Raw genomic sequence first — 288,358 nt, 5'->3', positions numbered from 1 at the left:
TGGATCAGTGGGCTAAGAGAGGGGACAGGTGGAAGATAGGTTGCGAAGGAACAGAGGAGAGGAGCCCAACACAGCTGGAACATGTGAGTGTATGTATGTGTCTCTACGTGTAGGTCTGTGTGTGTGTGTGTGTGTGTGTGTGTGAATGGGGACACTTGTGGGCGCCCCTACCTACATGAGCAGCACTGTGTAGAAGACGTGCATGTGGGGAGCCAGGGGGACAAAGGTAGTCTGGCAAGTCGGGTGCTGCTACCTGAGCTGCAGCAAAGCTTGACTTTAAGCCCCTGGTAAGAGAATCCTGTGGATTAATGGGTCAGTCCGTCTTACTTTCCCTCCACCTGTTCCCAGGTCCTGGCATACCTCATCTTACACAGGCGTGTCTCAGCTGTAGGCTTTTACAGCTGGCAGGGAGCCCGCTAAAGACTTCCAACCACTCATGAGTATGATTGCTACGACCTCACGGGCCACATATCAGTCGGCCACATAGCAGTCAGCCACATGGTAGAAGTTTTTTTCTTTTCCCTCACTCATAATCCAGAAAGAGTCTAGCTAAGTAGCACATGCTCTTCTGTAACAGAGATAACCTGGGGCCAATTGAGGCCTAGGGTCAAGACCAGAAACCACCATGGACAGTGGAACTGCTTTGGCTATGCAAGGCTTGCTTTTCTCAGTGAAGTGGAGTAGTTCCAGGAGAGAGAGAGAAAGAGAAAGAGAGAGTAAGAAAGAGAGAGAGAGAGAAAGAGAGAGAGAGAGAGAGAGAGAGAGAGAGAGAGAGAGAGAGAGAGAGAAATGGAAGTAAGTAGTAGAATGCCTGTCCAGCAAGTACAAGATTCTGAGTTCAAATACCAGTACTGCCACATGCACACAAAAAAAGAATGGGAATGAGTTGCTGGCATTTTGGGGGCATTTGAATGACGGGCTTTACCTGTAGGTAAGTACTACTGGTTAGGGGACAATTACTATAGGCTCTGAGAAGTCAGCCCTGGATGCAAGTCCCTTCTCAGGTAGGGACCTCTCTCCAGTTGTGAGACCTGGCTACACCTGTTCTCCCACGCACAGATGGAGCTGTAAGAGCTGGACTGTTCAATTCCCATGGCTGTGGGAAGGGCCAGATGCAACAAGGGCTAGAGAGGCACTTTGTAAATGCTTAGCTCTGGGGAGATATAAGAGTCTGTTATCATTTGCAAAGCAAGTTATGGTGCTGGGAAAGTAAGTATGAACCCCAAAGAAGCAAAAATAAGTTCACAACAGTGGCAATCAGCACCTGTGCCAATGGTCTCCAGCAGGGCTCACTTATGCCCAACAGCAGAACCCTTATGCTTCCTCCCTTATGCCTCAGTTTCCAAAGAAATGAATACCCAGGTATCTTCTGCCTCAATCATCCTGAATAACCTGGAACTCCTAAAGAGAGCTGGTTCCATTTTGAATCCCTGCCTCTAAAGTTTTTATACCTAAGAAGCATTTTCCTTTCCCAATGACACTTTAAAAGTACCTTATGGTACACGGGAGTCCAGAGGGACATGAGAATTTGGAACGCTTATGGTTTTTTCCCTTGTCACATTTGGTACAATTATATAGCAGCTCGCTAACAAACATGTGGCCCTGCTGCACCATTGAAAATGATCACATTTCTGTCTCCATTTGGAAACGTTTATCCTATCAATCTTCAAACCGTGGTTGTGCTTGATTGAAATGCTCCTGTCGTTCTCCCTTATGTGTGTATGCACATTTTTATTATGAGTTATCATAAGCAGGTGGATGGCTAGCTAACTAGCTACATAGATAGATGACCGTTAAAGAAGAGGGACATAGATTTGGAGATAGATGTTTTGGTAGGAAGACTCATATTCCATCAGCAAGTAGAGCTTGCTTAGGCTGAAGTCCTTGGCAGTGTCTTTGAGGAGTTCACACTGTCCTTCCACACTTGTCACCCCCCCCATCCTGACATTGGAAGTGGTGGGATGGAGCTTCCTGCCTTAGGCCTCTAGGGTGACATTGGTGAGGAAGAAACAAAAGGGCAAAGTGGGGGACTGTCTCCTACTCCCAAACTGCCTTTACGTCTCCGATCTCAGAAAGTGGAGACAAAAGCATCCACACCCCACCCTGCACAAAGGCCACTCAGAGGCAGGACGAAGGGAGGCCGTGGCTGACCCTTTTCCTTTATATCCCCCAGGCATACATGGTACCCGCATTCCTCCAGAAGATGGTCTGCATACATGAGTTTGATGTGAATACTCATGTCGGAGGTGCAGAATGGGGCTTACTTTTAGAAATAGGTGCTTGGGAAGGGGCAACTGCAGCTGGCTATAAGAACCTGTCAGGGTGAAGATCAGCAGGCAAAGGGGCTTCCTAGTTCATGCCTTCTTTTGTGGGGTTGCTTGAAGCTAAAGGAGACAGGAGAGAAAGGCAGAGAGTCAGAAGGGATGATAAGGCCAAAGGGTAGATTAAAAGCAGGAAAGCTTGGTTTTCCAAGCACAATGACTAAGAATAAGGAGTTTCCCATCAAGTTTGTGTCATCTGTGGACCCCAGTCTGTCCATCCATACCACTGAACATCTGGACTACCTGGTCTCTATGGGTGCTTCTAGCTCCCAAATACTCGGAATTGTGGGAATATTGGGCAGTCAACAAGTGCCCAGCACTATGCTAGGTTATGCTGTGGGGAAAACAAAAGGCTAGGAGACAAGGCTTGCCTTCATGCGGTGGCCAGTCTTGTTACGAAGCAAGAGCAGAAAATGGCCAGGAAGGCCAACAGTGCTGAACAGTGGGCCTGTGTCACTGCAGCTGGACATGAAGAAGGGAGTGTTCCATAAAATTGAACCTAATCAATTGTCCAGAAGAAGCTCAACTGGTTTGAACAGCAAGAGCAGTGGAGAACGCCCTTGAAGGCTCTAGAATGAGGATGGGGGGATGTAGCAAGTGGCCTCAACAGTACATGTGCCAAAATTGAGAAGAACCCCACCTCTCAAAAGGAGCAGGTCTCCTCACTCCCACACCACTAACAAGTTGAAAGTGAGATATAATTGGAAGGTGAAAGTCTAGAGTAGATAGAAATACAGGAGAAGGCCTAGAATGGCTCCCTAATTTCTCCCCATTCCCACCATCACACATACACAGTAGCCCTGCCAATTTACTGGTGCCTAGCACTTTGAACCAACATTAAGTTTTTCAAGTCCGGAGATGTAGTGTCCTAACACAATGCTTCTCAAAATGTGGTCACTGCACCAGCAGCACCATTGCCATCTGGAACCTTACTAGGAAAACAAACTCTCAGATCCCACTCCAGGCCTATTGAGTTAGAGACTCTAGGTCCCTGTAACTTCTGTTTCACAGCCTCCAAAAGATTCTGATGTATGTTCAAATTCAAGAACATTGACATAAAATATCTGTCCCTCAGGAAAACCAAGATGGTAACCCAAATGTGCACTAAGGTGCAATACACTGATATCCTAGACCTCTCCGGTGAGCATGTCTGCTGTGGAACAGAAGTAAAAGTATTCTTACAAAGCACAGTAAATGGAACTGGGCACTACATAACGACTTCTCATTCCTGGATTTGGGAACCTCCTTCACTTAGGTGGCATTAAGCTCATAAGGTCGCTGATGACGTGAATGTGATCATGGGTCTCCACAAGCACGTCCTAGGGTACCTGTTATCCTTTATTCTCCACTGGAAGATGGGCAGCACAGACATTATTTGCCTCTTTTTGCAGGGAAGAGGCCCTATTCTGTTTTTCTATGAAGGCCCAACTGTGAGGGACTCTGCAGATAGAGATGAAGGAGAAGCCAGCTGGCATAACCTACACCCTGGCCAAACTTGAGTTTTCGTTGACCTTACCATGACTGCATGTACATATTCAGTATCTATCGTCCGCCTTTCCTAGAGTGTTTCCTAGAACTCTGGGACAATCCTGACCTATGGATGGCAAACACAAGGCCTAAGTACTGCCATTCTCCCACCCCTGCCTAAGTCAGATATCACTCATCAGTCACTTTCACCTGAGCTTCACCGGGGTCTCAGACTCCTTCAAAGTTCAGTGGTAACTAAGGGGTAAGACAGGAAGAGTAAGCCCATCGATCTTCTCATAAATCTTCCTCTAGCCTTTCTGTCCGATTGGCAGCTGTGGCCTGTCTCCTTGTGATATGCAATTGTTAGGGTTCAGTGAATTGATCATGCTAAATTGTTCCCTGCAGGGGCTGCAAGTGGCAGAGTTCCCTGGGAGTCTCTGTGGCCTTCCATGTCATATCCCACAGCACCCTTGAAATGCCTGGGGGTTCAGCCTGTAGAAACACTTGATAATTCTGCCCAGCCCTTCCAACTTCCTAGCCTTGATTCCTGTTCCTTCTTCTTCCCAGAGATACTGAATCCATGGATTATCCACTTTGGCCCAGAATCTAGTCCCAGGCCTGGCTTAGTAAGTACTTAGTGATTCTTATGGAATTACTAAATGAAAGAAACTGATGAAACTCTACTTCTGAGCTCTCTCATCCCACTTTTTGAGAGAAATGGCCTATTGTCAGAACATCTGTGATGTGAATTCTCATGGTCCAGGTACGATAATCTCTCATATCCACAATTTTGATTGGCACATATGCCACAGAGTCCACATGTAGGCATTCCATTGTCAATTCCTACAGGAGGTAACTTGCTCAATGTATGCATATTTTCATGAATTCAAGTAAGGGACCACTGATCATTTATGTAATGGAATTCTATTAAGCTGCTTTTCAGAAGCTCCCACCTTAAAAGCTGGGAGAAACACATGGAAAATCAGCTCCAGACGTATCCAGGCTTGGCATATTGCTGTACATACATATAACATATATGGGAGTGTGGGTTTGGCAGGGGGCATTCATGCAGACTAAAAAGAAGGCTGACAAATGGAAGTTAGGTATAATATATTTAAGCCCAGTAAATCATTAAGGTTTTGCTTAAGTTCATATAAATTGTTTTCATTCTCTATAAGCCATTCATTCTCACAAACCATTCTGGGTGCCAGGAAAAGTCAGGCTTCAGTAGAAAATTTCTCAGGAGAAGATAGAGTTGACTTTAAAGAAACATAAAAGTATGATCCATACATGGGAAAAATAGGCATCAGACCTGCTTTTATTTTTTATTTATTTTTCAATTTTTGATTTATCGTACATTAATAATACAAGGGGATTTTCCATACAGGCATACAGTGTACCTTGAAGAAGTTCATCCCTCCACTATATTCCCATTCCTCCTCCCCCTCCTTTTTCAAACAATGTTTTGTGGGTTTCATTCTGCTGTCTTCATATGTGTGTATGCAGGGTACTTCCAGCCTAGTCACCCCTCAGTATCCTCTCCTTCCCCCTCCCCATTCCCACTGATCCATCCCCCAAAGAGTCCCCCATATGCATTCATGTTCTATCATCATTGTTGTCATCATCATTTTAAGTCTAGGTTCCATAAATAAATAAGCATACACAATATTTTGGTTTTTAAGCTTGGTTTATCTCACCCAGCATGATGATCTCCAGTACCGCCCATTTTTCTGCAAATAACGTAATTTCATTTCTCTTTATGGCTGTGTAATAGTCCATGGTCTATATATACATATATATGTGTGTATGTATATAACATATTACATATTTTTTCTTTATCCATTCATTGGTTGTTGGGTACCTTGGCTGATTCCAAATTTTGGCTATTGTGAAGAGAACTACAATAAACTTGGGTATCAAATATTGACTTACACTCCTTCAGATATATACCCAAGAGTGTTATGGCAGTGTCATGAGGTAGGTCTATTTTAAGATGTTCTTGGAGCCTCCATACTGATTTCCATAGTGGTTGCACTAATTTGTATTCCCATGAACAGCACGTGAGGGTTCCTCTCCCCAGGTCCTTGCCAGCATTTGTTGTTAGTTTTCTTGACAATGGCCGTTCTGACTGGGGTGAGATGCAATCTCAGTGTCGTATTAATTTGCATTTCCTTTATAGCTAGGGATGTTGAACATTGTTTCATGTATTTGTTAGCCATTTGTGCTTCTTCTGAGAATTGACTATTCAATTCATTTGAGTATTTGTTAATTGATTATTTGTTCTTCTGCTGTTTAGTTTTTTGAGCTGTTTGTATATGCTACATATTAATTCTGTATGTGTTGAATAGCTGGCAAATATTTTCTCCCATTCTGTGAGTTGTCTCTTGGTTCTGGTAACTGTTTCAATGTGCAAAAGCTTTTAAATTTGATGCAGTCCCACTTGTCAATTCTTGCTCTTATTTCCTGGGCAATTGGAGTCCTCTTTAGAAAATGATTACCTATCTCTATATCTTCCAGAGCCTCCCTTTTTCCTGTAGTAGTTTCAATGCTTTAGGTCTTATATTAAGATCTTTGATGTATTTAGAGTTGATTTTTATAGAGGGTGACAGATGGGAATCTACAGAAACTGCTAGATGTTGGGCTTAGCAGATAAATTCTTCAAAACAAATATGAATATATCTAAACAACTAAAGGAAATTTTTTTGTGTGTGATACTGGGGTTTGAACTCAGGGCCTACACCTTGAGCCACTCCACCAGCCCTTTTTTGTGATGGGTTTTTTTTGAGATAGGGTCTTGCAAATTATTTTCCTGGGTTGGCTTCAAACCATGATCCTCCTGATCTCTGCCTCCTGAGTAGCTAGGATTACAGGCGCGAGCCACTGGCACCCGGCTAAAATATTTTAAATATTAAAGGAAAGTATAATGAAAATGTCCCAATCAATAAAGAATCTAAATAATGAGAAAAACTGAATGGAAATTCCCACTTCGAAAAGTACAGTAACTGAAGTGAAAAATTCATTAGAGGATCTGAACAGCAGATTTGAGATGGCACAAGCTAGCTCTGGGAATAATAACAAGAATTTGAACTACTCAGGAGGTGCAGATCGGGAGGATTGAGGTTTGAGGCCAGTCCAGGCAAAAAGTTTGCTAGAACCCCTCCCCACCATGTCAACTAATAAAAGCTGGACTTCTGGGTGTATACCTGTCATCCCAACTGCTTGGTGAGTATAAATAGAAGGATAGCTATCTAGCCAGCCTGGGTGTAAATGTGAGACCCTAGTAGAAAAAAAAATAAAGGAAAAATGCCTGGGGGCATGGCTCAAGTGGTAGAGTGTCTGCCTAGCAAATGCAAGGCCCTGAGTTCAAACTCGAGTTCTGCCAAAAAAGTAATTTAGGACTGCCTGAAATTATTTTAAAAACTTCTGGGGCTGGCGGAGTGGCTCAAGCAGTTAGAGCACCTGCCTATCAAGTGTAAGGCCCTGAGTTCAAACCCCAGTACTGCCAAAAAAAAAAGAAAGAAAGAAAGGAAAAACTTATGCACAGCAAGGAAACAACATAGTGAAGAGGCAGCCTACAGAATGGGAGAAAAGCTTTGCCAGCTATTCTTCTGATAGAGGATTAATATTGAGAATATATAAGGGGTTCAAATAGTCTAACTCTAAAAGATCAAGTAATCCAATCAATAAATGGGCAAATTAATTCAACGGACATTTCTCAAAAGAAGAAAGTATAGTGGGGTGCTGGTGCTCATGCCTGGTATCCTACCTACTTGGGAGGCTGTGATTGGGAGGATTACAGTTCAAGGCTAGCTGGGACAAATAGTTCATGAGACCCCATCTTCAAAATAACCAGAGCAAAATGAATTGTAAGTGTGTCTCAAGAGGTAGAGCACCTGCTTTGTGAGTATGAAGCCCTGAGGCCAAACATCAGTCCCGCCAAAAAAGAAGAAGAAAGTACAAATGGCCAATAATGTTATATGAAAAAATGTTTGACTTCTTTAGCCATCAGGGAAATGAAACAAGAAACACCTGTGAGATTCCATCTCACCCAAGTCAGATGGCTATGATCATAAAAACAAACAAGAACAAATACTATGAGAACGGTGCAGGGTGGGGGAGTAGAGAGGAACTTTTATACCCTCTTAGTGGGAATGTAAATTAGTTTAGCTAGTATGGAAATCAGTATGGAAGTTCCTTTAAAAACTAAAGACAGAACTGTCATATGGTCATTACACCACTCCCGGGCTTATGCCCAAAGGGATCAAAGTCAGCGCACTGTAGAGGCACCTGCACACCCATGTTTATTGCAGCACTAGTCCCAAAAGCCAAGTTATGCAATCAACTTAGGTAGGTGCCCATGAACGGATGACTGGATAAAGAAAATGTGTATATATAATGATAGAGAATTATTTAGTCTAAAGAACAAAATTCTGTCATTTTTAGGAAAATGGATGGATGTGGACATTATTATGTTAAGCAAAATAAGCCAGACTCAGAAAGACAAGAATTAGAAAATTAACAAGGATGTAGAAGAGATGAAAAACACTGTCAACCAACTTGACCAAACCGATATTCTTATATTTGAACACTTCACCCAAAGACCACAGAATACATATTCTTCTCAAGCTCAAACACAAAATTCTCCACACTCTGCCATTATACTGGGCCACAAAAGAAGACTTGATACATTAAGATATTGAAATCATACAAAATATATTATTTGACTGTAGTACAATTAAATTTAGAGGCCTACATAAAAAAGAATCCTGAGGAAAAACGCACATATTTTAAAATTAAACAGCAAACTCTTAGATAATTCATAGGTCAAAGAGGAAATCACAAGGGACATTTTCAAAGAATGTTTGTGCTGAAATGAAGATGAAAATTCAATGTATCAGAAATGATGAAATGCTTCAAAACCAGTATTAGAGGGAAATGGGTAGCTACAATACCTATATGAAAAAAGCATAAATGTCTCGAATGAACAGATAAGCTTCCACTTCAAGGAAGGAGAGTAAACTAAAGCCAAAGCAAACAGGGTATAATAATCAGCACAAAAATCAATGAAATAGAAGCAGAAACACAGGAGTGGGAAGTGAAAGCAAAAGTTAGCTCTTTGCAAAGATCGACAAAACTTAGACTACTATAGGAGAGAATGTGCATAATATACAATTTATAAGGAAATGAAAAAGCCCAGAATAGTCGAAACAATTATTAAAAAGAAGAGCAAAGTTTGAGGACTCATATTATTTGATTTCAAAACTTAGAAAAAAGTTGTGGTAACCCAGATGGAAGTGGTATTGCTACAAGCAGAGAAATACATATTGATGTAACAAAATCATGCACCCACGAGTAAATATTATATTGAATCATGAAGCCAGGCATGGTGGTACACACAGTCTCAGCTGCTTGGGAGGCTGAGACAAGAGGATCACTTGAGTCTAGGAGTTCAAGACCAGCCTGGGCAACACAATCACATCATGTTTGAAAAAAAAATTTAAATATATCGAATAGAGAAAATATAGTCTTTTCAACAGATGGTACTGAGACACTGGATTTTGGTATTTTAAAAACTTAGATCTTTATCTCATATCATGTACAAAGATTAATTCAAAAGGGGTCAGAAACCTAAATATAAGAGCTAAAACTATAAAAGTTTTAGAATAAAATAGGAGAAAAACTAAGTGACCTTTGGTTAGGCAAATAGTTCTTGCATGCAATATCAAAAATAAGAGCTTAAAAAGAAAACATGAATAAATCAAATTTTATCAAAATTAAAAGTTCTACTCTTCAAGACATTGTTAAGACAAGAAAAAATAAGCCACAAACTAGGAAACAATATCTACAAGTCATATATGTAATGAAGGATTTGTATCTAAAATATAGAAATAACTCTTACAAGTCTTCTTTCCCTTCTTTCTTGCCTTCTTTTAGATAGAATTTTTTTTTTATTATTCCATTCTCCCTTTCTCTTTCACCCTGGTCAATAGTCATTATATCCATATATTTTCACTGTGGTTACCCTAGAGCAGAGATGCTCAAATAGTGTGGTCTCTGAATTCCTTTACATTCATTCATATTATTAAATATCCATTGTATTTAATATGTCAGAAATTAAACAGAGGCAATTTACAATATTTATCAATTCATTTGAAAGTATGAAAACTGACCCATTCATGATGGTTAATTTTACATTTCAATTTCACTGGGCCATGGACTGCCCAGATACTTGATCGAACATTTTTGGGTATTTCTGTGAGGGCCTTTTTGGATGAGATTAACATTTGCATCGGCAGATGGAATAAAGTAGATAGCCTTTCCCGATGTGATTGTCCTCATCCAACCACCTGAAGATCTGAAAAGAACAAAAAGCTGAATAAGGGGGATCTCCTGATGCCTGAAGGTTTTCAAGCCAGAGCATTGTGTTTTGCTTGCCTTTGGACTTGAACTGAAGCACTGCTTTTTCCTGGTCTTGAGCTAGCTAGCCTTCAGACTGGCTGACACCATCGGCTCTCCGTGTTCTTAATCCTTTGGACTCTGGCTTCAACTGTATCAATAGAAACAGAAAAATAAGTGTAACCAAAAGTCGGTTTTGTTTTCTGTAAAAGACGACATTGTTTTACATTTTTACAAAACTCTTTAATGTATGGCTTTATAGAAGATGGTGGTATTTTCGTATCTGCTCCTGCATTCAATCTGTCATGATTGCACACATCACGGAACCTCTGGAAAACTCCAACGCACACTTCTGAGAGAGAGTGCAAAGGCAACTAACATCATAATATTATTACGAAAATAGTTTTCATCTTTCAGACACACTGAAATGTTCTTGGGTCCCTAGACCACATTTGAGAATTGGATCCTCAACAATACAACATTTGTCCTTGATTTATCAAAGTATAATATTAATTTGTACCTTTCTTTTCCCAGGCAATAAGAGGATCTTAAATGCTTCAATTCTAGTTTCCTTCTTCCATCTTGTGCTGGTGTGTTTTAATTTTGCCTATAATTTAAAGCCCTCCAAAACATCATTCTTATTGTTTTATACAGTCTGTGTTCATACTGGCTTGCTCATAAATTTACCCCTTTATCCTGCTCTTCTGGTTGTTTCCCTTAAGAGGAATGATCCAAATTATGTAGACCACCATTATTGGAAATAGAAATCAATAAATCTTTTCATGTGCTATTCCTTTGACGTGGAATGCTGTTCTCCCCACTTACTATTGATCAAAGTTATATTGTTTTATTCATTTCATATTCAAGAGAGATTTCTTGAGTGCCTCCTATGCCTCAGACATTGTTCTAGAGCATTGCTGACCTATAGAACTGTTCCATCATGCACGTGTCCTCTATCTGCCCTGTCTAATGTGGTGACCGCCATGTGACTCTTGAGCACTTCAGATACGACTAGAGTAGCTAAGGAATGAAATTTTTGACTTGATTTAACTTTAATAAATTTATATCTAATTAGCTACATGTGACAAGAAGCTACTGGATTCAGCAATGCAGTTTTAGACCCTAGAGTTTGAGAATTAATATTAGCAAAAATCACTGTTGCCATGGGTAAAGGTGACAACAAATAACTACTATTTTAATATTGTTCTCCAGGTCCTGACCCATAGAGTGTCAGTGCTCAGTGGAGTGAATTGAATGCATTACATAGGTGTAGACACCTGGACAAGATTTTATGGAGAGCGTCTGAATTACACACCCCAGGGTGAGGAGTAGAGCAGAGGAAGGAACATCGGGTTTCGATGTTAAACACTGAGTTGGAATCCAGCCTCGCCACTTAGTAGCTCTGTGAATTTGGGTTGTCATCTTCAGGTATCCCATTTGGGAAGGGAATAATAAACACCTTGCAAAGTGGATGCAACACTGAAATAATGTGAGCAAATGAAGTGTAGTTTGCAATCCTCCTCAGTGGCTCAGATGTCCATAAACTTTTCCCTCCCCCAAACCCATATTGTCTCTTGTGGCCTTGGCTCTGGCCTCCTTCCTGATCCTCCAGGCCCTAAACCTGCAGACCATTAAAGCAGCCAGGGAAACTCCCATTAGCTGCTTCAAAGGCACAGGCCTGCATCACAGAGGAGATGAGGCCATATCAGGACAAAGGGGTGCAAACAAGAATGGGAGGAATGTAGCTTTTTTTTTTTCTGGCTTGAAACTCTTGCCTGAGTGTGTGAAGGGCCCTGGCATTTGCCCCTTTGATCCAATCCTTTAATCCAGTGTATAGCACCACAGAGTGAGGCAGAGGTGGGAGGAAGCCAAGGGAGAGGCCTGACTCCTCCCAGCCAGCTTCTATATGGAGAGGGAGGTGGGCAGGAGGTGCCTTTGAATGACACGCCTTTCCTTCTCTCTGAAGAGTTGAATTTCTAGGGAAAGAAGTTTCAGCCTTCCTTGTAAGTGGAGCTCTGGGCCCAAAATATTGCCCAGTGGTCTGCAAGGGCTGCTCATGTAGCCCCTCCCACGGCCTTTCCCAACAGAGGGGCATGCTGACCCAGAGGGAAGGCAGTGAGCTAGGTAGTCAGGGTTCTACCTGGGCTTCTGTTATACATTCTCACTGCTGGTGGGAGCAGGGTTGCAAAGCATTGTAGGAAGCAGACTGGGGTAGAAATGTTCATACAGAAATTAGGGGAGCTGCCTTCAAAATCTGTGAGTCCACAAATCCAGAATAGCTTGCATTTCAGGAGAGCTGATAGCAGTGGCTTCCCATTTATACCACCCACTCCCACCCTACACAACTCAGGACATACTGTGTGTCCTCCCCATTCCCCTTACAAATGCCTCACTGGTACGCCACTAGTGCTGTGGTTGGTGGGCCCTCTCTTGTGCTTAGACTTCTGTCTGCTGCCTTGTGGGGGCCTTGTAGACAAATCTAAGTGCTCTGCCTCTCAGAGTATATGTCCTGGTGTGAAGAGCTGGCATCAGTGGCTGAGCCTAAACTTGCCTCCATCTGTCATTTGCTTCCTACAAAGGAGAGCTGGGTGCTTTATTAACTCTTGCACACACACCTGCCGGGTATGAGATACGGGGCTCCCGTAGAAGAGAGGCCACAGCCACCGAATTAAAGGGGTTTCAGACAGGCAAAGAGGTCACCAATTTGCAGCACGGTGTATGGTAGCCACAGCCCAGGAATCCCTACCGTGCACCTGCTATGAAGGAAAGATCTGGGTGGTTTCATTTCCCGCTGGATCCCTAAAGCAAAGTAAGAACACACTAGGCTAAGGTAGTCAGGGTTCCAATGGCAGGCAGGAGCTGGGCCATCCAACCTGTCTCCCATGTGGGGGCACACCTCAAAAATCAAGAGGCAGGGCTCTAACAAGGTCAAGGGTGCAAAAGGTCATTCTGAGCCTTCCTCTTGCTCTTCAGCCCATGCCCTGCCCAGCGTTTCCTGAAGCTCTTACCTCCACTCATCCTTCTTCCACATTCACCTGAAAGGATTACCCGTGGATACCAGCATACCCAGCCATGGGCTCTCTCATGGACCCCCATGGGACCACTTCCTTCCAATTCTCTGGGGCATCTCGGGCCCCTGAGAAGACCCAGCAAGTGCCAACCAAACAGGCAAAAAGTTCAGCAATGTATAAAGGAGAGAATGTGCAGTGAGGTGGTGGGACATCCTAAAGGGCCTAGCAGCCCACTCCTTCTAGGTCAACACTGGTCACCACAAGTAGCTTCCAATGCTTCCTTGGATAGAAATTAAATAACTCGTGCTTCCCTTCTCCGGCTGAAGAGTGAGAACATGTGGACCTTAAGGCCAGAGTCAACTTCAACATCCCTGGTTACTGCCTTCTCCAAAACAGGGCCCTTTCAGTTGCAAGGATGCCCTAGGAGAACAGAACTTCCTGTGGAAGGAACCTTTCCCCTCTCCAGGGACGCCCAGTCCCCAAAGCCTATGAGTGCACAAAGAAGTACTGGGAGCTTTGGTTTAGGGGTCAAGGCCTTCTGTGGGAAGCCCATCTGTCTCCTCCTCTGTCATCACAGCTTCCTCGGGGCTTCCTTGATACTCAGTGCAAACCTTGATTAAAGTCAAGTTCTTCTCCTTCTTCTTCTCCTTCTCCTCCTCCTCCTCCTTCACCTCGTTCTCCCTCCTTCTTTTCCTTCTCCTCTCTCTCTCTCTCTCTCTCTCTCTCTCTCTCTCTCTCTCTCTCTCACATCAAGTGATAGGATACCCTGGATTTTCAGCCATTCTTTTTACTTGTAGATGCTTATTTTATTTATTTTTTGAGCAGTACTAGAGTTTGAACTCAGGGCCTCACATTTGCTAGGCAGGTGTTCTACCACTTGAGCCACAACCCCAGCCCTTTTTAGTTTTAGTTCTTTTTCAGACAGGATTTTGTCGGTTTTGCCTTGAACTATGAACCTTGTACCTATGCTTCCTGCATAGCTGGAACTACAGGTGCAAGCCAGCATGCCTGGCCCACAAATGTTTATTTAATGGTACCTGATGTGGAGTTGGAATTGATGAGGGTGTGAGCTGCCATTTGATTTACAAGGAAGAAGCAGAATGCACTTGATAAATAACTAATTGACTCTACTGGTGACTACTGGCTTGGGGGTCCTGGGTTGGCTGCTGGAAGGGGCTGGGGTCAAACTAACTCACTTGAGGTTCAACATTGAGCAAGAAGCCATTTTTTGACAAGTGTCTGACACTTTGCACTTCCACAGACTTCTTCCTTCCAACTGTGGAATGATGAGTCTGTTTGCTCAGGAATTCAGCAAGCGAGGGACTGTCTCCACTGCGTCATGTCTCATCATGGAATACCCATGACATGGACAAATGGCCATGTCTCCAAGTAGGACAAAACACTTCTTCACCATCTTTGACTTTAATCAATCAAGGGCAAAGGGAGACTATTGTGAAGTGATGACTGTCAATTCAGGGATGGGATAATGATTTTGGAGATCAGAATTTTTATTTTTCTTATTTGAGGTGGCTTGGCAGGTGGGTTGGTTCGCACTTCAGTGGGGCTCATTAATAATTCAGAGCATGCTTTGCTCCTCTCTGATTTCCACAGGTGGCTTCTGATGTCCCACAATGTGGCTTCTGAGATGACCAGGCCTGAGCTCCACAAAGTGATAAGATGCCAAATACTTCTCCCTTTTTGAGGGTCAGTAACTGTAGAGAGCTTTCTCTCACTCCTGGTTCTCCCTGACCTAACTGGGGGTGACTGGAGATGCAGAAAGGATAAACAATAGAAGACAGACATGCAGAAAGTTGGGGCCAGGTGTGCTGGGCACTCGGATGGAGACACACAACAGCCTTGTTGCTTCTTTTCTCTATTATTCTCTTCTTTTGCTTCTTTTCTCTATTCTTTGAAACCTCACTTCTAAAGTCTGTCTTCTTTTCTATTCTTTAAAGTCTCTTGCCTTAGACTTGCACTGTTTTCTTTAATCTCTCTTAAAGCCTTGGCCCTCAGACTTGCACTGTTCCATGTTCTCTCTTAAAGTCTCGGTGCTCAGACTTGCACCATCCCATGTTTCCTCTAATCTCTAGCATAACTCAGCTGCAGCAGCAGCAGCAGCATTCAGCAGCAGTCCCCTTGCAAGCCGCCAACCAATCAATCCATCCCCCATCAAAAAAAAAAAAAACATTTGCGTCCTCCTTCAGGGAGTCTTTTATATCCAGTGGTAAACAAGGAGGTGGAGCAACAAGTTTCAGGGAGGGGTGTGACATTGTAACAAGAGAAACCTGCGTTCCTACTTCTCTGAACATAGACAACTTAGGAAATCAGCTGTGCTGCATTTTGCCTTCTCACTCTCTTCTGTGGCTGGGGCCGTGCCATACTCAGCCTGTGGATCATTGAGCACAACTGTGCTTATGTCAAGTTCTCATAGGCGTCTCATAATCCACTCTCCACAAGTAACATCATTTCTACAACACTACTGTTGCCTTTTTTGTGTGTCCCCAAATTGTCTTGCACAGCAAAGTAATGATCTTTGTCTTAAACAAATGGTGGTCTCAGACATATTGGGGATTTCCTTTCACCTTGGGATAGGAGAGTGATGTAAGGTTGTGGCCTATGCACTTTCTTAACTTTTAACCCCAGCTGGACCCCAAGCCTTCTGTAGGGGTGTCCATGATGGCCAAGTGAAATACCAAGGCTCAGGAATCTGTGGGGTTCCAAGAAAGGTAGAGGCAAAGACATGAGGGTGGAGTCAAAACCAGCCCTAAGTAGGGCAGGCAGCAGACAGTCCAGACCCACCACTCATGCATGAACACAAGCACCAACCAGGAGAACAAAAAACGGGCAGCCCAGAGTCCTCAGTGCCAGGGAGCACTGGAAGCATTTGAAGGAGGAGAGGCATAGAGATGATGAGCACAAAGTGGCCTGACTGAGTTAGGGTCTTAAATGCAGCCAATCATTTTTAAAATGTTAATGGCATTATAAAAAATATTTAAAAAAACAGTAAACATACTGAATAATGAGAGTGCTTTATTCTGTCCAACAAACTTATGTTCGCCTTTGGATATTTGTCCCCGAGGTCCCCCAAGATTTCTCATGTTACGTGGATGGAGACTGTGGAACTGTTTTACAAAGGAACCTCATGACTGGGAGCCACAGTGTTGCCACTTCTGGAGCCACCCATTTTTGGGGGCATCCAATGGTGCATTCTATTGAGGATACAGGTTGAGGCGGGGGCATGAAGGGCCACATGTGTGTGAGTAGAGCCAGAATTTTCCAAAGGAAATAAAAATACCTCTCAAATTATTAGTGTGCTTAACTCTACAATCCATTTTCTCCATTTTCAATATCAACTTTGACAAGAAAGATTTATTTGCACTCTCATGTGACTCAGTCTTAGTAAATTATATCTGTCAAAGTGACTCTTGGCACAATAGAGTTTGCTGTATTTTTGACACCTGTTCAGTGAGGGAGAGGAGAGTGTTGTATGTAAATAGCTAGAAAAGGCATTTATAAAGCAATATGATTAGTGCTGTCTTCTAGGTGGCATTTAACTTTGTGAATGGTGGATTCAGGTGGGGATTGGAACCTGGGTTCATCCCAGTACCCCTGCAGCTAGCTCCAGCACCACTACCCCAGGCCAGATCTCATTGTCTCTTCCAATACTCCCGTCTTCTGGCTGGTTTCCCTCTGTCCAAACTGGCACTCTGAGCCCAAGGTTCCCTGAGCCCCTGTCCAACTGAGTTACTTTCCTGCCTAGAACCCTTCCATTTCTTCCCATTGTTTATGGCATGAAGGCCCAACCTGTTACAGAGGGTCCTCCGTGACCTAATTCCCACAGACTCACCATTCAGGCCACACCTCTTATTTCCTTTATGTTAATCAAAGCAGGTATTTGCCCAGCCTTAGTCACTCACAGTACTGAGCCAATTAAGCACCCTCTGTCACATATACCCAAATGATTGTTCTTAATCTTCCCCTCCAGAGAAGGGACCTAATCTAACTACAACAGGCCAGGAGCAAATCTGGGTATCCCTCTCAGCTCTTTTGAAATTGTTCCTCTATTTGTCACTGCAATATAGATCACAAGTGTGACAGTTCTGAAACAGCGGGTATAGGAAAAAAAGTTCTGGTGTAAAAGTCATCAGTCCAATGTTCTAGTTCTCATGCTATAACCACTTTCTAGAGGCTGGGGTGTGAAGGGGACAATGCTCAAATGAGTTCATTTTTCTGCCTCTGTTTCCTCATCTATGAAATCAGAATACAATTAATGATGCTTTCTACAACAGCCATTGTCCTCTCCTCTTCCTGAACCATTTGTGTGAATAATCACTGAGTTCAGGGATTCTTTTTCATTTACTTTATACTACATTCTTATTATTTCAGCATCTACCTGTGCACACAGTTAGATCTTGTGTCATTAAAAATCCTTTTGATTCATCACACACTGGACTGGACACTCCATCATTTCATTACAGTCGCTTGGCAAAAGAATTGGCTTCCTTCCATGGCCCAGCAACGACTAGGGCACTATACAAAGTCCTGTCTTCAAGATATATGTGATGACCTGCTCCACGTGGGATGCAGATGGGATGTGCAAGACTGGGGAGGCCTCCTGGGTCAGTGATGTGCAAGCACAGCTTCCTCATTCTCCAGGTCCTTTGGTGCCCTTGGCAGAGGCTCATCTAGAGAGCAGTAGACTGAGGTGAGGAGACAGACTAAGCCTCCTTGGTGGAACTTCCAAAGCCAGGCTCAAGGTCAATTGCTCTTGGGTCAATGTGCTTCAGATTACTCCCACCCTTGTCGTGAATCTTAACTCTGCTCACCACAGAGCATTCTGTCATTGGCTTGCCCCTCCCTCTTCTGGGGTGCCCTCCACCATCTTCATTTCCCTTGGTCCAATGGTAGGGTATCATTTCAGATGGAACTTGTTGCTTCATGGGGGATTTTAGGTGGCATCAGAAAGAGGGAGTGAGGGAACCCCTGGGAAAGCTTCACTGGTAGTTATGTATGTGCAATAGCACAAACACACACACACAAAGGTACACAGACGTGCACATCTTTCCTCACGTACACACACAAGCATGTGCACATACTCTCATAAACATGCCCTTTTATACATGAACACATGCACATACACACATGTGTATACAGATCCACACAGGTACATAAATAGTCATGTATGCTCGTGCACACAGCCAGCCTCATCTTTGCAGCTCTAGTCCCCGTGGGCTGGCAGCCACCACTCTCCACACCCCTCAGTCCACCAACCTCTGAGATCCTCCATTCTCCAGAAGAGATTGGTATGATGACCTCCTTTACAAACTCTTTGCAGGACCAATCAAAAAGAGTCTGGCCTTAGGTTTATCTGCTTTCTTTAATTATTTATATCGTTCTGCTTCTGCCATCAAGTGGGTTCCATGGGACAGAATCAGGGGATTGCTTGACTAGTCTGATATCTCACAGGCTCACTGACCTTGTGGTATTGTTGCTTCATCACTTGATGCCACCTTTGAGCCTGTGCCCTGGGAACTGTACAAAGACCCAGGGCTGCTAAGAAGCCTTGGGGCTGTGCACCCAGCCTGTGGCTGTTGCCCAGGAAATGGACTGGAAATGGTGGGCTGCTTCCCCCCTCACTGCTGCCTTCCCAAGGGGACCCAAGAAGACAAGCAGCTCAGCAATTCTTAAGCTATGGTGTCACCCTTGGAAATGTAGTCAATATTCCCATTTGAACCCCTAACTCTTGGTCTTTTCCTTTCTGTAGCTTGGAAAAACATTTTGATTTCCAAGCCAAACATTTTTCCTGCATCTGTCTTTGTAAAGCATACACAGGACTGAGATTTTGTTTTGTTTTGTTTTGATTAGTTTGTTCTAGTTTTTTCCCTCAAACTCATAGCAGCCTCCTCTTTTTATGGGACTTAGGGAAGAAATGTTATGGTGGCCTGGGCATCATGAAAAGGACTAAGTCTGAGTTCTGATTCTGCCGTATAACACATTCATGGACAAGCCAGTGTATGGACAATAACCATCCTCGAGACTCCTGGATGACCGAGGGACAGCATTGGGGTAAGATCACATTGTAAACTAAAGGGCACTGCTGAGTTTTTTGCTTACTTGAAGTGAAATGGCTATGTTTGGGATCCAGGCTCTTGAGGCCCATCAGGATAAACCTTCTGCTACCCTACGGCAGAGACAGAGCACATTTCTGATTGGGAAGGAAGCTCATCCTGGCTATTGTCTCATTTGAGTAGGCTGCCCAGGAACTCTGACCTGGCTCACTTAAATACCTTGACCTCCCAGACTTGAGACTGTCTGCACACACTGTAGTGAGAAATCAAGCCCCCTCCCCGGTACAGGTGCCTAGCTGGTTTCCATCCATGCAGCCATGTGCTGGCCCAGGCTCCTCATTTCTTGGAGCTTTCTACCGTGATCTGAGAGGCACACTAAGACCACAAAGATCCAGGTGCCATTTGAGAATGGTGGCTTTGCACAGAACATCTCTGGCACTGAGTCAAGTCCCTGCTATGAGCCTGTATTCCATTCTCTGGGTTTCTGTGCTGGTTGCCCCTTATCCTTAGTCCCTTAGTCCCAGCCCCTTGGAGCCAGTGGGGTTCCTCATACAAGAATGCATACAAAGGGGCTCTACTCCCATTTCTTGCCTGGCTTGGCCCTCAATCAAACTTCCCATGTGTCTCAATGCAGATACAATTCCCATTTCTGCTCATTTTTCTTTTGAAAAAAAAAGGGAATGGTCTTAATGTCATTTAAAAGAAAACATAGGAACAGACTGATATACTATATTTGATATTTACTCCAGAAAATTCCTTTGGATGCTTAGTACCTATCATACGGCTGTCATAAGCAAAGTACCACAGACTGGGGAATGGTTACACATGGAACTCTGTTGTCTCACACTTCTGGGGGCTGGGAGTCGGAAACCAAAGCATCAGCAGGGGCGCATCCTTCTGGCTGTGAGGAAAGGATGTGCTTCAGGCCTCTCTCCTTGGCTTGGAGACAGCCATCTTTTCCCTACGTCTCATCATACCACATTCTGCGTGTGTGTGTCCTAATTTCTCTTTCATAAAAGCACATCAGTCCCACTGCATTGGGCCCCCAGTGACCTCATTTTAACTTGACTGCCTCTATAAAGACCCGTTCTTGTAAATTACTACAACTATGGAAAGCAGTATGGAGATTCCTCAAAAAAGCCAAAACCGGAATTACCATATGATCCCGTGACACCACTCCTTTAGGATACAATAAAGACATTTGCACATCCACGTTTACTGCAGTACTACTCACAATAGCCAAGCCATGGAAACAGCCAAGATGATGAATGAATTAAGAAAATGCTGGAATATTATTCAACCATAAAGAAGAATGAAATTTTGTCATTTGCAGGTAAACGGATGGAAGGGGTAAACATCATGTTAAGTGAAGTAACCCAGGTTCAGAAAGTCAAAGGTCACATGTTTGCTCTTATATGTGGAAGATAGATCTAAACATAAATGCAAGCATTATCATATATATATATATGTGTGTGTGTGTATGTATACATGTTTCCAATAATGGGGCTGTTGGAGGAGTCTAGGGGAGGAGGGAAAGAAGAGAATGATAGAGTGAGTATATTGAAACACATCACATCTGTGTAGGAACAAGACACAGTGAAACACACTGAAAACTGCTGAACAATTCGGAGTAGGGGTAAAGGGTAAGGAAGAATAAGAGGGGGGTTGACTGACTAAAGCACAATATATTTACAGGTAAAACACCAAGGCAAAACCACCCTGAACAATGAAGGACAAGAATGTAAAACACGTCAAGTTAAGGGGAGGATACTGGTAGGAAGGGGAAGGTAAAGGAGGGTGAATATGGTTGGTGTATTTTTACACATATATGAACATGGAACATTGAGTAAGCCATTTTAAGAAGGGGAGTGGAGGAAGAGGGAGAATAATGGAGGGGATGAACCAAACAGGGGTACATTGTACGCATATGGAAATGTCACAACAAAACCCCCTGTACAACTATTATATAAGAATAAAACATTTAAAAGTTAAAAAATAAAATAATTAAAAAAAAAGGCGATGTGACTGAAATGTGTGATCACATGACCTATTGCCTGCAGTGCTTTGCCAGAGTGAGGGAAAATGAGACTTGTTTGCACTACCTACTCACTCCCTCCACAGGGGTATTTGAGTATACTGTAGCACTTACTAACTTAAATCCTTCTTTCATTTTAAACTTATTTTTAACATAAAAAGTCCTACATATTAAAAAAAAGACCTTATTCCCATACACAGTCACATTCTGAAGGTACTGGGGATTATGATTCCAACATACCTTTCTTGGGTGAATGAGAGGCTGGGAACACAATTCTATCCATAACAGTGGCTCCCTGCCCCTTATTCCCCATGGACTCTTCCCTATCTCAGGTACAGGATGCACACACTCTCTCCTATTAGCTCCAGTAGCTGCTTCAGATAAAAGGACAATGTTACTGCCCAAGCCCAAGAGGAAACAGGAGGTGACTCTGAGCAAAGGCAAAAGACAAGAACTCAGTTCAGCCACATGTGGTGGTGCATGCCTATAATCCCAGCTACTACAGAGGTGATGATCAGGAAGATCCAGATTCAAGGCCAGCCCAGGCAAAAAGTTACTGAGACCCCCTCATCTCAGCCAATAAGTCAGAGTGGAGGAACATGCCTGTGATCCTAGAAACACAGGAGGCATAGGTAGGGAGATTGCAGTCTGAGGCCAGTCCCAGGCAAAAAATGTGACATCCTATCTGAAAATTAACTGAAGTAAAAAAGAGCTCAAGTAGATAAGTGCCTACCTAGTAAGCATGAGGATCTGAGTTCAAACGTCACTACAGAAAACAAAACGAAACAAATTCAAAACTCAGTCCAAGAGCAGTACATTCTGGCCTAGGGCCAGAATGACGGGTCATATTAGGTCAAATGTGGACATTTCAGAAAATCAAAACTAGGGGCTCCACTGTTTTTCATCACACTGAGCTTGCCAAGGTGAGAATACAGGGTGAGTTTGAATGCAATCCCTGCAGATTTTAAACCCCACCTTTGGAGGAAAGCTCTGAATAGCTTGTTGGCATTCTTGTGTGCTTTAGCCAGTGTGGATGGATTTAGATGGAGCAAGATGCTCAATGCAGCATCTACCTACTGGGAAACACTAGAAGAGGGCTCTCACCTGAACTTGCTGCTCCATCTCTTAGGCGCGCCTGATATCTGGCTGTTTTTCTACAGAGGAAAAGTAGTTGTCTATCTCCTGCTAATGATCCAGGGAAACCAGGAAACACGCTCTCCTAACGGGCTAACCCTGCTTCCTCGGGGAAATCACTTCTTTCTGTGATGTAAATTTACAGTGCTGCTTGATCAACACTGAAATGTGCTTTCTGTTTACTGCAAAAACATTTGAAAATGTTTCTCATGAACATGCTGCACAGTCATTGAGATGGTGGCTTGTCCCCTTTAACCGACAACAATGCTGAGACCTTCTTGGTAAGTGTGTTCTACATTCAGAAGCAAGGCCGACTCAAGAACAGCTGAGCTCTCACTGCAATGGTTCTCTGGGTTTTGTTGCTTTCCCTTCTGGAAGCTATTCATTCCAAAGTTCTCATTGTTCTCCCAGGCGCAGGCTGAATTTGCTCTGTCTCCTTAACTTCTCTACTAATATGGCCAGTAAGCATGGCATTAGATAAGCAAGGCTCCCCCACAGCACTGCAAGACCAAACCAGCAGGCATAGTGTCTTGGTGGCAAAGGGTGGCTCAGGATGGAGGAGCCAGGGGGCATTTTTGGCAAATGGTCAGCTTTAATGTGCCTTGGCATCACATCCTTCAAACCTCAAAGCATATTTGTGCATACTTGAGGGGCAGACTGAGGCCACAGCTGGTCTGCGCTAGGAAAAGGCCCAACCCTCTGGCTGATGTGAACCTTGCCTGCCCAGTCTTACTAGCCAGACAGACATGGCTGAAGGCAAGTGGGAACAGGGACCAATGTGGACAGATTGCAGCCCAAGCCTGATGGAAATGTGTGCATTCTCCCAGCCTCTAGTGCTATTTTTGGCTAAGCTAGATATTGACCAGAGGCTGGGGTTGGCCACACCCATTGGCATCTTTGGTTTATCACCACTCTTTGATTTCTCAACTCAAAGCCTTGTTTGGAAACTCATTTTTAACACAGGTGCATTTTTTTAAGCAGGCTCCATTACAGCCTGGCCATTCTAACAGGCTGATGAGTTAGTTGTCCTGCTAGGGAACACACTACTTGGGAGTCGGTTCAGTAACACTAGGCCTATGGACAATGACGCTGGGTAGACACCGCCCAGCTGGAACCAGCACTTTGTTTAAATGGACTATGCTAATTTGTTGGGGCTTGGCTATGATGGAACACCTGTGTTTTGAATGAGTTTTAATTTAAATTGAAATTAATTTGTAAGGTCTTGGGGGTAAGACTTTCAAAAATGAAGAGATAAACGAAGCAGCTCATGCTCTGTATGAAGAATGGAATTACTCTTAGTATTTTAAACTTGGTGATTATTTGTTGTTTGTTGAAGGTGGCTGGCTACCTCCGGATGCTTTCTTTTATGCTTGTTTTATGTATTTTCAAAGCAGATTGAGGAGAGTCTGCTTTTGACTAAAAATGTTTTAAGTAGCCAATTGTTGATTTTGCCATCAGTTTAGCAGCTTAGGTATTTTTTTCACTTTAGTTATTTTTCAGGTAGGGTCTCACATTTTAGCTCAGGAATGACCTGGGACCACAGTCCTACTTATGGACTCTCACCTAGCTGGAATCAGAGGCACCCACCACCAAACCTTATTTCTTGAGATGGGGAGATGGGGGTCTCCCTAATGTTTTGCCTGGGCTAGCCTCGAACCTTGATCCTCCCTGTCTCCACCTCCCTAAGTACTGGGATTACAGATATTCACCATGCCCAGCCACTGTTGCTAGTCTTGAAGGGACATTCAGGTACAGGGCATCAAGAGATGGAAGAAGCACTAGCAAAACAAATCAAATCTTTTGCCCCAAGGGTTACCTTATTTTATCTCAATGAATAAAGATTAACTCATCTAACAGGCCAGTTGGATTAGATAGAGGAACTTCTAACTCCAACCAGAAAGCAGAGCTCCTAGATAAGGGCTCTGTGTGGGTGGGGCTCATCTTAAGAGAGAGCATGATGTCACTTGTCCTGCTGGGGAAAAGAGGGCTACTGCACCCCTATGACTCCCCCATGTCCTAGAAACAGCAATGGGCAAATCCTCCAACTTGAAATTCTGAGGGATGGCTGAGGACTTGCCTGTGCCAGAGGGAACTGCAGGTAGCAGTGCTGGTCACCAGAATGACCCAGACTGGACTTCAGAGTCATCTGGGGCACTCAAGATAAAGAAGGACCAGAATGATGCTAGGTCCGCCCCTGTCCTGAGTGTTTAGCTTCAAGGTCCACACATCCTCTGGGAAGTGACTTCCAGCCAGGAGATAGCATCACTTCTTTCCTTCAATACAGAGAATTTCCTCACCCACCAGGTTTCTGACTTGTACTGACTGATTCTGTATGTCCCAAGGCCTGTAATGCCTGCTTCCTATAACTGCAGGCTGGGAAACAAATTAGCTGCCACAAACCCCAGGGCAACCATTGCAGCAAGGGCCTTGAAGGCTTACAGTTCATATAAAGGGCGTTTACCAATCTATTTGCTTTTTATATAGTCTTCCATTGACTGCTACAATGGTAGGAGTTGAGTTGAAGGAGCTTAAGTGATTGTTCATCTTGCAAAATGTTTGCTGTAACCATCATGGAAAGAGGCTGGTTTGGGACATATGGGTTCTTTCCTTTCCTGGCAGTGATCTGGTTCACACCATGACTTAGGGCAAATCTTTGTCTCACTTTGATTGCTTCCCTGAAGGTACAATGAGGGTAGGTAAGAGGAAGAATTCTCAAAGTGAGAGATGCATGCTGGGGCTTTAAGTGGCATTGGAGACGTGCCATTAATAATCAACCAGACACAGAATGAGGTGTGCTGATCAGCTGCTTTTCAGTCCTCTGATGACAGAAAGGACTCTGTCTCAGGCCAGTACTACTTGTCTCTGCAACACTCATTTCAACTTTTCTCATCGCCTTTTTATCAATGAGAAAGGCTCAAGCCCTGATCAGTCAGACACAAGGCTCTCATGGGGATTTAATATCATAGCATAGTTTTAATTTTGTTCATTCTTATGACAAGGAACACCAGTGTTCCATTTGCACAATGATGGGAGGGTTCCTTTTGAAGTAAATTTAAGTAAAAATAGTGAGTCAAACAAAAAATTAGAATTTAATTAGTACAGATATAAGCACGTGAAGCCTGAAATTTGTAAAGTCCTGTGCAACAATAAAAAGATAACTCAATTATTAATGGGCAAATGATCTAAATAGACATTTCTCCATAGAAGATATATACATATGGCCAATGAACACGATTACATGCTTAACATCATGCATCACTAGGAAAATACAAATGCCGATGAAAACCACAACCTTGGTGTGAAATCCAGGGATCTGTGCCCTTTGGCCTTTGCTCTCTTTTAACTTCTTAAACTTGCTTTCTACGGACTGTTTGACCTTGAGCTCTATAAACTGGAGGCAGGAATAGCAATAGCATACAGAACCTGGCCTCAGTTCTCCATTCTCAAAGAGGCACAGTGCTGAAGGAAGCATGTCACTAAAGAACTCAGGCAAGGCCACCAACTCTCATGTTAAGACTATGTACTCTGGAGCTAAACAGTCCAGGCTGGAATTCTAGCTTCCCATTCCATGGCTGGGCAACTTGGGCAAGTCACTTAGCTTGTTTGAGCTACCATAGTCCACAGCTTCTTGTGTCAAATCAGGGTAATATCAGCACCCACTTCCCTAGTATTGCTGTAAGTACCTGGCATATGATTGGTGCCTCATAAATGATCATCACAGATGGAAAAAGCCTATGTGGTTTTGGCAGGGGGGGCGGCGGTTGTTTGTTTTCAAGACAGTACCTCCTGTGCCAGCATCTACTCTTTCTTCTAGCTACTCTGTCCAGTAGAGCCTGGCCTGGTCTGAATGCCCAAGGAAGAGCCCCCACTCCCAAGCAAGTCTGCAACCCCATTGTGTAAACCAAGATTCTGATCCCGAGTTTGCCATGAACTCTTCCACCTGTCCAGAAGAGATCCTGGGCTAAATGGTGTCTGGAGCCCTTCCAGCTCTGACTTTGGCAGCCCTCCTTTGGAGAGTCCTCTTTCCTTCTTGCCTGTAGTCCACAAGGGGACAGCAGACTGAGGGCACAGCCAAGCATCACTGTGGGTCAGGCTTATTGTTTGTTTTTGTTGTTAATTTGTGAGAAGGAGCCCACTTGTGCAGCTCTCATCTGAGTACTCACCATTTCTCCCAGCCCCTAAAGCACCAAACCTCTACATTATAGCAGAAGAGTCCTTTTGGGCCCTGCTCAAAGTACTTTCAGAAAAAAAGTGGTCCCTAGCTGAAGTGAGTGTGCTGAAGGACTGACCTAAATATGATTTGATTTTTGAGTCCCTCCTTCTTCTTGCCTGCAAGCAAGTCCAAGTGGGATTTTTTCTTTAAAATTGCTCATTGCGATAAAATATACACCACACTTACCATTTTAACCACTTTAGTGAGCAGTTTACTTCCTTGTACAATTCTCACCACCATCCATTCACAGAAATGCCCAAATTGAAACTTTGTCCCATTAACACTAACTCCTCATTCCCTCTCGTCCCCCCCCTCCCCCGGCAATCACCGTTCTGGTTCTGTCTCTATGGCTAGAAGTGGAATCATACAGCCTTTGTCCTTTTGTGGCTAGTTTATGTCACTGAGCCTATGTCCTCAAGGTTCATTCATAACGAATTTCTTTCCTTTGTAAGGATAAATAAAATTCAGCTTTATGGATATGCCATATTTTTGTTTATCCATTTACTTGTGGGTGGACTTTTGGGTTGCTTCTACTTTCTGGCAATTGTGGGTAGTGCAACTGTGAACATTCATATAGGAGATTTTGTTTGAATACCTGTTTTCAGTTCTTTGGTATATAAACCTAGGAGTGAAATTGCTGAGTCATATTGAACTTTTTAAGAAGCTGTTATACTGTTTTCCATAGCACTTTATCTATTTGTTTTATTAAACCACATTTTGTTTATCCAGTTATACATCAATGTACATTTGGACTGATTCCTGAGTAGGACTTTTTTATATAAGGAGTCCAATTGGATGGGGAGAGAAAGGCAGGCACAGGAGAGAAAAAAAGATGAGAGGTAGGGTGCCAGTCTACCCCAGGAACTCAATGCCATTCGTCTGCCTCTCAGTCCCTTTCTGCACTTGGCCCTGGCTGAGAAGGAAGGATAGAAGAAAGGCCCTTGAGAAAGAAGGATGCTGAGCTAGGAGGTGATCAATCCTTCACGTATTTCTCCCTAATAAGCAGTAATTCTCTTGAGAGTGACTTGCTGGGAGATGACCACTCTGATCCTCCCCATTCTGGAAGATGGCACAGTGCCTGTCCACATCTGCAATGGCGGTCTTCTGAAGCATTTGCTGACAATCTCCAAGTTACGTGAGTAGTCCCTCACCAGGGCTGTCTTGTGTCTTATGGCCTCTTTTCCTGATGTCCAAGACAGAAGGGGAAGTGGTGGCTCAAAAGTCCCAGGATTACAACATATGGTTTTATAAAGCAAAACTATCCCACCTCAGAATATTTCTGTTCATTTGGGAAGACTTTCTATCATGGACTGTGAGTGGCATGAGCATTCTGCCTAATGGGCCCAAATCCAGGCATGAACTACTAATTTTCTGATGAAACCATTAGTGTTGAGAGCTCTCTTAGTTCTCAGTGCCTCCACATGAAGTTCCTCGAGTTAATCATGTTTGAAAAAAAAGGCACTGAGACACAAATTTGGCAAATCTGGAGTGGGCTATGCTTGTGGCTTTAAAAAAATGCTTCCCTTTTTCAAAGAAAGTGTTTGATGTGCCCATCAACTACCCTCATGGCTACTGGGTCAGATGGTTTTGTCTCTTACAGAGAAGGACTAGAAGCAAGGAGATGTAGCAAAGGCCTGATAGTAGGAAGCCAGGTCTCAGAATATGCTCTTAATTAGTGTCACTTGCTGGGACCCAACCATGGGCCCAACATCATGTTGGGAACTGTGGGAGACAAGACGACCATGAGGGATTAGATGAAAATTAGGCAGTAGACTGCAAGATGAGTGAGTGAGGCAGCTACTCCAATGCTATAATAGGTAAGGGACTCTGGAGAGGGTCCCAGATGACCCAAAGGTGGGGTGAGGAGCCCTGGAGATTTGATTCGGGTTTGCACTTTGAGGTAAACCACTTTAATTCTTTGCCTGATGCCAACCCAGGACAGGACTGACCAGCATGACTATGGCCTGTGGTTGACGGTCTCCTCTGCAGACAGGAAGCCCGGCCTCCACCACATGCCTCGCCTCTTTCCTCCCACCTCCCACCTCCCACCCAGGATTTTTCTATGAGCACCCTAGGAGCAGGAAATGAGATGGCATGAGGCAGCAATTCTGCAAAGTGGTCTTTTTCCCCTAGCTGCTCTCTAGAGAGTCTGGCAGGGGGCGGGGGAGGAAGTGACATTTCAATTGCTCGTCACATCTTTTAAGGAATTCAGGACTATTGAGAATGGTCAAGGCAGGTAAGGGGGCCCCTAAAGGGAGCAAAACCCACTCTGTCAGGCTAAAATGTAAACACACACCTTTGCATTAATAAAAACAATGAAATGAATAATTTAGTCTAGTGGCACCTTTTGTCTTGATCCTAAGCGGGAAGATTGTGGCAGCTTTTAACAAACGGCCCCCAGTGACTTTGTCTGTGGCTAAGACATGCCCTCAAGTGGTGGGCTTTGCCTCCACCCAAGCTACTGCATTCCCAATTAACACTTTTCAAAATGAAATTTAGGGTGCTTTTTATCCTTCCTCCTAATGAGGTTTCTTCCTTCCCTGCTGTCTTGCTACAAAGCTTGATGCCGTCTGAGTGTGTTCATATGGTGCTCGAGTGCGTTATCTGACCTTGATTGGTGTTTGGGGAGCCGGTTAAATAGATTACATGGGGGTTACCTTGGCAACTGTCTTCACTGATTTAGCAATGCGGTTCATTCTTGGACACAGGACTCTCGGAAACTCTGCGATCCCACCGCTGCGCGTTAATCATTAACACTGAGTTGGACATCAGCTCTGCCAGGCAGCAGCCAGGAGGGAGGCTAGGGACGGGCTGGATAGAGCCTGGCCTGGAGTCTCTCTAGCTATGTCTGAGGAGCCCACAAGGATCCCTAAATGTGGAGTCGTCACAAGAGTAAAGAATGCCTGTGATCCTCCCGGGTGCTGAGAAAGATCCACATAGCTCAACCCATTGGGCTTCACTGCAGGCTTGCAGTGGAAATGCTGCCCGCCTCCTCCCTAGGCAGGCAGGTAGCCATGCCAGCTGGGACCCCTGGCCAGTTTACACCTCCCCCAGCAAAATGGGACTATACAGAAGCAGAGACCAGGACTGTGGGATGGAGGCACTGGTCCACTCTTCTTTTTGCACACTGTGTGACTTTGGCTAAGTCACTTCAACTCCCAGGTACTTGGTTTCTTTTTCAATTTGCAACCTGTGGCATCAGTAGTGTCTCCTTCCTAGCACTAGTAAGGACACCTGGCCCTGAGAGTCGCCAACCAATGCTGGTGCTTAGTACTACCTGGGTACTACTCATCGAAGGCTGAAATAATTGTAGCTACTTAATTGGGAGTCAAATCTCACTGTGTGCCAAAATAATGATTAGATCTATTTTATGAGTAAGACTAAGCCACTGAGTGGCTGAAGTCCACAGCTGATGAAACAGTCAGGTTAGAATCCAAGTCAGTCTCCTCCCTGACTCAGGCTCCAGAGCTGCACCTACTCAGAAGCAGTCAGATGTCAGGGTCAGAAATTACCACTGCTTCCCTGGAGTGTTTGTGTGCATCAGAGAAGTGGCTCTGCCCTGAGCTGGTGGTTTGAGGCACAGGGCAGAAAACAGCTGGATAACTGGTCAACAGGGCTCACAGATCGTCTAACTTAAATATCAGGTGAGAAGGGACAATACCACACAGCCAGACACTGGCACTACCCCTGAGTTTTCAACCCTGGCTGTAGGGGACTGCTTCTTGTCTACACAGTACCAACAGAAAAATAAAAATAAAAATGTTCTGTCTAGTAAGGCCACACGCCCAGGTATGAAGCAGTTCGTGGTTTGCAAAGCCTGTTCATGAACCCTTTTTTTTGAGTGACCCAACAACCCAGGGAAAGGAACAGGGAATCAGTCATCTTCCCATTGGCTAGTGAGGCCCAGGAAATTTTATCTCCTTGCTGTGCATGTTGTACACATGCATTCATGTTCCATCATGAAGAGTTAATACAGCTGTGGATGGGCCTCAAGGAGGAAAGATAGGCAGATGCATGGCCTCCCAAGGCTTGAAGTTTGTGGCTGCCCAATCCAGGAGAGCCACTTGTGGCAGGGATACTGAGGCATGGGGTGCATTAAGTGCAGTTAAGGAAGAGCTCGCATTGCTTTCACAAGCCTCACATGTCCATGTGCTTTAGGGAGGGAGTTTGGGCTTTAGAGCCAAGGGGAGCTGAATTCATACCCTGACTTAACTGTTGTTTCCTCCCTGAGACTCAATTTCCTGGGATAATAGTTATTTTGCTGGGTTTTTATAAAGACTGGAGATAATGTATGCAAATTCCCTTATCATATAGGTAATGGAATACTCTTAAACATTTTTAAAGCAAAAGTAGCATTAGATCTATGTTTTAAGAGTGTGCAAACTGCTATAAAAAGGATAGAATGAGAGCTGGGAAGGTCTAGCAATAATCTAGGCAAAAATGACGACGGCTTGAAGTAGAGTGGTAGCAGTGGAGGTAGCGAGTAGTGTGGATTTTGCACATGACTAGGACATAGACTGGAGAGTACCAAATGAGGGAAACAGAAGTTGACAACGGTTTTCAGCTCTCTGGCTTGATTTACCAGGCGGCTGGTGATGTGATGCCTCCTCATGTTGCGATGGGGGCAGTGGAGAAGAGGCAGACTGAGGCAGGGGGAGCGAGGCAATGAATTCAGTTCTGGACAAGTTGGGTCGAAGAATCCATAGAGCATTTGGAAACAATTGGCACTATAGACCCTGATGCTGAGAGCTAAGATAAAGATATGGGGCCATCAAGGAGCAGAGAAATGTTCACTAAAACATGGGGACTTGGTGTAATTGCTTAGAGAGAACAGGGGTAGCAGGAAACCCCAGACATTTTAAATCAAGAAGTAACAGGATTGTGTGCGCAATTTAGAAAAATTACATCACGGAATGTAGAGGATGGATTTCAAGGAAAGACACCATGGCCAGGAGACCAGTGAGGAGTTGATTGTAGGCCCGAAATGGTGGTGTCCAAAACCACCTAGAAAGTAAGAGAGAGATCCCAGACATGGAAGGATAGGATGGACATCCCTGGGTGACTGACCAATTGACTGTTAGAAATGAGGGAGAAGGGGAAGTCCGAAATGACTGCCAGGTTTCCAACTTGGGTAACAGGGCAGGTGAGGGGCCATTTATTGAGATGATGAGCCCTAGAATAGAAGCAGGTCTCAGGGGACCTTACTAAGTGTGAGGGGCTGTAGAACCTCCTGGAGTAGATGTAGCCACCAGCTAGTGCCCAGGAGAGGAGCAGATGGCAACATAGAGGGCAGCTTGCTAGCAGCAGCATCAGTTCTCATGTGGGGACCAAGCAATGAGGAGTCACAACAGAAGCCTGCCCCTTGAGGGAGGTGTTGGCAGCATTCAGCCCATGGGCCAAAGGATCTCTCCTGTGACTCAGACAGATTTGCTCTCTTAAAACCCCAGTTTTTCTGATGAGCAGGTCAGAATACACACACTACTTCCTAGGCAAGGGCCAAGTGAATTGGTTGGTCAGTTAGCATAAGTGAGGTTGTGAGGTTCTTGAGATGAGGTGGTGAGAGGCAAAGCAAACTGAATGCTTGAGGTCTGCACCCTGTCCCAAAGGCATTCAATGTGATCAGAAATACTATTTCAAACTTCTAATGGCTAGGCAGCTTATCATTGCTTCCCAGACCACTCACTTTTTAATACCAGGACACCCAACAAGTGTCTCAAGGAGTTTTGCTATCAAAAGAGTGACACAACTTGCCACCTGCAAGTGTGGATGGTCAGGCTTTGAAAAGGATATAAAGACTCCTCGCTGAGGGTACTCAGCACGGAACTGGGTGGAAGGAAAGAAGCTACTCCCATGTTTTCTAAGCACTGCCTGGCCACTGGATCCCAATACCTTTGAAGCAGGCAAAACAAAGACATGTATCATTTGACAGCTGGGGAAATTGAGGCCTAGAGTAGGAAACATAAAGGGTGATCCAAACAGAGCTGTTTCTGGGCCAGAAGTCCTCACGCTGTTTGGTGCAAGTTCTATTTCATCATTGGGCCCCAGGTGGTGGCACCCTAGCTAGTGTGTAGAGATTCTTCAAAGATGGTTATAATATTTTGAGAAACTTTGAAGACGATGGACAGTAGACAGCATGTTGGTAGTTTAAAATAAGCCCCTATGATGTGAATATTTACACCAGGGAAATCAATAAATGCTCCCAGTACACTACTAGCCCCAAGTGACTGCAGACCCCAAGTGACTGTACCCTCAAGCCAGGGGAATTTGAGTTGTGGCTCAGTAACTTGTATGAAAAATGGCCACCCCAGAGTTAGATGATAAAGGGATTTGAGGGTTAGCACTCAGTCCTGAAGAGTGTTTCCAACACCTGCCCCAGGCTTACCCAACTGGCAGTGCTGATTTACTGCTGAGATCAATAACCCAAAGAGAATTCCCACTTCTCCCACTTATCATACCAAGTCTGAAATTGAGTTAGAGCAAAGTGGGGCTCTGGCATGGGGTCTCATGTCACTTCCACTGTATTTATATCAGAATCCAACACATGTGTCTTAGCCTCTTCGCCTGGCTTAGATCATTATGAAAAGAGAAGAAACATATTACACTAAATCCCAAGGAAGAAGATTCGAGGTTGTAGGGATCCTAAGTAATGAAAGGCACTATTTAAGAAGGAAATCAGAGCTGCACAAAAATAGGTATGTTATTTGTTGTACATTATCTCATTTCTTATGTAAAAGCAAAATGAATTGGGGGGATTTCGTGCTCTTGGAATGAAATGAGTTACAAAGAAGACAATTTCTGCTGTTCATCCTTAAATAAATAGCTGCTGTTCTTGCTTGTTAAAATGTAAAATTTCCTGATCTAAATGTCAGAGAATTCTAGGAAAAATTGCAAAACCATTACTTCATAAACATGTAATTGTGCTATTACTGCTAAATGTGATGACATTCTATAAATAGCACAGTTCAGGCCTCATGGTCTATAAATAAACCCAGCTAATCACCGGAAATACATTTTATTTCTTGAATTCTAATGTAGTAATTACAGAGTCCCCATTTTCCAGTGGCAGAGTCCATTCCCGCTGTCATTGGTATCTTTCACTCTCCTTGGGCCCCTCCACGGACATAAATACTCTTCCGCAAGTGTGAAGGCAAGAGCAATGGAGCAGACATTAGTTCCCTTGCCAGAGGCCCCACCTAGAATCCTGGAAAGTATTTAGACTACACTGCTGAGGCCTGTTGCCAACCACTGGGATAGATGTGTATTGGCACAGCTTCTTGAACTGCTCAGGGGGCAGTGAGTAGGGGTGCATGGGCAGCTGATTAGATAAGCACAGGATGCTATGGACCCCAAAGTGAGTGAAAAGACAATCTGGAATGGCTTCTACTTGGCACCAAGTGAGAGTGGAGGACTACTCGGGTGGTGGCTCCCAAGTGATTCAAATTGAAGCCCTTCAATCTGTTGTTATGCTTTCCCAGAATCCCCTGCTTGTATAAGTCTGCTATATACATTCACTAGGCCACAGATTTTGCTGTATTTTAGCTTAATCCATGCTTTTATTTACAAAGTGAAAGTCATTGCATGGTTTGCTACAAAATAGAATGGACTCCCTCCTTCTCCATTTATATTACAAACATCAGTGCTATAAAAGAGTTAGATCAAGATATTAAACTTCCTAAGTAGCCTTAAACATTCTATGGCCAAGGGATGCTCTCATGAGCTACTTACTTTTTCTGGAAGGTAAGAGGCTTGTGGTGTTAGAGAGTGGTAATTAAGTCAGGAAATATTCATTCCAACTCTGACATCACCTTGGGCAAGTCTTCTTCCTTCTCTTAGGCTGGGGAAAGAAAGATGGAGAATCTTGGCCCCTTGACCAATTCTGCAGGCCTGCACAATGGCTCAGTCATGTCTTCTAGGAAGCTCCATGGAATCACTAAGCCCTCATACTATGACAGTTGCTACACCACAAGGTAGCACTCCGTGATCCAACCACACAGTGGGGTAATGGCTATTGCTCTAGAAAGACTTTGCTGAAAGTATTATCCCTACCCTACCCTAACTCTATAAAGGATTGGTGGTAGTGTGGACATTTTCCTAAGTGAATATAGTAGAAATAGTAACAAAAAACAAAGGATTAGGAGGAAAGGAAAGGAAAGTCCTGATAATTCCAAGGATGAACATAATTTGAGGACTAAATATAAATTGCATCCAGGAGTTCACTGGCAGCCAAAGGAAAAACGGAAAAAACCACACAGGACTCCAGAGTTTTCAGAAGAAAGAAAACATTTTTATCTTGAAAGGGATACATTCCCTGCCCTTCCCCCTGCATTGACCCCAAATTCAGAAAGAAAAACAGTTTGTCAGCCTGGGAACTTAGGGTTAAGATACTTAGTGGAACACTAGTCAAGAGTTTTCAAAGTAAATTCAGAAGACATTCATATGACTGTTTCTGACACCAATTCAAAATTTGTAATCAAGTTGAGCATTCAGTTTCAAGTCGAGTTTTGTGGGCATAGTTCTGCCAGGGGTTGAACTGGTGAGTTTGCCAGCTTTTTTTGGCTCAGGGTCAAATGAGTTGGGATGTTGCTGTCTTTGTATAGTGTCCAAATGGAGTAATCATTTCCCCTTCACAAAAGCATCCCATTCTCTTTGGATTGGTAACAAATTGGTAATACCAATTTGGTTCGATGACAGCATCAGTATGCAGCACGATGAAATGCTAGTTCAAGGGTCAGCATACAGCTAAGTCCCACAGGCTGGGAGAGTGATAGGACCATCAGATCAAGACTCAAGGGGCTACTGTTCAAGAGGAAAGAGAAGACTCCTCCCAAGGAGCTGTCCCATGGTGGCCCAGCTGCACCAACCCTCTTGGGAGAAAGACCTACTTCTCACTACTGAATTCTGACCAAGACCTCAGGAAAGGTTGGCAGAATTATCAATAGCACTCCACCCAACAAGGAGTGCTGGGCAGAAGTTCCTGCCCCAGGATGGCCAGCAACTGGATGTCCACAATGCTTTACTCCTTGGAGTTGGCTTGATCTTGCAGATCATAGAAAGCCTATTGGGCTGGAAAGGCAATGTGGACAGCAGACCCTGGGTGACATGGATCTGTAATGGGCTATTTGCCTGTGTCCACACAAAACATGGTCCCTGAGGTCCATTCCACAAAGCTGTTCTGAGTGTGTCCTCCATCTCTGTGCCAAAGAGAGGTCCAACCATAAATGAAGCCAGTTGCTGCCATCAGACTTCACAGTCTAATGTGGAAGACAGTCATGGAAAAAGATATCCCTAACAGTGTGGTGGGAAATGAAAAAAAATTCTGAAGAAAACACAGGAATCAGATAACTAAAGGGATTTGGTGGGCCAATAGTGGCTGACCATAGAGGTCAATATACTGCAGGGCCTTACCAGCCATTCTAAGAGACTTGGAATTTATCTTGAGAATAACAGAGCCTGTGGAAGGGAGGCATGATCTGTCAAGGCTGTGTGTTTGGCACACCTAGCAATACAAGCTGGAGGAGTAAACGTTCCAGAGGAAGAATCAAGGAGCGAATCCTGAGAGATGTTGCAGGCAATGTAGCTATTCTGTTGGTTGAATGGCTAGGGAACTTGAGCCACACTTTTCTGGTTGCCCTTAGGCAGATATAAATGCCATGAGAATTCTATGTCCCATGGGCACAGCATTTTCATTCCCCCAAATGTATCACTCTGTCCTGCTGCTTACCAAAGACTAGGAGATCAACTAGACAAAGTTCAAAACGGAGGGCAAGGGGCCTACTAAGTCATACTGCTAATCAGGACAGGAAAAAGGGGTGGGAGAGCCATGGTTCACTTCCAAGTATTCAGACATCTCAGCCAGGTCTTCAGCCAATACACCCTGCCACTGGGTACCAGATCACTCCTTGTGAGGGACGCCTGTGTGTGAGCACAGAAAAACTGGGGAACTAGCATTTAGATTTCAAATGGCTCTTAAAGGCAAGGAGCAAGGGCTCCCATTACAGCAACCAGCTTCCTTCCTTGTCTTGGGTCCCCACTCTGTTCTTTCCCACCAACCTGCCCCTCTTGTGCCTCCATCCCATAGGACATTGCTGTGGGTGGGGTTCTGTTTATAATCATCAATCTGATGCACTTTTCAGTTAGAAAATATGAGTGTCCCCAGAGGCCCAGCTGGCTCTTTGTTCTCTTTGTTTGTAAATTAGTTTAGAGATATCAGCTAGCAGATTAAAAAGCCCATATCAGATCTGCTAAAATCTCTTTCCTTCCAGATTTCATTTCTGCTCCTTCAGGAAATTTCTGCTGTTCTTTTGGAATGATGGATTTTCTTCCTGTTTGACTCTGGGGGAATATGGCACTTTTTAAAAAGCAGTCTGGTGAGACTCTACCCTGGGGGGTGGTGAACAGCTATGGTGGACTCACCATGTCCTCTAGGTCAACAGCCCTAGCAGGCCCCCTCTCCAAAGTAATGCAGCTCCCTAAAACCTCCACCTACATTCTCAGTTTGTTCTGCTTCTCAGCAAGATAGTCCCTACTTGTAGCCTCTTCTCTCATGCCCCTCCCCAGCCCTCTTGGGATGGCGTGAAGTCCCCGTGTTTTTTGTCATGGGTCACTGAGGGGCAATCTGGACCTCTACTGGCTGCACCATCCTTGGTGTCTGAAGGTGGGCAGGGATGGATACCAATGTATAGTGCTGGCTAAGCCTTTGCCCAAACCTACTTCATAGTGCCCAGAGCACATGCTACAGTGTCCCACCAGCTGAGCACAGGGCCCCCAACTCTGTTGGTTTCTAGGGAGTGAGGTTGGAACAAGTCCTTACTGATCATTTGCTTCTTCCATCAGGTACTCTCTCTGAGGGGCCCAGTAAGTGTTGAGGTTCTGAGTAATAGGGACCTAGTATAGTTCCACGATGTCTCGCACTTTGTGGTCCTCTTTGAAAACCACACCCAGAGGACCAAAGAGCACCCTACTATTGAAGAATAGTCAAGAACAACAGATATAGGCTCATTGTGATCTGAAGGCAGGAATCACCCAAGAGAACAGCAACTGTGACATCAAACAAGCCATGGGGCAGTGGGGATGCTGAGTGAGGAGAGATCCAGAGCTTGTAAATTGGGCAATGTCACCAGTGGAAACCAGCTGCTTCTTCTGATTAGTCCAATGGAGCTCTTCCTAGGAGATATGGGGGGGACAAGAGCAGAGGCTGGAGACATTGTGGAGAGGTGAACTGGGAACTGGGCTCTCAATGGAGAGCCATTAAGAAATATACTGCATGTCCTATTGAGTGAGCAAAACAATCAAAAGTCAGAGGCTCAGCTGTATCCAGTCAATAGCATACAGGCTCTGCCTGTTGAACAGCTTTGGAAAATAGAACTAGAAACTCTACCTGACAGGCTTGTGGGGAGGAATCAAATTATGTAGAAATATGTTGTACCTAGGAATGCATGCTGCCAGTTTGGGAGACAATGGCCTATCAGCTAATCAAGGCATCCATTTAAAGTGTCTGCTATATACACTATCTTAGGCTGCAAGAAGAGATATATTTCTGTTAAGAGAAGTAGAAGATTTTATGCATAGGTGACGGCAACTCACTCACTTCTTCTGGATTGATGAGAAGCCTTTGGCTTGTACGAGGACCTCAGGTTCTTTGGAGTCCCCTTATCCTTTTCTTTTGCTTAGCAGTATGCAGTGGATTGAGCTGATGCTGAGTTGGGCTCATTCTTGGGTAGGGTTCTAAGTTAAGTAACATGAATGTCCAGCACCCCCCAACTGGCTTTGCAGTCCTTTTCCTCACTCCTCTCTTAAGGAATTGTACCTTTCCCAGGGCCAAGGCCTTCTTTTTCATGAATCTGAAATAATCTAGCCAGGTGTGGTGGTTCACATCTATAATCCCAGCACTGAAAAGGCTGAGGCAGGAGGAACAGAGCTCGAAGCCAGCCTGGGCTACATAGAAAGACATTATTTCAAAACAAACAAGTATATAAAGAAAGAAAGAAAAAGATAAAAAAAAGAAAGAAAGAAAAAAGTTCATATCTGGTCAATGCTTTAATATTGTGTATCCAAGCACTAGATTCTTAAGCTTGAACAAAATTGCACTTCCAGAAGCCACAGGTAAGAAGAGAGGCATGCGACTGTCTAGACCATCTTAACCTACATCTGCCCAGGGTGAATTGTCTTAGCTTCCCATTTTCCAGGTGTACTCAGCCCAAGCCCTTGTGCCTGTCAACCATGGCCCTCTGTGATGTGATCTTGCCTTCTTCCCCACCTACATCTCTTCAACTTTCAGCCTCCCCAGGATGGTCACCATTCCAAGTTCCCTGTGCTCTTTCCAGACTCTCTGACTTGCATGCTGTTCCATCTAACCACGATTTCTTTCACCTCTTTCTCTGCTTATGGCAATCCACCCATCTTCCAATGCCTAATGCAATATCAACCCCTCTAGGATGCCTTCCCCATGGCATGGCATACAAACTGATGAGCACGGTATTTCAGCTAGAGGAAATGCTCAAGAAGCATTTGTGGCCATTCCCTTTGCTGACTCTTCCTCATTCTCAGGAATTCTTCACCTCACTTTCCACCATTCTGACCTCAGTCTGCTTGTTCTTAGATCAAAGGAGCCTTTCATCATTGAAGTTAGTGTCAGGGCTCAAGAGTCAGGTATTTCTGGGTTACCTTGTAGTTAGGTGACAATTTCAACCCTGTTGAAACTATTGAGTTTTCTCATCTGTGAAATGGGGACACCACTACCTGTTTTACACCATTGTTATGTGGATGGAATGAAATTATATATAGGAGGTTTTGAGTACACAGAGTACCTGGCATGGGTTTACAGATCTTTTTAATGCTATCATTATTTTAATAACATATAGAGACTTCTAGATATGGCCATGATGGAACAGTCTCATTTATTTCTAGGACCACTCTGACAATTAGCAACCCTGGACATAACACAATAAAACAGCATTAGAGGATTCCAAAAGATAGAAGGAACTATTTGGGAACTTCAAATTTGAGGTGACATGGTAGTGAGTTTTCTGGGTTTCCTTGTTGCCTCTCATATATCCCAGTCATGACAGTTCAGATACTTTCAACCTGCCTGAAGGACTGACACACCATTTTTCAAGTGAAGAAAAAAAGAGAACTGTCAACCCAGAATTCCATACTCAGATAAAATATCCTTTAGGAGTGAAGGTGAAATTAACAAATTCCCAGATGAAGGTACAGTTTAAAAATAAGCAAGCAAACAAACAAACAAAAACCAGGAGGTGTCTTCTCTCTATATGCAAAGGACTAGAAAAAATGACCTAGCAGAGCAAAAGCACTTTTTAATATTAGTCTCCCTACTCTAGCCAAACATAAAGGCAAAACTTCCTTCCTCTGTACCATTCAAGTGACAGCAGGATCAAGTGGGGAGGTGAATTTTGGGCTCCACCCTAATAGCAAAGAGATAGAACACAACAGTGAGAGGTCATGCCAATTGGCCCTCTGTTGTCACTGACAGGGTAGTGTCATCAGGGACCAGTGGGAAGAAGAACTTCCACCTCTACCTGGTGGCAACAAATAAGTACAAGGTGATGTAATCTGGCAATTTGCTTTAACAGGAGTTGTATTAGCAGGGCCTAGTGAGAAGCAGAATATCCACCACCACCTGGACCTGAATACTGCCCCTCAACAGGGTGAATGGCTGCAAAAAATGAAAAATAAAAAGAATCCAAAATCTCAACATGATACTCCAAATGTCCAGGATCCATTCAAAAATCACTTGGCATACTTAGAACTAGGTCAATCACAACTTGAATGAGAAAAGACAATCAACAGCTGTGAACACTTAGATGACAGAGGTGCTAGAATTATCTGACAAGGATTTTGGAGCAGCCATTGCAAGAATGCTTTGATGAGCAATTATGAATATTCTTGAAACAAACAAAAAAACAAGTCCCAGCAAAGAACTAGAAGACCAAATAATGACCAAATTAAATTCTTAAAGCTGTAAAATGACTAAAATAAATTTAAAAACAGTAGATGGGCTCAACAAATGAATGGAGGGGTCAGAGGAAAAAATCAGTGAATTTTAACATAGAATAATAGAAATTACTAATCTGAACAACACGGAGAAACAGATTGCAAAAAAAGAAACAGAGCTCCAAGGACACGTGAGGAAATAAAAAGATGTATCATGCCTATCATCAAAGTCTCAGAAGAAGAGAGGGAGGAGACTGAGAACTATTGGAAGAAATAATAGATAAAAAATTCCAACTTTATTAAAATAAATAAAGTTACAGATTTTAGAAGTTGGGCAAAACCTAAACAGAATGAACTCAGAGAAATTCACACTGAACTGAACCACATCATACTTAAACTTCATGAAATTATAAACAAAAAAACCTTTAAAATAGTCAATGAAAATGACTTATGACCTATAGAGATTTGTCTCAGTCAGTTCAGGCTACTCTAAGAGAATACAATAAACCTAACAGCTTAAACAACAGAAATTTATTCTCGTAGTTCTAGAGTTAAGAGTGTTATCATGGTGGGGTTTTGGAAATGACCCCCACCATGGTTTGAAAATGACCATATTTTTATTGTGTCCTCTCATGGATGAGGGAGAACAAACTCTTTGGTGTCTCTTCATGTAAGAGCACCAATCCTATTTGTGAGAGCTCTACCTTCATGACCTGATTACCTTCCAAAGACTCTGACCTCCAAATATCATCATATTGTGGATTAAACTGAAATATATAAATGTAGGGAGATGCAAACATTCAGTGCACAGTAAGGTAAAATTATTTAAACAGCAGTGTGTTTCTCTTCAGGAATCATGGAAGCCTGAAGGACTGACATACCATTTTTCAACTGCAGAAAAAAGAGAACTGTCAACCCAGAATTCCACACTCAGATAGAATATCCTTCAGGAACGAAGGTGAAATGAACAAATTCTCAGATGAAGGAAAACCTAGAGAATATGTCCTAGGCACACCTACCCTAAAACATAGCAAAGGAAGTTCTTTAAACAGGAAATAAATGATAAAATGTGAAACTTGGAACATTAGGAACAAAGAACAGAGAGTACCAATTCCTATGAAATGATAGCTTCTTCTCTCCTTAAATCTTCTATAATGATGATCAAAGCTAAAGTTATGACATGGCCTAATGAGATTCTAAACATGTAAAGAAAAATATTTAAGAAGGTTGTACTATGAAATGAGAGGGGGGTAAAGGGACCCAGATGGAGGTAAGCTTTCCACATTTTACTCAAACTGGAAAAGTGTGACACAGGCAGATTGCAATAAAATTATGTATCTTCACTTCAATGCTTAGAGAACCACTAAAAAGCTATATAAACAGATACTCTCAAAACACTATTGCTGCTGGGTGCTGGTGGCTCATGCCTATAACCCTAGCTAGCTGCTTGGAAGGCTGAGATGGGGAGGATTGCAGTTTGAGACCAGCCTGGGCAAATAGCTCATGAGACTCCATCTCCAAGATTACCAGAGCAAAATGGACTGGAGGTGTGGCTCAAGTGGTAGAGCCTCTGCTTTGAAAGCATGAAGCTTTCAAACCCCAGTCCCACTAAAAAAAAAGAGAGCACTATTGCAATTTTAAAATGAAATTCTAGAAAGACAAATATTGGCAGAATGAAATAAAAAATGACCCAACTATATCTTGTCTATAAGAAACTCACTTTGAAATAACAACATAGGCAGATTGGAAATAAAAGGCTGAAAAACAATAGCATACAAAGATTTATCAAGGAAAACCAGGAGCAACAGCATTGCTATCAGATGAAGTAAATGTCAGAGCAAAGAAAATTACTAGAGACAGAGAAGAACATTATATAATTAATAATAAAAGGATCAGTCCACCAAAAAGACATTGTAATCTCAAATGTGTATAAACCAAATAGCAGTACAAAGTGCTATGTGAAGCAAACTGATAAAACTAAAAAGGAAAATAGACAAATCCACAATTGTAGTTAGATATCTTAACACCACTCAAAATTGATAGAACAATTGAATAGAAAATCAGGATGTAGAATTCAACAATGCCATCATCTAACAAAATCTAATCGACATTTATAGAATACTTGACTTAGCAACAGCAGAATAGATGTCCTTTTTAAGTGCCTACAGAACATTCACCATAATAGAACATATCCTAGAACATAAAACAAACCTGAACACATTTAAAAGAATGGAAATCCCAAAGAATGTGTTCTGAGGTCATAGCAAAATAAAAGCAAAAGTCAAAATATGACATATGAAAACCTGTTAGACACAGCTAAAGCAGTGATGAGAAGGTGATTTACAGTGCTACATGAATGCATTACAGAAAAGGAAAAGGTTCCTGCTGAAATCAGTAGTAACTATGTAAGTTCCTACTTTAAGAACCTTAAAAAAAGAAAAGAAACCCAAAGCAAACAGAAGGGAGAAATAATAAAGAATAGAAATCAATGAAATTAAAAACCGAAAACAAGACAAAATCAATGAAGCAGAAAGCTGATTTTCTGAAAAGATCAATGAAGTTAACAAATGTCAAACAATACTGACAAAGAAACAGAGAATATGTAATTTGCTGACATCAGGACTGAAATGGGATAGCACTATAGACCCCACAGTCATCAAGAGAACAAAAAAGAAAACCTATGAACAATTCTACACACAGAAATTTACAACTTAGATAAAATAGACCAAGTTCTTGAAACATGTAAACTACCAAAACTTACTCAGTATAAATATTATAATAATTTGAATAGCCGTATGATGATTACATTTTGGATTCATAGTTTAAAATTCTCTGAGAAAGAAATATCCAGGCCCAGATAGTTTAATTGAAGCATTCTACCAAAAGCTTAAAAACTAATTAAGACCAATTTTACAGTCTTTTCCAGAAAACAGAAGGGGGGAAATCCTTTCCAAACTCATTTAATGAGGCCAGTCTTACCAGATAACAAAGCTACAAAAAAGCAAAACAAAAGAAGAGGAAACATGCACCAACATTTCTCATAAATATAGATACAAAGAGTAGAACTCGGTAAAATATCAAACAGTTTAGACACCATGACCAGGTTGAATTTATTCTAAGTATGCAAGTCTGGTTTAATTTTTGCAATCAATGTAATTAATCAAATCAGCAGGCAAAGGAAGAAAAATATTGATCAATGCAAAAAAGCATGTGGCAAAATCCAAAAGCCATTTAAGCCTTAAAAAATAACAAAGAAATTTAGGAACAGAAAGTGCTATGAACTGAACTGTATCCTCCCCACACCCAATTTTTATATTGAAGTCCTAGCACCCCGTGTTGCCATACTTAGAGACAGGGCCTTTAAGAATGTAATGAATGTTAAACGAGGTCAAAAGGGTAGATCCCTAATACAATAGATTCATAAGAAGACAAAAAGACACCAAATCTCCTCTGAGTGGATTGGAGAACTTCCTCAAATTGTTAAAGAGCATCTACATACAACTTGTAACTAATTGCATACGTTTCAGTGAGAGATTGAACTTTTTCCTTCTAAGATCAGAAATAAGCAAGGATGCTCACTATTGCCACTCTTATGCAACACAGTACTGAGAGTACTAGCCAGTTTAACAAGAAAAAAGGGTGGAGATACCCATAATCCACACGGGAATGGAAAAAATGAAACTCTCCCTACTTGCAGGTGACCTGATTGTCTATGTTAAAAACCCCCAAGGCATCTAAAAAACACATGGTGAGTGATTTCAGTAAGGTTGCAGAATAGACAGTAATCCTACTTCAATACAGTAGCAACAAGTATGAAGAAATCATACCAATACCAATTCAAAAAAAAAAGAAAGAATACTTAACTATAAATCTAAAAACATAAGTGCTGTTTCTTTATGCTTTAAACTATATGATGCTAATGAAAAAAATCAAAGAAGAGCTAAATAAACGGAGACATATACCATATTCAAGGATTAAAAGACTCAACATAGCAAAGATGTCAATTCTCCCCAAATTTACACAGTAGACCCTTGGTATCCATGACTGTGTGGTTCCAAGGAAACCTGTATTGAGAAAAACCCCACAAATGCCCAGGACGCATAGAGTTCATTAATTTACTGCTAATACTTGATGCATTTTCCCATAATGCCACCCAATTTCCACTAAAGACATGACACCTTTCAACAAATCTCAAATTTTCACTGGACCACTTCACTTAAGCACATTCACTTTTCCCTTGGGACGTCATTTGCTTTTGAGGGCACAGATTCTCACGAAATGAGGGGCAGGGAAACTCTCAGCAGATCACACAAAGATTTAAGCGCAACTGACTGCAACTTGGGAGTGACTGAACTTCTTGCAATGCACATGTAGGAATTTACAATTTTTGTTTTTGAAATTTCTTTTCATTTTTTAAATTATTTTTGACCACTCTTGGTCAAAACCTCATGTAATAAATCCATGGACAAGGTAGGGTTACTACATACAGTTTTACTGCAACTCATATCAAAGTCTCATCAGGATTTTTTGTGAATATAGACAATGTTATATTTAAATTTACATGAAAAGATAGGAACTAGAATTTTTTTCAAAAAATAAAAAAGTGGGAAGAGCTATTCTGCTCAATATTAAGATCTATTGTATAACCACAGTAATAATCAGGACAGTGTGGTTTGGGCGGAGGGTTAGATATACAGATAAAAAGAACAGAACAGAGAACCCATAATTAGACATGCACAAATATGTCTGATAGATTTTTGACAAAGTTGCAAAAGTAATTCAGTGTAGGAAGCACAGTCTTTTCAACAAATGGTACTGAAGCAATTCAACATCCATGAGCAAAAGAAAGAATGAATGAAAGAAAGAGAAATGGAAGAAGGTAGGGAAGAAAGGAGGAAGGAAGGGAGGGAAGGAGGAAAGGAAGGAGGGAGGGAGGAAGCAAGGGAGGGGAGAAAGAAAGATAGCAAAAAGTATGCCATCCTAATCTTCACACTTCATTTAAAAAAAAAAAAACTAACTCAAAATGGATAACAGACCTAAATGTAAAACATAAAAGTATTTTTAAAACCCATTCAGAAATAAAAATGGGTGAAAATCCTCAGTACCTAGGGCTTGGTGAAGAATCCTTAGAGCTGACATAAAAATCATGATCTATAAAAGAAAAATTAGATTAATTGGATCACATCAAAATTAAATGTCATACTCATGAAAGATATTATTAAGAAGTTGAAAAGACAAAGTACAGACTGAAAGTGTTTACAAAGTACACATCCAACAAAGAATTTGCACCTTGAATATATTACTAGTTCTTGAAAGTCAACAGTAAGAAAAACAGTCCTGTTAGAAAATAAGCAAAAGAAATGAAGAGACATTTCACAGAAGATAATCCACAGATGGGAAATACATGCGTCATTATGCATCTGGAAAATGATAAGTTGAAACTGCAGTGAGGCATCATTGCACAGTTATCAGAATGGCTAGCATAAAAAATAGCGACAACACCAAATGCTGGAGAGGATACAGGGAAAGTGGATCACTCATATATTGTCGATAAGAAAGTAAAATGGTACAGCCACTCTGAAAAACAGTTTCACAGTGTTTTCTTTATTTTTTTTCTTTTTTGGTGGGACTGGTGTTTGAACTCTAGGCTTCGTGCTTTGCTCTAGCAATTTTAAAGATGAGGTCTTGAAAACATTTTGCCCAGACTGGCCTTGAACCATGATCCTCCCAGTTGAAATATCCCATGTAGCTAGGATGACAAGGGTGAGCCACCAGTGCCTGGCTCACAGTTTCTTATAAAATTAAACACACATCCCAGCAATTGCTCTCTTGCCCATTTATTGAGAAATGAAAACTTATTTTCACAAAAGAAACCTATACACAAATATTTGTATCAGCTTTATTTGCAGTAACCAAAAACTGGAAATAACCCAGCTGTCCATCAGTGGGTGAATGGTTTAAAAAAATATGATACATCCATACCATGGCGTACAACTCAGCAATACCAACCAAAAATAAATAACCAAATAAATAAGTTATAAAAAATAAATAAACTAATGATAGCTAGCAACTTGGATAGATCTCAAGGGCATATGATAAGTGAAAAGCAACAATCAAGTTGCATAATAGTCTCAGTGAAATAATTATGGTGTGTGCGTGTGCACGCACGTGTGTTTATAAAGGCATAGGGAGGGCAGGTGTTTGTGGTGAAGGACAAGTTCTGTATCTTGATTGCAGTGAAGGTTACAGGAATCTGCAAATGTGATCAAATGACATACAACTACACATAGGTTGAACCAATGTCAGTTTCCTAGTTTGATATCAAAGTATAGTTACAATAGTGTGGTATGCCATGTTTATTGCAGCACTATTCACAATAGGTAAGCTATGGAAACAGCCAAGATGCCCCACCACTGATGAATGGATTAGGAAAATGTGGTTTTATACACAATGGAATTTTATGCAGCCATGAAGAAGAACGAAATGTTATCATTCACAAGTAAATGGATGGAACTGGAGAACATCATCTTGAGTGAAGTTAGCCAGGCTCAGAAGGCCAAAAATCACATGTTCTCCCTCATATGCAGATTATAGACCAAAACCAAATGCAGTAATATTATTGGACATGGGTCACACACTAAGGGGAGAACACGCACAGGAGGAATAGGGAAAGGGAAGGAAACCTAAAACTTGAATGTAGTTGATGTGTTCACTGTAGAGGAGTAAATAAAGTAATCTTTAACTGGCAGAGGCCACTATGGGAAGGCGATCGGGAAGTAGTAAAGAGGTCTGGTAGAGATGCACCAATTCAGGCTGTAATACACATGTACATGGAAGCAATGCTAGGAATCTATCTCTCTGTATAGCCATCCTTTATCTCAAGCTAGCAAAAATGCTATGTCTTTCTTGTCATCTCTTATGTTTTCTCTTTAACAAAATCAGAGAACAAGAGGGTGGAACAGGTTCGGGCAGGGGGGAGAGGGGAGGTGGCCCAAACAATGTATACGCATGTAAGTAAATGTAAAAACGATAAAATAAAAGAAAGAAAAAAATAGTGTGGTGTAGTTCCAGTTGGGAGAAACGGGGTGAAGGATATGGGAGACGTCTGTAGTGCTTTGACATTTCCTGTGAACCTATAGTTATAGCAATATTAACATCAAATATGAATAAAACTAGTTTCCAAAGTGTGTCATAGTGAAAGGAACATGAAGCTTGAAGTTAGCCAGTGCTGAATTTGAAGGCTGTCTTGACTTCTTAGTGGCCAGATGTGAATTTGAGCAGGTTGCTTCATTTCTCTGCGCCCTGTTTTCCTGCTTTATGAAGTGGGACTTATAATAGAGCCTACTCCACAGGATTTTAGGAAAGATCCAATGAGACAATGTGTGCAGACAAGTTTGGCTTTTCTAATGGTATCTTGTTTTATTCTGACTGGGCACCTATTTCATTTGTCCTGATATGAAAACAAGTGGGTACCTAGACCACCTCTCACCATCAGATAAAAAACGTCTTAGGTTTACCGAATGTTTGCCATTTGGTTTGGTGTCCTGATCTCTGACCATAGCCTAGACAAATTTTCCCCATGGCAAATCCAACAGGAACTTGGACTTCAAGCACTACCCAGGGGGAAGTGCTCCATTACATAAATTGTATTCCTGATTGCCTTAGTCCATTTTCTATTGCTATGACAAAATACCCGAGGCAAGCTACTTTATAAAGAAAAGTTAAAACTCACATTTCTAGAGGCAAAGAAGTCTGAGATCTGGCAGCTTCATCTTTAAGGGCCTCCTGCTCCATCATAACATGGTAGATGGCATCACACAGCAGGAGTGCATGTGACAGTGGCAAGCAGGCACATGTGGACAGGACCAAAACACCAGGGGTAAACTTGTTTGGTAACAATCAGATCTCACAGAAACCAATCCAGTTCCATGAAACCTAGTGCCCTCTTGTGAGATGGGGTATTACTCCCTTTCACAAGTGGTGTCTCTATGACCTAGTGGCCCCCCCACTAGGCCCCACCTTCTAAAGGTCTCACCGTCCAACACCACCCCTCTGGAGCAGACCTCCACATGATTTGTGGTGGGCAAAATTGCATTCAAACCATAGCCCTGTGGCATGACCCCTGTGCTGAAAAGTAAGGTGCTCTGTGGTGCAAAGGCCTTGGCGTGCTCTGAGATATGGGCACAACTTGACATAAAACATCTGCTGTCACAAGTTCCCTCAGAATCCGTGCCCCACCACTTGGTTGGGCCCATTAATCATGGCAGAACTTCAAATTGCTTGTCTGGCAGAGCGCAGTGATAACAGATATTATCAGTGTTTTCATGAAGGATGGTCTGAAGTAAAAAATAATCGCACTGCTTTATTACTCTGTGTATGCTGCTCCCCCAACCCACCTTTGCTCGAAAGCCCTTCACCCAGCCTTGGATACCCTCCTCACTGAGGCTCCAACCTGCTGCCCTCCATCTGCCAGTGCTCCCCTTACAAACACCTACTCTCCACTCTAGATGAAAAGAACTGCTCCAGCTTACACAATTTACTCCTCCAGGCCTTCAACCAGTCTGCTCCCTACCCCCACACTGCTTTCCCTGCTCCCACTAGGCTCTGCACGTGCCTGAATCCTGTCCTTCCTTCTACACCCTTCCCTACCAAGCTCTTCTCCCTTCTCCCAGCATCTGGCTGGGGTCTGTACCAAGTTGCACTTATGAAACCTTATGCTTATTCTGCCCTGCCCTCTAGTCTGGTGAGTGCCTTAGCACCTAGTGGCTTCTCAGCAACTGTTTACTGAATCAGTGCCCAATGACCATGGCTTGCAGACAAAGAAGAGTGGCCTGAGCCCTGCCAGCCGGCAACTGTGCCTGCAGTGTCCCTACTTATGTTGTGGAAGATGGAGACTTTCCAGTCAATATGAAGGTGGAGCAAAGGCTAGAGAGTGTGAACTCTGTCATTGGTTTGGCAGCTACCCAGCATGTCTCCGGCCAGGAGGTGGCTGGGCAATCCTGGGCTCACAGACAACCATTGAGCAAGCCTCATAAAAGGGTCTGTGTCCATAGGCCTGACACATCTGGGCTGGGTGCTTGCAAAGCCAGTTGATATGCCGGGTGGCACAAGCAGTTTCCTGTGAGTTGTTGTGGCCAAAGACTAATCCCTGCCCCCACCTCTGTGAGCTTCAGTCAGACTCACAGCTATTCCGATTGGCTTCTGTGACTGAGAGGCAATAAATGAAGAAAGAGCCAGACTGAAGATTTGGATAAGGACATTTGGGGAGCCATGTTTATGTCATGACCACAACTAAACTAACACTGATTCTTCTTATTATCAAATGCTCAGTCCATACTAAAAGTCTTTGATTTGGATCAGTCCAGATGAGGTGCTCACACTGTCTTTTTTATTCTCTTTCACTTTTTAAGTGTTTGAACTTTTCATTATGGAAATGTAGAATAGTATATCATAAATGTTATTATTGATCCTTTCTGGAACATAACCATATTACCATTAGCACACCTAAAATAATGGATACTTACTTCATTGTGAGAAACCAAATGTGTCTCCTAGTAAATCAGGAAAAATACAAGGCTATTAACCCTCAACACTTTTACTCAACATAGTACTGGAAGTTCTAGCCATTTTGATACAGCAAGAAAAGTAAATAAAAGGTATACTGACTGGAAAGGAAGAAATAAAACTATTTCTGCATGCATATGACATGGAATAGCACAGGCTTGATATAGCTAAAACAATCTTGTCAAAGAAGAATAAAGGGAGAGGAATCACATCACCTAATATTAACCTTGAGATTATAGCTCCAGTAATCCATATAGACACAAAGATCAATGGAACATCATGAAGAACTCAGAAGTTGTAAAACCAATAATTGATATTTGACAAAGTTGCAAAGTTATTTGCAAAGCAATTCAACAGAGGAAGGATTTTTCTTTCGCAGTACTGGGATTGAGCTCATGACTTTTCACTTGCTAGGCAGATGCTCTACTGTTTGATCCATGCCTCAAGCTCTTTTTGCTATGGTTATTTTTGGGATAGGTTCTCACTTTTTCACCAGGCCAAACTACACCATGATCCCCCTATTTTACACTTTCCACTGTAGCTGGGATGACAGACACAATCATACCCACTTTTTTCTGTTCAGATGAGGTCTGGCAAACTTTTTGCCCAGGCTGGTTTGAGCTATGATCCTCCTGATCTCAGCCTCTAAGTAGCTAGGGATGTTTTTTTTTTCAACAAATAGTGCTGGAGCAATTGGGTATCTATATGCCATAAAATGAGCCTCGATCTAAATCTCACAGCTTATACAAGTATGAAAGTCTTACCAAAAACACAGGAGAGAAAAATTTTGAGATCTAGGGATAGGCAAAGAGTTCTTAGACATGATACCAAAAGCATGCCGCACAAGAGGAAAAATAGTCAGATTGACTACATAGAAATGAAAATGTTTTACTCTGCAAAAGACCCTATGAAAAAACTTATGTATAAGAAGAAAAATCTTTGCAAACCACACATTTGACAAAGGACCTGTATCTAGAATATATAAAGAGTTCTCTAAACTCAACAGTAAAATTCAATCCAATTCAAAATGGGTAAAAGGCATAAAGAGACATTTCCTGGATGATAGTCCACAGGTGAAAAATAAACACATGAAAAGATGCTTAACATCATGAACTATGTGGGAACGCAAGTTACAACCATGACGAGATCCACTCCACATCTATCAGAATAACTAAAACAAAAAATAGGAACAACACCAAAAGTTGGCAAAGACATGGAGAAACTGGATCACTTATGAATGGCTAGTGAGAATGTAAAATGGTATGTCTATTCTGGAGAATAGGTTGGCAACTGCTCATACAAATAAACTCTTTTATGTTTACAAGTACCATACAACCAAACATTACACTCCTGGACGTTTATCCAGGAGGAATAAGAACTTCTGTTTACACAAAGACCTATCCATGAATTTTCATAGAAGCTTTATTTTTAATAGTCCCAAACTGAAGTTAGCCCAGACATTCTTCAATGGGAATGGTGAAACAAGGTGTGCTATAACCTATATCATGAAATACCACCCAACAATCAAAGAAGCAAACCATTAATATACATAGTTTGCATTTATCTCTAGAGAATAATACTGAGTTAAAAAGCCAATCTTGACTGGTCAAAGGGATGCCCAGATAGCTGCCTAAATATTATTTCTAGGTATGTATGTAAGGAAATTTCTAGAAGAGATTAGAACTTGAATTGGTAGATGGAACAAAGCACATGGCCCTCACCAATATAGATAGGCATCATCCAGTTCATTTAGGGCCATAATAAGACAAAAATATGGGGGAACATTGAATTCACTTTCTGCTTGATCTGGAATATCATTCTTTTCCTGCTCTTGGCATTCCTGGTTCTCAAGCCTACAGATCCAAACCTAGAATCTATGCCATTAGCTCTCTGGCTCTCAGGCCTTTGAACTACACTGCTAGCTTTCTACACTGCTAGATTTCTTGCTTGCAGACAGCAAATTGTGGAACTTCTCAGCTTCCACGATTGTGCAAGCCAGTGTCTTATAATGTTATAATTTCTCTCCACAGTAACATAGATATACCATAATATATATATGAAACTTTTACACACATACTACATATATAATATATCATATACTATATAATATTATATATAATACAATGTATATTGTATATATTACATATATTAATATATATTATATAGTACATATATTTATATATTATATATTAATATATAATCTCTATTTCTCTGGAGAATCCTAATACACATACAAGTGAATACAGGTAAAACTAGAGAAATAATAATAAAATTAATAAATTATGAAGATGTTCATTAGGATTGCAGAATGGTAATATTGTAGATCTCTCATTTCTTCTTCATTTATTAGCAAGTGATACTTTCATATAAAGAAATTTCTTATCACCAACCATTTGTTTGCCATGAGGTACAGTTTGTATAGGAAAGGCAGATGAAATGTTTCACTTTGTCCATTTTTGCAGGGGAAGGGGGTGTTTGTGGGATTAAACCCAGGGCTTTGTGCATACATACTTGGCAAGTGCTCTACCACAGAGCTATGACCACAGGCCTTGGTTTTTACAAGATACAGTCTCATAGTCTCACTATGTAGCCCAGGCTCCCTTCAAACTCACAATCTTCCAGCCTCAGCCTCTCCAGGGCTGGGATTATGGGTATACACCACCATGCCTGGCTTCATTTTCTTTTCTTTATTAGTTTTTAAACTAGGGAGTTTGTTCCCTAGCATCTTCCAAATAAGAGGAGCAATGAAAGCAATGTGTTTTGGTTTTGTTTTTTTAACTTTTTGGTATCATTAGGGTATCACAGATTTAAATATATTTGGTGAAGGGGAAGATGGTGGCTAGGGTAGGGAATCAGAAATGCTAAGCTCTGTGACACCAGAAACCTCCTTGAGATGTTAGAGCTACACTTGGGTAATTCTGATGGCTTCTATCCAAAATAATAACTGGCATCACATTAGGTGCAGATAAAATTCAAAGACTGACCTTTAAATCAGCCTTTGATTGCACTAACAGCCATGATAATCCCTTGTGGCACAGCCAACAAGGCATGTTCAGCCCAGGGGGAAAAAAAACCTGGGTATTTTTCTTGTTTTTTCTCTCTCTCTTTCTTTTTTTCTCCCAACAAGCAGAAGACAGAGCATCAATCAGAATCAAACTCTGCAACATTCTGGACCCCTAGCCCATGGAAAGCCTTCCTACACATGCTGCACTGAAAAAATTGGCACCATTTCTCCCCACCAGCTGGCTCCAAAGCTGCTTGTGTGAAACTGCAGAACAAACAGGTAAGCATCACACACCACGTGTGACTCCCCTACCCACCTCCTGAGAAAATAATCCAGCACATCTCCTGGGCAGACTGAACCCCCAGCCCAGTGAAACTGAAAAACATAAACAGCAAACTGTAATCTAAGACCAACAGTGGAGGTGGGGATGGAACACTAAACCTGCCCTGGAGAATGGGAGTAGAGAAAGCTGCTGAACTCTCAGTGTCAAACTCTCAGTGAACAAATGCTGAAAAAGCAAAAAAGGCTGAGAACAGGGGACAGGGCTACAAGCCAACCTCCTAGAGGAGCCACTAGCACCCAGCAGAGGTCAGGAGAGGCATAAAGGTTGAGAGGAGTGGGGTGACAGGCCAACTTCCCAAAGCAGAGCAGGTGGTGGATCCCGGAGCTGATCTCTGGGACAGAGAGCAGCATTCAAAACTGAATTGCCCCACCTTGCTGGGGGAGGAGCTGACTGAATATAGTTGCAGCTGAAGGGCAATGCAGCTGCTGCCTGGTGAAAACAGCAGCTCTGACAACCCTGCAAAAGATGGCAGTCTTACCTCACCTCACAATTCCAACTAATCTTGTGGTCAGAAGGACCAAATACTACTCACAAGCCAGTCATCTGGTGACACCACATCAGAGATTCCACTTGTATGCCAATACCAGGATTGGACACCTAAGGAATAACTCCAGAACCTTTACCAAAAGACTGAACTTTTTGTGGCTCCTGAACCTGGTGTTTTTTATTGAGATTCTTTTTTTCCCCTGTATTATTAACTTCACCATCACTACTCTCTTATCCCTATTCTTACCCTCTTCACTTTCCCTCATTCCTCTGTGCTACAATCTATTGTTTTCCCTCCAAACTACTCTTTCTGCCCCTTCTCATCCACTCTTTCCCCCATCTTCACCTCCCCTTCCTATCACCACACTACCCCTCCCTCCTACACACTCACCACCCACAGCCTAGCCTACTGTACCAACAATACACAACCCCAGTCCCTTGCAATCCCTGACACAAGACACCAAAAATAAAGAACATGAGAAGACACAGAAACAAATAAATGAACTCAGAGAGGACTTCAACAAACACCAAAGTGAAACAAAGGACAATATAAACAGAGAGATATATGAACTAAAGATGACAACACAAAATATGAAAGAGGAGTTGAACAAAGATATGGAAAATCTCAGAAAAAAAAATCAAATAGAAATCCTGAAAATAAAAAGTACCTCTAGTCAAACAAAAAACACAGTAGAAGGCCACTTCAGCAGACTAGAACAAGTGGAAGACAGAATCTCAGAGCTCAAAGATGAAACAGAAATTAAAGAAAAAAACAGATGAAATCTTAGCCAAACAACTCAAGAGCTGTGAAAGAAACATGCAAGAATTCAGAGACTTCAACAAAAGACCAAACCTGAGAATCATGGGCATTGGAGAAGAAGAGGGGCAAGCAAAAGGTATACATAATATATTCAATAAAAGGATAACAGAAAATTTTCCAAAGCTCAAGAACATTTTGCCCATTCAGGTACAGGAAACCTCCAGAACACCAAACAGACTTGCCAAAATAGAACCTTCCCATGTCATATTATCATTAAAACATCAAGCACAGAGAACAGAAAAAGAATATTGAAGACGGTAAAAGAGAAAAGAAAAACAAATAACATATAAAGGTAAACCCATCAAAATAATAGCATATTTCTCAACAGAAACCCTAAAAGCATGAAGGGCATGCACGAATTAAGGAATTTTGGGCACTGAATGAAAATAACTTCAGCCCTAGGATACTCTACCTAGCAAACTATCATCCAAAATTGACAGAGCAATAAAAAATCTTCCACAATAAACAGAAACTAAAACAATATAGGACCATGAAGCCACCACTACTGAAGATTCTACAAGTAATTCTGCACACAGAAGATGAAAGCAAACAAAAACCATGAGAGGATAGGAAGCACCAAAACACAGGAGAGGAAAAGACAAGGAATCAGAGAGTAGCACTGATTCAGCTACATACAATCAAATCCTTAAACAACAACCACAACTAAGTGACAGGAATAACCACAAACCTATCAATATTAACACTGAATGTTAATGGACTCAACTCCCCCATCAAAAGACACTGTTTGGCAAACTGGATTAAAAGGGGTGATCCGACAATCTGTTGTTTACAAGAGATCTACCTTATTGACAGAAATAAACACTGGCTTAAGGTGAAAGGCTGGAAGATTTACCAAGGCAATGGTCCCCCAAAACAGGCAGATGTAGCAATACTTATATCAAGCAAAGTAGACTTCAACTCTACATTGGTCAAACAAGATAAAGAATGACACTTCATACTAATTAAAGGGTCAATACATCAAAAGGAAATAACAGTTATCAACCTATATGCAGTGTTCCCAATTTCATCAAATGTACACTAAAGAACTTAAAAGCATATATAGACTCTAACACAGTGGTAGTGGGAGACTTTAATACCCCTCTATCCCCAATAGATAGGTCATCCAAACAAAAAATCAACAAAGAAATCTTAGAACTAAATGACACCATAAATCAAATGGACCTAATTGATGTCTACAAAATATTTCATCCAACAACACAATATACATTCTTGTCAGCAGCCCATGGAACTTTCTCCAAAATAGATCTCATCTTAGGGCATAAAGCAAGCCTCAGCAAATATAAGAAAATAGAAATAACCCTCTGCATTCTAACTGATCACAATGCATTAAAAGTAGAACTCAACAACAAAAACAACAGCAGAAAATACACAAATAATTGGAGGTTGAATAACACATTGCTCAACAATCAGTGGGTCATAGAAGATATAAGAGAGGAAATCAAAAGGTCCCTGGAAGCTAATGAAAATGAAAGCACAACCTACCAGAACCTATGGGGCACAGCAAAGGCAGTCTTAAGAGGAAAGTTTATAGCCATGAGTGCATATATTAAAAGGACAGAAAGATCTAAAATAAATGACCTAATGCTATATCTCAAACTCCTAGAAAAACAAGAACAAACAAAACCCAAAACAAGCAGAAGGAGATAAATAATAATATAAAAATAAAGGCTGAAATTAATGAAACAGAGACCAAAAAATCCATACTAAGAATCAATGAAACAAAAAGTTGGTTCCTAGAAAAAAAACAAGATTGACAAGCCCCTGGCAAATATGATTAAAATGAGGAGGGAAAAGATCCAAATTCATGAAATCAGAAACAAAAAATGAGAGATAACAACAAACACCAAGGAAATCCAGGAAATCATCAGAGACTACTTTGAGAACCTATATTCCAATAAATTGGAAAATCTTGAAGAAATGGAAAAATTTCTAGATACTTACGACCATCCAAAACTGAACCAAGAGGATATTAACCACGTAAACAAATCTATAACACATAGTGAAATTGAAACAGCAATAAAGAGTCTCCCAAAAAAGAAAAGTCCAGGACCTAAAGGATTCTCAGCTGAATTCTACCAGACCTTCAAAGAAGAACTAATACCAACACTCCTTAAACTGATCCATGAAATAGAAAGGTATGGGACACTGCCTAACTCATTTTATGAAGCCAGCATTACACTCATCCCAAAATTGGACAAGGACACATCCAAAAAGAAATATAGGCCAATCTTTTTAATGAACATTGATGCAAATATCCTCAATAAAATAATGGCAAAATGAATCCAACAACATATCAGAAAGATCATTCACCATGAACAAATCAGCTTCATCCCAGGGATGCAGGAATGTTTCAATATACACAAATCAAAAAATGTAATACAGCACATCAATAGAAGCAAAGACAAAAACCACTTGATCATCTCAATAGATGCAGAAAAAGCCTTTGATAAGATTCAACACAACCACCACTTCATGATAAAAGCTGTGAGAAAACTAGGAACAGAAGGAATGTACCTCAACATTATAAAGGCTATATATGATAAACCTATAGCCAACATCAGACTTAATGGGGAAAAACTGAAACCATTTCCCCTAAAATCAGGAACCAGACAAGGATGCCACTATCTCCACTCCTATTCAACATAGTCCTGGAATTCCTAGCCAGAGCAATTAGGCAAGAAGAAGGAATAAAAGGAATACAGATAGGTAAAGAAACTGTCAAAATATCCCTATTCGCAGATGACATGATCCTATACCTCAAATACCCAAAAAACTCCACCCAAAAACTCCTAGACACCATAAACAGCTTCAGCAATGTAGCAGGATATAAAATCAACTTACAATAATCAGTAGCCTTTCTATATACCAACAATTAACAAATTTAGAAAGAATATAGGAAAACAATTCCATTTACAATAGCCTCCAAAAAATCAAATACCTGGGAATAAACTTAACAAAGGATGTAAATTACCTCTATAAGGAGAACTACAAACCACTGAGGAAAAAGGTGGAGGAAGACTACAGAAAGTGGAAAGATCTCCCATATTCATGGATTCGCAGAATCAACATAGTAAAATGGCTATACTACAAAAAGCAATCTACATGTTCAACACAATTGCCATCAAAATCCCATTGACATTCATGACAGAGACTGAAAAATCTACCCTAAAGTTCATTTGGAAACACAAAAGACTGCAAATAGCCAAGGCAATACTGACCAAAAAGAGCAACGCTGGAGGTATCACAATACCCAACTTCAAACTATACTACAGACCCATAGCAATAAAAACAGCATGGTACTGGCACAAAAACAGATATAAAGAACAGTGAAACAGCATAGAGGACCCAGATATGAATCCACAGAGCTATGTCCACCTTCTTTTTGACAAAGGTGCCAAAAACATATGATGGAGAAAAGACAGCCTCTTCAACCAGTGTTGCTGGGAAAAGTGGTTATCTGCCTGCAGAAAACTGAAACTAGATCCATGCCTGTCACCCTGTACTAATATCAACTCAAACTGGATTAAGGACCTTAATATCAGACCTGAAACCTTGCAGTTAGTACACAAAAGATCAGGGAATATTCTGGAAGCAATAGGTATAGGTAAGGACTTCCTCAGTAGAACTCCAGCAGCCCAGCAACTAAGAGAAAGGATAGACAAATGGGACTACATGAAATTAAAAAGCTTCTGCACAACAAAGGAAATGATCTCTAAATTGAAGAGACCACCCACAGAGTGGGAGAAAATATTTGCCAGCTACACATCAGACAAAGGACTGATAACCAGAACATACAAGGAACTCAAAAAACTAAACTCCCCCAAATCAGTGAACCAATAAAGAACTGGGAAATTGAACTAAACAACTTTTTCAAAGGAAGAATTCCAAATGGCCAAAAAACACATGAAAAAATGCTCACCATCCCTGGCCATAAATGAAATACAAATCAAAACCACACTAAGATTCTACCTCACTCCTGTTAGAATAGCTAGCATCAAGAACACCTCTGACAAAAAATATTGGCGAGGATATGGGAAAAAGGAACCCCCACACACTGCTGATCAGAATGTAAGCTAGTACACTCACTTTGGAAAACAATATGGAGTCTTCTTAGAAAACTAAACACAGATCTCCCATATGACCAGCAATCCCACTCCTAGGGATATACCCAAAGGAATGCGACTCAGGTTACTCCAGAGGCACCTGCACACCCATGTTTATTGCAGCACTATTCACAATAGCCAAGTTATGGAAACAACCAAGATGCCCCACTACTGAGAAATGGATCAAGAAATGTGGTATCTATACACAATGGAATTTTACTCAGCCACGAAGAAGATTGAAATTTTGTCATTCACAAGTAAATGGATGGAACTGGAGAACATCATTTTAAGCAAAGTTAGCCAGGCTCAGAAGGCCTGTTCTCCCTCATATGCAGATTACAGACCTAAACCAAGTGCAGTAATATTAGTGGACATGGGTCACACACTGAGGCCAGACTGTGCATGGGAAGAATAGGGAAAGGAAGAAAACTTAAACTTGAAAGTGTTTGATGTGCTCACTGTAGAGGAGTGAATACAGTAATCTTAAACTGGCAGAGGCCACTATGGGAAGGGGACCAGGAAGTAGTGAAGAGGTCAGGTAGAGATGAATCAATTCGGGTTGTAATACACATGTACGTGGAAGCAACACTAAGAATCTGTCTGTATAGCTATCTTTATCTCAAACTAGCAAAAACACTATGTCTTTCTTATTATTTCTTATGTTTTTCTCTTCAACAAAATCGGAGAAGAGGGAGGAACAGGTTCTGCCTGGAAGTGTAGGCGGGTGGGGTGAAGAGAGGCGAGGTGGCCCAAAAAATGTATACACATGTAAGTAAATGTAAAAATGAAAAAATAAAAGAAAGAACAAAAAATATATATATATTTGGTGTCTCCAATTCTTTGTAGTAATTATCCGGATATGTTGATGTTCAAAGTATTGTACGTTCAGCCAGTGAGAACTTACAAAGGTTGGTTCCTGGATCCTTTTGCCATGGTCCTAGTAGTTCTCGACAGCTTCTTTGCTTTCTGATATGACAAAAAGTTCTGGGATTGTCTGATACATTTCCTGCTCCAGACCTAGAACCAGCCATTTCTCCAAGGAGCCCTTGGAGAAGTTCTTTGAATGGAAAGTTAAAGGGGGGAGGAGGGTGAATATGGTGGAGATATTAGGAACCCATGTATGTAAATGGAAAAGTGAGAACTGTTGAAACTGTTCCAAGAATGGAGGGAGGTGGGATAAAGGAGAATGATGGAGGAGGTGAATTTAAGTATGATATATTTGATATATTGTAAGAACTTTTGTAAATGCCACAACGTACCCCCACCCAGCACAACAATAAAAAACAAATACATACCTTCAAAAAAAAAGAAATCAAGATCTGTTCACTACAGTTATTGGCAATGAGTTTGCCACTGTTTGTAGGACTTTTCAGAGACAGAGGTATGAAATATTTTTTGTTTGTTTGGTGGGACTAGGGTTTGAACTCAGGGCTTCACACTTGCAAAGCAGGCACTATACTGCTTGAGCCACACCTCCAGTCCATTTTGCTCAGGTCATTTTGGAGATGGGGTCTTGCAAACTGTTTGCCTGGACTGGTCCTGAATCCCGATCGTCCTGATCTCAGTCCCCCAAGTAACTAGGCTTACAGCATTTTTAAGATAATGTAAGCTATCAGTTCATATTAGCACTTTCAATTCATATTCAGGACCACAGGCTTTCTTATTTAACCCCTTGCATTGACTAAAACTAGCACCTGAGCTTATTTCTCCCACACTGCATGCACGACAGTCTCAGAATAACACATGCGGCATTACTGCCAACCATATGATTACTGGAAACACTTTTAAGAATTTGTTTTGCAGTTCTTTTTTTCCTTAGGATAAAACCAATTAAGGATGCTTAATCAAATTACTGTGTTTTAAAGTCACTTCCATTTTACTTTTTTGTTTTCATTTTATTTTATACACTTAGGGACTTCTTTTTATGCATGAAAATTTGTTTCATAATTATGTAAAAGATTTGCTTGGCTCCTGCCATGCTCTGAATATTTATGTTCCTCCAAAATTCATCTGTTCAAATCTGAACCCCAAGGTGATGGCATTGGGAGCAGGTCCTTCGGTGGGTGTTTAAATCAGGAGGTTGAAACCTTCATGAATGGGATAAATGCCCAAAGAGGCCCTTGGGAGCTCATTTGTGAAAACATAGAGACCCTCAACCAGGACTCAACCATGCTGGCATCTTGATTGCAGACTTTCCAGCCTCTGAAACCATGAGAAATAAATTTCTGTAATTATAAGCCACTCAGTTTATGGTGCTTTGTTATAGCAACCTGAGTGGACTAAGACAGCTCTAAAGTCAGTCTGAAGGACTTTGCCTTCTCTGTGATGACACCCTGACCTCTTGATGATGCCTGACTCTTTTGGGTTTGTTATAATTGCTTGTTCACTGAGGCTCCCAGGTGTCACTTGGAGTGACACTATCATCTCCAAGAGGCAGGGGCAACAGAAGTCTCGTTCACCTTTGCACCTCACTGTCTGGTATGCTACGAAAAGTATGTGCCCAGTGAATAGCGATTGAGTGCTCCAGGATTTGGAGTAGTGATCATCATGGTGATACTACTGTGTGCCTTCTTACCAGGCCCAAGTCAAGGACAGGGCCGTCAGTCCTCTTTTACCTAAAAAACCATGCCTGACCTCTCTGCCCTCAATCATGTTTTAAAAGCTTCTAAACCAGTTTAACAGGAACCCAAATACCAGTCTTGATGTTTCTCTCAAGAGACCTAGACGGCCTTCAGGAAACAGGACTCCAGGTAGCAAATTTGACATCCCAGAATCCCTCAAGAATGCGTGAAGACTAGGCTCCCCACAGAGAACACATAACTAAACACAATCATCTTTTTATAAGTCATTTTTTTCTAAAAAGAACATTAATTCTAGAGAAAGCTAAAGATTGTCCCACTATTTTCTGTATTGTCACACAGTATTCTATTGGGAGATGAAATTAAGACTCTTGATTTTCCGATTGTATGGATCTTAGGAGTGTTTGTTTGTTTGTTTGTTTGTTTCACGTAATAAAATGGGAATCCATGAAGAGCTTTCCCCTAACGGAAGCATGGATCCAAGACCCTGGTTCTATCCCAGAATGGTCCAGTTGAGTGGGAAGACAGAAGGGGCCCTGGGTTCTGGCCTGCTCCTGGCTCAGTGGTCTCTTCCCTGCCCCAAAGAGAGAGAAGGAAGTAGTTTCCAGGGCCTTCCTAGCCTTCCCGGGCTGGTCAGCTGAAGCCTCTGGGATGACCTCCTCCCCTGGGACCCTACTGTTGTTCACAATTAGAAATACTAGAAGTTAGAGAAATTGGCAGCTATCTGAGGGGCTGTCAACAAGTTCCCCATTCTTTAGCTAGGAGCAGTCTGGGCAGCCTGGCATGGGGAAAAGCCAGCCCTAACTTCTCCCAAGACTAACCTATTTTCTTCAATTCCTTGAATGACTAAACTCAGTTGGGCAAACCCCCAACTGTAAAAAGATCATTTATTCTGAAAAGTATTCTTTTCCCTCCCATGGGGACTGTCCATGTATATATGTGGAGCTGTAGTCTGGAAAATTAAAATATGCAAATGATAAAGCTAGGCATTGCTCACCATAGTGCTCCCAGGGTTTTCTTGAATAGCAACAAATTAAAGAAATGCTATGTAATCAAAGTTTATATCAAGCCTTAAGAAAGAAAAACTCCATTATCTCTAAATATAGTGATGTGTTTCAATGTGCGCCCCTGTGTCTTGAAATTGTGTACGGCTGGCTGAGCCAGTGCACACAGTGAGCATCAGCTTTCCTCGGGGTGGGGTAGGGGCAGAGCTTCTGTTGTTCTACCCTTTTTTCTAATGTAATTAACAGATGACAATTAGCAGAGAAATGTAATTTGCACTGCAAACCCTTTTGGCCCAGATTGGGCCAGAATTTCCCCCATGCAACGCAGTTTGCAAATTCTCTGTTTAAATTCCCAATCTGAGGGAGGGGCTGGAGCAGGAGCAGGAGCAGGAAGGGGTCTTGCTTAGCAGGAGTGGTTGCCACCCCACACACACGAGAGCTGCTCTTTCTCCCTCCTGGGACCACCAGGCTGCTTGGCTGAGGGATTGCTGAGGACCACAGTGGATTTAGAGCTGGCAGGTGTTGCCTTTCGCTTCATACCACAGACCAAGATTAGCCAAGGTACTCACCTACAAATCTCCTGTACTAGATTGGTGCTCTTAGCAAGCACTCAGACTCCAGAAGGCTGAACTGCGGCGTTGCTCAGCCAAGAGTTCACCCAGCTTCCCTTGAGGTAGCTTTCAATGCTGCACGGGGAGGAGTGGCTTTGGACACAAGGGCATGGGGAGTGACCCATGCTTAGGAGGCAGGAAGAAAATTGGCAGCCATGCTCCTGCTTCCAAACCAAAGGAAGGTTGAAAAACAGGGACCATTTACTACTGCCTTTGCACTTGTCCTTGATAGACTAGACACACAGCCGCTCTGAAAGAGTATTTATGTAACTTTCTGGCCTTCATACCAGACTCAGGCACTCTTTCTGTTGATCCTGAGAGCAAGCATTTTTGAAGCTTCTTCAAATCCGTGATGACTTCTCTGTGTGTTTATATTTTATTTGAGCAACACTTACACAGCATTTATTGTGCTCCTGGTCCTGTCCAAATTTGAATGCACAGAATCCTCACAATAATCCAAGGAGGCAAACACTTCATTATCCAGATCTAGGGAGGTAGGAAAATGAAGCACTGAGGGTTAAGTGACTTTCCCAGGCCACTGCAGCTTACTCGGCAGAGGGAAACTGGGTGGAGGGTACATGGGATCTTTCTTATAACTACATGTGAATCTACAATTATCTCAAAATAAAAGGTTTAATTTAAAACAATTCACCTCATGTCTTTCCCTTTCCAGAAATATTCTCCATGAAGGCTTGCCCCATCTTCACCCATTATTTAAACCTCTCTCCATGGCCTTATTTGTCAAATAGAATATTACTAAGATCTACCTCAGAGAAATGACTACAGAACATCTGTGAGATATGGCTTCTCCCTTGGGTGCTGAGGGGCAATGATGGGGCTGTGCTCCCAGAAGGGCTGAGTTGAGAACAAAGGATAGAAAGTGAGCAAAGCAGATCCAGTCCTGGCCTGCCATGCTCATGTGGAACCATGGGCATGCCTCTTTCTTCCCTCTCTCTGGGCTGCAGATCCTTTCTTTCTCACCACATTGCAAGGGGTTTGGTTGACTCATAGCATGGAAAGGAAACTGCTTTGCAAAGCCAACCTCTCTCTGTCCAGTACTGGACAAGTTATTTTGTTACTCTGCCATCTTGACAGAAGACCCTCCCTTGGCATTCAAGTGTCAAATAAGCTTATGTACTCCAATGGCTCATCTGGTTTAAGGGATTCTTATACAAATCACTTATGTTTTTATCAAAGCAATTATTATAACTAATTTTACAAGTTAGTTAGAACGCTAGACTCATAAAATGGTATCCTTTGTTCCACTGCTCCTCATACCCAACCCCTACCCCACAGAGGAAGCCAATCCCAAGTCTTGTAGCTCTTCAGCTTCTGGATGGGCTTACATATTTCTATCTATCACATTTCTACTGATGTTTTTAGATCTTAGCATTTTAGAAAAGCTTCATACTATGGAAAACAAGGATTTAACTCTCTTGGACCACCCCTATATACTCTACTTTTTTCCTACCCCAAACTTCCAGTATAAACATGTCATTACTTTTGCTTACATCAGGATTTAGTGTTTATGTCATCATAACCATGTTAATAGCGTTTGGAACAGAGTCAGGTAGTACACAAGAATTGTGTTTAATTTCTCTTTTCTCAAATAACCTTTTCCTCCCATAGCTAATAATTAATTGCCTAGCTTTTGACATAATGTACCTATTATATATTCATCCCCAAAACTTAACTTTCTGAAGAGTCCATATTCTCTCAAAATGGTAAGCATAATACATAATTACAACAGTCATCCTGGGAATTCTTTTCTCCATTTTCCTATTTCCCACACCATGGCTTTCTCTTTCTGAATTTTCTTCCTCATTTTGATGGGAATAATATTTAATTATCTTCCTAAGAGGAAGTGTACATGAGGTGTAATTTTGGAGGCCTTGTCTGTCTAAAAATGTCTTTACCTACCCCATATTTGACTGATGCATTAACTGAGTATAGAATTCTGAGGTGGAAGTGGTTTTCTCCAAGCATTGAGAAGGTGTTGCTTCGCTAGTGCCATTGAGACGCCCACAGACATCCTGAGCCATAGCCATTGGAATTGGATCTGTTTCTCCCTTTGGGAGCTCTTAGGATGTGCTTATTATTCCCCATGTTTTAAAATCTCATGAGGACATTTCCTCAAATTTAGTTGTCATTTGGACTCATGGTTCTGGGCGCTTGGTGGACCCCGTAAAGCTGGAAGCTCCTGTGTCTGACATCTGGGAGTTGTTTGTGTATGATCTTGGCAATAATTTTCACCCCTATTTACCCTGTTCTCCCTTTTCAAAATTATCATTAGTTTGATGGTGGACCTCCTGGATTGATTCAAATGTCTTAGCTTTTGTCTCAATGACTCATCTCCTTGTCAATTGTCCTACTTTCTGGAATATTTCCTCAACTCCATCTCCAACCTTTCTACTAGTATTTTTAAATTTCCTACTACCATATTTTTACTTTCTAAGAGCCCCATCTTGACCTCTGGTTTGCTTCTTTTCTATAGTATCTTATTCTTGTCATATTTAATGGACTTTATTTCACAGCAATTTTAGGATCACAGCAAAACTGAGGAGAAAGCAGAGAGATTTCCATACACTCCCTCCCTCCCTCCCCACAGGCACAGTTTCCCATTATCAATATCATCAGAGGGATGTATTTGCAATACTTGTTGCAATTGATTAACGTAACATTGTCACCCAAAGTCCATAGTTTACATAAGGGTTCACTCTTGCTATGATACATTCTGCAAATTTGGACAAACAGGTAATGACACTTTTCTACCATTATAGTATCACACAGAGTAGTTTCACTGCCATAAAACTCCTCTCTGCTCTGCCTATGCATCCTCCCTTCCCTCTGATTCCTGGCACCACTGATCTTTCTCTCTTCATAGTTTCACCCTTTTCCACAGTGTCACATAGTTGGAATCGTACAGCATGTAGTTAGTTAGTTGTTTTTGATATAATTCTTACTCTTATCTCTCTAAGGATATTAATATACATTTTGAAACAACAGAAATGTATTCTCTTACAATTCTGGAGGCCAGAAGTCCAAAATCAGTCTCAGTGGGCTAAAATCTAAGCATCAACAGGACTGTGTTCCTCCTGCAAGGCTCTAGGGGAAAATCCATTTCCTTGCTTTTTCCAATTAAGGACATCAATTTTAATCTTTTTAAAGTTTTCTTCAATTCCAAGAATAGTATTTGCTTCCTTTTTGTTTGGTGTTTTTTTTTTTTTTTTTTGGTTGGTTGGTTTTGGTTTCTACCTTTTATACTAGAAGCTTTCTGCACACTATCAGGGGCTCCTTGCCTATCCATTCATAGGGAGAATGTGAGCTCTAGAATGCTATTAGATGTTCTATGTGCAGAGGAAACTCCTTCTCGCTTGATGGGCTTCACTCTAGGGTGATCTGATGGAGACTCAGTTAATTGATTAGGACCTCTCAAGTGTCAGTTTTTGCTGGTCTTTTTCTTGGCCTGGCCAGTCCCCCTGCAGAGGTGGCCTCCCATCTTTTGCCTGGGGGAGTATAAACCTAGCTGTTGACATTCTGGAACTCAGGTAGGGGAGAAAGGTGGGAGTCTTCTCACTGTCAGTTGTCATACTGTCAATTAATCCATGTTTAATTGGAAGTTGCTCCACCAGCATGTTCAACTGGTGCCTCTCTGGCAAGTAAACCTCATATGTTCCCGGAAGGTGTCCATGGTCTGATTTGGGGAGGAGATCAGAGAGCTCTTGATGCCAGTTCTGAGCCAGTGCTCTTGTCCTCAGCCCTACTTCATGCCCTGCCTTGCAGAAGACCATGGTGTTTCCAACTCTTGAGTCTTCCTAGTTTCCGTCTTACAGTTTTTTTTGCTTCTTCCTGGCTTACACAGGTTTAATTTTCTGTTCTCTTCACTCTGAAAATTCTTTCACCACATACTCATTTGCTTTGCAGCTGCATCTCCTGTTTAAAGGTACCTTCCCCATTCTTTTGCCCCTATGGGTATAAGCCTTTACCCCTTTACTGTTATTTGAGTGAGCTTTGGAGAGGGAGTAGAGAGAAACCTGGCTGTTCAACCCACTTTGTATCACAGGCACTCCACATAATACTCTCAAGGACCAAGATATTGGCTAGAAAGAGAAAAAAGTTTACTTTTTGTCTCAACAATTTCTCCTGCCCTCATAGAGCCCAAATGCAAGCATTCCTTTATGGTTAAATGCAATACATTCAGATCAGACTGGTCAGTTGCAGGTGTCTGGGGCCTCTAGGGTCTTCGAGAGCACAAAACAGTCTGGTCACAGCAGAACTGCCAGGTTAGGAATGAGTTGTGGCAGTTATTGAAAGACTTTCTATCAGGAAAAAACAACGGTTTCCCTCAAATGATATTGATTCTCTTTCAATTCTAAGAAATAGTCTCTACCTCATTTGCTGCAGGACAGAGAGGTCACAGCAGGATACAGTGAAAGGCAACTTATTATGGTAACAGTTTTCTTTCCTGCAGGAAAGTGCCAGATCTCTTGCCTAGTGTCACTGGGCCACTGAGGCCCAGACCCACTGCTACCATAGCACTGAAAGCACAAACTCAGCTGACAGGAAACAACAGGCTTGCCAGTTACCATCTGTTATTGTTACCCACTTGCCACCCTCACAGAATGATCATGGCTTGAAGCACTGGGGACTAAGGTGACCCGGCCTAGGAAACCCACTGAGATTTCTAAGCACCATTTCCCTCTTCCATCCTTGACATGCCCTCCACATCTCCATGAATCTCCGTGACCAGAGGTGACAAGACCTTTAAACACATACCACCACCCCTCTTTTCTGTTGGCTAATCAATTACAACGATCAGTCTACTGAATCTAGACTCAGCCACTTCCAGTCTGTCAAGGTTGGGACATGAAGTAGAAACTCATGTGACTTCTTTTGTCCTAGAGTCCGAAGGTCTTGATCATTGAGATGACCTGCTCCTGTCAGCAGGCAAAAGTGCCTCCAAAATATGCAGGGGCTACACATGTCTGCCACATGGTCTGCCTGCACACACTCTTCCAAGGATAAACCACACTGGAGCCAGATCACTGTCAAGGTCAAATGACAGAGGAATAAGGCAAGCTATTCTCAATCCTCCACACCTCAGCCTTCCAGGCAGCATGGGCCCCCATGCCATGTCTCTCCATGGGTGAAGAGACAGAACACACTGGCTGAGACCCAAGCTAGGTATCAGATGTGCTCTGTGTCCTCGAGAAGCTAGGAGGTAAGTTTCAGGAAAACGTTCTGTATCTGGAACCTTAGCTTCCTAAATGAAAAACCCAATTCTCAGACACTTTCAAGAGTCATTTCTAAGTGATGGACATATCTATCTCCTGGCCAAACTTGCCAATCCTTGGATGCCGTTCCTTGTCAAGAGTATGGTCAAGTCTTCCCCAGGTCACTGAGGATCTCCAGCAATTCTCCAGGTTGCTGTGGTGGATTCCCTGAAACAAGACCCTGACCCCTGGGCCTCGGGTGGTATTCCTGCCTGGGTGGGTATCTATTAGACGAGCAACAACTTACTTGACAGGGATAAAAGGGGACTCCTAGCCAGGAGGTCAGGGTTAGAAAGAAGAGGAAAACTGTTGCATCTCTGTGCCCTTCCCATTGTCTCATCTCGGTCTCCCCGACCATGACCACCCTGAGGGGAGGTGTGCAGAGAAGCACTGAGCCTGTTCAACTGGGGTAGTTTGGAGCCCCACTTCCCACAGCACCGTGTATGGCACCTGCCTCCCTACAGGCAGTGGGCTCCTAGCAGGCAGGGACCCCAGGGGCTAGGAAGCCCGATTTGTGTCCCAGCTGCAGGCAACAAGTCAGAAAGAAAGGCAACTGCAGGCCAGCGAGCAGATCCAGTGCCAGGTAGTACCCGAGCCTCCCCCGCCACAGGAGCTAGGGCTGCAGCCTGAAAGAACATGGGGCTCGCAAATGGGGACCCAAAGGCCAAACAGTGCTCAAGGGCTAGCCCCTGGTGGCTTTGGTAGAAGCATGGGTTCACAACAGCCCTCTTATTGGAGTCTTGTCCCCAGCTCCTCCCCAGAACTCATTCCCAACCTAACAGCCCAGCCTTACAAAGAGCCATGGGGTCTCTGTGAGTCAGCCCCATATACCCCCCCAGCACAAGCCTCCGCCAAGCATAAGACTGGGGCGGGGGCAGCAGCTCATGTTCCTTGAGGCTTTTTCTAGAAAAGCCCAGGCAATCTCCTGTGGCTGAGCCAAGCAGAGGGACCTGGATCCACTGGGGAGCTAGGTCTCTCTGCCCTCATGGACACTGTCAGTTCAACTTCCTTTAGACAAACTGGAGTCAGGCTCAAAGAGGAGAGAGCCTGTCACTTGGTCAGGCAGGATGCAGGCATTTGGGAAGGTGAGGTGTGGCAGAAGGCTTCAATTTCTTTTCCATTTTCTGTATATTGTGCACTGCTCTCGGGATTTTTATTGATTACATCAACTGTGCTCATTTCCCTGGACAAATTGGTCTTTACACGGAAGAGGCAATTACCTGGGCTTGTTCCATCCTAGTCAGCAGAAGCAGGCAGGAGCCTCTTTGGGGCCACATGAGATTATGTTATCTGAAAAGACTCTGGGATTCAAAATGAGGGTAATTATTTTGGTCTTACAAACTTTTTTGTTTGCCTAACAATATCTGGCACTGGTGAGAGTCTGACAGGGCAGGAGAAGGGGGCACCTATGTCTACCTGTGGGCCCTGACCTCAAGAGGTGAAGCAGACAGCAGTTCTGGAAAGGTCAGGGAGTGAGGAAACATGCCATGGTAAAGGGCTAGTGTCAAGCAACGGCTCAGCCACCTGTAGGCTGTGTGGCCTTGAACCACTCACCCTCTCTGACCTCAGTTCTAGGACAAGAAGCTAAAATTCTTTGACTTGCCTCCAATAAAAGAAGGATGTGGGGTCCAATGTGATCATGAATGTCAATGTGTCTGTCAGCTCTCAATGCTTTGCTCTTGGGAAGATGACCCCAGCATCAAGGGCATCTTGGGAGCAAGAGGCCCCAGATATAACCCTCAGGGTCACCCCCATGGAAACCCTGGAATATGGGTCTTGGATGGAGGAACATAAGAAGGCCCCAGCTCAGGTTGCACAAGCCGAGGGTCAGCACTCCTGGGCACTCTGGCCCTGCCTGGGACCTTCACTGTCATCTAATGCAGCTGAGCAGGGCTTGTGCTGAACCAGCTATGGACCATTTGCTCTGTATCCTGATTGTTCTAGAACAAGCAGAATGAGTGCTATTCATCTCCTTTTTGCAGAAGGGAAAACAATGCTCAGGCAGTAAAGCCGCATGCCAAAGTCAGACTTCTCACCTCGTGCCCTCACTGTGAGCCTCATGCCCGCACCAGAGGTTTCTCTGTTGGCCCAGGATATAGGATGCTGTGAGACCTGCCTTAGTGTGCACTTACAGCAACCCAGAAATTAGGAAGGAAGATGGCTCTGCAGACCCAGCCCTCAGCTAACAGGAGATGGGAGCCCGTGGATACATTCTTCTTCCCCTTTCTCCTCCAAGACACCCAGCCCTGAGGTGCAGCTCACTCAGGTCAAGCAGTCACGAGTAACAGCAAGCAACTGGGCATGTAGGAGCTCACACAGTCCTCCCTCCCTTCTGGCTTCACTTGTGTTGCGTGGGATCACACCACCAAGGGACAGTCATGTCTGTGGTGACACTCTGCTTTGTGTGAAACCCAAACTGAAGCTTCCTGGCTTCTGGCACAAAGCCTGACACGTGGCAGGTGCTCACTAACTGCCAGGGAGAGGCGAGGTATACTAAAAAAAAAAGTAATAAACCTTCCACAAAGCCTATCATGCACTTCCCATGCAGGCCCAGCTCAGGGGTCAGCCAGAGATCTGAAGGTGTTCATGCACAGGGCTTGGAGTTCTGCTCTGCTTCTCTGCCTCTGTGAGATTCCCCATCCCTCTGCAGCAGCTGGGATTACCCTGAACTTGGCCCTTTTGTTGTTTAGACCAGAAAGACAGTGGGTTTCCCTTGGCACTTTAGGCCCCCCTCAGGGTTCAGAGTGGGGCTTGCCCAAGCTAGAAGCTGTGCAAACAGGAACCTTGCCGAGGGCTCTTGCCTGTTCCCCAGTGCCTTCGGTATGGATTTGGTCTGGGTTTGGCTTCTTCCAGAGTCTACAGTTTGTCTGTGGGAAGCTTGGTCCCAAAGGAGCTTCCTCAGCATTGCCAGAAGTGGCACCTCCCCTGATGAACTGGGTCCTACCCTCTCTGGGCTAGATAGGATGGAGGAAAGTTCCCCTGAGAGAGACACAACCCAGAGAGGCTCTGAGCCAGGCACTCCCTTCAACCGGCCATCTTGGGCACCTCTCCCCTGACTGGCCTGCCCACAACTGACAATGCCACCCACACCTTGAGCTTCCCCAGCCAGCCAGAAAGCCAAGCATCCCTGGCCTCTGGATCCCTCCATAGCAAATGGTTAGGGCCATCTGCTCTGGGACCACAGGCTGGCTGGTCACTAGCTACCTATACTCTCTGCAGTGTGGGGTTGATGCTAAGTGGCACTGAGGAACATCGCCATTGCCCTTATTTGACATCAGCATCTGTTCTCATTACATGTAGAAATCCTCCTGGGGGTCCTTGTCCCCAAGGGCCTTCTCAGCTAGGGTTTCTCTCCACTTGGGTCCCTGACTTGTCACCAGAGTTAAGTATGGGGCCTGCCCTCTGGCTTTGGCATTGGGACGCAGAGGGAAGCCAGGTTCATGGGAGTGAGGCAAGGCCAGAAGACTTCGCCACACTAGTTGGGGAGAGCTTGGGGCAAGGCTGAGGCAGGTGCTAGGCAGGAGACAGGGACAGATGCACTCTCTGGAGGAGGAAGCAGAGAAAGCCAGTGCCAGAGGGCAAGATGGATATGGGGCTATGTGTCAGATTCCTGTGACTGCTGTAACAAGAGCGCACAAACCTGGCTGCTTAAAACAACACACATTATGTAGAGGTCAGAAGTCAGAGCTCAAGATGTTGGCAGGGCTGAGTCCTCCTGAAGGCTGTAGGGGACTATTCATTTCCTTGCTTTTTTCAGCTTCTAAGAAACTACCTGCATTCCTTGGCTCCTTCCTCCTCCTCCTCCTCCTCTTCCTCCTCCTCCCTTTCTCTCTTTTAAGGGCTCTGAGATTACCTTGAACCCACTCAAATTATCTTCTCTCAGGATCCTCTGCATATAAGGTAGCATTCACAGCTTCCAGGGACTAGGGCATGGTCTTCTTTGGAGGAGCTATAGACCCACCCAGCAGCAGGTAGGCCCCTATCCTAGTCAGCTCAGCTGCCATAACAAAGTACCATAGGCCGGTACTTTAGGGGCTGGAAGTTCAAAATCAAGGTGCTGGTATGATAGGTTCCTATCTTCTTATAGGACCATCATAAAAGTCCTGCCATTGGGACATCATAATTACCTCCCAGAGGCCCCACTTGCAAATGTCATAACATTGATGGTAAGGGCTTCAACGTAACGGGGGTTTTGTTTTGTTTACTTGGTGTGTGTGGGGATACTGGGGTTTGACTCAGGGCCTCGCACTTGCTAGGCAGGTGCTCTATCACTTGAGTCAGGCAGGCCCCCAGCCCTTTTTGCTTCAGTTATTTTTCAGACAGGTTCTTGCACTTTTTGCCCAGGCTGGTGTTAGACTGCTATCATTCTACCTATGCCTCTGGAGCAGCTGGGATTTGGGATTCTATAGGCATGTACAACCACACCTGTGTGAGATAGGGTCTCACTAATTTTTACTTCGACTGACCTGGAACCACAATCCTCCCAATCTCCACCTTCCAAGTACCTGGGATTACAGACATGGCTCACCATGCCTGGCAACATATGAGTTTTGAGTGGACATAATTTAGTTCAAAGCAAACCCAAGCAAAGCAGCATCACTGCTCAAGGAGGCCCAGTAGTGTAGGAGCAAGAGCTGAACCCATTGCAAGCAGTGGGTAAACAGAGGCACCTGCTCAGAAGCAGGCAGCATATGAGGCTCAGGAGATCAGTCAGCAGGTAAAGGACTCCAGTGCCTGGCCTGAAATGGAATAAGCTAGGCTGTGCCTTAGTGTTGCCTTAGGACCCCACAGGAGCTCCCAGGTTCCCAGGGCGAATTGCTCTCTGGGAGTGGGGAAGCAGAAATGGGAACAAGGCGGGGCCTGTTCCCAAGCTTCATCCTCACTCTGAGAGAGCTGCAGCTTTGTTTCATTTGGGTAAAATTTGATTTGGGAAAGGTCACTGTACCCTTTGTTCAAGTCTATTTTGCCATCATTTATTGAGTACCTGCTGTGTTCCATGTCCTAAGCCGGCTGGGTGGGGCTGCAGCAAGGAGCAAGGCATGGCCTCTGCCCCTCAAGCTTGCAGGAGAACCAACACAAGCACACACACTTGTGATAGCTAAGTAACCTTGCGAGGGTCAGGCCAATTAAACAAGCTGGTCAGGCTTCCTGGACAAGGCCGTTCCCAAACCTGGCCCAGAAAGACCGGAGAAAGATTTCACTTGGCACACCAGAGGGAGTCCCATGGGAGAGGACATCAGAGACAAGTATGGCATTGTCCCCAAGGCTTTGAACAACCAGTCCAGCCAGTGTGGGAGATTGCTGAGGCAGGCAAGGCTATACCCCAAAGGGCTCTCAGCTCCCCTGACACAACCCCTGTGCTCTGGGGGCCCTATGTGGCTATAGGCAGAGCTAAGGGTCAGCTGGTCCTGCTACAAGGCAGTGACAGCCAGCATCCAGGCTGCTGCTCCAGGCTGAAGTAACCACATCTACTGGACAGACTAGGTCACTTTCTAGGTGGTTGACAACACACAAAAGGCCAGGGAGGATCACTTTTCACAGTGAAGAACCATGGAGGCTTTTTAGAGCAAAGGAACAAGGCAGGCTGCCCTTAGCTTTGAGGAGCTCCAATCTGCTGGCACTAGAAGGCATCAAAATCCTGATGGGAAGGTCTCCTATTGACCCAGAGTGAGCAGCTGGAGTGAGGATCCAGAGCAGCTGGCTTGGAAAGGAAGCGAGATAAGACCACAGGGCCTTACCTCTCTGTGGAGAATCATCTACTCGCCAAACCCCAAAACCCTGTCCATGCAGGCCAAGTTCAAGTTGGAGATATATATATATAACTGAGTTATGGATTCCTGTGCCTCATGAATTATGATTGCCTCCAGTCCTGGGCTATGATGCTTTGGAGTAGCCCTCAGAATTGTCTCGTCTTTCCTGCTGTTGTATCGCATGCAGTTCCATGATGCACTTTCTCTTGCTTTCAGGGCCTCAGGGTCCATGAAAGAATCCATGTTGTTATCAAGCTCTAGATCGCATTGGCTCCACTACACCTATACCATGTCTCCTCTGGCCCATCCCCTAGCAGCCCCAGCAGCTGCCAATAATCCAAGGCAGTGCCATGGTATACCTCAGATTATAAAGTACTTGCAGAGGTGGTGGACCCATCCCAGAAGCAATGTGCATAGAAGGTGGAATCAGGACCTTCCCCAGAATGATGGCTACTAGGGATCCTAGAGGTGTGTAGTGAACTGAATGATGCATGCCCAGAAACCATACGTCCAAGTACTAACCCCTACAACCTGTGAATAGCACCTTACATGTATAGTTAGGTTAAGGATTTGAGATAAGAGGCTATCCTGCATTATCTGGGTGGGCCCTAACTGTTATCACATGGATCCTTGTAAGACAGACACACAGAGAAGTGAAGGCCTTGTGTGGGCAGAGACAGAAACTGGAGTGATGTAGCCATGAGCCAAGGTATGCATGGATCCATCAGAAGCTAAAGGAGGGAAAGAAGCATTCTTCCTTTGTATTAGTCAACTTTTGTCACTACAATGAAATACCTGAAGCAGCTAACTTTATAAAGCAAAGAGGTTTCTTTAGCAGTTTTAGGGGCTGAAAGTCCAAACAACTTAGCACAGGCGCTGGTGAAAGCCCTAAGGCAGATGCAGGAGAAGAATCATCTGGTGAGGCAGGAAGCAAAGAGAAAGGATTGCTCTTTTGTAGTAACCCATTCTCTCAGGAACTAACCAGGGTCCCTGGAGAGCTACGTTAATTCCTTTCAAGGGTGTGCGCCCACTGACCCACCACCTTCCACTAGGTCCTACCACCTCTTTGTAAGTTTCACAGCACTTCCCAATGCTGCCATGCTGGGGACTAAGCCTGCAATCACTTGCACCTTTGGGGGACGCCCACTGTGTATCCAAAACATGACTGCTGGAACCTTCAGAAGGAGTGCAGGGCTTCCAGCATGTTCATTTCTGCTTTCTGGCTTCCAGAAGTGGGAAAAACAAATTCCTGGTGTTCTAAGCCACCCAGTTCATTTTCTTTGTTATGAAAGTTGCAGGAAACTCTATAAAAAGTGGGAAAGTCATGCTAAGTAGATGCAAATATGGCTCTGGCCACAGCACAAGGGCCCTGGGACAAGACCCAACCTCGACACCATCCTGACTAAAAGGCTTTTATCTCAGACAACTAGAATTCTCTTTTCCTATAGGAAATGGTGATGGCAATCAAGGAAAGAATGAGGAGCTTTGCAAGCAACTGCTAGAATACTGGAAGGGGCAAGTTACTGCCTCCCTCCAGAGTCCCCACTTAGTGAGTGTGCATTTTGAGTTTGGGACACACATATTGTCTGGAGAATGGGACCTTACTCCAGAGGAGGAGAGAGAAGATATGAGTGTGAAATGTGGGTGACATGAGCTGAGAGGAACAGCCTCGGGATTCCCCAAGGAGTCTGAGCCAAACAGAACAAAGTCAGAAGGAGCAACGTGACAGCCCCGATGGTGATGCCCTAAACCAAGCGTCCCAGAACCAGGCAATAGAAGTGGGCTTGGCAGAAGGGAGACAGCAGGGAGGCAGCAGGGAAGTGTGAAGCCAGACAAACCATAGTATGCATTAATAGAGGCAAAATCCCTGGAATGAAGGAGGTGAGAATCCTGTCACTCCTTTGTCTCTACATGGCTCAGCTATCTCTGAGTCCCAAGATGTAAAAGGCCGGGGACAAGCAAAAGTGTTCTGAGGGATCAGGTCCCAGATAGGGAGGAGTCCCAAGGCCCTGGTTTCTGAGGTAGGCATGAGAGCCTTGAGCAATGTCCTCAGCTCTCCAGAGGGCAGGCCTGTGCCCGAGGACCCAGATTTATATCAAGAGGACTCAGAGGCTACATTGGATCAACCGTAGAAGTGTCCAGAGCAGAACAGCATTCCTCCCAGAGAAGGACTCAAGGGCAGCAGAGCTGCCAAAGGTGGAAGGTTCTACCATCTCGTGGTTCACTTTCAAGGTCAAGTTGCTCATGGGGTTTAACCACAGCTCAGTGCTTTGAAAGGTAGGGAAGGACCATAAATGCTTGGCTGGGTAACTTCTCAGTACCTCAGCTTTCACCAGAGTGTGAAAAGACCACTGGACAGAAAGAACTTTGAATATGGGCCTGACTGGGAGCAAGCTCACCTCTCTGGGCTTCAGCCCCAACCCCACACACCTCTGTAAAATGAAGGCAATGAAAGGGTCTTCCTGACAGCTGCTCTGAAATCTGTGGAGAAGGCTGCGTGTCACATAGCCCTGCAACCTTTTAACATTCAGGTACTGTATCTGAAAATTTCACACTGGGGTCAGTGAGAGGCAGTCCATGTGTGAGGACAAGGTGAAGGTCACATTTGTTACTTACGGCCTGGACTTTGGGTTTTTTAGAGATTTACTCATTAAAATCTAGAAAGACAGGAGGCTGACAGTACAGTTGGCATCTTTCTTAGGGAATGGCATTTACTTGTAAGTGACTAGAAGCACCATTCTATCCCTTCTTAGCTGACTGGCATGGTGCTAGCATGGTGGTGGCCTTGAGGCAGTGGTATAGGTGAGGCAGAGTATAACTGAGGTCAGCCTTGGGCTCCCCAGTGGCCAGCTGACTGCTGAACAGCACCTCACCATTTAGCCTACTGAATGTTAGGTAAGCTGAGATGTGGTGAGGGGCAAAGAGAGAGAGAGAGAGAGCGCACCCACCAAAACACAGCTTACAAAATGGCAGCCTAGCTAAGAAGTACATAGCCTGGGAAGCTGCAGACAGAAGCCAGTGTTTGTGTTAATGTTGATGGCAGCCCCAGGTCCACCATTTAGGGAGGACACATTCTCAGGAAGATGGAGTTTAAAGTGAGGCAGTCAGCTTCCAGTGTCTGACCACCCGCAGTGATGTGACGAAGAGAACTACTAAAGACGCTCTTACAATCTCACATCTGAAGAGCAATATCCAGGCTACTTCAGTTCTCTTGTGTGATCAGAAGGCTGACCATGACCCAAAGGTTGCAAGCAGCTAGGGACATTGGGGAATGGCCCAACACTGAGATGTCTATGCTGAGTAATTGTATATGTCAACTTGGTTAGGCCATGGGGCCCAGTTATTGCTTGAATAACCATTGATTATCACATGGTTTTCAACAAACATGCCCCCCCCAAAAGAAAAAAAACATGCAGTGGAAAAAAGACACCCATTTCAACAAATGCTGTTGGGAAGACTGGATATCCACAAGTAGAGAAGTAAACTGGACCCCATCTCTCACCTTATACAAAAATCAACTCAAAATGGATCAAAGATCTAAATGTAAGACCTAAAACTTTAAAACTACTAGAGAAAAACTTAGTGAAAACTCTGGAAGATAGAGGCATTGTTAACACCCTTCTGAATAGGACTCCAGTAGCACAGGAAATAAGAACAAGAAGTGGCAAATGGAAAAGCTTCTGCACAGCAAAGCAAACAATTACCAGAATCAAGAGACAACCCACAGAAAGGGAGAAAATCTTTGCCAAGTATTCAGCAGATACAGGATTAACATCCAGAATACACAAAGAGCTCCAAAAATTAAATACCAAAAGAACAGACAATTCAATTAATAAATGAGCAATGAATTGAACAGTCCTCAAAAGAAGTACAGATGCCCAATAAATACATGAAGAAATTTCAATATCCTTGCCATAAGTGAAATGCAAATCAAAACTACACTGAGAGTCCATCTCACCTCAGTCAGATTGGCTGTCATCAAGAAAACAAACAGCAACAAATGCTGTTAAGGAGCCTTATACACTGTTGGTGGGAATGTAAATTAGTGTAGCCAGTATGGAAATCAGTATGGAGGCTCCTCTATAAACTGAAAATAGAAGCACCATATGATCCTGTCATACCATTCCTGGGCATATACCCAAAGGAATGTAAATCAGCGTTCAACAGATACCTGCACAAGCATGTTTATAGCAGCCCTGTTCACAAAAGCCAGGCTATGGACTAAGCATGCATGCTCATCAACTGAGGTATGGGTAAAGAAAATGTGATATATGTGATACCTGTGGGTGTGCATGTGTGTGTAAAGAGAGAGAGAGAGAGAGAGAGAGACAGAGAGAGAATGGAGTATTATTCAGCCATAAAGAAGAATTAAATTATGTCACCTGCAGGAAAATGGAGAAAACTGCAGATCATCATGTTACATGAAATAAGCCAAACTGAGAAAGACAAATATCACGTGCTCTCTCTCATATACAGAAACTGAACCTTAAAAAAAAGAATGACAAGTGTGTAAAATGAGAGGACTTTTTGGGGATGGAAACCAGCAGGCGAGGGAGAGGTGAAAGCAGAGGGTGAGAATTTGAATATGACTGAAGTATTTATACCTATGTATGAAAACAGAATAATGAAACCTGCTAAAATTGTTTTTAAAAGTGAAGAAGGGGAATACAAAAGAGTAATAGAGGGGGTGAATTTGACCAAAGTACATTATATGCATGAATACAAATATTAAAATGAAACCCCTTTGAACAATTAATATGTGCTAATAAAAAGAATTAAATAATAAAAGTAAACATTGACGACCATTTGATTTAAGTAAGGGAGTTTGCCAATCCTGAATAATGTGGTTGGGCCTCAGCCAATCAGCTGAAAGCCTTAACAGCAAAAACTGAAGTTTTCCAAAGAAGAAATTCATCTTCCAGGCTGGAACGTACAACCCCTACCTGAGTTTTCTGTCCAACTTTCCAGCCTTTGGACCCAAGATGGCACTGTCCGCTCTCACCTGGGTCTCCTCCATCCTGCCCTGCAGATCTGAGATTTGTCAGTCTGTGATCATATGAGTCAATTCCTTGGAGAACTCTGAGAATACAATGTCTGCATGAACTTGAAGAATTTTTGAGTTCTGAGGAGGCAGTTGGCAGGCCCTGGACTCAACCTTCAGTCCATTCTGGAAGGAAAGAAGGGGACAAGCCTGTTACAGAAACAGGTCCTCCCGGCTCTCTTCCCTCTCATCCTCTAGGCAGCCCACTTGCTCCCTGGCCAGGCCCTACTTTGAGTGCACTGGCCCCATCCCTTCTACTCCTCTCGCCATGTCCAGGCCTTCATGATTGGCTCCAAATCTCCTCCTGGGGCTCCAGCCCTGGGGAGCTCACTCTCCTGAGGCTCACGGGCAAGAGCTGAAGTTCAAAAGGACAGGGGAGAGCCCTGCACTCACTAACGGTCATTGCCTCATTCAGTTGGCATATTAGCCCTATGAGGTAGGGAGCAGTACAGTCCCATGTCAAGGTGGAGGTATGAGGCTCAGTGGCTTGCCTGAAGTCACACAGCTAGCATAGGGGTCACTGAGAGCCAAGCACCTATCCCTCTAGAGCCTGTGCTCTTTCCACTGCATCTGCCTCCCATGGTTGCTATTAAGGGTAAGGCATGCACCTGTAGAGCATCTGTTCTAGAAACATGCTCTGCTTCCCACAGGCAGCCAGAGGTGCAAGCTCAGCCCCAAGAGGGGGAACTTGTCGCAAATGGCCATTTATGTTCAGATGCTGGAAGCGTGAAGCTTCGCAGCACGGAATGCCTTCCAGAAGCCGATTTTGCTAGCAGGAGTGGCAGGCCACCAGGCTCATCTGACCAAGTGGGAGAGCTGAAACAGCTCAATGATTGAGAAGGAGAGTGACTTTCTTCCACTGGCAGTGTTGCCATTTGAGCTTGGATTTCAGTTGGGGTGGCGAGGGCTCCGTGGAGACCAGACATGCTCTTGGGAGAAGAAAGCCTGGATTCAGCTCCATTCTGGAATGCAATTCAAGGAACTCCGAGCAGTCTCTCCCCAGGACATCAGCCTTCTCTTCAGGAAGAAGCACAGAGGCCTTGCCCAGGAAGGGAAGAAGAGCACCTTGGAAGCTAGCCCTGAAGCTGGTGGTGGGGACGGAGCAGTGCAGCAGCCCAGCTGCCATCTGACTCCATCCTTGCCAGGCCAGGCTGGTGAGCAGAGATGCAGAGACTGGTGTTTGCCTTCCAAAGGCATTTCGGCTCAGAATCAGCGTCAACAAACAGAGCGAGTGAGAACAATGGGCAGAGGGCAAAAGTGGCCAGGCAGGAACACGGTCATCTTAATTCTGGGGAAATGCAGGCGGTTGGGCTAAAGAGTTCAAGATGTGACATGGGTCCCATCATCTCCCCATCTGTCCACCCATCCACAATCCTTCCTTCTTTCCTCCATCCCACGCCTCTTCCAAGCCTGGATGGGCCTTGGTTCTGGGCTGGGCTCTTTCTCTTTGGCATGAGGCACAGAGAAAGGCCCAGTGAGGACCCTGACTCCAGATCAGAGCACTCTCTCTATCCTGGACCCCTGCCCGGACCACAGCTCCTCCGCTTCAGCAATGCCCAACTGCTCACAGCTCCAGCATGCCTCTGCCTAGGAGCAATTCCCTGCCCTGTCCTCCTGAAGAACTGGCAATGCCCCTATGCAGTAGGCTGAAAAATGTTCCCTACAAAGATCTCAGGCTCTAATCTCCAGCACCTGGAAGCAGTACCTTATATGGCAAATAGGTCTTGAGATAGGGAGATTATCCTGGATGGGCTGGGGATATGATGGCTAGCATCCACATAATAGGGAGATTAGACACATACAGAAAAGAGAAAGTGATGTATCCATGGAGGCAGAAATTTCAGTGATGCAGCCACAAGCTTGGGTCCCAGTCAGTACAGGGTGCTAACAAAGTGTCATAGACTAGGTGGCTTGTAAACAAAAGAAATTTATTTCTCACAGTTCTGGAAGCTGGCGGTGTGAGATCAAGGTGTCAGTCAAGTTAGGTTCTAGCAAGGGCCCTTTTCCAGATTGCAGGTAACTGACCTGAATCCTCCCATGATGGCAAGAAGGAAAAAGAGCTCTATCATGCTCCTTTTTACAAATCCCATTCAGGAGGACCCAATTATCTCCCAAAGATCCCACTCCTAACACCATCACATTAAGGGTGAGAGTTTCAAAATAGGAATCATAGGGAGAAGCAAATACTCAGTCATTGCAGAATACCAGCAGTCACCAGAAGCTGGAAGGAGCAAGGAAGAGATTCTCCCCTGGAGGGAGCATGGCCACATTGACACCTTGATTTCAGGCCAGTGATATTTCTGGCTTCCAGAATCATGAGAGAATAAATTTCTGTTATTTTAGACCACCAAGCTTGTGGTAATTTGTTACAGAAAACTCAAACACTCTGACAGATGAGATGTGAAGGCCCTGTATTTATACACCACTAGCAGCAGTGTGTGCTCAGTGGACAGTAACTGAGCAGTAACAGAACATGTCATGCCAAAAAGTTACAAATTAACCTGCAAGAAGGTGATGCAGACTTGGATCACTAGAGCCCTGTTGTCATCACAGAGCCAGCTCCCCTCCCCCAGGCTTCCCATCACACAGGCTCCCAGAGGAAGGGGTTCCCTGAACCTGTGAACCAGCGGGCATGATCAATTTATCCCAAGCTTCAGATGGCACAGCCAGAGACTCAGAGTGAGTGGGCTGTGATTTCCATCTCCCACACAGCCACACTAACCTGACCAACTTCCAAAGCTTGGCATCTCCCTATTCTTGTTTCAGAGTCCTGGCAGGCAGGCTTCAGGCCAGGTTAGCAGACAGAAGAGCTTGACTTACTTTGGTCAGCAAGAAGAACCCTGCTACCTGCCCTGCTCAGCCATTCAGTGAGGATGGTCCCTTCCCTCAACTCTTCAGTGCCCACCATACCAAAGACACCATGGAGACACTAAGAGTCCCATTACCCCACAGTCATTCTATAATGCATAAAATAGCTCCCCTCTACCTAGTCATGAAGAAAAACACCAGAGATTTGCTTCATATGTGTGTGTCCATGTGCAACAAATTGCTGTGGTTATTAGATGCTACCTGGAGCCTCAATGTGGAGGAGCCAGATGAATCTTCCTCCAGTCTCCTCAGCAGCTCCCTGCTCAGGCTATGCAGCAGTTTATTACAAACCTTATCCGATAGCAATATTTCTATTTAGTAGCACATATATAAGCTTGTCTGGCTCTAAAAAGATGTGACGTGAGATATGTCTGCTCAGCCGCTATCTGGGACCCTGTAATTGAAGGCTTATAATTAGCACGAAGTCACTAGCTTGGTCCCATTCAAAGGGCATCAAGCAAGACAGGAAGGGAGTGTCGCTAGGGTCCACCCACAGGAAACACTCCCTAAGCACTGAGGAGAAGGTAGCAAGAGATCTCCCCCATCGCCCATGAATCCCACTGCTATGCCAGCCACATTGCTTATGGCTAGTGCCAAGCCTTGGGCCATCCGTTGCTTGATGTCTCTGGAAATAGGGGTGCAGGTGTTAACAAGGCTTCAAGTCATATGAGCTGGTTATAGCAGGTTCTTCTTCATCATTGCTTTCTTTATGTATCCCAGGCTTGACTTTGTATACATGAGCAAGAGTCGAAACTCCATAGTGGACTCCAGTTCCCACCTGGTTCTTACCCTCAATTGAGTTAGGGATAGAAGGGAAACAAAATTCTGCCTTACCCCTGAGTGTACCAGGCACTCAGCTAGATGCTGGTGACTCAGAACTGAAGTCTTGAGAGATTTCTTGATCCTGGGGGAGTCAGGGGCCCATTTAGAAGCTACAGAATTTTTAGCAAGTCACTTCACTTCTCTGGGCCTCACATTCCTCATCTTTAAACTGGGGCTAATAATAGTGATAGAAGTTGAGTCCCTAATGAGGTAAGGAATAGGCAAGTGCTTCCAAGAACATAAAAAGCAGTGGATGTCAGAGATCAGCCTTGTAGGTTGCTCACTTTGTCCACCAATCTGCCTGCCATTCAGCAAGAGAGGGAGCCAGGCATGTTGCTACTCATCGAGTTCTTGGAAATATCTACCTGACCCTATCTTTCCAGCTTGGAAACCAGGACCATATGCTGAAAAATCTAGATAGGAAACATGCCTGCCACGAACATGGATGTGGCAGGTTCCCTTTCCCTGCTCTGAAAGGACATGGGTGAGCAGAGCCACTGCCCACCATAAAACCACCATGTTGGGGACAAACCTTCCCTGATTTGACACTCTCTCCTTGCTGCCCATCCTGGTACCATTTTTCTGAGACTAAGTCCAGTCATTTTTTCTTTCTTTGCATCTCTTCCTTGAGTTGTCTGATGACAAGCTGTTCTCTTGCTGTGTCCTGTCAGTGTTTTACTGGGGTTCAAGAAAACATGGGACCAGGTATATGGAAATGTGTCTCATATCATAGAATAAACTCTTCACCAGGCATCCACAGCCTTTGGTTCTAACCTGGTCTTTAGTACTTAGTATCTCTATGGCTACCCTGGGCCCCAATGACTACATCTACAAAATGGCAATGTCATTGGTACCTCCCTTACAAGGTTGTTACAAGGATTAAAAGAGATAAAGTCCAGCTGGGACAAAATGAAGAAGAATCAGTTCTTCCTATTTTTCTAAGTACACCTGGACATGTACTTAGAAAGAAAACCTAAGAAGACTCTGAAAGGTCAAGAGAAAAAGTGGACCAGCCTAGAGGACCCTGGCGCCCAAGAAACAACATAGTGATAAGGTCCTTGGGTTTTTGTCCTGCCTCCTATGTTCCAGGCTATATGCAAGAAAGCACTCCCTTAATCAACAAATGGTGTCAGACTAGGTCTATTATAACAAAAGATTTAAATACAATACAAAGTTCCACAACACATAACCTAAAATATGCAAGATATAATCAAAATCACTTGTCATACCAAGAACTAGGATAATCACAACTTGAATGGGAAAAGCAATCCACAGGTAGTAACACTAAGGCAGATAACATGTTGGAATTATTTAATAAGAATTTGAAAACAGTTGTCATAAAAATGCTTCAAATATAAACATGCTTGAAACAAAAATATAGATGACCTTAGCAAAGCAATGGGAGATATAAGAAAAAGAACCAAATGATAATTTTAGATCTGAAAATTATGATCACAGAAACAAACATTTCTCTGGATGTGCTCAATAGTACATTAGAGACAACAGAGGAAGAATCAGTGAACCTGACAATAGAATTTGTTTCATCTGAAAATTAGAGGGAAATTTTATTGGAAAAAATGAACAACATCAGGAACCTGTGAAACTACAATGAATGATCAATATTCATGTCATCAAACTCCTCAGAAGAGAGAAAAGAGTGTGAACCTAAAAATGTACTTGAAGACATAGTAACTGAACATTTTCAAATATGTCAAAAGACAGAAATCTATAATTTCAAGAACCTGAGTGAACCCCAAAAAGGATAATTTTAAATATGTGTGTGTGTGTGTGTGTGTACCAAAACAATCCCAAACTCCTGAAAACTAAAGACAAATTAAAAATCTTCAATAGAATAAGGGACAATGACACCTTCCATAGAAGGGAAAAGACAATTTGAATGTTTGAATGACAGCACATTTCTCATCAAAAACCATGGAAGTCAAAAGGAAGTGGCACATTTTTCAAGAACTGTCCATCTAGAAATCTGTATCTAGAAAAACAACCTTCTCAAAGAAAACAAAGAGACTTTGCCACCAATATACCTACCTTAAAAGAATGCCTAATGGAAGTCCTCTAAACCAAAAGTAAATTTTCAAAAAGGTACCTTTGAACATCAGTAAAAATATGCAAAATACATTGGGCTTCCTCCTCCTCTTGGATTTTCTGAATTATGTTGACAATTAGAGTAAGTCATAAAACTCTTCAATGTTATGCTCCTTTACCCTCTCCTGTTAGAATTGTCTTAATGGTTAAGGCAATGATACTATAATGGGGGAAGTTAAAGGGGCATAGACATGTTAGTGTCAACAGACTACCAATTACTTAGGAGTATATGAAGTGTACTCTTAATTTAAAAGAGAGAGCAAAAATCCATAAAGTATCTTTCATGTGACAAGTGCATCAACATCAGTGGTAGCCAGTGGTAATGTGGTTAATGTCCACAAGCTATACAACAGTAACTTAGGGCTGACCCCTGGAGAAACCAGATTAAATCATGCTCAGTTCCTACCCTTGGATAGATTAGTCAAGTGGGAGAAACAGGCTCAGAAACAACTGGTTCTAGCTCTGTCTGATAGGAAAATAATCCAATATACAAAAATGTGTGCTTAGGGGACTAATGGACTAAATTATGACTTCTCATCATATGCTGAAGACATAAATCCCAGATAAGATCTCCACCTCAAATGGCCAGTAACTGATGAATGAATAAATAAAACATGGTCTCCATGCAGGGGAATATTATTTGACCATAAAAAGGAATAAAATACTGAAATATGTCATAACATGGATGATTCCTGAAAACATTATGCTAAATAAAAGATGCCAGACAAAAAAGGCAGTCAAGTTAAAATGAAATCATGGACAGGGACATATCTCAAGGGGTAGAGCACTAGGCCCTGAGTTCAATCCCTAGTACTGCAAAAATAAAATAAAATAAAACAGCAAAAAGAAATCTTCAGAGTAGGCCCTAATCCAATTCTTCTTATAAAGAAGAGATTAGTATACACACACACACACACACACACACACACACACACGGAAGAACATGTAAGGATGCAGGGAGAAAATAGATATTTTCAAACCAACTTGACAGGCCTTACAAGAAACCAACCCTGCCAACACCTTGACCTTAGACTCCCAGTCTCAAGGATTATGAGCAGATAAAGTTCCTGTTGTTTTAGTCTCTAGACTGTGATGTTTGTTGTGGCATTCTGAAGCAGATTAATACAAGGGATGTTCATCACAGCACTATTTAGGAGATAAAATATTAAAAACAATCTAACTGGCACATCCATCCAGTAGAGCTTCATGAAGCATCCCTTAAGAGTAATGATTCTAAACATTTTAAATATGGGCCGATGTGCAGGATATCATGAGTAGATAGACATATCTGCTGCATTCCATCACGTGTCTAGATTCAGCTACACCACAATGGGCACTTCCATGGGAGCTCTGGCTCACCTACCAACAGTGCATCCTTGCCAGCATTTGTTGTTGTTTGTGTTCTTGATGGTAGCCATTCTGCAGTCTACTGATTTAAATGTTAATATCACCAAAAAAGCACCCTCATAGAAGCATCCAGAGTAATGTTTGACCAAATATCTCAGCACTGTGATGCAGAAAAGTTGATATGTAAAAGTAACCATCACATCTTCAAAATAAAGTACCCACACCCAGGCTCTGCTTCCAGGACATTCAAACAAAAGGCACATGGTTAAAGACAAAGAGAAGAGAAGAGAAGAGAAGAGAGAGAGATGAGAGAGAGATGAGAGAGAGAGAGAGAGAGAGAGAGAGAGAGAGAGAGAGAGAGAAAGAAAAAAACAGCATAAGAATTTGTATACCCAGTAAGCAGTGACGTACAGAAAGACAACAAAATGTTAAGGACAGGTATCATGGGAGCCTGAGAGCCTGGAAGCCTGGGAGCAGGGATTATGGGTGGCTTTTCCCTTGTCTTATCTATGCTTTTCCGGTTTGTCTGAATGGCCTCCACAAGCATGCTTAGGTAATTAGGAAATGTGAAAATACACAGCAGAACCATGGAGGGTTAAATTGGATAAAAGTAAGCTTCTCCTGAAGAATAAAGGAGGAAGTGATTCACTACCCTCAGGGCAATTGAGGAGGATTTCATGACGGAGGTAGCATCTGATTTGCCACCCAGAAGGATGGGTGGGGGTAGAGAGCTGAGGAGAACATTCCAAGCTACAGAAACAGTGTGACAAAAATCACAAAGGTGACAAAGTAGAGGATGTGTTCATCAAGGATGGAGTTGCCCAGTTGCTGACAGAGCTCATGAAGGAGGCAGGTGGGGTTCACATTTACCAGGAGAGTCCCCAATGATCTTCCATCCTTGGCAGACCCCAGAGTAAAAGATAAAGTACGTGTGACTTCTATAGACTAGGAGGCCTTGGAACTCACCACTACACTTCTGCTGAGGCCCAAGCTTGAGAGAGATGCTTGCTAACTGCAAAGGTACTTGCAGTTAGCAGGCTTCAGTCCATGAAGGAGCAGGGGGGCTAGTGCCAGCTGGAGTTGGGCCTCCTTTATCTCCCTGTGCTTCCTTCTTAGAGAGCTTAGCTTTCCTCAAGAGTAGGGAAAACCACTCACTAGTTCTCCCAACCTGCTCACCTCCACTGCAATCAAACCCATTTTCCCTTCTCTTCCTTCCCTCTCTCTGACACCAAATTCTCTTTCACACTGACACACACTCTCACTAGCACACATGAGACTCATCTCTCCCACAGGTCTATTTCTTACATTCTTACAATCTCTCTCTCTCTCTCTCTCTCTCTCTCTCTTTCTCTCTCTCTCTCCCTTTCCCTCTCTCTCCCCTTCTCTACTTTCCTCCATCTGTCTTTTCCTCCTTCTCTGTTCTCTCCTCTCCTTTCTATATCTATCTATCTATCTATCATCTATCTATTTGTCTATCTATCTGCGTCCTCTAGAGCTGGTGCATTAAAAGGAGGGGTTAGCCGGGTTGCTCCCGTACCAAAATGAAAGAGATAGAAAGTAAACTCCAAATCCAGGCCCTCAACCAGATCTGGCTTTGCAAGGACTAAAACACAGCTTCCACTTGGGTGGCAGGAATACCGGGCCAGCGGCCAGGCTAAGAGTGACGTTCTTCAAGTTAGTGTAGAAGGTGAGCTGCCACATCCAAGTTTTGGCTAGCCCAGAGCCTCACAAAAGCCAGTGGAGAGAGTGAGCAGGAAGGGAATATGTGGTGGCCATGAGAATGTATTTCACAGACCCTCAACTACAGGAGGCAACCCTGGCCTAGAGCCCCAGCTTCTGTGCTCCAAAATCCATCCTCAGGTTTGTGTAGAGCCTATGCTTCCCACAGATGTTCCCTGCTGATGATTGAGCTGGCGGGGGTATTAAATTAGGCTGTTCCTGGGAGACACAGGCCTCCTCTCACGATCAACTCTTCCTCGAAGACTCCCTGATGGTCATGCCAAGCTATCCTTACACCTCACAATGAGCTAGACGTTTCCTCACAACCCTGCCTCACTGTTTCCTTTACTCAGGGTCAGGCTTGCACCATGGTTTGGGGGCGCTTTAGACTTTTATAGCCCCCACATTTTACTTCACAACCATTTTCTCTAACAAAATCTTTGGATAATACTCTTATCTTGGCTTCTGCTCCTTGAAGGATTATGGTGTACGCAGTATGAGAACGTCACATAGTGACATTCCCATTAGCTAGACTTGGGGGACAGTTCAGGCAGGAGCCCTGCACAGTCACCTCTGTCAGTGTGGTCTGAGTAGACTTTCAATAGAAACAGGCCAATGATAGATGTGAGCCATATTAGAGCCCGAACCTTCAAGTTAGCACGTGTTCCACAGCTGAGAGAACAGCACTGCCAAATGCCACCCCCATTCTACCCAAGATGTATACAGTGGGCTCAGTAAATTTATTATCCCTCCCTGTCTATTTCCTTTTCCCTCCTTTTCCCTTCTCCCCCAAGAAAGTTCAGCCCCTTCACCAAGGGCCTGAAGACACAGAGATGACTCTGAGACTGACCAAGCGCCTCCTTTACCATCACCCCCATCTCTACCACCCCACCTCCACCACCTCTACTACCATCACCTCCACCTTGACCACCACCACCTCTGCTTCCATCACCCCCTCCACCTCCATGACCACCATCACCCGTTACCTCCCCATCCACAGCCACCACCACTTCTAGCTCCTTACCTCCACCTCCACTACCAACACCTTCACCTCGTTTATCTCCTTCACCCTGACCTCCATGTCTTCTGCTTCTACCTCCACCCCTACAGCTCCCTACAGTCTCCTCAGCCCTATATGTAGGACTCTACATGTAGTTCTCAGCACTTTATTGTGCCACAACTGACCCTGTGATGGTATAGTGGAGCCTTGGCTCCTAATGTAAGGCTAATCTGGGTTCAGTTACTTGATCTACTCCCTTACAAGCTGTGTGATAGACTATGTGTGCCTACCTGCTAAGCATCAGTTTCCCTATTGGTTAATTGGGGGAAATAACAGGATTGCAAAGAGGACATGAGACCATTCATACAAAAGTCAGGAAGGAAGGAAGGAAGGAAGGAAGGAAGAAAAAGAAATAAAAAACTGAAGCTCAGGAAAGTGGAGGCTCATGGGGAGTATTAGAACCATTCATTCATGGTGTTTTTGCACTTGACATTCATTGAGCACCAACTCTGCACCAGACCTAGACTCAATACTGTGTATTCAACAGTGAAGAAAAAGAAAGAGCACTTGACCCTTTAAAGTCTAGGGAGGGAAATAGCAAACAGTCACACAAATCACACACACAGAGGTGTATGCTGAAGGAGCAGTATAGGGACCAAAAAAAGGGCCTGGCCTATCCCTGGGTTCGAGAGGCTTCCCTGTGGGCCCAGCTTTTAAGCCGAGACCCGAAAGACACTTGACTGGTAAAGGCAATGGTGAAGTCTGCCGGTGTGGTGGCGGGGAGGATGTCTCTATGGAGACCTGCGTCTTTCACATGGCTCGGGGCAGCACTTTCCTCACACCCCAATGCTTTCCAAAGCATTACCACTGTCATTAGTTAATTTGACCACTGCAGTAGTCCTATGGCATGATTTTGAGGCCACTGAGGCTCAAAGAGGGTTAGTGACATAGAGTTAACAAATGGCAGAAGAAGGAATGGTACCAGGCTGCTATTGCCAGCTTAGCATCCTCTTCTGGACACTGGTCTGCTCCCTAGCTATTAACTGAGTATTGATGGAGCAGCCCTGGCCACAAGGGACTTTGTATTTTCTCAGTAGATCGCTTTCTCCCCTTCTACCTGTACAACTAACTCAGGTTCAGGGCTGTACAACAGAATTCATGCCACTTTTCTTCTAGAGCTGAGGTTTGGAGTGGTGTCCTCCCTGGCTAACTCTTCACCATGAGCACGATTCTGGCCCAGAGTCAGGTTGAGTCTAGTGGTGGCTGTGGCATTGGCTGAGACCTTGTGGAGAGGGCAGCCCGAACCCCAGTCTCCTTCAGCCTCCAGGGCAATGAGAGCTTTTCTTTGGATTTGCTCCTAGGCAGCCCCTCCGGAAACTTTGAGGGCAGCCCTGGAGCTGGTTTTTCCATGAGCTTCAGGAAGACCTGCTTTTCTGGTTTATTAATAAAGGATTCATCTGGGGAATCCAGGTGGGACTTCCTGTAGGCAGGCATTGTCAGGTGCATCCAAAGTTACATGAAATGTGGAGCTGACTCCCCTCGTCTCCCAAATTCCAGTCCTTCAACCCCTGAGCAACTCTGGCTGCTGCCAGCCACCCAATTCCTGGGGAGCTGGGAGACAGGGCCATCACCCTGGCCAATCCTCTTCCTCCCTCCTCAGTCCCGTTATCAACTTGACAATTTGTATGCTTAATAGTATGACTAAGTGACAATTACATAAGTCTCCCATTTGATGTTCGGCTAGGAAATGTTGTGGCTGAAGTGTTTTTATTTCTCACTTTCTAGCTCTCCTGGCTGTCCACATGCAAGCGTTCTCACTCTATTTTAGGCCAGGTGCTTCATGAATAAAACAGGATATTCTGCCAACTTCAGAACACACATTTTATCTTGCACTCTGAGGTCAGCTACACTTGCTCATCCTCACCCCAACCCCCCAAATCAGCAATATGCAAACTCCCACCCAGCAGAGAGCAGGAAGTCACTGAGCTAATGACCTGCTGTATGGTGCCTAAATTCCCCCGAAACAGGGGCACAGAACATACTTCCTCCAACGACAAGTGACCTGAACACAGATAATGGGCCTCCCTACCTGTGTGGCTTCTAGCCTTGTCCTTGGGCACTTGCCTGCAGCCCATGACTGAATCCTTTTTCCTCTCCTTGACAACCAAGAGGACCAAACCTGAGTCTTCTCTTCTTTCTGAGAGCCTGGTGGAGCTCTGCCACTGATGAACTCTGTGGCTTTGAACAAAAGATTTCCCCTCTCTTGCTCAATGCCCACCTGTGAAAGGGAGGAAATGCTTAACCCACAAGCTCTTGGAGGATAATAATGGGATTCTATTGGGCACCTGGACCCCATGGAGCATCTATTGGCCCCAGATTGAAATGTTTCATAATTCCTATTTAAATCTACCATAATCACATACTCAGGCAACTCTGAGAGCTGAAACACGAGCAACTTCATTAGAGAACATATATCACTAGATGCCACACATCCTTGCACGCAAAGGTTACCCCATCTTGGGATTCCTGCCTTGGCCTTTTCTGCCTTGAGAGACTGAAATTCATTACCCACATCCATCTGGGCTTGCAAATCTCAGGCTATAGGTAGAGTTCCATGGCAAACATGCCTTCCCTCAGCTGGGAAACAAGTTGTGTCAGAAGGGACATGCCATCTGCATGCTGTCTCCTTCCTTTGGAAACACTGAGCTCGGTCATGAGGAGAGAAATGGGCCTGAGGAGTCACCTGTATTTTTCTTGGCTGCTGGCTAGCTGGTGCAGGTGCTGTTAAGCACTAGGATAAGTATAGGTGAGAATGAACAAGGGGACCAGATGTTTCTGTAGAAAGGGAAAAGTAACAAGCCCTCAGCACAGAAGAAACTAGATATATCTTAATGGGTGCTGTCAAAAAAAGGCTAGAGTGAGTCTTACCAAGGCTACAGGTGGTTCTAGTTCTGGAGTTCACTGAAGGCAGGCCTGCATCTAAAGACCTCTGCCTTCCACTCCTTCCTCCACTACAACTCCCATGTCACTTAAAAGGACATTCCCAAGGCCCATACTATTCTGCTTGGTGCCCTGCGGAGGCCTCCAGGATCCCATGACTTTCAGAGACCCAACCCAGGGGTCTTGAGAAAAGTCAACCTAGGTTTGCAGTTAAGGCTATCTGAGGTCAAAGCAGGTGGGAAAGCCCTGCAAAGTCTCCCTTTACTTGGAGACTCCCAGTATGCATACCACAGAAAACGCTCTGAGAACTCCTGCAGCTTGACTCGGCTGAATTTAGCATTTCCCAAGTGTGTTTGAGCCAGGACATTTTGGTGGGGCACCCCTATTAACAAAGTGTCCATTATATATGATGTAGGATACAGGGATGGACACTACATGCAGGGGTACAGAAAGGAGCACAGAGCTAGGACTCCAGAGACCTCAAGTCCAGCCCAGACCAATTGCTGACTTACTAAGCAGACTTGAGCCAGTCCTCTCCTGTTTGGGCCTCTGTTGGACCTCACAGATCTGAGTGTGTTCTAGGGAAAGGAAGGAGACAGTCATCCATGGAGCATGCATGACAGTTCAGAACATGTTCTCCTTGGCCTGACTACCACTTCCTTGTTCTGTGATGGGCCATCTCTTGAGCTAGGTGGGCTCTGATCCATGGTTCCTCTGGTCCTGCTGGGGACCATGCACTGGAGGGGACTTATGCTGCACTGGTAGCCTTAGAACCCTGGTTCAGGGCACTGTGGTTTGGAACAAGCTCCAGTCTACATCCTCTTCCAGAAAGAAGCGGTGGCTCTTTCTTTCCCAAGTGCTTCTGGAACTGTGGCTTCCTCATTCCTGTTAATTCCATGGAGGGACTTAGCCCTACTGTGTGGACTAGGACTATTAGGAACTGAATCACGCCCTTCTAAATTCATAGGTTGAAGTCCTAACCCCCAGTATCTCAGAATGCGAGTTTATTTAGAAATAGGGTCATTGCAGATGTAACTGGTTAAGAGTAGGTCATACTGGAATAGGGCAAGCTCTTAATGCAATATGACTGGCGTTCTCAAATTAGGGGAAGTTTGGGCACACACACACACACACACACACACAAGGAGAATGTCATGTGAAAATGAAGGCAGAAATGGGGATTGTGCCCCTATAAGAAAACACAAAAGATCACCAGCAACTATCAGAAGCTAGGGGAAGGGGGAGGAACAGACTCCTTTACAGCCCCCAGAAGGAACCAACCCTGCTGACCCCTTGGTCTCGGGCTTCTACCCTCCAGGAAGTACACAATGCATTTCTGTTGCTTAAGTCACTCAATGTGTGGTATTTTGTTATGGCGGTCCAAGAAAACTCATGCGCCCATGTCCCCATCCCCTGCTTTAAGAAGACACTTGCCACTTATGTTCAGTGGATGGTGTGAGGATGGGGTCTAGACTCTGCTTCCCACACCTTCAGGCCAGGAGAACTTAGCCAAGAGGTTTTGCATCAGTCAAGTACAACTGCCCTGGTCAGCCATGAGCTGAACTCTTCTCCTTTAGACAGCACAGGATTGGGAACATAAAGTGCTAAACATTTTTACCCATGAATCTGATCTCTGGGACTCTGCTGGGAAATTCACCTTCATGCAGAAAACTTTTACACCAAGAAAGGTCTACTCAGTGTAAAATAGAAAAAATCAGAATCCAGCTTTATATCCCACAAGCAGGAGTGGTTAAGCTAAGAACGCTCCTTCCACTCATTGGGAAAGTATCCTCTTAGCTTGCATTTCCCCCAAAAGGAAAGTGTGAGACAAGGGAATAGGAGAGAGAAACTGGGAAAAAAATGAGCCGGAAAGAAGGAAAAGCCAATCCAAAGTGCATTATTAAGTTGGCCACTGCTCTGGGCAACTAGGGCTGAGATCCCCTGAGGACTGTTCAAGGACCCAATAGAACATACCTTGAATTGTCTGCCCAAGGCATAGAAGAGAACAATATTTATCTGTTTATCAAGTGATGCCCCAGTGGGCGTTGACTCTTGTGGTTCCAGGTGTGCACATGTGCCAAGAGTGACTAAGTAGGCTGCTGCAGTTCAATAGCTCGGGGACAGGAAGTAAGGAAAGACTGGTGTGGGGAAGGTAAACAGCACACCACTGCAGTAGAACAGAAGGTGGAATAGAGGATAGGAGGGCAAAAGGTAGCTGACACTGACATGTAACTATTGAAAATAATAGGTATAGGGGCTGGGAGTACAGCTCCGTGGCAGAGCACTAGCCTGGTATGTACAAGGTGCTGGGTTCCAGCCCCAGCACTGAAAAAAAAAGGCAAATACATTTTTTTTTTTTTGCAAAATGATAGATATAGAAGATGTCATGACAAAGAATAGTGGGTAGTGAGATCATTTTTAAATTAATTTTCTTCTTTGTTTATTTTTGTATTTCCTGGATTTTCTTTAGCAAACATATATTACTTTTCAATTGGAAACGCATTAGTGCAGCAGTTTTCACGCTTCAGTGAACATCAGAATCACCTGGAGTGCTTGTGGAAACACAGTTGATGGGCAGAAGCTGACCTCATGGGCATGTCACCTGGGCAGCCACACAAGGCCCCATGCACAGGCAGATATCACACTCAGCAAAAATGCTCTACTGTCACCATCTTGAAATTCTCAAGAATTTTTCAAGAAAGGGCCCCACATTTTCATTTTGCACTGGACCCCACAAATTGTGTCGTCAGTCTTAGCTGGGCCCCACTCCCAGAATCACTGTGGATCCGTCTGTGTGGGGGGGCTCTAGGTGATAGCAATACTGCTTATTTGTGAACCATACTTAGGAGAATCACAGCATCAAAATAATAAAAAAAAGATTGTGCTGATTAAATAGCTCCCAGGTGCATTTAAGAATGTGTTTACAGACCATTAACTACTTTGCAATAGAGAAAACATATTGAAGATCAATCAGAATGAAGACATGGCGTCTCCCAGATGAGAATGCAGAAATCTCAACAAGTGGTTTAGGTGCAATCGATCCCACAGAGGGTGGTGACGCATCCGGCACATGACTTAGCACTGGGCTTGATATAGTTCTTTGTGCTTCCCATCTCCAGGCAGCAATACTGGGAAAACTGTTCTCAGCCCATTTTTATCACATGAAATGGGGTAACAAAACCTACCTCACAGAGTTTTGGGTGACAGTTGAAAGCTCTGAGGCTGTAACTCATGATTCTGGTGACGCACGTCTCCTAGAGGATCTAGACTCCACTAGACTATGAGTTCTTGCTGGGAGCAATGCACCCCTTGCTCTAACCTACTGGAGTTCACTGGAGTTCAAGGTTGCTCAGAGGCTCCTAAGGTTGGAGCTAGGGCTTTAGAGGGGAGGCAGAGGGGGTGGAATTACTTCCCACACCAAAGTTCTCCTACATCTAGAAGCTCCCAGCAAGGTCCCAGGCACCCTGGGAGCACTTGTGAGGTTCTCGATGAATCAGAGCCTGGAAAGGGACCACTCTCATCTTTGTGTGTTACTGTTCTGAATGGTGCTACAATTACATCACTGGCATTGGCCCAAAGGGAGGACCTGGTAACAAGAGGAAAGGACAGGGCCCAAATGTGGGAGCGCCTGGCCCTTGCCTCCCTTCCCCTGCTCCTCTTGGGGTGTGCATCCCTCACCTGCTGTGGGTTTTCTCCCAAGAGATGTAACAAGTGAAGGTGAAGGTTATGCAGACTGCAGTGTGAGCCAGGATGTCTGACAGCCACTGCCCTTGTCTCAGGCTAATGCAAGTAGCAGGCAAATGAGGCTTCTTGGATCAGTGGTAGGTAACACAGGTCTTACAAGGGGCAGTGGAGAAATTCACTTTGCCACACCGACTACCATGCCAGCAGGCTAATTGGGTATTGCTTGCACCTGCTGTTGCATCAGGTCTCTTTGGCTCTCTAGCTCTTAAATCAGGGCCAATGATCTTGGCCAACAGAGAAAGCCAGCTGCTGGCAACCAGAAGCCCCAGGCTCTACTATGATCTGACATTGACCCAATTGGGTGACCTTTGGCAAAAATCCTGTCCCTCTCTGAGCCTGCAACCTAGTGTCCAGGTCTGCTGGAGCCTCAGAGCACAGATGTTCAAAAATTCCTTGATTTCAAGGAATATGATGGGACACAAAGGGTTCTTCGGCCATGGCAGTTCCATGAGTTCCATGAGTGCATTGGCCCTGGAAGCATTCTGGCCAAAGCTTGGGTCAATGTCCAGGCACAGATGTTCCAAAGGGCATCACTGCTGGGCAGGAGGCCACCAGAGGACCCTGAAGCCCAGACCAGCCCTAGACTTCTGTGGAAGTCAGTGATGGAAGTGAGCACAGACTGATCTACACCAGGCCTTTCTTCCCTGGCCCAGAAGGGCTATGGGTGAGTTTACCTCCAGTCCTGGCAGTCTCCCCCCTCAGTGGATATCAGGAAGCAGAGGGCCAGAGTCCAGCAGGCACAGCTGTGGCCAATCCTTATGGTAGCACTGGGTGAACAGAGGAAAGCCATGCCCCCATGAGGCTAGTCAGTCATATGGGTATTTTAGGAAGAGTTCCCCAAACCCACAGGGGCCATGGTATAAACCAAATGAGACAATTGGTAGAAACCCCTGAGTTCAATGCCTGGCACCTGGTAAGGGCTTAAGAGCCCATTCCTGTCTATTAGCTTCATAGGGCTGCCACAAAAAATTACCACCAAGCTGGTGGCTTTAAACTATATGCATTTATGGTCCTACCATCGTACACATCAGAAGTCAGAAGTGAGTCACACTGGGCTAAATTTGGACCACCAGCATTGTGACTCCTGGAGGCTCAAAGGGAGAATGTTTCCTTGCTTTTTCCAGTGTTTAGAGGCCACCTGAGTTCCTTGGCTCATGGTTCTTCCTTGACTCAGACAAGCCTTTTGCTTCAGTCCTCACGTCTACTGCTACTGGCTCCCCCACTCCTCCTGTATCCCTCTTCACAGTTCTCAACATGAGGAAACCATGCTAGATTAATAGGTGGGCCCTACAAATATTTAGACAACACATTCCCAGGCTCTGGGAACTAGGTGCTAACACGTTTGGGTCATGGCTTTACTGACTGTATCTTCTCTTCCTCCCTCTGGGATCCCCAGTGTTACAATGGCGTCCCAATTCTTGACCAGGCCTATCAGTGGATTCTTAACCACAGACCAGTTATGAGCCACCTTGGGGACCTCAGAACCAGAGGACCCTTTGAGACCAGTTATTATATTCAGCTCTGTTTATTCCTGCTCCTTGGCTAGAATGTCAGCATCTGAAGGCAGGGACACAAGCTGGTCTTGATTATCGCCCAAATGTCCACACCTGCCTCCAGCATGGAGTCTGGACAGGGTTGGCACTTTGTACAGCTGTGCCAGTTGCATGTGGTGGAATAAACTTGAAGACACTGAATAGGTACCGCCTGGTTCTCAAAATTCACTCTCTCTACTTTAACAAGGGTAGTACTGCTTTACCTGTTTCTTTTTTAGAACTTCTTAAGATGGAGAGACTGGCCCAGAGAGGAGAATGGACTTAACCATAGCCACACAGGAAAGTAGCTGCCTGCAGCCCCAGCTTCCAGCCTTCCAGAATAAGTTGTGCTTCCCATGGATGCTGGTTTACAAGTGAGATACGTGAAGTTCAAAAAGTGATGTAGCCAGAAGATGGGAGAGCCTGGGGGTTCACCCGGACCTTCCACCTGCCAGATCAAGTTCCAGACACCACCTCTGTGAGGAGTCGTCACCACCCTGGGCTTTCTTCCCATGGGTCTGTGTCTGTTCTTAATCCTGGGTTCCTATCCGTTGAAGCTCCAGTCTGCTGTGGTCACAGAGCTCAGTTCACTGGGCCAGAACCATGTGCAAGGGAGGTGCTCTGTGCAGATGAGGAGTCTACAGCCTGAACCAAGACATCAGGAGCCTGGAGCTCAAGAGCCTAGGCTTTGCTGATTGGCTGTGGGGGTGTAGCACAGCCAAGAGGATTGAGCATGTGCTGAGCTCTGCCCCATCTCTTACCTCACTTCCCTTTTGCAGGTCTGGATTCGGGGCACTCTGGAACCCCTTCCCCCTCCCCTCCAATGTGCTCATGTGAACTCCTCAGATTCCCAGTCCCAGGATTCATAAAAACCAGAAGTCTCAGTTCTGCCACTGTTTCACTGAGTGATCTTAGAGCAGTCATGCCCCATCTGTGATGCTGTTTCCCCAAAGAAGAGCAAGGGTTTGTCTGATGGTAAGGTGAGCTAAAATGAGCAGGCAGACATTTTGCAGGAGGCAAGCTGGGAGTGATAGGGAGGACAGCAGCTCAAGGGAAGGAGACAGGAAGCTCTCAGGAATGCAGGCCAAGACAGACCATGGAGATTCCCAGAAAGCTAGGCAAACTGGCAGAGACAAGTGGACCGCTACATAAGGCAGAAGACAGGGTTTATGGGTAGGGAGCTGGGGAACAGATGAGAATGAAAGGGAAACAGAGCCCCCAGGAGTCTCCAGGACAGGTGCAGACAGCTCTTGATTGCCAACTGGGACCCAGCGATATGCAGAGGTGGGGTGAGTGCTCCCAGCCACCTTCCCTGAGGAGCCCAGGGACACCCTCGAGAGTCTGTGCCCCTCAGGAAAAGAGGTCCAGGGAAGCCTGCCAAGGGTCAGTCTTACAGCACTCCCTAGGCCTCCAGCATTAGAAGAAAAGATAACAAAGGGAGAGTTGCCTGCCTGCTGGCAATCCCCAGCCCCATGAATGGGCTCTGAGGTCCTAGCACATCTTCCTTGTGCTCATCCTGTCGTCCCCATAACAGCACGGAGCCAGGTGCAGGTGGCAGTGGCCTTGTATCCCCAAAGAGGCCCAGCAAGCATTGCCATTTGCAGTTCACACTCAGGCACACACATGTATGTGCATACTCTCTCACCTTGGTGCATGCACACACCCATACTCACACCAACACTCACATGCGCACACATACCTGCACCCACGCAGAGCCCAGGGGCCCTTCCCACAGGCAGATTCAAAGCTGCGTGCCCTCCTTTACCCAAGGATTACAGTTGCTGCCTCCTCTGTCATCACTATGTGTCCCTTTCCTGGCTCTCCAGGGCAGGTGGCAAGTGAGGGTAGGAGGTGCAAGAGAGGTGAAAGAACAGATTTTGATCTGACTCTGTCGAGAACGACTGTCCCATTTAGGAGTCCTAGGACAGGATTTTCTGTGCCTTGCTGAAAGGGCCACTCAGAGTCTTAGGCTGAGGAATGAATAGGACACTGAGGGTCTGTTCTAGACTTTGCTTCCGTTCATGGAGTGGAACCTTTTGACTGCTTGCCCAGAGCAGAGAGGTCTGTGGTACTGGGGACCATCTGTGAGATGTGCATTTGCATGTGGGTGTGCCCTGGGCATGCTTCTGGGTGCACGTACATGTCTTTGGGTGTGTGCCTCTATTAGTGTGTGTGCATATATGTCTGGGTATAATGTGTGTGTGCCACATGTGCCCGTATGGGTATATGTGCCTGCATGAGTGTCTGCACATTGCCTGTCTTAGTCAGCTCAGGCTGCTATAACAAAATGCATTGACTGGGTAGCCAAAACAACAGACATGTATTTCTCACAGTTCTGGAAGCTGAGTAATTCAAGATCAAGGTGTCAGCAGATTTTGTTCCTGGTAAGAACTCGCTTCCTGTCTTACAGATAGCTGCCTTTTCACTGTGTTGTCTCATGACAAAAAGAGTGACCTCTGGTCTCTGTTCTTATAAGGACAGGAATCCTGTCATGGACCCCCACCCTCATGGCCACATCTGAACCTAATTATCTTCCAAAGGCCCCACCTCCAAAACCAACACTTTGGGAGTCAGGGCTTCAGCATATGAATTTTGAGGTGGACGCAAATAATCTATGGGCCATAACAGTCCCCATGTGTGTGTATGTGCTAACTTATGTGCCCACGTGTGTATGTGTGCCTACGTGCATGTGGGCATGCATGTCAGACAATGGGCAGTTCTGCCAGACTACTGCTGCCCCCACTGCCTCTGGATTTCCTGAGCGAGGCTGCCTCCTGCCTTCTCCACAGAAGCATCTGGGCTCTGGATTGTCCAGGCCTTGCTGCAGTCCATCAGTCACCCTTCCCCGTGTGGGTGTCAGATCAGTGAACATGGACAAGGCCAGAGGTCCCTGGCAGTTTCCATGGCCAGAGAAGCATCCTGACCTCAGACCCACTGTAAGCTTCCATGTCCTTCCATTATTCTCTCTGCTTCTCCTTCTGGCAAATCCTTCTTATTTCTTGAAAGTCCAGTTTCAATGCCTCTTCCCCATGAAGCCTTGCTTGTCCAGCAGCTTGTATGCCAGAAATCTTTGTCACTCCCTTGCCTGAGCTCCCACAGTCCTTTGCCCTCAGTGTTCTTAGAGCACCTACCAAGTGATACTTCCTGTTACTTCTGTCTCCATGGCTACCAAGTCAGGGCATGGCACCAATTCATTTTATTGTTCCCACTGCCCATTTGTTGAGTGGCTGTCTCATGAAGACTCAGTAGCCATGCGCAGGGGAACACAAATCCCTGAGAGTTATGCCGTGAGAAATAAGGCAGTCAGGAAACTGCTTCAATTTGGTCTCTCTCTCCATCAAAGCCAGTCCCCAACCCCACAGATCCCTGCTTTCCAATCCCCCAACCCTTACCCCTGGCTAGTAGAGTGGGTCCTGGAGGCAATCCAAGCTGGAGTTGAGAGTGGATGCCCTCCACTGAGGAGGCACAAGTCTCCATGTCCTCCCACACAGAGCTTCTCCTTAGCCTGCCAGGAGGCTGCTGCTCACAGCACTGGGGAGCTTCCACCAGCACTGGGACCATCCCAGGCCAAAAGACTGGCTGCCCCTCCCTGGTCTGATGAGGACAACCAGGCCCAGAGGGTCAAGAGCTGACCAGGGGCTCTTAGCAGAAGAGACCTGGGAAGCACCATAGTAGCTCCAGGCACTGCTGCCTGCCAAGGAGATGAGGCTTTGAGTTGGGCTGCCCATAGACCCTAATTTCTCTGAATGGCATCCTAAAGGATGAGACCAAGGCCATGGCTCCCAGCTCTTAGCCAGCCATGTGCGATGTTGCCAGCACTGGGAAATCACATCCCTGCTCATCACCAGCCATGTACCCTATGAACTTGGAGAGTTTTCAAAATGCCCACAACAACAAAAGCAGGAGCTTCCAAATCCCTACTGCTTGAAAGTGGAGCAACCTCAAACAGTCCCAGCTGAAGTTGGGGTGCAGAGAGCAAACCAAGGCATCCTGACCAGAAATGGTAAGAGGGTAGGGGCACTCTTAGGAGATTTTATTCCTTTTCATTTTGTGGCAACTGCTTCTCAGCCCACGCATTTTCTTGAATACATAACGGTTGAGCAAGACTACAGAAATAAGTTTTATTAACACACAATCACCACGGTACCAGATAGTGCCTTCTTTCACCAGGTAGGGTCAATTAGCAGAATAATGCAGGGCAAGTTTTCATTTTAAAGCCCTTAATTAAGGTTTGGGTACAATGAACTTATGAGCCATATATCCATCTTTTAAAACATGTATTATCTGGAACTTGATTGTAATTTATGCTTATTTCTAGAATTATAATTCCTTGGAAGACATTGAAAGCACTCTTCCCCTCCCTTCCTCTGCCATCCCCTCCCTCCCCCATCACAGTCCCCCACCAACAATGACCTGGTTTCCCCAGTAGGTCATGGAGGCCCAGGGTTCCACTGGGAGGGAGCCCAGCCCTCAGAACATAATCTGTGCTCTGGCTGGCTTAGGAGCCTACTTGGACGTTTTCCTTCACTAACAGATCTGGAGGCCATCGACTCAGTTCCCTTCACCCTGAGAAAACAGACAGCACCAAGTACTCCCCAGTCCAGCCCCTGCAGCCTGGGCAACAGGCTTAGGGGTGTGCTGGGGTGGCAAGGGACAGCCTCTATGCAGAAGCAGGTCTCCCTTCCCCAGGCATTGCAATCAGGACAGGCCTGAGTAGAGTGCTGCTCCCTGTCTAACTGGACTGGAGCTAGCCAAACCATTTTTCTTGTGATGCCTACTGGATGTCACCTTTGTGCCTGGCATAGCGCCGGGCATTGGGTTGAGCAGGGTGTCCACAGAGTTTCTGAATGCCCAGGAATCTTAGAGCATGGGCAGGAGGCAGCATGAGTCAGTTTGAGGTTGTGCAAAGGAAAGCAGGTGAGAGATGGGTCTCTAGCCCACAGGTAGGTCCCAGACCTGGCTTGCGATGTAGCATGTGGTTCTCGTGGCAAAGCTCCACCCTTCCATGGTGAAGAGATGGCTCTGTGTCATGGAGGAACCCATTGCAGAGACATGGCATGCAGTCCAGGCCACTCCCAAGCTTGCTGTTGCGTGTCCATGGAGTGCCAAGGGGGTGCTGGAGCCCTGGCGAAGGTGGAGGTTGGGCGGGGTCAGAAGGCAGGCATTGGAGAAAGAGAGAGAAAGCTCCACCGTGACCCAGCTGGAACTGGACAAGGGAAGCACAGCAGTAAGGAGAAGCTGACCTGGCATTTGTCCCTGGAGTTCCCCAGAGAAGCTCCCAGGGCATCAGAGGGGCCCAGACGCCCTTCGCACAGGACTCCTAAGATTCTGTCAAATTGGAAACTACCTTGTAGTCCTATTTGCCATGATGCTGAAGGGGAAACTGGGGTGGGGTCAGGAGAGGGAGCTATTACTCCCTTAGGCTCCCAATGCTGCCTGTCCTTCAGCCCCAGAGTTGAGACTGAGGATACAATTTCACAGATTCCACCCCTTCTTCTCTGGACCCCAAAATAACAAGGTGGAATCCGATAGCCTAAAGAATTCCTAGGATTCCTTCCCTGCCAAATTTAGCACTGGAAAAGTCTAGACAACTTATGGTGGAGCCGCTGAGATTTTCGGGTAGTGACAGTGGACATCACTTCCTGAAGGGGCTGGCCTCTTGGTCCAAAATCATCAGTTAGTTGATCACAGAAAAGTTAAGATGGGTGCCAGGGGCCTTCAGACTGCCTGTTAGTCCCATGTTGAGGAGAGAAAGAGGCAAATGGGCCTTGCCCCATGGATGGAGTCATGGCTGCCTGTTCCTGGTACAGTGGATAGCAGGGTGAGCCACTGGCAAAATGAATCCATGCTGCAACAAAGGGAGTGGAGCTTCAGTGTGAGAGAGCTGTCAGAGTTGTAAATTCTGTACATTCTGGGAATGCAGTTGAGCTGTTATGGGCTAAGCCCCGCTTTGTAGAAAGGCACAGGTATAGACCACTGAGAACAAGGCAGAGAGGCACAGAAGCCAGCTGGGGAGGTAAGAGAACTCAGACACATCTCTGCCCTGGGCCTCCTGGAACATAGGACCAGGCCGCCCACCAGACATCCCACATAAGTGGTCCTGGTGACTGCTTGGGACAATCTGACAAGTGCTAAGCACAGAGCTGGATAGGGGGCAAGGTTAGCTCTTGAAGGGCCTCAATTGCCATACCAAAATATGTAAAGTAAATGTGCAGGAAGGGCCAAGCAAGAAAAGAGAACATGGGTGTGGCATGTCAACTTTCAGCCCTACAGTCATGAGTGCATTGCCATCTACACCTGGATTACCTTGCAGGGTTTCCCTCAGTACAGAGCTACCTAACCCAGGGCTGGAAAGCCAATCAGTCAGCACCCAGTCTTGCCCTCTCTGCTCTTTCTGACACTCTCTGCTGCTTCCCAAATTCCTTCATGCTGGAACAGTCCATTCCAGTTTCTCTTCACTTCACAACCCTCTGAAGTCAAACGATGTTGGAGCAGTCACATTCCTGACTGTTCTAGGCCTCAGTTTCTTTACCACTAAAATGCGGTCTTTTGTGCACAGAAGACACCCAAAGATGGTTCTTTTCGTCTACTGTATAACCTAAACCACAGCCACACCACTGCATCCCCCTTTCAGGTTCCTCTAACCCTGGCCCCACCTCCATGTGTCAGGAGCCCGGAATGGAGTTGGCCCCGTCAGCAAAAGCAGGAAGACAAGGAAGGACGATGAGATGCCATGGCTGCCCATGGCTTGGCTGTCTCTCCAGATTGCCAAAGGCCTCCGATTTATCACCTGGCTTGGCTAAAAGTAGCCAGTGTAGGATGTTGTCATTGGTCAAGCTCGTTTAATGACTGACAGTGGATAGCAACTTAACTGGTAGCAGCTGAGGGTAGATGGCAGTGGGGAGGGCAGCAGGGAGATGTAGAGAAAGCCCTGAGCTGGGAAGCATGGCACACAGGCTCAAATGTCCCCACCCTACCTTGTTCAAAAAACACAGTCTTGAGCATGGTGCTCCCCACCCTCTTCTTAGCTACAGTAGGGTCTCATAGACTTTGAAACAGGTACTGATCTTGGAAATTTTTTCCTTGTCTGTCTTCCAGGAAGGATGGCAAATATTAGGAGGGCAGCAATGAATGTGACTTTGGTCAATACTCCAGGTCCAATCCCTAACACACAGCCAACATTTGTCATGAGAATCGACAGATGAATAGATGAAGGGAATGGTTAAGATCATGATTCCTAATCTATAAAGAACTGCTCATACCCAAAGGAACCCTCTCATGGAAGCCAGTGGGCCAAAGGCAGCAATAAAAACCCAGGCTTCTAGGCTCTTCCTCCTGAGACAGCCAAGCAGAGGGAATCACCCAAGATTGCCTTGGCTGGGCCAGCTCTTCCTTCTAAACTTGATGATGGTCACCACTGTCTTCCAAGGCATCATCTGCATTGCCTGAGATCAAAGGCAGGCCCAAGAGTCAGCCACCTTGGGAAGGAAGAGAGGAGAGGCTGGTCTTCCACTTCAAGGACAAGATATCACCATACGCCAGCACACATTTGTCCTGAAATCCTGGCACTTTTCTCTCAGAATAATGAAGGAATGTGTGTTAAATGTGATAGGGAAGTAGAAGAAAAATGCTGTTGTTCACCTCCCTCCCTGTACCATCCAAGAGAGCATGCTGCCTGTCCTCGTTCAGCTGTTCAAGCTGACCTGTGCCTGGAGTCAGATGACTGGTGGCAAGTGAGAAAGGGAGGCTGGGAGGGAGAGAGAGAAAAGTGGAAGAGGGAAAGGAGGAAGAAGAGCAGAAGGCAGGAAGGAAGGAAAGAAGGAAGGAAGGGAGGGAGGGAAGAGAAGGAGGGAGGGAGAGATGGAGGGAGGAGAAGGAGGGAATCATAGAGGCTGTGTCTCCTAAATTTCCTAATTCCTCCCAAGTTTTATTTGTCTCGAGACCACCCCCTCTTGCCCCAGAATGGTGTCCCTTGCCAAAGGCTTTTTTAGTATTTGTTTTACGCAAGGGTGAAAAGAAGCAATGCCTGCTCATTAACTGTCTATAGCCAGCTCCTGACATCCAACTCAGAGAAAGAGTCCTGAGCAGAGCTCTCTGGAATGCTTCCATGGATGCCCTGAGAAAGGGAGGGAAGAAAGTGACTGCAAACTCTGCTGTTGGAGATCAGTTTGAAGATGGAGAGCACCCTGGAGATCATTCTAGTCTTCTCCTTTCATCATACAGGTGGGACCACTGAGGCTGGAGACAGGGGCAGACCTATCTTAAGACCGCCAAGCCAGGCCCAAAGAGACAGGCATGTCTTTAGCATGCTCCACCTCTGGGGCCTCATCTAAGCTCAGATCACATCAGAGCATGAAACCTGTATTATAGCCCACATCCAGAATGGATGGAACTTTGGGACAAAGCTGAGCATATACCAAGACATGGGCCTAGGGTTGCCGATGCTGGCATGGCACATAGGCCTTGGTGGGAATACAGAGCTTCATTGCATAGCCAGGCAGCAAGGTTGCTCACCCCTCCTACAAGCCTGAATATCCATGCCCAGGAAACTCAACCTGGAGACATTTCCAAACAGGCAAATAAAGCCCTGCAGGCCTGTCCCAGACAGGTGCGAAGCTTGTGCTGCCTTTGGGAGCATCTCCTATCAGTGGGAAACTTTTGGGCGAGAGCACATACTAGTCCCCAAAGTCAGACCAAGGAGCCAGGGAACTGCCACTTGAGACCTGGGGCTGCCTCTCCGAGTAGCCTGGCTAAGTGGAAAGAGAGACACCTGAAGCTCGGCTACCTGCGTTCAGACTCTGCCTCTGTCACTGGCTGGCCATCTGTCTTTGAGCATGTTCCTTATTCTTTGGATACCTCAGTTTCCTCAACAGTAAAATGGAACTAGTTGTAGGATTGTTGTAAGGCTATGGTGAGTGTGACAGTTTCATGTGTTAACTTGACCAGGCTCTAGTCCCCAGTGAGTGCACTAACCACTTGTTGCAGGGAAGGTATTTTGTAGTTGTGGTTAGCACCTACAGTCAGTGGACTTTAAGTCAAGCAGATTGCTTTCAGTAATATGCTGGTCCCCAACCAATCAATGGAAGGCTGTAAGAGCAAAGACTGAGGTTTCCCTGAGGAAGAGGAAAGTCTGCCTCAAGCCTGAAGCATCAGCTCCTGCCAGCCTGTCCTACAGACCTCAGCCCCACGGGCACATGACCAATTGTTCAAATCAATCTCTATGTGCCTACGCATGTGCACGTACATACGTGCATGCCTCCTGTTGGTTATGTTTCTTGAGAGAATTCTGACTGATACAACTACCAATGGTCAAGACAAATTTTCTGCTTGCCAGCCTCACAATTGTGCAAGGTACTTCCTTTAAATATATCTGTGTATATCCCCTAATGACAGTTTCTCTGGAGAGCCCTGCCTGATACAGTGAACAACTGTAAAGCACTTAGAATGGTACCTGGCACATAAGTACAACACGGTGACCACAGAGTCAATGTCTGGCAGCCCAGGCAGGGCTGGGAGTTGGGAGAGCATGACAGTGCTCTACTGTCCACTCATCCTCAAGAAGGCTCATGGATGCAGCCAAGTTCTCCACTTAGATGGGGGATAAGCAGACCTTCCCAAATATCAGAAAGTGCTTTCCAATCGAAGCCTACAAAGAGAAGACTAGAAATAAATGGCCAAGGGAACCCCTTGTCTTTCACTTGAATGTGCCACTGAATCCTCTGGTGAGTCTGTCCAAGTGCACATTATGAGTTGGTAGGTCAGCGGAGGAGCCCGAGATGCCAAGTTTCTAACAGGGAATGCCAACGTGGCTGGTCTCTGGGTCACACTTGGAGAAGCTACGAACTAGACAACACCCTGCTGAGGGATACCTGGCCCTCGCTCAATCCTGAAGAGCCAGGCGTGGGGTTTACCACCAGCTAAGGCAGTTGTGTGTGTCTTGGCCTGTACGAACGTCCCCACCTTTACAGCTTCCTTCAGTAACTGAACAGTTTTTTAGAGGGCCTTGGACAAGACATTTTACTTCTCTGAGCTGGCATTTCTTCCTTTGCAATGAAGGAGGTTGAGTTAGACCTGTGGATTAGAGCATCCTTTGAAACTATTTCTGCCTGATACTCTGCAAAGGGATTTCATAGTACTTTAAATATAGTTGAAACACTGTTCACCTTATCTCCCTCTTGAAAATTCAGAGCATACATTATACAATGAAGGCTCTGAGAAGTCCTGCTGGAAAGAGAACTACTTAAAATTGTTTAATCCCATATATCTCAAATTATTATCATTATTACTATTATTAGCACTGTCATTATTACAGGAGAACGAACTCAAGGCTTTGTACATGCTAGGCAAACTCTCTACCACTGATCTGTACCCTAGTCCCATTTCCCAAATTATTTTTGTTCTCAGAATCCTTGTTTCTTGGAACGGCTATTCACATCTGGCAAAACTCAGGCTCCATAGAACACATTTCTGGGAATATTAGACATGACAGACTTTAAAAGGCCTTCCAGATTCAACAGGTCAGGATTTTATTAATTTTCACAGGACTCATAAACCTGGACAGCTTCCTATTCATTTCATCCATTCGCTGGGGTGTTAGGGATGCCATGGATCTCAGACTGGATTCTGGCCAAGTGCAAATAGCTGTGACCACTACACCCTTAGCAGTGGCCCGGGGACATGAGAGTAGCAATCATTCAAATGTCGAAGTTTGACTCTCTGACTGCAGATGAGCTGTGCGCTGACTCCTTCCTATTCTGCACACAGAGCAGTGGTTAGGCCCAACTGTTAGGCTGCTGTATACCCAGAAAGATTTGCATCAGAGGATCTGGGCTATTGGGGGACTATAGATCTTTTTGAAGAGCCAAAGAAAGGTATGGAACTTCACCCAGAAAAACTCAGAGAAGCATGCACACATGCACATGTATGAACATGTAATATGCTGCATCCAAATCCCAGGGTCTCAGGGATAAACTGAATCCCTCCCCGGACTTCCAAGGGATGCCCGAATTTATTTAAGAAGCCCCCCCCCAAATGGCCTGGGCCTCCTGGATAGAGCTTACTTCTCACACCTTTGACCCCCAAAGACGTCTGGAGACATCTTACTTGTCTACCGGGAAGTGGGAAGGGGAAGGAGAAGGTAGGCTCAGCCTTCCATTTAGAGCTTGCATTCTAACAGGGCCCTGGCACAGGCACTTGCCATCTCCTAGCTCTGGCTAAATTTGGAAAGCAGCAGAAGCTATAGGAGTGTATTGGACAAGAGAGCCAGTCTGGGGCTTCTACTCACAGGTTCGAGAATGGTTGGTATTAATCACAAAGATAGCTTCTTAGAGGTGGGGCTTTGCTGCAATTTGAAGAATGTGGGTTGTGGCTTGGGGGAAGGGGTCTAAGACCAGTTGTTGCTTGCACGAGGGACAAGTTGGGCAAAGGTTTGGGGGGAGGAAGGGGATGCATTTGAGAGAGCAAGGGTGGCAGTTAGAAGGAAAGCCAAGTGTGGGTCAAGTGGAGGATAAGTGTAAACCTGCAGCAATTCAGTCCACAAATGGCAAAGCAACTTTTCATTCATCCAACATCCTCAGGCTCTCTCGGCAGAGTCCACAGATGTCTAGCCCCACAGGCAGGTAGGGCAAGTGGAGCTCCCAACTCAATCCTTCTGGAATTCCCCACAGCAGCTGTCCTGAGCTTTCCCCACCAGCCTCCTCCAGCCCCAGCCCTAGCCCCACCCTGACTCTGCCAGCAGCAGACTCAGCTCAGGTTTTGTGGAGAAGACTGAAACTGTTCAACGGGAGGCTTCCATCATCCTTGCCACCTCAAAATCCTCACACCTTTCCCTTCCCTTCCCTGCCTTCCTTCTTCTACTTTAATCTCAGAGGAAGAAAGGACGCTCCTTCCCTTGCAGAGGGCCAGCATTTCCCCCTGGGTCCTAGATCCCATTCTGTCCCATCTACTCCAGACCTTCATTTCTTCTAGAAAGAATGCTCAGTTCTGGGTGTCTTCAATTTCTTCACACCCCCAAACCACCCCAACCCCTGCTTCCAAAGCTGAAACACCCATTGATGTTTGATGTGTCCCCTCACCCCTACAAAAACACTGGTAGACAGCACCAGTGATTTACCAGTAGCTGGATTAAGGGACAGGTGAGATGAAGAGGGTCTGAAGTGAGGCGCAAAAGATGTCTGATAGGGTCCATCCTTGTACCACTCATTATGCCCAGCTCCTTTATTACAATATGGGACCTCAATATTTGAGAAACAAAATGCTCTCAATTCTTCCTTGAGACATGTGAGGTCCAAGGTCAATCTATCCCAAGAGGCCCATTCAAGGCGGCAGCCAACCACAGGCTTTTCAAAGACTTAATGCTAGAGAGTTAATGAAAAAGTAATGGTCCCCTGGTGCCAAGCTGATCTCTAAGCCACAATTTATGTTGACCATCTCCTTCCTTCATCCTCTAGTCTAGAAATATTCTTTCCTGGGCCAGCAGTTTGACTAGTTTGTGTTGCATGCCTATTGAGGCAGCTTAGACCTATATTCTCACTAAAACTAAGTACTTTGTCACTTTGGCCTCCTTGGGCTATAGTTTCTGCAGTGGCTCATCTACCATTATAGTTGGACACAGAAGCACCAAATGTCCCAATTGAATTCCCTGGGCTCTAAATATATTCCCCATGCCCCCATTGTATGGCAGTAACCTAAATCTCTCCTTTCCTCCCTTTCTAGTTTACTGGCAAGAGAAACCCAAACTATCTAGATGGTCAGTGCAGCTTCAAGTTCAATGGAATCCCCACCCTTGGTGGAAGCATTTTCACCCATCATACCAAAGCTTCTAATCTGGTAGAGACTAAGTTTTCAGGGACAGGAAGCATAAATTCTGTAAGTGGGTCACTGGGCGTGATGATAATACAGTCCACCATTACATCTGCCCTTTAATCTGTGGGTTCCAGTTCTTATGGATCAACCATTGTAGCCCTATATGTGCTGAGCCCTGGAAGACAGCAACGCAACTGGTTATACTATTAAGCCTGCTGCTACTGAGTGATTAGGTACATGCTGACACCAGTGACTCCTGTGTGCTTTGTTAAACCTCTTTTCCTATGAAGTGTGTCCCTTGGTCTTAGACAATGCTATGTGGGATACCATGTCAATAGATGAGGTATTCTGTAGGCCCTGACATGATGATGCTGTTGGAGGCACCATGGCCAGGGAAGGCAAATTCATTGCCAGGGTAGGTATCAATTATAGTAAGGACTAATTCCTGTCCCCTCCAGAGTAGGAACCCAACGTAGTCAGCCTACCATCAAATGGCTAGTTTGTCCTCTTAAGTAAGGGCATGATATCAAAGACTTTGCATCCTGCACTGCTGCTGGCACTGGCAACCCCAGATCAGACTTGGTGAGAAGAAGCACAATTCGGTTGGCTCCCCCTTGGCCTCTATCCCTGCTCCTCTTCATTCATGGGTTTATTGCACCAGCATGGGGGAGCCTTTTTCTGATGGTCTGTTTTAATGAGAGAGGCTTATCAAAGAGATGGACTAATGGATTCCACAGAATAGGCCATCCTGTGCTGAGGGTGATGAGGCACAAAGGGGAATAAGCTACAAGGTCTTTTCCAGACCTTGTAATTTCTAGTTTTCCAAGAATGTTCTTCCAGGCCTTTAACCAACCAGTCTATTCATTTGCTCTGGCTTCTGTAACAAAGTGCCACAAACCTGGTGGCTCAAACATATATTGGCTCACAGTTTGGGGGGTTAGAAGTCTGAAATTAAGGTGTCAGCAGAGTTGGTTTCTTCTGAGGGCTGTGGGAAGGATCTGCTCCAGCCCTTTCTCCCTGGCTTGTAGGTGGTCATCTTCCTTCTATATGTGTCTCTGTGTCCAATTTTCCCCTTTTTATAAAGACTCAGTCATATCAGATTAGGACTCACCCTAACTAATTACATCCACAATGACCCTGTTTTCTTTTGTAGGCCATTTCTCCTAATATACCAAGATGATCACCAACACTGCTGCTTACAACTCTAGCTCATAAGAGTATTTCCCTTTACCTCTGTCCTTTAGGTCATTGCTGAGAGGGACAAGAATGTACCAAGAGCCCTTTTGTCCAGTTTTTACCAATATATTGCAACAACCCATCTAAGAACCAGCCCCAAATTATTCTATCCTCCCTCAGTTGATCATAGGGAAACCTCATAAAGCCATAGGTGTGAGCTGAGGGAAAGGTGTGCCAATGCAACAGATGTAGGTGACATGGGTGTCTGTGCCATCTGTGTGCATAATTTGCTTGGATCCAAAGTGCAATTACCGTTTTTGTCTTCCAATGGACTGCTGGTGTGCTTGCCTGACCTTATACCTTTAGTGGGTCTGATAATTCCTAGCTCATGATGGGCAACTATAATCTTACAAATACTTGAGGTTCCATAGTCAAGCACTAATTCTCTACAAGGGTCTAGTAGCACCCCAGAAGCTGTTTTACAATAGAAGAACAATTCTCTGCCACCAAAGGCATGATCTTGTTCCAAAATTCCAGGGAGCTTGCCAAAGACTCCACACAGCATTGTCTAGCACTATTAGATCTGATGAGTCTCTAAGCTCAAGTGATAGAGTGGTTTGTATTTTAGCCTAGACCCACTACAGGGTTCTATCTCATTCTGAGTTCCATTCAACACTGGCAACCTTCTGAACAGCCCAATATATAAGTTAGAGCAAAATTCCCAACTGGAGTCTATGTCTACAAAGCTCCAAAAGACTCACCAAGTGCTGTATCTCAAGTAGGGATAGATGATTCAAGACAAAATGTCACTTTTCCTAGAAGGGATGTCATGGCAAGTTTAAATCATTAGACCCATAAAAATATCACTGACAGGATAGGCTTCTATACCTTCTTGGAGTCTTCTCCCATCCTTTGGTTTCCAGGTGTCCTGGAGGGCATCTAGGATACTTGTCATTTGATACTCATCAGGTCCACTTAGTATGATGTCAGCAATGAGGAACTAATTTCGTGACGTCCTGTGCAATGTCAAGATCAAGACCTTCACAGAGCACATTGAAACAGAGAACAGAGAGCAGAAACTTCACTGAGCCCCAGGGTAAGAGAGTGGATATGTACTGCTGGACTTCTCAGGTAAATGCAAACTGCTCTTAATCTCACTTATTGATGAGGATTAAATTAATGTGTTCTCCAGATAGGTGCCAAGGGATGTTTCATGTGTTTAGTAAAGATAGCACATCCAGCAGTGCAGCCGCACTCGTGACAACCCCCTGGTTAAGTTCACCATAACGTGGGCTGAGGGTTTAGTTCAGTGGTAGAGCACTTGTCTCACACGCACCAAGCCCTGGGTTTGATCCCTAACACTATGAAAAACAAACAAATATCTCCTGCAACCAGTCCACTTTCGTCTGTCATGATTCATCTGGTTTTTTCTGGGCACATAGAGATGAACCAAACAAGGATATGATGGAAATCACTACCCTTGCATCCTTTTAAGTCTTCGATAGCAGACATCATTTCTGCAATCCCCCTACCATGTTGTTATGGCTTCTGATTTATTATCTTGCCTAACGGGGTGAACAGTTTCAGGGTTTTCTACTTGCTTCTTCCTCTCCAATAGTTTTTAAGCCACAAATCTTGGTACCAATGTGAGGTTCTTCTAGTTACTAAAACTATCTACCCCAACTATAAACTTATAACTATAACTATAAGCCAGGGAAATGAGCACAGGAGACACTTGGGAGACTCTGAGCACCTGCTCCTTCTCTGGCTGTAGGCTGGAGCTGGCAATCATGGACAGGGTCAAGGAAGGAGTTGGATCACCTGGCTTTAGGACGCCTTTGGTGGTGGGAAGGCCCAATGCCACAAGACAATACAGGAAACTGGCCCAAAGGCTCCTGAGTTGGGAGGCTACCATTCTCCAAGCCGAGGGCCAATGACTATTAGGAAGAAGTAGGAATTCTTTAAGAGGGAGAAAAGGAAGGAGGTCTCTGGGGAGCGAGGGTGAAGGGTAGGTCCTAGGAGGGCAGGATCCAGTCAAGGCCATGAAAAAAATCATAAAAGCATCCTCTTCAAGTCCTATCTGTTCCCATCTGCAGCTGGGGCTTCAGAGGAAGTGGGCTGGAGGGTTCTTCAGGCCACAGTGAATGCAGAGCAGCACTGGCTTCCTCTCTGGGTGCTTTCAGCTGTGGATGAGCTACTTGCACCTGAGCCCCTGGCCTCAAGCAAGTAGATGGAGATGCACAGACAGGATGCCTTCGATTTGCTCCATCCCACAGCCCCAGGAAACCACAATTGAAAATCAATAATCACTAATAAATCGCTAAGTAATGTTACACTGGCAGAATCACCATTTCATTAGCAGAAACAAGCCCTGAGCGGACAGCAAGTGGAGTTGGCATGGAGTTTGGCCAGGACAGCTAGTTCTGGCCTCCATCACCTGTAGGAAATGTTCTGCTGGCTGTTTACCCAGCTATAGAGAAACGTGGCCCCTGGTGGCCACAGCTGCTTAGGGGTACAGAAGCTTCTCAAACCTTCTGCTCTGGGTCCACAGAGTGGCATGGCAGGGTGGTGCCTATAAGGTGACGTGTTGCTAAGCTTGCTCTTCAGAAACGAAACAAGGAGACAGTGTGTAGCTGTGGCTTCTCTTACAGGTCAGGTACCTAAATGGGCTTTTATAGGTCAGGGCTAGGGATAGGGACAAGACAGAAAGCATGACAACCTGTGGGAAGCTTCTAGCTGCCCCAGCCAGGGTCAGTGTGGCAACCCTAGCTAGCTGGTTTGGACCTCCACAGATTTAAAACCAGGCACCACAGCCCTTCTAGAAAGGCAGGCAGACGCCTGCCACCCACCAGGTCCTGGGAATTTGATTACTAAAACCATTTGTTTTGCCAATGCAACAAGACACCAGCCTGCGTGATGCAGCCCTAGGCATCAGGTTTCAGGCACACAGCATTGAGATGGAAATTTGGCTGCTGCAAAAGGCCCCGATTTTACCTTCTTCTCTGAATCTCCTTTCTCTGAACCGCAGGGACATTTCAGTCCCATGCAAAGCGCACACTCTCTTCCTTCTGGCAACTGCCCAAATACCGTAATTTCCCATATAGTGCCGCCTTGGAAGTGCTTCGGGCAACACTTTCGGGGCATGAAGACCACTCAGCATCCGGGTCCTGTGGAGCTCAGTGTAAATGCATCCCCGGCAGCGAAGCAGCTGCCGGCCTCACCTGCTTCTGTCCCAGGAGAAAGGGCCATGGAGTAGTCCCGGCTCACAGGGAAGAGCAGCAAGCCTCTTCCTCACTTCGGTTTTGTTACTGAAATTGCACCGAGTGGCGCCTACACTCTGTGCTCGTCCTCAAGGCAGTAGGGTTTCCCTACTGGCAGCCACCCTATGTGACAGTGAGACAGGGTGCAGAGGCATAGCCGCAGCTCCAACACTGTAACCAAGGACAGGTCTCTTGGTCCCCAAGGTAGGTTGGAAGGGGCTCCCTGGAAAATGGCAGGGATGGGAGGTGCAAGCCTGCACTAGAACAGAAACTTAAGCCCAGAAAGGGAGAGGAGTTGTCCCAGGTCCCACAGTGGGCCACTTGCAGAACAGAGGCGAGAACCCAGAGTCCTGCCTCCCAGGCCAGACGTCTTACAATTGCGTGACACTACCCCGACTAGACACCTACCATCACTGGCTATTTGGGGACCCACCCCTCCCCACAGACATATGTTCATTTGTACTTACAAACACACTGCTTGTTGGTACACTGAAATCATTTCACAACAAGACAGGTGTGCTCCCCCTAAGAGGCAGAGAGGCCCGTGGGACTTACCTTGCTCAGTCCTATAGAGGCCCTTGCAAGCATGCTTCAGCTGCAGCAGGCGCTAGAATGCCTAGTCAGGCCCTGGCTGTATCTGAAGGACAGTTGCTGTGTGGCAGATGTTAACTCATTGAATCCCCGCACTAACTCTGTGAGGTGGTACCATAAGCCCCAATTTACAGTAGAGAGGGAAAGTAAGCAGCCCCAGGTCACATACCTGGTAAGTGACAAATCCAATCCGGGACTCAAACCAGGTTTGCCCCCAAGGGCTTGCTTTACACTGTGCTATGTTGTCTTGCACAGGGCCAGCATAATGATCCAAAGAGCTGATAACTGTCAGGTGTCAGGGCCTGTGGCTGAGCCACACATATTTTCTATAAGGACTGTGAGATACTTTGTCCTCCTCCCTGTGCTCTCCAAGAGTGGACAGTCCAACTCCAGTACTGTGCACACAGTAGGTCTTCTGAACAGCTGCTTTGTACATGTGGTGACCCAAACAGGAAGGCATTCACATATTGTGTACCAGTCCCGTGCTTGCTCCTTTGTGGCCAAGAAGCGATCAAGGAGAGCTGGTAGCTGAATTCAAGTAGCACCTGATCTACTGAGGGAGTGGTGAATTAACAGTTACGGCGAAGACTGCCCTGTGGACAGCACAGACACCAGAGGTGCTTTTCACCAATGGGGCCACGGAGGGGGCCAAAGAAAGTCTCTGATAGGGAGCTGAGGATTTGGCTGAGGCTCAGTGACTGCAGGGGTGCCCCAAGTGATGGGGAAAGGAGGACCGTTTGCTGCCTGGAGGGAACAACATGTGCACAGCATGGAGGTGTGAAAGAACAGTGTGCTTCAGAACAATGAGTGACTTGCTGTGTCCACCACATGGGTTGTCTTTGTGGAGGCTGGGGACAAAGCTGGAGGACAGAGCATCGAGCCAAACCTTGAAATCGAATGGAATCTGCCTTACTAGGTTTTAGACTTTCGTGGGAGTCCTGATCTGCGTGTCTTTCCCACTTCTCCCTTTTGGAATGGGAACGTTTGTCTTGTTCCTGACCCACTGTTACATCCTAGAAGCAGATAACTTAGTGTCTGGTTTCACAGGTTCACAGATGGAGAGGAATTTGGCCCCAGGGTGAATTAATTTTACCCCAAGTCTCACCCGTGCCTAATTTAGATGCCATTTGGACAAGATTTTGAACTGAGATTTGGTGCAGGAATGGGTTACAGCTTTGGGGAATGTTGAGATGGACTGAGTATTTTGCCTGTGTGAAAGACATGAACTTTTGGGGGTCTGAGGGATAGACTGCTACAGGTTGAATTGTGCCCCTCCATCCATCGTATGCTGGACTTCTACTCCCCAGCACCTCAGAATGTGACCTTAGTTGGAAACAGGGTCATTGCAAATGGAATTAGTTAAGATAAGGTCATAGTAGAATTAGGCAGGCCCCTAATCCAATATAACTAGTGTCCTTTATTAAAAGAGAAAATTTGAACACACAGGTGTGTATTGAGGGGAGACATTGTAGAGAGACACAGAGAAAAGATAGCCATTTACAAGTCAAGGAGAGAAACCTAGAACAGATTCCTCCACTCAGTCCTCAGAAGGAACCGACCTAACAGCACCTTTTTCTCAGACTTCTAGCCTGAGATCCAGAAACGTGAGGCAATGTATTTCTGTTGTGTAAGTCACCAATTTGCAGTATATTGTATGGAATCCCTAGAAAATTAAGACAGATTTTGTATTTTGTGCTTTGGAGCATATACACTAGACAAAGAAGGTGTGACTTTAGCTCTGAGGGTAACAGGGAGCCATAGCTATATTTTAGGTAGGTGAAGGTCTGTATTCTAGAAATTTACCCTACTGGCTGTGAAAAGGATGCATTGGAGGAGACAAGACTGGAGGTAGAAAGACTAGTTAGGGCATCATTGCTGTACTCTTGATGAAAGTGCATGGCCACCTAAATATAATTACACTACGAATAAGTAATAGTGTGTCAGTGTACTTAGTTGAACAACAGCTAGCACTAACTGATCACTTACAGTCACGTAACGCCTGATGGCAGGGATACATTCTGCAAAGCACGCTGTTAGGCAATCTTGTCATTGTCGAAACATCACAGAGTATACTTACCTGAAGCCACGTGGTATGGCCTCCTATATGCCCAGGCTATATGGCACATATATGGTGTCGCCTACTGTTCTGAGAGTCATGATGAGCAAAACAGCACAAGATTAACCCAAGCACTCCGGAGACAGGGTAAGCGTGAGATGTATGAGATTGTGTAATATGACAGATTGCTTTTTCTAGCAAACTTCTATTTTTATAAGTAGCAGTATACTCCACAATAAGAATAAAAAGTATAGTAAATGCAACACAGTAACAGCTGCTTTTTACTTATTGAGTATTTTGTACTGTACGTAATTGTGCTATTCTTCTAGTAGGTTTGTCTGCACTAGTTTGCCACAAACGCACAAGGAATGCATCATGCTACAATGTTACGGCAACTGTGATGTCACTAGGTGACAGGAACTCTTTAGCCCCATTATCATCTGATGGAAACATCGAGTGCATGCAGTCCATCCTTGACTGGAGCATCACTACGTGGCGCCGTGGCTATACTATCCCAGGTAATTTACATGGATTCTTACACTTAATGATTGCAACAATTCAAGGTAGTGGGCACTATTGCTTTCCCCATTTCACAAGCTTGCAAACTTGCCCAGGCCACACAGTAAGCAGATTTGAACCAGACGGTCTGGCTCTGACACCTGCCAGACTGGTAATGTTTAGCAACCACCCCTGATTTGTAGCATTTGCCCATTTCTGTGGTGTCATCAACAGGCCAACAAAATTTCTGAAAATATGACAGTCCTTTCTTACAAGCTGATGCAAGCCAGCCAGCTAGTGAAGCACCAGGCAGAGCCAGAAGTGTGAAGTGCAGTGCGTCCTCCTCCCTGGTGAGCTTTGTGCTAATGGAATGGGATCCAGGCTGCTCAGTTCCAGACTGCCTGGGATGTTTAAATGTTCAAATAACTCCATGGTGATTCACTGTGTGATCTCAGATGAGTTGCTGAACCTCTCTGAGATTCAGTTTGCTCAGCTCTGAAATTAGCTGTTAGGAAGCTTCATTGAGCTCACGGATGTGACCACAGCATTGGGCCAGGCACATAGTAGGTGTGTCCTCAAACCTCAGCTGCTCTTTTTTGCTTACATGACTGTGTTTTTGCAAACCCAGATCACCCGGAATGCATTGTGAGGTTTTTCTCCAGACCTTCTGGATGTTATACCGGACCGGTGGTGGCCGGCCAGTCTCCTGGTGTTAGGTCAGATTAACCTGCATGGTTGTGGTGATGGCGCAGCAGCAGCTGAGCTGGTTGCCAGGACAGCCACAAGCCAGAGTTTTGTTGTTTTGTTTCCTTTTTTATCATGAAATTGGAAACAGTCAGAAGGGTCCTAGAGCAGTGCATAGAGCCTCTTCCCATGCGGGGCCCTAGTGTTGCCTGTGCCACTGGGAAAAATGTCATTGCATTTAAAGCAATAATTAGCAAGCCATCTGCATACTTTTGTCTATATAAATGCTTGACAATATCTTTCAATCTTATGTGTGGTGCAAGTGGAAAACTGCCAGCCATCTGGATTTATGCTAATTCCCTAAATTGTTTACCCATGTCTGTTGCAAAGGCCATTTCCTTATCTATGCTTCTATGGTATTACCTATGCCAGTCTGGAAGCTGCATGCATGGTAGGCGAGGCACTGTGGAAGGAAACATTAACTTGTAGCCACGATTTTCTGGGTTCGTGGTGAAATTGATGCAAGCCATTCTACAGCTCCTTAATGAACTGTTCGCTCACTAATGAGGGCTTTTTTGTTAAAGGTTTCTAGTTTTTAAATCAGTGAAGTCGCCAGGAAATTACAATCAATATTTTAACAATTTCCCATTGGTTTCCATTCTGCTTCTTAGAAATGCCTTCCACAAACAACGGATCCGAGAACAATTAAAATTGTTTAAGAACCCACCAAAGAGAGTTAATTCAACTCTTTTCCTGGTTGCTCTCCTCTACCCCACCGGGATACAATGCCTTGTGTCCTCCACATTGGTGAGACTGGCTACTCATCACTAGAAAGCTCAGGCACTTGCAGAGCAGTCTGATATAAGAAGGTGTTGGGTACTACATGCAGGACATCGGATTTTGCTTGAATGGGTTGCATCTTGTTAGTTTTGATGGCTGCCTCTTGTCTTTATCTTTGGGATAATAGTCATAACACCTTCTTTCTGAGGCTGGGAGCTATGGGCCACACATGCTGCCAGCGGTGGTCCTGTTTGTGGGGAAAATACCCAAAAAAGACTATGACCCCATTCTACAAATGAGACGTGTCACACTCAGGAGGTGGGGCAGTTGGGATTTAGTGCCATCAGCAGTAGAGAGCCACAAGAGGCTTGGGGCAAGGGAGAAATGATGAATAAAGCAACTGGATGCGTTTTCTTACTTCCAGTCTCCATGGACCCCTACCTGTGCAGGCCACACACTGAATTCCAGAGGCTGCCCAGTTAAGCCCCTGCACTTGTCATGTGAACTTGGGAAAACTTGGCATATGTTCACAGAAGTATGACTGAATGACAGGTGGCTGCTGATTGTTTTCAAATCCATGGAGCTCCAGGTTTGGATCAGACCAAAGGCAAGGCCCATATGTGCTCAGCTCATGCTATCAGCAGGACCAGGAGGGTCTTCTAGGAGAAGGGCAGCTCCTTGAGACCCCTATGGGATTCCTCTCCTTGCCTGGACCCACAGGCCAGGACTGTACACACTAAACAAGTGGCCACATAACAAGTGGAAGTGCTCCAAGCTTTGGGACCCAATCGCTTACTACCTTGTTGTTTTTTAGCTGTGTGCCCTGGGACATGTGTCTCCACCTCTTAGAGCCTCCCACTTCCTCATCTAGAGCCTGGTGCCTGGACTCATGTAGGTAAAGTACAGGCTAGGTCTAGAGAAATGGAGGAGATGTACTGTTAGTTCCAGACTCCGTCGTTAATTTTGGGTGACAAAAGGGCCCTTGTTGTCTTAGCCAGACTACTCACTCAATAAAGAGAAAACCCCAGTCAGCCTGTTTCTGACCTCCTCTCCCATTTCTCCAGCAACCTTAGGGGTACCTTAGATGACAAGCACAGGGAACCTGTGTTTCCAACAGTAGGGGATACAATCACTTGCAGTGCCTCTGGTTGCCTGTGAGACTGCCACCAACACATCTGCACCACAGTGCCCCTTGGTGATGTGACCCAGGGTTGATTTCATGGTGCTGACACAAAGCTCTTTGCCTGACCTCCATCCCTCTTAACTTTTGTTTAGGTCACAGACCTCCTTAAAATGTGATGACAGCTATGATTCCCTTTCCCAGAGTGTGCACAAGCCCATGGCCCCCAGAATTTCCTGGAAAGCTCCAGCAAAACAAATTCTACTAAGATTCCTTAAGCAGCAGCTCCATGCCAGGTCCTTGCTAGGAGCTGATAATACAGCAATGCATGAAGCAGGCAAGGAGGGATGTCCTCCTGGGATGGAAGCTATAGAGGAGGCCAACTGCTGGTGAGTGCCTGAGAGAGAACAAAGCAGGGAAGGGGAGAGGAAGTGCCAGAGATGGGCGTTGGGCTTTGAAACATTACACAGGGTGGCCAGGTGACATTTGTATCAAGACTAGAGGAAATGAAAGAGCTGGCCCATGGATGTCTGGGGGAAGTGAATTCCAGCCCAAGGGAACAGCTAGTGCAAAGGCCCTAAGGCCGGAATATAACTCGTATGTTGAGAAAGTCTGGAGGCCCATGTTGCTGAAGCAGGGTGAGCAGGGCAAAAGGGAAGATGATGTGAAGGAGACTAAGGAGGCAGGGAGATACCTCTCAGAGCCTGATCTGTGCAGAAGCACTTATGGTTTACTTGGAGTGCATTGGAAAAGGGGAGAGCTGAACATGGTAGGCAGCTACTGCAGTAACCCTGGTGGGAGATGCTGGTGGCTGGGGCCAGGGGCTACCAACTGAGGAGCACAGAATGCTGAGATTGCCACAGTTTTTTGAAGCTGGGGACAACACAATTGTCAGCGGGACTGGAATGAAAGAGATGAAAGTAAGACTCCAGGGAGCTTGGCCTGGGTAAGTGGATGGGCTGCTGTGAGCTGAGATGGTAAACCATGGACAAGGTGGGCTGGGAGACTGGCAGGCGTTCATAGGTACTTTGAGATGTCTAGTGGCCACCTAGGTAGCAGTGCCATGCTGGCAGTTGTGATCTCACGGGCTTCCCAGAGCACTGGGGAAGCAGAGGTCTATGAGGCTTGGATGGAGGCACTGGGAGTAGAACCCCAAATTCCACCTCCTTGATTGGTGCACACTGAGAGGGAGGATGAAATTGTAAGAGCCTCTGACTAATGCTCCATGATAGCCACCTCACCCTCCATTTAACTTTCTTGAATTCGGTTCTCTTCAAGAGTCGGACTCTCTCAGCTCCAGGATGACTCCCTTCCCTGTGGGGCCTGAATGTGTGGACTGGGCTGGGTTCTCTCAATGGAGAGCAATATCATTTCCCCGCTGCCTGCCGCTCCAAAGCAGACAGGACTGGGCCCAGCCAAAGTGAATTTCTTTCCAATCGCCGGGCTGAGCCTCGCACCCCGCCTTGCTGTGTTGGTGCATGCCTCCTGTGTCTGGCACCTGTGCCTCTGGTTGGGCCCAGAGGCAACTCTGCCACTGAGGACCTTCAGCAAAAACTCAGAGGCAAGCACTCAACCCTGCTGTGCCTAAGTAGTCCACCAAGGGATTTCACTTGATTCTTGAAGGGGATCCCCAGCGCTTTTCCAGGTCCGGAGGTGTGGGCGTGAGGGAAGGAGGAGCCGAGTGGGCGGCTGTCCCACCCCTTTATGGCCCCTGGCTCCGCCAAGCGTCAGGTTGCTACTGCGAGGTACCTGCTGTAGCTGAGTGCTGCTACTGTTGGAGTAGATGCGGTGTTCTCAGCTCTGCTCAGCCCCTGACGCCGCTGCCGGCAGGGAAAGTCCAGGTTAGTAAATGCACTTGAGGAGGGCACCCTGAAGAAGGGGTGCAGCCCAGCACCAGGAGGAGAGAGGGAAGTCACCAGCCTCCGCACCAGGGCAAAGGATGGACAGGGCACTGGCAGACCAGGCAATTTTCAAGAACCCGTGGTCTTGTAAACGCCGCAGGTGTCAGCCTGGGGTTAGCCCCAACAGAGAGGGCCAGTCCAGCCCAGCTGGAGCAGCGTCTTTGCCTGCCCTGGGCCAGGAGGGAGGCAGGGTGGCCAGCGCGCCTGGGTTACAGGATAAGCTCACCGGTGGGAGGTGGGAGGGCACCGAGGACAGTGTCCGCGCCAAGAGCTGGAGGAGGGAATGTGGGAGTAAGGAGCAAGGCACTAGTCAGGGAGAGGGACGGGTGCAGTTCAGTAGCCAGCTGCCACTTGAGAGCCCAGGTCCCCGCTGCAGCCACTGCAGGCAGGCCTGTTTGTTTGGCTGCCTGGGTGCAAGCTGGTGAGCCAGCAGACACGTAGGCGGTGGGACCAGCGCTACCCAACCCACCACCCACTTCAGGTGAGCTCCTGGACAGGCTCTGCTAAGAGTGGGAAAAGATTCTCTCTCTCTCTCTCTCTCTCTCTCTCTCTCTCTTTCTCTCTTCCTCCCTCCCTCCCTCTCTCCTTTCCTCATCATCTCCGAGTTTTTCTGCATTTCTCTTTTGGTTTTTGACAGTTTGGAACGTTCTTTGGCCCTGTCACTGGTGAGTGCTGGCTCTTCCTCTCCCTTCCTCACTCCCTCTCCCTCTGTCTGTCCAGGGCACACACAATTCACCAGCTTGCTCTCCTCACACGCAGGAAGTCTACCTGGGGCATATGGGCTTTTCCCTAGCGCCAGGGGCCAGTTGTAGCCCTCGCTCTGGCGGGCTCGGTCCTCTCATGCCCAGGGTTGCTTGGTAACCTTGCTGTCATCTCTCCCCATCAAGGCGAGCCGCCTAATACCGAGGACACAGGCCACTCTGCGTGAGAAGCAGCACAGAGGTGAGTGTACCCGCGCCCCCTCCGCCCTCCTGATCTCTCCTAGCTGTCCTGGATCGAGTTAACTGGAGAAACGAGGTAGCCACGATGAAGCCAGCTTGCCGCCGCTTTCCCCTTTAAAAGTATCTGCAGGTCTTGGGAGGCCCCTTGGGCGACCACGGCTCTTAGGTTGCCCGCGGCCCCGTCCCTGCCTGGAAACCCTGCGTTTCCAGGCTCGAGGCCAGCAGGGTCGCGGGCAGGGCAGAGCAGCTTCTCCTTTAAGGCCGGAGCCACTCGTCGCCGTGAGTGTAAGGGTGTGTGAGTGTGCGGCGTGCGTGTCTCCTCCTCCCCGAGTGACACAGCAGTGAGAAATGCCTATCAGTAACTTAAACCCCCGAAACTCCACCTTCCGGGCGCGCGGCGCGGAGCCGGGTGGTGGGAATGGAGCGAGCAGATTGAGGCCGCCACTGCAGCGCCGCCAGCATGAACTTGGCCGCGAGCTGAAGCGGCCGGCGGCGGGCGGGCGCGGGGGCACCGGCCGCTAGCCAGAGGGTGATCTGCAATTCGGCTGGACCATTCGGCGGGCGCCTGGGGCTAGGCTGCCCCCGCCGGCGGCCACCCGCCCCTCGGGCATTGCCCTGGCCGCCGCCGGAGCTCCGCAACACGGTAAGGGTGAAGGCGGGCGGGGGAGGTCCGACCGCTCTGGGGGCTCCAGGGTGCACTATGGCCCCCACTTATAGTCTTCATTGCTGAGAATCCAGTTCCCCGGGGGACTGCGAGCTGAGGGACCCCAAAGTTTGCTCCGAGCACACAACCCACCTGGAGCTAAGGGTTGGCCATCCACCTCTCAGACCGATCCAGCCGGACTGAGCGCAGCTCGCATCGCCTGGGGACCGCGGCCTCTGCCTGCTCCTAGGCGCCCCCCGGACATCTGGAATTGACAGCGACATACTGGGGAGGAAAGGTAGAGGGGCACGAGCTGCGCGGGCTTCCCCAGTTGCACTGGGCTTCCAGGAAGCTCCCACTCTGTCCCGACACCCCTGGGCCGCTCACAGCCCAGGTGCTACTGACGACGCTGCCTTCCCATGCCAGCTCCCAGAGCCCGGCAGGTCGGCAGTGGGCACTGGGCAGAGAATTCCCCCGCCCCAATCCGATTCGCCGTCGCTCAGCGGGAGTGTGGAGTGTGTGCGCACAGAGCCGCTGCCCTGCGCTCCTTCCCTGGCCAACTCCTCGGGAAGGCAGCCTTGAGCGGAGCTGGCGGCTTGAGGCAGCCCCAACTGGTCTCCCACCCGGCGCTCCTGGAGTCCCTGCGCCAGACTCCGCGCGCTCCCGGCTCCCGGCATCCGCGCGGCGGCAGAGCCCGGCGCCAGGCGCCGGTTAGGGCAGGCGGGAAGCCCCCCGGAGCGCCGCCAAATACTTTTTTCGGCCAGTTGGTTTGGCCAGGCTCGGTCCCGATGCGGTGTGTCCTGAACCTCCTGGAAAGCTGGCGAGGCTCTCTGATTAGACTCCGTGATTAAATTCGGACTAAGCGGACAGTAATAGGTTTACCCTGCCAGAAAACTCGGCCCTGAAGCCGTCGGAACCTGGGAAAACAGACGCGCTTGGATCCCGGAGACTCACTCCCCGCTGGGTTCCCGCAGCTGGGTGCGGCTGAGCCCAGCACTCCGAATGTGGTGTGTGCGCGCGGGCGGGAGCTCTGAGTGGCTGGGGGACGCGGGGAGAAGGGACTCTCCTTGCTGGGGTGGCTTATCGTTGTTTGGCAGCAGAAGGGACCGACCCCCCAGGGCGCTGTCCCCGCGGCGAGCATGCTGTTTGTGGGTAGCCTACTAAGGCCGGTTCCAGGACATTGTCTGCTAGGACAAGCGAGCCGAGCTTAGGAGAGGCGGTCGCGCTGTAACAAAGACGCAAACTCTCCCGGAGCCCCAGCAATTTTGAAAGAGTTGGCTAGGGAGAGGGCCTGGGTCTCCCGGGGGAGACTCCTGCAGGAATCACGCTGCCCCCGTTAGCCCCGGCCGGTGGCTGGGAATCGTGTTCCCTGCCTGGGGCGAGCAAGTGGGCAGCATCATAGCGGCTCGGCCCAGTTCTTGGCAGGCGCGGGCGATTGCCCGTGTGCCCACTGGCCGGGCGGGGTCGACCGTGCACCCGCCGGGGCTTCCCGGCCGCCACCGCAGCTCCGGGCCCCTGGAGGCCTCGCAGCTTCTTTCCTTCCCTCCCTCCCACCTCTTCTTGTCTTTATAGATTCCCCCCTCCCTCCCACCCCCGCCGCCGCCGCCGCCGCCGCCAACAATCCGCTTTATAAAAAGCCCCTTTGTTTCCCAGGAGGCTGGAGAGAGGGAAGGGGAGAGGGACTCAGAGGCAGGGGGCGGGGGAGGCTGCCTCCAAGTGGCCTCGAACCGCTTGGGACGGGAGGGCAAATGTAGGCGATGGGGGAAGGGGGTCTGTGTTTCAAGGACCCTCTGCAGGAACCCAGGAAGGCGCGGGGAGTTCTGGCTCCTGGCGTCCGCTGTGCGCTCAGCCTTGCCAGCCTTGGACACCCTAAATCCCAGCGGCTCAGACGGCCCGGCAGGCTGCACAGCAAGCGGGCGGGAGCGGGGCCCTAGGAGGCGAATGCTCAGCGGGGTGGCCAAACGCTGCTGGCCGCTGCGCTCGCCGGGCTCGGGCCTAGGGGGCGCCCTTTCCTCGGTTTCGCTTTCCTGCGGGCGCCCCTCTCTCCGAAAGCCCTAGGCGGCTGTTGCGCCAGCCAGCGGCCAAGACCGCGGCGGCGGCGGCGGGGACGCTTTTGCCACCCTGCATTTAGCTACACTCATTCCTTTCCAGCCCTCCTGCCGCATGCCCCCCACCCCCACCCCCACCCCCACCCCAACACACACACACACACACACACACACACAGCGGCTGAAACTCTCTGCGGGTGCCCTTTGTTTGGAGGAGGGAAAGAAGTAGGAGCTGCCACCTCCTGGGTTCCAGTTGTGGCAGGCAGTGAGGATAAGAATGCCACTCTTGACCGTCCGCCTGCCTGCTGTCTCTGCGCCTACCCAGCGTCTGTAACCTGGGGATGTTCAAGACGCTTGGACTTCCGACTTTCAGTTGGATTAAGGACTTAGTGGACCCCTGTCCCTTTCACCTGCTTATCCCCCAAACTTGGGGTGACTGAAGAATGTCAATCATAATGTTAGAAGTAACCTTTGGTCATCCCATCAGACTGCTAGTCTCGGTCCCTGAAAGTGGTCCACTTCTCTCCTCCCGAAGTTTGTTCAGGGAGGGAATGCTAGCAAAAAGAAAAAGTGACAAAAGAGGAGTGGGCGGGGCCCTAACTCAGGCTGGTGGGTTTCCAGAGCAAAGTTAGATGCTTCTGAACCTCTCACTGCCTCCACCTCCTACCATTCCCTTTCAATCTGATATCTACGTTTTATTTGTGCCTTTTCGCATGTCTTTCTCCCACTTCCCTTCACTCTCATTTCTGGAGGTTATTAATAAGTGTTGCTTGAACATTTTCTGGTCTTTGGAATAGAAGGTGAAGCGTTAGCTTATCCCCCCCCCCCCACACACACATCCCTCCTGCAATCTAAAACCACGAGAAAGTAATCAAAGGGTAATCTACTGCTTCTGCCTTCTCCTCCCCCCCTTTGTGCTTCTCTTCTGGAGTAAGATTGGAAAATAAAGCTGCTGATGTGCGAGGTGGAACATATGGTCTCTCCATAAGAGAGAAGCTGAAATGGCCTTGAACCTGCCGGACAGACCAGCTGTTTGCTGCCAGCCAAGAGCAGCTAATCAGCTTTTTCCCCTTAAAGTAACAGCCTTCTTTTCTCCTGATGACCGGTTTGCATATTAAATAGGATATTCTCCAGAGGGAAAAGTGAGGGGCTCCCATATTGCTTTGTGCTTTGGAGGTTCTTCAGTGCCTCTTCCCTGCACTGGGGGCTGCCTTGCCCTCTGGCAGTGTCTGTCTCCAGCTGCTGACTATTTCCTCCAGTACCCATGTGAGAATGTTGCTCAAAGTGGAACTTGGGAAGGAGGAGGTAGGAAAAGGGAAAGAAAGAGAGGAGCCAGAGCTGAGAAATTTCCAGATGCCTGTGAGGAAATCTTTGTTTTATTCCTACTGGTGTTGGTAACACTAGCAGTCCTTCCTCTCTTCCCCCTTTAAAAATATCTCAAGAGCTGAAGCTCTTCCTTACAAGATCGCCTTAAAAACTATCCTCTTCCGGCTGTGACCATTTTCAGTTTTCCGTGGGTACAGTGTGTTGGGGGGGGGCAGTTTGGCGCTGGAAGAAGAAAGGCTTTAGGAGATACAAGGAAATTCCATGTTAGGAAATCATTAGCAAAGGGTGACTTCGTCTGTTTTCCTGCCACTGACGCTGACAGTGACACAGATGTGTGGGTTGAAGCAGGAACGTCACTGAATTTTTAAACTCAACCAGGAAATAGCCTGTTGCTGGAGGGGGGGTGGTGGCTGCACATTCACTGTATGCGAAGGTAGGATATTTACTGTTGTGGATCCTTTTCAGTGAGGACAAGGATTTTTCAAGCTTGGCCAGCTTGATCAATATCTTTTTCCCTTCTGAATTTGATCACCTAAAGCTTTAAAAAGCACCTGTTATGGGAAATGTCCCTAGGATACTCACTACTGTTTGGGGTTATGAAGTGATCTGATCTGAAACAAGTGACTCTTTTGACAGCAAATGGTTTCCTCTTCTCTTTTAAAGCGGCTTTGCATATGGAGTAAACTCTTTTTTCCACCCAAGGATTCTTTTTTTTTTTTTTCTGCAACAGTGCATTGCAGAAAAGATCATTTGACCAGGAGCTGGGAAACTTGTATTCTAGAAAACTCTCCCCACTAATTCACAGCGTGATCTTGGGCAAGTCTTTCTGCCATCCTTGCGCTTGCCCCATAACCTCTGAGTCTGATTCCCTTCCAGTTCTAAAGCACTATGATTTGTGAATGAAATAGTGATTTTCTGGGGAATTAGAACACCAAGTTGAACCTTGTTATTGGGGAAAACAGATAAAGAAGTGGGGCTGAGATTTTGAGAGGCAGGGAGAAGAAGAAGTAAAAAAAAAATTCCAGAAGGCCAATGAAAACAATATTAAAGTGGGAAGTGTTCCCTCTCTTGTGTATTTGCAAGTGTGAACTTCTAACCCAGAATCGGAGACAAGGGGGCTGGGAGGCAGCCCAGGGAGCTCTTGTCAGGTACTCCTAATCCAGCCTCTTGGGGCCTATTGATGGCAGGCCTCCTAATCACTACAGATAACAGGAGCTAAACTCTTTGAAATTAGACTGGCATATTTCCAAAGGAGTCATCAAATATAGAGCAGATTGGCTGCCTTGCAGTTAGTTAGTAAGGGTTACAGGGACAAAAAAGCCTTCCCTCCAAACACATGCACCACTAGGATGTGGGTTCAGAACTTAATGTTGAACCCTTTCTTAATCCTGTATCCAGCCGAGCGTTTTCTAAAATCGCACTTCCAACTTTGAGGATGCAGCAGCTGTGCAAGAATCTCCCACTGTCCTGCTTGATGTTAATATTGATTTTTTTAAACGGGTAGGGGTGGACATTATGAAGAAGGACATTTTATCCTCTGAGCTCTTTGGCAATTATCTTGCCGCCATAAATGTTGATACACATATAATGGATGTAACTAAAAATCTCCTTATCCAAGCAGAAAAGGCTGAGTGTTTGTTGGAGCAGATAGAATGCTGAGAGCAACCCAGATGTCGCTGGGGAGGGAGATAAATGATGGAGGAACAGGGGCCGTTACTATGGATCAGCACAATAAACCAGTTCCCATCATACACCACTCACAACCACACCACATCAAGGGGTAACCTAGGCAGCACCAGTCAACTGTATGGCAGGAAAGAAGCATTGTAAGGCTTAGCTGGACCAGGACTGAGTTTTCAGACATTAAGTCCTTAAACATCTTTAGGACTTTGAGAAGGGAAACTTAACCGATCAGAATGAATGGGAAGGGATGCTGTGGCACATGCTTATCGCTTCTTATTTGTGTAATGTCATTGTTGTTGTGGAGTCTGTGAATGTAGCAAAGGAAGAAGAAGGGCTTCCTGGAGCCTAGGGGAGGTTAGTCAAGGGGCTCCCCATGTCGGTGAGAAAGAGTTTGCGTGATAGGATAGTCACACACACCCTGTGCGGTTCTGTTCCCAAACTGCTGGCTCATGTCTGCTAGCCCAGGAGCATTTATGCCAGGAGAGCTGATGGAAGCAAAAGAGTTGGGGCCTGCTTGCCTCCCCTCCCCCCTCCTGTTGCTTTCCTTTTTGTCCCCTTTCAGGGAGCCTCCTTAGTTTCCTTGGAGCCTCAGGTTTCCTCCTAAAATCTGACCTCTTCTAATTACCAAAGCAATTGGATGTGTCACAATCCAGAAAGATCCCCTGGGGGAAGGAACAGTAAGGCGCCTCCCTGGCAGAAGACACACTGAGCTTCCCAGAGACAGAAACTAAGGAAGCCGTGGGTAGAAGAAGGAAAAAAGCTCTTTGCAAAGTCTGAGAATTTTCCTTGCCCAGATGGGCTTTCTTGGGCCTCCCTAGGACCCCAGCTTCAGACTCTCCCTTTATTCCCTGGCCCGCAAGAGAGGGTTTCTGCCTGGCCCTGGAGGGTCTTACCCGTGGTCCCCAAGTCCTGCCCTTTGACCCCAGGACAGACAGCGCTCCTTTCTGTACTGCCCAAATTCTCCCAGTGCCCCCATTTCCTTAGGGGGGGAGGGCAACTACCTTACTTTCTCCGTGTACCCTACAGCTTGTTCTGCTAAGTAAATGACTATTAAGTTAAGTTTGAAAATACCATTTTCCTTTCTTCTTTTTCAGTTCTGGGAATCAAACCAAGGACCTTCTGCATGCTAGGCAAGGGCTTTACAACTTGAGCTACACTCCCAGTTCTTTTATTTTTCTTTTGTTTTTGAAGCAGGGTCTCATTTGAGACTCCTGGTCCTCCTGCCTCCACCTCCTGAGTAGCTGAAATTACAGGTGTGCACTACCATGCCCAGCTGTAAATGCTATTTTCTTAAGGCTGAGAGTTATTCCCTGGGACCCAAAGAAGGAAAGATGTGGCAGGCCATGGGATTCCATCTTGTTGGAAGGGGGGGTCTAGCCAGCTAGCCAGCCAGCCATTGTGTTTTCCTGTTTCTTCCACCTGCAGGAGTATCTGCACTAGTACCTGCAGGGACACAGGAGGCTGCAGGGCCTGAGCTAGTGAGTGGTATATGAGTCAGAAGAGTCTGGTGGTCCTAGCTTGTACTTTCCATCCTAGGAGGGAAGTACGGTCTCTAGGGGACTGAAGGCAGGATAGCAACGAAATCCCACTCCCATCCCATAAGTTCTGCATTCGCATTTTGCCCAGAATCTAAGCCCGAACACCTCCCTCCCCCCCCCCAGCTTCTTGTAGTGGCACAGAGTGTAAGGACAGGACTCACTCCACCTGCCTTTCCATGTCCACAGCCTGCTGACCACCCTTCTTACACACAGCACGAGGGCACCGACTCAGAGCTGCCTAACTTTCCCTAGGGAAAACTTAAGGGAGCCCGAAGGGGACAGAAGCCTGCTCCCAATTCTCAGGTCTGGACACCCCTTTTGCACCCAAGTATGCACAGGCAGAGCAAATTGGTGCAGCGTGCACGAGGACCCTTCTTAAATGTGGTGTAATGTAACCTGTCCAGTATCGATGCGTGCTCTGCTCAGCTTTGACGGGACAGTAGAGGGACATGCTGGAGTCAGAACTCCAAAGCTGGACCAAGTTGGAGAATGGTGGTGGTGAGTTAGGGCCTTTGAGGGGATTGGGTCTTGCCAACCCCTTGGGGGGCTTGGCTGGGTGGGCTCTGTTGGCAGTGGCAGAAGCTTGTTTGGGTTTTGTTCTTAATGAGATTCAGTGTTAATATCTGCTTCTGGAGATCCCAGTGCCAACCTCGGAATCTTAAGTAGTTTTGGTGCAGTTGCTAACGTCGCATGCCTTGCGTCTACTTCTGAAAGACTGGCATGCGTTATGCTAGGTTTGGGGGGAGGGCACAATGTTTCTAAGCTGCATGTCTGTCAAGGATTAATTTAACCTCTCATTACAACATTTTCTTCTCTGTTGCATGAACATGTTGTAACAAAGCTTGGAGAAGTATGCCATTTTATTTCACTGCCACTCTAAAATTAATTTCCGGGATATAGAGTCAAATGTGACATGCTTGGTGTTAAAATAATTATGCTGACATTGGAATTAAAGTGAACAATCTGGTTCTTTCTAGTGATCCCCCAGCAATAGAGAAAAGAGCTTGATTGTGTTTGTCGCAGCCCCAGCCCTCAAAATGAGCCCTGGAAATATCAAGGCGTGCTACCGCACTAATCCCTCTGGGGAGCCGGCACCCACAGGGAGCCCCAGAAGCCGCTCATACATTGCCCATGTGTTTCCTTGGAAGTGGGACTGGTGCCCTGAGCAGCAGGGCTGCCTGGATTCCTTCCCTGCCTGCTAGTAGGTTGGATGGGTGGTGAGGTAGTGAGGTCTGCCTCCAAAGAGCCCCTTAGACCAACCCATTCCATGAAATCATAAGATTAAAGTCTTGGATTCTCCAATTCTCTCTCGTCCTGCCCTGTCCTCCTGGTCACCCTGGGCATCACCCCACCTATTCTATCTTTTGTTAAACCATCCATATTTGCCAAGCGTGGTTAAGTGGAAATCACATTGAAAAATGGCCTGATTCTCACCGTTTGCTTGAGTGTCTAGGCTTTAATTTCATTGTTAATCTGGAGGCGGAGGAATTGTACAAGTCACCTGAAAGCAGATCTCACCCAACAATGTTAGGCAGTTGTTGGTTGTCCTTCAGAAGATGCACTGAGAGGAGGCCCTGGTACAATAGCAAGAAGAGCATCATCCACCTGTGCTCCAGGCCCAGCTCTGACATCTACTAGCAACAGCACTTTGGTCAAGTCACTGCCCCTCGCTGGGCCTCAGTTTCTCATCTGTACAATGACGGTCATACAAAGGGCTCCTCCATCTCTGACATGCCAGGATTGTCTGAGTAGCAAGGTAAACTATATGCCAACTTAAAATATTTGAAAAGGACAAGTCCTAGTTGTTACATGAACTAGCCCTGTCTTCCAGGGTCACATCTAGTAACCCGTCCCATGGTTCCTAGGTGACAGAAGAGACGTCCAGGCCCCAGCATCATGTGGGCTTACAGTCAGCAGGATCTGTGACTGAGGGATTTTGATTTCTAGCTATCAAACAGTAGCTTATCAGAAAGAAATTTTTGCTTCTCACCCCTACTCCCAACATCCATTAGTTGTTTTCAGCTAATAGTAAATGTTTAATTTTGTTGGTCTTGTACCAATGCCCAATTTAAAATAACACAGATTTTTTGAATGATGGGGAGTGGTCCTAGGGGACTGTTATTTGACATTATTTCATTTTAAATAGATGGCCTGTTTTCAGTTTGACTTCATACTTGCTAATTTTCATTAAAGAAAGAAAAAACAATCCCGAGCCACCACACCCTTATTTTTGCAATGAGTAACTGTTTGTCTTGTCTAAAAGACACTTTTAGTCTCTCAACTGTTTGCACCCTGAGTATTCTGCCTTAGCTTGTTTGCTATTTTTTAATTATGTAAGTGCGCTGGCCACCTATAGTTGATGAGGTGCTTTCAAAATGCGCCCAGCTCATCCCCACACCACCACCAGCTCTATACACTTTCTCACCATTCCAGCCCAGCCATATGGTGCCTGGCCACCGTCTCCCCTGGACTGGGTGGGAGTGCAGAGTCGGGGAAACCCTGCTCTTGATGGGGAGAGGTGGCCCGTAGGCCAGGCCCCTCTCCACTGCCTCACTGTATGACCCTGGGCATGTCCCTTCTCCTCTCTGGGCCTCACAGGTCTTATCACTACAATGAGGGAACTGGCCTAAAGGGGCTCTTGAGATTTTCCTCTCATTATTCTGGAGCTTTCTATTTGCAGGATATTCCTTGATCAGTAGTCTGACCCTTTAATCCTTTCTAGAGGCTACACTCAGTGATATTTCTGAAAGAGGAAGGTAGACATCTAGGCCAAATGCACTTTTAAGCATGTAGATCCTGGTGGCTGTCAGGTCCCCCAGCCCTCATATTTCTAAGAGCTGTGGTCTTGAGATCAAGGCACCTGGCCCCAGGCTCTTCTCTCCACTGTGGGTCCTCTCAGGTGATCGAGAGCTGGCATTGGGCTTCCTCTCTGCTTCCATGTGGACAGTGGGGAAGGAAGGATCACATGAAACTGGAGCCTGAAGGAACCCAAAATGGAGACTCTGATGCTGATCAGTTCAGGAGCTGGTCACAAGTTATGAAAAAAATGGACTCAATAAAGATTTATGTGTCTGCTATGTACCAAGGACTGTTGGAAGCTGGCTGGTTGGCTGGCTGGCTGGCTGGCTGGCTTGATGGATAGACAGAGAAGTGGAAACCTGAGATGTAAAAAGCTACTAAATATCCACATGAGAAAACTGTGCAAATTAATGATATGTCAGGGATATAAGGGTGAACTAAACAGAAAAACCGACATGAAAGGTAGTTTAGTGGAGGAGACAAGTGACAGACAAAATTAATAATAAGTAAATACATAGTATCAGAGGTGAGGAAAAGAAATCAAAGGAGGGAGTTGAGTATGAGGGAAGCATGCAATTTTCAATAGGATGGACAACAGGACCTTGTTGAGAAGGTAAGATTCAAGGAAAAGCTTGCAAAACAATAGTGCTATCCAGGGAAAATGTAATTCGAATTACAAATGCAAGCTTCACATGTAATTTAAAAAATTTTTAGTAGTAATTTTTTTAAAAAACGAGCAGCTGGAATTCACTTGAATGTGTATTTCTATTTAATCCAACATATCTGAACTATGATTTCAACATGCGATCAACATAAAAATGCACAGATTTGTTTTTATCATGTGAAAGCGTCACATTCCGATGTGCACTTTGCATTTGCAACACAACTCAATCTGCACTAGCTATATTTCAAGTGCCCAGTGGCCACAAGTGACTAATGACAGCCATGTTAGACAACATGTTATAAACTCTTCAAGCTAAATATTTTCATTTTAGCATGCCCCTGATAAACTGCACTTTATAGGGTGCTTGCTTTGTGGAGTGGGCTGAAACTATTAAAAATAATGAATGTGCAAAGTATTATTAATTTGTGTCGGTTCTGTCATCTTGGGTAGTTAGTAGCCTTTCACATCTCTTTTTGGTGGTGCTGAGGTTTGAACTCAGGGCCTTATGCTTGCTAGGTAGGTGCTCTACCACTTGAGTCATAGCTCTGGCCCTTTTTGCTTTAGAGTAAGCCCACCTTATTTGTGGATTTATAACATATACATTTATTACAATAAATAAAAAATCGAAAGCAATTTCAAAAACAATTTTTTTATTCCCACTCTCACATTACGCAGCTCAGTTGGTGTAGAGAATCTCTCAGTCCTGCCTCGTCAGTTGTGTTTAAATCCTTGTGTAATCTGCTGAGAGTTTCCTGCCCTTCATTTTGTGAAAACCTGCTTTCCAAAAAGCAAATAGTGCCCCAAAAGCAAGGTGAAAGTGAATATACTTAATTAAAGTGATCAAGTGAAATTCTGGATTTGTTGAAAGGTGGCATGTCTTTAGCCACCTTTCAAGTTTTAGAAGTTGGGTGGCATTATGGGAAAAATGACTCCACAATCTGCTGTATTTGAGATAGAGAGCATGCAATAAGACCTCGTTTTTGGTGAGCAGTATTAATGTGTACAAAAGTAACTTTTGTGACAGTAATGTAGTGAACTCCATGCGGTTTGAAATGATGGAGGCTCAGACCAGCAGTACATACTGTGCAGGCAAATTTGAGTACTGAACTCTGCACCCTGAGCACTGACACTTCTTCCTCATAGTGACCTTCTTGGAACCATAGTCCCATGGATATCAAGGGTGTAGTGTAGTTATTTTTTAGATAGGGTGTCAAGTTTTTGCCCTGGGCCAGCCTTGGACCATGATCCACCTACTTATGCCTCTGTGTAGCTGGGATGACAGGCGTGCACCAAAACACTTCAGTTTATTGGTTGAGATGGGCTCTTGCTAGCTTTTTTGCCCAGGCTGATTTCAAACCATGATCCTTACAATCTCTGCCTCTTAAGTAGCCAAGATTACAGGCAGTAGTCATTGCACCCAGCCCTGCCTTTTACATCTTACTTCTTATGTACCTGCCTGCCTTTCCATGTGTTCATCCATTCATCCTTACACCCATCACATTCGTGCTCCTAAGTATGCCTACCTGAAAGGGATCCTCTTGTTCTCAGGTTTTTTGCCTTGTGGGCTGAGTTGTGACTCTGGATCTGGAGGGAGTTCAACAGACCAGCTGGCACCTGTCACAATGAGCAGGCCTTTCAGGAGCACTGGTAATGGGACCTTTGTCAGAAGGAGGGTGCCAGTTTTGACTTGAAGTCTATCCAAATGGCAGTTACTATTTTCTGAATGTTACAATGTGCCTGGAGACTCCTGTCCTCTTGCCTCTTAGAAAGCCATCCATCAATGGGGAGCAGTTTCTTAAGGTGGGCCCTCAGGCCTACTTTACTCTTTGCTCTCTATAGTTTGTCTCTGGTACCATTCATTGGTCACTTCCAACCTTTTTTAATTAATGTTTTTGCTTGACATAAGTTCAGGCTTCCAGGATAATTGCAAGAATGATCCAATTAGGGCTGGGGTCATAGCTCAGTGGTAGAGCACTTGCCTAGCCTATGCAAGGCCCTGGAGTCAATCCCCAGCACCACACACACATACACACACACACACACACAAAACACACACACACATTTCTTTTTCTGAATTGTGTGAGAACAGATTTCAGGCATGATATTTTTTTATCCCAAATACTTCAATATATATTTTGTAAAACAAAGACATTCTCCTGCAAAAGTTCAGGACATTGGCCCAAATCGGGAAGCTAACATGGGCACTAATCTAAAGACCTTGTCAGGTTTTGATACTTGTCCTAATAATGTCCTTTATAGCAAAAGAAAATCCAAGATCACTCACTGCATTGGGTCGTCATGTCTCTTTAGTCTCCTTTAATCTGGGACAACATCTTTGTTTGTTTTTGTGCTTTGTAGCACTGATATGTTTGAAGAATATAAGCCTGTTACTTTGCAGAATGTCCCTCAATTTGGGCTTGTTGTCTGACATTTCCTCATGGTTAGATTTGGATTCTGTACATTTGGCGGGAGCACCACAGAAGTGATGCTGTGTCCCCTCGGTGCACCACCTCAAGAGGCACATGAGGTCCCTGAGTTTCACCGCTGGCGATAGCGATAGCCACTTTAGTCACTCAGTTAAGGAGTGACTGCCAGGTGTCTCCACTGTCAAGGTGCTATTTCTTCCTCTTGCAATTAAGGACTACCTCAGGGGAAGAACATATGTGGAAGCTATGTTAATATCCTGTTACTCCGCAAGCTTTCACTCACTGGCTTAGCACTCCTTGATGATCCTTGCCTGAGGCAAGTTTATCATGCTGGTTGCCAGATAATGTGTTTCTGATTCCGTCATCCTTTCTATATTTATCATTTCACTTTCTAAGTAAATATATTTACTTATGTGTTGATTTATATTAGGTAGATTAGTGGGTTCTAATTTTATTCAATGAGTTATAATCCTTTACTACCATTATTTATTTTGATGCTCAGTTGTCCCAGTTTTGGGCTGATGGGCCCTCCTTCAAACTGGCTCCTATGTCCTTTTGTCTAATCGTTCTGTGAGCACAGCCTTAATTTCTGGCACAAGATGCTCCAGGCCCATCTCATACTTACTTTCCCTGACTCAACCCTAAAACCAGTCATTTCTGCAAGGAAACCTTTTAGTTCCTTTTGACGGAAAATGATGTTAGGAAATGATGATGTGGGTGCTAGGTGTAAGATCTTTCTGTGGGGGTGTCACTGATGCTTGATCTTCTCAGTCCACCAAGTTAGGAAATTGGATCAGTTAATTCACATGTATGTCTGTTTCTTTAGTTCTCTGCCTACGTGCATATCTGTAAAATGAATTCACACTGATCCCCTTAAATTCCAATCCAACAGCAAAGTTTATTCTGCCTTTCCTCTTTCCATGCTTAGAACTCCCTCCATAGACAGTGAGAAATATCTCTGCTATTATCCATAATACATTTACTCAATCCTAGAGTATACACAAAGTAGTTTCAGAATCACCGACCCAGGACTGTGAAGAAGCCTATTAACTAGGGAGAAATATTTGTTTAGAATTCTTTTCTTCAGCCTCTGAGCATACTGTCCATCACTGTTGAAAACTCCCTGAGCTAGTTCTCCATCCCTTCTTCCCCAGTGAGGTCATATGAATATGATTTAGCTCACATGTTTCTGATTAGATTCCTTTGGGTTCCCCCATCTTTGTTAATTTCAACTTGGGGGGCATATGCAATAATAACATAGTTCCAAAAGTGATAACTGTACAGCAAGAAAACCTTATAAAAGTGACACCTACCTCAGCGTCTCTCCTTTCCATCTCATCTCATTGCACTTGTGTGCTGTAAGCAACCAACCACGTTAGTTTTTGTTTCTTTTTGCACAAAAATACAGGTTTCTGTGTATTTCCTCTACCCCGTTTCCTCTTTCATAAAGGAGAGCATACCATAGAGACCTTTGTGGCTTTGTTTTTGGTTTTGACAATATTTCCTAGCAGTCACTCTGTGTCAGTTCATAGATACAAACTCATTCTTCATTCTTTCATCACAGGTGCATCCCACTGTGTCATGTGGATGTGTGGTAGATTATTGCAACCCTCCTTAGACATAGGCATTTTAAGTTCTTCCCAATATTTTGCAATTGTGCTGCTTCAACGAACAACCTGGTACATACGTATTTCATTGTCACAGCTGTATCTTCAGGGTAGATTTCTGTAAGGGTAATTGGAGTGTCAAAAAGGAAAACCAAATGTAGTTTTGCTATACATTGCCCAGTTCCCCTCCAGAAACCTTGCACCAATTTGCATTCCCATCAGCAATGCATGAGTGTCTTTCCTCCCAAAGCCTCACCAGCAAAGTCTTTGCTATACTTTTTAATTTTTGAAAATCTGATAGGTGAAAAATGGTATCTCAGTGTAGTTTAATTAGCATTTTTCTAATTATGAGTGGCTTGGAACATCTTTTCATATGCTTAAGAGCCTTTTTGATATTTTGTGTGTGTGTGAATTATCTGTTCAAGTCTTTTCTCCCTTTCCTGATTGGGTTTTTGGTTTTCATCTTCAATTTTAAGAGTTTTTATGTGGTAAGGATGTTAGTTGTTTATCTGTGGTATATGTTGCGAATAATTCCTCTTGCTTTGTTGTTTTCAAATGCTGTTTATATTTCTTCGCCATGCAATGTTTTCTTTAAAAGTCACATTTGGACCTTAAGTCTCAGTTAGACAGCCTGTCTTCACACCCAGGTTAAAGAGACTTCTATCCATTTTTCTTCCAGTATTTGAATTGGTTCATGTTTTACATTCAGATTCCTCATCCATGGAATAAGGTGTTTATTCTTGTGAATGGTTTATGATAAGGAGCTTACCTTTATTTTCAAATGGCTACCCAGTTACCACAAACAGTTTTTTTAAAATGTCCATTTCTGTCCCAGATAGTTGAAAGATCACCTTTATTACAGAGTTAATTTCCATGTATCCCTCAGTCTATTTCTGGGTGTATAAACTATTCAACTGGTCAATTTGTCTATTCTTCCTCTAGTAGCACAGTTTTAATTGTAGGGAGTTAATATTATGGTTTTTAAAAATCCTTTTTATTTCAAGCTAATTATGGATTCAGACACATTTTTAGCAAATAACACAGGCGAGATCCCATATACCCTTCACCCATTTTCCCCCAGTGGTAATTTGTTGACATTGCTATAATCCACCAGCTTATTGAGATTTCGCCAGTGTTTCATGCACTAGCATGTGTGCGTGTGGATATTAAATTAAATTTGAAGCAGTTTTATCAAATGTGTAGATTCATAGGCCACAGTCAAAACAATTCCATCATGACAAGGAACCTCGATACTCCATGTTGCTCTTTTATAGCCAAACCCAACTTCCTCCCACTCTGGTCCACCCCAAGTCCCAAACCTATGGCCACCACTGATCTGTTCTCCATTTCAATAATTTTCTCATTTCTAGAATGTTATTTGGATAAGATTGTACAGTATGTGAGCTCTTCAGATTGGCTTTTCATTCAGCCTAATTCTGATAGGGGAGTAATGCAAAGTATGAGGGGCCCAATTCTCATAGATACGTAGTGATGGCTGTCTGTCATTTTAATTTTATGTCCCTAATGCCTAATGATATCAAACGCCTTTTATAGAGCCCATTTGCCATCTGCATATTCTCTTCAGTGAAATGTCTGCTCATGACTTTTGATATAGGTGTACAGTTTAGATTTCTTTCTTTCTTTTGGCCCATGGATGCTCAATGGCTCTAGCAAGAGTTGTTGAAAAAGCTTTACCTTGTTCAGTAAATTGCTTTTACACCTCTGTCAAAAACTGTTGGGACATCCAGGTGCCGGTGGCTCATGCCCGTAATCCTAGCTGCACAGGAGGCAGAGATCAGGATTGTGGTTCAGAGCCAGCCTGGGCAAATAGTTTGTGAGACCCTATCTCAAAAAACCCTTCACAAAAAATTGAACTGGTGGAGTGGCTCAAGGTGAAGGCCCTGAGTTCAAGCTCCAGTACCACAAAAAAAAAAAAAAAACTATTGTGACATATTTGTATGGGTCTATCCCTGGAATATTTATTCCTCTCCATTGATCTATGTGTCTATTTCTCTGCCTAATGCAGTCATATAACAAAAGTTAATAACAGGTAGAAGGATTCATTTCATTGGATTCTTATTTCTCAAAGTTGTTTTTATTTTAGGACTTTTATTCTTCCATATAAATTTTAAAACAAGCTCAGGTTTTCGACAGGAATTACATTAAAACTATAAGTCAAATTTGATAATTGACATCTTTATTATGTTGAGTCTTCTAATCAATCATTTCTTTAAGTTTTTATTTCTTTCTAAAACATGTTGTAATTTTCTGGATTCAGATCCTGTACACATTCTTAGATTTAATATCTGAGTATTGTATTTTCAGAGCAGTTGTAAATGGTATGTTATTTTAAACACAGTTTTATTAATAGAATCCACACACTGCAAAATTCACCCATTTAAAGTATTTAATTCAGTGATTTTTAGCATATTCAGACTTGTGTAACCACTACCAATATCTAAATTTGGAACATTTTATTTACTCCCCAAAAAACCACATAGCCACTAACAACCATTCTCCATACTCCTGACCCCCAATTCCATGGAAGCCATTAATATATTTTCTGCCTTGATGGATTTGCCTATTCTGGATATTTCCTCTAAACAAATCATATAATAGGTACACTTTTGTGACTGCTTTCCTGTAGCATAATATTTTCAAGCTTCATTCATTTCATAGCATATATCAGTACTTTTGTCCTTTTTCTTGCCAAATAATATTCCATTGTATAGGCAGACGATGTTCTGCCTTTCCATTCATCAATTTATAGAATTTTGGATATATTATTGCTTTCTGGCTATTATGAGTAATGCCCATTATGAACATTCATGTACAAATCTCTATGTGGGCATATTCCTAAAAGTGAATTTCTGGATTATATGGTAACTGTTTAACATTTTGAGGAACTGCCAAACTGTTTTCCAAAGTAGTCAAACCATTTTATCATCTCACTGACAGTATGTAAAGATTCTAATCTTTCCACATCCTTATCAACCTTTGTAATTTAGCCTTTCTTTGTTTTGTTTTTTGGGGTTTTTCTTGGCAGTACTGGGGTTTGACCTCAGGGCCTCATGTTTGCTGGACAAATGCTGTACCACCTGAGCCACTCAGCCAAGCTCTCTCCTTTTGATTATAGTCACTGTAGTGAACTTGGAGTGGTCTTTCACTGTGGTTTTGATTTTCATTTCTCTGTTGACTGATAATGCTGAGACCTTTCATGTATCTGTTGGCCATTTGTTTATCTTCTTTGGAGAAATATTTGTTCAGGGCCTTTCTCTTCCTGTTGCTGAATTGTAAGCATTCCTTTTATAAGATATATGAATTGCTAGTATTTTCCCATCCTATGGGATTTTTCTACTTTGCATGACAAAAATTTTAATTTTGATAAAGTTTAATATTTTTAGTTTTTCTTTTATCCCTGTTTTTGGTATACCTAAGAGACTAGGTCACAAAGATTTATTCCTATGTTTCTTCGAAGAGTTTGATAGTTTTAGCTCTTACATTTAGAGCTATCTTCTAAAGTATTTTTATTTCAAAATAGTTAATTAAATAAAAATTACACATAATACTGGCATACGATGTGATGATTGGATATAAGTATATACATTGTATAGTAATTGCCACAATCAAACTAATTAACACATCCATTGGCACCCATAGTTACCATTTTTGTGTGTACTAGTAGATGTAGTGAGAACACTTAAGATCTTAGCAAATTTTCACAAAGCAACATAGCACTATTTACTATAGCATCATACTATACACTAGAGCCCCAGAACTTACTCATCTTTTAACTGAAAGTTTGTACACTTTAAACATCCTCCTATCCCCCACCCACAGCCACCGGCAAGCATTCTACTCTGCTCTACAAGTTCAACTATTTTAGCTTCCACATGTAAGTGAGATCATACAGTCTGTCCTCTCTGCCTGGCTTACTTCATTTAGTATAATGTCCTCATCATTCAACCATGTTATCACAAATGAAAGAATTCCCTTTTCTTCATGGTTGAATAATTCATCCCCTTTCTCTCTCTCTCTCTCTCTCTCTCTCTCTCTCTCTCTCTCTCTCTCTCTCTCTCTTTCTCTCCCTCCCTCCCTACCCATATACATATATATATGCCTATATATACACACACATCTCACATATCACATTTCACATATTCAAACATCTCGTTTTCTTTATCTGTCCATCTATCAATGGACACTCATATGTTGTTTCTGTATATTGACAACTGTGACTGATACTGCAATGAACAGGGGATACAGCTATCTCTTTGCGATATCGGTATCATTTCCTGTGGTTACATAGCCAGATCTGGGACTGCTGGATTTTATGGTAGTTCTATTTTAAATTTTCATAATGGCAATTTACATTCTCACCAATGGTGTCTAGGGATTGCCTTTTCTGCATAGCTGCTCCAACACTGTCACTTGTGCTTTTCATAATAGCCGTACTAACTGTTATGAGGCTATATTGTGAGTTTGACCTGCCTTTCCCTAATGATTAGTGATGTTGACCACCTTATCGTATACCCACTGGTGGAGTGGCTCAAGTGTTAGAGCGCCTGCTTAGCAAGCATGAGGCCCTGAGTTCAAACCCCAGTGCCACCAAAAACAATTTTTATATACCCACTGACCATTAATATATCTCCTTTAGTATATGTTTATTCAAGTCCTTTACCCATTTTTGTACACAGTGAAAATAAAGAGTCCAACATCATTCTTTTTCATGTAGGTATCCAGTTTTTCCAGCACAATTTGTCTTAAGGACTATTATTTTTGCACTGTATTGTCTTAGTACTCTTGTCAAAAATCAACTGACCATAAATATCAGGTTTATTTCTTGACTCTCAATTCAGTATCATTAATCTATACATCTGTCTGTCAGTGTGGTATTGTAATATATGCTGCTAGTATATAAAGTGTGATTGATTTATGTCAGTTGGTTTTTAACTCACTTATCAGGTATAGGAGTCATTTTTCCAATCCCTTTGGATTTTCTGTATAGACAATCATGTCATCTGTCAATGAGGACAGATGTGTTTCATCCTTTCTGATCTATATGCCTTTTATTTCATTTTCTTGCCTTATTACAGTAGCTAGAATTGTAAGTGTTGTGTTGAATTGTAGTGGTGAGAGTAAGCATTCTTACCTTGTTGCTAGTCTTATAGTGAAAGAACCAACTTTTGATCATTAAGTATAACGTTAGCTGTAGGGATTTACAGATGTTCTTTATCAGGTCCTCCTTTGTTCCTAGAATTCTCAGAACTTTTATAATGAAATGAATGGTTGTGGAATTTGTTCAGTGCTTTTTCTGCATCAATTGATTTTTCTTTTTTAGCTTGTTTGTATTGTACATAATACGGGTTAATTTCCAAATAGTGAACCAGTCTTGCAATCTGGGATAAACTCCACTTTGTGTGTTATTCTTTTATGTACTCGTGGATTTGATTTGTTAGTATAATTGATTTTGAAACATTAAGTTCATGAAAGATACTGATTTGTAATTTTCTTTTGCTGTACTTTCTTCATCTAGTTTTGGTATCCAAGTCATATAATAAGTTGCAAGGTCTTCCTGCCAGTTCATATCTGGTAAAATTCCCCAGTGAAACAACCTAGGTCTGGAAATTTCTGTTCAAATTTATTTGCTTAAGAGTTATAGGGAAATTCAGATTATGTATCTAATGTTGTCTGAGTTCTTGTATTTAGCAAATAATCTCTTGATGATTGTGCATCTGTATTCACAAGGGGGTTTCAGTTTGTAGTTTTCTTATACCGTCATTGGTTTTCATATCAGGATAATGCTTAATTTCATAAAACAGATTGAGAAGTTCTCCCTCTTCTGTTTTCTGGAAGATAATGTGTAATTCTATTAGTTCTTCTCTAATGTTTTATAGAATTTGCCAATGAAACCATTTAGATCTGGAGGCTTTGGGGGGAGTTTTTAAATTGCAACTTTGGTTTCTTTAATAGAGATGGAGCTATTCAAATGATCTATTTTGTTAGTTTGTGCTGGTGAAAGAATTGATTCATTTTATATAAGTTGTTAAATTTATATGTGTAGACCTTTTGGTGCTATTGCCTTTTTCTCCATTTGATGTCTGCCTCATTTCTGATGTTGGTAATTTGTATCTTCACTCTTTCACTCTTATTAAAGGTCAATTTTATTGCTCTTTTCAAAGAATTAGTTTTTTATTTCGTTGATTTCCTCCACTATTTTTATGTTTTCAGTTCCATTGATTATTATCTTATCTTTATCACTTCTTGCCTTATGGTCTTTTGGGTTTATTTTGCATTTCTTAGGTTACTGAGGGGTAAGCTTAAATTATTGGTTTAGCCTAGATATTAATTTGAAACCTTTCCTCTTTTCTAATAGTGCTATACATTTTCCTTTCAACACTGCTTTAACTGTGTCCCACACAATTCATGTTTTTATTTTCATTCAGCTCAGTCCAATGCATTTTTAAATTTTCCTGTGAGGCTTCCTCTTTGATCCATAGTTTAGAGGTATACTGGTTAATTTCCAAGTGTTTGAAGATTTACTTGATCTGTTATTGATTTTTAGATTGGTTCCATTGTGACTGAAGAACATAACTATATGATTTTCATTTCTTTTAAATATCCTGATGTGTGCTTTAGGGTCCAGGATTTGATCTATCTTGGGATATGTTCTCTGAACCCTTGAAACAAATATGTAAGCTACTATTGTTGGGTAGAGTGTTTTATAAGTGCCATCTAGATCCTGTTAGTTCATGGAGATTGCTGATTTTATTCAATCAGATAATCCTGTCTAGTGGTTGTATCTTTTGCTGAAAGTGGGGTGTTGAAGTCCCTAGTTAGGGACTAGTTACAGTTATAACTGTGGATATGTTTATTTCTCATTTTAGCGCTCTCTGCTTTGCCTCATGTGTTTTAAGATCCTTTTGTGGTGCATGCATAAATTGCTAATATGTTCCTCCTAAGTCTACTCTTATTATGTGTCTACTCTTTATTTTTTGTTTATTAGTTGTCTAGTTTTTGCTGTATTTCTCTGGATATGTTTCTTTCTCTCCCTATCTCTCTTCTCTTCTCTTCTCTTCTCTCTTCTTCTCTCCTCTTCTCTCTTCTCTTCTCTCTGTCTCTCTCTCTCTCTCTCTCTCTCTCTCTCTCTCTCTCTCTCTTATTCCCATGGTTTGTTTACTTAAACATATTTTAGAATTTCATCTTAGTTTGTATTTCATTTTTTATATCACACTGTGTAGTTTTCTTAGTTATTATTCTAGGCATTACAGAATACATAAATAATTTATCATAGCCTCCTGTCTACACTTTATCAGTTTTGTGAAATACAGAAATTTTACCTTCATTTAGGTCCTTTCATCCTTCCTACTTTTAAATATAATGATCTTAAATATTTCCTCTATGCATAGTAAGTAACAGATGAGATGGTTTTTGCTTCATTCATCAAATTTTTTCTGATTTAAGGAATTCAGAAAAAAAGAATAGCTTATTATGCTTATTACTACTTTTACCTATTCTGGTTTTCTTCTCTCCTTTGTGTTTCAAGCCTTCTTCATTTATGCTCTTCTTTCTGTTAGGCCTTCCTTTAGGCATTCTTTAAGGGTGGGATTATTTGCAACAGTATCTCTTAGTTTGCCTTCATCTGAGAATATCTTGATTTCCCCTTTATTACTTAAGGATATTTTGCAAAATATACAATCTGGGGTTGGCAGTTCTTTTCTTTTAACACCTGAAAAATGTTGTGGTACTTCCTTCATGGTTCCTGAAGAAAAATTCCCTGTCATTTGAGTTGGTGTTTCTCAATTAGTAACGTGCCATCATTGTTATATTGTTCTCAAGATTTTGTTCTGTATGTTTTGGTTTGCACAGGTATAATTATGATTTTCTTGGTATGGATTTCTTTGGATTTATCCTGTTTGAGATTATCTCAGGTTCTTGAATCTGCAGGTTTATGATTTTCCCGAGATTTTCTAATTTTTTCAGTCATTTTTAACTCACTTTTCAGTCTCGCTTTCTCCTATCCTTCTGGGTTTCCAGTGATGCAGGTACTGGGTCTTACGTTATTTTCCCCATAAGTTCCCGAGTCCCTCCTCCTTCTTTTTCCTCCTCCTTCTCTTCTGCTTCTACTACACTCTTTTCTTACATTACTTTCTCTCTGTTGCTCAGATTGGCTGAATTCGATGAATACGTCAGGTATACTAATTCTGTCTTCTCTCATCTCTACTCTATGAATCAACCCTTCCAATGAATTATTTTATTTTTGTTATATTTTTCAGTTACGTAATTTTCATTGGGTTCTTTTTTATAACCTCAGTTTCCTTGCCAAGATTTTCTACCTTATTAATTTATTTCAAGTACATTTATAGTTTCTAATTGAACATTTTTGATAGCTGTTTAAAAATTCTTGTCAAATAATTCCAATATCAGAATCATTTTGATGTTGTACCTGTTTATTTTCTTGGTTCTTGATATGATGAGTGATTTTTAAAGATCATACTCTGGACATTTTACACATCATATTACAAGACTTTGGTGTTCAATTTACTTTTTTAGAAATCTGTTCCCACATTAAGGTATAATGGAGGGCCAGGTGGATATATGATTCAGTTTCTTGCTGGGCCCCACTGACAAAAGTAGAACAATGGCTGACACAGTCTTTCTGCTGATGGGCAGGTGGAAGTTCAGCCCCTCACTTGGCCCTGCTCATACCTTCCTTGGAAAAGGGGAGCACTGACTTGCCCTACCTTGTTGCCTCTGAGTAGGGTGTAACGTGAAGGGGGAAGTTCAAATCCCTAGTGGATCCAAGCTGACAACAGGTAGAGAAGGGAAAACAAGGGTGCAGTCCAGCCCTGCTTCATTCCGTCGCTGCTGATAGGTGGGGTTGTGGAGGTTTAGTTTCTCAGTGATCTTTGATAATACCAATGGTTGGGTGGAAAGAGGAATGCTGACCGTCCCTGACCTGTGTGACCTTTTTTTAGTCTTGTTAATGCAGCATAGGAGTAGAAGTAAAGCTTTCCGCTCCACCTCACTAATACTTGGGGTTGGGGGTACTTGATGAAGTCTGGTTCTATCTCATACCAGTTGATCAAGTCTGTCAGGTAAAGGTAAATGTTCAGTTTCCCTCCCAACCTTGCTGACACTACCCTGCTGGAGAAATGGGAGCATGCTTGGACCCCTGACACCTATGGAGAGGGGAATAAGAGTGCCACCATTTGCTTACACAGGGCTATGGGTGTGAGTAGGTAGAAGATCACCTTCCAGCTTTTCTGGGCTGAAACTACAGGAAGGGGATGGTTTTCCTGTTGCTGTTGACTGGAGTAGGGCGGGCATTTTTCAGACGGATTTTCTGTTATTTAGTCTACCTTTTTCACAGCTTTTGACTAGGAGGAAAGGATTTTCCTGGAGCTTTTCTTAAAAACAGCATTTTTAGAGCAGTTTTAGGTTCACTGAAAAATTGAGAGGAAGATACAGAGTTCCCATAAGCCCCTTGCCCCTACACATGCAGGGCCTCCCATATATCCACATTTCCTACCAGAATGATACATTTACTGAATGATAAAATCGATGAATCTACATTACCACATCATAGTCACCCCAAATCCATAGTTCACGTTAGGGTTCACTCTTAGTGTTGTACATTCTGTAAGTTTGAACAAATGTATAATACATATCCATCACATTAGAATCATACACAGTGTGTCCACTGCCATAAAAATCCTCTGTATTCCATTTTTTGATGCCTCCCTCCAATCCTTGGAAACCACTGATCTTTTACTGTCTCCATAGTTTTGCCTTTTCCTGAATGTCACAGATTTGGAATTGTACAGTATATAGTCTTTGCAGATTGCCTTTTTTTCACTTAGTAGTACACATTTAAGGTTTCTCTGTGTTTTTTCATGATTTTGTAGTTCATTTCTTTTAGCACTAAATAATATCTGTTGTCTGGATGTACCTGTTTATGTACCCTTTCACCTAGTGAACCTCAACTTGGTTGCTTCCAAGTTTTGGTAATTATAAATAAAGCCAATATGAACATCCATGTACAGGTCTGTGCAGACATGAATTTTTAAACCCTTTGAGTAAATACCAAGAAGCTGGATTTCTGGATCATATATTTGGGTTTGTAATATATTGCCAAAATATCTTCCAAAGTGGCTGCACTATTTTGCATTCCCATCAACAATGAATGAAAATTCCTATCGGTCCATATCTTCTCCAGTATTTGATGTTGTCACTGCTACAGATTTGGGGCATTCTAATAGATGTATAGAACTATCTCGTTGTTTTCATTTACAGTTCCATAATGACAAATTATATGGACCACCTTTTCATCTGCTTATTTGCCATCTGCATATCTTCTTTGGTAGTATGTGTTTTCAGGTCATTGATCCATTTTTTAATAAAGTTGTTTGTTTTTTCTTTAAGTTTTAAGAAGTTTTGTCTACTCTGGATAACAGTCCTTTCTCAAATGTATTTTTGTAAATATTTTCTCCCACTCTGTGGCTTGTCTTCTCATTCCCTTGACATTGTCTTTCACAGAGCTGCAGTTTTTAGTTTCGATGAGGTCAATCTTATCAGTTCTCTCTTTCACAAATTGTACTGTTGGTGTTGTATGAGAAAAGTCATTGGCATGCTAACAGTCACCGAGGGGTTTTCCTGTGTTATCTTCTAGGAGTTTTGTAATAGTGTGTTTTACATTTATGTCTGTGATTTAATTTAAATTAATTTCTTTTTGCTGGGAATTGAACTCCAAGCCTTGTTCATGCTAGGGCTACTAGCATGCTCTACTATTGAGACACACTCCCAGCCCCATTTCGAGTTAATTTTTGTGCAAAGTGTAAGGTCTCTGTCTAGATTAATTTTTTTCATATTCTAGCACTTTTTGTTGAAAAATTATCTTGACCCCATTGTATTATCAAAGATCAGTTGTAGGTCTATTTTTGGGCTTTCTATTCTGTTCCATTATTCAATTTGTCTGTTCTTTCACCAATACCATATGGTCCTGATTACTGGAGCTTCACAGTCAGTCTTGAGGTCCGGTGGCATCAGTCCTTTGCCTTTCTTCTTCTCTTTCAATATTGTGTTGACTCTTCTAAGCCTTTCACTTCTCCATATAAACTTTAGAAAACATCCCAAAAAATAACTTGCTAGGATTTTGATTAGGATTGTACTGAATCTACAGGAAGAACTGAAAACTTGAAAATACAAAGTTTTCTTATCCATAAAATGGAACATCTCTCCATTGATTTGTTTCTTTTATGATGCTTTTCATCAGAGTTTCACAGTTTTCCTTATATAGATTTTGTGCATATTTTCTTATATTCATACAGAATAATTTAATTTGGGGTATGCTAATATAAATGGTATTATTTTTCTGTTAAATTATGCTTCTACGTTATTGATATAAAGAAAAGCAATTGACTTTTGTATATAACCTTATATCCTGCAACCTTGCTATAATCATTGATTAGTTGCTGAGTTTTACTGATTTTTTTCAAATTTTCTGCATAAGTGAGCATATCATTTGTGCACACAGTTTTATTTCTTCATTCCCAATCTGTACACTTTTTATTTCCTTTTTTGTCTTATCACATTAGCTAGGATTACCAAAATGATGTTGAAAAAGAGTGGAGATAGGAGACTTACTTGCTTTGTTCCCACTCTTAGTGGGAAAGCTTCTAGTTTCTCACCACTAAGTATGATGGTCGCTGTAGGTTTCTTGTAGGTTTCTGTACTAAGCTGAAGGAGTTCCATTGTAGTTCTAGTTTGCTGAGAGTTTTTTTTTAAAAAATCATGAGTGGGTGTTGATTTTGTCACACTTTTTTGCATCGATTAATATGATCATGTGATTTTTCTTCTTTAGCCTATTCATGTGGTGGGTTACTTTATTTTTAATTGTTGAACCAGCTTTGCATGCCTGGAACAGACCCCACTCAATCACAATGTAGAATTCTTTTTATATATTGTAGATTCTATTTATTAATATTTTTTGAGAATTAGAAACATTGATCTGTAGTTTTCTTTCCTTTTAATGTCTTTGTCTAGCTTGGGTATTAGGATAGTGCTGGTCTCATTGAATTGAATTAAGAAATATTCCCTGTTTTTCTGTCCTTTTTAAGAGATTATAGGGCCTGGTGTGGTGGTATATGCCTATAATCTCAGTACTCAGGAAGCTGAAGCCTGGGCTACGAAGTGAATTCCAGGCTAGTGTAGACTACACAACAAGACCATGTCTCACCCACCCCTCTCCAAGAAAAGATTGTAGATAATAGGTGTTATTTCTTCCTTAAATGTTCAATAAAACTCACCAGTGAACCCATCAATCTGGTGCTTTGTGCTTTGGAAAGTTATAAACTAGTGATTCAATGTGTTTAATATGTGTAGATTTATTCTGATTGCCTAGTTCTTCTTGTGTGAATTTTGGCAAGTTGTTTCTTTAACTGAATTGGTACATTTCATCTAGGTTACTACATTTGTGAGCATAAAGTTGCTCACAATATTCCTTTATTATCCTTTTACTCTCTATGGGAGAGATGTCCCTTCTTTTATTTTTGATGTTAGTAATTTGTATCCTCTCTGTTTTTCTTAGCCTGGTTTAGAAGCTTATCAATTCTCTTTTTTTTTTTCAGGTTACTATGATAGGACAATGTTTAATATATTTCTCATGAATTCAACAGAAAAGCAATAATACTATATGGGTTGATTTTTTTAGTATCATGAATATAGTATCAAATTTCCATAATAAACAAGTTTCTGAATTATCCAATACTCTTCAACAATTTTCTTTTTTTCAAATTGAGGAAGTTACCCTGTATAATCTTCTTAGAATTCTCTTTCTTTTTTATTATTGCTGTACTGGGGGTACACTGTGACATTTACAAAAGTTCTTACAATATATCATAGTTGAAGACCCTCTCTCTCCTTTATTCTCCCTCCCCCCATTCCTGGAGTAGTTTCAACAGGTCTCATTTTTCCATATTCATACATGAATACATAATATTTCTGCTACATTCACCCTCCCACACCCTTTCCTTATACCTTCATCTCTCCCACTGGTACCAACCCCCAGACAGGACCTTTTTTATGTCCCTGTTCTCTGTTTTGGAAAAAGAGACATTTTTGTTTGTTTGTTTGTTTGTCTAAGATATTATAAATTTTCTTGATATTTTCACAGAACCATCTTTTGGTTTCACTGATTTTTGTCTATTGACTTTCCATTTTCATTCGCTTTGATTTTTGCTCTAACTTACTTGTTTTCTTTTGCTTGCTTTGGAATTAACTTGCTCTTCTATTTCCAGTTTCCTCGGGTGGAAACTTAGATTATTGATGTCATTTCTTCTTTTGTAATATATGCACTCAGTGCTATACATTTCCTTCTTATCCTGCTTTTCCCACATCCCACAAAGATTGATAAGTTCTATTTTAATTTTTATTTAGTCCAAAATATTTTAATGTTTTTCTTGAGATTTCATTTTTGACCCATACATCAGTTAGAGGTGTGTTGCTTAATCTCCACAAATTTGAGGGTTTTCCAATAATCTTTCTGTTAAGTTTTTAGTTTAATTGAATTGTGATCTGAAAGTAGACATTATATGATTTTTATTCCTTTAAAATGTGTGAAGGTGTGCTTTGTGGCCCAGAATGTGAGGTACTTTGTTGAATATTCCCTGTGAGTATGTATATCTGCTGTTGGTTGATATAGTCCGTTGATGTCAGTTATATCCAGTTATTAATGGGGTTGAATTCAACAATGCCCTTACTGATTTTCTTCCTGCAGGCTTTTCCCCACTTTGTGCCTGTGCTAGGTTGGAGGCTTCTACAGTGCCCTTTGTAGAACATTTGGGAATCAGTAAGGAAACCCATGGAATTGTGTGCTGTGTTGTTTCTCAAATCTAGACCCCTAGGTTACTTCTAGGTTGATTCATGCTCTAATTTTTATTATTCATTCATTTTCTTCTACTTACTTTGGATTTAACTAACTTTCTTTTATTTTTTAGATTGCTTGGGTAACTATTGATCTTCTTCTTCTTCTTCTTCTTCCTCTTCTTCTTCTTCTTCGGTGGTACTGGAGTTAGAACTCAGGGCCTCATGCTTGCTAAGCAGATGCTCTAATATTAGCACCAAGTCCTCAGCCCTTTTTGCTTTGATTATTTTTCAAATAGGGTCTCACATTTCCACCTAGAAACTGGACTTCAATCCTCCTACCTATGCATTCCATGTAGCTGGGATGACAGGCACATGTTCACCATGCCTGACTTATTGATTGAGATGGGTTCTTGCTGTTTGCCCAGGCTGGCCTCAAACCGTGATTCTCTTCATCTCCGCCTCCTGTCTTCTTTTCTAATATATATTTATTTCTACCGTCAGTAGCCTTCCTATGCTTGTTGTTATTTTATGTTCAGGTTTTTGTTTGTTTCTGAACTTTACTTTTATCTTTTTAATTGTGGAAATAACAAAAATTTATCATTTTAACAATTTATAAGCTCGGTATCATTAAGGATATTCACATGGTTATGCAATGTATCCAGGTTCTTTTAGTTGTAAGAGGGAGGGTCTGGGAGAAATGAGGCTACTCTACCTTGGTTGGAACCAGAAGTATCCTTTAGCATGCTCTCTTGGCTATTTTCTTATATACTTACTTTTTCTACATGGAATTTAATACCAACTTATCTAGCAGCATTAAAAATCTTATAGGAACAAAAAGACATGAAAGTAGATGGGGCATTTTAGGGAAGAAAAAGAGAATGGAGAGGAAAATAGAAGGTAAAAGAGGCAATGGGGGATGAATGTGAGATCAAGGTGTTACATGCATGTATGAAAATGGTCCAATAAAACCCAGTATTTTCTATAATTAATGTATGCTACCAAAAACTTAGCGTTTCATTGGGATTTATCGATATTTATAAGTTAAGTGAGAGAGAACTGATTTATGATGTTGAGCCATCCTATTTAAGAACAAAGGGTAAGACAGCACTGGTGGCTCACCCCTATAATCCTAACTACTTGGGAGCCGAGATCAGGAGAATCACAGCTTAAGGACAACCCAGGCAAATCATTCTTGAGGTCTTGCCTGTCAGCCCAGCTATAGCCAGAAGTCTAAAATAGGATGACCGTGGTCCAGACCTGCCTACGCAAAAAGCCAGACCCTATCCCCCAAATAACCAGACAAAGGGGCTGGAGGCCTAGCTCAAGTGGTAGAGCATCTTCCTGCCTAGCAAATGCAAAGCCCTAAGTTCAAACCCCAATCCCTGCTCTCCCCGCCCCAAAGAAAAAGGTACTTTTGCACTTGTTCTCATCTATTTCCAAATCTTTCAGGAGTTTTAGAATTCTCTTCAGAGAGGTTTTTATACATTACTTTGTCATGTTTAGTCCTATGGATGTCATTTGCTTTGCTTCTTTGATAAATGGGGTTTTATTTCCTATGCATATGTCTCATCCACGGTTGTTTAGGATGGGAGGTAAATCAGTTGCTCTGAAATCTAGATCTCCAGCCTGAGCACAATGTGGAAATTTGAGACAGTTCATTCCACTTGCTCACCTGACCAGCCTCTCACCTTTAACTCCATGTGTTCAAAACTTACCTTCTTTCCTGACCACCCCAACCCTCACTCCAATAATGGTGAGACTAACAAAACACTGTGCAGTTATTTCTGAGTCCTTCCTCTATACCTCTTCACCAGCTAATTGATCATTTAGTCTGAATACTTTTCTAGCATTTCAGAAGCTGTGGATGTGGAATCTCTGTGTTAGATGGAATCATCAAGCCATCTACACTAAGCTTGCTTCTGATTCCTGAATTCTCTAGTCAATGTCCTCGTTAAGGAGTTTTCTGGCATATGCTTGGACAGGAAACTTGCTCTCTTATGAGGCAGCTCATTTTATTTCTAGCAATTTCTGAGTATCATATGTTCATATATAATATAAAATGTGTATGTTATGCATGTATATCACTCAAGTCCATCCCCTTCTTTCTAAAATCACCACCCTGTGTTTGCTCAGCACCTACCACCCCCATGGCCTTTGCCTTCGGTCTGGACTGTCACTCCAGCTTCCAATACTTCTTTTCCATCTCTTTGTGGATTTCCTATAAGGTTCGCGTATGATACAGCCCTGGAAATGGCTCTGTCAGGTTCCAGGACACAGACACTGAGGACCAACTTTCTTTTGCCTCACATCCACAACATTTTCTGAAGCTGGTTCCATCTACCTCTACCAGCTCCTTTCTAACTACTCTGAGAGAGAAAGAGATAGTCAGGAGAAGGCAGAGTTTCCAAAGGCCCGTATGAACATTAGTTGTGGAAATTCCTTCTTGCCTACTCTGTCAGTGGGGTAAAAGAGAATGGGCAGTGTTGGCATGTGTAGTAGGAAAGCTGTCAGTGATAATAAGTACCCTGGGGTATAAGTACCCTGGGCTCGGTAATGAATATTCTGAAGCACTTGATACAATTGAAGGACAGTGATGCACACATGCTGCCATCAGAGGGCATCGAGGCTAATGGAGAAGACATGCCAATAAATAAATGTAACACTGATTACTATAAATGCAAGGCAAACTATACAATCCCGCCTCCTCTGTGAAATCCTACAGGACATTTCTGTTTTCCGGCAATACTTGTAGTCTTGTCATGGTTCTTTCTAGAAGGTTAGTTTCTCTTAGGGCAGTTCCTTTTGATCCATCTTGCATCACCTACTCTATCTTCTTCCCCTCTCAGCATCCCTTTCGCTTACTAGGATCCCCTCAGATGGCACTTCTTCTGGAAATATTTCTCTGGTTCTCTTCAGTCAGAATTGATTCCTTAAACATTTCCTGGGCACCTGCTTTGTATCAGGTACTGTACTTAGCTCTGCGTATTGTTGGTGAGGCATGCTTTCTGCCCTGTAGTAGCTTACAACCAGTTTAGGCTTTATCACCCTCAAAGGCCTTCTTTTTCAGAGTCTAGCACCATATGACATGTGCAAACCTAGTGCCGAGTCTAAGTAAGGTCTCGGTGGGTGGATGGATGGATAGAGAGACCAGAAGAATCCAAACTAAGTGAATACAGGGTCAGGAAAGAGAGAAGGCACATGTGGTTCAGAAGTCACTTGACAGTGAGGAAGAGGCCATGCAGAGCAGAGGTCATCGCCCTAAAGCATCACCTCATGACGTTCCTTGCCTTATAGGTTTTCACACCCATCACTGCCTCTTTCTTAACATGGCCTTCCTCTGTTTCTGTGTCTTTGTCCAATTTTCCTTCTTCTTATAAGGACACTAGTCATATTGGATTAGGGCTTACCCCAATGACCTCATCTTACCATCTGCTCAGACCAGTGAAGTCACACTCATGGAGTCTGGGAGTTAGGCCCATGACATATCTTTTGGGGGGACACAATTAAGCACACAAGACCCTTGAAATCTTGCAGTTGCACACCTTCCACAATTGTTGATAACAGCATTTCTATCACAGATTCTAGCCCACATCTCTGTCCCACTGAAACATCAGTCAGGCCTGCCCTTGGAGGCCCACTGCTGATTGGGCCTCTCCACCATCCGGCAGGTTTATCTCCTTCCACCGCCCTGGCAGATCCTCCTCCCCATTCCCCTGGAATCCCATCACAGCCTCCTCCCAGGGTCTTTGCTTAGGACCTGAAGAAGTTGAGTATGAGAACAGCAAGGGTCCCAGAAGCCCGAAGGATGTGACAGAAAGAGGATGGCACGTGTGGAAGACTGTGAAAGCTGTACTTTGGAACTTTCCCTGGAGGGAGTAGGGAGCCACCATAGTTTTGAGCTGGAGAAATGATGATATCAGCGTTTTGGAAAGTTCCAGCAAAGATCCTGTGTCCTTAGGCTGCCTACATGGTGGGGCATGACATACTCCCATGTTACTTTGAGTGGATCAGCTGCACATTGTAGTAGGAAAGGGGAAAAGTAGAAGTACAAGGAGGCAAGGCCCACTCTACTCACTCAGGGTCTGCTAAGATGGTTGTTGTTTTCAAGAGCATTTTCCTTTACAAACAGCTTCTACCTAGGCTGTGGCTTCCTGGGAGCTCGCCAGAAAATTCAAGAGAAGCTGTATCGGAGGCTTTCATGCAGAAAGCTAAGAAAGCAGAGGACAAGAAGAACAATGATGAAAGGATGTCATACGTCATATATGATGTCAAAAATTACACATATTCCCAGATTCTGAGGTCCAAGCCTATCGCCCAAAACGATGAGCTGCTGGCAAGATTATTTTAACAGCTCTGTTGAGGTATAATTCAGGCATAATAAACTGCACATATTTAAAGTAAATTTGGTCAGTTTATTTACCAGCATGTATTTAATTGTATGAAAGGGTTTCCTTGTGATATTTCCATACATGCATATAATGTACTTTGATCAAATTCACCCCCTGTGTTTTCCTCTCTTCCTTGTCCCCTACTGCTCCTCCCCCTTTTTAAAACAGCATTTAGTGGGTTGCATTATGCTATTTTCGTGCAATACTTTCATATATTCAGATCATGTTCACCACACAAAACCCTATCCTTTCCCCTCCCTCCTCTCACTGGTTCCCCCACCACCAGGCATTTCCCCTTTTGTAACCATGTCTTATTATTGCTATTAGTATTCTATTATTATTATTTTAGACCTAGATTCTGCATATGAGTGAAACATGTGATGTTTGTCTTTCTGAGCTTGGCTTATCTTGCTCAACATGGTCTCCAGTTCCATCCATTTTCCTACAAACAACATAATTTCATTCTTCTCTATTTCTGAGTAATACTCCATTATGTATACATATCACGTTTTCTTTATCCATTCATCAGTTTTGGGGGACCTAGGCTGCTTCTGTATCAGTTTTGACACATGTACACCATCACTACAGTCAAAGTAAGGAATAAATCCATCAGCCACAAACATTTCACTCTGGCCCCACTGGCCCCTGTCTGTCATCCTTAGGCAACCACTGATCTGTGATTTGCATTTGCTAGAGTTTTGTGTAAATGGAACCAGAGAATAGCATCTCTGTTCTGTCAACCTTCTTCCATTCATTTTAATGACTGAGACCCATGCATGTTGTTGTATGTGGATCACTTATTCATTCATTGCAATTGCTGAGCTGTATTCTTTTGCATAGACTATATCACGGTTTGTTATTCCATTCACCTGCTGATGGACATTTGTATTGTCTTCAGTTATAAATACAACTGCTGTCAACATAGGTGTAAAAGTGTCTGGATGGGCATACGCTTTCATTTCTTTTAGGTAAATACTCAGCAGTAAAATGCTTGGGTCATAAGGTATGTATTTAACTTAAGAAATTCCCAAATAGCCTTTTCAAAGTAGTGCACAATATTACTTTCCAATATGAGTGTGATCTTTTTTAAAAACCCATGGCTCTCTGGCAGATTGGCAGAGGTCCATGGGTTTTCACACATGTTCTGCAGCAATGTAGACATTGGGCTGGATCCAGACATTGGGCTTGGACCTCATTCTGGGGACTATGTTATCAAATATGATTGAAAGGAGGGACAATTTTAGAAGGGACTATTGGATGTGGGAGATAGAGATGTATCAGGAATGGGGAACCTCCGAAGGAGTCCAACTGGCTCTTCTGAGGGAAGGGATGAGAGCTAGGGTGCCTGAAGGATGCAGAGAGACAGCCAGGCATTCAGAGTCCCTGGCTGTCTGTTGGAGGAACTGAAGTCCCTGGCGAATAAATGGGCAGTTCTTTTGGGCACCCACTTTTAGGCCCTACAGTCCAACTATGAGGCCATGTTCTTGCCTGAGACAGGGAAGCCGTTGCAATAAGACAGGATATACTTGACCATGACCTGGAATAAGCTGGAAAGAGAGAATAGTTGTGATGTTACCTATTTTTCACCCGTAGAGCACTTCGTGCTTTTTCTTACCACATTTTAAAGGCTGACTGCAGAGGAGCAAGGAGGCAGTTTGGGTGGTATCAGACCTTGGCAGAGAATTCCTCATGGCACAGAGGTCTTTATGATGGGCATCCCTCTGAGGCTGTCAGAAGCTGTGTTCAGAAGGTGCCAGGAGACTTCTCTTCCAGAGCCATATCTGCCAAAACTGTCAGCTACTCCTCTTCCTGGACCTCAATTTGCCCCCTGTGCAAGACGTAGCTAAGATAAGGTGATATTGGAGGGATCTTCAAGTACTTGACTCCAAGGATCAGAACCTGAGCCAGCTCCTGGGTCTCATCCTTGCCTTTCAGTTGCAAAGAGGGCCTCCTTGCAGACCCTCATATCAACTCTACACCTCAGAGCTGTGCACCAAGCTTTCCTGCCTTGACCCTTCCATGCCCTAGGAATGAGTGTGAGGCTCAGAAGACCCCACAGGTAAGCCACCCCTGCATGGTCATTTTTGGCCCCTCAGCTCCTGGGAACCCATCATTAACTGTGACCATCCTGGGGTCTAAATGAGATAAGAGGGGGCGATGAGGAGGAAGAGAAAAGCCTTGAACATTCATTGAGCCTATCCTCTTTGCCAAGCATATGTGCTGGCTGTCTTTTGTATTACGCTGAGAAGGGCAGTGACACCAGGTGATCCACAGAGCTCATATGCTAAGTCTCTGCACTTAGTCTCTTTTTACCTCTTGCAACACCTGATGGGACATTCTATTACTAGTGCCTCCATTTTACAAAGGAGGACACTTAGGCACAGAAGGCTAAAGGCCAGGGAAGGGCAGAGTTGGTAAGAAGAAAAGGAATTCTTTCCCAGGAGGATGAAACTGACTGTTCAAGTTAAGGAAGAAATGCACACTGCCCTAGGCCCCCATCACCTCAAAGAGCCTCCAGTCGGAGGCAGAAGTCACCAATCAAAACTTCAGCTTCATGTCCTTAGTCCACAAGCATGCAGATGTCCTTGGGCTCAGAAGTCCTTGATTTTCTTGCCAAGAAGAGGTGGGCCCCATGGTCCTTAGAAGACCCATGCTGTCAGTATTTTTCCATCAAGATAGTAACACACTTGTTCTAGAGTTTCTCTGTGGCAGACGTTGGCTGGGATTGGGGCCCCTCAGTTTGGCCTCAAATGAAAGCCTGGAGCCTTCCCAAGGGAGACGAAGGCAGAGGAGCCATCCTGGCATGATTCAGCTCCAGGTGGGCAGGACAGTGCCCCTTTTCCATTGGCCAGGGCTTCTAAGATGCACTGGAAGAGTGATTGGGGGTCTGACTCAACTTCTCCCCTGCCCCTCCTTCATTTGTACCCCCCATACTTCATTTCCATCTCTGAAAGCTCACTCTTAGCTATTCCCCAGGATGGACTGACTCATGGCTCCCAAGCTGGCTTACTGGGGAAAAATGTTGGAGTACTCATCAACAATTACAGGCCATAGGCAGGTCCTCTGTCTGAATGGACTCAGCCATCCTAAATAAACAAGCATGCCAGCTCTCTGGAAACCAGACCTAGAGCTCTCAAGAGAATTTCTCTAACTGGCTATGATCCTTGTGTCATTTGCAATGGGTTCTTTGTGAGCTCTCTGGGGCTGAGATGGTTCTTAGGCCTTTCTGAAGAGGACCAGTCCTAAACCTCTCGCCTCTTTCTGTACCATGGATGCCCTTGACTTTCGTGAGACTTATAGACTCCTTCTCAGGTAAACAAATGTTTTTAAATTCATATAAGAAAACAATGGGGTCACCAAAAATGCCCATTAGATAAAAAATTATTGACGTATTAACAAAACCAACCTGTGACATATTAATTTATGTGATTTTTAACACATTAAATAACCTCTAGCCGTAGGTCTTATAATTACTGTAATTTAAGGTAGAGATATTTGGGATTCCTGCTATGCCTGTAATGTGAACTAAAAATATCTGCAATGTCTCTTGGTGACAAAGTCACAGGTTCTGTAAATATTTCTGTGGTTTGTTGCCAACATTCATAATCGAAGAAATGGTAAATTTCTGTTAGACGTTAGTGAAAATAGAAATGCAAATTTTCCCCGTTTGAGTGTATGGATGTAGGATAAGAGTGCTTGCCAGGGCAACGTTGAAAGATTTCCCTGATTCTACAGCTAAGTCAAACTGTTGTCTTTATGACATTTTCTTATGCTGTGCCTTCTTCTTACCACTGAAGGATAACCAGAGAGCCTAGGTCCCAGTGCTAGCTCTGTGACTTTGGGTGATTTGCTGAACCTCTTTGAACATCAATTTCCTCCTCTGTAAAATGGGACTAATAATGCCTATCTCCTAGCGTTGCCGTGCCGATGAAATGAAATAGTGCTTATAAAACATCCTGGCACAATAACGATCACTAGATAAAGAGTTTATAAACCAGTCAAGTGTGATTTATAAATCTTCCCTCTACTTTGGAGGTAGAAATAGGAAGATCACCGATCAAGGCTAGCCTGGGCCAAAAAGTTAATGAGACTTCATCTCAAAGAACAAGCCAGCTGCAGTGAGACACAGCTGTAATCCCAGCTACGTGGGAGGCATGGGTAGGAGGATCACAGTCTGAGGCCAGCTCCAGGCAAAAGAGAGACCCTATATGAAAAATAATTAAAGCATAAAAGGGCTGTGGGCATGTTCCCAGAGAAAAAAGTTATAAACCAAAGGGCAGTGTGTGTGTGTGGGGGGGGGTGCATATATTGTATACTATTGAAACAATCTGCCTCATTCTTTGGTGGTGTATCTCTTTGCCATCTCTGTGGTCCCCGAGTGGAAGGCATAGGAAGATTACAGCCATGGGCTGGATCGGGCTCGTGAAAATCGGTGATTACATTTTCAGGAATTTTGAAAGTTGGTTGACATCATGTTGGTAACTTGAAATGGACCTTGGTGAGATTATTTACAAAACAGAAATAGTGACACTGCAGCAGTGCTTTCCATCAAAGCCTCTTCCCCCGGCAAGCTGGTGCCTAACATCTACCAGCAAGCCACTGGGAAGAAGGCTGGGCTGGGGGGTTGCTTTTGTCAAAATGTTGGTGAGGCAAACTGGACCATAGCAGGAGAAGATGGGAAATGTCACATGAGTGTCAGAGGAAAGGAACTAACTGTTCCTTGTGGTCCAAGTTCATTTCATTTGGTCTCTACTGGTTTTTTCCATCTACTAAGGTTCAGAAGAAAGAAACACAGATTTTTATTGATTAATGTTTTCAGCTCTTGATAATTACTTCCATTTCAGAAATTCTGCAAAAGGATCTGTTTTCAGATAAGGACCAAAAAAAAATCTCTGTTATCTGCAGAGTGGAATACATTTTACTCCAAATCCAATATTTCTATGTACTAGTAACTTACTTCCATGTCAGCTTTTATCTGCAAGAGTCCAGTGCATTCTTCCCAGAGTAAACTGCAAAGGCACCGAGTAGAAAAATGAGTTTACTGATTATGCAACCCTCTTAGCATTACTTGAATCCAAATGTTGGCTTAGATGGTGTTTTTAGAACTCGTAAGTGGATGTTTATGTCTGCAAATGGAAGCGCTGAGTAGCTAGAATGGCAGGGCCAATGCGGGGCAGTCAGTCCTGGGATGGTGGTGTGCTCAGTCCCTGACGTTTGGATGCATGAGCTCTTTTCAAACGCATCTCTGATACCTTGCCTGTCTCCAGCCACTTGTATCTGCTGTTCTTCTCTCTCCATTGTTGTTCCCTTGTCCATCGTGTGTTAGCACGTGTCACCACAAGTCAGAGCTCATGGGGAAGTGGGATCTGACACAGAAGGTTGGCTACCGACCCATGATCCCACAGTCCTGTATGGGACCGAAGAAACCTCTTGTGTGGGGCTGCTCTAGGGCTTACCCTCATAGGGATGGAAGGTGTGTCACTAAACTCTGGCCTCGAGGTGCTCCATGGAGACTTTGAGTGGCTGCTGAGCTACCGGTGCAATGCTTTCCCTACCTGGTAATCAGTTTCTTTTGGATAGGGTTGGTTGCTGTGCAATATGGGTACATCAGTGGTGTGCTACAGAGTGTCCCTAGCCTTCCCTTTTGGGGAGTCAGCATTACTATGCTCTATGCAGAAGTTCATGAACCTGAATTTCCCTCTTGTTAAACCACCATCCAATTAGGTGAGTCCTCTGGCTGGCCGGCTGCCCGGCAGCAGGTAGACATGGACAGGCCATTCTTGCCATCCACACCTGAGAGAAGCGAGGGCTAAAAACCTAAAGCCAAGATTGCAGTCCCTGTAGCATTTGCCACGGGCTGTTTGTGAACATTCTGGGGCTCAAATGGTCCTCAGGGAAGGGAAGAGGATCAGTCCCCGATTCTTACCCCTTTTGTGTGGTAGAAATGGTGTGTGCACGTTGCTGTCAAAACCTGAGCCTGACCTTGAACCTAATGGTGAGAGCAAGCCTCAGAACTGGATGTTTCCTTTCCCTACCCTTCTGATCAGTTGTTCGCTCTCACAGAGGAGCTCGCCCTTGCTAAGTACTTCATGCCTGCCAAAGGCTTTGAGGAGACAAGTGAAAGGATTGGGGGACACTGGGACATTGGCGTCATGATTACCCAAAGGTAATACAGAGTCAGGGATGGGACCTTTGCTGCCAAGAAGAGATCTGGCTTTTGAAAGCAAAGGTGATAAAATTAGCATCCAGCCACTTGACTATGCTTTTGTCTCAAAAAAGAGCACGCCCCAGAACTGGATGTGTCCTTTCTTATCTTGTGTCTTCTGATCCCTGGTGGGAAAGAAACTCCCTGGATTTCCCAGAGTATGATCCAGCCTTATATTGTTTGTCATCTAGAGAGCACAGTGAAGCCCAGAAGAGAGCAGGGATTGGCCCAAGACACTCTGGGAAGGGTGCAGAACAGCCTTCCGAAGTCAGCCTTTTGCTTCCCAGGCCCATAGCGCACTATGACATCTCTTCCTTGCTGGTGCCCAACTCCGTTTGCACCAAAGGGAGTAAGTTTTGAACGCTGGTGCTTTTCAGAGACATCCACACAAGGGGCAATGTCTGCACCCACTCCTTCACTTGTCACTCTATACCTGCCATGGGCCAGGCCCTCTCTTCTAGGGAGTGGACATTCAGCATGGAACTCCCACTGCAGTGGGGAGAAACGGGACAGAAAAGAAAAATCCACATCGGTTCTGCACACTGTGGCAACATCGCACTCCACCTAGCAGCTATAGCCATGGGGGCCAGGCTCCTTACTACCAGGACTCGGATGGAGGCCTGGAGGAAGAGGGTACCACTAGCTCCCATTTGATGGGACTTACCATGTGCCAGAAAGCACATTACAGAAATCACACCTTCATGCCTTTGGTCCTCACCATATCCTGATGGGACAGATGCTAATATTAGCATCTCTCTTTCACAGATGAGCAAACATAAACAGAGAGGCTGAGTAACTTCCCTAGGGCCACACAGCTAGTCAGTAGCTGATCTAAGAGTTACTCAGACTACTTGGTGCTAGATCCACGCTTGAATGGCTACACTGCCCATCGGGATGACGCAGTCTAAAGTTCCTCCTGTAGACACAGACCACAAGTTCAAGGAAATGTCCCACATCCAGAACAGTGAGCACATTCACCCTGGCGGGAAGTCAGAGGCAGCCATGTGCCTTCCTTTGAACGATGACCCCAGCCCCATTAGTTTCATAAAGGCCAGAAAAGCCCCTGCCCCTTAAAACGTTAGCAGCATGCTGGCCCCCCTCCACCCCTGTGCTCTGGTTTGCAGAAAACGATGGCTGTCACCTTACTGGGTGGGCTCTGTGCCACTGGTGCTGTATGTGCTTTGGTGAAATCTAGCCAGCTGCAAGGCCAATTCAGCCTCTGGCTTTCGTGGAGCTTCTTGGATTTGACCTCCAAACCAGCTGGAGGAGCTCTGCCCGGAACACTGTTGAGCAGAGGAGCTGTGTACAAGCTGGCCCAGAGGTTACTTAGAGGCTGTCTGTCATGCATTTGTTTCGCCACCACCACTCCCCACGTGGCCCCAATCTCAAGATCACCCCACAAGCCTTCCTGACAGGATGCTTTGCTGCCAACGCCAACGCCACTTTCTTTCCTTCCCTCCTGGATCCCAGCAAGCCCACCCTTAGGAGCTGTGGCAGCCCCACGAGCAACAACTCAAGTCCTTGATGGGAAAAGTGATCAGGCTGCTAGTGAGTGAAAACTGCTTTATTTAACTGGGCTGTTGTCTTTGCAAATCAATTATTTTTAGTCAGATTTAGGAAATAAAAATTTAGGAATTAAAACCATATGATGTCAAAACATATTAAAAGTCAAGGATTTGAAAGTGCCTCTCTAAATGTTCTGACACTCAAATGGTGCTGGTATGGTGGTACCATTTTCATAGGAAGAGACTCACACCAGAACACATGGAAATACTCAGGTTCTCTCCACGATCCATTCTTAACGGGATCCTCGTGTCGCATCCCTCCCTTCCCTGCTGTCACCTAACTCTTCAGCCATCCACGGCTCCATAAACACACTTGTTCAGCTCCATCAACAGGCTCTTCCTGTCTTGAATCCCTCAAGATGGACTCCCCTTCTTAGCCAGCTCCCTGTCACTCTGCAACCTTTTGTGTTCCTCTGGTCAGTCCTTCCAACTTGTCCAGCTGCATGTCTTGTTGGCAGCTCAAGTTCAACCCAGTGCACTCCACCTTCCCCCACTAACTTGATTTTGTGGTCACTTCACTCTCGTGGGCTTTATTGCTCTTGCTCTCACACTCTCAAATATGAGTTCATTTTCAAGCTAAGGTGAATTCTATTAGCTTTATTCCAGTCCCAACACTCCTTTAGTTGCCTGAGGAATCACAAACCTGATTTTGAGGTGCTTGAGGTGCTCACTTGCTGGTAACACATTTCTAGTTTCTGTGTGTGATGCGATCGGCTCTCCGACCTCTTTAGGGATCTTGAGAAATCATCTGAGATGTCTTTTTGTTCAGTAGCTACTCCATTGGCCCCTTGATTTCTCTTCCACAGTATTTTCTGGGCTCCTCCCTTCTGTGTGAGCACCATGAGATTGGTGCTTTGAAATGGTGTGTGACCTACAAGTCAAAGAAGGCCCAGGTGGATGAAGCAATTGTGAGAAGGCTGCCTGGTCATTGACAGCCAGGGTGAATGACAATCTAGGACACTGAAAGAAAGACCACTTTTAACACTACCATGAGCCTTCAGCACGGAGCATCAAGGAATCACGCAGAACTACAAAAATGCCACAATACCACTGGATATGCAAACACTTGCAAGTTTCCAGAAGGAAAATCCTTCACACTGAATATCTTATGAAGTATACTTTGCTTGATGTGGGTCCCAGAAAAATTCTAGAACATGCTATCAGTAGAATAATGAGTGCGCTCTTAGGAAAGGAAGCCAGTCAAAAGTGGGTGTAAAACAAAATTGAGAGGTGCAGGGACCCCTGGGAGCCAGCATGGGATCATATGGAGTAGCTTGCTGTATTAGAACAGCAGGTAGATCAGAGAGAAGCTGGGTTTGGGCATCAGCAAAGTGTTTGACAGCATCTCTTGTGAAATCCTCACTTATAGATCAGTTATGTGATTGTGTAACCAATTAAAGGACTGAATCCAAAGTCCTAGGAAAATGAATTAGTACCCTGCCTTGGAGAGAGAGGTCTAGAGGCAAGGCCCAGACTCCCTCAGGGCCTGTTGCTCTTTTTCTCAACAATCCAGAAGACTGAGAAAGCACCCTCAGATTTGCCCCTGACAGAGCCAGAAGGTGAGCATTTCTCCATGGCATGAAAGTGAATTCCAAAGAGATTTTGGCAAGTTCATAATTGTCATAGGAAATTGGAAGGATCCATCTGTCCAAGTGTAGCGTGGAAGAAAGGTGGCTTGAGAACTTCCAGGAGCTGTGAGTTGGCAATCATCTCGGCGTGAGTCGTACTGATCAGGACATGCTGGCAGTGCCACGGTCACCTCAGTCTGCACAGCAAGCCATACCCTGTTGGGCATCAGTCACGTGAAAAGTTGGAGGTCTTCTGGAGGGAGAGAGGCCTGAGTGACGGGGAGGCTCACAGTTAGAAGCATACTGCCAGGGACCTCCCTGAACGAGGATTTGAACCCAGAGCTCCTGATCCCAACTCCAGAGCTTTCTAGTTCAAGAGTCTGTAGGCAGCCTGTCTGCTGCCTGCTGAATACCAAGCCTTGGATTCGTTTCTTTGATTCCTCTGTGTATGTTGACAAATATTTTGAGAGTTGGAAAACATTTTAATGGAAAGCAGAGACCCTATTAGCCTTTCTAGATGTGTGGCCACCCCATCTAACCTCCAATGCCCCAAAGCAACTCAGCAGAAAGACTCTCTCATAAAAAGCAATTTCTTAAATGAATATGAAATGTATTCCATAAGCCACCAGGGGCTTCTTAACCATTTAAAACGGTAAATGTTATTGAAACAGTACCTTCTGGATGCACAAAGGTGGCATAGCTAACAGGACTTTATTGTGCCTTCGCTCTGCCACATAGGGAGTGGAAAGCTTGTCTCCTTTTCTGATACCTTCTCCACAACTCTCTCATATTTTCTTTGTATAAGCAGAAAGAAGAAAGCTGAATCCTGGAGTCAGTATGACACAGGCAGTGTGATTGAATGGATGAATGGATGGCTGATTGGATGAAGGAGCTGCTGTCTTGGCACAGTTTGCCAATTTGTAATCAACTCGGCCCAGAGTGCAGGAATGGTAACGGATGACATTCACTAAAATGCCTGTAGCTCTGCGGGTCTGAAATGTGTCATGGTAATATGCCTTTCAAGTTCTGGCTGCTTGAGTCTTGAAAGCCCAGAAATTTGTTTGGGCGTGATCCCCAAATGGAGTTAAATATTTATCCTGCAAGGAAGTAGAGCAGGAGGCTCATTGAAGTTGTAGAGAGGGCAGTAATTTGGATTGAGGAAAAACAAACCCAATGGGCAAAGTCAAGCCCAGGAGAGGCCAGGCTGGCCTTGCTTTCTGCCTGGCCCAGGATGCCTCCTCAGGCAAGCACAGCTGACAGGTGGGAGGGGTCACTGAACAGGATGGAATAAGACTGAAACAGGGCTTTGGTCATTTTCCTGAAGCCTCTTCATCCTAGTGAACTGGCCTACTGTCTCTGTGGCCTCCATAGTTACAAACTGCAGCCAATAGCATGTTTTCTTTCTGACTCAGGGAAAAGAGGTTGTTGGATCAAGAAAAGGACATCTCGATTGCCCCAGTGTTAGCGTTTGTCTTACGGGACGAAGTAGTTTGGACCCATAGGTCAAGTGACAGGCATCTATAGCAGTGGAGCTTCATGCTTCATAAGCAGGTGAACTTGACACAGTGCAGGCAGTAGGACTCGTAGAGTTTTAACAGGGGAAGTCCCTGGTGGCTCTTGCTAGCAAACAGGGGTAGCCCACTGAAAGTATCCATGTCAGTTTTCCAAATCTCTCAGAAGCCAGGAGCTGGCTGTGTGCAAAGCACTGGTTTGCCTGTTTATCATGCTGGGCAGCTGAATGTATCTTTAATGCTGCATCCATGTGTTTTGCTGACTGTCTTCTTGAAGGGAAGTGTCTGAGAAACATGTCAGAAATGCACTGCAATTCTTCCATTTTCTTTGGAAACCAGAGCTCTTGCTGCCAGCTCGCAGTGGACAAAGAGCTTGACAATTTTAGATTGTCTCCTCCAAAGCTGATGGTAGCAGCCTGGGCTGTTTTCTTTCATTTGGGGAATCATAGCTAAAGCCTTTGCAAAGAAGCTTTCCCAAGAATGGAGAGAATTTATTTCATCATAATAAGAACTGAAAGTGGGCTGGAGGTGTGGCTCAAACCTTTGACCCACCTCCTTAGGTAGTTTAATTTGTTGGATTTACCATGGTATAAGTGGAAGCTTATAGTGCCCAGCAACAACTGCCCACCTCTCTCTCTTCGTTCTGGCCTAGTCCCACCTTCTTTTTAGAACACTTTGTGCTCTGAGGTTGATGAATAATTCTTGAACATGTCCTAAGTGATGCCATCACCTTGCTTAATTGGGGAAGAGGGTCATTAGTGTTTGGTCTATTGTGGAAAGTGGGGACCTCAAATGCTACCTAACACCCTTGAGAATCTGGAGCTAGTCTAGGTTCTTTCCAGTAGCTACTGAAAGGACACCTGTGCTCTCTGACTGGAGAATCATAGTAAGTAGATGACCGACAGAGGAAAGCTGGTCACCAGTGTAGAGACAGTGCCAGCTGGCAAGCCTTAGGGGGTCCTCCAGGACAAGACGTTGAGTATATTGAGAGGAAGTGAAACCCAGAGAGGTGAAGTGACCCGCTCATCAGCCGTGGCAGTGAGAGGTTGATGCCAACACTTCTTTGAGGAGGGCAGTCACTGGACAGTCTGAGAGTCTGCCTTGAAGATTTATTAGGGTTCTTCTGCCCAGGACCTTTCAGAATGCAGGCCTGAGGAAATATTATCAAGTGCCTGTCTTCAAGTCCAGCCAGTTGGGATCATGCCCTGGCTTGGGACTCAGTGAATCTGATACAACTCTCACCATCCATCAGTAGCATGTGCTCCTGGACTAGTCTTTGTCTTGGTTTCCCTATTTGTACAAGAGGGAGATTGGACCCTATAATCTCTAGTTTCCCCTTCCAATATTAACATTCCAGGCTGGTGACTGAGCTTTACCCTAGAAGAGGCAAGAACAGAAAGGGCTAGCTTCCATTCACCCATGCATTGCAGAAAGGGGCTGTCCTTCCCTGCATTCAGCACCACTCTGTCCAGGGCGCTCAGATCGCAGGCCCCATTCAGGGTGCTCAGATTGCATGCACCCTGTGAGGGGGAGAGGGCAAAAGGATCAGCCCCATTGGCAGATGAAGAGCCTGAGGGACTTGTGGATGGAAGTGAACCCCAGGTCTCCTGGCTCCCAGGCCTGCCTGTGTTCAGTGCACTAGTGCTCCTAGACCACCAGCTGAAACCACTTTGCAAAACTTCACTTGGCAACCGGTCTGCTCTCATGACTGACATCTGGCCCAAGTGTGACACACTGATGAACTGTTTCGACACCTGGAGGTGACTGCCTGCTGAAATTGCTACAAAACCAAACCATTCCCAACATTTTCTTCCTTCCTTGCTCAGCATTTCCAGTTATCCCTGTATGACAAGTGAAGGACATACTGTTTTGACAATTATTTCCAGAAGAAAAAAGTCATTGCTTGTGACCTTTGGGGCCACAGCTGAGCAGTGGGTAAGGAGAGAAAAGAACAGCCCAGCTGCTGTTCCTGTTTCCTTTGCTGAGCCGAGGAACCACTTGAGAGCCAATTAAGCAGCAAGCCCAACTCCTTTAGTTCAGATCATGAGTGGAAGCGGGTGGAGGGACCAGATGCCCGCTGTTACTGATGGCAATAACCCCAAACTTAAAGAGGGTGTACTCTTCCCAGGTCCTCTAAGTGGTGCTTCCCAGAAAGCGGGGAGGGTGATGTAGGTCTGTAAGTCTGTGTTTGTGTGCATGTATGTCTGCGTGTGCGTGTGCACACATGCCTGCGTGTATACCACCTTATGAGTGGGATGGTCTACAGAGGACACTGAAATGGTGTCCCAGCACCCTCCAAGACACCCTCAAGTTTGAGATCAGCTGTGGAAAATCCTAGATGGACTAAGCTTGCAGGCATTTATCGCGTGGAAAGCAGCCCAAAATGGCCTGGCCTTCCATATTAGAGCGCCACTTCAAATCCAAGTCTCTTTCAGATCTCAAAGTGGGTGAAGTTCATGACATAGGAAGAGAGGAAGCTAAACAACTCCAGTGATTGCTTTTCTTTTTTCAAGAAGTGATGTCTTGAGAAACCTCAGCGTCACATTACCGTGAAGGCTAGTTCTACTGCAGTGGCGCCCGGGACAACACTGCATTGTCATGGCCTCTCTAAGATGATCTTGGCTGAGCTGGAGGCATGGCTCAAGCACTCAAGCATGTGCCTAGCAAGCATGAAGCCCCGAGCTCAAACTCCAGCACCTCCACGACAACAACAAAAAGATGGTCTTGATCTTCCTTCATTTCTTGGTGTCCCCAAGTTCCAGAAAACTGTCACCTATTGATCACTGTGTGTTGCAAGGCCAGCTTGAGAAACAGTTTGTTGTCAATGGACAACTGTAGAGGTCTTGGCTCTTTGAAGCACTATTCTGCTGTCTGAGCTCACTGTGTGGGACCATCATGCCGTGGTATTTGTGTTTGCCAGGAAGCCCTGGCCGTGTCCCGATTTGTCATTGAGTGGTACTTAACACCCAGAAAGGGTGCGTTTTTAATCTTGATGGCGTAAAGAAATCCAGAAACCCAATGTGGGGGTCAGGGTTCCTGGGGAGCAGCAGCAGCACGGTCAAAAGTAGGGCCAACCAGTACTTGAGGTTCTTCTGTTTCCACTTTGTAAATTGTTCGGCAATCACGTGGGTCACTGGAAAACGTTCTAGCCCTGCTGCTTGAGCAGATGAAGAGTGAGAAAAGGTGCAGCCATGACCCATTTCAAAAGGAACTAATCTCACTTAACACGGAAGATATAAACATTTTTCTCCTCCCCAAAATTTAAAAGACATTTCTTCATCCTTTCTCTACAAGGAACAGCCTTCTCAAATCCCAAATGAAAGAAAGGAGTAGTAACAACTTGAGCTTCATAAAAAACAACTGTATTTGAACGTAATTCGCATATCATAAATTCACCTGTTGAAAGTGTGCAACTACCCTCACAATTAATTCTAGAACATTTTTCATCACACTCAGAAGAAACCCCGTACTCTTCAGTAGTCAACCAAATTCTGTCTGCCTCCTAGTCCTGGACAACCACTAGGCTACTTCGTGTCTCCATGGATTTGTCTATTCTGACCCTTTCATATAAATGGAATCATATATTATGTGGTCCTTTGAGACTGGCTTCTTTCGCTGAGCACCATGTTTCCAAGATTCATCCATGTTTTAGCATGTGTCAGTATTTGTTTCTTTTTGAGGGCTAAATAATGTTCCATTAAATGGATAGAGCCCATTTCATGCACTCATCCATCCATCAGTGGACACTTGTGTTGTTTCCATTTGGGACTGTTATGAGTGGTGCTGCTATGAATGTACATGTACAAGTTTTGTGTGACTATGCATTCCCAATTTTCTTGAGTGCAAACCCAGGAGTGAAATGGCTGAATCACAGGGCTACTCTATGTTTAACTGTTTTCTGTAGCAGCTGCACTGCCTTCCATTCTCACCAGCACTCACTCACAGTGGTTTTAATTTCTTCGCATCATTTTGAGCTTTTTAAAGCTAACTTTTCCAAATGAAAAGTGACACGTTACAATAGTAATATATTTATCAGCTCAATACTGCAGTCATATGCCTTGCAGCACGTGTATAGTGTCAAAACAGCAGCTGAATATCAGCCTTTTACTATGCCCCTTGTGGGGTTGTTGGAGAACCAGTGAAATGTTCATAAATTGTACGGGCCACTGCCTGGCTCATAGCAGGTGCCCAAGGTAGCTCTTATATTTCTGGATATAATTTTTACACATAAGGAAACTGAGTCTAAAAGTTTAAGCAGCTCCCAGAACTCATGACTGAGACACTAACTTTCCAGCCTCAGGTCCTGCCAACTGGGCTCTTGAGCCCTGGCTATCCTGCGATCTAAAAGCCTGACCTTAAATTTTGACCTGCCTGTCCCCATCCTGCACTCTTCCTGCCCCTCCCAGGTTTGGTATCCTATTTGACTTGTACTCTATTATAACACTGACAAGATTGTCAGTGTCAGAGAGTCGTTAGTCACAGTCAGCCAGTCCTCCCCTGTAGAACAGGGTGATCTGCTATAATTACAGCCCAAAATGCCGATGATCGTGCCCATGGGCTAATGGGTCTCTTGCTGGTGCAGCAGTCCCTGCCTGTCACCAGCTGTACACTTCTTTCTGCCCTCCAGGCTGGAGGTCTCAGCCCCCTGCTGTACATAGCCAGACACTAAGTCATATAGCTCTTCCTTCTCTTGTTCCACAGCCCTGAGCCCAGCCAGCGCCCAACCATGATGATGACTGTGTTAGAGACAGAGTTGGGTGCTACATCAGGCCAGAGAATCGGACCTTTGTTCTGGAAGCTCTGACTGTCTACTACCCCCACCTGTCTCCTTTACGTTGGCTTTGGGGGCCACAAAGGGGCAGGGCATGAAAGCAATAGAATGGAGTCTTTAAAAGCCAGGTCGGCATTTTTTTTTTTTTTGCCTTTTTTCTTTAGGGTTGAACGGCAGCTTGTTTGATGTTGATGGGTTTTGTGTTGCCAGCCCTGAAATGAGATCTGGGTCTCCCTTCCCCGTACACTGGAGGTGCTGGGACTGCCTGGCCCAGAGAGCTAATGACTGTCTCCACAGCACCGGAGGTCTGCAGTTCCTTCTCCATCTGGCTGCACTGTAATTCTACAGTGCAAAAAAAATGTAATTTTCAAATGCCATCTTGCCTTCATGGGGCTATCTCTAGACCCTAGTGTTTCAGTAAGAACACAGTTAAGGCCTCAGGCCTGGCTCCTGAAACACACAGGAAAGACTTGGGTGACAGTTGTTTTGTTTTGTTTCAATTAAATGTCTTTTAATTCCCTGAAACATAACATTTTATATCTAAAATATGTTTTGAGTAGAAATTTTCCATGTCTCTGGATAAATATCCAAAGTGCAGGTGCTGAAGTTGTACGTTTAGCTTCTTTTAAAAACTGCTCAACCGTTTTCCAGAGTGACTGTACCATTTTCCATTCCCACCAGCGATGGATGAAAGATCCAGTTTCTCCACAGCCTCACCAGCATTTGGCATTGTCACTATATTTTTAGAAGGACAGAATTTACATATCAATTCAATGGCATTTCAAACAGTCACAGTGTTATACATGTCATCATCCGATTTTTGTTCTTGGGCGGTGGCTCAAGTGCCATTTTATATCCTTTACAACTGTAATAGATATAAAATTGTTCCTAAGATTCCTTATTCTTCTCACATCTATAGTTTCTGTACTAATATTCCCTTTCTTCATTTAGGAAATTGGCAATTTGTGTTTTCTCTTTTTTTTTTTTCTTTGTCGGATTGTTACAGGTTCATCAACTTCACTGATTTTGTCAGAAAACTAGTCTTTTCCCATTGGATTCATCTCTATTGTTTTTCCTGGTTTTATGTCATTTACTTTGATTCTTTATTGTCCTTCCTTCTGCTTACTTTTATTTTGCTCTTTTCTAAGTGCTTTAAGTCAGAGCTTAGGTATTAGCTTTAGGTTTTTATTAGAAATGAAATTTGATATATTGTGTTTTCATTTGTATTCAATTTAATGTATTTAAAATTTTTTTCTTCAGACCTCTTTGACCCATGAAATTTTTAAAGTTTGCTCTTTAGTTTCTAAGTGTTTGGAGATTTTTCATATCTTTCTTTATTGTTTTCTAATTTGATTCTGTTATAATCAGAGGAAACCGCCATGTAGTATTTCAATGGTTTTAAACTTTTGTAAATAGTTTTCTGGTCCACAATTTATCTATCTTGGTATATATTCCTTGGATGCTTGAAAAGAATGTAAATTTTATTGTTTTTCAGTGGAACAATCTATAAATGTCAGTTAGGCCCCATTGTATCCTGTTGTTAAATTCTTCTGTATGTTCCTCATTTCATATCGAGTTGTATCAGACATTGTTGAAGTCTCCAACTGTAAATGTGAATTTGTGTACTTTTCTTTTCAGTTCTTATAATATTTGCTTCCTATATTGTGCAACTCTGTTGTTTGGAGCATATACATATATTTAAGATTACTATATCTTCTTGGTGGATTGACCCTTTTATCATTATGTAATTTCCTCTCTCTGTGATCATTTTCTTTACTCTGAAGTCTACTTTATCTGATATCAATAGATTACTCCTATTTTTTAAATTAATGTTGCAGGATATATCTTTTTACTCTAAATCTTCCTAAATGGTTGAGATGGGGTTGTGCAGAATTTTTGTCCGGGCTGGCCTCAAACCATGATCCTCCCAATCTCTGCCTCCTGAGTAGCTACCAGGCCCAGCTGAGAGTTTCTTTTTGTATAGCATTTTTTAGTGGTCGCTCTAGGTATTACAGTGTGTGTGTGCATATATGTATGTGTGTATATATATATATATATATATGTATATAATCATGTATATCTTAAAATGGTCTACTGGTGTCAGCATTTTACTACTTACAATGAAGTATAGAAACCTTACCTCTCTTTCCATCCCTTTACTTCCCCATTTATAATGCAATTATGTTATATTTTTCTTGCACATACATTCAGAGCCACATGAGAGAATGTTATAGTTTGTACTTGAACCATCAAACATAATTTAGAAAATGAGCCAAGAGGAAAGTCTATTATTTTTACCCATACTATTTTCTCTTCCCATTCTTTTTTCCTCCTTGCTGTCATCCAAAATTCCTTCTTATATTGTTTGCTTTCTGTTTAGAGAGCTTCTTTGAACCATTATCTTAGTAGAGGTCTACCGTTGAATTCTCTTGGTTTCCCTTCATCTGACAATGTCTTGGTTCTTCTTCCATAGTTGAAGCATATTTTCATTGAATATAAGATTGTGTTGATGATTCTCCTTCTTCAACATTTGAAAATTGCTGCCGTCGTTTAAATTGTTTTCCCCTGTAGGTAAATTGTCATATCTCTATCACTGCTTTCTAAGCTCTCTCTTCACATTTCAGAAGTTTGGTTGTGATGGACCCAAGAAATCTACTTCAAGAGTGGATTTCTTTGGATTTCTACTTTTTTGGTGTTCAGTAAGTTTCCTGAATATTCAGGTTTATGTCTTGCCATATGTGTGGAGTTTCCAGCCATTATTTTTTAAAAATATTCTTTCAGTCCTATTCTCTCCCCCTCCCATTCTGGAATTCCAATAAGGATTGTTAGATATTTTGTTTATAATCCCAAATGTCCCCGAGTCTCTGTCGAATGTGTTACCTTCTATTTTATCCCCATGGTTTCGATTGGATAATTTCCCACTGTCGTTTCCATTCTCCTTTTGACCCTAGCCATTGAGTTTGTTTCAGTTACTGTATTTTTCAGTTCTAAAATTCCTATTTGCTGAGACTTTCTCTATTTTTTGTTTAAAGTGTGGTTGTAATTGTTAGTTGAGGTATGTAAATGATTGCTATTCTAAAACTCTTGTCAGATAATTCCAACATCCATGCCATCTTGGTGACACATTTATTGATAATATTTTTCATTCAGTTTTAGGTCTTCCTGGCCTTGGTATGATGAGTACTTTTCCACTGAAAGCAAGATACTCTGGACGTTATGTTACAAAGCTGCCTTTTATTTAAATTTCTATTTTAGCTGACTTCCTCTGACACTGCTCTGGCAGGGAAGAGGAAACACCACCTTAGTTCCCAGTTAACCTTCATTGACATCAGGGAGTGTGGGCTCCCCGTTACCACTGAGCAAGGGGGAGATTTCCAGGTTCCCACTAGCTGTTGACAGCACTCTATCAGGGATGAGACGTGCCTTATTACTGCGAGGTAGGGGTAGAGTCTAGGCTACCTGCTTGGTCTTTGCTCATGGGTTTATCTGGTTTCTCTGGCATTTGTCTGGATTGGAACAGTGCTGTCTAAAGTTTCCTGTCTTCCTAGACTATCGCTTTCCTGGTCCTCTGGATAGAAAGAGAAGGCCTTTGTTATGGCGTTTTTGTCTATGCCTGTTGGCGTTCTGGGTTGCTAGTTTCCTTAGCTCCAAGTCTGGAATATATGAGACCAAAGAAAAGCCAGGGACCTCGTCACTGCATTGCTCCTCAGATCCCAAAGTTTGTAGCCAGTCTACATTCTCTCTGCCTTTCAGAGTCTTATGTTTGTTTGTTTATAAAATGTCAATAAGTTTTAGGTGTGCCCAGTGGGGGAATGGGGAAAAGTACACCTGTGTCTTTCCAGGGATGGAAGTTTGGATATTGAAATTTTAGAGCCTGATGTCGCACTGCCAAGAAGGTTTATGGTCAAGAAAACTCCTCATATACGAACGCCTATCCCATGGAAACCAAAAAGAAAGGACAACATTCCCTGGTCTGCGTGTCTACTCTTCCAGCACAGAGGGCGTTTGGTGGAATAGCGATGCTCACAGCCTGCTCAATTAGATTCCTGTAAACCGGCGCACCAGAGTTTCACAAACCCCTTCCACCATCCATTGCTTCTTTCCAGTGTCAAACCACTGGTCAGCTCACTTGACTGGGTGCTAAACAGGGCCAGAGGTAGTGGCTGTTCCTTCTGCGGGTCCTAAGGCTGACTCTAGGACAGCTGAGGAGGCCCTAAACCATCACTTAATCCAGCCTCCGTTTTTCACATAAAGAAACTGCATCACCCCTTCCCTAGGTTCCTCTGCCAAGAGAGAAGCAGAGCCACACAAAAGCAAAGCCAGACCTAAGGCCACATTCCCTATCGGCATGCTCAGTGCTATTTTAGTCATATCAGGCTGCTCCTCCTCCCCTCTGCTGTGCAGTAAACCTTGCTCGGCCCCATGGCCAGAGACTGCCATTTCATCCCCGCCAAATGTCTCACAGAAGTGCCCCTCGTCCCTGGGGGTGGGAGTGCTCAATGAGGGTGGTGTGGTGGGGTGAGAGACAGGAAAAGGAATGTGGCGGGCTCCACACAAACCTGTCCTCAGAGTGAAAGCCTGTGATTCATGGGGTCAATGGTCTCACCTTCATATCTGAAAGACAGTGTACTTTTTGTCTCCCTAAGCCCTGTGTCTAGGTCGTTTGGGAAGCGCCTTGGAGAGTCAAGAATAAAATTGCAGGTCAAACAATGGATGACTGGAAAAGTCGGCTTGTAATCGAGAGCATGCTTCCCCATTTCACCATGGTGGGAAATCAGCAGGAGCCCAGAAAGCTCCAGGAATCGGTCAGAAAATGGGCTATGGGGGGAGGGGGGTGTTGAATGCTTCTAACCTTAAACTTGAACATGAGATGTATTATTGAAATTCTCTGTGCAAACTTGGTGGGGAGGGAGGGGGATCGAGCCAAAATATAAGGAACTTGAATCTGATGCAAAAAAAGTCTAGGAGCTAAGCTGCTCCTGCCCTGTGTGTGTTTCTGGAAGACAACAAGAAGGTAGTGAGTAGATAGGGTACAGAAAGGGATTCCCATTCTCTCTGGCCCTGGTGTCCTTTTTTAAAAAGTCATTTGACAAACTTCTGCTTTTGTCCCTAGCAATCCACACATCATCCAGTGTCTGCAGTTCAGCATTAGAGAGTCCTGTGGTAGTTCTAGGGGCCAGGATGTTGCTAGAAGGGACCATGAGAGCCACTGGTTGCTTGAAGTTAACAATCACTGCTTGCAACATGGCCAGTCTACTAAGATTAGCTCAGTTAGCAGGAGCCGCAGCAGCAAACACAATGGCTGTTATCTCAGAGTATTTGGCCACAGAGGAGTGGCTTGCTTAATCTCTGAAAGTAACAGAGCAGAGGGGAAATGGCTCTTCTGGAGCCATGGGTCTGCTTCCTTCCTGTTCTTGGAACTGGGAGCCCTGGGCTCTGAGGTAATGCCATTTCACATAACTAGAGGGCCTGTCTTCTTCTATTCCCAGGGCAATCCACGTTGTTTATTTTAAGATTCTGGTGTGTGCACAGGTGTGGGGGGAGGTCATTAACTCGTGCTTCTTTTTTCCCCTCATTGTCAACAATGTACTGAGAACGTGCTATTTATTCGCTTGTGCATGTGGACGTTCACAAAACTTTGTTGACTGGAGTCCCCACTCTCACAGAAATGGGAAATCAGATGGGATGGCAGAGATGGAGCGATTGCTTGGCCAGTGACCTAGGCTCCAAACATCCAGCCCCTAATGAGGCATTTCTAGAAGGGACTCTCTAACCTCCATCCTCACACCCTTTTTATTTCATGTTTCTCTTTGATGGTCAACAGCTGAGTCAGTGAAGGAAAGCCTCTGCTGATGTCCCCAGAGTCCATGATCAGTTTCACTGTGACTCCATTCTTTCTTTCTTTTCCATTTCTTTCTACTCACTTGGGCCAAATCATAGGAGAAAAGGGTGGGTGGGTTGGAGATGCAGGGATCTTCTTCCCCAGGCTCCCCACCTGACACTCTTAAAAAGTGTGTCTGCTAAGTAACTTTTGATTTCAATCAGTGTTGACTGTAATGCATGCACTCCAGGGAGCACTGACCTTCGAAGAGGTCCTTGGAGCAGCCCTCACTCTGGAGAAGCTAGCATTATCACACCATTTCCAGGCTTGGCTTCTCTCAGCAAATGGCCTTTAGTGCCCTTGGTAAGAAATCCAAATTCATTGCTTTAGAATGAAGTCACACCTTGGACTTGATCAGAATCAACTCTTCTTCCTCCTCCATGTCACACCTTATTCTCTGCCCTTGGTTCTGAGTGACCTGACTATTTTCAAAATGGCAAGCTGTCCTAGAAGACCAAGGATTCCCACCTGAAGGGATCCAAAAATATGTCTCAGGCTCAGAAAGCAGATCCCTCTCATGAGTTTTCTTGGAAAACACACGTCGTCCCTGAAGGGGATGGCATTGAGAGAGCCGCTACCTTGACATGGTAGCTCTTGGTAAGCTGTGAGTGGCCTTAGCAAAGTTTGCAATGCTAACATCCAACTGTGCTGCACACGCTGATGAGCTCAGCAGCAGGTACTTGGGGACAGAGGAGCAGAGATTGGCAGACTTAAAGCAAAATGGCCTGTGTGTTCACCAGAAAACCTGCTGTCCAAACAAGTTACTGCAGGGCCTGGAATACAAGGGGCAGCAGGAGGTCCTGAGCAGTAGCTGGGCTTCACTGCCAGGGCAGGGCCTTAGCTGGAGCTCAGAGAGGCTTCCATTGCTTGCATTCCTTCTGATGCCTCCTAACCTCTGATCCTGACACCCTGGTCCCAGGAAACCAGGTGCATCTGGAGACACATTGCTTGCACCACTCTCTCATCCCAAAAGTATCCTAACATAGAGATCTGCTTCAGGCATTCAGTTTAACTGGTCTTCTTGTTCCTTCCCCAAAACCAACCCCCTCACCCCACCAAAAAAAAAAAAAAAAACCCATGCCCCACATCAAAGTCTTAAATATGATTCTATGGATATGAGAGGAGAGGTTTTGTTTTTGTTTGTGTGAGACAGGGTCATGCTATGTAGCCCAGGCTAGCCTCAAATTCTCAATCCTCCTGCCTCAGCCTCCCAAGTGCCGGGATCAGAGACGTGTGCCAACAAAGGAGAGCTTTCTTTAAACATCCCTGAAATTTACATGTAAATAATTGAGGGACCCCTTGAAGGACAAAGAACATCTGATATGACAGCTATTCTTAGACTAAGACCAGGGATCAGGACACCAAGGGTTCTAGTCTTGCATCTGTGCATCTGCTCCTAAATAACTACAAGGTCCATCTGTGGAAACAAAGTTCAAATGAACCAAGGGCAAGAATAACCACTGTTACGAAGCACTGACTGGCTGCTAGCACTCTGCTAAGCATTTGGGGGACACTGTCCCCTGAGAAGAAGAGCCTATTTTTATCTCCAGGAAACTGAGGCTCAGAGAGGTTAAACAACTTGGCCAAAGTCATAGCCATAGGAAGTGGCAGATCTCAAAGCCCACTATCCTTGCCACCATACTCTGCTGCCTCTTAGATCTAAAGCGTGATAAAGACCACAAAAGGCTGAATTCCTATGAGGCAGGAGTTGTCATAAGAAATCTCAGTGACCCAATCACCTCTTCAGTGTCATTTGTTCCTTCATTCAGCAGCATGAGTGTTGTGATGTGGGGGAAAGAGGAGTTTTATCTTTTGGCAACATCTGAGCGTCTGTCCAAGGTTGCTAAGGGACTCAGTGTAGACTGAGACAGAGCTGACATGTGGCCTGCACACTGAGTCCCAACTCCACGGAGGCTCTGAAGCTCTCCCATTTTGCAGGGACAGATGCCTTTGCAAGTCACCAAGGATTTGCAAGTTGCGAAGATTCCCTAGGCTCTGAGTAGCCACTATTGCACGCATAAGGCATCTCCTGGACAAAATGAGAGTGTCAAGGGCATTAAGTGTGCAGCTTGGCAAAGGACAGGGCCATGTTCTTGTCAGCCACTTTAATGTTGCTCAATAATGCTGTCTTTGGGTTGCAATGGCTTGGCATGGCCTATAGTCCTGAGCCTGCCAACCACCCATGGCTAGAAGGGCCGGGATACCCCTGTCATCCACTTTCCTTGTGAAAAAAGACAGTAAGGTCTGAGAAACCCAGTGCCTTGAAGAAGGCTGCCCATTGAGAGGGTGGACAGCTCAAGGGTTCCCATTTAGGTGGCCTCAAATGCAGTGTGCTTTCCAGACACAGAATGTCCCAAAGCAATCCCTAGCCTGTCTCCTTACCTATAAATGCAAGTAGGGCTAAGGCAGCGGAAGAGAGAGTATGTAGAGGTTTGGATGTCCTTCTTTTTTAGAAATGCCCATGACAAGTTGCTGAGCGTGGTAGTAGATATCTGTAATCCTAGCTACTCAGGAGGTGGAGATCAGGAAGATTGGGATCTGAGGCCAGCCCTGGACCCTATCCAAAAAAATAAATAAAGTATAAAAGGGCTAGGGGAGTGACTCAAGTGGCTGAGTGTCTGCCTAATAAGTGCAAGGTCCTGAGTTCAAATTTCTGTACTGCAAAAAGGAAGGAAGGAGGGAGGGAGGGAGGAAGGAAGGAAAGAAGAAAGGAAGGAAGGAAGGAAGGAAGAAAAGAAGGAAGGACAGAAATGCCCAGGAGAAGGGGCACTTTTCACCTCCTCTGTGGTATGTGATCAGGTTTGAGATCTGTGCCCATCATCTTGGAGACACGTGTTTTTCCTTGCAGAAAGAGTGAAGAAGGAGATCTTGGCCTTGATCCCAGGCCTGAGACTAGCTCTTTGTGGGATCTTGAACAAATATCCTTCCTCTTGAGGTCAGGGAGCATGGATGTAGTCTAAAAGAGTCTATCTCTGGCCTCCCACCACATTTCCTAGGCCCCTTCTGTGTGGCCAGCTCTGTGCTAGACCATGAAATCTAGAAGTTGACCGTAAGAACAAAGTTTTTCCCAGGCTTTCTTCCCTGGGAAAAATTCATACTACTCTGAAGTTTGTGCTGAAAACAGGAGAGAAGAGTTGAGTGGCTCTCTTGTGCATGATATTGTTTATACATTACCTCATTCATTCCTGGGACACAGAGATTGATATTTCCACTTCCACAAAGAAGAGACTGAGTGAGGCTCAAGAGGATTGGGACTTTCCCAACGTTACGCAGCCTGGAGGTTGTAAATTCAGATCTCACGTGCCCGTGCTATGCCTCTGAGCTCCCCCACTTTGCTGCTTCCCAGTCCTAGGTTAGAAGCTCAGCTATCTTGGGAGCCTTCTGCAGTCCATGTACAGCATGGGATGCTCAGACGACAGCACTGGACAAAACGGACTCCCGGATTTCTGGTGCTCTCATCCCAGTGGCAGTATTTTCACTTCATCCTAGTCCTCCCTGGAACTGCCTCCTCCTCCTCCTCTTCCTCCTCCTCCCCCTCTTCCTCCTCCTCTTCCTCCTTTTTCTCTCTCTCTCAATCTCTCTCAATCTCTCTCTCTCTCCAGCCCTTTTCTGCTTTAGCTATTTTTCTGGATAAGGTCTCACCTTTTTGCCCAGGCTTACCTGGACCGCTATCTTCCCACTTATGCTTCCCACATAGAGCTGGTATATGAGGTGTGCACCAGCTTATTACGTGAGATGGAGTCTCGCCAACTTTTTGCCTGGGCTGGCCTGGAACCACAATCCTCCTGATCTCCACCTAGGGAGTAACTGGGATTATAGGTGCAAGCCTCCATGCCCTGCCCTCCCTGGAGCTGTCTGACCAGCAGAGTGTACTGCCCAGCCTGGCAGAAAACCATGATGCTTAAAATTCTGAGGGGAGGCAGAAACAGTCAGCTAGGAACTGAAGCAGCTCTTAGAAGTCTTGAGTGGAAACCAGGCTCAAGGATCAAGGTCTTTGCCAGTATTCCCTGCTTCACGCAGGCTGTGGTAAGAGACTCAGCAGGTGAAAGTCTGGCCCCAAGAAAAGGGATCCCATGTGTGGGCTCCACTACCAAGACCGAAGTGGTGCCAAAGAGAAGGCTGTCACAGCTACATACTGAGCTCTAGCGTGAGCCTCTGGGCCTCTGACTCTGCATCAGTGAAGTAGGCTCAGTAACTCTACTCTGTCTACACCAGCCTTCTGGGTTGATGGTGAATACAACACGGATGTGAATGTATTCTACGTGCACAGGGTGGGTCTGCTCTGAGCACTGTTTGTTAGTGATCAGAGGTTGGCGTTGGCTCACAGTTTTTCCATCAGAAAGGTGATGGGGAGTGTGTCCTTGGAGCTCAGATAAGAACACAGAAGGCACGTAGGACAGTTGGATTTACAGTGCGACTTTGAGCATTGTGGGTCAAGGTCTGCAGTGTGTGTGTGCCTTGCTATTTTGGGGATCCTCCCCATGGAGCACACAGCTGTTCTCTCCTCTTGCTCCCTCCTCCTTCTCCTGCAGCAAGGACTCTCTCCTGTGACAGATACCCAATCATTGGGAAGCCAGGCAGAGGCTTCATCAGCATGCCTGCAGACAGATGTCTTCTGCAAGGATTGAGCACTGCTCTACTTGCAGGACTCCATCAAGCTTAGCATCAGGGTCCTGCCTGGGCAGCCCAGCTCAGCAAACCAGTGGCCTGCAAATCAGTCTGTTGGGAAGGGAGCTCCATTTGGCAGCTGGCTTCCACAGACATCTGGGAGCTCAACACCGCCTATTTCTGAACTTCAAGGAGCCAACACTGGCCGTGCCTACATTCCTACCTAGCCTATCCTCCCAGTTTCCTTGACATTAGGCCCAAGGTAACAGATGTCTGGAAGTGGAACTGCCTCAGGGAGCAGAGGGGACATTGGTGGATCCCCAGGGCAGGGGTAGCAGGAGAGCCCAGCCAAGATGAGGCTCAGGTTCCACTTCCTTCTCAGGAGTGTGTGAACCTAAGGCCCCTGGCCTGGGGGTGTGAGTCTGGGCACCCCAAACTCTTGGCTGGCCTGTGCAGACTTTTGCTTTCACTGAGAATCCTCAGCTGGAGAACTCTGTGTCTGTGTTTTCACAGCTAGATATGTGGGTCAGAAGCTGCCCCGGAGGTGCTGTGTTCCAGACTTCCAGGGGCAGGGTTAGCATGTGCTTTCAGGTTTGCACTACAGACCTTGATTTCTGCAGTGGGTACAGAATAATGTGTCAAAACCTTCCCTCCTCCCCTTCTGCCTTCCCTTCCCTCCCTTCCTTCCTGCCTCTCCCTTCTCCTCACCTCCCTCCCCCTTCTTACAGATGGCCACTCCTAGATTCTGAAGTTAGGAAGGCAGGCATGAGCCTCAGGCCAGTAGACTTGACCTGCCCCTGTCTTACCCTCCCCTTCCTGGTCATAGACTTGCCTTTGTCTGCCTCTCCTCAGTGCCACAGGGTGGGATCACCTCCAGAGTCCCCATGCAGCACTGTTTCTCTAGTTCTGTGGGTCCCCAAGACAGCTGGCTGTCATGGGCATGTCCTGGCCCCGTCCCTCCCTAATCCTGAGATCCCCTGCTCTTCTGCCCTTGTAGCTCACTAAGCAGGGACTGTGCTGCTACATCCTGACCACACAGTCCTTTAGAAATTGTCCAGACCACCCCTTGTGTTGGACACTAGAGGCCAGGGGCACACAGTGGATTCCTCCATTTCTAGAAAGTTCTTATCATAATGCCTTACACTGGAAATGGGAAGAGGATAATTTACAGGTACCATTTTTTTTTTCCAAAAGGTAATTCCAATCTGCAGGTGCCAGCTGAGCCCTGTCACAGAAACTAGGTGCTTTAGGGTACAGAGATGAGTAGGAAGTAGCCCTTGGGCTTAAAGAGGTGTGCACAGCACTGGGTCAGAGCACCTGGGATGAAGGTGGAAGAGGTGGAAGGAGAGGCCCTCAGAGAGGAGATCCTCTAGACAAAATGCGAATTGCCCAGCTGTGCACAAAGGCTGGAAGAGCAAGGCCCAAGGGAATTGGGAGAGGATGGTGTTCCCCTCCTCTCACAGAGCCGGCAGAGCACGGGCCAGCAGTTGCAAAACAGAGTAAGTGTCATTTGTGAATGTCAGTGAAACGTAACATTTGGGACTGCTACGTAACTTGCACTATGGCAGAAATCTTTAAGCTTTTCAGCTCCCCAAAGACTGCATGTGCTCTCACCTGGGAACAGGAGGCTGGCATGGTGCCCTGAAGTATGAGGAGGTCACTGGAACTGCCTTATTTCCCAGGGTAAGAGGCTCAGCTTATGCGCTAGGTCAGGGGTTGGTAAACTCCGTGTGGCCTGCAGGCTGTTTTGGTAAATAAAGTCCTAACTGCCCTACCATACTGTTTACCGCACTGCTGCAGAGTAGCAACAGGGATTCCATAGCCCAGATGGTCACTATCTGGGCCTTCCCAGAAAAACTTTGCTGAGCCTGATCTGGGTCATCAGGCACCTTGTTCATATTTCCAGAGGCCACTGTTTGCCCCAGTAAATGGGTGCTTCCCTCAGTACCCGTGTCTTGCCCTCTTGTGTCAAACCTGGCCCCCACACCAGGCTCTGGATCTTATCCTTGTCAAGATTTCTTCTTTCTGCAACTGTTTCTGTTCCTTTGTAGAACATTCATTTCTCCTCTGTAAGCATCCAGAATAATCCTTCACAAATATTTTGTCTGCTTCACCCCTTCCCACCATGGCTTCACACTGCAAACCAAAATAGAATATGACCCTCTTCCCATGGCCCACAGGGCCCTCTGTGAGCTTCAAGGCTGCCTCGCCAGCTCCCTGTATGCCAGGCACACTGGATGCCTGCTTGTCCCTGGAACAAGCCAAGAGCCTTTCCCCCAGGGCCTTCTGGCCTACTGCCCTCCTGCCTGGAGTACTCTGCCCAGTGCTTCTCTGGCCTGTTCCTTCCTGCTTAGACTTTCGCTTAAATGTCTCCTCCTCGAAGAGGCCTTGCCCCATGCCTGCCACTCTACACATCACATTTCTTCTTTCTTCTGAAGAATATTGTTCCCTCTGGTCTTGTTCTCCTTGCTCACTATTGTCTGCCCCACTAGAATTCCAGCTCCTTCTCTTTGGCTCATCTCAGTCTGTATGTGCTCATCCTAGAGGATATCTGTTCTGGGCCCTAGACAGCCCTGCCTTGCACTGTTGGGAGCCTTTGTTTCTATAGGGAAGGGGAGCCCAGTGCCACTCTCTCTAGCTGCTTCTTTTTCTAGAAGAAGCTTCAGCTGCTGACATTATCTAGCATTAGGTCTGCCTATGTGACTGTGTCAAAAAAAGCTAAACATTTTCTTGCCTCTCTTCTTCCCTCAAGTCAAGCCTTTAGGGTTTAGAACAATTGACTTGGCCTATATAAATTACCTCCAGGAAGCCAGTCCCCAACACCAACACCCAACATCTGCTGTCTCAATACATGCTTCACACAGCGAGGTGTACAGTAGATAACTACGCTCATCCTTTTTTTTTTTAAGCCACATGACATCTAAGGAACTTAAATTGCCTTGCCCTTTTCCTGTAGTTACAGCTCACATAAAATACTTTATTGGCAGCATATTCACAAACAAAAATCTCCTGTGTTTTCCCCAGTAACTCAGTTTCGTTTTCCCAGATTAAAAAAAATATGTGTGAATGACTGTAAGGAGACAGTTTTGAGGTTTCTGCTAAGAAGTCATTCAGAAGACGTCTTCTAGGCTGAGGGCATGGCACAAATGGTATAGTGGCCCTAAGTTCAAATGTGTACCACCAAAAAACCCAACCTCCACCACTATCGCCACCGTTACCTCCTTCACTTCCACTACCACCACTATTGCCACCACCTCCACCCTTTTCAGCGTCATTACCTCCACCATTCCTGCCACCAAAACCTTAACGCCGGAGCTGCCACTCCCACCACCTTCTCCACCTTCACTACCACCATCCCTCACCCCCACCACCTTCGCTACCACCACCACCACTAGCACTGGTTGTTAACACCCCCATCACCACTACTACCATAGCCACAGTCTCTCTCCCCCCTTCCCTCTCTCTCTCTCTCTCTCTCTCTCTCTCTCATATGCTCACGCGCACACGCACACACAGGCACAGGGCAATATGGCATTTTCCATGATGCAACCACAGATACTGTCTACATACAGAGCAATAAGTACACATTTAAAACTTGACATTGTTTTCAACATATTCAAACCTACTCTTGTTTACTGTCTGCTTTGGGGCTAGGGGACATCAGCATGTGTCTGTTGCCAAAATTGAGTTAAGATTCATTATAAGAAAGGGCAAAATCCCCAAATAGGCACACTTGCATTTCATAAAAGGATATACTGAGGATTTCCTTTCAATGGCAAATTCTTGTTGTGTTTTATTGTGATTTAGTTTATGAAACTTAGCCTTGCACACAGCTGTTCAGGAGCACAGCCAACGACTAAAGGCAAATCTGCCTTGAATGGCAAATGCTGCTGAGTAAACCATGTTAACAGCTATTTTAGGACCACCAAGAATGTGTTTGCATTTTCAGGAGTAGAGAGATAATATTTATTTGGCATCTACACCATGCCAGGCACTTATGCTAACTTTACATTTCTAAGCTCATGTAATCCTTATAACAGATTTTTAAAGTAACCTTACTCTCCCCGAGGCTAAGAAATCAGGCTCAGAGGAGGAAAAATGACTTTCTTGAGATCACCACGAATTAGAGACAAGGTTTAAACAGACTGAGGGTTCAAGACCTACCCCCATCCTTCTCACTACCCCACACTGCTGAGTTTTGCAATTGGAATTTGAGGTCCAGAAGTTCCTGTATTTGATTGTATTATCCATTTGCCTACAAAACCTTTTACATACAAAAAGCGTCTGGAAGGTTAGTCAGATGCTCAGAAGTCATGTAGACACCTGAGGGCACATTAAGGGCTTTGCAAGCAAATGGTTAGGTGTAGAAGGATTGGTAAATTCCCAGCAGCCTAGCCACTTTCATGTACATAGTGTAGGAGCTTCCTTCTATGAGGTTACTGCTATCCGGTATTACCCTGTCATATGTGATTTAGAAAGCCCTGGAGCAAGTACAACAGGGATCCCAAGCAAAGCCCTGTTTACATCCTAGAATTTTTAGAATCAAAGGGCAATGAATGAGAAAGTACACTGTCCACTGACAGTAGCTGAGATCTTACAAAACCCCGTGTGTGGTTGGTAACACCAAGACTTAGATCTGAAGACCTGGAAAACTCCAACACCCAGAGAGTCTTCATTGATCCCTTCTGACTTCTGTTTGAGCGCTTGTATGATTTTCATGAATACCATGAATCCCTTACATCTCTGAAAAGGCTTTGCTATTAAGAACCATCTCCTGCATGTGTATAAAATTGCAGAAACCCCCTCCCAGGCACACATTCCCCTCACAGGCAGGCTCTGCTGATTCTTTGTTCGGGTACAATTTCTTTTGAGACAGGGTCTCACTATGCAACCAGACTGGCTTCCAAATTGAGATCCTCCTGTCTCTACCTCCTGAGTATGGAATTACAGATGTGCACCTCCATGCGTGGCTCAGTCACATCTCTTGTTACTTGTGACCATGCTGTTCTCATGGATTGCTCTGTAGGGATTTGCCACTTGCTTGAATAGATGAAGAACATGTGGTGAGCCCTCCTTTACCCAGTTCAGACAGAGTTGAGCTGGAAGAGCTGGGAGGTGGAGGGGCAGGTGCAGCAGAAGGGCCTTTAGAAGGCTTGCTAGCCTCGAGGTAAATCCAGTGCAGGCTTGATGGTTCATTCCGGCCAGAATGAGAATACAACATCCTTTCCAACTCAAATGGCAGTGACCAATGGTTCCCCCACACCCTGCCACAGGGTTCTAGGATTTTGTCAAACTTTTCCCAGGGTACAGTTTTAGATCAGAAAGGACCTTTGCCCTTGAGAAAACCAAAGAACCAATCCTCTGGTTGCTGCATTTATCATGCTTTTTCTGCAGTTCTTGGCCTCTGCTAGGTGTTAGCATGGAGGAGGGCAGGGACTCTGGATGCCTTCATTTGACCTCAAGACAGGCAAAGCTTTGCTTTATACCTGTCTCTGGTCTAGGAAGAGACTGTGGAAGTCTGTGTGCATAGGTAGTAGGAAGAGAAAGGTGCTTCTCTAAGGAAGTTGCAAGAGGCTGGAGGTGTGGCTCAGTGGTACAGCACTTGCCTAGCAGGCACAAGGCCCTGGGTTCTGTCCCCAACTCTGCCACTACTACCACCACCAAGAAAAGGAAGTTACAGGTTTTTCTTGGCCAGCCTGGAAGTTGACTTTGGAAATTAAGTCCTCCCTGAGTTTTTCCGTATAACTGAAATGTTGGAAGTTTTAAAAAGGACCTAGATTGTGATCCTGTGTGTTTAGGGGTTCCTCAAAAAGTCAAGCCCAGAATTACCATATAACCCAGCCATCTCACTCTCAAAAGTACCAAAACCAGATGTCCATCAAAAACTTGTACACAAATGTTCCCAGCAGCATCATTCACAATAGCCAAAAGACAGAAAACAACCCTAATACCCATCTGCTGAGGGATGCATAGACACAATGTGGCCTTTCCATCAAATGGGATACTATTTGGCCATAAAAGGAAAGAAGCACTGATGCATGGCACACATGGATGAACCTAGAAAAACATGCTCAGGGAAACAAATCAGACACAAAAGACTACATTTTCAACGATTCCATTCCTATGAAATATTCAGAATAGGTAAATCCATAGAGATAGAAAGCAGATGAGTGGTTGCCAGGGCTGGAGGCAGAAAGAATGAGGAGTGACTGCTTAATGGCTAAGAGGTTTCCATTTGGGGCAATGGGAGAGTTCTGAAGCTAGGTAATGGTAATGATTGAACAACATTGTGAATGGAGTAAATACCACTGAAGCTTTATTAAAATTAATTTCATGCCATGTCGACTTTACCACAAATTATAAAAAAAAGAGGAAGGCCTCTGCACTAACACAATGCTCCTTGGCTCCTGCACCTTCCACGTCTCTGCTTCGATGGCATCAGAACTCAATATCCTGGTCTTAAATTTCTTAACTGGGCTCAGACCTCTGTAGGCCAAAAGCTGACAGTTAGGGGCTAAAATGGGCTTATGCAGCAAGCATAGGTGAAAGGCCTGGGGATATAGTTCAGTGTAGAGCACTTGCTTAGCATGTATGAGGAAGGCCCTGGGTTCCATCACAAGCACTAACCCTTCCCCACCAAAAAGAAAAAAAGAAAGAAAAGAAAAAAGTGAAGGAGAGAGAGAGGAATTGAGATGGCTTGTAAGTAAACATGCAGTGCCTCTCCCCAGCTGGAGAAGCATGTTTTGTAGTTAGCTCAGGACAGAGAAATTCTCTGGGAAAGAGTCCCTTGGGTTTGGATGATCCATTGAGGTCAGTAGCATCAGTAAATCCCCTATTTCTAAGTCGAGATTCTTGCTCCAACCCCTTACTAACAGAGATCGGGCCCCTAAGTTGTAGTTCAGACTTCAATAGCTCCTCTTAAAGTCAATCAGCATTCAGAGTTCCCTGCCTATTCCAGCCACCTGAGAGTCTCCAGAGCCTTGTGTTTGCCATACAGAAACTTCAATTTCAGTTTGTTGGGATGTTATGCTTAAAAAGAAACATACAAATGACACATATGCCCAAATATAGTCATTTATACTGTACACGTGGTCTGATACATATCCAGGCATTCTCTCTGTCTCTTTTTCTCCCTTCCTCTCTCCCTATAAAGCCACTTCTGACACACCTTTGTCTATCATTGCCTCACAGCACCCTCATTACTTTCTTCTGAGCGAGTCTACTGTGAAATCTCTCTTGTCTTTAGAGGGCTGCGAACCTAGTCTACTTGGCCAACAATGGGGGTTTGGGTATTCACAGGAGGGAAGTGCCACGGTACCGAATAAAGCTGTTCATTATAGAGCATGGGTATACTAGTAAGAGACTAAGAGAACCAGAAAGCCAGTTGGCCTGAGTGCCAAGTGCTCTCTGGAGGGAAAATGAGGTTCCTTGGTTACCTTTGATTTCCTACCTTCTTACTCAATAGGAATTGTGCATACCTTTTGCTGGCCTTTTATTGGTGTCCATGTCAAACTTCCAACAAGAGTGTCCAAAATTAAGCATTTATAGTAGCCTTCCAGACTTCTTTGGAAAGAACAATATATTTAAGTCATGTTCTTTCTATTCTTTATGCCCCCTTTATGAGTCAGGACTAAAATCTTATAATCTACACCTTTTTAAAGAAATTTTTGCCCTTTTTGTCATTCTGTACTAAAACTATAGAAAGGGAAGAGTTGAAGCTTAGTGTGGTGGTGCAGGCCTGTACTCCCAGCACTTGGAAGACTAAGGCAAGAGAATCATGGGTTCGAGGCCAGCAAAGTCCTGTCTAAAAAAAGAAAGAAAGAAAAAGAAAAGGAAAAAAAAGGGAAGAGTTGCCATGTGTTCAGACAGAACTAGAAGTAATGTTGACTTCTGAGCTGAACTTGGCCCCAGTCAGAATCGTGGCCTTTGGTTCCTCATTATTTAGCCAGTAGGGAAGCTATCACATGCTTGAAATGCATTTTAATGAATGTTTATAAGGTCACAGGAATCACGTTGGTGGCTTTGTCTGGTGATTATGAAAGGGGACTCTGCAGACATTTGTGTGTGGAAATCAGTTCTAAAAACTGACAGAGAACTTTCCCCCACTCCTCCACCAAAGGCAGGACCTGGGAGGGCTATGACTGAGAGGTTTGGCATCTGAGGTCTAGTGTTCTTATCTCTTAACTGACAGTGTGATCAAAAGCTAATCACATCCCTTCTGTTTTCTGTAGAAAGAGAAGGTTGAGATCTGCTTTCTAGAAATCCTGCCAGTGTCACTCCTTCACTCGTTGTCACATGAGAAGGCAGAATCATGTGCGATATGTGACCCAGGAAGTAAGGGCTGGCTGGTAGGTGGGACTGATAAGTTGCTGTCACTGTGACCACAGAGATTTGAAAATGGCAGGTGCATAGAGAAGGAAGGTTTAGAGCAGGTAACATTTGATCTAAGCACATTATATACTGTATGGGGAAATCACAATGAAACCACTTTGTGCAATTTATATATGCTAATAACAAGAAAGGCCTGGGAGCTTTGGTGGGAACACTGAGAAGGGAAATCATTCCAGAGCAGTGAGCTCTCTTGATCTAAAAGAGTGGTGTGGGACTCCATTGAAAACACCTCCTGGGCAGGCAGAACCTCAGCAGCAGCACCCACCAGCCAGCTGACTCACAAAGGTACCATTGTGACAGCAGGCAGAGGCAAAACCCAGCCAACCCCTTGCCATTGATACAAGTAACAAATCACAGAACAGTGAAAGAGGAGGCACTGAAGCGAGCCTTTATCTAGGTGCAAAACTCACTGGGTAACAGATTTCCATGCCTCACCAATGTCTGGTGAAAGCAGATGCTATGAGAGCAAGGCTGAACACCTCCTATAAACACAGTCGCCTTTCCTCAGCCTTGATGTGGTTGGCTGTTGTTCTCATTGTTCAGCCAGGATGCTTCGTGCTATATGGTGAAAGGTCTTACCATTTAATCCAAAACATAGAGTTGCACAGCGTCTAACAGAGTGGAGTCTCATTCAACTGCAATGGAAAGGGAAAGCTCAGAAGGAAGTCTCAGAAGCTTCCCCTCTGCCAACCTAGTTGGGGACCACTAGGGAGACATACTTGGGAGCGACAAGGGGAAACTTCCCCCTCATTAGGCATCCTCCCAAATGTTCCATGCAATGGAACCAAGAGCTGCCCAGCTACAAACTCGGCATAGCGAAAGTGGCACCTGTTCCAACAAATCAGATCCAACCAATGTGAGATAGCCCTTGACACCCCAAGGTCTCCTGGGATTCTCTTTATTACTGAGGAGCCAGCTGGAATTGAGTGGAGACCATACGTATGGATGCAGTTGATGGATGCCAGAAAAGTTGGCTCTTCTATAGGAGAAGCACAGTCCCCTTTCCTTTGCCAGTGGCCCCTAACATTACCTCTCACATCATTCCTCTGAGCCCTGCCTTCCGCCACACACTGCTACTTTAGTCCCAGCAGATTCGTGGCAGACCAAAACAATTAATTAAGTGAAAACTCCAGGAGCCCCTGAAATCTGCCAGCAAATTTTACAGGCCCACCTGGCCAGGATTACAGGCTGTTATGATCACAGCCCCATCCTCCCCTTCTTACTCCCACCTCACCCCATCCTTCATCTGTCTAATTATACGTAGATTTCACTATCGTTTAAAACTGTCTTGCAGCAGGGAGGCGATGGCTCACACCTGTAATGCTAGCTACTCAGGAGGCAGAGATCAGGAGGATTGTAGTTCAAAGCCAGCCTGGGCAAATAGTTCATGAGACCCTATCTCGAAAAAAATCCATCACGAAAAAGGACTCGAGGTGTAGGCACTGACTTCAAGCCCCAGTACCGCACAAGGACAACAAAACCACTGTCTTGCAGTTCAAGACATTATGAACAGCACATTGGACCCAACCATTGCCAGAAGGGGGATCCTTGCATAAAACCCATACTCTGATTGATCCATTCCATGCATTTCTGCTTTTAACCTATTGGAGTTCTTTGGCAGAATGGAGAAGGAACCAAATATCAGTTTAGGACTCAGTGACTTGCTTGTGGGCTGCTCCGTAATTGATTGAGTGAATGGCTCCCTGTGTGCTGAGTCATCTGTGCTCATTTGTTCATTGATTCCTTTAGTTGCTATTTACTGAGCCCCTGCTGTGGGCCAAATACTCAGTGAGCTGCTCCCTGAACAGCTTGCTGCACCTCACCAGGCTCCTGGGTGGGAAACTGAGCACAGATGACTAGCTAGGCCTCTTCTTGTGCTCTAACAATTCCTGCCTGACTTGGAGTATTCAGGCCCCACATGAATTTGGTAGCAGAGATGCCCCTCAAACTGCCCTTGTTTGAGTCATAGGCATCTCAAAAGGAAAGTCAAGAAAGTATGCACGCTCTCTCACTCAAGGTGGCAAGCTTCTTCTGTGAAGTAGATAAAGATAGTGGGTTGGGAGTCAGCTGAGTGGTTTTATGTAGAGGCCCTGCATGTGGCTTGGGCCTGGTTGCTCTCTAGCTGAGCAACTCCCAGCAAGCTCTACCTCCTCCTTAGGTCTCAGGGTACCCTTCGTTAATGGAGGGGATTGGACTTTCAGGACCCTTCCAGATCTGCTTTAGAAACCACATCAGGTACTTGTTGGTGAGGCCCTTATGGGTACCATCCAATCTGCCTCATTTCACTTAATACAGCAGTAGCAGGAAACAAGACCAGTAATTCTAATCATTTCACAAATGAAAGAAACAGGGCTCCGAGAGGTTAAGCGGGAAGGTCAAGACCTAGTTGTGTCTTCCTGGGGACCAAGGTCTTATGCCATGCTGCCTCCACCCCTACCCTGAACTATCCATTTAGAAGCAGCCATGTAGCTGTGTACAAACTCCTGATGGCTGGGCCCTACCCCAGATGAAACTAAAGCAATCGCTTTCTGATGGGAGGACCTGGGAAATCTGGAAGTTTCTAAGTGATTCTCTTTTGCACCAAGGCCCGAGACATGCAGCTCTGGGGTATCCACTTTGATGTTCACTTGGTATCTTGTTGGCAGGTGAGGGGATATCAGAGAATCAGCACTATATGTCCTGGAAAGCCTTCCAAAGCTTAAAGGGGATTCTTCTATGAAAAAGTGCTTTAAGAGAACACTGTTCACCTGGTGGTGTTCCAGTGATTTCCAAGTCTCTCTTTTCCTATCCTTAGTTTGATCATTCCTTTATGCACTCCTTCCCCTCCCTCCAACCTGCTGACAGGTCCCAGTCATTAACATGACAGAATCACAGATAAGAGTATGAAGCTGGGAACAACTAGGAAACACTGCATTGCTAGCAATTTTGCTTTGTTCCCAAAGGCTCTGCTTTTACACACGGCGGGCAGCTCTCCCAAGATGCCAAGCCCACAGTGGGGCCTTTTCCTGTTGTTTGATATCTCCCCAACCTAAGGATGCATCTGCAGAGAGGAGTGTCTTACTTAAATCACTTTATTACTTGAGTCTTGAAAAATTACAAGTTCTTCTCATTAAAAACAATACAGAAATGTCGAGAAAGGGATTTGCCGGTCACCCCTGAGAGATGACTACTACAAATGGTTAGGTACAGGTTCTTCCAAGTTATTTTTTTACATACATAAGTAATGCACATGTGTACGTGTGTGTAAAAATAAGTGGAATATTGACTACGAAGACTGTTCTGAAACTTGTGCTTTTCCCTAAAAAAATGTGTTGTACACAGCTGCCCCAAAGAACACACTCAGATCCATTTCATTCCTGTGAAGGCTCTGTTGAAACCTACTTTAATCAACACAACCTGATGCACTTAACCAAAACGAGGGAAGCAACATAGAAGTTCAATGTCTATTTTACAGTTTTCCTTTTTCAAAATTGAGTTACCCATAGATAGGTAGGAGTTGCAATTATTCGGCTAGTTCTAGTTTGCTCTCAAATGCCTAACTTTGGAGCAGGTACACTTAGTGATTTCAAGATAATCTTGTTGAAGTCTCCTTTCAGTGGGCAAAGAATACCCTTTGCATGACTTTATGTCTTGTTTTATGTACAGACAGCATATTGCTTGATTTGAAATGTAATGATACTGTTTCAATGTAACACAGCAACAAACAACCAAGCACTATGGCTCTAAAAATAGGCTGTATTTTATAGTTTTGATAATGATAAGTCTTTAACTAAGAAGTCTGTTTTATCTTGCAAGTTTCCTGCTCATTAGCTTTAATGTGCCACATCTTTTTTTAAAAAAACCTCTCTCTCTCTCTCTCTCTCTCTCTCTCTCTCTCTCTCTCTCCCTCCTTCCTCCTCCTTCTCCTCCTTCCCCTTCTCCTTTCTCCCTCTGTGCCACAGGGAACAGTAAAGAGAAGACAGGAAGGAGAAAACTACCAGTTTCCAGGCATGGCTGATGGAGGTTACCCTAATAAAATTAAGAGGCCCTGCCTTGAAGATGTCACCCTTTCTATGGGCCCAGGTGCCCATCCCAGTACCCTTGGTGCAGAGCTGCAGGTTCCCCCATTGACAATGAATCCTAGCTCTGCAGCCATGGGCATAGCTGGCCAGTCACTGCTACTTGAGAACAATCCCATGGAGAATAATCTCATGAATGGCGGTGTTATGGGCTCACCATTCAGGGTGTCACCAACTGCAGAAATGGGGCTGAAAGGGCCCACTGTTCCTTACTATGAGAAAATCAACAGCATGTCAGCTGTAGATCAGGAACTTCAAGATCTGCTGGAGGAGCTAACCAAAATTCAAGAACCTTCTTCAAATGACCTCGATCTTGAGAAGATCCTGGGGAGCAAGCCAGAAGAGCCACTGGTGTTACATCATCCCCAGGAACCCCTGGGTACCCCTCCCAAGCTTCCAGTTCAGATGCCACCCATGGAGAGCCTTGGTTCTGGCAAGGAGTTTGCTTCTAGTTGCAGCCAAGTCACCGGCACATCACTTCCAATCCTGCCCGCCTCCACAGGGATAAGCTATTCGATTCCTTCTACCAGTAAGCAGATGGTCTCCCCCAGTTCTTCGATGGCCCAGGCCCAGGCCAAGAACCAAGTCCAGGGCATGCTTCCTGTCACTTTGCCCCCATTACCAGTGCCTCAGTGGCATCATGCCCACCAGCTGAAAGCACTGGCAGCCAGCAAGCAGGGATCTGCTACTACTAAGCAGCAAGGGTCGAACCGCACTTGGTCTAGCCTGCCTCCTCCAGGTCTTTCCCCACCCTACCTCCCTGTGCCATCGCCACACCCACCACCACCACCACCACCGCCGCCACCATTCAGCCCTCAGAACTTTACGGCATCCTGCATGTCGTCCAACAGCTTGTCGGGCAGCACGCTGCAAGGCTCGCCCAATGCCTTACTCTCTAGCATGGCACCCAGTAGCAATGCCACCCTTGGGCCCACCATGCCCTATGCTCCTGCGAAGCTCCCTGGCCTGGCTCTCAATCAGCAGCCACAGTTCAGCCCCCAGAGCTCTATTCTTGCCAACCTGGTGTCCTCTAGCATCAAAAGCCCTCAGGGGCACCTGATGTCTGCTCTGCCCACCAGCAACCCTGGGCCATCCCCTCCCTATCGTCCAGAGAAGCTCTCCAGCCCAGGCTTGCCGCAGCAGTCCTTCACTCCACAGTACTCTCTGATCCGAAGCCTCACTCCCACCAGCAATCTGCTAAGCCAGCAGCAGCCACAGCCACAGCAGCAGCCACCACCGCCTCCGCCACCACAGCCACAGCAGCAGCAGCAGCAGCAAGCAAACAGCATCTTTAAACCCATGACCAGCAACCAGCAACCCAAAACCCTGAGCATGATCATGCAACAGGGGCTGATGAGCTCCAGCCCAGAAGCTCCTGAGCCATTTACCTTTGGCAACACCAAGCCCTTGTCCCACTTTGTGTCAGAGCCAGGCCCCCAGAAGATGCCCTCCATGCCTGCTACCTCCAGGCAGCCGTCCCTGCTCCATTACCTGCCTCCAGCTGCCCCAGCGCAGGTCTCTTCTGCCACTGCCTCCTCCACCGCCACTGCCACCTTGCAGCTGCAGCAGCCACCGCAGCCTGACCATCCCTCATTCCTCCTGCAGCAGGTGATGCAGCAGCCCCAGCGCTTTCAGAGGTCAGTGGCCCAGGATTCCATGCCTGCTCTGCCCAGACAGGTAAGGCAGCCTCATATCTGGTGGTGCTCTTGTCTAAAAAATAATAACTATGTTTTGTGCTATTGATATCTGGCTTTGGAGGGCAAATCCAGGTTATCATCCTCCCTGAGACGAGACTTAACTCTGCAGAAGTCTATATAAGTCAGCCAATTCTGCATAAGGTTAATGCACCGTGTCCGTGCAGCTAAAGTGCTGGTTCACCTAAGTCCCCTGGGAGAAAAGCTGCACCCACCACAAGCTTCCCAGGGGAAGGAGCCAGGGAGGGCAAGTCTGAGTTGTACAGATGTACTAATCTTCCCTGGACTGGGCCATGAACCAGCACTCACGAAAGCTTTGGGGCCATTCAGGGAAATTGAACTGAAGCATTTGGGTCTTGCCCTGCTAGTATAAGTATGAATATGGAAATTTCTGAAAATGCCCAACAAGATTTTGCTGAGCAATTTCAGTGTGCCATTCATTGCTGTGATGTGCATGGCAAGGCAAGACAAGACCTGGAAGGAAAAACACAGGCATGTGTAAGGTAGTCACTCTTATTGTCTCCATTTTACAAGGGAAGAAACTGAGGCTCAGAGAGTTGTGATGACTTGCCCAGAGTCACACAGTGAGCAAGGGGCAGAGCAGGAACTTAAAACCAGGAAGTCATCTTGCCCCAGAGCCTGTGCTCTGCTTGAAATTACTTTTGACTTCTGCCCCTCCCCCATCACCTACACTCCTTTGAATCATTAAATGCTGCTGATTCTCCTGGCTGATGTCTGTCACAGCCCTCACTTTTCATTGCTCTGATCTTTCTTTCCCTTTGGTGTGCTGATTTGATGTCCTTTGGATATATACCTAGAAGTGGAATAGCTGGATCATCTGGTAGATTTCAGTGGATTTTAAAATTTTTATTAGCATAAATTAATTATACAAAGGGGTTTAATTGTGATATTTACATCTATGTGTATAATGTGCTCTGATCAAATGTTCTGATCTTTGCCTGTATTAGTTATCTATCTTTGTGTGAAATCATACAGTTGACCCTTAACAAGCCCCCTGCAACAAAAAAAGCATCCATTGATCTAAGAGTTGTCTTACTAAAACAGTGACCTGATGGTGTTTCCCACTTGCTCAGAAGTCCCCGGAGGGACTTAGCCTGACCTCACCAACCTCCTTAGACTCAGCACCTGTGGGATCCTGCTTTACACTTTATTTCTGTAACTCAGAAGAACTTGCAGTTCATGGCCCGCTCTGCACGGTCTTAGCCTTTATCCCCACTGTTCCCTACACCTGACTTTCCCCTTCTTTTCTCTCCTGTCCTATTCCTGCAGCTCCTTAAAGCTCAGGTGACATCTCCCCCAAGAAACATTCTCCTGACTGTCCTCCAACCCACACTTCCCACTGTGCATCCCTCTTCTGTAAATCCGTCGAGGATGTCTGTAAAGTGCTTGGTCAGGGACCTGGCTCAAGAGAAGCACCTTTCAGGGGCTGACCTCTTATTCGAGAGCATTCATGGCAGCTCCCAACAATAGAGACTTTTTCCATCCAGGTTTCATGGAGCCTAACTAAGCAGCCTGACCTGCTTGACACCAGGGAATTGGCCATTTGATAGATGTGTGCAGCAGACAGAGCCCCCAAGGGGGTGACCAGGGTGAATAGCAGCAGGCAGGACAGTGCGGCCGCCTGGGGGCTCTGGTCCTTGTTCAGGAGCACTGTGGTTTGGTTTCATTATAGCACCTTTGCCATCTGTTTGTAAGGACTTCTGCAGTCAGTAATGACCTGTAACCATGGGCCAGGCCTGGGACTCAGTGCTTCACTAGCTTCTTCTCACACTAACTAACCCTCAGAGGTAGGGGCTGCTATCATCCCCTTCATGTTGAAAAGAAAGGCACAGAGAAGTCACCAGAGTGGCTCACAGTCACACAGCAAATCACACAAAAGAGAATTTGACTGCAGAGCTCACACTCATACTCTTGTGTATGAGGCACCACCTCTGGAATGTTCGAGTCCTATCTTCACCTCTTACCTGTTTCCTCTATAATGGCATGATGAGAGGTCATTTGAGGATTTACTGTGTTAAGACATCTAAAGCACTTTGAACAGGGTCTGGCAAAAGGGGGTTTTCTATCACTAACTCCTGACCCTGAGCCCTCAGATGGGTTTTCCAGGTCTAAACTGTGGTTCTCAAAACCAGGAGCTGCGTCAGAACATAAAGTGAGCAGCACTCCCTCCAGCCCAGTGCCTGCCATGAGATTGACAGGAGTACTGGGACTTGCACCACTTGTGTGCTCTTCCTGTTCTAGGCCCTGCCCCTCTTGAGCAGCTCCAGGCCCGCTGGAAAAGGGAAAAGGGCCATGATCACCTTGCAAGCTGGGACAACGCCCCTCACCATCACCACCCACAGTTCTCTCGTGCTCTGGCTCCCCCTCTCTCTTGCACTCTGTTCTCCACATGACATTCTTCCAGCCAAAATGCACCAGAAGCCCCCTGTTCCTTCTCATGGCCCACTGCCAGTAATTTTAAGGCCTAAGAACTCAGTTCTGGTCACCCTTCCAGGGGAGACCAGGAAGAAAAAGGAGAATGTTTGAGGCAAGCTCTGGTGCCCCTGTGAAGAGCAGATGGCAGCCCCAGAGATGCTGCTTCTCCCTCCCAGCAGCAGGTAAACAAACTTCCCAGGTTTCACCGAAGGCCACACTGAGCTTCCAAAAACACTCATCACCTAATGACAGGGCGTTCATTAGCTCGTGGCACTTCTCCTGGATCATAGTGGTTGCCATGGAAAGCCCGGAGACTCATGCGAATCTGGATCTTAGTCTTTAAAAGAACTGTTTTTTAAATGTAAGATGAGACACAAACTCTTGAGTAAGCAGAAATGTCAACCCCAGCTGTCTATAGGAGCTCATTCTTCTGTGCAGGCCAGTTTTCCTCAACTTGGGGGATTTCACCTCACCAGGTGAGTGGACGACCCCATTTTAATGGGTCATTCATTTCTACTCAAGGTAAAAGGCAAATGTCATCTTGCTTCAGGGAAGCAGCTCAGTGTGGCAGGTAAAGCATGGGCACTGGAGGCAGACAGAGCTGAGGTTCCAGTGTGCTGGGTGACACTGACCAAGTCGGTGGCATAAGCAATGTTTAAAGACAGGTGAAGGAGCATAGAGCATTAAGAAGACAAAGGAGGTGTGGTTGCTCACAGCAGTGCCTGGCACACACTCAGCCACGATCAGTGCAGGCTTGGGGCCTTAGATTCTGAAACCCCTGTGGCCACATGAGGTTCCAATGAAGAACACTGGGGACTTGAGAAGTGTAGTATGGTACAAATAGCAAATATCACACAACCCTCCAGGGGAATCTGGGGCAGCATTTTATTTTTGCACAGAAATGCAAATATTTAAGTCCAGGTCAAATTTTGCCCCCAAATAAAATTTGGCACCAAATTTATAGAAAATAAAATAGACTTTCAGAGGTTCTTGGACTTCATGTTGCGGTAAGGAATATGCATACGGAATCATTAAGGGAAGGATGTATAACTCTCCTCCAACACTCAGTCCTACTTTGCTCAATTTTTATTAGCATATATTAATTGCAGAAAGCAGTGGGTTTCATTATGACATTTTTCATACGTGTATATAATGTACTTTGATCTTATTGATCCCCTCATTACCCTCACTATTCCCCCTTCCCAGGTCCCCTTCCTTTTCTCTAATAACCCCCTTCTATATCTCTGATTATTTTTTACATTCTACATATGAGAGAAAACATGAGATATTTGTCTCTCTGAGTCTGGCTTATTTCGCTTAACATGATGATCTATAGTTCCATCCCATTTTCCTGCATGCAACATAATTTCTCTCTGCTCTATGATTGAATAATATTCCATTGTAAATAGATGATAGATAGATAGATGATGAATGGATAGATTGATAGATCACATTATCCATTCATCTGTTGATGGACTTCTAGGCTGATTCCATAGCGTGGCTATTGTGAACAGTGCTGCAGTAAACACGGGCATGCAGGTGTCTCTGTTGTACCCTGATTTACATTCCTTCAGATACATGTCCAGGAATGGTATTGCTGGATCATATGGCTGTTCTATTTTTAGTTTTTGGAGTAACCTCCATACTGATTTCCACAGTGGCTACCCTAATTTACCTTCCCATTGACAGGGCATAATGATTTCTTTTCCACCTCTCCTTATCAGCATGTGCTGTTGTTTTCTTGGTGATAGCCATTCTGACCAGGTTAAGATAGAAACTCAGTGTAGATTTTCTGTTTGTTTTTTGTTTTCTTTGACGGTAGTGGGGTTTGAACTCAGGACTTTGCACTTGATAGGCAGGTGCAGTCCTTTTTGCTCTGGTTATTTTGGAGATAGGGTCTCACGTTTTGCCCAGGCAAGCCTGGATCACAGTCCTCCTATTTAATGTTTCCTTCCGTCACTGAGATGACAGGTGTGTGCCACCACATTTTTCCCCTTGAGAGGGGGGGTCTCACAAACTTTTTTGCCCGGGCCCATCTGGAACAATGATCCTCCCAATCTTAGCCTCCCAAGTAGCTAGGATTACAGACATGAACCACCAGCTCCTGGCTCAGTGTAGTTTTGACTTGAATTTTCCTGGTTGCTAAAGTGTCTGTTCAATTCTTTTGCTCCTTTATTGATCAGGTTATTTGTTCTTTTAATGTCTAACATTCTGAGTTCTTTACATGTTCTGGACATTAATCCCATGTCAGAGGAACAGCTGGCAAAGATTTTGTCTCATTCCATAGGCTGACTCTTCACCCTGTTAATTGTTTCCTGGGGTGTATAGAAGCCTTTTAATTTGATGCAGTTCCATTTGCCAATTGTTAGATTTTGATGACCCCAAATAACTCATTGTATTTCCCCACCTTACCCTCAGATTGGTTGACATAGCTCAGTTTTTAATCAAAATGAGGTAAAATGAATTTTGTTCCCATGATTTGGTGCCCCTTTGGCCCAAGGACTATAAGAAATGCCTTAGTGTGTTACAAAAATCAGGGTTAGGACTTAGTTCAATGTTACCAATTGGCCACTGGAGAATGGAACTCACATTTACTCAAAGAAGAACACAAATTCACCAAGGAGATGGGAGTGTCACTGTGCAAGAGTGGAGCTAGCCAGAGACAGGTTCCGGTCTCAGCACACGTGCATTGGAAGCCCACTCAGATTTGCAGAGCTGAGAGTGTGGCTTCATGGGGAGGAAAGATGTGGATGGTGGCCAGCTGGAATAAGAACAAAAAATCCTGGAATCTGATCCTTGAGGCAGGCCGCGAGGCACAGGGGGAAGAGGGCAGCTGCAGAGAAATAGACCAAGAGGCACGTGATGTTGTTTTGACAAATTTTGAGAGGAGAGAGGGGGGAATCCAGCCCCCTGCAGAAAATGCTACATTCTGCTGCTTTCTCTTTAAGAGGGCTCCTCAGGTCTCCTTGGCTTACACAGCATTTAGCTCCCAGCACTTATGAAGGCATGGTCCTGTATCTGTCCTCCCCAAGGGGCTGGGCCTGTGTCAGGGGTAAAGGCAGCCCCATCTGAACTGTAGCCTTGGGGAAGTCCCCTCACCATCCCTACCCATGGCCTTCCTTTGGTCCTGGCATACTGAGCCCTCCAAAGTGCAGGACACCTAGCACCAGGGTCTGATCAGAGAAGCCACAGGGCAGGGGACCCTGGGGCCTTGGCCTCAGGGCTCCCAGCAGGCCCTGGGGCTGGGTTCAAGGCAAGTTCTCCCTCAAAGCACAGATAATTGAGGCACTAGCAGCCATGCAGACGCTAAGTGAAAAATGTGATATCAGAATGACCATGTGGACAGAAGGAGAGGTTAAGGATGCAATCAGAGGCTTGCAGCAGGCTAGGCCATCTGCCACTTGAAGAGCCAAGCAGAGGACCTGCTGCTAATAGACAATGACCGTGAATAGGTGGGCAGTGTATATACGAGTGGCAGAGGAAAGGCCGGTCTCATGGCCTGGAGGCCATAGCTTGCAGAGCACCCATCCTGAAGGAATGCTTCCATTACTTCTCCCTTCCATCTGTCTCCTTCAACACTCACACACACCCCCAAGGCCTCCAAAAAGTGTTTGCAGAAACTCAAATTGCCTTTTGGTTTGGACTTCCAAGGCTGGACTGGCCCGCTTAGTAGAGCCCAAACTTTAATTACATCTATCTCAATAAACACTGCAAATTAAATTCTCTGCATTCAAACCATGAGTTTTGATTGAAAACAAAACTGATCAAAGTAACTTAGTGGTGTTCAGAGAATTCCTTATTCCAATCAAAGCTGTACACGCTCCATTTTCAACTAGAGCCAGGAGCCATTTCCTAGTCTTAGAACCACTCATTAACATTTTTTTACAGTGACCTTGAACTTGTTGAAGTATGTGACCCCTCTCCCATGAAATCAGATGCACACATTTTGTCAAGGGCCTATCACCTTGGGCTTGCAAGTCCTTCCACTGACTTCGCTGTGTTCTTCTCTCATTTTGTGGGGAAGGCAGCACTACCTACTCACGTTCACAGAGACATTTCTTCACGTTTTATCTTGTACTAATTCTGGTGAGGAGCATCACAGACTTCATTTCAAGGGTAGTCCTGGTGAAATGCAAGAGCAGAGGCCTGTAGGGGAAGCTCTGGGCTGCCCACCAGTCAACTGACAACCAAGGAAAGGTGTCAACTCATCAGATGAAGGATGGGGGATTGGGGGCATGAGTCAGGTTTCAAAGAGCCTGTGGGTCAGAGCCCAGGGCTTGCCCTGCATGCAACATCTCTACCAGACACGGGCCTGTTTTCCTGAGTGAGTGTTCTTGTTTTGTATGTAAACATGACCATACGCTCAAGCTTAGTTTTTCCTTTCTGTCTAAATTGGGGAGAGGCCTTTTTTTTTGTCTTTTCTTTTTTTTGGTGCTTGGATCGAACCCAGGGCCTCACGCATGCTAGGCAAGCGCTGTATCACCGAGCTACATCCCAGCCCTCCTTTCTGTCTAAATTGAACCGCAAAAATTGTTTAGCTTGGGGAAGCTTTTTTGAGAAAATGGGGCTACCTTAAGAGAAACTATGTTATGCACACTTTAGCAGGTATTTTGAAAATTTGGGAACCCATAACTCAGTATTGAGAAGTTGTGTTTTAAACACTCTGGCTTGCCAGGAAATGAAATGACAAGGCCTATTTAATAGAACTGGGGAAACATAGGCTTGAAGATTACTACTGTTGCCAAGAATCAGTGTTTCCCAGTTTCTTTGTGAGCTTCTGTGAGCTGCTGCTATGAACCTCTGCCTTAAAGCTTCCTCTCTCAGGTCTACTCATGGTCCCACCTCACAGGTTTCTGGAGACCTTTCCTGAGTCCATTTGTACCCTTAGCCTGTGTCCCTTGAAGATAGACAAATTCCATGACCTGGGCCTGCTTTAAAAAGCAACTGTGTGCCCTGACCTGGTTAGTTTTGAGCTCAAAGAGAACAACAGAGTGTAGAAAAAAGTGGGCCCTCCATATCTGTGGGTTCCACACCCACAGATTCAACCAACCGTGGATTGAAAACATTTGGAAAAAATTTGTGTCTGTACTAACACATGCAGACTTTTTTTCATTTTTACTATTTCCTAAACAATATAGTAAAACTATTGACATTGTGTTAGGTTTTATACAAGGACTTGAGCATCTGTTGATTTACAGATCTGAGGGAACTCCTAGCCATAGCACCCATGGATACTGAGGCATGACTGTACTTATTACGATTAAAGCACCCTACCACTGCCCCCAAAAGGAAAGAGTTGCTGCTTTTTCCTAAGGAACTGAAACAGTTTAGGATTGCATTTGATTTTGTTATTTTGCCAACAATGAAAAGCACTGCTTTCGCTTATTTTATTGTGTCGTAGGGTTTTGTTTGTTTGTTTTGCTTTTTGTTTTTCACTAGATGAGGGCTTATCCCCCACCCCACACCATCCAAAGCAATGAAGTTGAGAGCTGAAAACAACCTTGAGGTTCAAACAGATCATCCCACCCCACCTCCAAACTCTACTCTGCAGCTGTTCTGAGACTTTGCTGGCTCCTGACTCCCATTTGGATAACTAAGCTAGCAAGTGTTTATCGGTTTCTTTATCATGTTAGGCAAGTGGCCTGTTAGATGGAAAAGAGTGCAGCTTGGACTCACACAGATGAAAGGCAGTTTCAGTTGTGCAAGATGAAAACTTCTGTGGATGGATAGAGATGATGGTTACACAGTATTGTGAAATAAGTTGATGCCACTGAGCTTAAGGTTGAAATAATAGATTTTATGCTATATACAGTCATGCACCACAAAAAAGATGTTTATGTCGACAATAGACTAACTATATGAACCCATTCCCATAAATAAGACTGTAGTGGAGCTGAAAAATTCCTGTCACCTGGTGACATCATAGCCATTATAGCACAATGCATTATGTTGGTTTTGGTGATGCTGGTGTAACCAATTTGGCTGCCATTCCTATAAAACAATAGCATGCATAATTATGTAGTCAATACTTAGTGCCTGATAATAATAATAAACGGTTATGTTACTGGTTCATGTATTTACAATAAATAGTCTTACATTTTATTAGCATATATTAGTTGTACAGGGGGGTTTCATTGTGACATTTACATATGGACTTACTATGATGTATCTTTGATTCACCCCCTCCATCATTCTCCTTCATTCCCCCTACCCTGTATTTGCTTTAAATACTTTTATAAATACATATACATATATTTATGTATCTATTATCTTTGTCTTTATTCTAGAATATACTCCTTAAAAACAAAACCAAAAAAGTTTACTATAGGTTCAGCATGATGGCACACGCTGTAATTCCAGCTACTCAGGATCACGAGTTTGAGGCCAGCCTGGGCAACGTTAGCTAGATCCTATCTCAAACTAAAATGTAGAACAAAAGGGCTGGGGTCATGGCTCAAGTGTTAAAGCACTTGCCCAGTATGCATGACGACCTGGCTTCAGTCTCCAGTACCACACAAACAACTTACTGTAGAGCAATCACCACGCTATGGCAGCAGTTGCTTCATCTGTCTTGTGTTGGCCACGTGTCTTGATTGCATCAAGAAGCCACGTGGAGTGAGGTGACCTATACCGTCTAGGTTTGTGTGAGAGCCCTCTGTGATGTTTCCACAATGACAAAATTGCCTAGCAACACATTTCTCAGAATGTCCCATTGTTCAGTGACACATGACTGTATATCTCACTGCAATAAAAGAAAAGAAAAAAAGGCAGTGTTTTAAAACATTTGCTAATCCTCTCGTAATCAAAAGCGGTATTTTCTTTTCTGACAGTATTAATTTAAAATGGAAAAGTGGCTGCAAGCTGAGCTGCACACTTTCCGTCTTAGGGAAGGACAGAATATACTGTACGTCCATTTATCGTGTTGTATAGCCCATGTTGTACTGAGGTTAAACACAGGGGACAGAGTTCCTGGGACTAGTCAGTGCTTAGAAATAACTCTCCTGGTCAGTTAAGCAAAATGGTTGACGTCCTCTATGCATGTTGGAGAAATGATAGCATGTGGGTGGGGGGACAAGTAGCAATAGAGACAGATGTCATCTCTACTTTTGAACAGGATGAGAAAACCCACTTGCTTCCTTGGTTCTCTGGTGCATGCACAAGTCTGGAAACCCCAGGTTGGCAACAGTTTGCCGAGTAGTACAAAAGCCAACAGAGCAATGGTAGTGACTTGCCATCTTGAATTGGCTTTCTGTGCAAACTGCCCCTCTGGGGCAAATGCTGGGCCTTAGAATCAAGTGCTGGAAAAGACTAAGCCTCTTGACTAAGATGAGAACAGATCGTAAGACCTTGCTTGACCCTGGCACACCAAGTAGGAAACGATGAGTCTCTGACCCATGCCCTAATGACTTCTGGAAAGTTGTGTACCTGGTCCTTATGGCCCACTCATGCCCCAGCTCACAAGCCCTCTGGTTTCTGTCTCCCAGGATCTAATGATGTCCACTTCTTAATCAGAGGTATTTGTGTCATGTCTGCTGCATTACTAGTTAGGAAATCCCTCAGCCATGGGATGATGTCTTACTGTGCTCTGAAGTGAGCTGAAGGACCCTTTGAATGAGTGAGTGCTAGAATGCGAGGGGTGGGGGAATGAATCAATGAATGAGATGCTTCTGATAGCCTTTGCCCAATGTCAAGTTCTTGAGACTGTTTTAAGTGGCTTAAGGGTAATTGTGGGTAAAAGCACACAGTTTGAAAGGCTTAGGAGTCTGATGAGCCCGAACGTTCTTGTGTTGGGCAGAGGGGAGAGCTTTGCCTCTGCATGTAAGGGTCACTGCTTACAATGCATTTCTCCAGCCTGTTTGGGTTGCTTGTAGTCCTACAGCACTTGTGTAATGTCTGAATACGTGCATTTCTTCAGCTTCCAACAAATACACAGTTTTATGCTTCAAGTGGTAATTTGTACTGGTTGTTGTGTTATTACTGTCGCCGTTTTGTTATCATCACTTAATGCAATTTATAAGGACAAAACAAGACTTCTGGCTGCCTTTTTGCATACCACAGTGACAGCCACACATGATAAGAAAAGCCCAAAAGAAAGCTAGCTTAGAAATTCAGGCCACTCATGTTAATACTTTTTTCCCAGTTAAGATTTCTTCATACCACTCTCCAGCAGCACATAAGCTAATCAACTACTGGCAGTCCTGTGAGCAGTGAGTGGCCTTCACTTACACACAGTGTTCTGGCAGCTCTACTAGTTCTTTTGGACTAGCACAGCATCAAGCAAGCATGTTTTGAAGGCTGTTTAGTATATCTTCTCCTTTTGGCTTACAATGTAACTTATACAAATACCTGAGTAAGGCAGTATGGTAGCTCACACCTATAATCCCAGCACTTGGGAGGCTGAGGCAGAGGATTGCAAGTACACGGCCAGCCTGGGCTACATGATGAGACCCTGTCTCAAAAAAACAAAGCAAAAAAACTTGGTTGTATTTGAATATGCTCTGTGTTAGTCAGCTTTCAGTCTCCTGGGATAATCAGCTTCTAAGAAGGAGTCTGTTTTGGTTCACAGTTTCAGAGGTTTGAGTCCATGTTTTGGTTGGCTCCATTGCTTTTGGGCATGTGGTGAGGCAGAGCATTACGGTGACGAGAACATGGTAGAACAAAGCCACTCATTTCACAGCAGCTGGACAGCAAAGAGCGAGAGAAGGAGGCTGGGCTCCCAATGCCTCCTTTGAAGGTATGCCCCAATGACCTAACTTCCTCCCACTAGACTCCACCTCCTAAAGGTTCTGCCACCTCCCAATCATACCAAAATCTAGTGGCTAAACCTTTAAGACACGGAACTTTGAGGAATATTCAAGATCCAAGTTTCTTTTACTAGTTTCTGAGCATAGATTCTCCACTCCTTGTGGAAATTATCCCTTTGGTTTTTTCTTTTCATTTGTTGTCATTTTGACAGGTAGGTTGCTAGTTTTTTTATTTGCTATATTAACTTTTAATTTGAAACTGTCTTCTTTAGCAGAACAAAGAGTTTCTTTCCCTAACCTCCCTTCCCAGAATGGTTCCCTGCTTTCCTTTAGGGCTCTACGAATTGCATAGCTTAGGACTGATGGAGATCAAAGGAGGAGAATGGGGTTGGAAAGGCAGTTTCCCACAATGGCCTTAACATGTCCATTCTCTCCAAATTTAGAGATCCAGAATCACAGATCTGTTCTGCCTGGCTATTTCCTCAGCTGCTGGTAGAAAATGCTCAGGAGTTACCCACGCTGTAAAAGGCAAGATTATAATCAAGGAGTCATCTTTGATAAAACTATGGTTAGCAAGCTTTTCAAATGATAGCATGGCCTCGAGAGTTCACAATTTCACCAAGTCCCTGCTACAAGCAGTAAATAAATCTGCTGTGACGTGTCAGAACTCGATTGACATTCAGCTTAGATTCTCCAGCTTTGACACAAGTTACAAAATCTTAAGATTGGTCAACTTTCTAGTCCATTATGCACCCCCCCATAGCTTAGGAGCCCCTCAGAAATTCGAAGACAACTGGGATGTCCCCACTGAATCTCAACCCCCAATTATTTGCCTCTGTCCTCCCACTTGGCTCTGAACTGAGCCCAGGGTATCAATGTGAGGCCCTCTTGGTGGGTCAGGCTCTGTTAGACAGATCAGAATACTGTGGCTACACCTGGCCCAGTGGAGAAGAGAATGGGAGGTTCACTCCCCTTGTTCCCCAAAATTTCCTTTTCTCCTGCCCCCCAGCATCTCCCTTGCTAGGGTGGCCTCTGCATTCCCTATCTGCCCTGCCTGGGCTCACTGCAAATGCCAACTCCAAGTCACTTGCCTGTCACATGCACAGATTGATAGGCACTTCGTTTGTGTCTATCTCCTACCCTCTCAGTACGTAAAGTTTTAAATATCATACTAGACTTGGGCATAGAGGAAGAGAATGAGCCTCCGTCATTGTCTCTCGAATCGAGCCATTAGTGTCTTACTCAGCAACACCTTTTACAGGCTTTTAAGGTTTTTTGTTTAGTTATTATCTCTGAAATCAAATCTTGACTTTCTGGTGTGTTCTTGAACTTCTCAAAGGATTTAAAGATTCGGGAGCTTGGTTCCAATAACTGCTCTTAGGAGGTAGCACTACCTGTTTTCTATAGATGAATTCCAGCTTGGATCATCAATTATTTTCCTCACAGAAACCCACAAAGTACATATTCAGCTTTGCATCAGAATTGAATAGGATCCAGAACTACTTAATGTTGTTAAGCTGGACTATTGCTTTTTAAATTTGTATCACATTCAACTAATGCAGATCTAAGAGCTTGAGCGTCACACTTGAGATCTGAATGAAGAACCCATGATCGTGGTATTTGATCTACGCTGGATGTGTCTGCTGGAGTGTTTTGGGTAGTGGAGGTGTGGCATGTTTCTCTCGATGAGAACTGGTCTGTGGATAAAGAAACATGACCCACGGCTTAGTAGGGTTCAACAGGCCAGCACTGCATCGTTTGGAACAGGGCGTTCTTTAACATGAACCTAGAGGCACAACGCAGGCCTCAGGAACTCAGAGATCCAAGAGGCCGGGCTGGATTCTTTATCAGAATGTATTAAGTTGCCAGCAGCAGACAACCCAGTTCCCATGACTTAAAAGAACAAAGAGGACTTACAGATTGTTGCAAGTGAAAGGGCAGCAGTTGGATGGACTTTGGGATTGGTTTGAATCCACAGTTCAACAGTGTCACCAAAGACTTGTCCTTTCTGGCTGTGTGCTTGCTCTTCCTCATACAGGCCTCATCCTGGAGCTGGCTCCCCCTTGTGGGCACATGATAGCTGCCAGCAATACCAGGGGCTTCCCGCTTCCTCCTGCCCCCACTCAGAAAGCAAGAGAATTGCTTCTAGAATCTATGTCAGAAAAGCAAGGAAGCTTCTTTCCCAGAAGCCCTGGGATTTCAGGCTTCTTGGCCTGAATTGATTAAGTGCTTACTGTGCTGCTTCATGTCAGCAGAGCTAAGTGCCTTATCATTAGATCCTTGGTGGAACCAGGTTCTTCCAAAGCAACAGGAGGCAAGCAAGGCAAGTGGGGGAAGGTATCCAGAGAAGGAAGATTTAGCATTGGCAAGGCCACCAACAGTACGTGATGCTGCAATCAGTCTCTTTGGCCTTCCTCATCCATCCACTCCCTCCTTGCCACGCTCACTCCTCCCCAAATCCTCGCCCCTCTGGAACCATATCTACCCCTCCCTTAAGGGCCCAAACTCCAATCTAGAAACACTAGGGGATGTGCCAGCCTCCGAATTGGGTCAGTATATGGCTTTTCATGTTCCAGGGACCTCTAGCTACCTTGCTCACCTGGGCAGAGAAAGCGCAGGAGTACAGCCAAGAGAGAAATTTCTCCCATTTGGAAAGAGGGAATTGGCAAGTGACACACAGTTGTCACTGGTCCATCATCCATGTGATGCTCTGCCAGACAGAGATAGCAGGGTTGCCCAGGCATCAAGTGCTCCTTGCTTCTCTGGGACTTGTAATGACAGGGTTGGATGAACTTGTAGCTCTCTCTCTTTGGAGTGTGCTCTGAAAAAGTTGTCAAAACACAGATGACTGGGTTCCAGCCCCAGAATTTCTGATTTCATAGGACTGTGTGAGGCCTAGGAATTTGCTCTTCTAACATTTCCAGGGATGCGCTGTCACTGCTCCAAAGCCCCTCACTTTCAGAAGCTCTGATGTAGACAATCCCCAGGAATCCCCAGATTCTGACATTTGGAGCTGTTTTACACTGACTTAAAGCATGTTGTTTTATAACTGAGACACAAACAGCTTTACCATGTGGACACTGAAAACATCTTGGAGCTCCTGCTTTCGCTTGTAATCTAATTTTCCATAAGTGGGGTTGAAAGTGAAGACACCTTAAGGCTTCAGGAAATTTAACTGAGGAGAATTGAAGAAGTTAGGACCGGGGGCTGAAGGCATGGCTCAAGTGGTTGAGCACCTGCCTAGCAATGCTAGCACAAGGCCTGGAGTTCAAACCCCAGTACCAAACAAAACGAAGAAAAGGAAGTGAGGACCAGAACTATGACGATGGTTTATCCCATCCCTCCTTCATCCCATTCTGTAGCCCGGGGTTCTGTAGGTTAACCGTGTGGCTTCAAAAAGCAGTTCTTTTCCCGGGGACAGCCTAGATCCTTAGGCCTCATTTTGCAAGCGTTCTCCCTACTTGATCTGGTATCCACCAAGTCTTACAATACGAGCAGCACTGGGTGAAGCTGTGTTGCAGACAAAGTTGGTTTGGGAATTTTGCCAGTTTTCTCCCCAGAGCCCCTTACCTGGCTAACATCTACTCATCCTTCAAATCATGCTTAACCCTCACTTCCTCCAAGAAGTCCCTTCTAACCAAGCCCCACCCCAGCCTAGGTCAGGGTCTCCTGTTTTGTTCTCTACAACCCTGCAAGGTTCCTTTACGGCACTTATCAGCCTTTCTTATAAATCCTTCTTTCTGCGTTTCTTCATTATATTAATGTGCAGCTGAGAGGCAAAGAACACGTCTCCCTTGCTCATCCATGTCATCACACACAGAGCCTGGGTCATGACAGGGGCTCGGTAAATATGTTCCACAAGTGCTACAAAAAACAGGCTGTGAGCAGCATTCCATCACCATGGAAGACCACTGAGATCTATACAACGCATCCCACAGTGCACAGTTATGGTTGCTCCAAAGGAATGCAACAGACAAGCCCTCAAGAAACAAACACACTCGTGGAGAGCCCGGTGTCCCTGGAGTCTACAGCCAACTCTTTCAGAGCCCTCCCCTTTATCTCTGAAAATCTGGGCCTAACCAAGGCCTAGGGTATCTTGTGACTCCTGGTATAGACTCCTCTCTCAGACAGTAGCCCCGGGAGCCTCCAGCTCCTTCTGCATGCTATACAGTTTGCAGATAGGTACTTGGGTGAAGGCAGAATGCCCACCCAGCAGGGCCTGGAGAGCTCATCTCAGTGAAGTCTGCATATTCTTAGTACAGAACTGGCACTCTAGTGAGATTGCAAAGTGGCTGGCAGCTTGTAACAGCCTGAGTCTCCCGACCTCTGGCTCAAAATCCAGGCTCGTGCATTGTGCATCTTGAATGTATCTGCAGGCAGCTTCAAATGTGAGAATATTATATGAACTTATTATACTGCTTACAGCTTATTACCACTGCTGTAATTCTCTACCATTAAATATAATTTTATAATTAAATCAAACCAAGCCAAATAATTAAAAGAATTTCTTTAAAGAAGGTAGATAATAAAGTCCACAAACTAACTAAAAGTATATCCCATATATGTTGAATTTGATGACTGTGCCTAAGTTTAATGTAACTGATGGATCCTATTCTCATTGGATAGTCACACATCAGATACTTGTCAGTCTTCTCAGGCATAGTGGTAACCTATGCTGTGCCTGCTTTTAAGTTCTCAGAGACAACCCTTCTTCCTTCCAAGCAGATCCATAAGCCACCCATTTACTGGGCTGCAAAGCCCTCATAAGGGAGAGAGAGCAATGTGGTGAGAGACCAGAAACTCTCTGCAGGGCACACGCTACACCTCAGCAGGTGGAGACAGTCATCGGAAGGCTCAACTCAATTGCTGCTTATCAGCAATTTTGAGAGCAATTGTCAGGATTTCCCCATAACATGCATGGTTCCTTTTTTTTTTTACACAACCAGTGCATGATTGAAGTGAGTAAGAAAATAACAGAAGATTATATCTAGCCTAAAAAATATACAGACACCACGCTAAGGGTCAGAAACAAACTCAGTGAGCTGAGAGCCAGTGCTTAGAGGGAGGTCGAGACTGAGTAGCTCTGTCTTGTTCACTGTATTGGTCAGCCCAGGCCTAGGATGAATATAAATACTGTAACAGAATACAAAGACTAGGTGGCTCTTCTAAACAACAGAAATGTGTGTTCACAGTTCTGGAGGCTGGGAAGTCCAAGATCTGACCAAAAGATTCTGTGCCTAGTGGAGGCCCATTCCTCATAGACAGTGCCTTCTTACTGTGTCTTCACATGGTGAAGGGGCAAACAGACTCCCTCAAGCCTCTCGTATCAGGGCGCTAATTCTCATTGGTGAGGGCTCCACCCTCAAGCCTAATCTTTTCCAAAAGGCTGCACCTCCAAATAGCATCACACTGGGGATTCTGTTTCCTTTTTAAAAATATTTTCAAATTTTATTTTTAGCTGACACATAAAAGTAGTACATATTTCTGGGGTACCAAATGATGTTTTAATACATACATAAATTGAATAATGTTTAAATCAAGTTAAGTGTATTTATCCCCTTGAACATTTATCATTCCTTTATGGTAAAAACCCTCAAAGTCCTTTCATCTAGCTTTTCAAAATATACAGCACATTGTTGCTGTCTATAGTCACCCTATTTTGCAGTACTGCACTTCCTGCTCCCATCTAACTGTAATTTGTAACCCATGGTATATGTTTCCCGGTTCCTTCCTTACCCCAGCCTCTGGTGACCCCCGTTCTACTCTCAACTACTGTGAGATCAACTTTTTCAGATTCTACACATGAGTGAAATCAGCCAGGATTTGACCTTCTGTGCCTGACTCAACATAAGGATCTCTGGCTCCATTGATGTTGTCACAAATGACAGGACTTCATTCTTTTTGTACATGTAGCACATATGTGGTGCCCATGCATGTGGTGATGGACACTTAGGTTGTTTGTTATTGTGAGTAGTGCTGCAATAAATGCGAGAGTGCACATGTCTCTTCACCATACTCACTTCATTTCCTCTGTATATATGTAACAGAAGTGGGATTATTGGGTAACATGGTGGTTCCACTTTTAATTTTTTGAGGAGCCTCCATATTTGTTTTCCTAATGTCCGTGTTCATTTACATTCCACCAACAATGTGCAAGGGTTGCCTTGTCTCCACATCCTCACCAATGCTTCATTGTGGCATTTCCACATGTGTGTAATGTACACAGGTTTGATTCATCCCCTCTTCCCCCTCCCCCTTCCTAAAATAACTTCAACAGATTTCAATGTTCCATATTCACACATGCATAAAAACTACATCAACCATATTCACCCTCCTTTACCCTCTTCATTTACCCTCCCCTTCTCATTACTACCCTCCCCCTAACATCACCTGTTCAACATTCCTGTCCTCAATTGTGTGAGTGTCTCTTCATTGTTCAGGGTGGTTTTGCCTTGGTGTTTTACCTGTAAATATATTGTGCTTTAGTCAGTCAACCCCCCTCTTATTCTTCCTTACCCTTTACCCCTACTCCGAATTGTTCAGCAGTTTTCAGTGTGTTTCACTGTGTCTTGTTCCTACACAGATGTGATGTGTTTCAATATATTCACTCTATCATTCTCTTCTTTCCCTCCTCCCCTAGACTCCTCCAGCAGCCCCTCTATTGGAAACATGTTTTATGTATGCCATGTATATCTATTATTTGTTTGTATGTATATATGACAATGCTTGTGTTTGTATTTGGATCTATCTTTCACATGAGAGAAAACACGCCGCCTTTTTGATAATAACCATGCCAGCGAGTGAGGTGGTACCTCATGTGGTTTGATTGGCATTTCCCTGATGATTAGTGACGCTGAGCCTTTTCTCATGTACCTGTTGGTCATTTGTATGTGTTCTTTTGAGAAATGTCTGTTTAGCTCTATTGCCCATTTTAACCAGGTTATTTGTTTTTGTTTGTTTGTTTGAGTTGTTTTGTTTTCTTTGGGGCATTTTGCTTTGTTTGGGTTTTGTTTGCTTTGTTCCTCTTTTAAGTTTTTGGAGTTCAGCCCCTTGTTGGATGAATACATTGCAAGTATTTTCTTTCTGTTCTGTAGGTTGTCTCTGCCCTCTGTTGAGTGCTTCCTTTGCTGTGTAGAAACTTTTTAGTTTGATGCAGACCCATTTGTTTATTTTTGCTTTCGTATCTTGTTAAGGGTCTTGTCCCCCAAGCCCTTGCCCATTCCAAAGTTCTGAAGCATTTCCCCTATGTTTTCTTCCAGTAGCTTCAAAGTGAATTAATTTACTTTTTTAATCCACTTTGAGTTGATTTCTGTAGCTGGTGAGACACCAAGGTCTGCCTTCCTTCTTCTGCATGTGAACACCCAATTTTCCCTAGCACCATTTATTGAAAAGTCTATCCTTTCCCCAATGCATGTTCTAAGTGCTTTTATAGAAAATCACTTGGCTGTAGATAATGGGTTTATTTCTAGGGCGCATGTTCTATTCCATTGGTCTCTGTATCTGTTTTTATGCCAATACCATACTCTTTTGATTACTGTAGCTTTGTAGGAGATTTTGAAGTCAGGCAGTGTAATGCTTCCTGCTTTGTTCGTTTTGCTCAAGATGGCTTTGGCTATCTGGGGGGTTTTGGTGGTTCCAAAAAATTTTAGAATTTTTTCTAAGTCTGTGAAAAATGACATTAGTATTTTGATGGGGATTACCTTGAATGTATAGATCACTTTGTATGGTACAGACATCTTTGTGATATTGATTCTTCAAATCAATGAGCACAGGAGATCTTTCCATTTTTGTGTCCACTTCAATTTCTCTCATAATGCTTTAAGTTTTTCATTGTAGAGCTCTTTCACTGCTTTGGCCAATTTATGCCTAGGTGTCTTATTTTTTGTAGCTACTATAAATAGGATTTTTCCCTTGATTTCTATTTCAAATAATTCACCATTGGCATTCAGCAGAGCTACTCATTTTTTGAGTGTTAATTTTATGTCCTGCAACTTTGCTGAATTCATTTATTAGTTTAAATGTTATGTTGAGATTTGTTCCTGTATGCCCAATTTGTTCAACATTTTTATTATAAAGTCTATCAAATGCCTTTTCTGCATCGATTGAGATGACCAAATGGTTTTTGTCCTTCACTCTGTTGCTATGGTATTTCACATTTATCAATTTGCTTATTTTGAAGCATCCTTGCATCCCTAAGGTGGATCCCCTATGATCAGGGTGAATAATCTTAATGTGCTTTTGGATTCAGCTTGCTAGGATTTTGTTAAGGATTTTGACAACTGTGTTCATAAATGACATTGGCCTGTAGTTTTTGCTGTTGTTGCTGTCGTTGTGATTATTTATGTCCTTTTCTGGTTTGGGGACTGGTGTAAAGGTAGCCTCATAGAATGTGTCTAGAATTCCTTCCTCTTCTGTTTTTTTGAGGGGCGGGGATAACTTAAGAATAAATGGTATTAGTTCTTTAAACATTTGATAGAATTCAACAGGGAAATTATCTGGCCCTGGGGTTTTCTTTGATGGGATGCTTTTTATTGCTGATTCAATCTCATTATTTGTTATTAGTCTGTTCAGGTTTTCTATTTCTTCATAATTTGTAAGATACATGTGTCTAGTAATTTGTTGATTTTCTAAATTATCAGATTAGTATATAGTTGTTCATAATAATCTAATCTTGTGTTTCTATGGTGCCAGTCATAATGTCTCTGTTTTCTTTGTGAATTTACTGACTAGAGTCTTCTCTTTCCTCTTCAGAGTCTAGCTAAAGGTTTGTCTGTTTTGTTTATCTTTTCAAAGAACCAGCTCCTGTTTCATTGACCTTTTGTTTTACATTTTTAGTCTCCTTTTTTTCTGCTCAGAGCTTTATTATTTCTTTCCTTCTACTAATTTTGGCTTCAGTTTGTTCTTGTTTTTCTAGTTCTTTGAAATGCAGTAGCAGGTTATTTTATTTGAGATCTTTCTGCTTTCTTTCTGTAAGTGTTCATTGCTATAAATTTCCCTCTTAGTATTACTTTTGCTATACCCTACAGGTTTAGGTATGTTGTGCCTCCATTTTCATTTGTTTTAAGAATTTTGTTTTTTAAATTCCTTCTCAATTTAGCTCTTGATCCATTTGTTGTTCAAAAGTAAGTTGTTTCATTTCTGTGTTGTATAGTTTCCAATGTTTTTCTTCTCATTGATTTCTAGCATGATTGCATTGTGGTCAGAAAAAATGACACTCAATATGATTTCAGTTCTTTTCAATTCCTTAAGACTTGTTTTGTGGTCTATAATATGAACTATTCTGGATAATGTTCCGTGTGCTAATGAGAAAAATGTGCATTCTGCAGCCATGGAATAGAATGTTCTGTAGCTGTCTCTTAGGTCCATTTGTTCTACAGTGCAATTTAACTCTGCTGTTTCCTGAATTTTCTGTCCGGATGATCTGTCCACTGCTGAAAGTGGGGCATAAAAGTCCCCAACTATTATGGTATTGGACTCTATCTCTACTTTTAGGTCTATTAATATTTTCTTTGTACATGTGTATGCTCTGATATCCAGTGCCTGTGTTAGTCACCTTTCTGTCACTGTGACAAAATACCTAAGATAAACAACTTAAAAGGAGGAAAGATTTATTTTGATTTACAGCTTCAGAGGTTTAAATCCATAGTTGCTTGACCCCATCACTTTGGGCTTATGGTGAGGCCAACATCATGGTGGAGAGTGGATTGTGGAGTAAAAATGTTCACATCACTGTGCCTGGGAAGCTAAAGAGAGAGAGAGGAAGGGGACAGGGTCCCATATCCCCTTCAAGGGTGCATCACCAGTGACCTAACTCTTTCCAACTATGCCCCATCTCCTAAAGTTTCCACCACTTCCCAATAGTACCATCAACTGGGGACCAGTCCTTCAACACATGAGCCTTTGGGGGACATTTAAGATCCAAATGATAGCAATGCATATATATGTAGAATTATTATTTCCTCTTGCTAAATTAACTCCTTAACCATTATCTAATGACCTTCCTTGTCTCTTTTTACTGCTTTTGATTTAAAGTCTATTTTATCAGATATAGGTATGGTTACTCCTGCTTTCCTTTGGATTCCATTTGCATGGAATATCCTATTCCATCCCTTCACTTTCAGTCTATGTGTGTTCTTAGAGGTGAAGTGAATTTCTTGTAAGCGACATATAGTTGTGTCTTAGGTTGTTTTTGTCTATTTAGTCTCTCTATGTCTTTTAATTTAAGAATTTAACCCATTCATATTCAAGCTAATTATTGGCAGGGAAGGTCTTACTGCAGCCATTATGTAACTACTTTTCTAATTTTGTTGTAGTTCTTTTCTTTCCCCTCTCACAGTCTTCCTTTGTGGTTAGGTGAATTGGTCTGATAGTATGTTTTGAGTCTTTGCTTATTATTTTTGGTTTTTATAATACAGGTTTTTGCTTTGTGGTTCCCATGAGGCTTGCAAAAAAACATGTTTTGATTATTATAAGCTATTTTGAAATAATAGCAAGTTAACATGATTGAAAAGATAAAATCAGAAATAAACAAAAGAATAAGAAAAAATACTAATAACAAAACTCTCTACTTGTGCTCCATTTCCTCTCACATTTTGAATTTTTGATATTCCATTCTACCTCTTTCTATATTGCCTATCTCTTAACATATTAATGTAGTTATTATTATTTTGTAATTGTTTTGCTTTTTAGTCTTCATACTAATGGTTTATGCACCATGCTTACAATATTAGAGCATTCTCAATTTGTTTGTATAATTACTCTTATCTCTGAGTTTGATAGCTTCCCATGCTTTCTTCTTACTTCTTAATGTCTCTTTCAGTTTGAAGAACATCCTTTAGCATTTCTTGTAGACTATGTCTGGTAGAAATATATCCTCTCAGTTTTTGTTTGTCTGGGAATGTCTTTATCCCGTCTTCATTTCTAAAGGATAACTTTGCTGGGTACAGTATTCTCAGTCAACAGGTTCTTTTTTTTTTTTTTTTTTTTTTTAGTTTCAGTACTAAGAAAACCTCATACCTATCTTCCAGAAGTTCTAAGAAGGATGTTTATTTTCTCCAATCCTGTAGTCATTTCCACTATTTCAGCACAGGATGGTGCCCAGGTCCAGATTTGCTGGGAGTCTTCTGTTAGTGTGTTGTCATTGTTTAAGTACTAAAGGGAAATCCAAACCCAGGTTTGTTCAAAATACACTGCCGGTGTATTGCTTAGAAAGAAACAGAGGAAATACCTAATAAAAGTAGTCTGTCCCCAAGAGTCCCTACCTTGGGCCAGGTTAGGCCCAGGTGCCTCTTCTATAGTTCATACAATAAGACATGAATCTGTTCTACTGGAGTGCAAGTCTCTGCCTAATACCAAGAAAGTTCTAGAGCCCTGTCTGTGAACACTGACCTAAAGATAACTGCTGCCCAAGATTGGAGAGGATAGAAACAGTCCTTTGACCATCAAGGCTAGCACTAAACTACGTAACACCTGAGCCTCAAAGCCACAGAGGTCTACCCAGTCTCAGGAGAAGGGCATGTGTGTCCCCAAATCCACTCCAAGGCTGGAAATAGTTCAGGCCAAAACTTTTTTTCCTAGCAGGACAAGCTAGAGCCAGTCTTGATTACTTGAGTCTCCATCTATGAGCTCTGGCCTGTGTCCAGAGCCTTCAGTTTCTACTGGATGTTTGTTCTCACAATGGTAGGCATGGCAGTGAGCTCTATGGCAAACCCCTGTAATAGCCTTCATGATCTGTTCCCCAGCAAGAGGAGTCTTGCTTGCCATTCTGCTGCCCAAGATTGGAGGAGGGGTTGTGGAAGTAATCACATGGTAATGCAGCTTGGTCTGCTGGGATAGGTTGTGAGCAGCATGAGTTATGGGCTTCACCTAACACTGGGTTTCACTGTGGAGAATCTGACACTGGGTTTCAAGTCTAAGGGCTGGACTTAATTCTCTCTCCCCCAAGCAGGAGGCACTCCTCTTCATGCTGGCTTGCTTGGAGCTAGGGAGTTATGACACAGGAAACTCTTGCCTTCCTGCCTTCTTCAATGCATCCTTTTTCCCTTTTGTTATATTAAAAGAAGTCAGTATGGCCTTAGCTCTTGTTGAAGGTAGTTTGGTGTGTGAATAGCAGTTCAACTTGGTGTGTTGGGGGAGGGTAGGAAACTGCTGGAGGATTTTGCTCTGACTTGATCAGGATTAGGTTTCAACATGTGAATTTGGGGAGGATACAAACGTTAGACCATAGCACTCACTGATGTTGTTCACTGGGGCAATATAGGACCTTGCAAAAGTATGAGGAGAAAATTGTTCCCTCTACATTTTTGGTACAAATGAATCTAGGCAGCCAAGTGCTCCTTTGTGTCTGTTTGCATCTACCAAAAAGTAGGTATCATTACGGAGTTAGGTATTCAAGAAATGCATTAGGAGAAGTGCCTGTGAAGGATAAACAAAGAACAGAAAAAGAAGGTGAGAAAAGTCTCAGCCAGGTGCAGGTGGTCTGTGATGATTGGGAGACAGCAGGAGAATTGGATAAGAAAAGACTAGGACAGAAATGCAGTTCCAAGAAAGGTTTGGCCAGGCCAATGAACAGTTCATGCGCCAAAGTCATCCATTAGAGGAATTGTGCACGTCACAGGAATGGGCCTGAATTACTATAATATCACCATGTTCAGTCGTTGGTTAAGAATGCAACCCATGCCAAATGCATTGGCAGTGATGGATCCAAGGGGTGGTTGCTGGAGGCTCACAATCCATTATGTGCTCCATGGTAGGGGATCTGAGCCACCACTGGCATGGCTACCACATCCTTCCTTTGATAGTTGTGGTCTACAGTTATGAGGCATTGCCCTTCGTAGCCATGTTGCTTTCGGCAAGTCATGTAACTTTTCTGAGCCTCAGAATCTGAATCTGAATCTCTGGCATACACTAGACAGATAGAGGAATAGAGGTGTGCATGGCAGGGGTGGGAGGTGGTATACTGACTACTTTGGAAAGCAAAGCCAAGGCTATCTTGATTGGTTTGTCGCCAGACTGCTTCTTTGTTTTTTCATTGAATGTTTGGATTGTTGGCTTTTTCCCCTTCCCCTTGTTTATTCAATTCTCCCTCTGACCTTAGTTCTAAGAAAACAATCCCCTATAAATTTGCAAAAATTTAAAAAGAACTAGCTGGCAGACTTTAGTTTCCATACTAGCATCTAAAGATTGTTAGGACTTCAAAGTGGGGCAGACTGGACAGACAAAAGTTATTTAAGAAGTAAGCAAGTTGAATGTTTGGTTTCTTAATTGCTCTGCAAGGAGTCTAAGTTTTGTCTGTTTTATTTCTTAATTGTCTTAGTATCACAGAATCCGAGAATGAATAATGAAAGAGACCTTGGAAGTTAGCTAGTTCAACTATATCCTAAAAGGGGATAATAGAGCAATATCTCTAAAGAATAGAGATGCAAAACTCTTCAACAAAATACTAACGTGCTAAATCCAACAACAAATAGCAAGGATTATATACTTTGACCGAGTGGAATTTATCCCAGGAATGCAAGGCTGGTTCAACCTATGAAAATCAGTGTATTACACCAGACTGACAGAATAATGAGCAATAAAACACATGATCTTCTCAATAGATATAAGGGGGAAAGAGACTTTCAAAAATCACACAGCCAATGGTAAAGCCCAGATTAAAACTCAGATCACCTCAGAAGGTGTAGGCAAGAGGATAATGAGTTCAAGTTCAACCTGGAAAATATAGCAAGACCCTGTCTGAAGAAAAAACAGAAACAAAAATGGGCAAGCAAAATATCAGGTCACCTGGCTTCCAGGCCCTTGAGGGTATGGATAGAAGGCAGACCCAGCCCTTGCCATTGTGTATATTGCACTGTGCCCTTTACTGAGGACTTTCTTTTTGTTCTTTCATGCTGTCCTAACAATAGCCCCATGCATGGACTCTGTTATTGTCCCTACTTTCTATATAAGAAAACCAAGGCTTAGAAAGGTAATACCACTTGCCTGAGGTCACACAGTTGCCAAGTACATGGAGAAGCTAAGCCTAGACCCCATCACCTGCCTCTGTGTATTTTCAGTGTCCTTCCATGCTCCCCTCATTGGTTGGCACCACAAGATTAACATGGTTATCACAGTTCTCAGATCACCTACTGCCAAGCCCAGTAGGTGGGCTTTCTGCTATATGCATATGTGAGTGCCCTCCATCCTCTCTATGGGAAGAGCCCTCTCTCCTGTGTCAGTGTGTGACAAGTCTCAGAGTCCAGGCTGTTGACCTTGGTATCATTTAGATATGTTAATAATGACTAAAATATCTGTATAAGGACTGGCAGGCCATAAAGAAGCAAGCAGCACTGGGAAACTGGAGGTCAAATGGCAAGGAGGTGGAGGGAGGTGGGCAGAAGAGAGGAATGAGGCTCTTCTTTGTCCATGGAGAAGCTGGGTATCAAGCTGACTTGGCTTCTGTCAGAGTCTGCCCCAGCGAGAGCTATTGGTCCCTGTTGGGACAACACAAAAGAAACGGGTAGTCAAGAGAAAGAGATACAGTGGGGGCAGGACTCAGAAAGTTAGTCCCTTTCTGGGCTCAGGCCTGGGCATCTCAGATGGAACTATGCCAAGAGTCTGCCTCCTCCAGGGTGTGTATCACAGGGCTAGTACTGGACCCCTGAGGAATCTTCCCAGTCAATATTAGGGAGGTTGCATTCCGAATGATCAGCTGTTTGAGATTGCACTGCTGTCACTATCAAGGACAGTGGGGACAGCATGCCAGACTCTCTGACCCTGAAGGGCTCCTAGAGCATTTAGATCGGAGCCACAAAGAAGGAGGCTTGGCACTGGCTACTATCCCTCCATCTGGTTCACCATAAAGGATCCTCCACTTCATCCATTCTGCTCTCCTAGTACTAATATGAGCCTCCAAAAGCCTCTGCTCACTCTTCCAAAACCCAGTCTGAGGATGTCCACCCTAAAGTGAGGTGCAGAGGCTGCAGGCCACTTTCAGGAGCACACCCCTGGGGCGAAGATGGAGCAGCAGTGGCTTTCCTAACACCAGCCTGTGGAACTCAGACATGCAGCATGCCCTAGTTACTCTCAGTGAGAAACAAAGAGGCCAATGTAGTGTGGAACACTCTCCTTTCAGCTCTTGGCCTTTGCTTCTCATATGGATCCATTTTCACTGGACCAAGCATCAAAGCTGAGTATCCTAACCTCACCCTTCTTCTCTCCTGGCTCTCAGACCTGCCTTGGGATAAATGGGTTGTACCCCCGAGCCCTGGACTAGGTATGAGGAATGGGGAGTTCTTTCATGTGGGGCAAGGCCCTTTCCTGGATGAGCCTCAGTATCCCCATTATGTTAGTCAGCTTTCCATTACTGTGATAAATGCCTGAGATAAATCAACTTATAAAGAGAGGTTTATTTTGGCTCACAGTTTTAGGGTTTCAGTTTATGACTGATTGGTTCCATTGCTTTGGACCTGTGGAAGCACAGTACATCATGGCAGGAGTGCGTGGTGGAGGAAGTCCTTCCACCTTGTGGCCAGCCACAAAAATGAGAAAGAGGAAAAGGTAGGTGTCCCACAGTCTTCTTTGGGGACACATTCCCAATGACCTAAAACTTCCCACTATGTGCCACCACCTCTTGCTTGTAACACATGGACCTGTAGAAACATTCCAGATCCAAACTGTAGCACCCACCTACCTAGTGGAGAGTTGGTGGCAGCCAATGTTTCTGAGAAGGTGGGTCCCAGGGTTTTATGCCCAAAGACTGAGTCTCTGCCAAGCATTAGCAACAGCTGGTCTAGGTAACTCATTCTGTCAGACTGTGTTTAACTTGCTTGGTGATCTGGAGCACACGGTGGAGCCTCTCCTTCATCTACAGAGAATGAAGACCTGAGTAGAAAAGTTAGAAAAGTATTTGGGAGATGGGAAGAAGGCAGAGGGGGAGACCTTCACTGGCAGGAGGGCAGAGAAGGATAAGCTAGAAAGGGAGGAGATGACACAGGTGGCCATAAGAGAGGGGTAGCTGCAACGAGCTGCTTGAGTGTCTATGTGGACACACTCTGGGGGAAGAAGGCAGAGCTCCACATCCCTGGGCCTGGAAGGGTGGCATTCCTGACAAGAACTGAGAGAGCCAGAGCTGGTACCAGGCAAGTTCTCAATGTCCTGCTGAGCGTGCTGAGCTAGGGTTTGCTGCCTTGAACTCCAACCCCCTGCTCCTGGAGCAGCTCCAGAAGACCTGTGATTTATAACAGAAGAGACAAGTCAATAGGTCCCAAATTCCTAAACTCCTTTGGCATAGCACCATATTTTCTATTGTCATGATTCCTGTTTACTCTAAAGAAAATCTTTTTTGAAATACATGCTATACGTGCAGAAGACAATATAAAACCAATACAATCCAAACCAATACAACAGTAAAACCAACTCCCACATAACCCATCAGCCAGCCTCTCCTTGGGGCTGGGTGGTCAATTACCCTGGTCAACCTTTTTTTTCCTTTTTGAGATGGAGCTCTCACTATGTTGTCTGGTGTGGCCTCGAACTCCTGGGCTCAGGCTATCCTCTTGCCTCAGCTGGGACTACAGTGGTGTACCACTGTGCCTGGATAGGTCTATCCACTTTTCAGCTTCATAAATTACATGTTTCTATCTCTTCTCCAGTCTCCCTGTCCTGGTAGGATTTTGACTTTAAAGACAAAACAAAATATAAGCCCTTACTGTAGTTTTAATGAGGCTTTGGGATGGAATGAATTTAGATGCATGTGTTAAATCTGCTGTCTAAATCCGGAAGTCTCCAAAGGAAATCCTGCCTCTCCCTTCCTCGGTTGCCTGAACGTGACAGTCAGTTGGGTGGCTCCTTTGGAACCCCAGGACCTACCAGTAGTGCTTACTGTACCCTGCAAGAAGACACTGAGGGACGTTGAGGCTGGAAGGGGAGATGAGGTGTGCCTCAGCATAAGTGTAAGAGTCTGGATTTGAGCATTCCTCCATCTTGAGCGCCTTTAGTGTTTGCTATTAAACACCTGGAGTTTTCAAAAAATCAGACCCAGGTTCAACTTCCAGCTCTGTCATTTACTTACCGTGTGTCTTTGAGCCAGTTGCCACCAGGAAAGAAAAGTATGACGTTCAGTCTCAACTCCGACTGGGAGCTTTGTGGCTAATGGGCATGGGTTTTGTGCCTTTTATTTAATTAGGAAGTTTATCACACACCCTATAAGTGTGGGACCTAGTCTGTTGGTGTGATAGGGCAGCTTAATTTCATCTTGTACCTGGTGACCACATGGGTCTGCTCCGCTTAATGAGTGGCTCCAGGTTCATTCTTCAGTGTGCTGCCCATACTGCTGGGGCATCTTGGAAGTGATCTTGTGACCTATGCCGATGCTCACCGGGGCGGGGCGGGGGGGGGGGGGTTCCCGTTTCTTAACCCATCACTAATATCTGACAAGTCACACAAAGCTACCAGGGATTCTTGAGCAAAAGTTTAAAAACAGCTTTCATTCTCTACCACCGAGCTCCATTCAGTGCTATTGAATGTGTCATCATCGAGCAGGACGGTCAGCAGAACCAAGGAATATTTGCATATTGGGATTTTTAAAATGCCAGTGCGGCCTATAAAATAGTGTTTGGAATTATCAAGGTGCTAAGTATGCAGGGAAAAAGCCACATTTCGACTCCTGTCCCATGCAGGTGACCTTGCTCCAAGGACACATGGGAGCCTGATGAAATGAAGCTACAGATGTGGTAGATCTCGGCTCTGCACTAATGAGCCAGGTCGGGGGCAGGGGCAGGGGGTGGGGACACTGAACCCTATGTGTTTACTACAAAAACCATCAGAATGGCAAAAAAAAGTGTCTGGATTGGATGTATGTGTCATTTCTGTAACTCTCCAAGAAGTTAGGTTGTCTTCTTATTGCATTTTAAAATATTTATAACTTGTTCTTAAAAATTTGTGACACCTTGCCTGTACTTTTTTTGATTGTCACATTATAACAGTTTTCCATTTCAAAGCTTTTCTTCATATGGAAAGTTAGTGACTGAATACACACACACATACACACCATGGCCTTGGGAATGAAGCATACCTGGGTGTGCATCCTGCTCTGCTACTAACTAGCTGTGTGACTTTGGGCAACTTAGTTAACCTCTCTGGACCTCAGCGTCCTCATCTGTAAAATAAGGACTGTGATAGCCCTGACCTCCTAGACAGCTGTTTGTAAGAATTGCATGAGACCAAGTAGGTAAAGCACTTGAATTAGTCCCTGGAGCATAGAAAGTGCTCAATAAATTCGATGGTGGCAGTTCTTCTTGTTATTTCAGATAATGTACTCAAACGTAGTGGAGGGAGTAGCATCCATTGGAAAGATTTGCCCACAGCAGGTGTTAACACGTGTTTACTGCAGTGAATTGAATTGAATCCAGCTGTTTAGCTTAGATTTGGGAGACAAGTACTTCCCTTCTCCTGGGAGGTTTGGTGGACACAGTTGCTCACTTGCAGCTCAGGTATTAAGAGCATGAGGCACTGGTCCATGTGTAAGAACAAGTGCTCCTCACACAGGCCTCCCCCATTCTTTTGGATGCCACTGTTGCCACACACGTGTGTGCTCCTTGGGGTGTCAAGGCTTCTGGGTGTCTCGTTTGAGTTTTAAAGCCCTTGCTGACATGGATATGAAGTATACAGTTATTTTAATTGCCTTGGCTGAAAGAATTGGGTCACACATTCAATATGCCCCATGCTGGAGAAATCCCTGTCTTGTAAAGCATGGCGGCAAGGGAGCTCCCACCCACACAAGTCATGACACCTTGAGGCCCTGGCAGGGGCAGGGTCAAGTGCAGGAGGACCACAGCTCAGGGCTTGCTGTTGGCAGATGGTTTTGCCCTCAGACTCTTCAGCATGTCTACACACTCAGGCCTCCAAACCAGCTTCAAGTTGTGTGCTCTTGTTGCTGGGGTGACAGTGGGCATGGGGAGGGATCGGAGTGGGTCAAAAGTCATTGCTGGTGAACCAGCAATCTGACAGAATTTTATTCCCATTTTCAACGAGACAGTGGTTGCTCAAGGCAGGGGATTCTTCACATGGAATCCATTCGTGGGTGTTAAGTGCTCCAAAAAAACATCCCTCCAGTTAGATGTAAAATGCTGGTGCTCTGGGGAGGGGGAGACACACCAAGTGCCTTAAACTGCTTCTCAAAGGAGTCTGTGACCCAAGACAAGCCAAAAAAGCTATTTGGTTCTTCTTCCCCAAGCCAGTTGGTGTATATAACCACAACCCCCAGATGGCCCAAGTAGGTGGTCAGGGCAGTGACAAAATCAGTCAGAACCATTTCATGGCCACACAGCTGATGGATTGTTCAATCGGTTGTTGTAGACTCATGTAGACAAAGCCTGCAAGCTTGGGGAAGCCAGGCCCCCCCAGGTCAGCCTCGGGCGACAGCCCCCATCCCGCCAGGCCCTGGGGAGTGAGTCCTTCCTGCCCGGCAGCTCCTTTGCTCATGAGCTGGCCCGAGTCACCTCCTCGTACAGCACCTCAGAGGCAGCGCCCTGGGGCGGCTGGGATCCGAAGGCCTGGAGGCAGGTGCCTGCTCCTCTACTGCCTAGCTGCGACGCCGCTGCAGGTAAGTCACTTCTCCCTGAGCCTCGCTTTCCTCATCTGTCAACCGGGGCGCAGTCCCCTGCTCAGCCTGCCCGCCTGCCTCACAGGGTTGTTGGGAGGAGCTCAGGAGGTGACAGTTCCAAAGCCAGGCCTTTTGCAAGCCATCATAAGGCTCTGGACACCTGCAAGTGGTCCCTAGTGTTCTCTGGCCCGGCTAGGCTCTATCTTCTTAGCATTTTTGGCAAGCAAACAAGCAAGCAAGCAAATGTCTCCAGGCACCTCGACCTCGCCTCCCGGGAAATGAGTGGGGAGATTGCCTAGGATGTAGTTGCTCCTCCCCCCCCCGTCACACACCTTCCGGCACCCCACTTCCCTACTCACCTGCCTGTCCCTGCAGCCACACTGGGAGCCTGCACCCACCAATCCCCCAGCTGATGCCTGCCTGTTTGATACCTAGGGGGTGCCCAGGACTGCCTCCCCTACCAGGAGTCTGCCATGGGTCCTGCGCCCCGCAGTATTCTTTGAGCCCTGCACCCTGGAGTTGGGAAGCTGGATTGCCCCACTGGAGGACTGGCAGACGGAGAGGGCAGGCAGAAGGCATCCGAGCTGAGCCTGTCCGAGGTGGCTGTGGTTTGGATCAGTCTCTAGATTCTTGAGTCTAGAAGGAATGGCATGGTATGGCCCAGTCACGTTAGCGGCCAAGAGAGTACGATGATGGAGCCCATCCTTGGCAGAGAGCTTCATTTGGGTCGCAGAGTTGTTGTTCTGGTGCACAAAGCATCAGTGTGCACAGGATGTCTGCTCTCTCTGTAGAGCAAGCTGGAGAAATGAGCATTTGCTAAGTGATAGTGATCAGAAGAAGATGGTCATCAAGCCGAAAGGCCTCCCGGAATTCGGGCCTTTAATGGAAATTCTGCTTTGGTACATACAGCCTTGTTCTCTTTTCTCCTGCCTGCCCTGGCCTGGAAGAACAAGCAGTGCTTTCCATTCAAGGGCTATTGATTTCTCTCTCCCCTGGAGTCGCACCACTCCTCAGCTGTTCCCTGTTTAGCTGAAACCAGAAGAATCATGACCAGGCCAAAGTTGCCAGGGACACAGAGTTAGCAAAACGGATGGAGACGTGCGCTCAGGGCCCTGCCCTGGCCTCAGAACCCACTAATGAGAGGATCCCAGCTGGTGCACAACTCCCATTCCCTACCTCATTATCTCTCTGGTCCAGCCAGTGCATTTCCCCAGTGCTGAGGGTAGGGCTGAGCCGAGGCTCCCTACCACCTGGGGGGGCTTTGAGAGGCAGGCCTGGCATTCCCTGAATGCGTCCTCTTAGCACCTTGTCACTGCAGCCTGTGAGTCAGAGTGACACAGAGCATCCAGGCACCATGGGGGGTGGGGAGGGAAGAAAGACACTGATTTCCTCTGCCAAAAATCATTCCCGGCCTTTAAACCAAGCCGAGATGGGACCAGCCAGCCCTGAAACCACCATGACTGAGGAGGCAGAATATTTCTCACAGTGATGGGCCTGGATAAAGACAGCAAGTGGAGGATAGAAAGGGTGGCCCACACTGAGCTCTGCTGCTAGCTTTCGATGGCATTTATTTTGTGAGGCTCTCAGTGATAGCTTCTGATCAGTTTGAACCCAAGAGCAGCACAATTACTGAGGCTCAGCAGCTCCTGCACCATTGTGCAGAAAGGCAAGGAAAGATCTCAGCCGGCCAACACTGCCCCACAGTTTGCCTGACGTAGAGAATGGCACAGCGGCTTCCACTTCCCTCGGGATCCTGACGTGACCCGAGGGTTCTGCCAGGGTCTGCCCACTCACCATCCCTTCACCCTGCCATGTTGTCTTGCACATGATCTTTGACTGATTTACTTGTGTTTTGTCAGTCCCCATCTAGTGTAAGCTCCATGATAGACTAACAATAAGGGTTTGTCTGTTGACTGATAGAGACCGGCTGGGCTTAACGAAAGTCCTAGCTTCCCATCAGGCAGGTAGATTGAGGGGCCCCAGAGCCATAAGGGTAAGTCACTTGTTTCCAATTCTGGCTTCCAAAATCTGCAAAAAAGGTGCTTTTCCTTGTGGAGTAATAAACAAACCCAGGCTAGAGCTTGGTAACCTTTGGGCAGATAGCTGAGCGCCTTCTGCCCCATGGCACCCTTGCTCTGTTGTGGGAGCACTCACAGGGCAGTGTCTGCTGCCCAAGGAGGCGGAGTTGCCTTCTACGGGAAAATAACCTTCCCCTCTCTCTCTTCTGTGCTCCCCTTCCTCTCTTCCTCTCTTTCTCCTCTCTCTTCCCACCTCCTCTGTCTCCCTCCCTTCCTCCATCACAGGCCATGTTACCGTCCTCTAGAGGACCATGTAATGAGTGACTTTTGTCTGAATCAGGCTGAAACCCAGGAACTTTTTTGGGACACCTGTCCAATTCCTGCTGCTCCCCAGCCTTCTGCCCCCACCACCACCCCCCCGCCCCACATTTGAGAGTTGGAGAGTCCCCAACTCCGATTAAGTGTTGAATTGGTAATGACTTCTACAGGGGTGAGCTGGAAGTATCCACATGATTGCTCAGGAGGGGGCAGGCATTAGCACATGGTAGCTGCTAGGTGAAGCCAATGCAGTGGTTGGCCTAGTCCATTGGCAAGCCCTGTGCTGGCTCCATGGTACCAGTAGGCAGTAGCTGGATTCAAGTGGGTCTCAGGCCTTTTGCCTTCTCTCTCCTCTTGGCACACAAGTTGAGGCATTAACCTTTCTGTGGGCCACCAGAGACAGGTGGGGTGTCAGGAGGGGTTAGAACTCCTGGGCATCAGCAGGAAGCTTCCAGAAAGGCAGCCCAGGACCTGTCTGTGAATGTGGCTCAAGTGGGGCTAGGAGAGGGTGTGTGAGAGGAAGATCAGGGGGCCACAGTTCTCTGATACTTCCTGCTGGCCCCAACACTTGGACTAGAGAAACACACTTGGACTCACACAGGGCCTGCCTGTCAGTGTCCCTGGCATAATAGGATTGAGTGCCATGGCAATTATAACCCTAGAAAACTGAGTCGTTCGATGACCTCTCCATAACTTTGCTTATAAAGAGCCACACGTCCTGAGATGTCCTTCACACGAGGACAGAAAGAGAGTGTACCATCACTAAGCAGCATTTTCAGCCACCATTTCCTCTCCTAGTCACTGAAACCATTTGTCATTTCCTGTTTTCTCCATTTTCCAACGATTCTAATTGTCAGTGTCAAAAGGCAACAACTGTTTTCTTGGGTCTTATCTTTAGAGCACATTGATTTAGAACAAAGGATGGGCGCCTGTCTGCAAAACAAAGGAAGCCGCCTCCTCGGGAGGCCTGGAGAGAATGCCTGGCTCCCTCTGCCAGGGACAACAGGACCCACCAGGGTGGGAGCAGAGAAGTGGCCATGCCCCTGGACACCCGAGTGGAGTAAAGAGCCCATGGGGTCCTGTAGAGAGGACCACCAGCACTGCGGGCCAGGCAAGGGTGCTGACCAGATTACCCCTCAGACTCTGGATGCTGTGCAGTGTGAGCCTCTCTGGACAAAGACTCCTCCTCCTATTTGTCCCTATGAACCTGGCCTGGGTGTGAAGTGTTTTCTTTCATCTGGCCAGCAGTACCCAGGGCCTCCATCCTCTGAATCCAGCCCTAGGCCAGCCTTCCCTTTTTCCCATGCCACTAGGCACTTTCTCTGTACATCCTTCCCTTTGCACTTTTCTTCCATCCCCTGCTCTTTCTTTGATCATACTCTCTAGCCTGTCCCCGGCCCTGGCCCCCATACAACTGTGATCCTTGAACCTAATGGGGCAGCCAGTGGGGATGGAGGTAGGGTAAGGGTGGACCAAATGGTCACACAGGAACTGGTTTCCAGAGGTGTCAGGCCTGAGGGGCCAAAGCACTGGTCTACAGTTATGAGGCATTGCCCTTCGTAGCCATGTTGCTTTCGGCAAGTCATGTAACTTTTCTGAGCCTCAGGTATCACACCAGTAAGCTGGAGACTGTAGGTCTGTCCTGATGTCCTCAGGCTAGTATAAGGGTTAGAGGGGAGACAGAAGTTAGAGGCTGCCTTCTGAAATGCTCACCCACCCACAGCATCTTGGGCAGATCAGATGGTGTGGCCTGGGGTAGTCAATTGACCCTATTTGCCTCCATTGCCAGATGAGGGGAAATAAGGGTTGGAGAGCCCTCAGGACGTAAGCATACCCTGCCCACCCCGCCAGCACTTCAGCAGGAAGAGGGCAGCTGTGTAGGTCAGCTGAGAAACAGCCCCTCCCTCCACCCCTACCCAGCAGCCCCAGGGCAGGAGGAGGAAGAGCTAGGACAGGAAGCAGCCTAAGGGCGGGATGGAAAAGCAAGCCCAGTCTGGGGAAATGGCTTCTGGTGTAGTCTTCCCAGGGCCATGTGTTTGTCCTCTCTGCCTTGGCAGGAACCAAGGCCAGGAGCTGCTGCCAGGCCCACAGGCCCGGCACACTCCCAAGCACTAGCCTTCCTCCCGCCCTCTCCCTCTCCCTCTCCCCTGCCAGTCACCGAGGCAGAGGAGGGCTGCCCAGAACCCTAGTGGAAAAGCAGGCACTGCACGGGCAGCCCCCTCTTGTATGGTCAAGTCTACTGGCCTCTGGGGGCATGGGCCAGAACATGGCCTGCAGGCATGGCAACAGAGAGGGTGAACACCAGACTGAGTCAGACCTGCAGTGACCTAACCCTGACCAGCTGAGGACCTCAGAGACAGGTGTGCCTTCTCTGGCCTTGGGGCCTTCTCACCTGACTGTGTTCTTCCCTTGGCCCCATGAGCTGATCCCAGATTGAGTGCTGGGACTGAGGCCCTGAAGTGTTGCTCCTCCCCCTACCCACCCTGCCAGCTCTGAGATGAGACAGGAAGCTCCTTCCCATTGTCCAGGCTGCACCCAGTCAGGAGAAGGAAGGGAAGTTGGCAGTGTGTCTGTCTGACCATATGACCATCCAGCTGTTAGTGCCAGGACCGCCTGGAGCAAGCTTCCATCATTTCCCCGTGACACTCACCACCAAATAGCCCAGAACTTGCTCTGCTCCAGCCCCAGCGTCCCTGGCCTGCCCAGTATTGCCTTGTCTGGATAACTTGAAGTCCAGTTCCTACTTCCATTACTTACCAGCCTCTGAACGCAGCTAGTTTGTCTAGGTCTCCAGAGACTGGCATGCCCCAGATACCTACTAGCACTGTGGGGCATGGTCTAGCCAAGGCAGAGTAGCACAGGACTGTCACCTCCCTCCTTCTCTGTACTCTGCTTCTAATAATGCAGCCTAATGTTACATTTGGTTTTTGATGACCGCATCTCACTTGCTGACCCATCCTGAGCAGACAGATACCTGAAATGCCTCCGTCTCTTTCTATGTGCTCTTGTTATTAAGCTGTCTCTCCTGCCCATCCTATGCTGTTGCAGTTGGTTTTCTTAACCCAGGTGTAAAGCCTACTTTTATTTATATCTGTGGAATTCTTGCTCAGGAGGGTGGGGCATGCATGCGAGTGTGTGTTGGTGTGTTCACTCATGCTTTTGCTGCACCAAAGCCAAGCCCTAGGTACCCACACAGCAATCCGAGGCTAATAATTCTTGGTAGCTGTAATCTAACATGTCTTTTCCATCTTCTATTTAGCAAGAGAAGCAGAGATCAGGTCTTATGGCAATGACCCCTAAACAGCAGAGTGTGCATATCGCCCAGCAGATGAGTCAATTTCAAGGTAAGCAGTTAAGATCAATATTCTCAAAGCGGCCAGCGAGGGGAGAATTAATTTTCAAGTAGACAGTTTACTATCTGTGGTCCAAAAGCACTGAGGGAGAGGGGAGGTGTGAAAGTCGGTTACACAGGTCCCAGTTTGGGGCTCTCACGTAGCAGTTCAACCCACCTGTAAGAGTAAGATCCCAATTGAAAGTCTGGTCTTTTGTTTTACTTTTTTGTTTTGTTTTTATTATTTATTTTTTATTAGCATTGTGATATTTCCATGTGTGCTTACAACATCTTAGATTCAGCCCTCCCACAGTTCTCCCTCTGTCCCCTCCCCCTTCCTAGAACAATTTCAACAAGTTTCATTATTGTATTTTCATGTATGAATACAAAATCCATCAACCATATTCACCCTCATTCTCCCTTTCCTTATGCCCTCCCTCCCCCAGTGGTAACCACCCCTGGAAAAGACCTGTTTTACCCTCCTGTCCCTCATTTTTTTGAAAGTGTGTATTGCTAGTCCAAGGGGGTTTTGCCTTGGCACTTCAGACATGTATATATCATGCTTTAATCAGATCCACCCCTCCATCACTTACTCTTCTCTGTCACCCTGCTCCCCCACCATTAAACAACTTGTAGTGTGTTATGTTATATTACACTCATAGATGATTGGGATGCTTCAATATTTTTCATTCTCTAACATTTTCTTTCCCTCTCCCACTTCCTGTACCCTCAGACAGGAGGTCTGGTCTTAATGATTCCAAAATGACTTTAATTCAAGAGATTGATTAAACTCAGACTCCTTAAAGCCACTGTTCTCAATGAGAGGGATCAGGCCCATGGGGACTGCCACACCACCAGAGTTCTAATCCTGCCTTTCCTCCTCCCAAACACACATTCATATAGGCTGGAGATACCTTCCATTCCTAGTGGGTTCTGGGCTGTCTGGAGGTGTGAGGAATGAAAAAGGGGTTGGGTCACTCCACCTCAGAGACTCTACATCGGGGGCTCCCAGCACCTCCACAGATAACAGGGATTCCTATCCTACTATGAATGTGGATGACAAAAACCAAATTTAAAAACTGGACGTGGCCCCTACTTCATGGAGCTTACAGACTAACCAGGGAAACCCACGTTAAGCTGTCCTTGGAACAGTGGGTGAGATTGAAGCAAGCCAGCTGATGCACTGGTCCACTAGCCTTCAGACTGGTGGTCAGCATCTTCATTTGAGCCCAATGCCATGTCCACATCGTTGTTCATACATTCCTATGCAAAAACTCTTGTCTGTTTGGGCCTGATACTTGCTATGTCTGTGTCCTACCTGCCCAAGACTTAAGCTCCAGAAAGGCCAGTGGCCTCAGAGGGTTAGCCTTAGGAAGTTTGGCTATAACCTAGCCCCAAACCATCAATGCACCTTGCTCACAAAAGAACCTACACATAGTTACAAGAAAAAAACTCCATTCGCAGCTGTGTGTATAGACCGTGGGGTGGGTCAGACAGACCAGGGCTGGCAGCTCCTGCCTGGCTCCTACTTGACCCTGGGAAAACTGTATGACTGCCACATACCTCAGGCTCCATTCCACAAAAGTACCAGTAGATACCAGCCACAGTGGACTTTCATGAGGATGAGCGAACCCACCAACCTTAAGCACCTAGGACACCTTCCTTCTTCTGCTCCTGTCTCTCCACCACAGTCACTCCAGAGTTCAGGGGGGTAGGAATGTTCACTCTTAGATTCCAGCCTTTACAAAGGTACCCACTGCACTCCAAAGCCACAAATGTGGGGGTCTCAGATCTGGGTTCAGAGGCTGTCTAGGCTGTGGGAGCACAGAGGCGACCAGAAGACTTATCTCTACTTCTCACCCCACTTTTTGGTGGAGAAGCTGAGGCAAGCTATGCCCTCTGCAGTGTGAGAGGCTGAGCCATCTTCCCCAGCCTTCCTCTCTCCCCTCTTCCCTTCCTTCCTTCCTTCCCTCCTTCCCTCCTTCCTTCCTTCCTTCCTTCCTCCTTTTCTCCCTCCCTCCCTTCCTTCTTTTTCTCCCTTCCTCCCTCCCTGCCCTTCCTTCCTCCTTCCCTCTCTCCCTTCTTTTCTTTTTCCTCCTACAAAATATGCACCATCTGTCAAGGCATGAACAGTGCCTGGATACAGACCCCTGAGGATAAAAGCAGACACAGCCTCTGGCCTCATGGAGCTTCCAATCTACTTTAAAAGGTGGACAGATCCACTCGTTTTTCAAGTCCAACATGGTCTACTTTTGGTAGGGGTGCTGTGAGCACAGACCTGAGAGGTCTGGGAGGGCTTCCCAGAAGACCTGCATTCCAGGCTAAGGGCAGAGAAATGAAGGCAGTTCAGAAGAATGGGGAGGGGGGCAGAGGATGCTTGGTAAGGAGCCCAGAGCAGGAGATGGGGTACACCCTGGACCTGTACTCTCATGCAATGGGCAAAGCCTAAGCTGAAGATATCTTTGAAACTGACCCCCATGTCTCTCTTTCTGTAGCCGTCCAAGAACAAGTCACCTCCAAGTGTAGCCAGACCAAGGTGAGCCCCCCATCCAGCGAGTATATAATGCCACCCACCAGGCACCAGAACCACGAGGTCATGGACCTGACCTCCCCGACTCTGAGGAAGCAGCAAGGAACACTCATCTCTGGCCCCCAGTTTCCCATAGCCTGTGGCTTCGGCCATAACACCCTGGACAGTCTTGCCTCTGCCTGCCAGCATCCACAGAGTCCCAAGGTTACCCTTCCAGGAGTGTCCCTGCCCAGCCCCCTGGGCAGCCAGCCCCTGAGTCCCCACCAGCTCAGACTACCCGGTGTGCCAAGGATGCCCATGGAGTTCAACAATGCTGCTTGGGTGGTGGCGGCAGCAGCGGCAACCATAGCGGTTTCCAGCCGAGCAAATGATAGTATTTGGCAGCATTTTGGTAGCAATCCCATCGTTGCCGAGGCACCCGTGAGGGTGCCCTCAGCAGCCCTCGCATTCCCAGCTCAGAAGGCAGGGGTACACCCCAGCCAGGTGGCCCCAGGAGTCAGTCCTGGCCAGAAAGTGAGTATTGCCCTGACGAACCTCAGCTTCAGCCTGATGGGCAATCAGAACCTCCAGCAGAGTCCGGTGCGGGGCCCCGTGCCTGTGCTGAGCGCCACCAAGTCCCTCCAGCAGGGAACGGCCAGCTTCTCTCCCATGAGTCCCATTCAGGCCATTGAGCCGCCAAGCTATGTGGCCATTGCCACTGCAGCCACTGCTGCCTCTGCCGTGGCTGCCAGCCAGTCCCCGGGTCCATTCAGCAGAATGGATATGCCCCCTGAGCTGCCACCTGATAACTTCTTGCCCCAGGCTCGGCCCCCACTAAGTGGTCTGATCTCACCACCTGACTGCAGCGAGGTGGATTTCATCCATGTTCTCTTGAAAAACCCCGGTGTGGGCCCAGATGAAGACTGGGTGTGCAACTTGAGGCTGATTGATGACATTTTAGAGCAGCCCAGAACACTGGTCAACTTATCCAGGGTTCTGGGGAGTTTTAAATCAGAGCAGGATGTCCATAGAAACCCCCATGTTGATGTGGCCTGAAGCCATGGCAATTCACAGCTGGCCCCAGACAGCCACCCTTGGCTCCTCATTACAATTTGAGTTAGTATTGGCCCTGCCCATCCCCCTCTCTACCTGAGACACAACGGAAAGCTGGCGATTTTTCAAGCTACTTGTACATATTTGAAAATTTTGTAAATGGTTTTCCTAAACATTAATGACAGAAGTATTTATACTTGGTTTTGTGACTTTGTAAATAAAGTGACGGCTTTGGTTTCAATAGAGTTGTGTTTATTACGCACTGTTTTGTGTTTACTATGCATTGTTATAATACGCAGACTGTGTTGTTCGCCCCAGTGATACCTTGTTAAGCCAGGTGGATGAGTCACTATGGTCTTGATGTAATGAGCCACGTGGATGTGACCAAGGGGTGTTGTGCAGACTGACAAATGCCAAATAGAAAAACACTTGGTCAGTAATTTCCATTTTCACTAAAAGTTATAGCACCTGGTGTGACTCTTAATCTCTTTTGCGAAGCTTTCGGTGTCCGCTGGCTCCTCCCGGTGATCATCCCTGGCAGAAGCCTTTGCGTTGTGAAGCGCCCTTCAGAGACACTGCTGGGAGGCTGAGAGTGTCCTTCAGATTTGGGAAAGGGGCACAGATGGCTTGTACTCTGAGCCCTGTCTTAGGTGCTGTCCACCTGGAGGAACTAGAGCTAGAGCTCCCTCCCTTTGTCCTTCAGATGGAGAGAAAGCCCCAGCTTGTCGCAGCTTCAGTGCACGTGGCAAGGCCTAAAGTCTCCTTTCAAGTTCTTCAGCATTCATTTCAATGTGAGGCTCTGTGGTTTGGGGGAAATGTCTGTAAACATTAACAGTTGATTTGGGGTTTGTCTTTGATGATTTCTATCTGCAATTATTGTCATGTATATTTAAGTGTCTGTTACAGAACACCCACACCCACTGTCCTATAAACTTTTCTCACTGTCCAGACTTTGTGTAACCATATTTTACTGCCACCTCATATTTCGCTTCTACATTTGAAATCTGGCATCTGTTCCGAGCCAGTGCGGCTTTTTTTCCTTTGTTCTGTAATAAACAGCCAGGAGAAAAGTGCCTCTATGTTTTCATTTTTCCAGGGAGCATTCAGTACCAAGTCAGCTAAGCCTGCCAGTGTCTTTGGTCCCTCAGATGCTGCAATGAAAGCAGAGGGGTGACAAAGTTGGGTAATTCGTGCTGCTACCCATTTTACAAAAGCTGAAATACAGGAGAGGTGGCCAGGAAAACCATCCTGTGCTGGGGGCAGGAGCAGGGAGACCTGCTCTGGGAATCCGGACTCTCCACACACCATCCTCTTGGCCCATGTCTAAGCCCATGCGTGCAACCCTGGAATATGGAGAGTGAGTCCAGATGGAATTGAGCTTGGTACCTTGTCAACTTGATATCTGGATACGGCCCCAGAAATCAAGGGAGATGATGCAGACAAATGAGCCAGAGAAGAACAGCAAAAGCTTCAACTTCGGGACTCTAGTAGTCCACTGAGAGTGTGGCACACACAGTTAGAGATCCAGTTCTTGGGGAATCACACAGAGTGGCTGGCCGGGGCAGGGAGGGTCACTTTGAGGCAAGTGACATGTGGGCTGCATGTAGAAATGTCCCCCGCACTTCACAGATAGCCACAAGACCTAGTAATGCAGTCAGGCAGCTGAGCACCCCAGCAGTGTGTGGAAAGAAGAGTCTCCTCGCCTCCCTTCCCCCTGCCTCTGTCCCAAAGCCTGGGCTTCCCTCAAGCCTGCCTATTCTCAGGAGCCAGGAGAGCTCATCAGGGGGATGCAGGGGGAAGGTCAAAGTTGGCTGGCCACTCCAGTGGAAAGGGAGAGGCATTATGAGAGCCCACCCCCTCCCAAGGAGTCCTATCCCCTGGAGGCCTAGGTTGGCCCCTTTAAATCTTGACCTGCTGCCCAATCCTAGCAGTCACAAAGGTGGGGAAGGAGCTGGTTGGAACACACACACACAGCTGAAGCAACAGTTGGGATCAGATATAGTCAGAATGTGCTCTGGGGTGGTCCTGTCACGTCCAGCACAGCCTAAGAATGCTCTCGAAAGATGGACACACCCAGCACTCAGTGGCTGTGACTAAGGGCAAAGATTCCAGGGGCAGAAGCAGCATCCCCAGTCAGTAGGCCAGAGGGAGGGTCAAGGAAATCGTTAGTACCTGAAGGCCCCTCCTGCTTCTTGCCAAGCTCTCCTCCTAGGTCCAGGTAGTGTGTACCACAGGTGTCCTACAGCCAGTCACCACGCCCTGTGAGTATTGTCTCTCTGCCTCAAGTGCCCTGTCCAAGCAGACCCCAGCTTCCCCTCAAGGCCATCCTGGAGTTCTGGGCCCAGCTGGCCTTTCCCTCTCTCTCAGTGGGCCAAGGGGCAGCAAGGTTGCATGCCAGGAGGTACACTGACCCTTTGCCAGCTCTGTGTTTGGGCCACATGCCCAGTGACTGTTGCTCAGAATCTTCTACTCAAAGAGCTGAATCCCATGCCCTGTAAAAAACCCCTACCCAGCCCTCAGAGACCCAGAACCTCTATAGGTCACAGCTGTCCTCACTTCTCTTCCTGCCCTTGGAAACCCAAAATAAAAGCTGAGCTTGGCCCACTGAGCTGGTTCTGCCTTCCATGGCCAGAGGATCTAACATCCCAAGCCAGCCACATGGGTGGCCAATGCTGAGCCAGAGTGAACACAGTATAGACTAGCTCCCTGACCCCAGCTGCCACACTGCACCCCAGCAGTGTGGCTCCTGCCCTCAAGGTGCTGGTATTACCATGTACTCCGCAGAGACGCAAGCTCCCTATACTCTATTCTCAGTGCTCCTCTCACCTGCACTATCAGTCTCTCTCTGCTGAGATCCTCCTAGGGCCACCCGTCCAGTGACAACTCCAGCTCTCTGCTTCCCTCTCTAAGGAGTGGCAGTGCCTGCCTCCCCCCTCCCACTCACCTCCAACCCAGAGCAATCTGGCTTCATCTCAGTTCCTTGCTTTTAAGTCCTCTGGTCAAAATATCAACTTCCTCCTGTCTGCACAGCCAGTGGACACTTTGCAGTCCTCAGCAGACTTGCTCCTTCAGCAGAAATGTGCTAGCCCTTGCTCTTAGGGCTCTTGTCTGGCCTGTAGCCTGGCCTTCTCTGTGGCTCTGAGGTTCATTCTCTGTGATACAGTGCATCTGGTTAGGGGTTTGACTTTCACCCTCCAGCAGGCTCCCACATTGGGCTGAAGCCCTGAGGCCCCTCGAAGAACCGGTGCAAGACATTGGAGGTCTTCCATGAGTCTATCATCTTCCTGCCGTTGACAGTGGCTTTGCCTCAAGTCCCACCCAGGCCCCTGCCCCAAGTGGACTGTGGAGCAGAGGCCCGCAGCTGTCAGATGGAGGTTCCTGAGGAGCTACAGATGGAGGCCCGAAGGCCTTCCCACGAGAGGGGCAGAAAGAACCACAGTCATGGGGGAGGACTTCCTCCACAACCCATCATACCCCTTGCAGTCCTGAGGCCAAACCCAGGTGACCACAGACAGAGGCCGTCAGGGAGAGCCTTCCTCTTCCCTTCCGGCAGGCTCAGGCCCCTTGGGGACCCAGGGCCAAGGTCTGTGGGCAAGCTATTACTGCTCACTTATCTTCCAGCCAGTGGAAGACTGGCTGGACATGAGTCTGGACATGATGACATAAAGCATATCTTTGGCTTCCCTAGCGTGTAGCTACTCTGTGATTCAGCTGAAATACGTGTGTCAGGCACCAGCAGGTAGGCAGACTTGATCCCCAATCTCACGTATCGACTGGGGTGAGGGCTGTGCATCTCTCAGGATTATACTAGAGAGTAAGAATCAGTAGGAAATGCACATGGCGGGGAGTTAAGAGGGCCTGACTAAACAAGTCCAGAATCCATAGGACTGGCCATCAGGAAAGGAGGGCCAGAACCTCTCAGCTCGCAGTCCTCAGGCAGAATGTGTTCTTTCTCAAGGAAACATTTTGCCCTTAAAACCTTTCGACTGACTGACTGAGGCCCACCCCCTTTTTCCAGGATACTCTCCCGTACTGAAGTTAATAGATGTCAGTCACAGCTACAAAATACCTTTACAGCCACAGATTACTGTGTGATTGGTGAACTGGCCTCTAGAGCCTAGCCAAGTTGACACATAAAAGTACCCGTGGAAAGGAGAGAAGTGATACAAACGCATGCACCATAGGATAGTAATAAGTCATGTTGAGGCCCATGAAGGAAACACAAAGAGCAGAGAGAAAGAGAAAGAGAGCGAGAAAGACCCCAGCTTGGTGGAGCTGGTTGGAAGTGGGGAGCAGTCTACTTTACACAGGGGGTTCAGGAGAAGAATCTCTGAGGGGGAGACACTTAAGCCGAGGTTACAGGATGGAAGAGCAAGCCATATAATGAGCTGCAGCCAGGATGTTCCAGGCACAGGGAACAAGAAGAACCAATGTCAGAAGGGATGGGAAGAAGGCCAGTGGGTAGGGCCTAGTGAGACAGGAGGGGAAGCAGGGGAAGTAGGAGAGAGGCAGGCCCAGACTACATGGGGCTCTGAAGGCTGTCTTAATCTTACAAGGGAAGTTTTGGGTCACTCGGTGGCCACTTGAAGAATGGAGTTCACAATGAATGCAGGAGGCCAGTGAGGAGGCCCTCAGTCTCCCCTCTTCTCCCTGTCACCTTCTCATGGACATCTCCAACTCAGAGGGTCTGAACCAAACTCCTCATACTTCCCCCAACCCCAAGTCTGATCACCTTTCTACTCAGTGAAAGGCAGTCACCATCATCCCTCTCCCTATTGGGTATCAGAAAGCTAGGGCTTCTACCCCGAAGGAATCTACACATTTTCTAACCACAGTGCAAATCCCAGTGGAATTATTTTCTGGACAAGAGAAAATGATTTGAATATATTTATCTGGGGATCCAACAAAACAAGAATATCGAGGAAATTTCTACAACAGAAAAACCACGAAGGGGGAGTGGGTTCTAGTACCACCAAATATTAAGACATATTTGAGCCAGGCACAGTATAGCACACCTGTAATCCCAGCACTTAGGAAGCAGAGGCAAGAGGATCAATACTAGTTCAGGGCAAGCTGGGCTATACAGCAAGACCCTGTCTAATAAAAAAAAAGTGATAGTCTTCAGCAATGAAAAGAAATGAATGGACCCAGGCTCCAGCAAGGCTGAATTTCAAATGCATTTTGCTGACAGAAAAAAAGCCAGCCACAAAAGCATATATGCTGCATGATTCCATTTATATCAAGTGCTAAAATAGGCAAAAGTAGTCTATAGTGAAAAAAAAATCAACAATGGGACCCTCTGGGTAGGAAAGAGGCATAAAGGAAGTTTCTGGAGTGATTGTATATAGGTTCGATATCTTGATGGGGATGTGGGTGACAGGTGTACGCATTTGCAAAAGCTCAGAGAATGGCTCTTGAAGAACCAGACGTCTCCAGTGGGAGAATCTTAAAACAAATATTGAACTCTACTTAATGATCAGTTGGGAAAGTGCATGGAAGCCTGCCCCTGGCTTTGAAGGGCAGAGTAAACAAAGCTGATTGGTGGATGGTAGAGGGGAGGTAGAGGCAGAAATGGGGCTATGCAGGTCCACGGTACATTTCTACAAACTTTTCGGACTGTTTGAAATTTTTCATACTAAAATGTTGGGAGAAATAATTTGTTAAAGTACAAGAAGTGATTTTTTAAGTCCAAATCCAGCAATTTGAAGTGGAAGAAAAAACACCAGAGATCAAGTTTGCATCCGGGAGGAGGAAGGGGAATGGTGTTCAGTTTTCTTGCCACCACTTTTCCATGGGTTAGCCCCAAACCAGGGGGAGAAGTAAACAGCTATTCCATACCCCAAATGATCAGACTGTGCATTTTCAATGTTTTTCCAATTGTTCTGTGGCAAAAAGTTTCAATTTTCATCTTCTTAGCTATATCATTTGCCTTGCTAAACATTTATTCTTCTTACATGTACTACATAAAAAAGAAAAAGTGGAGCTTTTTCGAATCAACATGAAAAAGATGAACTTCTGAAAAAGGAGGAAATTGAAAAGGGTCTGAATAGTGAGTTACTGAGTAGATGAAATACAGGGCTGGGTGTGGCTCAGTGGTGGAGTGCTTACTTAGCAAGTGCGAGGACCCGGCTTCCATCCCCAGCACCACCAAAAAAGGAGCAGAAGAAGAAATACAAATAGCCCATGAGCACAGAGAAGATCCCCAGCCTCCCTCAAAATGAAAAACGTGCCAGGAGGACCAACAATGCTCTGTCATGTCCATTCTGTCTGATTGGCCTCAAATGTGACAACTGATGCTAGCCAGCGCCCTCTCTCCTTCACTGCGGATTGGAGGCAGTTTAGCATTGTTTGTGGGAGTTTCCGCTTTGATTTGTGCATCAGAACTAAGAGTAGTGTTTTCAGAAAATACACCTGCCCTGGGCCCCATTTAGAGGGGCCCAGGAATCTGCACATTGAGCTCCAAGATCGAGACTTGAGCTGGTTTTTGGCTTGTTTGTTTTGGGTACTGGGTTTTGAACTCAGGGCCTCGCACTTGCTGGAGAGGCACTCTACCACTTGAGCCACTTGCCAGTCCTGTTTTTTTCTTGTCAGATATTGTTGATATAGGGTCTAGAGAACTATTTGCCTGGGCTTAGAACCGCAGTCCTCCTGATCTCTGCCTCCTGAGTTGCTAGGATTACCGATGTGAGCCCCCAGTGCCTGGCTTGATTTGGTTTCTGACAGGATAGGGATCTGTTATAGAGGAAGCTGCCATGGGTATTCAAAACTATGTGCACACAATTATTGATTACAGCATTGGCAGACCTCGTCCCAAATTGGAAAATTCCCAAGTGTTCACAACAGGGGCTGGTTAAAGCCATTCAATGGAGTATTACACAACTGTTAAAGGGTAAAGGGTTTACCATTTTTTGGAAGTCTGGGTTCCACTGCCCATACTTGGCTAGAATCCTTCCCAGGTCAACCTGGACCAATTTGAGAGCTTCAAGCGTCACCTTCTTTTGCAGACACAAAGACCCAGAAGGAGCCTCAAAATGTGACTAGACCTCCATGGACCCACCATAGATGTTGAACCCCAACTTAGCTAATGGACCTTCCCAGATTCCTCCAAACGAAAACTCAGGGAGGCACAACAGGCCCCCATCCTTCCTCCACAGAAATGCTGAGTCTGAACAAGGTCTTTAGAAATTTAACCCTTCACTGGAAAGACTACCACGAGAACAGGTCAGTGAAGAGGAGCTCCAACAAAAGAGTCCATCAGAGAAGACACCATTGCTTTGGATGTTGCAAGTGTTCAACCGTTAACCCTCACCTAGCATTTACATTCTCAAAAAGTTGAAACTGAGCCCGGTGTGGTGGTTCAGGCCTATAATCTTAGCTACCAGAAAAGGCCCCATCTCCAAAATAACCCAAACGGAATGGAGTGGAGGTGTGGCTCAAGCAGTAGAGTGCTTGCTTCACAGGCACGAAGCCCTGAGTTTAAACCCCAGTCCCAGAAAAAAAGAAATTGAATGTTGACTATCATCATTTCATAAACTGTTCTTTGAACCTTAGAGTGGGGCAAACACTGTAAGCCCCTCTTATGGAATGCACGGTAGGGCACGGGAGCATCAGCTGTGCTGTGGACTAGCTACCATTCCCCTCTGCTAGAAGAGGCATTCCAACAGCGGGACAGAAGCACAAGCCAATTCAAAGGCAGCAGAAACAGGACTTGGCATTTCTCCATGGAAGCGAACCTCTGAGATGCTAGATATTTGGGGACAGAGGTTTATCTTGCTTAGAGGGTGAATGTCGCATTGCAAAGATTCTTCTTGGCGAGTGAAAACAATGGGGAATCGGCAAGTAGCAACGAGATGCAGAATTATGCCAAAGACTCTTACCGGCAGCAGACTTGATTCAATCCAGTGCCAGTACTGAAACTTTCCACTGCTAACCTGAGGATCACCACAGGGCAAGCTGGAAGGTTTCCAAGATGGAAGCGCTCTTCCTCTCCTCAAATCTGTCTTTCTCCCTTCCAGGCTACTTAAGGTTTAAAGTGATCTGTGGACTCTGGATGATTTTGGATTTGAATGTGCCCCATTCCTTTCGTGGGTTCTCCACTGTCACATCCCACGTGTGTCATCAGATTCTAGTCAATAATAAGACTCGGCATTAAGAGCATGAAGCAAGCTGTGAGCCAATGGCTCAAGCCTGCAATCCTAGTTACTTGAGAGGACAAGAAAGGGAGGGTCTCGGTTCAGGGGCAGCCCAGGAAAAAAGTTCATAAGACCCCATCTCAACCAATAGCTGGGAGCACTGACACATGCCTGTCATCCCAAGCTATGTGGAGGCTGAGATCAGGAAGATTGCTGTTCTAGGTCAGCCTGGGGGAAAAAAGAGTTTGTGAGACTCCATCTAAACAGGAAGCTAGGCATGTGTGTGTCATCTCAGTGACAACAGGAAGTTTAAAATAAGATCCACACTAGCCTGGGCAAAAAGCAAGACCCAATCTTCAAAATAACCAGAGTCAAAAGGGCCGAAGGCATGGCTTAAGCCATCAAAAGTCTGCTTTGCAAGCACAAAGCCCTGAGTTCAAACCCCAGTCCCACCAAAAAGCAAACAAACAAAAAAGAGTATGAAGCAAAACACCATTGGGTAAAAGGGATGTGGCGATAGCTGTCGGTGATTTATATTGTATTGTGTCGGTAAACCACGGATGCAGTAAGGTGAGTGTTGTTCTATCCCATAAAAATTCTTTCCTTACATCCACCAATGTGTTTAAAAGAGCCTACTCTTCAAATTCAGTTCTGCTTAAAAAGAAAGTGTGCAGCAGTACCCCCACCAAAACACAAGGCCTCTCCTCCTTGCTGCTTCCCCCTAGCCGGGGAGTGACCCTGCCACTGCAGCACCCTTCACCTTTGCTCCCATCTGCTCCTCCAATGGGAGGAAGGAAAGCGATGCCCAGTACTGCCCCTGAGGGTCAGGGGCCAGGCCAGGCTCCCTGCTTGGAAGCGGGCATGAGGACAATGCAGGGGTTGCACAGAGGATGACACCTTCAACACTGTCCTCGCCGCCTGCAGGAACAGCCTGCCCATCGGAAATGGCTGCTGTATGTCCTTTGTCCCAGGTGAGGGTGAAGGGTGCCCCTGCCCATTCCTGAAATGGGGGGCTTTGCCCTCCAGCAGGTTGAGTCTGAAAGACACTCAGGCAGGCCTTCCAAATTCCAGGCTACAGAGGTCTTTACCATGGTCCCCTCAGCCTGGCTTCAGCCCCAGCTCCCAGGCCCCCTCCACAGGTGCAGGCTGGCCCCATTTCTTTCTTTCTAAAGTAGATTTTTTTTCTCCCTGTCTTTCTAACTCCCTCCCCGTGTGTGGCCACAGGAGGAGGCTTCCGCACTAGAAGATCTGGGAGGCCGGCCGTGGCCATGGAAGCATGTCTGGTTTTCTGTAAATTGAAATCTGGTCATTAAAGATGTAGCACTGACATTTCTGTTGTCCAAGTGGCTTTGCTCTGTGTTTGATAAATCAGTCTCCTCACACTCAGTAATGTGGCCCGTGGTCGGCATGAGAAGAGGAAATGTGGGGCCCTTTCAAAATGTCGTGCAGAGCCTCGCCCTGCATGCCTCCTTCCGAGTGGCGATGGCTGCAAAGCTCCTATGGGGATAAAGTGAACAGACTTGGCACACCAACTTCCCTGGCCTGCAAGCAGCAGTGGGAGGACTCAGCAATCATGGACTCAGGCCAAAGGCAAAGACCCAGCTGCCCCAGGGCCTCATGGGACTTGGACGCAGTCTGTGAGCCAAGGGGCAGCACAGGGCAGCATTAAGCACTCCAGCTCTGGCGCCAGAGCCTCTGGGCTCAAATCATGGCTCCGCTGCTTATTAGCTATAGGTCTTGTGCAGGTCAGCAAACCAATTAGCCCCTCTGTGCCTCAGTGTTCCCATCTGCCAAATGGAGAAAATAAATGTATTATGTCCTAAAGCAGTGGTGAGGAGTGCAAGAAAACAAATACATTCTTCGTGAGATTAAAGATAGCGCTACCACAGGACGTTCTTGGGTATATAGCCAAGAGAAATGAAAAACAATGTTCACGCAAAAATTCCTACAAGAATGTTCATAACAGCATTATTCATTCACAGCAACCCAAATGTCCGTGGACAGATAGATGGATGGATGGATGGATGGATAAACAAAATATGGTCTATCCATAAATGGAATATTATTCAGTCTCGAAAAGGAATAAAGTACTGACTTATGTTACAACTTAGATGAACCTTGCAAACACTATGTTAAGTGCAAGAAACAAGACACAAAACTTCACATATTGTACAATTTAATTCATTTGAAAGTGCAGAATAGGCAAAATACAAGGCAACAGAAAGTAGATTTGTGGGTGCCAGGGGCACCAAAGCATGGAGGCATCGGGGAATGACAGCTAAAGTGTATGGGTTTTGTGGTGATTAATGTGCCCTAAAATTGACTGTGATTGTGGTTGCACATATCTGTGAATATACTAAACCCAGTGGATCGTATGCTTTAAATGGGTAAATTGTATGTTGTGTGAATTACATCTCAATAAAACTGTTTTTTAAAAACCAAAAAACATTGTGTTGTTTGACATAAGCTGATTATCAAAAAATAAAATAAATGTCCCTTCGATTCAGGCAATGACCATAGAACAGCACTCAGTGATCCTGTGAAATCCTCACTGGCCCCCGAAGCTGAGCCCCCTGGGCAAGTTCACCCAGAAGGGGGTTTCGATGCAGACCCCAAACACCTGATTCCCCACCTCTGGCCATGGCCTGACACTGGCCAAAGTGCAAGGATCAAGGCATTGGACTGGTGTAGGGGGCCACCAGTTTGAGGCACAGAGGGCCTGAAAGGTAAGAAAGGGTAGTGTGGCTCCAGGGAGGCTCCACTGAGCAGATGGGTTGGAAACCCTGCTCATCACTGTTGCCGGAACCACCAGACAGTTTTCCCTGCCCAGATGACCTTACAGACCTGTCTCCCTCTTGCTTCCTCTTCCATTAGCATGAGCCAGGGTCAGCCTGAGCCTGGAAGCCAAAGTCTCTGACAAAAACTGGGGACAATGTTCAGTTCCTCTGCCCCACTATTCTCTTTTCAAAGGGCTGTACCCACCTGGTGACAGCAGCTGGCTCTTTTGCAGCATGAGATTATTTCTTGAATGCAGAGAAAAATAGGAATTGAGTGGTCTTTACCCCTATAGCAACTGCTCCTATAAAACCTGCCTCCTTAAGCACCTGGGGTTATCTAGTGACAAGCGGGACCAGCCTTGACATCTTTCATTCCTCCCACCTGTTTCTCAGCTCTGGCCTTGTAGGCATGACCTTCCTGGGACCTTTCCAACAATCTGTGCCCACCATGCCCTGGGGACAGACCTAACCACCACCCTTTGCATGTGCTCTTTTCAAATGGGAGCTCGATGCTGTCATTAGTTTCTGCTTTCCTCTTCAGTGGCATGATTTGTAATTGTGAAGACATAATGTCCTCCCTTGGGCAAAATGTCCCAGTAAAAATTTATTAATGTGTTTCTCATTTACATTTCCTTGTGGGTGATATTCTGCCCACAATATTCCAGGGGCAATATTTCCCGTGATCTTCCACAGACAACTGGAGACTAAAGTGAGCCCAGGAAGAATACAACAAGAAAGATGAGTGAGCTTTTGATATCCAAAATAGGACTTTTGTGTCCATGACCACATTAGTCTCGAAAGCAATGCTCAAACTGCTGGGCAAAGATCCTCCTTCTAAATGCCTCTCCTTGCTGTGATGATCAGTTTGGTCACCTGGGCCACACCACACCAGTCCTTCCACCAACACTAAGTCTTTATGTGTTGGCGACATGTGGCGGCAAAGGGATTTTGTTGCTGTGATTAGCATCTGCCATCAGTGGTTTAAGTAAAGATTATTAACTCCTAATGATGTGAGTGACCCACCATCAGTAAGAAGACTTAAGAGCAAAGACTAAGGTTTTCCTGATACTACAATTGATCTTAGCCAAAACAAAGAAGAGATTAAGGTTTCCTGAGAAAGGGAAAATTCTTCCTCAAGACTGAGGCATCAAGTACCACTTGGGTCTCCAGCCTGCAGCCTGCCCTATGAATACTGGCCTTGGAGAGACAGTCTCCACAATCACACAAGCCATTCCTTATTATAGATGCATGTTGCCCAAATGTGTACACGCACACATGTAGACACATATATATACATCAGCATATACATGTGTCTGTGTGTGTGTGTCACCTCTTCCCTTGGGCTTCAAGTCCCATGAAGGCTGTATGTGGACAAAGGGCACCTCAGGAAGGTGACTAGGGACACCTGAAAAGCTTAAAGGCCTGCTTCTGGCTCCTCACCGAGTCCAGCATGGTTGGTGTGTGAAGGTCCAGCAATGTTGGGAGGTGGCTGGAGACCTGGACCTTGCAGGAATGCCATCTTGGAAAGCAGTGCAAGGAGTGAGCGCCCAGACCTCCAGGTGTGACTTTAAAAGGACTTCAACCCCCATGAGACCGTAGCCGTGTCAGTCAGCAAGGGGAAGCTTGCTCTCCCCACTCCTCACCAGAGTAGTGACTCATGAGAAACAACAGCGCCTCAACGGACCATGAGGAGAGAACCTTTTTCTTTGTCCATTTGAAGAGTTGTACTGGTAAGTTTGGAATCCCACCTAGACACTTGCTATAGCTCAGATACCGAGCTCAGAGCCTTACGGGCTGTGGTCTTATTCCCTTAGGGGCCATACCGTGATGTCCTTTTGCTCAAGAGGAAGCAGATGCTCAGAGATACAGAGAACCCCGTCTCAAGGCTGATAAAGAGAGATTAGGCTCCTATCCCCCACTCCTGGCCACTAGGCAGTCAGCTTTGGAAGAGCCAAAGATGCCATCCAGATTCCCTGCTTCCCCAGGAGCCTGGAGGCCCAGAATCCTGCTCAGCGTACCTGCCTTTGGGTGCTGCTCTTAGGCAGAAGAGATGCCGTCATGATGGTGACCACCACTCTCTTGTTAACAATAAAGAGGCTACAAAACGAAAATGTGGGGCCTCACAAGGAGCATGGGACTCACTCTCCTCTTTTCCTGGTCCTCCATCCCAACCCACGGCAGGTGAGCAACATGAAAGTAGTGCATCCTCTGTGCCAGGGCATACTATGTACCTGGTTGAGGAATGGGCAGAGGCCCCACCAAAGTTTCTGCCAAACACAGCTTGATGTTGCAATACCTGAGGTTGGGATGGTCTCTGCTTTGCTTTATCCTAAGGCAAAGTTGAGGGCCAACTGCTCATCCAAAGGGAACTGCACAAAAGACGCCTCTGGTACTTCTGCCCACCTTGGGATAGACCCAGGTTGTCTGCCTTCCTGGTGGTGGCTCCACAGAAGAACACACAATAAAGTACAAGGGGGTTTGCCAAGTCACACTAGGCCTCCTGGTTCCTGCTAAGTGCCCCTTGCTCAAGTCCATGCACATAGCGAGTGTAGACTGCCTTGTGTGTCTGCACACGAGTGCAGAAGGCCAACCCTGCAGGCAATTCTAACATGTCCCTAAACAGCAGCAGAGCAGACTTCTGTGGAGGTCAAGATGGTCTGTTGCAACTGCAAAAGCAGGCAGAATAGAACATAAGAAAGACTCCACCAGTTTCAGAGAGACTCTCCCCAGAAATGTGGGGTCTTGGTTTCACCCGCGAAGTTGATGAGCCCTCTGTGATTCTTCTGGGTCCTGCGATTCTGTCAACATGTGGTGGCTGTATTCTCTGAATCATCAAAGAGACTCCTTCCTATTGAGCTGAGATGACACCATGACAATGACAAGGGATCTGGATATTTGATGTGCTTCTCTTTTGAATTCATTGCCACTGTTTTAAGAAATGGAAAATTTCACCCAAAAGTCCCGAGTGATTTTGTCTTTGGAGTAGTGTTTTTCCCCAAGGGTTTCTCCTGTGTGTACAGGAGGTGCCAGGCAGAGCATTTTTAATGGGTCCCTGGTAAGGTGCAACTTAGAAAACTATCATGATGCCAGGCTCTTAAGATCCGTAAGCAGTTTTCTGGTTTACTTGTTTTTTAGGCTTTGTTTGATCTTGGGAGAATCGAGGCCTGGCCCCTCTGGGTTCTGGGAAAGAGAGGGGAGAATCCCACAGAGCCTCACAAAGGCCGCCTCTCTTCAAAGCTCCCGATGCACAGATCTGAGCTGGACTGGGCTGGGTTCCAGGCCCCACGAAAGGGGCTGGTAGGTGCCAGGGATAAGCCACTCAAAGGTTGGAGAGAGGACAGAAGGAGAGCCTGGGAAACTTGCAGGGACAGCCCAGGAGTGCTCTGTAGTCTCTCAAACCCAAGCTGGAAGAGGCAGAAATGAGCAGGGCCCCCCAAATCACATTTTCCCAGACGATATTTTAACCACAGCCATGCTGTGCCTCCTTCTTGATGTTTTACATTTTCCCTAGTGCGCAGAGGCCTCAGGGTGCAGTAGGAAGGCTGGAGGCTGCGGGTTTGAATCACAGTTTTGTCACTTCCTGACTGTGTAATCCTAGGCTACCCAAGGAAGTTGATCAAGGCTCCACAACTAGGAAGGGCCAATCCAAGAAGTGAACATTCATGATCCCATAACGTGAGCCGTGACACCAGGCTGCTGTGAATGTCCATCGTCACTGTGGGGGCTCCCCACTTGGCCAATGTCATCTCCTTTAAACCTTCAACAGGTCTCATTTTACAGAGGAGACACTGGGACACATTTGGCAACATGACAAGGTCACGCAGATGAAGATGGGCAGGTCCTGAACTCAAAATTGGGCCTAAGCCAGGCATTGTGGATCATGCCTGTAATCCTAACTGCCCAGGAGGTGGAGACCCCATCTCAACCAGAAAAAGCTGGATGTGGTGGTGGCATATGCCTGTCACCCCAGCTATGTGGTCACGGCCCAGCTATAGGAGGATCATGGCCAGGCATAAACACGAGACTCTATTTAAAAAATGACTAAAGCAAAAAAAAAAAAAACAAGGCTGATGGTGTGGCTCAGATGGTAGAGGTCCTGAGTTCAAACCCCAGGACCTGTAAAAAAAAAGAGAAAAATGGATCTATTGGCTCCAGAGCCTATAAGGCAATGACACATTTTATGGTTTCAAACTGTAATGGGGGAGACAAGGTAGAAGAGGTGCAGATGTGTGCTGTAGTTTCCACAGACATTTATGCATTTACCCATTTACTCATCAGAAAATGGGTATATGGAATCAAAAGCCCACGAGTGCCTATTCTGTGCTAGAATGCAGAGACCAGGCAACTGGCAGTCTGGAGACAGAGGCGAAGGAGTGAGGCAGGATTCCTCTATGTGCTGCAGGAGTTGGGGGGGGTGGGGCTCAGAGAATTCTAGAAGACAAGCACTGTTGGCCATATATTTCTCTATAGAGGCAAAACAAGGGCCTAGAGAGGAACTGGTGATATTGGGACTCTGTTATCTTCATGATCCCAAGACCCCAAGAAAAAGCTGATAGCAGCGATAGCAGGGCCTTCCCCAATCACAAATTAAAAAGGAACCCAATAGTCCTCATAAATCTACCATGAAGCCATTCAAAAGACAAAAATCTGTGGAGCCAGGCTGGACTCCCTGATAGGACTTGTCCCAGAGGCTCCTCAAGCCAACTCTTGCAGGAAAGGCAGGGTAAGAAGACCTTGACAAAATCAGATTGCTGTATTAAAATAGGATCTCTCCAGAGTGTGAAAAGCCACCTAGGAGGGGAGCAGAGTTGAAAGTTGAAGCACAGATCAGCTGAAGGGCCACGAGAGTACTCCTAGGTGGAGACACCAGTGCTTTGGGTGAGAAGGGTGGAGATAGAGAAGTGGATGGGTTCGAGAGTGATCGATGAGAAAAATGAACATAAATTAGCTATTAATCATAGGACTGGATGAGAGAGAAACGCATAATGTCTCTATTTGCAAAAGCACGTTAGTGCTGGTGGTGCCCATTAACCCAGGTTGGAAGTGAGCTGGGATTGGGGAAAAAGATGATGCATTTGCTTTGGTCCACATTATGCTTTACACACTAGGGAAAACTTGCAGATGAGATATCAGGCAAGCAGATAGACTCATAAGGCTTGTCCTCACTCTCCTGGCTTCCTGCCTGCATGACTGGCTGCTCTTCTTGGGTCCTTTGTTGGCTCCTCCCCACTTCCCTGATCGCTAAATGTTTGAATGCACAGGGCTCAGTCCTTGGAGCTCTCCCTTTTTCTGTCTATTCTCACCCTCTAGGTTATCTTGCAACTATCAGAAAATAACACCTTTACACTTACAACTCCTCAAAAGTAAATATTCTAATAAGGTTCCCTCCTGAATCCCATACCCAAATATCCAGCTGCCTCCTCCACCTCACCTGGATATCTAACAGGCACTCAAACCTGACTTGACCAATACACGGCTGGTGCATTTCTGCCCACCCCTTTCCCTACCATTCGCCTTCATCTTAGTACAGAGAACTGCATTTCTACCAATCATGCAAGCAAAAAAATCTACCAGGCTGGCCTGGTAGTGTGGAGTGCTCACTTTGGGCTGTATAACTAAGAATTCTCTCCTTCCATTAACCCTTCTCCATGTCCAATTCTTCAATAAATCCTATCAGTTTGACCTTCAAAACATATCCCAAACCCAGTCTCACCTTTCCATCTCCATATGGCTACCACTCTGGGCCAAACCAACATTGCCTCTACTTGAATTTTTGCAATAGCATCTATAATAGTTTCTTAGGGTTGCCATAAAAATCACCACAAACTTAGTGGCTTGAAATAATAGCAAACTCTTCTCTCATAGTTGGGAAACCAGAACTCAGAAATCAAGGTGAGTTTATCCTTATGATGATGTAGGGGTGAGTCCTTTGCCTCTTCCAGCTTCTGGTAACTATAGGTGTTCCTTGACTTGTAGCAAGGACTCCAGTCTCTACCAACCCCCATCTTCATGGGGCCTTCTACTGGTCTCCTTGCTTAAAAGAACACCTGTCATTGGATGTAGGTCTACCCAAGTAATTCAGGATATTATTTTGAGATCATTGCCTTAATAACATTTGCAAAGACCCTTTTTTTCCAAATAAGGTCCCATTCACAGGTTCTGAGTAGACATATTTTGGAGGGCAAGGCTACTATTCAACCAACTACTAGATCCAAACTGGTCTCCCTGCTTCTGCTCCTGTCCCTCCCCAACCAGTTCCTTCTCCTTAACAGTCCAAGCCACCCTTCCCCAGGCTTACAAAGCTCTGCGGACCCTGTCCCTGTTCACCTCTCTGACTTTGTCCATCCAGCATCATGCCCTAGTCCCAATGGCTTGCTTTCAGTTTCCCAGTGTGCTAAGCTCACTCTCACATGAGATCATTCTACTTGGTCCTTTTGCCTGCAGTGCTCTTCCCTATCCTCATATCACTGAATCATTCTTGGCCTTCACATCTCAGTTTGAATGATAGCTCACTGAGGACTTTCCTGACTACCAAGTCCACTTACTTTCTGTTACATCACACCATGTTCATTTCCCATTTGGGATTTTTTTTTCTCCTACTGTGTTATTCATCTCCCCACTAGCACGTAAACTCTGTGAAGACCAGAGATGGTGGCACATTTCTATAATCCCAGGTCTTCAGAGACTGAGGTAGGAGAATCACCAGTTCAAGACCATCCTGTCTCAAACAAACAAACGAATAAGATGAAAAATCAAATCCATTTCCCTGGCATTTTAAATGCACACGGTAAGAGTTCACAGGGAGAATGAATGCACAGGTGTAAAACTGGGCATGACCTTTGTTCATGGGCAAGAACAGGATTAGTTTTCTGGGGTTTCCCCTTCTGATGAAATCAGGTCATTGGGAAATCCCTAAGAAGACATGGGAATAAACATTCCCATGTTTATTCTGAAAGCAAATCACCCCTCCTTCAACTCCGGGGCTTTCATGGGGCAGAAGGACCAGTGGAGGCAATTTTCCCCCAAGATTCCCCAAAAACGAAGCTTCCTGAAAGTGGCAATCCCTGCTCTGCTCTCAGACAGGGCCCAAAGGGAAGGAAGAAGACCATAGCAAAACCCGAGCAAGCCAACTGACACATGGAGAAGGGATTTGATTAGCTCGTTCTCTCCAAAGACTATGCAAATGTGCAAAGCACATGAGAAGATGTTAGTCAGTAGGGAAATGCAAATCAAAACCGTAAGGAGTCTAGTTTCAGTGTTTTGCAGACTGCTAACCAGTTTTCCCAGCAGTTTTTGTTGAAGAGGCTGCTATTTCTCCATCGTATATTTTTAGCGCATTTGTCAAAGACAAGTTGCTCATAGTTGTGTGGCTTCATATCTGGGTCCTCTATTCTGTTCCACTGGTCTTCATGTCTGTTTTTGTGCCAGTACCATGCTGTTTTTATTGATATTGCTTTGTAATATAGTTTGAAGTCAGGTATTGTGATACCTCCAGCATTGTTCTTTTGACTGAGTATTGCCTTGGCTATTCGTGGCCTCTTGTGTTTCCATATAAATTTAATGGTAGATTTTTCAATCTCTTTAATGAATGTCATTGGAATTTTGATGGGAATTGCATTAAACATGTAGATTACTTTGGGGAGTATCGACATTTTTACTATGTTGATTCTACCAATCCATGAGCATGGGAGATCTCTCCACTTTCTAGAGTCTTCCTCAATCTCTTTCTTCAGAAGTGTATAGTTTTCCTTGTAGAGGTCTTTCACATATTTTGTTAGGTTTACACCTAGGTATTTGATTTTGTTTGAGGCTATTGTAAATGGAATTGTTTTCATACATTCTTTTTCAGTTTGCTCATTGTTAGTGTATAGAAATGCTAATGATTTTTCTATGTTGACTTTATATCCTGCTACCTTGCTATAGCTATTGATGATGCAGTCTGCAAAAAACTGAAACTAGATCCATGTATATCACCCTATACCAAGATTAACTCAAAATGGATCAAGGATCTTAATATCAGACCCCAAACTCTTAAGTTGATACAAGAAAGAGTAGGAAATACTCTGGAGTTAGTAGGTATAGGTAAGAACTTTCTCAATGAAACCCCAGCAGCACAGCAACTAAGAGAGAGCATAGATAAATGGGACCTCATAAAACTAAAAAGCTTCTGTTCATCAAAAGAAATGGTCTCTAAAGTGAAGAGAACACCCACAGAGTGGGAGAAAATATTTGCCAGCTATACATCAGACAAGGACTGATAACCAGAATATATAGGGAACTTAAAAAACTAAATTCTCCCAAAACTAATGAACCAATAAAAAAATGGGCAAGTGAACTAAACAGAACTTTCTCAAAAGAAGAAATTCAAATGTCCAGAAAACACATGAAAAAATGCTCACCATCTCTAGCAATAAAGGAAATGCAAATTAAAACCATGCTAAGATTCCACCTCACCCCTGTTAGAATAGCCATCATTAGCAACACCACCAACAACAGGTGTTGGCGAGGATGCAGGGAAAAAGGAACCCTCTTACACTGTTGGTGGGAATGTAGACTAGTACAACCACTCTGGAAAAAAATTTGGAGGCTACTTAAAAAGCTGGACATCGATCTACCATTTGATCCAGCAATACCACTCTTGGGGATATACCCAAAAGACTGTTACTCCAGAGGCACCTGCACATCCATGTTTATTGCGGCACTATTCACAATAGCCAAGTTATGGAAACAGCCAAGATGCCCCACCACTGACGAATGGATTAAGAAAATGTGGTATCTATACACAATGGAATTTTATGCAGCCATGAAGAAGAATGAAATGTTATCATTCGCTGGTAAATGGATGGAATTGGAGAACATCATTCTGAGTGAGGTTAGCCTGGCCCAAAAGACCAAAAATCGTATGTTCTCCCTCATATGTGGACATTAGATCAAGGGCAAACACAACAATGGGATTGGACTATGAGCACATGATAAAAGCGAGAGCACACAAGGGAGGGGTGAGGATAGGTAAGACACCTAAAAAACTAGCTAGCATTTGTTGCCCTTAACGCAGAGAAACTAAAGCAGATACCTTAAAAGCAACTGAGGCCAATAGGAAAAGGGGAACAGGACCTAGAGAAAAGGTTAGCTCAAAAAGAATTAACCCAGAAGGTAACACCCACGCACAGGAAATCAATGTGAGTCAATGCCCTGTATAGCTATCCTTATCTCAACCAGCAAAACCCCTTGTTCCTTCCTATTATTGCTTATACTCTCTCTACAACAAAATTAGAGATAAGGGCAAAATAGTTTCTGCTGGGTATTGAGGGGGGGAGAGGGAGGGGGCGGAGTGGGTGGTAAGGGAGGGGGTGGGGGCAGGGGGGAGATATGAACCAAGCCTTGTATGCACATATGAATAATAAAAGAAAAATGAAAAAAAAAACCGTAATGAGGTCATCGCACATTCATTAGCATAACTGGTCTTTAAAAAAAGAGAAATTAATAAGTGTTGGCAAGGATGTAGAGAACTCAGAACTCCTGTGCTTTGCTAGCGGGAGTGGAAAATGGTACAGCCACTGTAGAAAATAGTTTTGTGGTTCCCCAAGAAGTTAAACACAGAACGATCACGTGACCCAGCAATTCCACTCCTGTGCTATACACACAAAAGAATTACAAATTGTGCCTAAGCAAAAACTTGCACACAGATGTTCATCGCAGTGCTATTCACAATAGCTCAAAGATGGAAACAACGCAAGTGTCCATCCACAGACAAATGGATGAACAAAACATGGTCTACTCATATGCATTGAAATATTGTTCAGCCATAAGGTAGAATGAAGTATGGGTACATGCTGCAATGTGGGCAAAAGTCCACATCGTGTGTGCTTCCACTTACGTTAAATATCCAGAATAGGCAAACCCAGAGAGACAGAAAGAAGATTGGTGGCTGCCAGGGCTGAGGGGTGGAAGGTAGCGGAGAGTGACTGCAAATGGCTACAAGGTCTCCTTTGGGGGCAATGAAAGTGTTCTGAGACAGTGGTGTTGATGGCACAGTACCAGGAATGTCTTAAATGTCACTGAATCGTACACCTTTCAATGGTAGCTTCCAATATGTGTATTTTAGCACATTAAGAAAGTAAAAGGGAGACGACGAAGGAGATGAGGAGATTCCCAGTGGCAGGGGCAGCAGCAGGACCCTCTGTGAAGGCCTTCCCAAGGCCTAGATTCTGTGGAGGAGAGGAGAGGCTCTCCAGATGTGTTCCCTCTTTGGGTAGCCATTCCTGGCTTCCCGGGGTCATGTCACTGAGTTGGAGCCCCAGGACAGGGGAGAACTCCTGCTACAAGCATCAGGAACTCCAATTCAGGTGGGACCCAGAAGGGCTTGGGAAACATGAAGCTCCACCATGACAGGAAGGCCATTCAGAAGCTGACCTCTGCCACAGGCCACATTCTTGCTCTCCCCCACCACTCTGCTGCCACCACTACCAACCATCTGTGACAACTGTGTCACTGCAGATGTCTTTGAAGGGGCAGCAGTGAGGGCTTCTCTCAGGCCACAGGGGCCCACTGGCAGAACGGACCTGCACCCAAGGGTGCTTCCACAGCACACACCCCTACCCTGGCGCTGGTGACTTGTGAAATCGTGCTGGTCTGTCTCCAGTTGGCTCTATGAACTGGGGCACTGTTTTCCCAGGCCTCAGTTGATTGAATCTCTACCTTTCCTTCTAGTGACGCTTAGCTCAAGAGAGTACTTCTGTTGTGGAGTCCTGAGTCCAGGCTGCCTTGGTTCAAATTTGACTGCTACCTCTTGCTAGCTACAGGATCTCAAAGCGCCTTACTTCTGCCCAGCCCCAACCTATGGATTGATAAACTGGTGTAATAAGATCCGCCTCAGAGGGTGGCTGCAAGGATCAAGTGAGATCCCCCACTGTAGGGAGAGCAGCTGTCCCCATGCTTGACACGTGGTCAGACTCAGTGACTGCTAGCTATTAGCATCTTAGCAGTGCACTCTTGATTGTCCTTAAATGTACCTAACACCACCAGGATTGCTACAAATGCTGAGAAACTTACAGAGACCCGAGGCTGCTGTGCTGCGGTATGGGTGGCCTCCTATTTGTTAATTCTTCTTCACCATGGCAGGACCTGGGGATTGGAGGGCCATCGTGCACAGCTCTCCTGAGGTCTAGGGGAATGTGGCCGGAATAAGAGGGCCGTTTTCTTGGCATCTGGGCACTTGGCTGGATTCTGCATTCCTGGGGAGACTGTTTCTTGATACTGAATTGATTATTCTAATCAAGGCACTTCAGTGCTCAAACTGTTAAATATAAATAGGTTAGTGCAGTGTGAAAACGTGGCTGAAAGGAATTAAATGGGAGCACGCTTTCCTGAGAGGAGGCTAAAATAAGCACGCGGTTAGCATGCAGAAGCGGCAATAATAGAAACCCCAGGCTCTGACTGACACGGTTGCGCCAAATGAGGCTCCACATGGTCCCCAAAGCGATCATTCTTCAAGATGCAATCTGGAGGCTGTCGACAAACCCAGACCCTGAGCCAGAATGGAATCTTTCCCAGTCCAGGGAATGCCACAATGGGTGGGACAATGAAATGCAGGGAAGGTGCTAGCGGGAACTAGACCTGGGTAAACACTAAGGGCATTCTGGGGCACTTGGTAGTAGACACATGGGTATACTTTGCAGCAGGGTTCCCGGGCTTCCTTCTGGAAGAAAGGCTGGATCACCAAGATTATGATGCTAGCTCAAAACCACCTTGGACTTGAGCAGGGTCAGGGGAAGGAAGCTTACGGGAAACAGGTGGGACAAAGGCATGTAAAACAGCAGTAAGGGGCCCACTGAGCAAAGATGCCCTGGGAGGGTGGTGCTGGAGGTGGTTGCTCAAAATCTCACTCCCCCTGGCATCTTTGGATGCAAGTGGGAGGCTGCATCTCATTGCAGGCAGGCAGACTCCATGGCCAAAATTGAAAAGCACCAGATGTTGGGATAGAAGGTAGCCCCTGGCATCCCACAAACTTCAACTTTCCTTCCATCTCTGTTATTGATTGAGTTAGTTGTCCCCACCCCCAGATCACATACTGAAGTCCTAGCCCTCCAGTATCTCAGAATGTGAATTTATTTGGAAATAGAGTCTTGATGATAAAATTACTTAAGGTCATACAGGATCAGGGTGGGTCTTTAGCCCAGTATGGCTGGTGTCCTTATAAGAAAGGGAAATTTGGGCACAGAGACAAGGTTACAGTGCCAAAGCCAAGGAGCAACAAAACTTACCAGAAAGGTAGGGAAGAAGCAGGAAGCCGATTTTCCCCTACAGCCCTCAGAAGGAGCCAGCCCCGCCAACACCTTGATTTCAGACCCCTTGCTTCTGGAACTGTGAGACAACGCACTGCTGTTGTTTCAGCCACCAGTTTGTGGTACTTGGTACTTGGTTATGGCAGCCAGAGCAAATGAACATGGCCTTCCTCCCATAGCTTGGCCAACTGAACAGAATGGGCAATGAGACTAAGTCAGGCTACGTGTTGTGGTCATGGAGAGGCCAGGCCAGGGAAGGCCAAGACAGAAACTGAAGTGGCTTTGGAAGGACGGGGGCGGGTACTTCTCTGAGAGTGGGAGCCACATATCAGTACACTGTGTCCAAGCTAGAGTTCTTCAGGACCCTCGCCCCCGCCATCTCACCTCCACAAAGCCACAGAGGCTCCTGGACTTCTGCTGAGGTGGGCAGGGAAATTGCATGTGGCAGAGCGTAGTCAGTACAGGTGTTGGTGTCCCGTTTCTGGGGACCCAGTGGGAGAGACTTAGAAATACCAAGCTTCCTCTGCAGAGGCTCCCTAAAGACTGAGGAGAAGGGCACGTGGACCTGAGGCCAGCCTGAAGCACCATCTCCCACCCTTCTTTTGCAGCACTGGGGCTGGAACCCAGGGCTCTGTGTATGCTAGGCAAGTGCTCTACCACCCAGCTACAGCCTCAACCCCCAAGGTTACCCTTTGACACCATCTACTCCAGCTTAAAGATTTTTTTTTTTTTAGTGATACTGGGGTTTGAACTCAGGGTCTTGCTAGGAAGGTGCTCTGCCACTTGAGCCACTCTGCCAGCCTTACTCTAACTTAAAAATCCACATGGTTTGCATTCTAATACACAGTGCATCCATGTTTGTTTAAACATAATAAAATAAACTTCCTGTTACTTAGTCATTAAAGTAATGCTTTGTCCCCAGTTCTAGAGTAAAATAGAACCTCCAGGAAGATGAGTCAAGGCTACATGGTTCCCAGCTGGAGATGCCAGGCATTCTACCAGTGCTGGCCACTTAATCTTCCCCAAAGAGCAAAAGGTGCCTCCTGCAGGCTGCCCTCAGGACTCAAGCCAGAAAGGTCACTGCTCATCTTCTCCCTACCTCCACCCCCGAGCTGATACCTGCTCCTCCAGCCCACCCACGCCATCCCTGGCAGACCCTGCGTGTGTTCCCCGCCCCTGTGAGGGTTCAAGACCTTACATATCTCTGCCAGGCAGTAGCCCTCCCCTTACATGCCCCCAGCATCTGGCAATCAGCCCTGCCTATGACCATTTGGGACACTAGGCCCATGTCAGAGGAACTGGAGGCATTAGGGGTTTAGGCATGTTTCATCTCTTGACCTTGAACGCGAACTCATTTATTTCCTGGAGTACTTATAAATGACAACAGGAAGTGGTCACAGGGTTGTGAGGAAAAAGACATGACATTACAGGATGGTAAGTGCTTTAACCAAGGCAAACTCAAGAGACTATGAGACCACAAGGTAAGGAGGCCAACCCTGGCCAGGGGAGGGAAGTGAAGAGGGAGGTGCCACTCTTGCAGGAAGTGATGTCTCCCATGAAGCCTGAGAAACCACAAGAGTCTGAGGACAGAAGAGCATCCTAGGGGAAGTTCCTGCTGGGGTGGGGGGGGGGGTTGCTGAACTTCCAACAATCAGAGAATCCACTGGTGTTATTTGGCTGAGAATTTCAAAGTGCCCTGAGCAAGACTGGCAGGTCTGGTGTCCCAGGGTAAGTGCCTATGAACGAATCAGCCCACTTTGTCCTGACAGGGCTCCCCTGAGCAAAGATCGAGGGGTCTGCAGGAAGAAGAGGGAGTGAGGCTGTCCCATTGGTGGAACTTTCTCTTCCCCCATGCTCATGGCTGAGGAGGCTGCTAAACCAGAGATGGCTTGGAAAATCTCTCTGGGTTGTAGGTCATGCTCCTAGAAAGTGGGCATGTATTCGTGGGATTCCGAACTCAAATGTTCAGTTCCCCTCAGCGCCAGTGACTGATTTCAGGGAGATTTTAGCTTCATGGTGGAGGGGAGGATTCTCGTGCTGGCTGAGTCAAACCCCCAACCGTTTACCCACAGTGGCCCCAGACGGTCTCCTGGATTCCAGAGTGTGCAGCACTCCACCCCTCCATGACGGAATGGCCAAGTAGTCCATTAGAAGCATGGAAAAAGCCTGGCAAGAGGGAGTGACCAGGATGAAGAGGCTGGGTTCCTGCCCCCCAGTTCCAGTCAGAGCGGCTCCATTGTAACATGATTGCCTGTGGGCTCTTCACCTTAGGTTTCCCTTGGAAGAGGGGTCCGCTGCTTTTATACTGCACCACACTCTGACCTGAGCCTCAGCTGAGGTCCTTCCTTCCCTACATAAGAAGGGAGACATGACCCTTCAGGCAGGGGCTCTCTGCCTGCAACCCAACCAACGCCCCTCTTGGAACTCGGGTAATTTCTCTGCCGTGTGTGGCTGGGAGGAGATCCAAGGCCTGGCACGGAGAAAGCCCTTCTGGGGCAGGGACTAGTACATGGCCCTAGGGCAGTATTAATAACCAGACAGAGGGCACCAGTGGGTGTCAAATCCAGAAGGTGAGACAAGGACAGGCAGGCACAGAAGGTTGAAGTGAGCAGCCAGGAAAGCCATGTGAGGAAAGGAGGATGGGTCAGACCTGGGGCAGGCCCAGCCAGACAGGCCTCTGGCTCCCTGTGGCTGTCAGTCAGGGCTTCCCCATGGGAGGAGGTGCGGGGACTTCGGGCTGCTTCAGTGTTTGCACACAGGCACTTCCTGCTTCCACTCAGCCTCTGTATATACAGGATTCTGCCTGTAGCAATGGCTTCCCCCCACATCTACCCCCGTCTGACCCCTAGCCCCTTACCCAAACCACTAGGACATTGCACCCACCTACCCATTCATTCACTCATTTTCCCCTCAGCAAATACTGCAAAGCAGACCCTTAGGCCACAGAAGACCCAAGACAGTCCCTGTCCTCCCAGAGTTGACACTAAAAAGAACCTCAGTGACCACACAGTGGCAGTAGTGCTGTGACAGAGGAAGCATGAGACTACCTGACTTGGCCTGGGGGTGCAAACAAGGATGGGGCCCTGTGACACACAAGTCCAGATGAAATGCAGGAACCTAGGTTTTAGCTGAATAGCACATGGCATTTCCTTCTGTGACAGCCCCTGATCCAAGAGTGAGCAAGTTATCTAAGTAGGCCCATCAAGAGCTTTACTGACTCTCTTGCCCTATGGCCCTCTTTGCCCATATTAGGGACACAGGGGGAATCAATCTTGAGATGAATGCTATGAATAGCAGTGAGGAGAGGCAGGGAAAAACTTGGTGCTTGACAGTAGTTGGGTCTGCCCTCTCTCTGGACTTCCTGTTAAATAAGTCAATAATTCCTCATTAAGTTTAAAAATTAAAAAGCAGACCAAAGAGCATTGCAAGCTGGGGTGATAGACAAAGGCCAGGAAGGCTTGACAAAGATCAGGAAAATCTCCACGGAGCTGAATCACCAGCACTTTAACAGGGCATGGGTGGTTAGTTTAGGAAAAGCTGCAAAGGGAAAGCTAGGAAGCCTCCCCCTAGCCCACTGCAGGCAGCTCAGGGATGACACCTGCTTTTGCTGTTCTGGGGCCTGGGCCATGTGTCTGAGTATTGGTAGCATCTCCCAGAAGTCTCATGCCTCCTGGCCTCTCTGGCTCCACAGCCTGGCTTGCCAAGGCCCACTCCCTGCCCTTCCACTCTGAAAGGCAGGCCCTGGTTGGAATGTCACCAGACTCATTTGATGAGGTGGTAGAAGGGAGGTGGAAGAGGGGAGGAGGAAACAGAGGAGGAGGAAGCCTGAGAGTGTCCGTCAAGTGGTGAGAAATGATGCTGGAGCCGGAAGGAAGGACTTGGGCTCCACAAGTGTTCTAAAATATGGGCTAGAGAGCTAGCATTTGATCCAGAAGGCCATGGAGAGGCCTAGGAGTTTTGATCAGTAGCAGACATGTTCAGATCTGTGCATTAGAAAGATCTCCCTGGCATCGGAGGTGTGATGGAAGGCTCTGCTGGTTAGTGCACAAATTAGTCCCTACATGCTTCCAAAATGGGTTTAAGGCAGAGTTCCAGAATCAGAGCAGACATGGACTGAGTGGGTCCCTGTTGTTCTGAGCCAGTCCGAAGGACCAGCCCATCCTTGCGACATTCTAGCCTCAGGACTGACCTGAAGATGCCTCTGGGCTCTGGCTTCTATGAAAGTGGCCAACTGAAGTTGGCTGGAATGCCTGGGAACCTTCCCTGGGAAGGGAGGGTGGCCCCTGAAAGCCTCAGTGCTCTTTGTTAAGGTCTTCTGCAGATTCCCTGTACTTCCACAAGTTTTAGAAGGCAGCAGGAACTAGTTCAGAAGCACTGCTCATCTGAATACCTACCACTAGCTCACACCAGGGTTGGGGACAATTTCCCTTGCTGTGGGCCTAAGCAGAGAGATTTCTCTCTGAGGTGACCATGTCCACCTTTCAACAGAAGCTGTCTTTCCATTACCAAGGTGAGCGAGAGCCCCAGAAGTTTCTTTGGGGTTATCCAGATGTGAAAGACATAGGACTCTCTAACACATCAGCGCTAGACACTAGCTGAGGAAAGTACAAACGATGGTGGTTTGGTTTCATTTCTCAAGAGGGAAAATGCCAAGGGAAGTTCTTGGAGCAGGACAGTGGGTCCTTATGTGAACTGAGTGGGCACTTATGCCAAGGCCCAGTAATTCCTGGCATAAAGCTACCTACCATTTTCTGCCTTTGCCTGAAGCTGATCCCTGATGAGGTCTTGCAGTCCTGAGGCCTAATGGGCATTAGGTAGAGAAAGCTGCTTTCAAAAAAAAAAAGCTACAATCCACATAGCATTTAGCTTAAAATTAAAAATGTAAAGGGTGTAATTCAGTGGCCTTTAGTACAAGCACAATCTTGTGCACCAACATCTCTACCTGGTTCTAAAACATTTCTATTGTCCAAAAAGGCACCTTGCAACCATTAAGCTACCACTCCTTATTCCACCCTCCAGCCTGGGTTTCTGTCTCTATGAATTTACCTATTCTGGACATTTCCAGAAGCAGAATCACATAATATGTGGCTTTTTGTATTTGGATGCTTTCACTTAAAATAATAGTGTGAGCTTCATCTATATTGTACTCTATATCATTGCTTCATTCCTTTTTATGGCTGAATAATATTCCATTGTGTGGCAATACCATATTTTGTCTATCCGTTCATCAGTTGATGCCATTTGGGTTGTTTCTGCCTCTTCGTCGTTATGAATAATGCTGCTGTAGACGTTGGTGTCTTTGTATGAACACCTGTTTCAATTATTTGGGGTTCATATTGGAAGTAGAATTGCTGGGTCACATGGTATTTTGATGCTTAAGTGTACTAGAAAACACTGAGGTGCTTTCTTAGGGTTGCCTTGGAAAAGCCAGTGCCCAGGGGAGCCCATGCCCCATCCTAGTGATTAGAAGAACCAACCCAGGCAGGCTAGAACCCTCAGCACCGTCAATCCCCATCAAGCCACCTCCTTCCCTACCCAGCAGTGCAGGACCTCCTCACCAAGATGGTCATGAGCTATTAGGCCAATTATCAGAAGCTGCATTTGAACAGATTTTGTCCCCTGGTCATTCATCAGAGCCTGGTCTCCAAATCCCAAAAGGGCAATGTGAGGGGAAGGATGAAACCTCCCAAGGGGCTGTCACAGGAGATGTCACACAGGGGAAGGCAGTGCTGCTGAGGGGTACTTCAGCCTTGCCACTTCCCTCTAAACCCTAACTTGGAGCAGGCGTCCTCATCATGAATGAGCCCCTGCTGTAGTTCTCATGAGAAAAGACTGCTGCTGAGCCCCAACCCACATGGCATCCTATCTTTTGGGTGAGCCTGATAGCCTCTTCTCCTTGGGGCCAAACTGCCTCTCAGGGCCCACAAGTCAAGATGCACAACACACAGCCCCTGCAGGCCTTCTCTGGGGCAAGCCCTGGGCTGTGGGAGCCATGGATTCAGTTAGAACACATTCACTCAGGCATTGACTCAATCTCCATGTGTGGAGAACCTACCATGTGCCAGGAGCTGAACACTGGGGATAGAGCCCAGAAGAGGCCACAAGTGACTTCTGACCTCACGGAGCCCACATTCAAGAGGGAGGTAGGAGAAAAAGTAAAAATATCACAACAGATACCACTTCACGCCAACTAGGATGTGTAACATCTGAATGATAAATAATATAATAAGTGTTAACAAGGATATGGGGAAATTATTTTTTTTTAATGTATTTGTCAACTTTTATTTTATTTTATTTTTTTTTTCATTTTTCTTTTATTATTCATATGTGCATACAAGGCTTGGTTCATTTCTCCCCCCTGCCCCCACCCCCTCCCTTACCACCCACTCCACCCCCTCCCGCTCCCCCCCTCAATACCCCGCAGAAACTATTTTGCCCTTATCTCTAATTTTGTTGTAGAGAGAGTATAAGCAATAATAGGAAGGAACAAGGGGTTTTCCTGGTTGAGATAAGGATAGCTATACAGGGCATTGACTCACATTGATTTCCTGTGCGTGGGTGTTACCTTCTAGGTTAATTCTTTTTGATCTAACCTTTTCTCTAGTTCCTGGTCCCCTTTTCCTATTGGCCTCAGTTGCTTTAAGGTATCTGCTTTAGTTTCTCTGCATTAAGGGCAACAAATGCTAGCTAGTTTTTTAGGTGTCTTACCTATCTTCACCCCTCCCTTGTGTGCTCTCGCTTTTATCATGTGCTCAAAGTCCAATCCCCTTGTTGTGTTTGCCCTTGATCTAATGTCCACATATGAGGGAGAACATATGATTTTTGGTCTTTTGGGCCAGGCTAACCTCACTCAGAATGATGTTTTCCAATTCCATCCATTTACCAGCGAATGATAACATTTCGTTCTTCTTCATGGCTGCATAAAATTCCATTGTGTATAGATACCACATTTTCTTAATCCATTTGTCAGTGCTGGGGCATCTTGGCTGTTTCCATAACTTGGCTATTGTGAATAGTGCCGCAATAAACATGGATGTGCAGGTGCCTCTGGAGTAACAGTCTTCTGGGTATATCCCCAAGAGTGGTATTGCTGGATCAAATGGTAGATCGATGTCCAGCTTTTTAAGTAGCCTCCAAATTGTTTTCCAGAGTGGTTGTACTAGTCTACATTCCCACCAACAGTGTAAGAGGGTTCCTTTTTCCCCCGCATCCTCGCCAGCACCTGTTGTTGGTGGTGTTGCTGATGATGGCTATTCTAACAGGGATGAGGTGGAATCTTAGCGTGGTTTTAATTTCCATTTCCTTTATGGCTAGAGATGGTGAGCATTTTTTTCATGTGTTTTCTGGCCATTTGAATTTCTTCTTTTGAGAAAGTTCTGTTTAGTTCACATGCCCATTTCTTTATTGGTTCATTAGTTTTGGGAGAATTTAGTTTTTTAAGTTCCCTGTATATTCTGGTTATCAGTCCTTTGTCTGATGTATAATTGGCAAATATTTTCTCCCACTCTGTGGGTGTTCTCTTCAGTTTAGAGACCATTTCTTTTTTTTTTTTTTTTCATTTTTCTTTTATTATTCATATGTGCATACAAGGCTTGGTTTATTTCTCCCTCCTGCCCCCACCCCCTCCCTTACCACCCACTCCACCCCCTCCCGCTCCCCCCCTCAATACCCAGCAGAAACTATTTTGCCCTTATCTCTAATTTTGTTGTAGAGAGAGTATAAGCAATAATAGGAAGGAACAAGGGGTTTTGCTGGTTGAGATAAGGATAGCTATACAGGGCATTGACTCACATTGATTTCCTGTGCGTGGGTGTTACCTTCTAGGTTAATTCTTTTTGATCTCACCTTTTCTCTAGTTCCTGGTCCCCTTTTCCTATTGGCCTCAGTTGCTTTAAGGTATCTGCTTTAGTTTCTCTGCATTAAGGGCAACAAATGCTAGCTAGTTTTTTAGGTGTCTTACCTATGCTCACCCCTCCCTTGTGTGCTCTCGCTTTTATCATGTGCTCATAGTCCAATCCCCTTGTTGTGTTTGCCCTTGATCTAATGTCCACATATGAGGGAGAACATACGATTTTTGGTCTTTTGAGCCAGGCTAACCTCACTCAGAATGATGTTCTCCAATTCCATCCATTTACCAGCGAATGATAACATTTCGTTCTTCTTCATGGCTGCATAAAATTCCATTGTGTATAGATACCACATTTTCTTAATCCATTCGTCAGTGCTGGGGCATCTTGGCTGTTTCCATAACTTGGCTATTGTGAATAGTGCCGCAATAAACATGGATGTGCAGGTGCCTCTGGAGTAACAGTCTTCTGGGTATATCCCCAAGAGTGGTATTGCTGGATCAAATGGTAGATCGATGTCCAGCTTTTTAAGTAGCCTCCAAATTGTTTTCCAGAGTGGTTGTACTAGTCTACATTCCCACCAACAGTGTAAGAGGGTTCCTTTTTCCCCGCATCCTCGCCAACACCTGTTGTTGGTGGTGTTGCTGATGATGGCTATTCTAACAGGGGTGAGGTGGAATCTTAGCGTGGTTTTAATTTGCATTTCTTTTATTGCTAGAGATGGTGAGCATTTTTTCATGTGTTTTCTGGCCATTTGAATTTCTTCTTTTGAGAAAGTTCTGTTTAGTTCACCTGCCCATTTCTTTATTGGTTCATTAGTTTTGAGAGAATTTAGTTTTTTAAGTTCCCTGTATATTCTGGTTATCAGTCCTTTGTCTGATGTATAGTTGGCAAATATTTTCTCCCACTCTGTGGGTGTTCTCTTCAGTTTAGAGACCATTTCTTTTGATGAACAGAAGCTTTTTAGTTTTATGAGGTCCCATTTATCTATGCTATCTCTTAGTTGCTGTGCTGCTGGGGTTTCATTGAGAAAGTTCTTACCTATACCTACTAACTCCAGAGTATTTCCTACTCTTTCTTGTATCAACTTAAGAGTTTGGGGTCTGATATTAAGATCCTTGATCCATTTTGAGTTAATCTTGGTATAGGGTGATATACATGGATCTAGTTTCAGTTTTTTGCAGACTGCTAACCAGTTTTCCCAGCAGTTTTTGTTGAAGAGGCTGCTATTTCTCCATCGTATATTTTTAGCTCCTTTGTCAAAGATAAGTTGCTCATAGTTGTGTGGCTTCATATCTGGATCCTCTATTCTGTTCCACTGGTCTTCATGTCTGTTTTTGTGCCAGTACCATGCCGTTTTTATTGTTATTGCTTTGTAATATAGTTTGAAGTCAGGTATTGTGATACCTCCTGCATTGTTCTTTTGACTGAGTATTGCCTTGGCTATTCGTGGCCTCTTGTGTTTCCATATAAATTTAACAGTAGATTTTTCAATCTCTTTAATGAATGTCATTGGAATTTTGATGGGAATTGCATTAAACATGTAGATTACTTTGGGGAGTATCGACATTTTTACTATGTTGATTCTACCAATCCATGAGCATGGGAGCTCTCTCCACTTTCTATAGTCTTCCTCAATCTCTTTCTTCAGAAGTGTATAGTTTTTCTTGTAGAGGTCTTTCACATCTTTTGTTAGGTTTACACCTAGGTATTTGATTTTGTTTGAGGCTATTGTAAATGGAATTGTTTTCATACATTCTTTTTCAGTTTGCTCATTGTTAGTGTATAGAAATGCTAATGATTTTTCTATGTTGATTTTATATCCTGCTACCTTGCTATAGCTATTGATGATGTCTAGAAGCTTCTGAGTAGAGTTTTTTGGGTCTTTAAGGTATAGGATCATGTCATCTGCAAATAGGGATATTTTGACAGTTTCTTTACCTATTTGTATTCCTTTTATTCCTTCTTCTTGCCTAATTGCTCTGGCTAGGAATTCCAGTACTATGTTGAATAGGAGTGGAGATAGTGGGCATCCTTGTCTGGTTCCTGATTTTAGAGGGAATGGTTTTAATTTTTCTCCGTTAAGTATAACGCTGGCTGTAGGTTTGTCATATATAGCTTTTATAATGTTGAGGAACTTTCCTTCTATTCCTAGTTTTCTTAGAGCTTTTATCATGAAATGATGTTGGATCTTATCAAAGGCTTTTTCTGCATCCATTGAGATGATCAAGTGGTTTTTGTCTTTGCTTCTGTTAATGTGGCTTATTACGTTTATTGATTTTCGTATGTTGAACCACTCCTGCATCCCTGGGATGAAGCCTACCTGGTCGTGGTGAATAATCTTTTTGATGTGTTGCTGAATTCGATTTGCCATTATTTTGTTGAGGATTTTTGCATCAATGTTCATTAAGGAGATTGGCGGCCTATAGTTCTCCTTTTTGGAGGTGTCTTTGCCTGGTTTTGGGATAAGTGTAATACTGGCTTCATAAAATGTGTTTGGCAGTTTTCCTTCCCTTTCTATTTCATGGAACAGTTTAAGGAGGGTTGGTATCATTTCTTCTTTAAAGGTCTGATAGAATTCAGCAGAGAATCCATCAGGTCCTGGACTTTTCTTTTTGGGGAGACTCTTGATTGCTGCTTCAACTTCATTTTTTGTTATAGGTCTATTCAGGTGATTAATTTCCTCTTGGTTCAGTTTTGGATGATCATATGTATCTAGAAATCTGTCCATTTCTTTTAGATTTTCAAATTTATTTGAATATAGGTTCTCAAAGTAGTCTCTGATGATTTCCTGGACTTCCATGGTGTTTGTTGTTATCTCCCCTTTTGCATTCCTGATTCTACTAATTTGGGTTTTTTCTCTCCTCATTTTAGTCAGGTTTGCCAGAGGTCTATCGATCTTGTTTATTTTTTCAAAGAACCAACTTTTTGTTTCATTAATTCTTTGTATGGTTTTTTTGGTTTCTATTTCGTTGATTTCAGCTCTTATTTTTATTATTTCTCTCCTTCTATTTGTTTTGGGATTTGCTTGTTCTTGTTTTTCTAGGAGTTTGAGATGTATCATTAGGTCATTGATTTGGGATCTTTCAATGTTTTTAATATATGCACTCATGGCTATAAACTTTCCTCTCAAGACTGCCTTAGCTGTGTCCCATAGGTTCCGGTAGGTTGTGTTTTCATTTTCATTGACTTCTAGGAACTTTTTAATTTCCTCTTTTATTGCATCGATGATCCATTCTTCATTAAGTAATGAGTTATTTAGTTTCCAGCTGTTTGCATGTTTTTTGTCTTTACTTTTGTTGTTGAGTTCTACTTTTACTGCATTGTGGTCAGATAGTATGCATGGTATTATTTCTATTTTCTTATATTTGCTGAGGCTTGCTTTGTGCCCTAGGATATGATCTATTTTGGAGAAGGTTCCATGGGCTGCTGAGAAGAATGTATATTGTGTAGAGGTTGGATGAAATGTTCTGTAGACATCTACTAGGTCCACTTGATCTATTGCATATTTTAGATCTTGGATTTCTTTATTGAGTTTTTGTTTGGATGACCTATCTATTGATGATAATGGAGTGTTAAAGTCTCCCACAACCACTGTGTTGGCGTTTATATATGCTTTTAGGTCTTTCAGGGTATGTTTGATGAAATTGGGTGTGTTGACATTGGGTGCGTACAGATTGATGATTATTATTTCCTTTTGGTCTATTTCCCCTTTTATTAGTATGGAATGTCCTTCTTTATCTCGTTTGATCAATGTAGGTTTGAAGTCTACTTTGTCAGAGATAAGTATTGCTACTCCTGCTTGTTTTCGGGGGCCATTGGCTTGGTAAATCTTCTTCCAGCCTTTCATCCTAAGCATATGCTTATTTCTGTCGGTGAGATGAGTCTCCTGTAAGCAACAAATTGTTGGATCTTCTTTTTTAATCCATTTTGTCAAACGGTGTCTTTTGATGGGTGAATTAAGTCCATTAACATTAAGTGTTAGTACTGATAGGTATGTGGTGATTCCTGCCATTTAGTTATCTTAGTTGTTTGAAGGTTTGATTGTGTGTACCTAACTTGATGTTACTCTCTACTGTCTTGCTTTTTCTTATCCTGTGGTTTGGTGCTGCCTGCCTTTTCATGGTTAAGTTGGGTGTCACTTTCTGTGTGCAGGATCCCTTGCAGAATCTTTTGTAATGGTGGCTTTGTGGTCACATATTGTTTTAGTTTCTGGTAGGAAGGAAGAATGGTACAGCCACTGAAGAAAACAGTCCAGTAGTCATTCAAAATGTTAGACACTGAGCCATCATTTTACCCAGCCATTCCACCCAAGTTAACTGAAAACAAATGTTCACACAGACCTTGTGCACCCGTGCCCACAGCATCTGCATTCACAAGAACAGACAAAAGGCAAAAATAACCCAAATGTTGGGCTATTTTGTGGCCTAGTCACCTAATAGAACATTACTCAGTTATAAGCAGAAATGAAGTTCTGATATGTACCACAGCCTGGCGGCCCTTGAGACATTACACCAAGTGTAACGTCCAGAGCAGGCAAATCCATCGAAACAGAGAGCAGAGGAGTGTGTGGCCACGGACCACATGGGTATGAAGGAACATGGAGTGTTTGCTAGTAGATATGGGTCTCCCTTCGGTGGGATGAAGTTGTTTTGGAACTAGATAGAGGTGATGGTTGCAGAGCTTTGTAAAAGTACTAAATGCTACTGAATTGCACATTTCAAAAATGATTACGTTTGTGCTCTGTGAATTTTACCTCTTCTTTCAGTGAAAAGCAAAAGCATTGCTTGATTTTGACAGTGGCAAGTGCTATGTTAAATTGGAAGAGAATAATCAGGGTAGGGGTAGGATCGGTTTTAGCTGAAGAGGTCAATAAAGTCTTCTCCGAAGAAGTGACATTTAAACTGAGACTCAGAAGTAATGAGCTAGTCCCAACAAGACCTGGGAGAGAGCACTGTGAGCCAATAGGATGCAAAAGACTGGGATGCAGTCTTCACAGCCCAGTGTAAGAGACAGATGTGCTGAGAGACAGCAAAAGAATCACTTTCAGACAGATAAGCAGTTGACGGCCCTACCACGTTGCACATGCTGGATTTCCTCTGATATCCTAACCAGGACAGGCACAGAGCACCTGGGAACCCACAAGACAGCACTGAACTCAGTCTACCTATACTTATGAAGTAGGAAAGGGTCATACAATCCCTGAGCTGGGGCTTGAAGAACGGACCAGAGTTACCCAGGGAAGAAAGGGTAAGGGGAAGCCATGAATGCCTGAATCTCAGGGATTACCTCCTCTATCCCCCTCAATTAATGAATGGGGAAACTGAGGCATGGGGCAGCAGTTGAGCAAACCACTGAGCACGAAAGTCACAGAGAGAGATAATGGGGAACCATTTAGGCACTGGATTCACAAAGAATGGCATTTGAACCTGGCCTTATCACCCTGTTGCTATAGGATCCTGCATAATACTTTTTGCTGTCTGAGACTCAGTTTTCCGTCTATAAAACGAGAATAATAAATATGACCTATCAGAGTCATTGTGAAGGACTCTGTAATGTGGAAAACTGAAATCAGGAAATTGAAGTATTTATCTGTCTATCTATCTATCAATCTATCTACCAGTCTGTCTCTCTATAGTAGCTGTTCCCTAGTCCACAGCTCAGACCACTTGACTAAGTGGCCTTTGTACCCAAAACATCAGAGTAGCCCTGAAGAACAGTCCCCTCCAGAGAAACAAATTACCACTACACATCTCATTACCAGTGTATTTTAAATGGGACACAGGGTAGTGGGCACCAAGCATTAGAAGGAGCCCTGCAGAGGAAAATGAAAGAGTCACTTGTCTAGCAGTCAACGTCCCTTTCAGAATCAAGGCATGCTCTGGGTGAACATCAGTGGAGCAAGGCAGAGAGCTGAAATTCACCATTCTGTTTTCTTTTGAGTGACATGGAATGCTCATTTCTATGCAAAGAAAAACAAAACAACCAATGCCATTGTTCTGACATCAATTCAAAGCACTTTTGGTGGGAGCACTTTCCTCTCACTCCACCCCCACCCCAAGGTTGATTGCCTTACACTCCTGGTGGCTGGACAAGCTCCAGCTAGGCTTTCCAGAGAAAAGACAGGGACTTCAGTTATATCTGGTTTCTAGATAAACAACAAACAATCCCCTAGTATAAATATGCTCCGACGACATCATGGAACATACTTATACTACAAAACTATTTGTTGGTTTTCCAACTTTCAAATTTAACTGGGTATCCTGTATCTTTTTTTTTTTTTTTTTTTTTTTGCTAAAACTAAAAACCCTAGCACCAGCTGACACAGGCAGAAGTGAGACCAGTGTCTGGCCACATATCTGGGTTACTAGGCAAATTGCAGGGGGCGGGGGCAAAGCCTGCCTGAGCTCAGCCCAGCTCTGCCTGGCCCAGAAGCAGACATCTTGTGGACGACGCTATAATAAGGCAGCAGCTGAAGGGATCGACCCCTTTCCACACCCAATTCTAAAAGCAATTGGTCTTGATGGTGGGTCCTATCCAAACCACGCCCCAGACTGTCTGCCCCTGCCTCCTTCCCCAGGGCCTACAGGGGCCTGCAAGCTCCACCCTGCCTGGTTTGCCAAGCAAAGCAGTGCAGCGACAGCTCATGCAACACCTTGGCCCAGAGCATCCGCTGCTGGACACCTGGCTGTCTGTGAGGCACCGCGGAGACACAGTGACGAACAAAGAAGACACAGCTCCTACTCCCCTTCCCCATCCCAGAGCCATCGATCCTAGTGCCATTGATCTTTCCATTTTACAGAGCAGATTCAGAGCCTGAAAGTAACAGACTAGGAAAGTGTGTGTCCATTTCAACCAAGGTTTCTCAGACTCCAGGAAATGGGAAGTAGCCTGAGGGTAGAACCTGTGGCGTAGGGATGGGTCCACTGTCCTTGGTGAGGAGATGACAGGTGTCCTAAAGGAGGAGACACAGGCAGCTGCCCTTGCAGAACTAAAGGAGCTCTCCCTCCACACCTCACTGCCTTAGAAGCAGTGAGTAAGGCAGTGAGCTGTGGAGGTGTGGGGTATGGCTGCAAGGCTGCACCTAGGTGCTAGAAGGAGTGGACACTGGGATAAGAAAGAGGTTGTGGTTAGCACAGGTAAGAGGTGCCTAGATTTAGAACATCTTCCCAACATGGGCACTGAAGTTATTTGGCTTGAATTCACTTTACTTTGTCAGCAGAGAGGACAATAGCTTCCTCTTCTATGACTGCACTGGTCGGTTGTCACAGCCTCCCAAATAGAAATACCCACAGTTAGGAAGTGTTCCCCAAAAGATCAAGCCTTATCCTCTGCAAAAGCTGCTTCATTCAGTCATCCATTTGTTCATCAGCAACAAACACTTGCTAAGCACCTGCTAGCTATGGGGTCCTTGTTAGGTGTGGGGAGAGTGGGGGCTGAGCAGGTGACCCTGTGTTGATGGCGAACGGCATTGGGCCTCCTCCTAAGCCATCCTCCAGGGTTCAGATACTCTCCTGCCCCTTCAGGCTCTAGGCATATGGGACAGGGAAGGAAGGGTGCACAGAAGTCTGGCACAACACAGGGTGGGTTTTGGAGCTGATGGTCAGTCAGTCAGCAGCCCCCCTAGAAAGAGAGAAAATGCAGGTCTTTGGCCAGTAGCAGTCTGAGAAGAGCAGATCTCCATCACAGAATTCCCCTGGGCAGGCCAGTTTCTGAGGGAGAGCCCTGTTCCACCTGCACTTGCTTCAAGGGGGAGTCCCAGCCAGGTTCCTGGCAGTCACTACCCTCGTGGTTCCTATCTCCCAGGCTAGGATTTATGCCAGGCTGGCTCCAGTGGCAAGGTAGAGTCCCCAGGGCCCTTCCTCCATATCCAGGGGTGTCAGGGAACCCCCAAGTCCTCAGCCCATTCCAGTGGCATTGGAGGCTCTGGATCACCCTATCCACTTGATTCTGTACCTTCCCACCTGCGCATTGGTGGGGCCAATCACCTGATCGGCAGCCTGTTCCAGACAGTGACAGCTGTTACTGCTTGCTATGTTTGGGGGTTCTTGGAATACTCAGAGTGCAGCCACCAGCTCAGGCACAAAGCACCCTCCCATCCCTTTCTTATCTCTGGGAAAGATGGACTGCAGGCACTTCCCCACATTGTGCTTTGCTCCTGACTTTGCAGTTCCCCCTTTGCTGCCCAGCCCAACACAGCCACTTGCTCCACTTGGCTGCCAGCCCAGGTCACTGCTTCCTTTCTAAGTGAGCCCCCATTCTTTGCTCCTTTCCAAACTCAGCCAGCCCTGTCATCTCCTCCAACAGAGACAGTGGCCCTCTCTCCTGCTGCCCACCCTCCCCCTCCCTCCCCAACCTGACCACTGTCCATTAACTAACTCCTGGCCTGTGTGGCAGATGAGGACCAGGTACCTCTGACTCGTTGATGGGGTTGGGGAAAGAGAAGACACTGGCTGTAGAAAGCATGATAGCACTAGTCACTGTGAGCACAGTTGCTGGCTCATGCTGTACATGTGATCTCTGCACCTGCTGGGTGTGTGCACTGTCTTAGGTGCTAGGGATGGAGCAGGGAGCAAAACGGGTAAGATCCCAACCCTTGGGGACCCACCATTCCAGTGGATAAAGCAAGACAAGCCGGGCTTTCCCTTTCATAAGTTGGCCCTTTTGTATTTAGACACGATCCGAGGCTTCAGTCAATTATTTATGTGCGTGTTTGCTCATCAAGGCATTTCAGACCTCTCCTCAACAGGTCCTGAATTCTCCTGGACGTGGTAAGGCGGAAGACAGTCAGTAGTCCCAGGCCCAGAGCTCAAAAGCCCACAAGATGTGAAAACCCATAATTATCCTGGAAGCCGGTAAGAGCTGTGCGTGGGGCTTGACTCTGTGGGAATCTACAGAGGATGATGCTGACTAATCCCCAGCATTCTGCAGAGAGAGAGAGAATGGAGGACAGGGAAGTGCAACACCTGGTGGGTGTCATTGGTCTCTAGCAGGGATTAGAACTCACTGTTCCGTGCAAGCATCACTGTGTGTGTGGGGGAGGAGGGGAGTGCCACTGGGCTGGTGTAGGAGTAGAGCTGCCAGATTAAATGCAGGATGCTCAGTTACCTTTCAATTGAAAACAGAGATTTGCTTTGGGTATAAGTATAGCTGGGACATGCAAAAGACATGCTTATTCTAAAACATTCACTGTTTACTTGAAATTCAAGTGTAATAGGGATCTTGTGGTTTTATTTCCTAATTCTGGCAACTTTGTGGGGTGAGGTGTGGGGACGGGTTGAAGTGTAATTGTCTGGATCCAAGAGCAGGGACGCCTTTGACCAGATCCACCAATCTAGGCTCCATTGAGATGAAAAAGTGTCTTGGAGCTCTGAACAGGCAATTATGGTCCAGTCTAGTTTTTGCTTAGCCTTGTTGCAGGGGTGGGCCTGTGGGATAAAGGTGTGGCATTCCCAGCAGGGGAAGGGGAGACAGAAAGAAGGTAGGATGAGTCCCCACTCTAGTAATAAATTGTGAGGGCCAGAGGTTTCCAGGAGATGACTTCAAAGTGGGCCTCCCTCCTCTGCTCACCCCCAAGGGGAGGATGACAGGCAGCCACTGCCTCTCCAAGCTGGACAGGGAAGACCCTGAGGGCAGAGGAGAAAGATCTGTAACTGTAACCTGGCAGGGGGTCAGCAGAGGAGGAAAGCACTCTGGGCTCCTCAGGAGCAAGTGTGGTTCCCAGGAAGTTCCCCCACCATATGTTCCCTTGTGAAGATGACCTGAGGAAAGCCTGTAACGCTCTCCCTAGGAGCACCCACCTCAAGGGACAGCAGTGTGCCATGCTAGGGCTTCTCCACTGAGGGCCTAGCATCTGTCAACCATAGCTAAGACCGTCACATCCCATAGCCAATAGTTCTCTAGACTCCAGAATAACCAAAAACAGGGAGAAGAGGGCATCAGGCTTCATCAGTGGGCACGGGTGGGTGGCAGACACACAAAGTATACACAGTCCACATGAGACCAGAAGTTATTTTGGTCTAAAGTAAACATGCTAACCACTGTGAATAGGAAGTCAACTTCACACTAGCAATAGTTTTGTATGCTTTTTTTTATAAGTTAGAGGCATTTGGGGGAAATTATGTGTAAGGTCCGGCACATTCCCCCGAGGAGTGTTGAGTATGTGCCTTCTTTTCAGCACCCATAAATTTCCTGCAGGAATTGGAGGTCTTGGGAAGCAGCACATCGTAGAGATGGCTATGAATGCAGAGAAAGAAGAGGCAGCTACTGGAGGTGATTGGGGGTGACGCTCACCTCTGCAAAACACGTGCAAACAAGGGGAGTCACAGCACAAGGAGCAAACACAGAGGCTCTGGTGTTCATCAGCCCTAGGTCCAAATTGCTGGGACACTTAAGAGCCATGCCCTGTTGGGAAGGCCCCTAAACATCTCTGAACTTCTGCTTCCTCATCTCTGAGATGAGTGTAAGAATCATCTTTACCTTGCATGGAAGTTGTGAGGCTATGATAACATCTATGGGAAGAAAAGATATGTCCGGTGCCTGAAAAATGGGCACTCTTGGCATGATGGGAGCACCAGGTGTGGGAGTCAGGCACAGGCATTTTTTTTCACACCATCACCATTCTAGACACTTCACTGAGATGGATTTACCAAAAGGGGTTTCCCCACAATAGCTCCGATAATTGGAAAAACCAAGACTCTGCTGTGGGCTTGACTGTTCCCCAATTCCTACAGGCCTGCTGGAGGATGTGAGAGAGGATGCCATGGGGGGAGGGGAGCAGGCAAGACTTTGGCTAAGGTTTATCCACAAAGGTGAGCTGCCTGGCCAGGTTTGGTTAGGTTGGGGTGTGCAGGGCGGCCAACACTGCTACTGCAATCACTGCAAGACACCTTGACCTTGAGAAAGGAGATGGGAGAAGAGAAAAGGTCAGCCTTGTCCCTCCTTTGTCTAGACTTCCCCCAGTAGTGTTCTGGAGCTCACGACCCAGGGAGTCCAGAGGGCCTTGATAGGAGGCCTTTCAAGGGCTCTTGAAATTTGTTTCACCACCAACTTCAAGGGCTTAAAGCAGCAGAAAGCGTTTTTGTTTTGTTTTGGTGACACTGGGGTTTGAACTCAGGGCCTCAAGCTTCCTAGGTAGATGATCTACCACTTGAGCTGTGCCTCCAGCCCAAGGGTTTTGTTTTTCTCACTCTTCCAGAAGCTAGGGGTCTGAAAGCATGGTGATGGCAGGTGCGTGGTCTCTCTCAGGGCTCCAGGAGAAGATCTGGCAGCTCTGGGTAGCCCCAGGGATTCCTTGGCTTGTGTGCATATCACTTCAGTCTCTGCCTCCATCTTCACATGGCAATCTGCTCTCTCCTGCAGATCGTGTCCTCACCCCTTATATAAGAATAGCAGACTTTGGATATAGGGCCACCCTAACTCCAGGATAATTTCAGCTCGAGAGTCTTTTATTTTATTTATTTTGGTAGGACTGGGGTTTGAACTCAGGGCTTCATTCTGGCATAGCAGGCACTCTACCGGTTGAGCCACACCTCCAGTCCATTTTGCTCTGGTTATTTTGGAGATGAGATCTTTCAAACTATTTGCCCAGGCTGGCCTCCAATTATGATCCTCCCAATCTCAGCCTCCCAATTAGCTAGGATTATAGGCGTGAGCCACTGGTGCCTGGCCTAGGTTGAGATTCATAAGTAATTATATGTGCAAAGACACTGCTTCCAAATGAGGTCACATTCTGAGGCTCTGGGAGAGCATGAATTCTGAGGGGAAACACTGTTTCCCATTACACTTCTGTGACTGAATGCTTTGTCAATGTGGGCATTTCAAAAATGACCTTTTAGATACTGCTGTGCCTTGGATACAGCTTCAGTGCACCCCTTAAGGGTTCCTGTGTTGGAATCTTGGTCTTCATTGTGGCACTAATGGTAGGTAGTGGAATCCTTAAGAGGCGGGGCTTAGTGAAAGGTAATTGGGACATTTGTGCACTGTTCTCAGAAAGGATTAGCATAGTTCTCAGGAGACTCCAGTTAGTTCCCATGAGAGGACTATTATAAAAGAGCAAGACCGGCTCCTCCCCACTCTCTGGCTTCTTGTCTTGCCATGCTATCCTTCTCACACACACTCCTTCTAAGGTGCCATCCATCATGAGGCCCTCACCTGATGCTGAAAAAATGGGGCGATCCAATCTTAAACATTCAGACTCCCAAATTGCAAACTAAATAAACCTCTCTTCTTTATTAAGTACCTGCCCTCAGGTATCATATCATAGCAACTAAAAATGGATTAAAACAGATACTATTCAATAGGATATTATTCATTGAGAAAAATGAGCTTCAAAGTGATTTTCACTGTTACCAAATTCCCCTCCAAAGGAGTAACCAACCAAGACACACCCCCACTCACTGCTATGTCTTGCAAGTGGCAGTTATACAGTAGGTGCTCATTAAATAGCTGATGGGTGAGCCAAACAGACTTACCCTTAGGCTGAGAGAAGCTGGCCAGGGCACACAGTCCTGGGCAGTCCTAGGCCACTTCCTGGAGCACCATTGCACCAGTGCCAGGTACCCACATGGAAACCCTTGTTACAGGTCACAATTAAAGACGAATGATATTGCTAAGTGCTGACAACCATCCTTAAAGTTAACTCCATCAAATTAAACAGCATTTTAGTTCACCCCACAGGCGCTTACTGAAAGTCAGTCTATTCGAATAGAGAAAGCAAGAGTTATCTTGCAAGCTAGAGTAGCGAGGATGTATATTTTGATTTCCAAAAGGAAGTGAAATAGTAAAAAAAGAAAAAAAGATCTTTTTGTAACTGGGAGGGGAGAAAAGAGAAGCCAAAAGAGTTCTGCCTCTCTAATTGGACCGCATTGCAAGGTCAACATTTGAGAACAGATCTCAGTGCACTCCGGCTTACCAACTGGTAGCAGTGGCCCATGACCTTCAGCATTTCATCCTTTCACAGCTGTAACTGTCTTCTGCCTCCCCGTTAAGGGTTGAATTGTATCCCACCAAAAGACGTTGAAATCCTACCCCCAGGACATGTGACTGTGACTTGACTGAAGACAGGCACTTTTCGGGTGTTTAAGTTGAGGTGAATTCATTAGGGTAGGCCTTAATCTAATGACTGGTGTCCACAAAAGGGGGGAAATTTGAACACAGAGATGCACACTCACGTGGGGGGACTGCTGCATTAAGGTAGGAGTCAGGCTGCCACAAATCAAGAAGCCACCAGCACCCAGGAGGCAGGCCTTCAGAGGGGGCAGGGCCCAGCCAATGCCTTCACCTACCACCTCCAGCCTCCAGAACCAGGAGACAATCCATTTCTGTTTCTTAAGCCACTCAATTTGGGGTACTTTGTTATGGAAGCCCCATTCGGAACTTCCATGCCAACCTTTCCCAATCCTACACACTCACGGCTCGACTCCCCACATGCTTCCCGCACAGTCACTATTGCATGCTTTTGCTAGGGAGATCCCAAGTCCTCAGCTTCTGCCTGTTCATCCCAGCAAAGATGTCCTTGTGTGGACCCTATAATTTGTGGTTACCATAGTTTTTGTCTGTGCTAAGAGTGTCCAGTTTAGAGTGACCCTCCACTCCTTTGCCACCTGCTAAATTTGTACTTGTTGATCAAAGCCTGTCCCAAACATCACTGCTGCTATGAAACATTCTCTGCCTCACCCAAGATTTCATCCGTTCCCTTCAAAGTTCCATGGCAACTTACATAGGTTGCAGCACTTACCACGTCAACTCAAATGTACCTTTCTTGGGGATGTCCCCTGAATTCCTAGCCCAGGGCTATGTTCACTGAATCCTCCCACTTCAGGGCCTGTAGCCTGGGCTGAAATGAGCTGTTTGGGAGAGTTTGCATGCATTATATATCACTTCACTACTTACAACCAGTGGCAGTTTGGGGACAAATCTATTTCCCAGAACGCAATAAAAATTTGCCAAATTTGAATGAAGGACCCTATAGACATTTGTTTAAGTGGGTGTCCTCTGGGTAAAGCAGCCATTCCTTACTTGTCTCGGCCTTGTCTCAATCTTTTCTGTGACCCCCTCAGTACCTAATACTGTGTTTATTGAGATAAGGTTAATTTAGTTTAATTTAAGAATGTTACTCAGTGGCTGAATAATACTAAGAGTTAAAAAAGAAAACTGCATTTTTTCTCCCTCCCTGAAGGGGTACCATGTGATAGTGGGGTCTTCTTGGACAATAAACACGATAGGGGCAATAATAGGTCTCAGAGTGGCTGTTCCATGCAGTCAGAGAGGTCATGCAGTTACAGTGTTCTGCTGGCCAATCACTGTTGCAGTGTGTGGGAAGGTGTAGGAAAAGGCCCATTTCTAGCTTTGATCCACATGGCTTCAGGCAAGAGTTGTTCTCCAAATGCATGACAAATAACTCTGTGTGTACTTAGCCCTTGACTGGTCACGAGAAAGGTTTATACTCACATGAGCTCTGTTGAGTCTCTGTGAACTTGCTAGGATGGGGAAAGGAACGCTGGCAGTTACTGTTATTTAAAAGGGTCAAGCAGTATGTCTTTTAAGTCAGATCTTCTTTTCCCCAGATATTAGTGTGTTGACTTTTGGAGCAGTATCTTCCCCTCCCCTGCCTCTTCTAACCACCTTTCTATTCTCCCCTTCTCTGAGCTCAGCAAAGTAGACTACGCATGAGTGAGATCATTTGGTACTTGTCTGTGTCTAGCTTATTTCACTTAACATAATGATCTTCAGATTTTGACTCTAGGTCCCTCTTACAGGAGGAATCATGCACTAGTTTTCATTTTGTAATTTCATCCATGTTTAGCATATATCAACATTTCCTTCATTTTTCAGACTCAATAATATTCCCTAGTATGAATATATCACATTTTCTTTTCTTTTTTTTTTAATTGAAAATATGTGCTTTCCCCATGGAATGGTCTTGGCATTCTTGTCTAAAATCATTTGACCATACATTTGAGGGTTTATTACTGGACTTTTTCTTCTATTTCATTAGCATATATTTCTGTCTTTCTGGCACTACCACACTGTTTTGATTACTGTAACTTTGTAATAAGTAGAAATCAAGAAGTGTGAGGCTTCCAACTTTGCTGTTTTTCAAGTTCGTTTTTTGACTCTGTGGGGTCTTGTGATTGCCACATGAGTTCCATGACAGATTTCTCTATTTCTGAAAAATAAAAACAAACCACCATTGGAATTTTGGTAGGAATTACATTGAATTTGTAGATTACTTTGAGTAGTACTGACATCTTAGCAATACCCAGTTTCCTAGTCCATGAACCTGGATGTCTTTTTTTTTTTTTGGCAGTACTGGGGGGTTTGAACTCAGGGCTTTGCACTTGCTAGGCAAAGCAGTCCTTTTTGTTCTGGTTACTTTGGAGATGGGAGTGTCACTTTTTGTCCAGGCTGGCTTGGACCTCCATCCTCCTATTTTACGCTTCTCCGCATCACTGGGATGACAGGCTCATGCCACCACACTCTGCTTTTTTTCCCTGTTGAGATAGGGTCTACCAAACTCTTTTGCTCTGGCTGGCTTGAAACTACCATCCTCCTGATCTACCAAGTAGCTAGGAAAACTGTCATGAGCCACTGGCACCTGGCTTATCTGTGTCTTTTGAGTTTTCTTACAACAACATTCTATAGCATTTCACTATTTTTGATTAATCAATCTTAAATAACATAATTTCATTCAGGTCCAGTGAACATTCAATGATAGGCTTTTTATGTTTTATTTTTCCATTTTTCATTATTTAAAAATTTAATCTTGGATCTCCAAATATTTCTGTGTTTAAGAAGTAGCATACTAATCACATTACCATGAAATAAATAAAATTTAAAAGGTAAAGCTCTTTTTAAAAAATCTGTTTGGAGTAAAACACATTTGACTGTATCATGAAACATTTCCCCAATAGGACTTAGTTCACCACCAAAGAAAATTAGTGTAAGAAACAAATTTTACAAAAAACCATCAGCTGGCATGGTGGTACATGTCTATAATCCCAGCACTAGGAAGGCATGTGCAGAGCACTTGTCTAGCACGTGCAAGGCCCTGGATTCAATCACAGGCAAAAGGGAGGAGATCCTGCAATTTGGCATTTGTTCTGAGTGGCTTTGGTTTGATATGTGACTGAACTTTGGGGCCATTTTGTCACCCCATGAACAGCCTATATTTGTGGAGCCATGTTTCCTGAGAAACACTGTGATGTCATAACAATTAGCCCTGCATGCCTGGCCCCTGTGTCTGAGCATCCCTGGGAGGAAGAACCTCATATTCCATTACTTGGCTCAAACGCCCGCCCATCCAGCACCTGGGAAAATAGAACCTGCTGGCTCGGCTGGGCCTCCTAAGGAGGCCCCAACTCAATGTTGAGTTCTATGAGAAAGAGGGAGTGCAACCCAGCAAGAAGCAATAGTGTGTGTGAACAGAGTCTAGGCTGAGCCCCACGGTGTTCATACCAGAGAGAAGGTGGGGGAAACTTCTGGTCGCTGGGGCTCCCTCTACTTGGACATAGGCTCCAGGCCTCTTCCATCCAGGTAGGCTCCCTGCCCCAGCTCTATGGAGCTGTGCTCCATCTTTCCCTGGTGGGGGCTTTTCCCTAACCCCACCCATGCTTTGACTGCATCACACATCTTGGTGTGTGCAGAGCAGGCTTCACCATCCTGTCTTTTTCCAGCACTGGGCCTCTTCAAAAACAAACAAAAACAGACCAACAGTTCTGAGCAGCTCAGAACCTGTACTGAGCTCCTCCCACCCAGCTCTACCCTCGGCTTTATTGAAGTCTAACTTACCTTCCATGTCATATTTCTAGTGTAATGAGTTTGGGCAGTGTGATACAGTTGGATAATCACCTTCACGATCAAGGCATTCGACATTTCCCCATTGCCCCTTGGAGTCATTTCTCTTCTACATCACTGGGCTGGCTTCTGACCCCAATTGACTACAAATCTGCTTACTATTACTAGAGTTTTGTCTTTTCCAAAATGAAATAAGGGCTGGAGGTGTACCTCAGTGGTAGAGCACTTGCCTAGCATAGTGAGGTCCTGGGTTTGATCTGCAGTATTGAAAAAACAAACAAAATGTCACATAAATGGAATCAAATAGCCTGTAATATTTTGTGTATAATTTATTTCACTTAGCATGATATTTTTGAGATTCATTCATGTAACATGTTAATAGTTCTTTTTTATTGCTGAGTAATATTCCATTGTATGCATATATCACCATTTGTTTAGCCATTTACCCGTGATGTGAATTTGAGCTGTTTACACTTCTTACTTATATTTGAAAGACTGTTATGAATATTTTAGTACAACTATTTTTATGACTATAAATTTCCATGTCTCTTGGATAAGTAGGAATGTATGTGGACATTCATCATTCATCACCAAAATGTTTTCCAAAGTGGCTGCCCCATTCTGCTGAGACTGGTCTTTAAATACAGCATGGGGAGAATGGAGGTAGGCAGAGCTGCTTTGCTATTCCTTTTTTTTTTCTTGCCAGCACTGGAGTTTGAACCCAGGGCCTCACACTTGCTAGATAGGTGCCTTACCATGTGAGCCACTTCACCAGTTCTTTTTTGTGTTAGGTATTTTAAGATAGGGTCTTGAGAACTATTTCCCTGGACTGACCTCCAACTGCAATCCTCCTGATCTCTGCTTCCCGAGTAGCTACCTCAGCAAGAGAGTCCAACTCCATTTTTTTCTTGTTGTTTGAACTCAGTGCTTTGCTTTTTTTCACTCTTGTAAGGCAGATGCTCTGCCCCTTGAGCTATTATTCTGAAAGCAGAAGTTAGTCCTAGGCATTCATTGCTTATTCCATACAAAAAGCTTATGAAGTAGATCCAAATGCCCTCACTTCACAGGTGAGAAAATGAAAGATTGGAGGGCTGTGCTTGTGCAGAGTCACACACCTAACAAATAGAAGAGCAGGATCTGAACCCCGGGGCCTTCATGCCCCTGTCCTCTCCCACCTTTCCCAGGACCATCCTGGAAGCTTGGGAACACTGTCACCTTGACATGCTTATATTTATCCCCACTGTGCAAAGATACAACCCTGTGAAACGCCTAGGACCTTTTTATCACATGAAGTAGTAAATGATCAAAGAGGTAAAGTGGCTTTCCCCAGGTCAGCAGCTTATAGAACTGCTGGGACCTGAATCAGGTTTCCCAATTCCCAGTGCCCTGAGGCTACATTCTTCAGCTTTTGTTGTTCATTAAGTCTTTTCAGCCTTCTCCTTTCCCCCTCCTTCCCCCACCTGGCCCAGGTAGCAGGTGTGCCGAGGCTGGAGGAGGACATTGCATTTCCTCTCAGGCCCAGCCTGGTCCTACCTAGGCTACTCCCCCAGGTCTGGGAGAACTGGATGGAGGTCCAGAGGGTGGGGAGGTTCCTCCAGCCTGTGTTTTAGCAGAAGCAAAGATCAGACCAGACGGGGAGAGGAGGTGGCGGACTAGGTACAAAGAGTGTGGCCTGGGAAGGTTATGGCAGAAGGAGCTCACTCTGGGAGGCCAGCCATCTCCCCACATCTCCTGTGTGTGCGTGTGTGTGTGCACGTTTGTGTAAAATGCAGGGGAGCCTGAAGAAGAGTCAACACACACACACACACACACACATGCATACATAAGCTTTTCCTCTGAAATGCAGTCCCAGCCTGGAGGAGGGCAGGACTTGGTCTAGAATATAGTGACCTTGCCAAGGGCAAGGTGACAACTTCTCTGGGAGGAGAAAGGCCCTTACAAGGGCCCTTGTAAGGGTTTTTCAAAGTGCTGCTCATTTGATCTCCTCACCTAAACCATGAGGCAGGAAGGGCGGGGTTTGCCATCTCCGTTTCCCAGGCCAGAGGCCAGTCTTCCATAGTGTCCTTCCTGGCTGGATCACATCCCTACACAGCTGGGGCTGGGCTGGACCCTGGCAAAATCTCTGCCAGCATCTGCATTCATCCTGAGAATGAAGACCATCTGTGCTCTGTAGCCTCCAGCTTGAGCCAAGGGCTCTAGCTTCATTCTTGGACACATAACTCATGCCTACTGTATACAAGGTCGTTCCCTGCTGCCCCCAATTGCTTCCCTCCATCCTCCCACCCATATATTCCTCTATCCCTCTGCCCTAACATTCAGATATTGGAAATCCAGTTATTCAGCAGCCACCAGGGACCCTTTCTGGCATGCAAATTGAATGAGCACGCTTTGAAATCCACACAAATGTGAATGTGACTCAAGAAGTTCACAGTCTCGGGAGGAGAGTTGGCAGTGTAGACAAGCAAGCAAATGGTGACATCAGTACAATGAAAGGGCTGAGGCTGGGGGAGCTGTTAAGTCTGCCTGGCCCAGAAGCAAGTGCTATTCTTCTGTCTGTGTAGAAGTTTGGCCAGTCTAGGAGAAAGGAGCAAGTGGAAAGAGCTAAAGGAAAGAAGGAACCTGGAATACCCAGAGAATAAAAAGAAATTACCAGTGACTAGACCAGAACTGGGAGTGAAGAGACAGAAGAGGCACCCTGGGAAAGATGACTAAAGAGTGGCTTGGTTGGATTAGCAAGGGCCTTGCTGTTGAAGTCACTGATGATTCTGATCAGAAGAGTTTGGTCCTTGCACTCTGACGAGGAAAAATCCAAGCAGAACACATGGATGTGGTGAGAGAAATAAGGAAGTTTTATTATAGCAAAGAGGGAAGATGATACAGGTGGGGTTTTGCCAAGTGGAACACCGCATGCGGGAAAAAAAGGGGAGAATTTTATTCTGGGCCTTTTTATATCATCCTTAACTTGGAGGTGGGGAGAAGACCGGCATCCTCCCCATCCTTCTGGCCAGGGGGAAGATCTGGCAGATTCATGCATAGACCCATGCTAATCCTCAGGTACCATGAGGGAGGAAATTCCCACCCTAATTTAACCTAACAAAAGATTTGCAATTGGAATGAAGATCTCTGGGCTGAGAGGGGATGGGTCAGGGAGGGCTGAGCAAGGTGCTCTAAATCAGGATGTATGGTTTTTAAAAGTCCCCAACTTTCTCTAATGTCTAGTCTGCCTCATTGCTACTCATCTAAGAAGTAGTCTGGACTCTTCAATAGACTCTTCAATAGAGCACACACACACACACACACACACACACACACATACACACCAAGAAATATACATATATATGTAGTATTAGTCCCCCCATCCTTGACAGATACAGCCTGAGGCCCCCCAGTGGATGCCTGAAACCTAAATGGTAATGGATATATATATCTTATATAGATATATGTTCACTATGGTTTCTCCTATATATACAAACCTATGATAATTTATAAATCAAGCACAGCAAGAGATCAGCAACAGTAGCCAGTAAAACAAGAGAACAATTATCGTAATATATTGTAATAAAATTGGAAGCATCGGTAATGATGCTTGGGCTTCATGGCCATTATTAAATAAAATAAGGGTTACTTGAACACCAAGCCTGCAATACCATACAGTCGACCTGATAACCAAGGGAGCTTCTAAGTAACAAACAAGCAGGTACTGTATCAGTGTGGATATGCTGGACAGAAGGTTGATTCATGTCTCAGGACGAACTGAACAGAGAGAGATTTCATCGCCTCAGAATGGTATGAAATTTAAAACTTAGGAATTATTTCCAGAATTTCTATTTAATATTGTTGGACCACAGTTGAACAGCTGAAACTATAGAAAGTGAAACTGGAGATCAATGGGGACCACTCTATAATGATATATGAATTTATGTATGTGTGTGTCTTAGACTTCTGGCATCAGGCTAAACAACTGTGGTTAGATGCTGGAGAACTAACAAACGGAACAGGAAAAAGGTCACAATAAAGTAATTGTACTTGAAGTCTCCCGTGTAATTAATTATCATGTAGCACAAAGGATATTATCCGCATTCGTCTATGTGTCAGATTGTTTGTTTTGATGACACACTGAATTCCCTTTCTGGAATTTGTCTTCCCTGTTTCGATTTTTTGTTCCTTTCTCTTTCTATTTACTGTATTAATAGTCATATGACCCAAA

At 45.2% G+C, this 288,358-nt stretch overlaps 1 protein-coding gene across 5 annotated transcripts; it reads left to right on the top strand.

Moving 5' to 3' along the window:
* Nucleotides 1–123,487: 123,487 nt before the first annotated feature.
* Mamld1 (mastermind like domain containing 1) lies at nt 123,488–237,374 on the top strand. Of its 5 annotated transcripts, XM_074062195.1 has the most exons (6): nt 123,488–123,726; nt 176,338–176,496; nt 194,513–196,306; nt 226,839–227,085; nt 232,681–232,765; nt 235,248–235,386. In XM_074062195.1, the coding sequence occupies exons 2-5, from the start codon at nt 176,401–176,403 to the stop codon at nt 232,719–232,721; spliced, it is 2,178 nt and encodes a 725-aa protein (XP_073918296.1). In that variant the 5' UTR covers nt 123,488–123,726; nt 176,338–176,400; the 3' UTR covers nt 232,722–232,765; nt 235,248–235,386. The 5 variants fall into 5 exon arrangements, with proteins under 5 accessions (XP_073918296.1, XP_073918292.1, XP_073918295.1 ...); XM_074062191.1 differs by lacking the exon at nt 226,839–227,085 and having other exon boundaries at nt 235,248–237,374; XM_074062193.1 differs by lacking the exons at nt 123,488–123,726; nt 226,839–227,085 and adding an exon at nt 123,737–124,733 and having other exon boundaries at nt 235,248–237,374.
* Nucleotides 237,375–288,358: the final 50,984 nt, after the last annotated feature.

The sequence above is a fragment of the Castor canadensis genome, chromosome X (genome assembly GCF_047511655.1).
Source record: "Castor canadensis chromosome X, mCasCan1.hap1v2, whole genome shotgun sequence".
NCBI lineage: Eukaryota > Metazoa > Chordata > Mammalia > Rodentia > Castoridae > Castor > Castor canadensis.
The sequence above is the reverse complement of the archived record's forward strand: the minus strand, read 5'-3'. Positions and strand labels throughout refer to the sequence as shown.

Excerpts from the sequence above, each read along its gene's own strand:
- Mamld1 (XM_074062191.1), top strand. The coding sequence starts at position 176,401 with ATGGATGACTGGAAAAGTCGGCTTGTAATCGAGAGCATGCTTCCCCAT. Across the intron at positions 176,497-194,512 it reads CCAGAAAGCTCCAGGAATCG|GGAACAGTAAAGAGAAGACA; the intron begins GTCAGAAAATGG and ends TCTGTGCCACAG. Across the intron at positions 232,766-235,247 it reads GCAGATGAGTCAATTTCAAG|CCGTCCAAGAACAAGTCACC; the intron begins GTAAGCAGTTAA and ends CTCTTTCTGTAG.